Here is a 271933-nt window from a genome sequence, read left to right on the forward strand (position 1 = left end):
TATCAAGTGTCCTATCCCTAAGTGAGATAGAGTTAGAAAATACTACGAGGTTTTCTTTGCACATGAGCCTCAGATTCATCTTCGGCAGGAGAATTGACCGAAGGCTTTACTCCTAATGCGTTTCCTTCGTGACCCAGAACTTAGAAATCTGGTAATGGGCCATCCCAAAATATAGTACGTTTCCTCCCATCGCCTCAGACTCTGATATACCCTTTTTCACTATTATTTTTTTTTGCTAACCAAGACTGAAAAATCTAGAAAAAAACATACGCACGAAAAAAGGCCTAATATTTTATGGTTAGTAGACCTTGAGTTGGACGTGTTGGAATAAAATATATTACATATTTAAATTAATCTCGAAGGCCTGCCTACGCGTACAGTTAAGCCTATTTGTGAAGCAGACGAAGTTAGGGTTAAAATTCTGAAGGGTTTATATTTCTTTTCCCGCTTTTTAGAATTCTAATCCTAGTATGTAAGAGTGATTGTTATATGTCAATTCAAACCATATTAAGAGAAAAAATACACAAGACCTACTAAAGAAACTGATAGTGTAAACGTAAACAGACTCGCAAGTATTTGGTTTCATATTATCAAGATATTTTCAGGGGGAAAAATGTACGAAACTAAATAATTTATCTGTGTACATTTCTTAAAGGAGATCTTGGCTCTAGGGGGATTTTGAGGCGAGCTCTTCTTCAGGTTAAATATCAACAGGAGACTTTTAAAATATAAAAGAGGATGAAGAAGAAACAGTAAGGGATACTTGGCTTTTAAAATATTCAAAGGAAAGAAATAAAAAAGTAAAAACAAAAAAAAAAGTTACCTATAAGATGGAAGGGTTCTCCGTAAAAGAAATTCATGTCCCTCCCGTGAAATATTTTCTATTTATACTGGTTTTATGCCTAGCTGCGACTGGGTTAACGTTAAAGCCTGCTTTTTTCTCTACGCACTATTTACGGTATAACAATATCAGAAGTTCATCAAATGAAGTAGGGCTTGAGCAAACGGGGTAATGGGTTCGTTCGGTGGGACTAATCAAACATATCGGTCTCACGAATGTGGATAGGCAACGTGTCTGTTTAAATTTATAAAACTATTTCCTAAGGACGTGGTATGAACTACTCCAGTAGTCACGAGGGTGTCATGCTTCAATTACTATACTTCTGAGAGAAACGCGACTAAAGAAAAGAAAAAAAAACGCAACCTGACCGACAAGAAACCAAAATTTTCCAGCCAAGTCGGGCATTTTTGACTATGTACGAAATAAAATAGCAAACGTATTTGTTTCTCTCTTGTCTCGTGAGAAATGGGTGTACGTTAGGCCTAGATTCTTCAATTGTAGCTAGCTAAGCCTTAGTTTTAGATAAAAGTGAATCTATACCATAAAAGAAAACACATGAAGAGCTAGTTTGACCCACTTTCTTGAATATATACGTTTGCCTACATTTGAATAAGTTACAAGGTTCAGAGACAATACAGACCAAGTCAAGAAGACGAGAAACCGCGTCCTCGCATCATTGATTTTATTTACCATAAGTTTATAAGATATATTCCATAAGTATGACACCCCTATATTTCGTACAGCTAGAGCTAGTTCGTGAACGACAAGAGAGAAATGACCACACTCGTTTAATTTTGCAGTCGATCTAGTCCATATGTACTAAGCCTTTGACAGCGCCTCACCAGGCGTCGATTTACCTCGAATCTATGACCTCATTCACTTCATGACATGCTCCAGTTTGTGACCAGTGACAAACTTAAGGAACAGATCTTATGCATGCACTTGTTATTTCACCTATTCAAAATTTCCGCCCATTCCTTTAGAAAATAGATTACTTTTGCCTTTAATCGCGCAAAGAGGAAGGAGCGAGTACTTGAACCTGGCTTCTATGTCTTAGAGGTCACTAGATAATGCTTGACAACCCCGCTCGCTCGCTCGTTCTCTTAAGTACAGCTATGTTCAACATTTAAGTATTCTGTTCTATCGCTAATTAAGGTAAAGAGGTTATCAGAAAAGGAAGGGCACAGCCTCTTAGGACAGCGATATTATAGTTTAGTGCTAAAACCAAGTATGTCAAACTTCATCGAGTGAATTATGCGTCTATCCACTCCCGAAAACCCAAAAAGTTAAGCCTTGTCCGATACTATACTAAATTCTTCATCATATCAACGTTAAAATATTTAGAAACAGTCATGGAAGAGTCTGGAACGGTAAAATTTTACCGCTGCTCTTAACTGGGAAGTGTAATGTACTGTGCATACATATATCTAACCCAAGAACGAATCGTGCAAGACACGAAGCGCGATGTAAGTAAATAATTGAGGGCCGAATTTCCACGTATATTTTCGGGGAATTAAAGAGCTTCTACCGTGTTTTAACATAACCCAATACATAGTTTCTGTAAGTATGGGTTGCGAGGATCTTATAGCTAAACTCCTACAGGGACGTATCTTTACAAAAGAGTATAAGAGCGTCTCCTGGTGGCGGATTCTGCCTGCAGAAATGGAAATCATAGCCTACTTTGATCTAGCTCCTATCTGTACTTGTAATCCTACTCACAGTAGGCCATGTATAACTCTATATTGTTAAGTTCTGGACCAAGATGTAGCTGCTCTCTTGAATTTTGTCTCGCATGGATAATGCCCTAAACGGAGACACGCATGTACTTATGGAGAATATTATTAGGTTATGGCATTATTTTAGTCCCTTGTAACCTAGATACGATCTTAATATTTAAATTAACTCAGTTGGGGTTGGGAGGCATCGAGAAATGGAGCTATGAAACTGCCTAAATCATATATATTGCTCAGACGCTGGTGTATGTAGTAAAGTACTTAAAAGTTTTAGTCTATGACTAAAACTCGGATTTTAATAACTATGTAAACCCGCTACGAAGGCATAATTTGTGAGACACGATGTAGTTCCAACTTTACGTAACATTGATTTTAACGCTATTACCTTCGAATATACGATTTGTTTTAGAGATAAGGATAAGTTCAAAATATTTTTGATAGTAAAAAGTACCTATCAATTTATAGTTTTAAAACCGCATTAAAATATTTCGTTTAATTACTTTATTGACTTAAGTTCACTTAATTACTCGTATTAGCATATTTTCACGAACCTTTAACTTATACATCCAAAACGGTTAAATCCAAGAAAATTAAGGTATATTTTAACCAACTAACAAACTTTAGAACAAGACCTCGCAGGTATTTATAAAAAAAGATTTTTGAAGAGAATTTCTTTCATTCTTTTTTCTATTTTTCAAAATCAGAAATAACCAAGCTTAGTAAGAATTTCTTTCTCCGCTCGGATTCGATTTCAAACCAAGCTTAGAAGGTCCGAGAAAACTGATTGGTTGTAAAAACAATTGGAAAAGAAAAATGTTCACGAAAGCCTAGAGGGTGCAAAACTAAAACCGATATTCTTTCTACAAGTAAAAATTCCAGTAAGCAAGAAAGTATGGAAAGAAAATAATAGAAGAGTCATTAAAAAATTGCCAGTAGACACTAAACAACGTGGGCAAAAGGAGACTTAAAATATAGGCCTAAATCTTTCTCAATGGAAATTTTAAAAGGGAAGGTGAACGCTATGAATATTAATCTAAAATTGCAGGCTAGGCCTAGTAGCTTCTTCCGCAATAATTATAATTATAAAATACTGGTAATTATCAAATAAAAAAAACCTACCATTTTTCTCGTGTCAACTTCAATAAAACTTGAGGTGATTTTTGCGAACTACCACTTGCATATCTCTGTAGCTGTACTAATCCCAGATTAGTAATTACAGTAAATGCTTGGAAACATCGTCCTTCTTTTCCAATACCGTCTTAATTGATGGCGGACCAAACCTTTAAAGATTTGTCAAAAATCGATGGCCCCAAGCGCTATCAGGTATAAGAGAGCGGACTAGTTTTGGAAGGTACTATGTCCAGATAGCTAAGACGAATATAAAGGAAATTGGTAAATCATAACGGGATTGAATGTATCCATACATTTTCTACAGTTTTCTATAAATTCGGAGTTAGTAGGTGGACGGTTAAGGAAAGCAAAAGCGGGTTTTCAATCGTTAATGATTCCGATAAGGTTTCGCGTTCAAAATGTATACTGGTGGTATGTTTCGTACACGAGGCTTAGCGGAAACAGAGAGAATTATAGCGTGTGGAGTAGAAAATGTGATACTTTACGTATTTGAGTTTCAGGTTAGGAATATGATGTTCTCACACGAAGTTAATAACTCTGGTAAATTTCTATAGAAGAAGATTGCTTTGAGGTTCTACTCCTAGTACTATAATTCTCTCTGGTATAGAATAGAGTGTGTAAATCCGTTAATAGTAAAGGGAAAATCTCAAGAGTAACTATCGTACTTTCATTTATTAAACTAGTAAAATAATTAGCGTCTATATATTGAAATCCAGCCTTCGTAATAGTAGAGTTTAACTTCAGGTTTTGCAATTAATGGGAAAATTTATTCTTTCCAAGGTTGATGTATTATTTAATTTCAGTAGAAGATTAAAAGTATGACGTATTGCATTAATCCCTTTATCCGCTTTTAAGGAAAACTAACTAAAATGTAGTTAAAACCCTACTTACTTTAATATCTAACTTAAATAAATATATAATTACATTTGAAACTTTCAGCACGAATAAAGAGTAAATACTAAAATTTTCAGGATTTAAAGTTAACCCTTTAAAAGCCTGGCTAGTGTTACCTAAGCTTAATCGTTATTTATTCTTGTTTACAGGAAAGGAAACGAGATTGGGGCTCCGCCTGGATATTGGAACAAGCATCGTGTTTTGGGGCCCCCGGAATCGATTTGGCCCCAACACGAATCGCGTCCAGGCCCTAAGAAAAGTAGCGCTAGAGACCGATAGTTTTAATTAAAATTGATAGGGGAACTCGAACAAGTATAGTCTAAAACTTTGATATCTGATTTTTCGGTACGCTAGAAAGAGAAAATGGAATTTCGAGCACATTTATCCCCCTTAGGAATTGAGCTATACTCGAGGTTAACTAAAGTAACGCTAGAAATCTCTAGGAGAGTTTAGAATAAAGAAACCTTAACCTAAGCCTTGGCATTCGTAAGGATAAATGCCTAACGAAAATGCTAAGCCTTTTCACTAGAGTAACGTAATATACGTGCATGGCTAACAAATAACTTCATTTTTTTTTTTTTGGTTCCTTTTGGGTTTTTATATTGAATTCAGATAACTGGAGCGTGAAAAATAAATAAAAAGTATATTTCTCTCAATCTAAACTAAAACAATATAAAATAACTTAGGGAGTCTACGGCCAAAAAAGAAAAATCTCACCACTTGTATTTGAGTCAGCCGATATTGGCATATGAATTCTAATATTTTTTCATCCAAGAATAAATATATATATATATTTTTTGGGTCTAACTTAAAACGATATTTGAAACTTTCACTTATGTTTGTTTTCTCTGTATTTTATTAAAAACTGGGTGGAATTGAAGAGAGATTATGGAGGCTGGTTTTATTTTCTCAAATTTATACTTCTTATAAATCTTGGTTTACCCTTTGCCTAAAACCCCAGTTTTATAATGAAAATTTTAAGGTAAATCTTACCTTTTAAACAATAATCAGAAATCTAGTATTGAAATTTTCTTTCAAATTTCAAAAGAAATCTCGTGCCATTTTTTTTTCTCTTTTTTTTTGGTTCGTGGAATATCAGTTAATTAAGTAAAAGGCAGGAAGATGGTATTATTATCTTTCGCGTATTAATGTAATGTATACATCGCAAAGCTTAGCTCTATTGGCGAATATATCGCGAACGAAAATAAATATGCAAATGCGATTTTAATATATCACCGAATACGTTTTTAAAAATATACGAGAATCGGTTTCGCATTTGGGTTTATGCATTTATTCTACTCAGAATATTCTAATCGGAAAAACGTACTTCTTAAGGCCAGGGGTTAAAATCTAGGTTAATTTATCTAGAATAAATGACACTAGTTGAAAAAAATTCTAAAATAGAGCTGAGGTATAATAAAAACAAATGCAGACATCCAGAAGAAAATATGAAAAAAAAAAAATAATAATAAAAATAAAGTTATTATTATTTCCTAAGGCATTCTCGAATTTTAGGTCACCTCTACTCCTCTTAATATATTCTCTTTGCTACCACATTTCAGTGTTCCTCAAATGTCCTACGCCTAATTAACTACCGCACAAAGTATAAAGGATCGAACTTAGTTAGAAAAGTTAGAGAACCCTTAATAGTTTAGGATCATTGAAGAAAAAGGCTTATAAATGTTCGGTTTTTAAACGGTCATTCGGAAGGGGCCCCGAAACCTAGAACTAACATCGTAAAGGTCAACGCGAAGGAAGAAACCACCTTTAAATCGTAAAACGTTTACGATCAAACAGCTGAGAGAAAACCTCTAGGTATAATACAATGTTGACTGTTTTAGCTTTAGCGATATAGTGGTTAAAAGCGGAAAAAAATGACCAGCTCTTGGTGGATACCGCTGGATCTTTTACGACAACTAACCGAAGCGAAACAAGAGTCGTAAGTCGAAAATGACCGAATTCTTCTAAGTAGAAAGGTTTGGCCCCTGAGAAATAAAACATTTTTCAATATCAAAACGAACCGAGTGGAAAACGAGGCCCACTGTTTAAGTATATACGCACGACCTGCCTTTGTTTCTGGTGTATTCTTACGTTCAAAAATACTATTAAGGTTATTGGGCGAACCTTTCTCTCACACGCGAAACTATAGTCGAAATATCTGCCCAAAAAGGTCGCGCCCTTTAATTCCCCTAGGATCCTAAAACTCAAACCCTTTTTTTTCATATGAAACTATAAAGTTGGGTATCTGCGGTCAAGCTAGGGTTATAAGACCAATGCTAGATTATTTTCTCATAGCTACAGACAAAGGTCAATTGTCTACATCAATATATCAGTTTAAATGAGTATTCAGTAATTACTTGCAATGCCTAGAGCGTGCGAAATTTAAAAATTCAAACCAAGGCTTAACGTAACTTCAAATTTATCGGCTTAGTTCATATTTGGCACGTCAAAAAAAAATAAAGAAAAACTTAATTCAATTCATGAAAACTGTAGATAAACTCAACGTTCGTTTCAAGGGTTTAAGACTTTATCATACTGTCCACTAACAGGGGGGGAAGGTGAGAGGTCAATTCTGATCTCTTGGTTATAGAAGTCGATTGTTAAAAGAACGCGGAATTGACCGCTGAGGTCGGATGGTTTGACGTTATCTAGATATTTACTGGGCGGAAGAGGAGCTAGAGAAAGACATGGATGGTAGGTACCCTAGCTGGTTCTTTACCAACCAATAGGGGAGGACAGTGGTCGAAGTGAATTTCAATCGTTAGTTCTAGAGGGTATATACGGTGGTTGAGGATCAATATCCGACGGTGTAAAATTATTCTCCATTTTCTTTCGAGCGATAAAATTCACAATGGAAAAAGGAGAGAAAGAAGTTTCGGGGGGGGGGGACTCAGAAGGGAAGTGTACTCAGAGGGGATAGTTTTTCCTTTGAAGAACTTTTATGAGAACCGTTTTGAACAGTGTTGAAATTAATTTAACCGAAGATATCAAAAGATCCAAGAGAGATTACTTCAATTTTTTTTAAAAAATATAATAAGAAGCAACATATTTGTCGGTCTGTCGGTAAGTCCAGATGATGAGCGTCACAGAAAGTGCGAGGGTATACTTGTATGAAAAGAAACAAATTTGAAGATGAAATAACACAATTTTCTTTTGATTTTAGTTTACCAAAAATATTAAGATTTGTTTTTTATTTATATATCAGGGTTGAGGTTTATACACGCAGAAAGGAGTATATACGGTATGCACGATTTAAATTGTTTATTTAATTTTTTTTTCTTTGTATTTACGTTTCAAATGTTTCTTCGTCGGTATAGATCACATTCCCATAATCCTCCAAACCCCACAACAATCAATATCTTTGTCTATTTTCTCAACGCCTTTTGGTGGTGTTATTTTGTTTATTATTTATTTTTGTTTTTTTTTGTTTTGGTAAAATACGGACGGTTTTAAAACCCCTGTTCAGTCTCATTTCTGATTCTTTTTTATTTATATTCTCTGAAATTTGAAACGTATAGGGTTATCATTTTAGGTGAAATGGGAAACGATTTGAGAGAGAAAACTATCGGTCGATAAACAATAAAGTATGAGATAGGATGCTTTTGTAAGAGGCAAAACATTGTATCTTTCAATATAGCCCGTTTTGGTTCAGAAACTAAGAGTTCAATTGCTTGTAAATAAAGTTGTAACAAGTACCCAAAATTGCCTTACCTAGGAAGCTTAAACTAATTTCGCAGCGACGTTACTAGCTCTTAATTTACTCACTAAGAAAGATTTTCCTAATCAGCGGCCATTTTTTAAAATGGCTGCCCAGTAAAAGTACCCAAACCGTACTAATGAGTAACTTATGGATATTTTAACCATGGAGCTTCACACGCAGTTAAAAAATAAATAGACCTTTTCGACGTAAAAAAGGGGTTAGGTAACCTCTCATGATACAAAAAGACTACAGCGCAGGTGCCAAAAAGCGAGATGGAAGGCAAAGTTTTACCCCATCTTAGTTACATCGAAATGATCTATTGATCCCCCATGCAATTTGTGGAAATACAATGATTTGCCTCAAAAGGATTTGGGAGTAAGTGAACAAAAAATAAATAAAAAGGTCAAATTGTAGGGAAAGAAACGATATATCTCACCTCAACAGCTGTATATAAAATTCCACCGAATAATAAAAAACATAACCTAAAAATAAAACAAATCCAAAGTAACGGGAAGAAAGGGGTTATTTTCTCGTGTCAAAGATTGTTTTGCGCAGGCAGACAATATTCTCTCAATCGACTCGATGGCTGGGCACGTCTGTCGTCAACCGCTCCAATGATAGCCTTAATATATCAACCATTCTTTCTTTTTGAAATCGGCTCCTCAAACTTCTCTTCGCGACAGCCCAGAAGCCTTTCAAACCTTCCACCAATGTTTTCTTTCATTCCGTAGCTAAGCCTCTTTTTTTAAGTCTTAACCATTTTAAAAATATATTGTAAGGGTCCATATTTTTTTTCGTATACGCACTAGAGGGTGCATGGTATTTATCTTTAAACACATTTTCCCCCGGGTTTAGAGTGTTTTTATTAATATTTTTTTCTTTTTTTTTGGTATTTTTTTTGCCGTCAACTACGTCTGTCGGTTACGAACGGATCGTCTTCTATATTTGATGATAATTTCAACTATGACCGAGACGCAACTGAGTCCCAGTCCCGTCAATAGCACCACAAAAATACCGCCAACATTGTACAGCCCCAATTCATCGGCCGTACGAGTCGTGTTGATCTCCATGGGATCGCATTTTTCACCACCCTCCTTTTTCTTCCACCATTTGTTTTTTAAAGCGGCCAGAGAACCATCTTCTTGGAGGCGCAAGATCATACTTGAAAAGATGGGAGTGTAAGGAGAACCTGATACAAATGGTAAGCGGTGAAACTTATTAAATACGTTTCTCCATTCATTCGAAAGATCTTATTAAGACTGAGGAAAACAACATTGAAGAAGATAATAGCTCAATTAAATAGATCTTTTTCAAAAGTAGTGGCTGGAAAATTTAATTATCTAGAACCTGAAGCAGACAATATTCTAAGTCCTTATGCACCAAGATGACCTAATTTACAGATAAGCCTAACCTTTCGCGTAGCCTCCAATAACTTAACTTTATCCCTTGTATCTTCTTCAATATCGAGTTACATAGTTCCAATATTAATTATCTTAATGATCTTAATGAGTATTTACCTTGAGGCATGGCTATTCCATAACCTTTACTGTCTAGCAAGCCTCCAACTTGAGTCAACCGACAATTCCTTTCGGTTATATATTCGATAGAGGTCGACTCCATCAAAAAGGCGTAATTCTCGTTGAGGACCCGATCAACCCCTTCCAAATTGGAATTCGTGAACGCCGTTGGTTGAGATTGTTTCATAAACTCCCACATTCCTTTGTACATCTCAATCTCCGAATTCTAAAAGGCAGGGTCCATTTCCACGTAGCGAACAAAAAGAAGAAGAAGAAGAAAACACAGGAAAAAATGCGGAGAGGGTTGAATTTAAAATTGACCAAACGAAGAAATACGGGTCAAAATGTAAATGGATCATTTGGAGGACAAACAAGGTTTATCATCGTGCATGGATTTTAAGTAAACTGAAAGTGAAACTATGGAGCAGCGTGCATACGGAACAAAGGCTGATTACCTCGAAGAAGGCGCAAGTGGAACCGCTGGCGACGCAGCCATATTGAATTTTAGTTTGTTTAGCTAAATCTTCGACCTTTTCGATGGGTAGTTTTAGCCTCTCAACGGTCAAAAAGGCGGCGAAGTTGGCCGTATACGATGAAATCATTATTAGGGTAAAAAACCACCAACTTAAAGCGGCCAAACGAGTGGACAGAGACCTGTAAAATTATGATTAAAACGAAACATTTCCTACTAATTACGGATTTAATAAAAATATCTATACTCTAAAACGATTAGGGCAAGAATGGCTACAGAAAAACCGGAACAGAAGTCAAATAAAACGATGAGCAAGCGTAAAATGTTCAAACACTGGAAAAAGGGACCCAGACACAAAACTGGAAGCAAGCAAGAAAAAAAGTCAATGACGTCTAAATATAAATTTTAATTTCCCGTAGGAAGCCATTTTTCATTCGACAAGCTAAGAATTTTTTCTTCCCCCCCCCCGCCCGTTTCTCTTTTTCTCTCATCTTCGTCCCGCGGAGGAGATAGAATGGGTAGGATGGGGGTCCGGCTCGGCGCGCTTTTTCTAGCTTGCTTTGGACCTCAGAGGTTTGACGTCTTCGTCAAGGAGTATAGCTAAGCCTCGGCCAAAAGTCCAAACCAAATCGCTTTTATGTCAGAGCACGAGGGAAGGCGAGAGAGAGAGAAACGCGACGCGCGAGACTGAAAGACGACCTCAAAAACCACGAAACTCGCCTTAGAACAGTCTTCTAAGCAATGCATTGAACGGTCTTGAACTTTTTATTTACGCTATTTTTTTCCCTTACTGGCTCACATAAGGATGGACCAAGCCTTGGCTAGTACAGTACAGCTCCAATTTATTACCGTAGGCCCTCTGTCGTTGAAAAATGAGTTCCTTGGTCTCCATAAATTCAATTTTCCTTTCAAGCTCCCCGTCTCCCATCCACACCCTTTCAATGATATTTCGACGCCTTTTTAGGGACCACAATTTTTTTTTCTTCTTAACACCTTATTCGTGCCCCGCATACAAGGGTGAATACAGTGAGAGCTTCTACAGGGCAGGTTTAATATAAGGCGTCTTTCTTTGACTACATTCAAGCTTAGGCGTATGGACAAACTCGTACTGAATAGTGAGTGAGTGCACAGGTCTTTCTATATTCAAACGTTCGATATTTTCCTCTTTTTTTTCACGATACTTTCAAATATTCGACTGTTAAAGGCAATTCGGTTTTAGAAGCCACTTTTATGGTATGATATTCTATTTCTTTTTTCCAAGACTATCTAGTGGTAGCTGATAGAAGAAAATCATTAGAAGTGCCTCATTTTCTAGACCGCATTGTGAACAGAGGAAAGGAAACATAGTATCGAACCTTCTATCATTTATAAAATACAAAGAAACTATATAAAGGCTTAGAAACGAAGGTTTATCTGTTGTCGTAGGTCAAAGAAGTAGGGTTTCCTTGGTCTTAAACACTTATAGGACGTGGCGAAGACGTTGGGAGTGCATGAGAACGATTCGAGGAATGCGCGGGTGAAAGTTCTGTCATTTTTGCGGGGTGCGAGGACTTTTGACAGACGACAGTTTATTGGCAGACTCAAATGTCGTAAGCAGCCGATAGTGAACGGATAAAATTGAGCGAACCCTTTTTGAGTCTGACGCGCGCGCTATAGTGCGGTAGAAGAAGGATAAAAAGAAAAAAAAGGGTCAAGAACTCAATGGCATAAAGAAACTTGACAACCGAGATATTCTAACCCCGACCGAGAAATAGTCAACCTTATATAGGAAGTCATACAAATGGCAACAAACAATTTCGCGCCTCAATGCGTCTGTAAGAACGAGTGAATTGAAAACGTCATTGCAGACGTAAGTCATTAGTGTAACAAGTGTAATTTGTGCGTGGTTAAATTTCACACCCAGATCTTTACTAGTAGATAATATATATGTAGTCAAATTATATGGTAAATATCGCGTAATCAAGTCAACTTATACAGTGAGTTTTAAGCAAATTAAGCAAACCCAAGTTAAATGTAGATAAATGGCCAAAATATCAAACGAAAATAATAATGAAGTAACATTCCGAAACATGCCACTATGACTTAATTCAAACTACGCAAAACCATGCATGCCAGGGGTAAAGGACTTTTACCCTAGGGTGATTGTAACCATAGTAACGCCATAAAAACAATTCAGGCGTAGCGTAACGTCTCAGAGCCCCTCAAGTCAATCAAGCGTCCATTCCGAAAGGGAGTACTTAAAATTGTCCTACCGTGGTGTGACGGAAGATCCCTGCCTCATGATTGAGCTGAGCATGAACCACATACTATTGGCGAAGCCAAAGTTATTGACGAGGACTCGCCTCCCTCCCGGCTTGATGACCCTTCTCTCGGGAACCCACTCGTTGGGTGAGAACCTGGCCGTGACGTAGAGCATCATGCTAGCCAGAATGTACGCCCCCAAGGTGAAGAACCAGACGTCGATAGAGAGTGAAGAGAAGAAGATAAACGGATTCTTCTCGCGTCTCTTTGGCTTACGGAACAGAATACTAATGCCCAGATTCATAAAGGGCATCGTGAAGTCCACAACTTCTTCGCGTTGGTAAGTAATTGTTACGTCGGCTACAGCCAAGTCGGCGTCCTATACAAGAACAAAGACAAGATTGAGTTTACAAGTTTCAAACTTATTTCCACAGTTTTGATATTGCAAAGAGGCCCGGGGTAATTGCGAGGTTTCTGCAGGGAGTAAGGGAAACATTGGTTTAACCGAACGTTGAATTATTAAAAATCTTAAATTTAACTTTGCGCAAGTAAAATAAATGAGAAATCTAAAAAAGTCAATAAGTCAAACACACTCAAATTTGGATCGGAAAAATTTTAGGACAGGCTCGCTTGTTCTTAGCTTTCTAGCAAAGAAAGAAAAATTTACCCGCGGCTTACTATAGAAGCCGCTGAACTAAAAATTATCAAAATATTATCAGGATATAACCCCGTGTCGCTAAACTTTCACCTTTGCTTGACCTCTTTAGAACGATACGAATTAAACAATAATTGCAATTTCATCTTGTCAAAACTAGTACATATTTCAAGATGTACAACTAAATTTTGTTTTCACGATTTCTTTTGATAACTTCCGACTTATACCCTTCGGTGAGATGTAAAAGCTGAAGAACCCAATTTAGAAGAAACCGGGAAAAGACCCGTCTTAAAATATCGCCCGGAGTGACGGGATGTTTGCTATATGGAGACCGTTATGATGGATTACGACGTAGCTTCCAACTAAGGAAACTAGAAAGAGGGAATTGGGTTAGTTGCCCGAAGTCTGTAGAAACTGAAAAATGAAATGCTAACGGTAGTTCGACAGCGGCTATCCTTTAATAGTCGATAGAGTTCCGTTTAAAAGAATGGAGAGCCCGCACACAACCGCGTGCACGGATCTGTTTATTCTTAAAACTTATTGCGTTAGCTGAAGAGATTTTTCCGAATAACACGCGAGCGTCTTAATGAAACAAGAGGAAAAAGACAATAGAAGCCCCTAAAAATTCGGAGCTCAGCGGCTTTTTCTCTTATTACCTTGCTTGAACAGAGAAAGAGGGCCAAACATTTTCAGAAGAATGGTAGGGACTATCCGCGATATCTTTTGTCTATTAATAATCAATCCAAGTAGACAGTATTTTTTAAGGGTTCGAAATTTTACCCTTAATAAGTAGTACACCGTAAAACCTTAGGTTTCCCAGGGTTATAAAGAAAAGGAGGATCAGTACGGTGTGAAAACGGGGTAGTAGGTCGTTGGAAGTTGATATAGTCGCCTTAAGGGATAGGAGAATGAGAAAGAATGAACGTTACCCTGTCGATAAGTTCCCTAATCATTCCGTTCCACTCTCCTCGTCCTTCGAGATTGCCGTAGTTGTTATCCCGGACTAATCGAATTTCGTAACGAAAGCCTAAATGAGCGGACAGCTTTTCGAGGAGGTCAACGCAGTATCCGTGGAATCGACTATTCCCCATTAGCTCCTCGTTTTCTTTCACCATCGTGTAAGGTGGACTCTGCAATTATGAACGAGAAAAACACACTCTTTTAGATAGTAACCGAAAGAAGAAGAAGAGAGAACTAAAAAGGTCGACGATCATTTCCAGATTATCTTTCCGAACTTCTAACCGCGAGGTCACGTCCTTTATTAGTTGAATCAACCGTCCCCAATTTCCCTTTTAACACTCGCAAAGGTAACGTGATACGAAAAGTGAATTACTTACACCAAATAAATCAAAAAACGTAATTAAGTAAATTCAAAATATTTTCAATAAATCTAATTAATTATTAGTTAATTTGGTTCATAGCGTAACTCTTCCCAAAATTATAGTCACGTGACATTAATCTATCAATTATAAAAGGGCGGGGAAAGTTTCAAAATTGAAAAACCAAGGCTTGTGCCATTTTATTTGATTTCACAATTCCTTTAAACGGAACGACGATTTGAGGCAAGACTTCAATGATAAAGAAAAGATAAAGGTTGGGTTGGGTTGGGTTTTCTTCGTGGCTATCTCGATCATTCGCTAGGTTGAGCAATTAACGCGGAACTTAAATCGCTCGGTTGATTTCTAATTAACTAGACTGTAGACTCACCACTATCGCCACTATTTGAATGATTCTAATTTCCCAAAACAGAAGATATCCTTAACTTCAAAAGGTCCTCTACAAACTACTTCACACGTGGGGAGGGAGGGAACTCGTACAGGCGTGACGTACTTTATGAATGGTTCCTTATAAACACAACTTAGAAAATGCAAAATAAAAAAAATAATAATACAATACCCAAAAGCTAACATTCAGGGGAAACCAAGTAATGTTATTTCCCATAGCCCCTGTAAAACGATTTCACCTTTGTACTTTCCTGTTCAAGGAAAAGCCATCATACAGAACTTATAAAAGGCAAATTTGAATAATACCCAAAAGCTAACATTTAGGGGAAACCAAGTAATGTTATTTCCCATAGCCCCTGTAAAACGATTTCACTGCTGTACTTCTCTGTTCGAGAAAAAGCTACCATACTGAATTTTTAAAATAGGCTTTATATTTTCTAAACGCCTTTACAAACGCGAAAAAAACAATGAAATTTTCATTTTTTTGGCATTATTAATTTATGTTTAAATTCCCTGGCGAAGATGTCTGCACGGATTTTAATTTTTACTACTATTTTTTAAAGTCATTCATTAATATAATATAGTATGCTTATCTTCATAAATACATCGATGATAAGCCGAGAAAAAATCCTTTTGCTTGATATAGGGCTTATAAAAATATTACACAGAAAAAAAATAACAATAATAATTCACTGGGACCTTTTAAGTAAACTAACTGCCCAGTTCTAAATAGCATATTTAGCTTTGCAATTAAAAATTATTTCTTTTATGTCCCTATGAATGTATTATTTGTTTACGAGACTTTTGCTATAAAATTTTTTGGTCCTTTTCCAGTACGCAGTTTTAGTTCGCTAATAAATTATCCAAGTTATCAATAATATAATAAAAGACAGATTTTCCGCGCCCGGGGCTAAGCTGCTCTCTTAATCTTTTGTCACACTCTCTTCCTCCTCTCGCGCTTCCCTCATCCTGATCTCCATCCTCCCTAAAGAACGATGAAAAGACCGACATTGGCAATAGGCTATTTCAACAGAAATCACTGCCCAACCTTCACCAGCCTTATATCCCTGGTAAAATAACCAAACTGTGAAAGTATGGCCTGGTTATTCAAATAAAATCCCTCCTTTCTCCGACCACCCTGAAAAGTGAATTGAGGAAAATGTAGCGATAACCCATTAATAACGTATAAACCCAGGCTACCCAGCCTTTAATTCCATTCAGGAATAATGCGTGAACTAAGTTGGGTTGGAATTCTTATCTTTAAGAGAAGAAAAGGGAAAGCATAGTAGTTTTTTTAAACAAATAGGCCTTGGTCCTTCTTGCGTCTCCCCCCGTCGCGTAATGTAGTTAGTAACACTCCAGGATACTGAGGACACCCCCTAGAGTTACCCTTTGTGTATCGGCTCTGAACCAAAAACCCCTCGTTTTGTTCTCTTAAATTTTTTTTTGCAAAGTGTCCTATTAAATTTAAGGAAAAAGGAATTCCAAAGGAAATGTGAAATAAAGGTCAAAGATATTCGAAAAAAACCAAAAAAAAAAAAATGGATGAATTTCTTTTATGTTGAACTACAATATTTTACTGAACCTTTCCCCATAATCACTCGTAATTTTTCAATGTCGCCCTTGTTATAAAAAGAGGAACTGGTTGGTTCCATGGTTGCCATTATCACGACCTCTTCCTTTTTTACGTAAAGGTCTTTTGACTAGGAAAAGGAAGCAATGAGGTAAAAAAATAAGGGTTACCAATGACGGAAGTGAAAACAAGAATTCGCGGTAACCACTAAGAAAGATATCTATGGGAAAGACAGACATCAATGGCGGCGGCAAAATGTATTATATATACTGTAGAGTTGATAAAGGTCATGGGGGTGAGAGAGAATGGCGCGAAAAAGGAAAAAAAAAATGGCGGGAATAACGCGCGGGAAGTTATTCCTTTTGATGATCGCTAGGAACTATTTGTGACCGCGTTGGCAAATTATCGTCTGCTCCGTTTCCTCCGCGGAACTATGTTCCTTCTTTTGTCCAGTCCTACTTCACTTCACGCCTTTTTTCTTCCCCCACCCGCCCAGAGATGTAAAAACCGTACCGTGGAAGACATCTTCATAAGGCGTTTTCCACCATATCATCTCTGTCCACGTACCTACATTGAATATGGTGAAAGGCAAGGGAATAACTAGAGTTTCAAGTCTCTTTCAAATATAACTTCATTCGGAATAGAAACGTGGACAACTTTATATTCCGCAACCCTGATCCTCGTACTTTGTCGGTATATAGTAAGGGTTAAAACGGATCGTAGCTTCTTGTAAGACAGGGACCCCAAAAATAGAATGGAACGAAGAGAGAGAGAGAGAGAGAGGGGCCATTATCGGTCAATGGCCCCTACCCTCCCTGAAAATGGCGCGAATATTGGGTTCTTGAAGAAGAAAAAGTTGGGGTGTAACTTTCACATTAACCAATTACAATTCATGTAATTCATAAATAACTAAATGAAGTGAAAATAGAGCAAAGGATAATAGCGTGAGAAATTAAGAGGTGTATAAAACAAAGAGCGGTCTTATAAAATAATTATAATCTAATTAAACCCATACTTAATTAGTTAAGAATTATAATACTTAACTAATTAAGTATGATTCTTTATGGTTGTGAAATCGCGAACTAAGTAAAGTATGTGACGGAATGTAAATGAACACGTCGAGTATAAAATCAACTAATTAAACTTTATTTGCTGCAAAATGTTACTGCATTGTTACCCGTGATAGAACTGACTTAATGCATAGATAGTATGCCGTTATATACAAAAGTTAAAAAACATTAAGTGAGATAATTAATAGACCAAAAAACTAGTTTGAGTATAAACATCCCGGTGTCCTTAAAATGATACATTTTAAATGGTAAATTGATTGAGCATGATTAAATTAATCTAATGGTAATAAACAGAGTTTCGTCACCGAACGTTTAAGTAATCTATCCGCAGTTTTTAAAGTTACAACTCGCACGCAGCCGTCATTCCCAGGATGAACTTCTTGGACTCGCCCGAGTTTCCATTTAGTTGGTGGAAGGTCTTCATCTTTTATAATGACAAGGTCGCCGGACTGGACATTCCTCTTGAGTGAGACCCATTTTGGACGTTGTTGTAGTCGACTCAGATATTCGTTCCGCCATCTCCTCCAGAAGTGTTGCAATAGTTGTTGCCCCATCTGCCATCTTGATAAGCGGTTAGTTTTCACATCGGTGAGGTCAGGCTCGGGAATCGCGGTTAAGGCGTCACCAATTAGAAAGTGGCCAGGAGTTAGAGCTACCAATGAGTCAGGTTCCGTAGAGATGGCAGATAAAGGTCTCGAGTTGAGGCAAGCCTCGATCTGGCATAGTAGAGTGCTCATTTCTTCATATGATAAGGTTGTTGGTCCCACCACTCGTTTGAGATGGAATTTCACTGATTTGACGCCAGCTTCCCACAAGCCTCCGAAATGTGGTGCAGATGGAGGATTGAAATGCCAGCGGATTCCTTCGTCTGATGTCCATCGCTTAATCTTCTCATGGCTGGTTGAAGTAGACAGAGCCTTTAGGAATTCTCGCATCTCTCGGTTGGCGCCAATAAAGTTAGTACCGCAGTCACTGTAAATGTCAGAGCTCTTCCCGCGTCGAGCAGTGAATCGTTTTAAAGCAGCTAAGAAGGCGTCAGCAGTCATGTCGCTTACGATCTCTAGGTGAATTGCTCGTGTTGTGAAGCATACGAACAATGCCATATATGCCTTAAATGTTCTTTGTCCACGACCCTTCATGAACCGAAGACTGAAGGGACCAGCATAATCCACTCCGCATTTCAAGAAGGCTCTGGCTGGGTTTACCCGGGCTGCTGGCAAATCTCCCATCTGTTGTTGTAAGGCAGTTGCCTTTTGGCGAACGCAGGAAACGCAGCGTCTGATATGGAATCTTACGGCATCTCTAATTCCAAAAATCCAGTATCGTCGCTGAAGAACAGTTATGAGGAGCTGGGCTCCTGCGTGGAGGTGCCTAGTGTGCTCATGGTTGATTATCAGATCGGTTAGTTTGCTTCTTCTGGGTAGGATCATAGGGTGAACTTGATCCGTATTAATCTTGGCGTTACGAATGCGACCTCCAACTCTAAGTATTCCACTTGGATCGATGAACGGATTTAAGGACAGTAGTTTGCTTTTCGATGGTATTGGCTGAGTTTTAGCGAGGCAGTGAATTTCTTCATTAAAGACTTGTCGTTGAGCAATCTTTATCCAATGCTTGAGTGCTGACTCGATCTCAGTTGAGGTTAGTGGACCAGTGATTCTGTTTGCTTTGATGGTGCGTGCATTGTTGCCGAATCTTTGTACGTAGGCTGTTACGTGGAGAAGTTTACTGAGAGATGAACAGTTGTCAAGCAGGGTGGTATCAATAGTTCCATGACTTGAGAATATGGCCGTAGGTCGAACTTCCAAGAGACAATCTTCGGTTTCGACAGCGAGAGTACTTTGTCTAATTTCCGGACAGCGAAGAAGCCAACTAGGTCCATGCCACCACAATGAATGATTAAGTAGTTCGATAGCCGAGACACCACGAGATGCGCAATCTGCGGGGTTGTTTTCGCCCTTGACATGGTGCCATCTTGCTTTAGGCACCGTATCTTGGACCTCGCATACTCTATTGGCAATGAATGTCCTCCATCGCTGTGGTGGAGAAGCTAACCAGCCAAGTACGGTCATGGAGTCAGTGTAACAATGGATTTCTGGGATTGTAATCTTCAAGGCATCTCGAATCAATTTCATCAGTCGGATAAGAAGGACAGCGCCACAAAGTTCCAGTTTCGGCAAGGATACTTGCTTCAGCGGTGCTACCTTTGTCTTAGCTGCGATTAGATGTACTTGAACGACCCCGTCTTCATTCTTCGTACGTAGATAGACTACAGCGGCATACGCTTTCTCAGAGGCATCGCAGAATCCCTGAAGCCCAATCTCTTGAGCATGACGTTGCGACATATGGCGTTGAATAGCGAGGTTTTCAATCTCTGGGAGCTCAGATTGAAAGGTCTTCCACCTGCGAGCAAGGGTTTCAGGCAAGTGGTCATCCCAATCCAGTTTGAGCCTCCATAACTCTTGAAGTAATAATTTGGCTTGGATTATAACTGGTGATAGTAGTCCCAGAGGATCAAAGACCTTGGCTGTCTCGGAAAGAACTGCACGTTTGGTTATGCTGTCCATTTCCAGTGATCTGTTGACAATAAACGAAAAGTAATCTGCTGCCGGTGTCCATCGCAGACCAAGGGTCTTAATCGATTCATCGTTGTCGAAGTTAAGTGGACCTTGAATTTCGCGCAGATCTTCGGAAAGAGCGGTTAAGAGTGCAGGATCGTTGGAGGCCCATTTTCGTAGACTGAAGCCTGCTTCGTTAGTGGCTTGTAAGAGTTCACGTTGTAGTTGAAGTGCCATTTCTGTAGTGTCTGAACCGGTCATCAGGTCGTCGACATAAAAATCGTTACTCAATGCTTGAGCGGCAAGAGGATACTTAGATTGAACATCCAACGATAGTTGCTTTAGGACCCTAGTTGCTAGAAAAGGCGCAGAAGCAGTTCCGTATGTGACAGTGCGGAGTTCGTAATCCCGGATCGGTTGTGATGGATTAGATCGCCAAATTATCCTTTGTAAGTGCGTATCATGCGGGTGTACCAAAACCTGTCGGTACATTTTAGCAATGTCTGCAGTTATTGCCACAGCATAAAGTCTGAAACGAAGCAATAGCATTATTAGGTCTTCTTGGGTTTTAGGACCGACGAGGAGGACATCATTTAGGGAAGTCCCGTTAGCTGATTTCGCCGATGCGTCGAACACCACTCGTAATTTAGTGGTGCTACTGCTTTCTTTGAAGACAGGATGGTGTGGCAGATAGAAGGCGTTATGGCTTGAATTCGCCTCTTCCGGCACAAGAGTCATATGGCCAAGATTGATGTATTCCTCCATGAAGTTGCGATATTGCTCTAAGATACTGGGAGTAGTCTGTAGTCGCTTCTCGATGGAGGTAAATCTTCGTAGGGCGTGTTTCCTGGAATCGCCGAATTCTTTGTGACATTTTAGAGGTAGCCGAACGATGTATCTTCCTTCCTCATTTCGACTGTAGGTATTGACGAAATTCTCTTCACATCGGCGTTCATTTGCGGTTAGTGCCCTTTCAGGACAGATTTCTTCCAACTCCCAGAATTTGGCAAGCTGCTCATCTATTGTAGTTGTATGTACTTTGATCCCTTGGGTCGGTTCAAGTAGTTTCTTTGATTCAATCGGGCCGCAGATCACCCAACCGAAGACTGTGTTGAAGGCGCCAGCTGTACCGGACTGGCCTGAGCACACGCCATCGCGCAATAGATGCATGTATACATCCGCTCCTAATAAGACGTCAATCGGCCCAGGTCGGTGGAAGGTTGAATCGGCCAATCGTAGATTCTTGATATGTGCCCATGATTCAACGTTGATAGGATGAGTAGGCAAGTCAGCTGTTATCTTCCTTAGAATTAAGGCGTTGACATTAAAAAGCAAGCTTCCTGTTCTTGGCTTCATGATTAATTCAACGCTTCCTCGAGAGGTACCGATTCCAGTAGCTCCAATTCCTCCGACCGCAACAATGAGACGTCTTCGCTTCAACTGCAGTTTTCTGTAGCACTGTTCATCAATAAAACTGGCCTGTGAACCAGAATCCAACAGTGCGCGGACCGTTGCCCATTCTCCATTTGACAGTTGAACTTCGATAATGGCTGTGGCCAATACCACTTGAGGTAATGCACATGGCTCTCTGGATACCAAGGACGTGACGATACCATTAGAATTTGTGGCTGATTCTCCTGATGGTCTCGTATCTTGATGCAACAGCGTGTTATGATTGCCTGGACATTTTCGACAGCTTCCAGATTTACATTTAGCCAGTTGGTGATCAGATCGTAGACAGTTATAGCACAAGGAATGCTGCTTGACTATCTTCCATCTATCATCTGTGCTTGCTTTTAGGAGAGTCGGGCATTTGTAGACAGCGTGTGACTCCTTGCAAATGCTGCATCCTTCCTTTACTGAACCATGATGGGCAAGCGTGTTCTTCTTTGTGTACGGAACGATTTTAGTCTTCTGAGGATTGTTGGAGGCTTGGGATGACATCAATGCACGAGCACGTTGTTCCAAGAACAGTGTTAGCTCTTGAAATGTTGGTCTGCTGGTGCCGGTTAGTGATAATTCCCAATGCTTCCTGGATTCTTGATCGATCTTTTCCTTGACTATATACAGAAGAACCGCATCCCAATACTCAACTGGCTCCTTCAAGACCTTCAATGAACGAATGCATTCGGTTGTCGTATCAATAAGGCAGCGAAGTGCTGACGATGACTCTTCCTTGATGGCCGGTTGACTGAACAATCTTTTGAGGTGGGCGTCGATTATCTCTCTCGTGTTGTTGTACCGATTCAGGAGAATGTTCCATGCTTCAGTGTAGTTTTCATCAGTGACCAGGATTGATTTAACAAGTACTGCAGCTTCTCCTCGTAGAGACATCTTTAGGTATTGAAGTTTCTGCGCACCAGACAATGATGAGTTGTGGACGGTGGCAGTAAACAAGTCATGGAACGAGAACCATTCAACGTGGCTTCCACTAAACGTCGGTAATTCCATCTTAGGCAGTCTTATGTCCGCAGTTGGTTCGGCTCTACCTGGTTGTTGTGTTATTGCAGTTTTTTGACTCAGAAGATGGTTGAAGTAGATACTGATTTCTTCTGCTCGTCCAATGAGTAGATTGTATTCTGCTTCATGTTGATTGAAGGCTTCTGCTGGGCTTTCAATTATGATTCCTTCTTGTATGATTTCCAAGTCGTTAAGAACTCTATCCGCTCTTTCTTGGTATGTCTTTACGGCGGTGACTGAGAACGACTCCGGTGTATTGTCATTGATGATGGTTTCCAGTCTTGTGAGTTGACCTTTAATAGCACGACGCTTACTGAGTAAGGCTTCCATGATGAAACACACTTGATCAGCTAAGTTCCTCAAGTACTTAACTCTTCCACGCGAAATAACCGTATCCTCTCAATTCAGTCGTAAATTGAAGAGATGTAACGAGGATCCGGCTCGACGGACCAAAATGAAATCGCGAACTAAGTAAAGTATGTGACGGAATGTAAATGAACACGTCGAGTATAAAATCAACTAATTAAACTTTATTTGCTGCAAAATGTTACTGCATTGTTACCCGTGATAGAACTGACTTAATGCATAGATAGTATGCCGTTATATACAAAAGTTAAAAAACATTAAGTGAGATAATTAATAGACCAAAAAACTAGTTTGAGTATAAACAGGTTGTATAAGAATCATAATACTTATATAACCAGAAAAAAATTATAAATTCCTAAATCCCAAATGAAGTCAAAAATATATATAAATAGAAAATACTATTTTTTAAAGAAAAGTTTTAAATGAAAATTAGACTAGGCCTAGACTCTACTACTATGATTTTATACAAAACATTTTTTCCCTAAAGTATAGTATAATAAACTTAGCAGAATCTTTGAAGAAGTTCTATGAATTTAAGGAATGCGGGGGAATATTTTAAAGCAGAACGCGTGCATTTTCCTCCGGAGAATATTATTTTTAAAGGCGACTTAAATATAGAAGAGAGCTCGTGGAAACTTCACCGCTAAGGGGCTTTAAAGATGTTGGAGAAAGAAGAAGACGGAGGCTGTCTTACGGAAAATCGCTTTCATATTTGCAATTCAAATTAAATACCAGCCTGAAAGAGAGATCTGCGTGGCATCTTTAGGAAAAAGAGAATTCTACAGTAATGCAGTTGTACCGAGCCCGGAATATGAAGAACTTCCTTATTATATACCAACCAGAGTGTCACGTGGTTTATAATAAATAAATTGATTGGAAGAAAAGAAAAGGCACGTATATAAATTTTTTCATAAGCTATAATAGCATTTGAATATGATTAATTAAGTCCCAAAGCTTCGATGAAAAATACTACTTCCTTGCTTCGCTTTGATGAAAAATAGTACTTAGGTCAGGGGTCAATTAATGTTTGGGGACTCACATCTCCAGAACTAAATGTTGTAGACCCCATGATCAGGTGACACTTTAAACTCAGCTTGATCCCTGTAACACACCCTTTAATTTTTATGCCAGATTTATCAGAAACACGAGCTGTATAATGGAATTTTCCCATATATTACTTAACAAAATAAAAAATTAAATGATGTTGATTTATATATAATCTAATTTTCTATTACACATTACATCAATATTACTTTGGGTAAAGTCTTTGGACATCGTTAGCTTTATCCTCTCTCTCTCCTTGACTAAAACCTTCAATTTACCATCAAAGAATAATTTTAAAAGCAGAGCGTTTTTATAATTTAACCCTTTCTTCTTCATCTTTTCCTTTTTGGATGAGGAAAGCGGATGAAGAAGTAGAAGAAGAGAAAATGGAGAGAGAAAGAAAAGAAGCGCAAGAGCAAAAGAAGAAAGATAAAAGGGTGATTAAAGTGTACGGCGGCGAAATTGCCTATTAAGTTAGCTTAATGATTATTGACGGCTTCTCTATTTTTTTTCCAGCTCTCTCTCTCTTCCAAATTCTTTCGCTGCTTCATTCTCTAATGGAGTAAAGAATAGCCACATCACACAGCCGACCCATATATTTGATGGTTTTTAGAGGTTTTCCCACCCGGTTTTTTCTTTTTTATTGAAGACCTTTCTCTCTTGGATGTATTATCCATTCCTCTAAAGAAAACTTAGGCCAGGGACCTATTACGTTTGTTTAGGCACAGTTTCTTTTGGTAAAATAACCCTTTAAAAGATACGCGATATTGTATGTAAAGATACTAGCGCTGTTTCAGTTACTCTTTCAGACCGCTACTACATTCGAAGTACGCAGAGATATATAACAAGAAACATTGAAACATTTATATTCTCGGCCGCCATTTTACAAGATGGCCGCGGATGGGGAAAATTCCTACCAAATACTTAACGGCTAAGTTTGAGCTTCCTAGGTAAAGCAGTTTGGTATGAGAGTTTATATAGTACTCAAATAACACGAGATACCCTTTTTGATTTTTCAATTTCTAGTAGTTTGTTAAACTTGAACTTTGACCTTTTCATTAAGTGTTGTTACTGACGATGCGGGTAAAATTCGTTAAGGCCCTACAGTTTCCATTTTAAAATTTCGCTTGATTTCAAACATATCTAGTGTTTTCTAGAGTACCCTAATATCACCGGAGAAGGATTTAAAAGTATCATGCCATTAAAGAAACAAGGTGGGTCTATGAATTCTTAATTCGAATGGGCGTAATCTTGGGCTTAATGAATACTGTCTTGATAAACTAATTAAATTTTCAACTATTAATTTTCTTTCAGGATAAAACGTAAATAGATAGAGTTCTTTAAAAATTTAGAACCGTAGATAATTGCTTTGTTTCTTTTCCATGTATAGACTAGCAAGTTAAGGCAAGGCAAGGGTTGCCATCCTGAAAAAGGGAGAAAATTACCTGTACATAAAAAATACTAAAGAACGTATAATAAGATTGAAGGAAGCTTTTGGTAATAGGAAACTGAATAATTAAAGATCAAATAAAAGTAAATTACTTTCGAATTTCAACGGGGCAACGACTGCGAAAGAAGATTAATTTAGAAAGGAATTTAAACTATTCTTAATTGCTCCCGAAGTTACTCCGAGAAAAATTGCCAACTTCTCCATGCTTAAATAAAAACATTCAAGACCTAGCTCAGACAAAAAAAATTCAGAAAATATCTGCAATCACGTGACAATATCCTTTTTTGTTAACGCACGTGAAACTTGATAAATTTATACAACTCACGTGACATTACGCGCGCGAAATTTCAAAATGGAAAACTAATGAATTTTAGCCTTATCTTTTTTTAATGGAAGTCAATAACAACACTTAATAAAAGGTCAAAGTTTAAAATTAACAAGCGATGAGAAATTGAAAAATCAAAAAGAGTATCGCGTGGTATGCAAGAAAATAAATGAATTATTTAAAACAGCCGACTGCAGAAAATAAAAACCTAAACTAAAAGCTGTAGTTTTGGGAAACAGAGCACCATACTAGTGAACCCTTAAAATCCAGGGGGAGAAAACATTGAAAGTCGTATGAAAGAAGCCCAGTAATTGAAGTTAAAAAAAAAATAACTACGTACTAATTTAGGTTCCTAACCTGGACCCATTTATTTGTAAGTTTATAGTTACTCTGCAGGTCATTTAACAGGCATCGTGTCATTTCTAAAAGTAACTGAATAGGTCCCAAGAGTTGTTTATTTCTATTCATTATAACTTCATTTTATGGGTTTCTGTAAGAGGATAAAATTGTGACGCACGAGTATCTTGACGGCGTGGCGTGCAACTAGGATCTCTAGCTAATAAATATTCATGAGTATTCTTTCTTTGAAACTGGAGAAGCTCTTACTCAATCTCCCCATCCCCTTAAAGCGTGTAGAGAAGGAATCAAGCTAGTTGCAACTTGAGCTAATAACTTCAAAGCGACTCTCTATACACGTTTTAGATCTGACCTCCGCTGAGAATATTTTATAAGATCAAGATCTAGCGGCGAGCGACATTCGATTAAAACTCCGTTGGATTATAGTTAACGTTCCGAACGACAACGGCCTTACCACAAACTATAGTGACTAAAGTATTAAACACACCAAAAAAAAATTAGACTTACAATTAACGTCGTAACTCGCAGTGTCTTGTTTCTCAAAGAAAGCAAGGCATCGTTGTAAATACCAGTCTTTGGAACTAGGTACGTTAAACCAGTACGAATATTCCAGGATCCAATCTAGGCGTGCCGGAAGAAATAAAACGGGAGAATGGTTAGAATTCATTCGGCATCTTTGCCCGGCAGCGGTATTGTTCAAATAAAAGAATCAACTCAGCAAAAAAAAAAAACGAAAGAAAGGAGACCAAACACAAGCGGAAACAGAGAACACATCGAGAAATCTTCATCTCTAATTAGTTCTTAAATGAATGAAGATTTGTTTTCCGGATAATGAAAAAAAGAGTTGAAGCGTTTCAAAACAACTCTCTTTTACTGGGGAAGAAAACGTATTCGCAGCGTGAGCCAATCAGAGAGTTTCGGTAAAGGTATTGGATAGTTTTCGAAATTAAACGAAAACTGCAAGCGAAAAAGTTTTTCCGCGACCAAATTAACGCCTGCTTTGCAATATTCAAATATTTGTACTTAACAAGTACAAATACTTGATAAACCTGAACTTGACGAATTTATTTCGCGGACACCTTATTAAATTAAAGTCAAGATAAATCGAAACGCGTTCTATACGAGAACTGAAAAACCGAGTATCAAACTCTTTTTCTTTGAATCTTGGCTTTCAACTTAAAAATCAGGGCAAAACTTGATTGGAACTGTTGAAGGCAAGCCCTTAGACACACTACATGTCTTGAGGCTTCCCCCCCCGCATCTAACTTTAGAACTTTAAGACAAAGTTGAAGTTAAGGAGTGACAGAGTAACTTCTTACTTTGGTTAATCCTTTTTTCTTCAATTCAAGAACGTCCAATACAAAGTCGACTCGACGTCCATGTTCATCTAGCTTTACAATTCCCGTCTTTCCAACGATATTGATCTTAAGTAGAGGGAAGAGAGAAGATAAAGAACTTACGAGTCTGAGTAAAGGAAGTTTTTTATCCATCCTTTGATTGTAAGCCTTGGAATAGCTACGCTGGCTCTTCGTAAGAACCTTCTGCTATGCACCAAAGAATACAGCGAAAAATATCCTGGTGCAATTAGAAGCAATACCTATGGAACACACGTTTTAAATACATCTCCTTCATGAATCACACGATACTGCATTCTTATTTATCAACTCTAAATGAACATGAAAACATTTCGCCCTGAAACGACTATAAGGAAAAATGGCAACAAAAAAGCTGGTCACTCGTGTTCTAGAATGGAGATATTCTATGACTAGAGAGTTACATACACACTAAGTGAAGATTCAGACGTTTTTGACAGGGCAAAAGAGATTGGGTGGATTGCAGGCTCTTCTGACGAAAAAAAAAAGCCTTAGCCTTAAAGTATCGAGTGGTAGGGGGGCGTAGAATAAAGAATAAGAGATTTTCAGAAAAAGAGGAGAGGAAAAATAAAAGTTTGCCATTTCAAAACTTTTACTTCTTTCATAGTGATTACCCTCGGTGGAGTACATATTTTGGTAGGGCGTACTTTTATATCAGTAAGGAATCTCAGTTATGTGGATTTTTTCAAATTAAAAAGATCTTCTAAAGAAAGATCTCTGGATTGAAGAAGTAACCCGATCCTTAAAGGGAGCATGAAGGATTTTGACAATCTTATTTTATTGACTGAATGAACTCACTCTAACCGATTTTCAAAGTTCACGATATTAGGTCTAAAAGATCCGACCATTTTTAAGAATTTTCCCTCAAAATTCGATAGGTATTGCAATTGGCTGCAGTTTCAGCTAATAAAAATAAGGTTTTCTACGCAATTTTCACTGAATGTTTCCTTGGCAATAAAAGTTTTAACTCAATTTCAGCAGGCCTAAACCGAGGCTTAACACTTTACACCTGCCAGCGCGTTAGGTTAAGGCCAGATAAAATAAAAAATAAAAATAATAATAAAAGCAAAGCGCATCGAAACACGTCGATAGCGACGTGTTGGAAAAACTTTCAACTATAAAGCTTTCTTTTTCGTTTTTCTGTTTTCCAATTGGCCAATCCTTAAACCCAAAAGCGAGGCTTACCCTAAACCCTAGCCTAAACCAATTTTTGCAGGGGTTTTCCAACAACAAAAAAAATAGGCCTAAGGTTCAGTGGAAGTCTATCCTTAACGCTATACGCAACCTCTTATCAGCTTTGCTCCGGTTTTAATCCCATATTGGAAGGGAAGGGGGTCTACTCACGAATCGCAACTATAGCACCCCTCTCTCTCTATATCCCGATTACGATAAGTGGCTTGCTTTCAAGGGGTTTTTCCCCTTGTCGAGGAAAAACAGACCATTTTAATCTGGTATACTAATGGGGTTTTTTGAGGAAACGCCCCAGACTAAACCCTCCACGCGATACGGGAACCATAACAAAGGTTTGGAGTAAGCCCACGATGATGTACCAATTGAAATGGTCTATTTCCCTACCCTAAAACACTGGGTAACGCCGCGAGAGTTTCAATGCTAGCGAAGAAGTCAAAAATAAAGAATTTAATCACGAAGATGGTTATGTTTTCAATCCCATTCAACGGAATGCGCGCGGGGTTTTGTTGCAACGTAAGAAGGATGGGGTACCACGGATATTATTGAGGCATTTTCCGCACCCTATAATAACAAACGGTGACAGACGGACGGTTATGGTTAGTACTGGTAGGCTCTGCATGGTGGAGATTAATTTTCGCCACCAATGACATACGGTGGAAAGGCACGCTCCATCTTTCAAAAACATGTAAACGTCATTTCTTAAGTACCGTGCCTTGCGGGGAGATAGGGGGCATCGCCATGTGGTAAAGCAATGGGTTTCATTCACATTACGACGATAAAAGTTTGTTACCGTAAGTATCATAGGTTTCTTTACTTCAAAAACTGTAATTCTAACAACAAATAACGTTTGTTTCTATTTAAAACAACAAAACCTAGTTACTTTTGAAAGATGTGTCGTCGTCTTAGACATTGAGACATTTGACCTAAAGTATCTCGGGACAAAGAAAAATATTTGGGAAGTCTAAAAGCTATAGTCGAAGAACGACAGGTGAAAACTGAAAACAAAACTATCAAATACATTCCAGGAACTGTCGCGTACTCATGTCAATATCGTTTGAAAGTGAAATTAGAAACTAGTCAAGGAAGTTTAAAGCTCGTTCTCTTACCATTTTCATATAGTTGACGACGGATTTTCCTTGCGTCCAAGGTCTAATTCGATCGCAAGATATATTTTCTTCGTGAATGGTTTGGCTGTTGTCCAGATCGTGTAAGGCTCTAGCCAGCAAGTTGAGCGTGTCGTGGAGAACAGCCGTAGCCGTCTGCGAAAGACCCGAGAAAACACAAATAAGAAGACATTAAACACGACTCCCTTTACCTAAACGACAAAACCCTAGCTCGTTGTTTCCCCAGACAACGGTTATGGCCAACGAATGGCCATCGATTTTTATCCCCAAAGTGCCAGCCAAAATATACAATGTTAGACGTTTTCACTCAAAACATTTCGATTTGAATCGGTTAAAAATATCGAAAAGACTTGTTAACGTCAAAATGTGACAGTAAACAAACAAATGGGACGCGATTTGGTTCGGAAAACTTCAAAATATATTTCATACTTCAACCGGAATATAAAAAAACGAAAAACATCCGGACGTGTCTCTTACTCAAAACGGATCAGAGTTATAGGATAGCGTGCTAAGACCGTGATAGAATCCTTTCCCTGACTCGACTTGTTTTCAGTCATCCTTTTATCTCGAATCGTTCCATCATTCAAAATGAAACACGACGCGACTGACTGAATTATATCTTAAAATATATAAGATTCCTTTCTTAGAAGTACTTGGAAATAAATTGGTCGATTGAATAAACGTTGCAGTTAATGTCTTAAAGATGCTTGATTGGGTGTTAAGTGAGAAATCTAGGTTCAAATTACGAACCGAAATAAGATTATCATTTGAGAACATTGAAAGATTCGGTTTCCCTTGGTTCAAAGTTGAAACCGCCTAATATCCGTCGTACCATAACTTCATAAGCTATGTTCCATAATATAGGTAGTGTCATACTTATGGAACATATCACTTATAAACTTATGGTTGTACTAAGACTACAAACCATTACAAAAATATGGAAAGTAACGCGTCATTCTTGACCTTCTATCGACCATCAATTCAAAGAAAAACGCTTATTTGAATGATGGTAATTAACCCCAAAGTCTACTCCTGAATTTCTTAGAAAATGGAGATAGTCTAAATTTCTCCAAGATATAAAATAGGAGAAGCCCTATAATAAACAAGAAAATATTCCAGGAAAAGGCGCGGAGTACTGTCCTTCTAGTACACTCATCGTGAAATGGACAATGTCTAAAAGCGTATAACATAAAAGGGCGGCGACTTCCAGTCTACACTTCTATATCATAAATTGAATTCGCCCAGGCTAAGCCTTTTTCTATGCCCAAAACAAATAAGTTAGGGTTAGGGCGGAGGAAACTGAATTTTGATAATTTCGTTGTATAGTTCTATAGTAGACCAAAACAACACTATTTGCTCCATTGACGTTGGCGACAACGAAAATTAACGGTGGTTTGTTTCTCCAGAGTCTAGAGCTTTGTTGGTAAAACTAGATAGATCTCTAAAAGTCGGCGGAAGGAAATATAATATTAAACCCAATAGGTATAGAAGTAGATAACAGTAACTTCAAAAGAAGTCTGGATTTTCTTGCTATTAAGGTTCGTTAACTTTCGTTGTTTTTTCTACTATATATTTTTCGTACCTTTATACCTTGGGGAGTTTTATGTCTACAGTTTCTAAAGATGTCTTCGCAAAACTAGTTTTTAGTGAGAAATATATCAAAGCTTCAATAGCGCATTTGCGAAGACATCTTAAATTAAATCTAACATTACTAGACGTATTAATATTAACAATCTTATTTCAAAGATAGGGGGGATATATTCTAAAAATAACAAATAATATCAAAAGTTACCCTAAAACTCGGCAATTTTCTAAGGCGGGTTGTACCGTATCGAATTCTCTCGGTCGTTCTCTGATTGGCTGAGAAATCCAAGTCGTATTCGGTCCCCTGGAGGAAATGGAAACCGGAAATATTGGATAAGCCGTGCCGGAAGTCTTCCATGGGGGCCGTATGGAAATCCTACATCCAGAAAGAAAAGAAAAAAAAAATGAGCGGAACTCTCATCAATTAAGAGAGAGAGAGAAAGGGTAAACCTCGACCGCTAGAGGATGAAGCTGAAAAAAAAAGAAAATGGAGAAATGACTATAGGAGGAGAGATTCAAGAGAGAAAAAAAGAAATCAACGAGACGGAAGAAAGAAGAATCTTTTTAATTTTATCATCGGAAGAAAGGGGAGGAGGATGAGAAAGAGAGGTGAAAGTGAAGGATGCTGGGATGGAGAGAGGGGGATGACGTCGGAGGATGGGGATGGGGATGAGAGAAACTCCTGGCTTTCTTTTCTCTCAGTAGCCTACAGCCTTTTGCGGATAAATAGGATACCTCCGGCGTATAAACAGATCGTAAAAACCGGGCTGAGGGCACGGGAATAACCAAGTTGGATAACACTGATAATAATAATAGTTCCACCAAGGCCTAAAACAATTGCCTTTTAACATTGGAAAATTACAAATAAATTTAAAGACTAATCTAGCCCATTTTCTTAACAAGCTCTTCTCGGGAAAGTTTTAAACCAGAGAAAGAAGTCAGGCCCTACTAACGGTACAAATATGATACTTTCTAAATAAAGTATTTTTGGTGAAACTAAAATCTTTTAGTAGAATAGTAAAGATATCGTTTAGAATTCAAATTTCACTCACGAGCGAGGTTACGATGTAGTTGTGGTATTCCGTCAACATTCCCAAATCTTGAGCCTGCCACGAGGGGAAAGAAAGGAAGAAAAAAAAGATATAGTGTATAGTTAAACAAACAAACCTTTAAACATAAAAAAAATACATTTTCCCAACCAAGAATAACAGCTCTTTCTTTTTACCAATTTTTTTTACCTTATTTTATAGTCTTTAAGCGACCAAAATTCCTATTGAAAAAAATGGAAATTGCAGTAGTTTTTCAAGCCGCTTAAAGTATACAAAGAGAAACTTGAATTATGTTAGTTCCGCCTGTTGGAGAACTTTGCTATATTTATAGAAATCTTATTTTCATTTTTTATTTTTTTTAAAAAATATGTTAAGGGAAAAAAAGAAATATGTTTAAATATTTGATTTTCTAGATTTTGCTAGGGGTTTATGGGTAATATGTACAGACTTTGAGTTTCTTTCGTGGAACATTTTCCCCCAAATAATTCAAGATATTAACATAATAAATGTTAGTAATATTAATAACCGCAGATCAAATCTAATCTAATCTAATCTTTAAAAATCCAATTTATTTTAACACTCTCTCAGTAAGTAGTGATTTAAGAGTTAAATTCCCTAAGTGCAAGGCTTAACGCTAGGCCTAACACTCTTTCCGCAAACTCTGACTCAAATACACACCTTAAGCCTTGGCCAAATGTTTTAGGGTTAGTAAAAAAAGGAGTAGTAGAGATTCGTGTATAAGAGAAGGGATGGAATAAAAATAAAAGTTACGCGTATTACCTGACTCTAAAAGGAATGAAATACAAGCTTATTATTGCCTTAAGGTTTACTGTCAACTTAAACGTATTAGGATATACCACCGCGAGAGGAATAAAACGAGCTTAAGAGACTGTAATCCATTAAAAGAAGCTATTTATCCTTTTCCATCGCATCAAAATCATACGCTTGAGAAAACGCGGGAATTTTGGTGCTGGCCCAAGTGCGCTGGCTTTTTAGTTTGCCTATATCTTTTTCGCTTTAGCCTTAACCTTGTTTTTACCCTGGCGCCTTAAAGTGCAGGTGCTGTTGTACCTTAAACCTGACAATGAAAATTAGCCAATTTAATAATAAAACTATGAAATTATCAGAGATTTTCACGGATAGTTGTGCAAAATATAACAAATTATATAGTAAGCTGTTCTTTTAAGGTATAGTGTACTTTTCCTTTAAATAACGGCCCAATTTTAACCGTGGATATAAGATAATCCGTGGATATTATACGTTTCACCCTCTCTTTACGTAATACACCTTTAGCCCGCTGTTCTCTCACAAAACAGAAGCAACTCTCGAATATTATAATATGAAAACAAATAACAATCCTAAATAAAAAAAAATAAACGGTATACGCTGCCTGGAGTGAAAAATGTGGTATATTTTATTAGATTATCTCTGCTAGAAAAAAGAAATATAACATTTTCTCGTTTGTTTCTAGCTCTTCTATTCCAATCTCTATCATTTTCCCGCATGTTAAAGTAATGAGGGTGGATAGCGAACGCAAAAACGGTTTGCAAAACAAAGGAAAACGACACAGATATCGCGCACTTTTCGGGAAAAAAAACCAGGCATGGTTTTCGTAAATGATGTGCTAGGAACTCGTAGGAACCCGGGTTTTAAATCGTTTTCAGATTAGAAAATTTTGCTGTATTCGTATTATTACGCCTGGTGTATTTACCTTAAATTACATTTCAACTAAAGAAATTACGTGTTTGCATTCCTTTAAGCGTAGAGATAATGATAAACTTAACGTCAGACAACAACAAGAAACATAAAAACCTAGAGATTTTTTAAAAAACAATTGCTGACATTTTAATAGTCAGGAATCCGCGTTGATTCGTTGAGCCCTTGACGCTAATTTATTTTTAAAACATTTCTTTATCCACTTAAAAAAGTATAAAAATAGTTGAAGGAAACGAATCTGACGTTAAGGAAAAAGAGATAAAGTTGGGCAAAAAAAGAATTCCACGTTCGAACAAACACGAAAAAGTTCAATCTTTTTCATATTTTTCTCTCTCTCTTAGAAATTCTTCCCTAGTTTTAGTTCCTGAGGGTACGATTTTATTTCTAGATGTATCTTAGCTCTTTAGATCTTTCATTCCATTTTTCGTTTCGTATTTTCAACGCGTTTCACCTAGTAGTTTTTTAAACATTTAACGTTACAGCTCTGGTTGGTAAAAGCCCGCACCACGTTTTAAAAGAAGCTTTCTTTCGAACTTCCAAGTTTTTTTTAACTCTCTCTTATTTTTTCATATATAAGTTTGCCAAAGGGAATTTTGAGCCAAAAGAAAGAAAAAATAGGCTTAACCAAAAATATAGATTAAGTATAAGGTCATGAAAGTTTAAAAGGTAGAAATGCACTATATATGCCTACGAATTAATTTTTTTTTGCAAGCAATTCGGTTTCCTTTTAAAGTAACTAGAGCCTAAATCTGTTAAAAGCTTAAAACATTGCGAGATAAAGTGAAGCTAAACCTTCCACTTACGAAACAAGTTTCCTTCTCCCATTAAGGAAGATTTGAGCAATTAAGTAATATACTGGAGCCATTACGAAACCGTTAAGCCTATTTGTATAGAGGACGAGGGAAAACCTCTTAGTAGTCCAATAAAATTAGGCCAAAAGTGAAGGTGAGATAAATGTTTGAATTCTCTTAAATATTGTAGATAAAGACATAGTTTCAAATTCATTACGTATAGGCTCTTTCGAATAAAACAATTAAATTCTTTCATCAACCATTCAAAACGCAACTTATTTCAACGATTTTCTCAACGGTATAAGCCTTGGTCAGATTTTTCTTAAGTCCAGATTAAGATTTAGGGAAACGTATAGAGCGGGATATGTACTTACAGCGTGAAAGACTGTGATGACTTTTTCGATGGCAATGTCCAGGATAATATGCGTTTCCCCTTGTTGTCCCAGTTCCTTCAGAATCTTCCGCAAATTATCGTCTTGGGAAATCCTCCGGAGCCGAACTTTGTAGCCACTGTTGTACAAGTCTTCCACTTTGAGGATTCCTTTAGCAAAATAAAGAGAAAGAAGTCTATTACTAAGAGCAAACGCGTAAAGCCTACTGATTCGCGGGCGTTTCATGTTTCAAATTCTCAACGTTTCTACATCGAATAATGGACTTTGAATAAAGAGAAAGTGATGGTAGTAAACGTAAAGAGCAAAGAGAAACAAGTAAGGAAGGGTACGGTATTTAGACAAGGAGGTGACAGCTTCCATCCAGATTTAGAGACCATAAATTAGATGTTAGACAGGGCCTCATTATCTCGGCGTGGCGTGGCTTTCGAAAACCCGGCCTTTCAATTCTACTACTTAACACTTAGCGAGGAATTCCCAGTTTGAACGTCAAAATTCTATAAGAGGTTGCTTGTTTTCTCACGGCTCATCGAAGACTGTAGATGTCAATTAGGGAAGCATCTAAGCCTGATTATTACAACTGGGATTGGAACATCTCTATACTTAGCTTAATTTACGAGGTAATCTTAGACCAACCGTAAGAAGGACCCCGTACCTATACTCTCTCTAGCCGCGTACCGCCGGGGCTTTTAAGTTTAAGCATCTATGGAATTAAATTAATTACGTCTTCTAATTCGTCTAAGACTAGGAATAAATTAACTCGTTAATCATACGAAGATAGGTATTAAGATACGGGGCCTTGGCAACGTCCTCTACACTTACATGTACGTCAAATTGCATTTAAGACCGAATTTCTCGCTTCTCTCAGGAAACAACATATCGTAGGACGCCAACGTCGAGTCAAATAACTTGTTCGCCAGAGTTAGACGAACTGGAAGTGTCGTTACTCAAGAAAATTATCGTCTTCCTTCTTAAATTAACGGGAGCGGCCAAGGCTTAACTGATTTTATTTCCCAGAGTAAAGTGTAGTGTACTGGACTTTAAAGTTAATTTAAAACTTAGCAGCTCTGACGAGTATTTTGTTTACGCTTTTGGCCCTTGTTTATTGATTAATAAAGAGCGTCGTAGCGTGCCATTTATTTTAAAAATAGAGAAAGGAAGCAAGGGTAGGCGGCCTATACACTTTGTTTAAAACCGAGCCGAATTTAAAAGGAGGACTTCGTTATAACGAGTTTAAATTCTTACGCACGCGAATTTATGAAAATGAAGTTTACGACTCGAGAAGTTGAAGTGTAAATATCTATCAGAGAGAAAGATGAACCACGTTTTAAAACTTATTAAAGGGAGGGTGAAGTAGAAAATCTAGTGATTTCTTATCGATTCTTCTACCAATTTTAAGCCCAGTCTGCATAGTGAAACATTCAGGAAATACTTCCGAATGATTTTAAAATTCAAATTAGGTTCAGATTTTAAGGATAATTTTAAACAAGGACTGCCGACCAATCACGTAACGCCCTGTCTTTTTGTTAACAAAATTCTCGTGGCACGTTCCACGTCTCGCGCCACGATTATCACGTAGCGCGCGAATTTTATCAAATCTCGTGATAAATTTCTTTAGGCATGGCGCGTGCCACGAGAATTTTGTTAACAAAAAGGCAGGGCCTTACGTGATTGGCCGGAGGACCTTCTTTAAAATTATCCTTAAAATCTGAACCTAATTTGAATTTTAAAATCATTCGGAAGTATTTCCTGAATGTTTCACTATACAGGCTGGTCTTATGATTAGTAGAAGAATCGATAAAAAATCACTTGATTTTCTACTTCACCCTCCCTTTAAGGGATGAAGAATTTTCTAGCAAAAATTAAATTTTTAAAGCTCTATAGTTACGAATAATCACGACGGCTTTACTTTACTGGTCTGCACGCAAAATTCCATTGCATAAAGTTAACGATAACATATATTGCAATTTATATTAAGACTCTGTTGTTGTTTGCGAAAACAAAGGTTTAACTAAATCAAGAAGTTCAAGTAAATTATCCAAGCCGAAATTTTCCAAGGTATAACCGAGGATTTGGTTTGTTGTCAATATAAGATTTGTCTGACTTGACTTAACTTTCTGATCTGAGGTGGTTATCAGGTCAGGGCAGAGGCTTAACGAAACATCTCGTATACAGTATAGGCCTATACTTTGTACATAATAGAAACACAAGAGCTAATAAATCGGTATTAATATATTTAAAAAAATCACTCTAAGTGAGCATCTAGGCTCAATGTTCTTAAAAAACTAGTTACAGCGTCGAATAGGTGAGTGCATTTCACAAAACCAGAGACAAAAGAAAGAAAAAAGGTTTTGCCATGAAAGTAGGTTAAGAACATTGGGGTCATACCGCGCCTTTACCTTCTAGTAGAGACAGGTCATAGTTAGGAGGAAACTCCTCTAATGTTTGCTAACAGGGTTGATTATAATAATTTTCTCGTAATTTATCCGCCGGAATAGAAAGGCACTATTCCATTGTTCCAAAGCAACGAGGTAGAATAGGGTATCAAGTTAAAAGGATCAGACATTAGCGCCCAAAACCGAGTCCAAAATACGCGTAACCTCATGATGAATCGAATATAACGTAAACGTTCAACAAATTTGAATTTTCAAAAGGTGTTAGAAAATAAAATTTCGCGAGTATTCTACCCCTTTACGCGAATGCATTAACAGCTAGTTAAGCGAGTCTATTATGTTGGCAATATACACGGACGAGATTTTTGATAAGATAAACATAAATTTCTAAATACAATGGGTGCGCGAAACTTAACTGGAATCATTTCCATTATTTTCGAGGAGGAGCTTGCGTGGTTTTCAAAGCAAATATATTAGTTTAACAAGGACAGAGAATTTAAGAAAATACAGCGAGAGGAATATAAAGTTTTGTAAGAGAAAAAAGGTAATTTCAAGTTCTAGAGAACTACTAAAGGCCTTTTCAGACGGTACAACTTGAGTTGAATAAACTAGTTGGGTACGTGCGAACAGAAGTTGGACACCAAATTATAAATTATTACTCAACTTTTTTATCCTTTCAGTTAAGTCAAAAGTTTCACCGTCTGAAAAGGCCTTTATTCGTTTCTTCATTTATTATCCGCGATTCTTAATGGTTTTAATATTTAATTAAAAAACTAATTAATAATTAACCGGAAATAGGTATAGAAAGCTTCCTTAGAGTCACTATTTCTAAAGTTTAAGCTTCAACTCTTGTAGATATATTATCTCTAACAAGGGCTAGGGATAGGCGTTGCAATGACGTAAATTATTAAATCCAAATATTTGAATTTTCAACGCGACGTCTCGTAGTCCGAATAAGTTTACCGCATGCACGCATCAAACATTAACTTATTAGAATCCGGAAAGGTATAAATTATTATTTACCTTGACTTTTGGATCGGATCGAGTCATAATAGATAATAGATATATATGCCTAGGAGTTCAATACAATACAATACAAACCCAATAGCGTCTACTGACCTCCGTACAGACTTTAAAACCCTTCCTAGAAACATTAATCGAATTAAATTTCACCGGAAAATTCGAGACTAGAGGGAATTTAAAGAGTATTAAAGGATAATTTCCTTCAGGCTCTGCCAGTGCGGTCAGTAATTCTCGTTTCCAGTTAAAAGAATGCGTGGTTCAGTTAAAACAAACGGGAAAACACAGGAGGAACATTTCCCGATAGATAACAGCACAAGTTTATGGTCATAAGTGTAACATACTCAAAGGACTATCTTATAGGGTGTCGTGTAAATAATCCCATGTTAATCCTATGGAAGGAAGGTTTAAAAACCCTGCATGCACCCAAGAGAGAAATGTTTTTGATACGGATATTTAAGCGTTTGTAAAGAGGAAAACTTACGTATACCGTAATTATCTTATGAAAAATAGACACCGCGTAAACACGGAAGATTCTAGTTTCCACCCACAAACATAATCTCTGAAATTAAGGGGATAAAAGGATCTATTCTTACTAGAAAATATAGCTAGAATGGTTGTACCAATGCGTGAACGGCGCAATCCTAGGCTTATAAAGGGAAAAGAGCCTCGTGTTGCTCTTTAATAATGTATAGATAAACACATTGGTGCTACCGTTTCTCTATAGTTTCTCACAACATACATAATGCTTGTAGTACAAGCAAAACCTTTATCTCAAATTCTAGAACGGTATACACACACACACACCACAGGAGAAAGGAATGAAATTTCACGGATAAAAGGAACCAGCTTCGAAATAAAAGCAAGCAGCCGGGTAGAATGGTTGAATAAAGGTATTAAATTACGGGAATATTGAGCCAGTGTTTGTGATAAATATAAAGGAAATGCAACAATACCCGATATACTTTTGAAGCTGAGCTCGACTCATTTTTATACCGAATCTACATTAACACAGGCTCGCCTGTAAGAATAGTATAACGCTTTTCCAAGACTACACGTTATATTCACCGCGCGAAGCAAAATTACGAGAAACAAAAGAATATTTGAATCCCGATAGACTAAGATCTTGGCAATATACTATACTAAACTATACCTTGGAAAGATATAGTGGGGGGATATACGAAAAGTTCACGAAGCGAGAGAAGTGCTAGCAAATTTAATTTCGATGGTATTTCTATATTAACGCCAACGGCTGCAAACGTATCGTTAATATTTAAAGCATAGATAGCAATAAGTGGATTTTATATAATAAAATTAATGTTTGAAAGGGTTTTGAAAAAATCTAGAACGGTTTACCGCAATCATGGAGGAAAAAATAAATCTACCATAGTTTTTATGACAATCTCACCACATCAAATGGACAAGATTTGGTTCAAAATATAGTCACGTGACCTTTAACCCCCAATATTCACATTTAAAGATGCAACTAGCTCTAGATGGAGCCACTGTAGAACCCTAATCTTCTCTAACTGACCTCTCCGCGCCATCTACAATCGACTCTTGTCAGTCCTTCATGATTTATTTTTCTATTTTGAAAGTAATTAAAACCTCCTTAATCAATTCTAATTAAAAAATACTCCTTTACATAACTTAGGCAGTTAAAAATAAAATACAAGATAAATTAATACGAAAAGCTCTTTTGAGTCGATTGAGAACCCAATTAGATTAGGCAAAGAGACTTCTAAATAGAATACTCTTGCAAATAAGAGCTAGGGCAAAAATAAAACCTTCGAAAAATGCTTCTTCTAAGGTATACGCGAGAAATGCACCCCCCCCCTCCCTTATATATAGGCCTAGGCATTGGGAATGTGAATATTTCATTGACAGAAAACTTGTCGAAGTAATCCCGAAGAAAGCGGAGAGCGAAAATGCCTTGGAATATTTAATTTAAATGATGGAAGAGGGCAAAAGAGAAAGAGAGAGAGAAAGAGAGAGAAAGAGAGAGAAAGAGAAAGAGAGAGAGAGAGAAAAGAAAAATCGAAGAAATTTATCAGAAGTAGAATACAAGAAGTATTAATTATTAAACATTCTGGTAGCATTTGAATGAACCCAAATTATTAAAGTTTATCCTTTAGCCACCCAGGTTTGTTGTTGAGTCATGAGTGACCCCTAAAAAGACTGCACTGAGAGAGTGGGAGAGTAATTTTATTTATAGCACCTTTAGGATAAACTATCTATTGAGTTTGGACTTTCACCGTCAACTTGTAAAGTCAATATTCTTGTAGTTGGCCATACCAATACGTGACTGGACTCTGTTCGAGTAGTCGATAAAAAAAACTAACTAGTTTTCGTGCTGGCAACCCCAGTTTTTCCCGCCCAAGTACCGTAATCTTTCATCAGTAACTTTAAGATTTTATCTCGAAGTTTAAGAACTTCGATAAGAATTCACTTCTAATTTCGAGGGCGAGGGCAATGAAAACTTTTGAAAGGAAATAAGCCATAGAGGCTTGAATACGAGTTGAAGTTTGAGATTTTTCTTTCCCCATAAATCGTTGACTGTTTATAAATATTTTTCGTTTGATTTCGAAATTTAAAGAGTGTTCTCTATACTTTCCTTTCCGAGACCGTTTTTGAAGAAAATTTTGGGGATTTTGGCAGCTGAGGTCTTTCCCACAAAATTTCGAGTGGAGCTTTTATTGATTCCAATTCAGTTCCGCATTTATTTATTTATTTATATATATTTAAGTCAAAAATTGCCGGCATTTCACCGTAATCTTCTTAAGTGGTTGTACTTTTACCTGTTCAAACTGTAAAGACTTTTTCCGTTTTTTCTTAAAATAGAAGTTTATATATTCCAATGTCATCCGCTTCACACTTGGGCCTATCTTCATTGCTTAATTACATTTCGAAATATTACCATAAGTTTTAAATAAAAAAATATTACTACAGAATTTTCTGGCAAATATTACAAGTGGTATATTATTTCAAAATACAAGTTGAATAACCCAATTTTAAAAAATAATTTCCTTCTTAAGCTGGAACCCTTCCTTAACTCCCTAAAATTTTCATCCTTTAAAATCGATTTAAGCCAGAATTGCGAGGGAAGAAAATAAGTCTAGGGTGTCTTATATAGTTATAAAATTTTCTTTTCTACGTCTAATCCCCGAATAATGAATATTGAAGGATCCTTAACCCTAACCCAACCCAGGGTTTTAAAACCATATAAGGGTAAGCCCCTTTGCCATACAAAAATTGATTTAAAATAAGAAATATAAGTTAATTAAAATAAAATAACAGAGACCCAGCTTAAAAATTGTGTCTGTAGGTCTAATACCAACATAAATTTAATATTGACTGCGAATTTTACTCTTAAATCTAACTTAACTCCATAATACTCATTATAAATTACCTAAAGAGATCTTAACATCTTTAAGCCTTTGTCAATGTCACGTATAAAATTAATTGATCTTTTTATTCTTTCTCTCGAATTCTATTTCGGGATAACACGATAATTAAAGTTTGTACCTCTAACTCTTACGGGCTCCCTTAAAATTGAGATTTCTACGTAAGATCAAGGCTTCTAAGGTGATATTTAATATTCATTAATTCGAGGGAACAACGGAATAACTTAAGATGGGGAGAGGAGAGCGAGAGAGAGAGAAGGGCAGAGATTTTGAACGGATCTTGATTTAAAATCCTGCTGCGCGCATCCCCGATCTCTCCAGGAAATCAATATAGATTATAAGGTTTTAGATAAACATACTACAATATCATTTCAGACCACGTTTGAGTTTACCGAAACCCTAAAAGGGTTAAATATTAATTTCGCTAGATTAAAGCCGATGATACGGAAAAATAAATACTAGAGAAATACATCAAATCATTATCATTTGATGTATTGCCGGTAATGATATTTTATAACAATGATATTAATTTAAATTGATAAAATTCAGCTAATACTTTGAGAAATTCATTAAGCCTTTGTTTTTGAACTTTTTTGAAAATGCGCGTGATTTAATAATAGTAATGTCACGTGATTATCGAATACGGTCGGGTTGCGCGCGAGAAAGAACACGATATAAGTTTGTCAGGTTAACATAGGTACTAGGTATATCCATCCCATTTCGTTCCAGGGAGATAACAAGTTTACACAGTTAGGCAACACGAAGAAGAAAAAAAAATTGCACTCACGTTAGGCATTATAATTCCACGTACCATTTCGAGGGAAATTGCGCGCGGTTACTAGCAATGCCACCTTATTTCTTTCGAGTACTGTCTAAAACGAAATGGCACGTGGTTTGTATCGAAATGGTCCGTTGGAAAAGATTTCTGGATGTCTAACGAGAAAAATAAGGGATTGGGGGAGGGGGAAGGGGAGTAAAAAACGAAGACGTATTTACCTTCGTGGTCTTCGTACATGACGAGGAATGACTTCCAAGCCTTGGCCGAGACGAGATCCATCAAGGCTTTACTGTAGATGGCTGGATCGGGAAATAGATTGACGCTGTAATTGACCACGGGCGATCGGAAGCTCTCGTCCGTTTCCAAGTGTGGGAGCCTCATAGATTGACCGGCAGACTGCAGCAAATAGTTGACCGAAGGCGATGGAGATCCCACTAAGGCCACAATTCCTTCACCGGCCACATGGCAAACTACCAAAAATAGAAAAAGAAAAAATAACCTATAAGAGCGCTGAAATTACGACTTTGTCATCTACTCTACCCTGAATTACGACGTCCCACACGCGTCTACCAAGGGATTGCCTTGGTGAACGAGTAATCACGATTTGTCACGAGATTTACGACAGTGAACAAAATGGATATTCTACGGGAGCTAGGTAATATTGCCGCTATAGCCACTTCGTATATTTTTAAGCATCATTACAAGGGCGTAAAAGCAAGAAATATACGTGGCTTTCTCCCATGCCCATTCTACTACAAAACATTTTTTATTTTGTTTAGACCTACTTTTTTATTAATTTATTTTTAAAGCTATTTGTCTAGTCTTGTTACCCTCTAGAGTGTCTTTTGAAGTAAAGACCTAAAAAATAACGTTCTAACGCTACGAAATACAACCTTTAGAATAGGTCATTAAGAAATAAACTACGACACCATACATACCCGGCTACCAAACAAAATGAAAAAAATAAATAGCTTTATACGATGAACTGAAAAATCCGGTTACGTTTATAGTGCACTTCATACTTATGAAATATATATATATATTTTTAACTTATGGTAGGTATTACAAAATTAAACGAAGAAACTGAATCAAAGGAAAAATGTATTTGGCGAAGGATTCTCGATTTAAAAATGGTTAAAAAAATATATAAAATTGGAGGGTATCTTTTGACTCTTTGAGCCTGGGTAAAAAAAAATTTGAAGTAGAAAATAAAAAATGAAAAAGGTATTAATGCGAAGAAAAATCTGAGAGAGCGCGACCCTCCAAGAAAAAAAGGGGTATATATACATCAGTAAAGGTAGAAAGGGAACCACTGTGACGGCCCCGATCAATAATATCAAAGGAAAGTGAAACTAGACCTTCATTATGTGAAGTGCATTCAATTTCAATCATATTTAGCAAGAAACTATAGGCCTAATTTCTCTCGTGAACCTATTAAACTATGCAGAATTCATTTAGAACTTTTGGAAGGAAAGAACCTGCAGGAACAAATTACATTTCCCTACAAGTGTCTACTATATTAAGACCTTTCAGTGTTGAAGATGGTGACGTAATGTTGTGTGAGAACTATAATTGATCATTCTATAGAGCTAAAACGTCGTCTGCTACATGAGGGAAGGCCTAAAGCATAGATACCTGTAATAAAACTAAATTTCTTTCACCTTCTATGTAATTTAGATGAATAAAAACTAATTAAATTATATCCTGATTATTTTCTTTTTAAATTAGTGAAGCGCATATTCTTGGGTACGTCCCGTGAAATTGGACTAATTACTTCAACAAACAAACTTCTGGTTAATAAAGAAAAAAAGAGAGAATCCTCGAGCTTTCTCGAGATTCGAAAAAGAAACGTAAAAAAATACCAAAAAATCAGGATGAAGCTAGGACTAGAAGAGAGAGAAGAAAAAAACTTTAATCCTATTGCGGTCTTTCTGCTGCTACGCTCCTTTTCTCGCGGAATCTCGCGGATAGAGCCAAGTAGAAGAAGAAGAAGAGGAGGAAAAAACGGGAGTATGATGGTCAGAGAAAGTCTGACCATCACAGGACCCATTCGGCGTATACCGTCGCGTACGTCGGACTAGGCATTAATTCGGATTTATCTTTCGGCCACTTTGATATTTTGGGGGCTGGGGGAAGGGGGGGACCTAATAGAATAGCGCGCGATATATCGATCCCGATAAGCTCAACCGGTGAAAAGCCTTAGCCGCACCCTGGACAAACAAGATACGCAAGACGATATAAGAATCCCTTTCGTGGTCGACCAATCACACCTTATGACGTTATTTTTAAAAGTTTTCTCCGATGAAAATAATTCGACTTTTCGACGTCAATTTAATCCGGGAATGGATTCTATTGGTTCTTGGAAAATAATATCATACATAAGATTTCGTATTGCAAACCATAATGGTTGGTAAATGCAATATATTTAGTCTGCTCGCGTATGACTAGTTTCTTTTGTACATCGCATGGGGGCGATCAATACTTATTTCGTTGGTCCCATTTTCTGTTGTTTATATTTGTCATTGGTTAGGACAGCGATTTATTTCGTTCAATATTTACAGCTAGTTTTTAGACCTAAGATCCGAACAACCCGTTCCTTTGAAAGCAATAACCCAAGAAGCCTTTCTCAATATCGAGGGGGTTTGAAAAAGGGGGCGAATAGTAGCTAGAGATGAAGGCGAAGTAGGTAGTAGTCCCAATCGGATTTAGGCTAGTCGACACCGCCGAACTCTAACGCTATAGGGACTTCTTGATAGGTCGCCCAGTAACCGATAGAGCGTATGAAGAGAGACATAGTCAAGTCAGAGAAGAAGACGAAAAAAAGAGCGAGAGAGAGAGAAGAAAAGGTCATTTCTCGGTTCTTGCTCTTTCTATGGTCGTTTGGAGCAGCCGGCTCAACTCTTTCCCTTTAACCCTAGCCAAGCTACTAACTCCTTCGGCGGCATAGAGACCTATATAGAAATTTTTTGAGATCGTAAATGGGCCTCGTCCTGAGCCGCCGCTGCCCCTACAACAGAACCACCCCAAAATAAAATTTAGTCCCGGAGCGACATGGGCGTCTAAAATAGGAACTACATTATCTTTACTATAGCTTGGTCCGAGGCTTAGCACCGTTGGAATCTTTCTTTCTTTTTCTCTCTCTCTAGTATTGTATTAGAAGTTTCTCTTCATTCTTAAGAATGATTTTTTGGAGAAAGTGGGAAGGGGGAACAACTTTTTATTTTCTCATTCCGTCTTGGACTAAATAAAATTAAGGATTTTTAAGACTTTTCTTTCCTGTACACCACAATAGAATGCAATACACTATTATATTGAAATGAATGTCCTATTATTATTTAGTCCAAGATACTCTCAAGTTGATTCTTACACAAGAGTCCAGAGTTTTTATTTATTTATTTATTTTTTTTTTGGTATTTCGGATTTTCTTATTTCACGCTTTTTTGTTTTTCCGTCAATGTTTTTAAGTTATTTCCTTTCCAGGATTTCAGTTACGTAACTTAGGACGTATGGAAAGGGTACGTGATATCGATTACGAGATTGAAAGGTCTATATTATTACCGATGTTATTTTCCACAAAGGTCATGACCTCCTTTCGCACGGTCTATTGACTTTCTACGACCTATTTTATCGGGCCGATTGATATTGGCGTAAAAAAGGGATTGGTGTAGTAATTTTAGTTTTTTGCAGCTTCGTGCGATGTGGTAAAACCTATTATTTGCTCTATTGTTAGAAACAGATATCGCACGAGATAGACGGATCTAAGTTCCTTTCTTTTTGATTTAAGGCTATATTGTTCGCAGGCTCAGTTGACTAAATAATAGCGAACATCTTAAAGAAAATGACACAGATACGGAGCAAACACTATAGCCTCGAGTTACAGATGCCTGTTTGCTACCCGAAGACGACACAAGTTATACAACGTCAAAATATCTATTTTCTATTCCATTTTCGAAATATTAACAAAATTACTTTACTATGCAAATTTATTTATTTAATTTAGGTCTTTTATGTGCAGGCTTCTATTTCTTATTATGCATATATTTTAATGTTAAAACTTTCAAATAAATATAACTCGCTTTGAATATTCCTTATTTTAAGTAAATGATATAATATATCAGAGGGATTATAAGACTATACTGTAAAATTCAAAGTCATTTTTTAAAATCTCTTGAAAGAAAATTTTTAAAGGTGTATCCAAAATACAGTGTTATATATAACAAAGCCCAAGCATAAACTATAGAGAAAAAAAAAGATGAGCCATAAGTAAGCTAGGGGATTTATATACATCGTGAGAAATACTATGGCGATGGTGCGTGTGATAGTATATAAAATAGTCTATTGAATATGAAAGGGGGAAAATACGAAATCATTGGTAACCACCCACCAAAGTCTTAGAAAATTTCACACTTTACTGTATAGAGTCGTCAAGAGACGAGCATAGAGGGGAAAAAAATGAGTCAAAACCGCGACGTAACTCGCAGCGGGACTAAAAGACGCGTTGCCGAATAAAATTTTGCATAAAAATCCGCCCAAAACGTCTTTCAAGCTGCAAATGTAAAAGGCGAATTTAGGAAAAGATACTTTTATATTTTGGACCGGGGGATGTTGGGACCGTCTCCTGGGCAACGTGACATTTTCATCGGGGTTTTAAACTTTAAAGTGTATATACAGTGTGGAAAAGATCGCACCAACATTTACTTTATCTGGAAATCGCGGTACTGTCGACGGAAAAAAAATCCGTATGACAAATCGCAGACACTATGAAACTAATCGCGTTGTTATAAACTCACCCTTGCATAATTTTTAATTACTAATTAGATGAAAACTGATAACTACTGGTCAAATCAAGAGTTTTACCATACAGTTTAGTAGATGAAAATATTGTGTAGGTCGATCTCTTCCACATTTTCACATTTTGAGCATTCAGTTCATATTTTTCAACGCTAAAATATACTACAGGTACATTCACAGCATCCCTAAAAACATTCAATATTATTCGTGAGTTCAACCTTTAACAGTGGTATAATCTAACGCAGAAAAAATACATCTAGCATCTTTTACTATTCGGATTGCGTCGGAAACTTGCAGAGAGAGTGAGAAGAGAAAGCGCTATCTGGATGGACCGTTTCGAGGAGAGTTATATATGTAATGAAACGTACCTACGTTTTCTAGGAATAATATATTAAAGAAAGGCAGCGGAAAAGGCGCTCTTATAAGATGAAAAAGGTCTATATAAAAGAGTGTGAAAAAAATATATTCTTAACAGACGATCTGATCCTTTGAAATAAGCTTAAATCGTGGAGGGATTTTGGATGGTTTTACTGTTACAATCGCGGAGTTAAAATGTATATTTATTCCACCAAAAGAGAGAATAACTTATAAAGGAAGAAAAATGGAAAAAAAAGTAAGAGTATGCCCGAATTTTCTTTTTTCTACCAAGAATATTAATTGTAAATTTCGACTCAATTGCTAAACTAAAAATCGTGGTGGAAAAGCCGAAATTAATAATTTTCATGGGATTATTGAATATCTTCACTAAGGTTGAAAACGATATAAGAAGGGAGAAAGAGCCATCGTTAGCCCATGAGAGACGGGGTAAAATTTTAGACCACATCAGAAAACGGAACCTTAAAAATACCCTTGCCCTGAATTTTCCTTAAATTACGCCTTACGCCTTACGCGCAAGGTTCCCAAAGAAACAGTAAAGGAGAAATATTTTACTGAGTATCTTCAAAAATTTGAATTCAAAACATTTTTCTATAGGGAAGCCACCATACAGGCTGAATTTTTATAATGTTAATCCTACGAGCCCCTGTAGAAATGTTAGCCCGCAATACACCGGTGTACGTAGACGACTGCGATTTTTTTTTAAATATCATCTTTAAATCCGTTTTATTAATTTTTCTCCTACAAAAACAATTAAAATCGAGCCTTATAAAAATAGGGGCGAGAACAAGAGAGAAGGGTTTTCGCTCTAGATAAATGCGACAAGCGATGAATAGAAACGTCAAAGCCCGGGTCCGAAATAAAAGAAAGTTTACTCAAAAACAGGAGGTATTCAGTTCAGTCGCCTTTTCAATATCGGTGCCTCGATTCTGTTCCTACGAAGCGCCAAAAAAAATAAAAAATGCGGAAGTATTAGGGGCTATGCAAATACCAAAAGGAAGTGAGAGCGGGGAACCAAAAACAACGAACCAGGGATAAATGAGGTTGTAATACTAGACGAGATGGTGCAGCTGGAAAAAAAGGATATTCGGGAGGATTTCCTCACTAATTAAAGGCGTTAAAATTACAGAATGCGATTGTAACAATTACGTCTACAAATCCGGGATTATTTTAAAAATCTCGGGTACGATTTAATTTGAAAAAAAAATTTGATTCCCTTGTGACCCAAAAGGCAGGGGTATAAAACCCGCGTCAAACGCGAGTCCAAGTACGTGTAATAGGTCTTTGTCTATTAGTTGTAACCTATTTAATTTAACAATTATTTAAATTAGTATTAATTAAGTTATCTTTCTTAAAAAAGTCTTGAAATTTCAATTTAAAATGAAGAAAATTTTGTTAAATTTCAAATTCAACTACGGATTGTTTTGAAAAAAGGGTTTAGAGACTAAAGGTATTTTCAAACAAATAACTTTTGACTCAACTTGAAGGGTCCAAAAGTTAATTCAGTCAGCAAAAATTGGCCAGTAATCAATTTTTAATTTGGTGATTCAACTTGTCCATCTTCTGCTCACACGACCCAACTAGTTTACTCATCTAAATGAGTCAAAAAATTGTATCGTCTGAAAATACCTTTTGTTTCGGGGAAACCTGCACTCCAATTATTAATCCTCCATGTAGAATTTTTCATCCTCATCCTGATGGCATCCGAAGATCTTCTTGGAGGGATCCCTAAAAACCCCTACGGAGTGAGTCTCTCTCTCTCTCTCTCTCTCTCTCTGGCGACTATCACGCTAAAAAACGATCCAGGCTATAAAGGAACGAGGTCGTCTTTAAAAGATGGGGCCAACTAGGAAAGAGGAAAGCCGACGGAAAAACTGCAAACTGCTCCTTCTAAGATTTATTCACCTTCGGTCATGGAGTGAAGAAAAGAGAGAGAGAGAGAGAGAGAGAGAGAGAGAGAGAGAGAGAGAGAGAGAGAGAGAGAGAGAGAGAGAGAGAGAGAGAGAGAGAGAGAAAGAAGCGAGCGAGAGAGCTTCCCATATAGCCATAGAAAGAAGTATAAAAGAAAATAAGGCCATTTTTGGTTGGCCACATACATATATATGGCGGCTTTTCCTGTGTAGGTACTATACTACACTATGGGTATGCGAGCCGACTTTTAACGGCCTATTGCGCCGCGGTTTTTACGTAGCGTGTTGCGATACCAGTTTGTTGTACGTAGGTATTTCCGCCAGCACCACCATGCACCGACGAGTGACTAAAGTACCAGAATCATTCGCCTTCACTCTCGCTCGCTTGGATTGAGGAACAGCAAACGTAAAATAAAGAATAACAAAGAAAAAAAGATAAGAGAAGAGAAGAGAACTTTGATAAAAAAAAAGATTTTTTAGAAATAGCGTGAAAATCGGGCTTACAAAACACAAAATGCAAAAGCACACGCGGAAGTGAACGAAATAGTTAAATATTACCAGAAGTGGTATGAGACTAGAAGTGAAGGGCTCTAGCATTGATAGTAGATCCTGGCACTAGTGAACAAATTTGAGGATTTTATGCCGCTTCCATCGCGGAGAGAAAAAAATTGGTCGAGTTCCAAAAACATTTCTTACCCCCTTCCCCTCAACCTAAAGCGGCGAAACACGGACCCGGCTCTTGAATCTAGTTCGGCCGTCTACCACCGCGAGCGTCTCACGTTTTGGAGGGGAAATTTCAGAAACCGCCACTAGAGGGCCAACCGTTTGTGTTTTATCAAGTCTTTTCACTAATGCCGAGTGAAGAATTTGGTTAGCTCAATACTTCTAGTATCATACCACTTCTGATATTACTAGTGTTTGTGCTTTCTCTAGAAAATCGTTTCCTTCTCAGATAATGTATGAGAAGATGGGGAACTTATAACTTCAAAGAGCGGGCCAGTGAACATTTGATTTTATACAAATTACATTGTATTTATTGATATAGGAAAATTTAATTAAAATAATTAATATTGTAATTATTTGAATATCTACAATATTATAAAGAAGGTACAGGCCTATCTATTAAGTGGATTGGACCGCAAGAGTAAGTAAACTTAATTGTTCATAACACCTTTAAGATTGTAGTTAGACCAATAATTCAATAATGATTATTTTGTACGCTCTTCGAATTAAAATTTAGCTTATATAATTAACCGAAAACTCTGAAATTAATCAAGGTTTACATTAACAAAGTAAATATAACCAGAAGACCCATAGAGTACATTACAATATCACACTACGCCAAGATGTGATATTTGTCTTAGTGTAAAGTATGGCATGTGAAATTTTCATTCTCATTTTGGTAGCAGCTAAGCCTATTTTTTTTCTCTTTCTTTTTTTATTCTATATCCAAGTCATTTCCTTTACCGCGATTCTTCGGACCCGGTTCCTTTTAAGGAAAGGAAAAGAAAGGAAGAAGGCGCCAGGAAAAAACAATTTAGATTAATGACGGTCGACGAAGTGAAAAAAAAAGAAGATAGAAAAAAAAACATCTTGCAGACATTTCCGAGGCTATATTTTCAGCTTGCCATCCGGACCCAAATATTATTCAAAGAATGTTCAAAATAAGCCAGAGAAAATGTTCAATTTCTTTAAAGTGCCACCCACTGTAATAACAATTAAAATTCCGCGTTAACAACAGTCATCTTTGCACGATGAATAAATGCAAATATTATTTTAAGAAAAGTCTACTAATTATTCTAATTAAATTTTAATGAATCCCTCTATAAACAAATTGAACTGCGTTAATTCCGAAACGCTTGCCACCTCTAACAAATTTGAAATCACCTCATGCTCGCCTTGTGTCTCCGTTTAAATCTCCTTTTTTACTTGGAAATAGCTGGGTGCGAATTGGATTATCGAGATTAATTAAGATGCGCATGTACAAAAGGCTATTAATGACACTTAGAACCTAAAAGCATGACCCCTCTCTCTCTCTCTTTATGACAGGTAATTTTTCCCAACTATTAATATTATTACAACGCAGGTACCATATCCGGAAATGGTTTAAGCAAACTTAATATTGTCTGGTACTAAATTTATAGTTAAGAATATTTTTGGGCCTTGGAGTAGGGCAAAACCTTGTCTCCTCAATTTTCCCGCTCACTTCCTGTTACTTTTATTTGCCTCTGGTTCAACGTCCAGACTAGAGAAGATAAGAAATTTCGCTGGAATGGGCTCTCCAAGAGAAGAAGAGAAAAAAAGCAACTAAACTATTCATCGAAAAATAGCGGTTTTAAGGCGTCTGAATACATCCCTTTTACAACCCAGTCATAAACGCCGACGAGAAACACTCTTAGCGTATTTCTTTTAAAAACAGAAAAGACGGGGCAGCGATAGAGAAGAAGAAAAAAAGAAAAAACCGAATAGAATAGTTTGGACGCATTCTAAAAATCAGTTTCGTTCTCGGATCTCATCTCAGCGAAAAGGGATGATTATTCGGTGGAATCACCCATAATAATGTAGAACTTAGAAGTAAATTAATTGGAGTAGTTAAATTGTTCCAGTGCTTGACGTATAGTAAAGAGGAAATTCTATCGAACCAACTTTAGTGATTTTGTTTGGAAATCGGTATAGTTAACTGCGGAGGTACGAAACTGTGTATAATGGGAAATAAGCAAGACATACGCCTTTGATTTCACTAATAGTTAGTTGCTATCTAATTGGATAATGAGTAACTATGAATGATAGTAATTTAAAAGTAAGGTGTAAACACATGAAACGCACCTACAAAATAAGTTCAGAATTTGAGCTACATTGGCTCCAAAATTTCCTTACAAATATCGTAAAATTGGCCTCATTCTGTAATTATTTTTATAACAATTGGTGAAAATCAAAAGTGTCCATGCATTCTCGCTTAATTAATTCAAATTGTAGGCCTACATCAACTCAGTTTCGTAGCAGGTCTGCGATTTAGTATACCGATTTCTTCCTTCGCCAGTATGGCTGTTTTCAGACAAAACAAGTCTGTACACTGCCGTAAAGTTTTACTTCAAACTAAGGAACTTCTCTATGTTGGTGTCGACATCAAAAAGAGGAAGAGAAAGAGTTAGAATATCCTGGGAGTGGGAGGGCGCGCGCAAAACCAAAAAATAGAAAAAGACGATATAAAAAAGTTTAGTTTCTCTAGCTGGCTTTAAGGAAATGTCGGGACCGGCTATATAGGAAAAGAGAGAGAGAGAGAGACTGGAGAGAGAAAGAGAGAGTGAGAGTGAGAGAGAGAGAGAGCGAAAACGCGCGGCAGAACGGGCGGGAGCAAATCGCTGCGTCGACGATGCGGCGAAAGTTCGACGAATCATAATTGCTTCTTTTGGCGGGCTCGAGCTAGTCCCAGGCAGCCAAATGCCATCCATATCCAGCGTTCCACGAGCGAGTCCGTTTGGGGTACCAGCGTAGTACTCTTTACACGACACAACACCAGCTAACACTCCAGAGAGAGAGAGAGAGAGAGAGAAAACGATACTGGTAAAGTCGTCATCTGACTTTTTCGGGGGGACCCGGATCACTTATTCGTTTTTGTTACAAAAACATTCGCGAGCCCTAACTTTAATTGGCCGTGAATGATTGAAATTCCGATTACCGAGAATGGCGTTGGGGAGAAGAAGAAGTTCGACCTATTTTATAAGTTTCTTTGTCAATTACTTTAGTAAAAAAGGAATACGTTTATTAAAATGACTGGTTCTCACGGTCATTTTTAACTAGAAGCGTGAAAATTTAGGGTTTATAATTTTGAACCCGAATATGACTCGATCGCGTTTCAAAACAGATTTTTATCTTTTCTTACCGGCTTTCATGGCGTGAAACTTGTCCTCCTTTTTAATCTTGATGACGCGAGCCAAAAGTCTCGAGTAAGGCAAGATGGTATCGTTAGTGTTGACGCTTTCTAAAGTATGGAAAATGTCCTTTTCCAATTCTTCGTCATCCTCGGCTATGACAACACCTGATGAATAGAATAAAAATAAATAAATATATTTATCAAATAACCCAACAATTAAAGTATACCGTTAAATTAAATACATCCTAAAACATTTATCCTTACCAGAAAAATAATATTTGAAAATGTTAACCCTAATTTGAAAATGAAGATTGAAAAGCGCGCGTGATAATTCTCGCGCCATATTTGAAAGATCTATAGGCCTACGTTTTCGCGCGTGGTTTTAGGTCATTCATTCGTCCTTGCAATGCAATTAACCTTCACAAAGAAACACGAGAGTTCAAGGACATTCTCAATGCCAGGATTTTGTAGTTGCTCTTTGTTTTATGTACTTCTGGTAAAGTAAATGGTGGAAATTATCGAAATAGCTGGAACATTAATCTCATTCAAAAATGTAGGCTATAAGCGACTTAATTTTACTAGAGAAATGGATTAGCCCAATTCCGAGGCTTATAGTGAAACCAATTCCGATATATTCCCAATACGAAGGGAATTTTCGAAGAGCTTAAAATATTTCCGAGTGAATGATCGAGAGCCATAGCCATCATTAACGACTTAAAAGGGGGTCAGTAATGAGGGGCTTCCATTGTTTTAGCCCTTTCGCCACCTCTAGTCCATTCAATTTCGGCTTCTCAACTCCACCCCCCTCCCCCATTCCCTATCTGCTTAATTATTCCATAGCCAAGGCTTAGAGAAGTAGCTTAAAGAGCCGCAGTTCGAAAAGGCGGCGGCGGAGAGCTGGAGGAAACGATGCGGAATGTCGCAAATATTTCCCTTGGATAAATATATCAAAGAGCCGATTAATTCCTCTCGACTAGATCAAGAAGCAGTAAACATCAAACGACTCGCAACGTAAATATACACACCCCCTCAAGGGACGTTGCGAACGAAATTATTACCGTCATTTTTAATCACTTCTTCTTAATGTACTAGTAGAAAAACAAGTAGAGACTTGTTAAGCCTAGTTTTTAAATGTACAATTTCGCGCCATTTACCCATTGTGTTTAGAGGATGTCACGCGCTTTGAGAATGCAATGTTCCTTAAGCCTTGTTTTCAATTTATGAAGATTCGCGCGCTTTTATATTGCCTTTATGATTAGTGAATATAGATTCCATGCAAACAGACTCCATGATTGAGTAATTTTAGACAAAATCCGCGAGAAAATTACTTTCACCCAACCTTTGAGAATTAGAGAAAGCTTGATGGCGAATCAGACAAAAATCTTTTTGGGGAAACTCACTCCTAGACTCAATCTATCCAACAAAACGTGCAAGGAGAGATGGTGCTATAGCTAGCTAGAAGTCTAGATAATTGAAAAGGGGGTAAAAAGAGAGAAAGAGAGTGAGGACACGAGTCATTACACTTAGATACCCGAGGGTTCCGGATATAAAAGAAAATTACGTCACGGCTTAAATCCATCCCTAAACCTTGGCCCTCCTAATCCATTTCCGGGAAAGGCCATATAGTATAATTGGAAATCGGCATAAATCGAAATTTGCCAAACGCCTATATATCTATCATGATAAGGCATCGCGCTAGCTAATATAGAGCGTACCAACCTCGTTCCATCAACCTCGCCAATAACTCTAATTGAAACGATAGCTCAATTAAACCGAGTGAGAAGTCCAAAAGGCTTATAAGGGAATAACTTAAGTCTAGCGTCGAAATGGCCCACGAGACGAGATGTAGGGTAATTTAGCCCAAAAACGTTCATCGTCAAAATGTGTCATAATCGTTAGCGTTGTTATTTTGGAATCGTTCGCGGCGATGACATTTTCTCGCCAACTCAATTGACACAAAACTAGCGAAGATTCGTACAAATTGAAGCCGTTTCGCGATACAAATAGTGTGATGATGTGTAATGAATTAAATGAAAGTGACTAGGCCCAAAAGTTGTCCTTTTTTCATAGAAGAAAGAAAAATAATGCTTTGAGGGCGGGTTGATGTGTCGAAACATGATTTGTTACGTAACAATCTTCACTACATTCCAAGGTTACAATTAGTGACATTTATTCCAACTCCCCTCTTTCTTTCCACCTTAAGTGCCTCTAAATGTTTCAAGAAGTTCAACGACTTCACGCAAATTTGTTTCATTTCTGATCATTTATAGTTCATACACGCCTTAGTTTGGAAATAATAAAAAAGAGAAAAAGGCATTTTGACTACTATTCCCGTATAGATCTACTTCGTAACCCAAGGCACCGCCACCAACCAATGAAACACGGTCTCCTGAGCATAACTATCAAACTATTTTCCAAGTCATTGAACTATTAATAATCATAGCAGAAACGACTAGATATATATATAAGCGTATTTCTCAGTAGAATAAAGAAAAGAAGAGAGAGAGAGAAGTTGTTCTCAAGCTGCGAAGGAAGGAAAGCGTTGCGGCAGTCTACACCTTTGAGACTTTAAGAAGATGTTAAGCTGTGTTATCCCCATAGCGAAGGCATAGCGTAGCGTAGCCTTCGTTGTACGTGCCCGATTTTAAATCACCTTTCTAGGCTGCCCGAAATCCTTACGGGGCTGTTTTTTCGATGACTCAAAATTTTCTAGGGAATAGGGATATATATGTACCGGGGGCATATAGGCGCTAATACCGTACCACCAAAGTCTTGGGTATAAAACTCTGGTAACGGCGAGAAATCCGTTTTCTCCCTTCAACTCGTGCGATTCTCTGAAAACTTTAGAAAACTTCTTCCGCTCCGAGCTCGAACGGTTTTCACGCGGGGTAAATCCTTTAAAAAAGGACGACTCTCTTCGAAAGGGATTTTAATCCGTTTTCAAAGGGTTTTGAGGTACAATTGCGTGAACGGTGTTTAAATAATATAAATAAATATAGGTCTACAGGGTGTTTATAGGAGAAAACATAAGTTTATAAGCTATGTTCCATAAGTGTGTCACTCGTTAATGAGAGCTTGTCATGAAGTGACGTAGGCGAAACGTCATAGATTCTCGTAAAGCGACGCCTGGTGAGGCGCTATCAAAGGCTTAGTATAGACTAAATAGGAGGATGGACTGCAAAACCGAGTGTAGTCAATTCTCGCGTCGCTCTTGGACTAGCTCTCATTAAACCTCTAGCATTACGAAGTAGAGGTAGTTTCATACTCATGGAACATATCTTATAAACTTATGGAGAAAACTATAAGTCGAAAATATAACTTCTATGACGCAATCCCTGACCAAATTTTGACAATATCCCTGACCATTTTAAGGTGCTTACCAGAGCCAACTTCATAATTACACCTGGGCCCATATTTATCATTGCTCGAAACATATAGTTTGATATACCAAACGAAATCCCTGACCTATCCCTGACTTAACCCTGGTAAAACACTCCAATCATTGTACTTGTAAACAGTGGTCCTTGTGGAAAAATGTTATAGAACATTTTCAACTCCAAATCGCCCTTATAATTAACACACTGTACATACATCTGTCCTACAGCTTTAGCACGGGAATGCTCTTGCATATTTAGTTACCTTATGGTCGAGTCATAAATGAAGGACCGGCCGATATCGTTGGTAATTGCCGGAGGCAGTAACGCGAAACAGGTGCGTAACATACGGATCAGGAAGAGATGAAATACGGAGACGCGACAGAACGGGGATGGGGGGATGATATATCCTTAACATTGGCAAACGTGTATAAACCAGAATTCGAACCCGGGTCATATCGTAATCGCCTTAACAGTTAACGCGTCAAACGCTTTAGGTATCTACACCATACCAGAAATACAGCCATAAGTTTGTAAGATATGTTCCATAAGTATGATACTTCCTATGCTTCGTAATGCTATTAAACCTTCGCCTGACTTCGTGTTGCTACCAATAGATATAATTGGTTGACCATTAAAAAAGAAAAGCACGGCTACTGGTCAAAGGACCAAAACAATCACTAGAGCTGAAGACAGTTCTATTTTCAAAAGCTAAAACTTTTAATATTTAGAGATAAGGCAATGCGATGGTAAGAAGAAGAAGAAAAAAGGCTAAATATGAATAAGAAATCAAAATGTGGCCGAGCCGGCCCTAACTTTATTCAAACTTAAAATTCGAATCTATATATCCTTCTGAAACATTTTATGCAAATGAAATTCAAGATTGAAAAAGCGTTTGGGCCATTGGTGAAACGACGACGAGGCGAGGAGGGCCTTGGGCTGCTGCCGCTGTATTTTCTATTTCCTTTTAATGCTAATACCGGCTGCTTACTAAGTTTTCAAAAGGGAAATAGAATATGTATCTAAAAACGTCAAGAATTTTCGGAATTTTGTAACAAAACTCTGAATTTCCACGCCTATACTTTTATATGTAGGCCTATACGAAGCGAGCTGCATGTAGCTTTTATTTTGTAAAGAGTTAATCGTGGTCGCTGGTGAGGCGCGGGTTTAAAGGGTATTTTATGATGACGTCAGTCTTATCGCATGACTTTGGGATAATTTTAACAGGATACAGAGCAATTAAATATGTAGCGGGAAAAACCGTCAATGCTATAACCAATCAATAATTGTTTCCATAAAAGGAATTTAGAATATTTACCAACAAATGTTTTGTTAATTCGGTTTATAATCAATATTTCGTTAATTTCTCTATTACGCCTGTAAATTCCGTACAAATTTTACAAACTATCCTTACGAAAAGAAAAGTATGTCGATTGGTCGTTGGAGATTAAGATTCTTTAAGCGTTCATCGTCCAATCGAAACTCGTTTTCACCGATACCGATTTAGGCGACTTAATCAAAAGCAAGTCGTATCGCAATGTAACATCTTCCACTATGGTCAATTCCCGTCGCATCTTTCTCGTATTAAAAGACAGAAAGAAGAGAAGAGGATATATATAGTATACAACATTTGCTATACAGGGTGGGTGTATCTGAAAAGTCTGCCATTAATGAAAGGGTGTAAACTTTGGGGTCTAAAACCGTGTGGAAAGTGTACATCCCTAAAACAAAGGAATGTCTACACACCTTACTAGCGCACGCGCACGTCTAACCATTTATTAGTCCATTTCCGCTAGTTAAAGGTTCAACACTGTCTTCGATTGAAAACAATTGAAGGTTGGTTGATATGTCTTACTCCACATCTGTGACTACTGTTCCCATGTCTAAGGGGATAATCAAGGTTTGAGAGGTCGTATCTCCGTAACTACACGTTGTAGACCATATGCAACAATTAAAGGTGTTCGGGTGACATTTTCAACTCAGTTTGATCCTAAGAAGACACCCTTTAAATTATGGCAGACTTATAATGACAAACACCCTGTATAGGCAAGCAATCTCTCTTCTCTTCGACTAGCTCGAGTGTCAGGGGGAGTATAGCGCGGAGAAAGAGATCTTTACTCTTTAGTGTCATTCAAGGAAAGACTTATACGGGGGTGGATGGGGCGAATGCGGGACTGTGAGGCCTTTAAGAGGGTGTAAAGGAAGATGGAGAGGAGAAGGAAGAAGCTGCAACCACCGCGACCGGGTACCACCACCTTATGGAAAACGGGGGGATGTGCGGTACGTATTCTTGAAATAGAGTAGCAGTAACGTACGTTAAACGTAATACACCGGCCGCCGGCTTGGGACTTACACTAATTAACACCGATCTAAATGAACGTTATGTCTTCGTTGCGGACACCAGACTCTGCATGGTTAGTATGGAGGAGATTGGACTGGACGGCTTGGCTTGGTTTGGTTAGGCTACCCCGTACGCGGTGCTGGTCAATCTTTCCAAGTCTGGAGATATAAGCGAAAGGGCCGGAGCTTACGTAATTACTAATTTTATACCAAGGATGATGTATTGTTTAGGAGTGAGGTAGGTTCTCCCCGTGGGAAATATCTGATACTTGGCATGGCGGACTTCAAAATGACTTAGTTAGACGGACTGAATTGAAATTTTACCGTAATTAATAAAAGTGCGAAAGTTTGAAGATGATTAGAGGTATAGAAAATAATTTGAGGGGAGTTTTAGAAGTGAAGTTCATTATTTCGATACATTTATAAAAATATTTTTTTGAATAAATTAGTTAATCTCGTCAGGGATTTTCTTTTATATACTCATTCCGAAATTTAATTAAAATCTCTATGAAGGGGTCATTTTTTGCGAGTTAGATCAAAGATCTTCTGACCAATAATTAAACCTAATATAAGTGGTTTTTAAAAAAATTATTTCTCTCTTACAAATCAAGGGTCTAAATTTTTACAAATAAATATCAATCCCACTTTTATAAACCCGTTTAGAAACACGATGGCTTTAAAATTCAAATTTCCATATCAAAGAATACCAATTCAATTAAAAATACACTAACTATGGTCAAATTCAACCCACTCATATTCCATACACCATAACATATCTTAGTAAATATTTTATCACGGAAGATCATGAACCACACACAAACACACACATTCGACGTCACAACGAGGTCATAGGTCATCAATATGACACGATGACTCACCAATTTTGATAGCGTTGGGTAAGGCACTAACTTGGGAGACTGCGCACCAACGTAACGAACCCAATAGCGTCAAAACAAACGGCACCAAAGTGACCAGTCGCCGCGTTGTCCAGCGAGATCGCCCCGCGCCCATTCGGTTAACCGACCAAATCGTCAAGTACCGCGTTTGGAGGAGACGCTAAATTCCCCTCTCCGAACAACAACAACAACTCCCGAATAAAACTTTCACCGATAAAAAATTAAACAGCACCGAATCATGGTGGCGGTGGGGGTGGTGACCTTTTCAACTTCCGTGTATCGTTAAAAAGCGAAACATCAGCACCAAAAAACAAAGGGTCAACTAATCCCTAAGGTTAAGTCCATGTTCGTGGGGGGAGGTTAAAAAGGGGGATGGAAAAATCGTCGAAAATAAAAAGAAGAGAGTGTACCGGCCCTTGATAGGGTGTCCGGTTCGAGAGCTCTTAAACGCGCACACGTCACGAGCTACGCTACCATCTTTCCAGCGTCATAATTTTTCCAAAAGGCAAAAATCGACTGCGGTATATTCCTAGTTTTCTATAGGATGTTCCGGCCGCTTTTTTTCGGGTATTTAACGGGGAAGAATTTGGAATCGAGTAGGACGCGACTGCGGGTGTCCACTCAAACCCTCCGATTCAAGTCGGGCTTCTGCTAGCTAGCGGTTTCTGTCCGGGGATGTTCGCTACATCATCCCGGAAGGGCTACGCAGGCGCTATGAGTCTCGCGCCGATACCGACTCTATACCGAGAGAGCCAAAACTACACCGCCATCCCGCAGAGAGAACCCCCATACCAGAAAGGAGAAAAGAGCCTATACTAGAGAGAAAGAGAGAGCGAGAGAGAAAGAGAGTAAGAGAGAGAGAGAATGAGGGAGATGAGGGAATTTCGAGAGCTATTGGTAATGTATTACGATTTCAGTGAAAGGGAAAGGTCAGAAGGCAAATAGTATACCTAGCTACTTTAATTATTTAATTTAACTCCTTGACCTTATTCTGTTTTCTCTTAATCTTATAGATCAGTTTCCTGACTGGTCCAGGAGTTTAGGTACACTTCTAACTGTTTCTTTTCTGATTTCCAAATGATTCAGTTCCAAAAAGGGAGAGTAGTAGGACCGAAGTTCAGTGGGATTTATGGGAGATTTTGAGTCTAAAAGGTTCTATGATATTTTGACCCAAGGGATACCGATAAAAGTTCTAATCATTGGATTATTTTAGGGATGACCCCATTAATTTAACGTAAGAAATTGAAAGACAATGGTATTTTAATAAAGGGGTCAACGTAACTTATCGCACTATTGAACCCACTGTACCTCCATCCCTTTTTGAAACACCCTGTATATATCAAAATTCAAAGAGAAAAGCAATTAATAAACTTATTTCTTCCAAAGTGGTATTTTCAAAGGAATACATTTTTCCCCAGTTCCATCAGGAATAGATTCAAAAAAATTATTTTTTAAAACTTCCTTAACTTTTTTTTTCCTTGCACAGTTTTTTATTTTATTTTGCTCCTTCAAATTTCAAGAAAACGGGGGAAACGTTTTTCATTTTAGGAATAAGAAAAATATTCTAGAATAAGGGAAGAAATGCGAAAAGGGAAAGAGAGCTAGGGGTGTTATGTGTTGGGTTTCATCAAGGGCAAATAGAAGTTAGGGAAAGTGAAGCTGGAAGGCGTACCAATCAGGTTTGCACAACGAAATCTGTCATAATCGTAATTTAGAACCAAAAATACAATTTTTAACGCTTAAAATGTCTCAAAAGTCGAACTAAGTTCTATTTTTCGTCTTTTAGAGAAGTTAAAAAAGATAACGTAATATTAAAGATTGTCGTTGACCAAAGAAGCTAACGAGAGAAAGACTCGTTCGTAACCATCATACTGGACACTAAACGAAGGCTTTCATTAACTTCTCCCCAGTATCTCACATTCTGTTATTTCCCATTTGCATTTGGTTCGGTACATTTTTCAGCTATATAGCAAAACGAACGATATTTCACTGCTCTCCGCGAGGGAACACGCCGTTTGGTCAAAATTGAGGTCGCGCGAACCCAACAATGCGTATCAGCTGCTTTTGACTATCAAACAAACCCTTGAACAATATATATAGACCAATAATTAATCTTACACTCGTGGTTTTTAAGTTAGAAAAGACGTAGAAGGAAAGAAAGATTACTAAGCCTTGGTCGTCCAAAGAGGTTTTTTTGATTTTGATGAAAAACAAGAATACGGCGCGGATTAATACTTGTTAAAATTAATGCAACTAAAAATTCAAGCAATTTCTCGAAAGGATCAAGTAATGGCTCAAGTTGATCATTCAAAACCACTTTACATCGTTACTTCATACCCTTTTTCACGTTTAATGAAAAAAAATAATAATAAAAATAAAAAAATTCTGGCTTTTTAAGAGATCTTAATCACCTTTCAACGAGCGAAGTTTCTTGGGCCTTCATTAAAAACGGCAATTTGATAAGGCAAACGCTTGAAGGAAGATTGAACAATGACCCTAGAGTATTAAGGGGATTAGAAACTTTCGAATCGACTAAGATACTAAGCATTTTTTGGCATATTTCATTAACTGAACCATGAGAAGGTACATTTTCTTATAATATAGTTTCCAACGTATGCTAGGCCTTGCCTAAGTGTATAGTACAGTAAATAGTTTTCATTTCCCTCCAGAAACTTCAATAGCGTTTCTAATCCAGTTAAAAAACGTAGATTCCATGGCTTAATTTAGAGAGATAAGAATAATCAACACATCAAACGAAAATAAATGAATGAAATTTGTCATTAAAAAAAAAGCTATTTTCCAGTTAAACCCAATAAAATTTTTAAAAAAATTAACTCGATTTTCCTTGGCTTGCATGTGGTGAAGGTAAACCCCACTCCTTTATAACTGGCTTTTAACGACTAAGGAATAAACGTCAAGAAAGAAAAGGTGTATGTATGTATGTATGTATGTATGTATGTATGTATGTATATATATAAAGGAGATGTAAGAATTCAGGCAACGAAAAAGAAAAGTTTTACCACGAAACATCGAACGGTGTTTAAATAGAGAGAACGCGCTATAAGTTCGACCGAGCAACATCACACGCCCGAGTTCCTTACATTGCTTTTATCAAAGGTTCATAGGTTATGCTCCATAAGTTTGTCTCTGGTAACTTAGAAACTGGAGCTTGTCATGAAGTGAATGAAATAGGTCATTGATTCGAGGTAAAGCGAAGGAGGCCTGGTGAGGCGCTGCTGTCAAAGGCTTACTACAAACTAAATAGGACTAGATGGAAGTCCTGCAAAATTAACCTCCGAGTGTAGTAGTTCAATTCTCGTTTGTCGTTCTCGAACTATAGCTCGAGCTGTAAGTCTCTCCTCTCAGTAACATTACGAAGTATAGAAAGTGTCATACTTATGGAACATATCTTATAAACTTATGCTCTTTTCCTGAAAAACGCGAGACAAAGGCTGTAAGTAATTTCTTCAGAAAAAAGGGGGGCACCTTGGTTGGTTGATAGCGTTAAATAAAAGTCGTACGTCCGTTCGCGGTTTCGGTTTTCCCCTTTTAAGTTTCAGCTTCGTTGCTTCTCACATCACTAAAAACCCTTTTTCTACATGATTTCCTGGCGTCGAACCTTTAGTGAAAGTAAAAACGGAAGAGAGAGAGAGAAAAAAAAAAGGAACGAACTATCCCCTGTTCCTTGATTAACGAGATTTCTAATTAAAAAGAGGCCAAGCTCGTTCGTCATAACGCTAGGATCGTTCGCTTGCCTTCTATCGTCGCCTATTACTCCTTTTCAATTAAAGATACCAGCGGTTTAATCCATGCCTTTCGTAACCTTAACGAATTGATAGAATATACGTATAAGACTGGGTTGCGATGAAATTGCCCATGGCCTTCCAGAAGAAAAGAGCGCAAGAGAGGAATTTTTAATCTTCGGTAGGAAAAAAAACTAGGTTAGGCTTAGCGATTTTATAGGTGTCATGGTTGGAATAGAATATGGTTGAACGATGCCACCCACGCTGTTGTTTCGGTGTTACGAGGGTCTAAACGGCTCGATGGAAACTATATCATCTAAAAACCCTGTTTTCTCGCATCGGTTTTTTTTGTTTTTTGATCGGGTGTGTGTGGAAATGGTGCCTGGGTAGGTCGAACTAGTGTTTTAATCGGTTTATATCAAAAGGGAGAAAATAAGACGAGGGGAATTCTGATTAAATTTGTTCAGTCAATTAATCAAGGAGCTTGTAACGAACGAAAATAGACTTCACTCGTCGTTCAAACTAGGAAGAATAACAAATTATCGACCATTTTCAATCCATTAATACGAACAATTGTTTTTCAATTAACTGACGTGTTTGTGTTTGATTATGGAAATTGAGGTAATGTAGAATGTTAGCTCGCTATTTAGGGTTTTTTTATAGATGTCTACTATCTACAAAATTCTTAATTATCCTTGCTTTTTAAAATAAATTCCCACTTCATACTTAATCATCCTTAACAGAGAATAGTTCACAGAAACCTTAGAAAATATACGAACCTTATACAGATGTCTAATAGATAGTTTACACACATGGAGGATTCATGCGATGTTACCTGGAGGACAAAATGTAGACGGGCTTCTGTCCTCCAGATAGCCAGGCCTTCTGGTGTAAATGGTATGAATTCTCCATGTTTGTAAACTGTCTATTCACTACAATATTATTAACACTCCCACTTCATACTCACTCATCCCTAAAAAAATCTTAGAAAATATTAAAATACACTTTACTTTTCATCCGAAATAAAATTTAAAAGCTTAAATAATGATTTATCGTAACTAATGAATTACCTATGGCTAAAAGGCTTACGTATACTTTTAACAGAGAGGGTTAAGGGTTACGGCGGGTGCGTATTGGATTTTACTTTCCCTCTATGTACACGTTAATCCCCCCGCAAACTATGGTAACACAATCCAGATATCCTATAGTTCAGACCCCGAATCATGTGCGGTAACAATTCAAAGAGCGTGAAAATTTAATAAGGGAATAAGCCATTGCAAGTTTCTATCTATATATATAATTTCCAAACATGTCAGCATTAGTTGCTGCGGGGAAAGTTCCGAACCCCCCTCCCCCGGGTCTATTCGACAAGTCTTTCCCAATTTTAGTATTTTAAGAAGTATATCAAGTAGAAGTTCTGGACTGATTAATTTCCAATATACTCGTGTAGACTACAGGTAATTCCAAAAAGAGGAGGGTGCATGCACGTGGGTTCTATCAGCGATTTTGAGTAGAAAATGTTCTATAACACTTTTTCCTTAACGAGCATCCCATAAACAAGTTATGAATAGTGTTTTTAAGTTACTAATCACGCTTTAAATCCTAAATCCTGGGTGTGCCTCCAAGAACGTTACTACTAGATAGACAGACAGAAAAAGTTTTGAATATTTCAATTTTAATGGGTTTCTACAAGACTGTTATTCTATGAATCATTCCCCGCCCCTTATTTGGCGTAGAGAGCCGTAAAACCACCCCGGAATCATGATGATGACATGTACCGGTATACCGGTATAAAAGTCGGGTGGTACAAGGCCTCCGCAGCTCCGATCCGAGCAGCTAATAGGTCTAATATTTGGTTCCTGGGGAATATAGCCCTTTGCAACAGGGCATAAGTGTATCATACAACCCAAAAGTATATGGGTTAAAAGAATTTTTATCTATATACCAGCACGTGGCGTCACGTGGTGGGTGATTTTAGCAGAAACATATCCACTATATCCAACCTCTAACCTATCCCACTTGAAAATGGAATGAAATCATTGTTGGTCTGGCCATGGTTCAATTCCAGTTCGTTTTTAAAGAAGACGGCATCGTCTGTTTTATTTTATCTGACATGGATAAGGCCCCTTGATCTATACTTAGGCATTATAGGGTTATATTCGTGGCTATAGTTCCTAGAAGCAGTCGTTAGGGAAATTACGGAAAAGCCTTCTCCATCATAAATTATTCAACCAGTTTTATATCCGGGACACATTTATGGCTATCGTGTTATGTTATAGAATGTTACGGAAGATGGGCCAACCAAACTATACGCTGGAATCTATGGCCAAAAAATGATGACGATAGCTGCTTGTATAATATTGATAATGGTCAAACTTGCAGAAGTGTTAGGAACAAAAAAAAACAGAAAATCATAATTTAAGGCTCTTCTGAATTTTCAACTCTAAAGGGCCAACCAAATTTTAACTCTAACTTATATACTTGGCCCAACTATACGCGACTCAGTAAAGCGGGATACAAACGTGATTCTGATTGGTCAAATACTTGAAGTTGGCGGGCTACAAGTTGCCTATAGTATTCTAGAACATTATAGGTCAGCAACCCAAGATATCCTTTACAATATTAAATAAACCAACTGGATTTGGGAAATTCAAGTTGCTGTCCCATAACTTCTCTTCCAAATACAACGTATCACCCGCTTTTCAAAAAAGAAAGGCCGCTTTCACTTTTGTGGGCCAACTCTGCACAATTCGTCGTCATTTGACGCTACTTAGATGGGGTGATGTTGGAAGAAATTTCAAATTCAGCGAGAAAGAGCGTCCGCGGAGATTTTTTCTCCCTTCGCGATCAAATAGAATATGAAAAGACGAAAAAAAAAAAAAGAATTTACGAAAATCCACTCTGTTCGTTGTACATCACGCGAATCATTCGATTTGAAGAAGAAATCTAAATCCCCGAAAGGTTTTAAAGGCGGGACAAACGGAGCGTGTAGTCAAATTCACCAAGGCCTACTACAGTAGGTAGGAAATAGAATCCCGGAGTGCGTGCGGTGCAGCTGCATATGGGATATCGATTTCAAAAGTATACTGCAGAACCGTTGAATTCCTATAACCTAAAATATTCCATTTGTACGACGCCGGTAAAAAATGTAGATGACTCAATAAAGATATTTCTGAAATAGATATTACACAGTCAGTACGTTTTTCCAGCCCCCCCGAAATTGTGTGACGTAGTTTATGAAAGGCAGGCGGAAAAAACTGGAGATCACGTCACTACAACCAAGGTTTTTTTTAACCAACGTTTCAAACTTGTTGCGGATGAAATTTAATGTTTTTGCTTATTAATTTATCTAAGTGTTATTATTAAAAATAGACCATTTTCAAATTTGTTCATTCCAAAGTCGTAAGACAGAGCTTCAAAGTTACCTGCAGTTATAGACCAAAGTCCTTTTGTTTAATTTACTCTAATTATTTCGTCTCACTCCAAATAAAAATAAGAAATTTAATTTAATCTCAATTAACTTGGTAATCTATTATGTTAATAAATTGGCGTTTCCAGGTAAAAAGGGCGTCATGTTTATACAAACGAAAACATAGAAATTGTAACGCTATACTTAACCTGATTAGTTTAATCTATTCTAACACTCCCAGAAGGCGTGGTCGATAGAAGCTAAGGGTTAAAATAAAAACACAACAAAAATCGTGCAATGTTTGGGCCTTTGTTATGTTTTTACAAGGGAAATAAATTTATGCGAAACATGTATTCCCACGCAAGAACTGAGCCTCGACATTCGTTAGAACTATAGTTCATTCTTCTTTCTTAACTGATAAGAAGGGCATTGTTCCGAAAGGGGTGGGAAGGGTTCTTAATCGTTTCCTAAAAATCATTGTTTTCATCACGGCTCGAATATTCTCACATTGTTCCTTTCGTTCCACACTTTTAAAAATGGACCTTTCTAATGAAAATAGCCTGAAAAATGGCTTGAAAAGATTCCGTTTAAGAAGTTTAAAGAATTAGAATTAGCTCGGTGTAAAAAAAGAACGTCTACACAAAGGCGAACAAGTGCTTAAGTTAAATACGTTGTGAAGTGGAAGGAGGTCAAATTAAACAATCCAGGGCTGCCACGAAATTTTCAGATTCAAGTTTCTTGACCTTTTCTAACGATTTTCCCTGACTTTTTAGGCCACATTGTCATAACAAAATAAATTGCATGTTTGAATATTTAAAGTAAAACGCTAAGGGAATTCCACGATTTTGGGGTCTGTTCAAACGTGATCTTGCTAAAATGGCGTTTAAAACATCACCCATTTGCAAGGGTGAACCACAGATATTTTAACCTCTTTAACCAAATTCCCTGACTTTTTTGAAATTTTCCCTGACCTGTTGGCCCATTTTGAAATTCCTTGACTTTTACCGGTTTTACCTGACCCGTGGCAACCCTGTGATCAACATTTCCCGTACCGCTGTGTCGCGCGACACGAACCAAGTACTACTTAAAGTATTTTAGTAAATCTTGATAATATGATCTTGCCTCTCTCTTGTCTTTGCTACACCAGATACCAACATCCACTTCGCGTCAAAATGAGCATTATCACTTAATTCGCCTATGGAAAGGAAACCTAGCTTTTTAGGCGCGTGGTTCTTATTCCGGAACGAATCCTTTTGATTTTATTTTTGAGTCGGAAAGGTCTTAAGGTCGCGCAATGGGGAATCCAAATTAAAAGGGATAGCGCGGTTGAACTCAAACGTCATAAAAAAACGGAAGAAGAAGGGTAAGTCTGAGGAATTAACAAGAAACCTATCTGGCCCTAGCTGTACTGGAAAAACCAGTCAAAAAGCTATAGGCTAAAAAAAAAAGAAGAAACGATTCAGAGCTTGAATGGCTGGCACGGTCTTTGTTTTAAAGTATAGTAACTAGATTAAGAGTTGGTGCTGCTATTTTCTTCGCTTAAATTCATTTGGAAGTTAAGCCTTAGCCCCCGCATCTTTACTTTAGGCCTTTGCTATAATCCTATTTAAGCGTTACGGGTCAAAGGTGGATTCACGAAGCAAAATAGGCCCTTGTTCAAAAGTGATCAGTAAAATAAAAGAGAGTGGTGCTTACTCATCTTGTTTCCCGGACAACAAAGACGCCTTCAAACAATAACAGAACAAATTAGTTGGACTGATAAACTTGAAGTCTAATATAACGTCTTTGTATCCACAAACCGTCCGGATGTTCAGCAGTCGATACTACTTGAAAATGGTCTAATGAGTCTAGAATGTAATCCCAAGTATTTAGGACAATTTAGGATGTAATTTCAGTTCTAATACTTATTAATTTTTCCTTAATATAAGTACGAGTTATTACTATCTCAGGTTTTATACAAGATATTGTTCAGTGCAAATAATATCCCTAAACATTACATATGCTAAAGATTTATTGGAAGAGCGCGTATTCTATACATAATTTATTACTTGGTATATGCATGCACCCTAAGGAAAAAAAATTAAAATAAGTAATTTAGTTAAGAAGTTCCCTCGGAAGGAATTTTTTTTATATATATGTATATTTTCATAGCGCCATCATTATTATGATCAGATTCGATTAAAGCTACGAAAAGTTTACATACAGAAAAGAAGGCAAAAGAAAAAAGGCTTTCTTCAAAGTAAACGCGAGATATGAAGAAAGCAGGTGCTTAAGACAAGCCATGTAAAAACCTTTCAAAGCGTCTATGCATCTATTGAGAGGTAACGAAAGATTCTGCCTTTTAGAAACCAGGCAACGTAGCTCTTTATTTTTAAGGAAAGAAAGAAAGAAGAAAAAAAAAAGACGGGGTAAAAGTCTGTAAGACAAGGCTTCTTGTAATCCGCCTCCTATATGTACTAGTCAACTTCGTTCGCTTCTCTAGATTCCACAATTTCATTAAAAGGTACACGGAAAAAGGGTTGAGACTGAACACCTCCCCCGAATCTTTTAGAACAGCCTTTTAAACATCCTCCTAAAACTAAAGAGATATTTAAAGCCTTTTTTCTATAATGAAGTGAATAGTTTTCAACGCCCGCCTTGTTGGCACCTTTTTTCTTTTCTTCTTTACATATATTTGAGTAAACCCAAGTGGATGTTGTGGTTTAAGATATGGTTAGACGTAATATCACGTGATTAGTGTTTATTGACGCTCCTGAGTAAGACCGTGCATTAAAAACAATAAAATTCAGAAATGTCAGGAAAGCCAACATTTAGGGTGAGCCATCTCTATGTATTTTCCCATAGCCCCTGTAGAAATGTTTATCACGTATTACACCATTGTTCAGAGGAGAGGCAAACTTATAGGGGCTTATTTAAATTATTTTTCTTTCTTTTATTAAATATGTTATTAAAACGCCGCGAGTATTAGAAGGTGATATTACCTTTAATATAAATTAGTATCAAGCAAAAGTGTTTATTCGATTCACTCTAAAAGCTAGCAAAATTATTTATCAAGTAACAAAGTCCTGAACCGTATAGCAAACCATTTATCACTATTCCTGTTTTTTGTTCGTTGACGTTCTTTTTTATTTTTTTATTTGGAAGACCCAATTCCTTTAGTTTTTATTCTCATCAATGTATGTCCGTTCAGACATCTTATACCTAATATCAGAGACAACTATAAATAATAGAAAGTAAGGTAGAGTAACTCTTAGAAAGGCAGTATACTAGCCTAGGTTGTAAGCCTTTTATTCATGCCCCAGTATTTGTCTTTGCTAATATACTTCGCTAAACTGTGTAGAATACACTAAATGACGATGTTCGATTGATTTCAAGTAGAAATTTATCCATTTTTTACTTTCTCGAGACACGTAAGGGTCAAGAAAGAGTTGTGACCCGCAGCTAGGGAGTTTTTGTTTTTACGTATTATACAGGGTGTTTCTGAGAAGTCTGCCATAAATGAAGAGGGGATGTTCTTTGGGAATTAAATTTTGAGTTGAAAATGTAACTTTCATCTCCATTTTGTTTGCCACAATGGACACTGTTTTCGAGTTAAGATTGTAAGAGTAATTAATTAAGAAACTGATTAAGACAATGATTTCTAACTTAATTAAGGGGTCATCCATAAAACACTGAAATCATAACGCGAAAACAGTGGCCCTTAGGTTAAAATTTCATAGAACATTTTCGACTCAAAATCCCCCAAAGAACATCCCCCTTAATTTATCATAAACACCCTGTATATACTTTTTTAAGTCTTAAGTCGATAAAAATGGACCATTAATCACGATGCTCCTTAAAGATAAAGATATCCCTTACGAAAATACTACGTTCGCATTAAGAGTAAAAACTATTTTGTTTTCCCAATAAAATAAAACAAAATAAATAAATATATAGACTCTTTCTTTTGAAATCGAATTATGTCTCTACCGATCATAAATTTAAAATTATCGAACGTAGATGCCCAATATTTTACTACTAGGCCTACTTCATATGGATTGGATACAAGTCTAAATTTGAACCTTATACTTAAACCAAAAATTTAAATAAGCTATACCCGAACGTTTTTATTCTTTAGTACTTGGTATGGGCTATTTTAGTTCAATGGCAAAAATCACCTAGGCCTATATTTTAAAATTTTTCCGGGGAAGATATATTACGTGCTAAAAATGGTGAAAAACTATAGCCAAGGCTTAAAAAGAAGAAGAAGAAAAAAAAAACCTTGGGAAAATTGAGCGAATTTGAAATTTTTGCAGGATAACTTTTTTTTTTTCTTTCTCTTTCTTTTAGCTTCCCATCACATATTTCTCGTTTCTCGTCAAGGGAAAATTTTTTCCCGTATTTTTTTACATAAACTATATAGAGAAGCCTATGGTTTTTCTTTCCGCTTTCGAGTCTCCCATTTCGTTGCCATATTTTCGACGTCCCAATCTGACAGCGTTGAGAAGCAAAGTCAAAATATCGCGACAACGGAAAAGTCATTTTCGGATTTTTTTTTTAAAGTTAGGGTAAAATGCAGTAAAATAAATTTATAAATTTAGATATGTATACTGATTATTCTTTCGTGGAAGCGGTATTGGAAAAAGGATTAAATTATTCGGCTTTTCTTATGAGGTTTATAATAAAATTATTTAGGTCTTTTTTTTTCGTTTCATTACGCCTTTAAGAGAGTCTCGAGGGATGAAATCCAATCCAATCTTTTAGGAGAAGGAGCTCCTTGTGGATCTCGTGTAAAGGAAAGGGTCATGGTAGAATTTTCAAACCTTTTATATTCAAAAAAGAGCGTATAAAATAAATAACCAATATGTGTACAATAGACCAAAAAAACTTATGTTGAAGTAAGATAACTCAATTACTTATATCTAAAGACACATAGTATTAAAATTAATTAATTTTGGATACTGATCCATTACAAAGATTGAATCTTTATGGCTCTGAATTTCGAATTTCAGTTGGAAAGAGCCGTAAATACACGCTCCTGAATTCTATCGAGTTAATTTAGTTGTAAATTAAAACTAACAAGGATTAAAATTTATTAATTCCTATTAAATTAAAGTCATTTAAAATTAAATCGTATTTAATTTTAAATTTTACCAGACTTGTGGGAAAACTTAACTCCCATTAAATTAAAATCCTATTTAATTTTTAATTTTAATTGATTTATGTAAAAACAAAATTCAATTTAGTATTTTGATATTAAAGACTAACTTTTCAATAAATATAATTGAAATATTAGACTGGAAAAATTAAACTAATTCAGTAAATTATGATTAACATAAACCACGTGATAATAATAATATGCAAATATTATATAAGCCCGTCCCTTTTAACAAAAAAAAAATAATAAAAAAAATCCCTATATTTGTTTATAAGAAAGTCTTTTTGATATACTCCATGAGCGAGGTTTTTCTCTTCTCTTGCAAGTTGAAGATCAGTTAGCGAAGAAAGAAAGAAAAAAAGGGGTAACTTCATAGTCGTATATAGCAAACCGCTCTTACGCGGGAACATATATATGTATAGACTATACCCCATTCTTTCAAGCGAAACAAAAAAATCCTGACACGTTTGGCAAGTGCTCCTAACTTCATTTTGCATCCCCCATAATCAAATATTGACTACATACTAGGCTAGCTCAGGCGAGAGGCTAGCCTTAGCCCAGGACAAAAAAAAAACCCCAAAAAGTTGAGTGTATAGAGAAATAAGGCGACTCTGTTTTATATTATTATTTCGTATATGTCTTCTCGTTCCGAACGGTGTTTTTGGCAAGAAGAATTAAGTTTTTGTAAGAACATATGCACAAAACCCTGAGAACGTATGAAAAGCCATAGAATTTTAGTTGTTTTTTATGAAAATATGGAACTTTTTGTTAAGTAACGCACCGGGAATAAAGGCGGGAAGAACAGAGAGTACGATATGTACTATTCAATCGTTGAACGTTCTCAGAACTTATATGGGTTCCCGGTTTTTTTATATATAGCCGGAGAAAATGAACCCAAAAAAAATAAAAAAATAAAAATCGTTTCAAATAGAGAAAAAGTAAAACTTGACCGAGAAACTTCAGTCTCCCATGAAGATTGAAGACTCGCAGATTCTATCAACGTTGCCCAATGTTCATTACCTAAAGTTAGACGTCATGGTTATCGAAATAAAATTTACAAGAGGGTCTTTGTTAGGGAATGACATGACATATCGTTGCACTGGTCCGGGTGTCTTAACGGAGCGCGTCACACCGGACAACCTGGCCATCATTCCATATATACAGCTATTGAAATCATTACGAAAGACTTCGTATTAGGTATGAACTTCTGTTCCTACTATTCTACCCTTTTTGCTCAGTTCAGGAGAAGAAAAGAAACCACCTTGGAAAAAATATATATTTTATGAAACTCCAGATGCTAGCGAGAACCCGCATGGACGCGCTACACGTTTTTTATTGGTTTATTGTCGTTTTTGGGGAAGAAACTCCAATTGTTTTTTTGTTTTTTTAAACCATACACTATCCTATCGCGTAGTACTATTTTATATTCCGTTTGTATATTTTATATCATGGTAAAACTAGGCCTAGCTTGCCGAATTTTATACTTTAAAACCATATCCTTAATACGAAATATATGATCTAAGATCAGGTATCTCTTAAAACAAAACCAAAATAACACTCGCGTTTTGTAGGAAAGATACACAATATGTCTGGAATAGGCTAGAATTTCTTTTGGTTTTTTAATTTAAAAAAGAGCCTTATAAAAATAAAAATTAATATTGTAAATTGGAACCATGTAGGCTACAAATCTACAACACTAAAAAATACAAGTGCGATTAAGTCCTCTTAGTCGTAGAGACGCGTTAGGCCTCTCTGTGAAGCATATCGTGACGTAATGCTGAGAGAAGACTGTAATTGGTCAATATAGTCCTTACCGCCATCAGCTTGACGTAGAATTAAATCGCATACGTAATTTTTAATGTTGTAGCTTGGTCGCCATCTTGGATGAACACCTCATCTAGTAGGTCTTCACTACTAAAGTACCAATATTCATTATTTCTTACTCTCTTTCTTAAATAGAAAAAATATTCTCTTAGATTCCTTTTCTATAAGCGAAGTCGTACGAAGAAAAATATAGATAATCCATAGCTTGAAAGTTTTAAAAACTGAGCATCGTTTGTACGCATTCGAGACCCCACGCACAGAGATTAAGCTTGCAAGTTCCCCCAAATGGAAAAGTCCAAAAGGATAGGAAAGAAGAAGAAGAAGAAGAGGAAAAAAATACGTTTGAAAAAGAATAGAATTCGAATCGGAAAAAGACTATGAGGTTACGGCGTTCGTTTCCAGTGGAAAAAAATGAGGAACCGAGGCTTAAGCTAAAAAAGAAAAAGATAATAAAGGTTTGGACGGATTCCCTATTTTTTTTTTTTTTTTGTTTGTTTTCCGTTTCATTGATCCAAATGATCCTACGTCGTATTCCCGCTTTCGCTATTTGTAACGAAGATGAGGAAGGGTGGGTTTAAATTTTTTGATTTAAGGAGCCCCGTATCAGGATCAATTGCCACCACGTACAACGCTACACGACCTCTTATCTCTGTACAAAAAGAAGGTATTGTCAACTGATCTTGAAAAATTGAGAAAACTATTGAAAATCTTCTTTTAATTTGGGTTCGGATTTTCGATTGTTATTTGGAAAATATACTTAATCATAATAACGATTGCTCATTTCTAAATCTAAAGTAATCTTGGAATCAGATCTTTTCATACAAATCAGCTTATTTTCTCTCTATTTCAAAATTTCCATTTTAATTAATGGATTTCTAGTGATTTTATGGTAATTAATTTTCTAATTTGGTGGAAAAATTTAATTGTTGATTATATTATAGAGATTTATCAAAATTTATTTATGAAAAAAAATACCGAATAAAAATCATTTAACAAGCCCCTATAAGTTTGCTTCTCCTCTGAACTTTGGTGTAATACGTGATAAACATTTCTACCGACCAATTGCCCTATCACAGTGCATATCTAAATTATTTGTAGCGATTTTAAAGGCTCGCTTAGAACGTTTTGTTGAAGATAATAATATTTTAGGGGAGTTGCAGAACGGGTTCAGGAGGGATAGGAGAGGTGCAGATAGTATTTTTGTAGTGTCTCAGTTGTTGGCCATTGCTAGAATTGAGCAACGTCCGGTGTTTTTTGCTTTTCTAGACTTACGTAAGGCTTACGACAGCGTCAGCCGGCCGCGTTTGTGGTCGGTCCTAGTGTCCCTGGGAATTCCAGTTCCTTTCGTAACCCTTCTGGCTACACTATACGAGCATGTGCAGTATCGCTTTTGGTTTGGGGGAGTAGTCACGGACTTCATGCCTAGCAGAGTAGGGTTGAAACAGGGGTGTCCTCTCTCACCGCTTCTTTTTGCTTTATACCTAGAACCATTAGATAGGGCCCTGCGAACATCAAATTTTGGGTTCCCTCTTCGATACCCTGGCAGCGCAAATCAGGAACTTAGAATACCGGGGGGTTTCTTTGCGGATGATATTTTTGTGACAGCAGAGTCCCGTTTAGGTTTACAAGCCATTTTAGATATTTGTGGGTCTTATGCAGCCGAGTATGGGTTGGTTTTTAGCTCTGAAAAATGTGTGGTACTCTCAAATCATTTGTCTATGCAGGGTGGGTCAGGTCCCATTTCCCTTCAGGGCAGCGTTTTGTCAGAAGTGTCTGAGGTGACATACCTTGGTGTCAAGCTGACAACTGTGGGAAAGTTTTTAGAGTGCCACGAGCATTTTTTGACGACGAAGGCAAACCGTCTGGCGGGCGCTATCAAACATAAGGGTTACCACTCTTATAATAAATATAGCGTCATGAGGACGCTCTGGAAGGCGGTGGCGGTCCCGGCCCTTACTTACGCAAATGAGGTCCTTTGTCTCAGCACTGTTACATGTCGCCGCCTTGATCAGGCCCAATTTTCCGTGGGTAAGGCTGCGTTGGGCGGAAATTTTATCACCTCTTATGGCGCCGTCAAAGGTGAAATGGCCTGGTCTACTTTCGAGGAGAGGGAGGCCAAAAGTAAACTCCGGTATCTGGGTCGGCTTATGTTTATGGCAGAATCGCGCATTGCACAGCGGGTGTTTTTCTACGTCCGGGCGATGAACCGCAAGACAACGTGGTTAAAGCGCGTAGAGCGATTACACGAGCAATATGGCGCTGGTTTGTCGCAAAGGGCTGCTGAATCCCTACATGGGTGGTACAGCCGAGTTGATGAGGCGGTGGCTGAATCTTCTCAGGCACGTTGGCGGTTAGAGCTCGCTCGCCATCCAAGCTTGAACCTCTACGCCTTAAAGGCTCGCCCGGGCCTAGAACCACTTTACGACAACTCTATTGGTAGTGGGCTTTTATTCCTGGCTCGGTCGGGGGCGCTACCCACAGCTGAACGGTTGGCCCAAATCTTTGGTAGTGCGGAGCGTAGCTGTCCGCTCTGTGGGGCGGATAGGGAGGATGTCGCCCACGTACTTTTATATTGTCCAGTCTTGGAAAAAGAGAGAGAGCCGTACCAAGAAGTTGGGGCTGCCACGCTGGCTGATAGACTGTCACTTGGTCCCAATGTAAATGTAGATGTAAATATTGCAATAAGTGTTATAACTAAATGTCTTCTTGCTAAATGGGCAAATGCTCGCCTCCAGCGCCCTCCTTAGCCTGTTCTGTGGTTAGCATATTTTGATATTTGTATTATTAATTTGATATTTGTTTTGTATTATTATTATTGTCGGTATTTTGCTTGTAAAAATTTTTTTTTTTTTTTTATTTTTGACCTGTGAACCCCTTGCGGGTTCCTCCCTGATTCAAAAGGGATTATTATTTTTTGGGTCAATAAAACATTCATTCATTCATTCATGGGAAAATACATAGAAGAGGCTCACTCTAAATGTTGGCTTTCCTGACATTTCTAAATTTTATTTTTTTTAAAGCACGTTCTTATTCACGAGTGTCAATAAACACAAATCACGTGACATTACGCCTAACAATTGTTAGGCTTAATGAATATTAATGTATTCACATTATACTGGAGAGAGGAAAAAAATCAGTTCTCTGTGATGGGTCAAACTAACACATTTTTGTAAGAATGTTGTCATATATAGGGAAAAAAATGTAATGTCAGACAAAGAACAACTAATGGAGAGATACCTTTCTCAACGTGGATTGTTCTGCGCGTAATGCTGATAGGGCATTCGCCCCATTCTCCATTTATGGAAAGAGACTTTTTTACTCTGTACAGTGAGGTATACTGTGTGTTCCACGTACTTTTGTGCACAGCAGCACAGAGTTCTTCGAATAGAGGAAGCGGAAATAAAGGCAAGGAGGGTAATCAATGAGTTAACCATCCTGGTGGTGCCTCAAAAGACGCTTGTGTATATGGGTGCCCCGCTTTTGCTGCATTTAAAAGTTAAGGAAAAATGTATTAACTCCCAAGAGTTTTCGATTTGTGTCTGTGATGATAATTTAGGTTATGTTGGACCGGTTTTGGGGCGAAGCTTGACATAAAGTTCTTCTACTTGGAATATTTAAGCGGTCATACACGTACCCATACTAATATCTGATTGAAGTTAATGGGAAGGCCTTCAAACTCCGTTAAGCCTACCGCTGCTCCTTCCTCGTGTCTCATTGGTTATTCAACCGAACATTTATTTACACAAACGTAAGTTACGACATTTTTGATATTATAGTAGCTAAACCTAAGTGAGACGACTTGTACTATAATGATAGCAAGGCTACCAAAGAAAAAAAAGTAAGACAGTATACTGCAAGACGTTTAAACGTAAGGATGAGCTCTCCGCGACTCTCTCCGAACCATCCCACAATGCACCTTTTCCCACGCTAACTCTATAACGAAAAAGAGGGGGGCGTGATAGGGCGTTCTTCCATTCGAGTCAATGAGCGGTTGTTTCCATTAGTAGTTATGGCATTTCCCGAAGCTAACCCGTCAAAGGAGACTATACCGTCTTTTTTTCCCCCAACCTCTATACTCCTGGACCTCATTTTCCGTAAAAAAAAATAACTAAACCAAAGTCCCATCCATGGCAGGCAGTAACTTCCTCAACACCGGAAATGCGTTCTTATTTCTATTTAGAACCCTTTGTGTCGTCGCAAACAGTATAACAGACATTAAAATTTAAAATTAGTTTTACGATTTTATGTCTAGAGTTAATTTTCAATTACCTTCGTCAAAACAAAAGTTAATACGTACACCTTAACGCCGCGGCTGCATGGCATAGGTTAGGTGGTTTCATTCCAATTTTGAAATTGTTTGTAACGCGGCGGTATTATAAGGACGAGAACGACGAAATGAATGTAAATAGTTTGAGCTGTTAGAGCCAGAGTCGTTTTCTAATTAGCCAGAATTTATAGCTATACTTAAAATAATTACAAGCCGTGTATAACGGTTGAGCTTTAGTCGGAATTATTCTCCGCGTGTGTCTAATTTGCCATTACATCCCTTTTATAAAGCGGTAGTTTCTCTTTAACTTCCGTCATGTATATACAAATTTGAGATCCCGTTTTAGTCGAGTTCACATTGCGATTGCGCCTGATTAACCTAATACAATATTCCCAACATAAAACAAGAAAATTTTATAAATATAACGTTCCTTTCCCCTAAGTATGAACTTATCCAGGACTCGCTTCACGCGCTATCTTTACATCCAACCATATTCGCGTATCACGTTTAACACACCACGTGCAAGCATTTCCTGTTTGGTTAAGTTCTGTCTCGCCAAGGCTGAATGGATCAAGCGCCTTGGATGAGAATTGAAGTTTCCGGATAATTTCGATTTGGAGAGTCGCTCTCTTTAATCGTTCTCGACTTGATTATAGCAACGCGTACATTCCGTAATACGCGAGCATCCAGCGAGGCTTAGTATCCTTTAATCAACCCTTTAACCGTGTCGTTCTCCTTGGAAAAGCGATTAAGGTATACGTCTCGAGTGTTGACGAAACTATGACGTCAGGTTAAATCCAAAATTCTCAAGCGTCTATCATGAGAGTCAGTCATAAAATTAATTTTATACGTATTATTGTATATATAAATCCCGTTTAATTAAGATTATTGAATGAGGCCTACCATCTATGAATTAATTATTATATCTTCCCAATTATTCCAGGAAGAAAACAACCCAAACTTCAAAGAAAAGTTATTATGCCTTGGTAGATATTTTTTTAAAAAAACAGTTTGAAATTTTAACGATTCCAGTGAAATTTTCTTTATCTTTACGGCATTCTTCGAGCTTTCTTAATGGAAAATCCATGAATTTATTTTTTCACCCATGAATTCGCAATTCTGTCTATTTCTCTTAAGGCCATTTCAGACGATACAACTTTTGACTCAACTAGATGGGTAAAAACGTTGAGTCAGCAAAAATTGGATAGTGATCAATTTTTCATTTGATCGTTCAACTTGTCCAACTTCTATTCACACGACCTAAGTAGTTTACTCAAGTTGAGTTGTATCATCTGAAAAGGCCTTTAGTTGGGATCAAAGGCACTTGGTCAAACTGGCGACCCATAGTACTTCCTCCTCTATAAATCTAGGCGGGGATATTTCCTTATTCACGTTGGGATTGAATAAATTCACGAATTTCAGGGAATTTGAAGACGATACTGAAGAGGTAAGTTAGTAGGGCGAATTTACAATAGGTGGATCGAGCGATGTTGATTCGAAACCCGCCGAATGTTTGGGGAATGTTTGTACTGAGTTTTTATTGACTTAATTGAAAGGGGGCTTGGGAAAATGTGTTTGGAAAACGTGCCACGAGAACAGTCTTTCGAATCAACGAGCGGACGCGACCTCGAATGTTCACGCATAATCCCGCCACTCGGAAATAGGTAAGGTTCGTTCAGGCTAAATGTTTGGGTTAAGACTTAAGCTCACACAATACGTACGGTAGAAACAAACCCTCTCCCATGATTATCGCCTATAAATAGACCACGTGGAACGGTGGAAGAATTGTAATTAAGCTTTAAAACTTTAAATAAACTTTGCCATGCGGGTTAATTCTAAAATAGACAAGATCATGCATGCATCGTTTCGTTTCCAATATGTGTTGGGTTTTCGTATGAAAGGTTTTAAACCTTTCATTGGATTGAAAAGTAAAGTCGAGATGACAATAATACGACGGCAATTCTTTACCCAAGACTAAAAAAAAATAAAAAATAAACGACAAGCGCGTAAAGAGATTGTTATTAAACGAGATTTGGGTTGTATAAGAAGAATTTATTTTCCCGCGCGCGGTTCCGAATAGAAAGAGAACAAGATCAATATAGGAAGTCGTCCAAAGACGTTGGGAGGAGAGACGGAACAAATAACTTGCACGGGGCTTTTTACCTCGAGAGAAAAGGAAGGAGGAGTTAGGGGGCATAGCCTAGAGGGAGTCTGGCCTTGTCTAAGCTTCGGGCTTCGGGGAGAGACGCTTCTATTCGCGTAATTTGCCAGATTTCTCAATAATTCCTTTTCCGTCAATCTCTTTTCGCGCCTCGATCGCCCAGAATATCATGAATTCTATTCTAAAAGACACTAGGGAATATAACCCGCGGCGAGGGAACCCAAACCCGATGTGGTGGTATGGCATATACGAGCCAGAGATAATGATGAAATTTTAACCCTAGTATAAACTCTGGAGCATTGAAAATATAGCCACTCTACTAAAATTTACCGTGTATCTACTGGCTCGCCTAGGAACGTTAGGGTAACTGGTCTTGCTAGTACAAGAATGAACGAGATGGTGACGAAAGAATAAATGGATGGATGGAAGAGGCTGGGGTATAAAAAAAGAAAGAGCAGGCGTTCGGGGATGAGATAACCGGAGAAGAAAAGGGGGGAGAATACTGTATATAGCTGCCTCTCCCGTATATACGTTCTAGGCGGCATCCTTTAACGCGATTGTCGGAACAAAAAGCCCTAAAAGGAGGAAGGAAGGTAACGTTGATAAGGAGCTATAGACCTAAGGGACAAACGAAGCCCTATGCTCTTACGGAAAAGAATGGGTGCACCTTCTTCGGAAGGAGCCTACAATATATATATTCAAAGATTTTTGAAACGTTTTAATTATATATCCCGTTGTAATAAAGTTTCCTCTCAATATTTGTCATCATTTCCCAGACTTAACGCGTCGTAAAAAAGTTACAAGGACGGAATTTACCTCACCTCTCAACAAAGTTAAACCAAAAGAAAAACGCTACGTCTCTCGAGATTTATGAACCGTTATATACTTTCTCTCTCCTATATGCACCGAATGGATTAGAAGATATATATTTAAGTAAGGAAAAGAGTGGCGGAATAGCAAACACAGACACGTCGACCCATTTAAGGCAAAACGGTATACGCGGTACAGTTAAACACACTGAGGTGATGACGCGTCCATTGGAAAAGAAAAAAAAGAAAAAGACGGTTGTGCCCAGTCAGAAGAACGGAGATTAATTACGTCCCAAAACGCGTATGGGAAGAAAAACTTCAAAGAAAAAGTTCTATATAGACAACTTCGAGCTGAGAAATGGGGGGAAGAAGCTTCAAGCTCGCGTGTTTGTGGAAAAACAGAGCGGGAGAGACAAAAAGGCGGGAAAAAGATGGGATGATAAAAGATATCTACAGGGTGTTTCTCTTGGTTTAATCAGAAGTATATATAAAACACCAGAAGTGAGATGAGACTAGAAGTGAAGGGCTCTAGCATTGATAGTAGATACTGGCACTAGTGAACAAATTTGAGGATTTTATGCCGCTTCCCACGCGCCTACACTACTGAGAAAAAAACATTGGTCGAGTTCCAAAAATATTTCCTACCCCCTTCCCCTCAACCTAAAGCGGCAGAACACGGACGCGGCTCCTTGAATCTAGTTCGGCCGTCTACCACCGCGAGCGTCTCACGTTTTTGAGGGAAAATTCAGAAACCGCTACTAGAGGGCCAACCGTTCTTGTGTTATCAAGAATATTCACTTTCGCCGAGTGAAGAATTTGGTTAGCTCAGTACTTCTGGTCTCATCTCACTTCTGAAAACACTTATCTTCGAAGAAAGTGTACCACAAAGCGGGGGGAGGGCTAATTGTAACATGATTCTTCCCAACATCATTTTACATTCGGAGCAAGATCACTAAACCGAGTCACATACGCGATAAATAGTTCCCTCATCATTACTTGTCTATTAGAGCTGAACTATTGGCCAATTCGCGTTTGTGCCATGGATTTTCCCACGTCAAGACAACCAAGGTTTGTGAGTTTATTGCTGAGGATTTAGTAACAAACAGTTAAAGAATTCACCCCAGCACTGTGCGATGCCCATCTGAAGTTTGATGAGCAGGAGAGCAAACAAAAAGGGGTGAGCCAGCGGAGAATCATGTTACGTAACTAAAGTGTTAAGAGGATACAGAGTGTCATCCTTCTTCTATTATCATCTTCTAGTTTAATTTATAGCTACAGAGTTCTTCGTAGCAGCGTCGTATAACACCCTGTATGATTCTGACACCCACATGGACTATTAAAGTTGGAAGAAAACTACTAAGCTATGGTGAAATTCCTCCGTCATTCCCCTACAACTACTACTACCGCTTTTTCCCCCTCTACGCTTTTTGTAAACTTTCGTGATTCGTATGGGTATACAGCCTCCTAGCTTCTCCTCCTAACTTTTTGTTTGCTTGTCAAGTTTCCTCGGCCAGCGTAAAGGTCAAGAAAGTTCTTAGAGTCGGACGTCCACCGCGAGGTCACGTTTTTTGTTTTCTACACGTAGTATAGCCTACCTCATACAGGTCATTAGCGCCAGGGGCTTCCTGATGTACTGGACTGGAGAAATCAAGAACAAAAGGAAGAAAGAAGAGAAATAAAGTTCTTTCCTCGGGATAAAAAAAATAGACCTAGTTTATATATAGTACCACTACTAATATTTTATTAGGGTTTGAACGAAATTTTTATATTTTGAAAATCCCTGACTTTTCCAGCAGCTTATCCCTGACCAAATTTTGCTAACATCCCTGACCTTTTTAAGTACGTGTTTACCCGAGTCCACTTCATAATTACACCCGGCACATATTTAGCATTCCTCGAAGCAATCATGGTTTGATATACCTATCCTGACCTTTTAGGAAGAAACTTTAAATCCCTGACCTATCCCTGACTTTTTACCCCTTTTTCCAAATCCCTGACTTTTTACCCCTTTTTCCAAATCCCTTACCTATCCCTGACTTTTTACCCCTTTTTCCAAATCCCTGACTTATCCCTGACCTTTTACCCCTTTTTCCAAATCCCTGTCTTATCCAGGTTTTCCTGGTTCCGTAGCAACCCTGTTTATACTCCCTGATAATTAAAAATTAACATATATTTTTCATTGTTCTATTTTCCAATCAAAGCCAAGTGATGGGAATCTACAGTTCAATCATCTTAGAAAGAAAAAAGAATGGGTTTTCTTTCGTTATATCTTAGGTGGCCATCATTTTATAGTCTAGTTGCTTTTCCTTTTTATCTTTCGTTCAGACGAACGTTTTATCGTCTTATCTTTATCTTCGTCTCATCTTTTTCCTAAAAACAGATGGGGGGATAGGAGTCCATTTTTGTCGCGTTTTCTTTAGTGTTTGGCCTAACACGGGGGGTAGCTTCTTTGACCTCGATAGGTTACTTTATCTTGGATTTCTTTCGCCCGTCTCTGTTCGGTATCTTTTTGAACCTTAACGAGGCTCTGAACTAAATATAAGTAGTACGGCTTACACCGTATACGATCCAGTGTTAATGATATAATTAGTAGAAGTGCGCACAATATTTCGGATAAAATTTTTAACTAGAATTTGACCTTGGAGATTTCTTTTTTTTTATAGCGCGGCGTCTTTAATTACCACTAATGACCAAATTGGAGGTGCCAATTAGTTGTATTTATTTTAGTCCTTGAGATAATCACTGGCTTTTAGTAAATGGCTTTTTAATGTTATGTGGGATAATATTTAATTGGGTATTAATTAAAAATAAACGCGATTAGAGAAGCGGAGAGTAAGATAAATTCAACAAAACGTTACATGAATTGATAACTTAAAATGGAATATATCATTCACCACCACAGCAGAGGCAAAATTATCGTATTAAAGATTAGGGTCTGACTGGTTACGTACAGATAATTCTGTAGCAGTAACTGATAGGCAATATACAAGCGATTCTGGCTAGAGATTTCGTATTTCGATTATTGCACCCACACATTCCCATTTGGTAGAGCTTTTCTACGGAAGATTCAGATACGTTGTCTCCCCTTATACTTTCAATTCTAAACTATTGTTAAAGTCTCGATATTGACGAGCTAGAGGAGAATCACGATATAAAATGGCCTATTCTCGTATCAAAGTTGGAGAGTGAGAAATAGCGAGAATGAGATGGGATTTAGAGCTGGTAGGAGAGAGAGAGAGAGAGAGAGAGAGAGAGAGAGAGAGAGAGAGAGAGAGAGAGAGAGAGAGAGAGCTCGACGACCCAGATTTAAAGTTTATCGGCAAAATGACCATTTAAAAGACGTCAAGAGATGCTCGGCCAATAGGAGACGAGTAGAATAAACTGCTAAGTGCTTATGTTTACTTTAGAGAGAAGTGGCAAAACTCTAAAAATTTACTCAATCTTACTTTTATTTTTTCGTAAGTTGTTGTTTGTTGTCGCGATTAAGGGGATATTTATGGTGTGGTAGTTAAGGTAAGATCAGGTCTAGTTATTGTTAAATTAGGTTTAAGTTAGGTTAGATAACCAGCCACAATTAGAAGTAAATATAAGACCTTTCTGTATTTAATTCCATACATTTTTGATATAAAAATCAGAAGAAAGTCCAGCTAAATATTAATCGTAAGTCAGCGAATGACGTTTTACTGAAACTTCAGTTTAATTCTAATATTACCACAAGTTTGGCTATGTGTAAACCAGTAGGGAAAAGTACGCCATTATCGGAGTCAGACCCCTATTCCATTTTCGCTATATATATATATATATATATATATACATATTAAATCCTTGCTCTAGCTACTACTTTAGTTATTTCTCCTATTAGGTACAACCATAAATTGATAAGATATGTTACCACCATAAGTTTGTAAATTCTGGTTACAAACTGGAGCTTGTCATGAAGTGAATGAGGTAGGTCATAGATTCGAGGTAAAGCGACGCCTGGTGAGGCGCTGCTGTCAAAGGGGGCTTAGTAATGCAGACTAAATAGGACAAGATGGAAGCCCTGCAAAATTAACCACCACCGAGTGTAGGACTTCAATTGACTCGCTTCCGTCGTTCTCGAACTAGCTCGAGCTGTAAGTCTCTCAGTAGCATTACAAAGTGTAGGGATTGTCATACTTTATGGAACATATCTTATAAACTTATGGTACAACGTTATACGACGACGTATGTAGTGGCTATACGAATTCCAACTATTAAAGCTTCAATGTAAGCCAATTTCTCAAAGGCTCCTAAATTTACAGACCAAGTAAAAGGGGTTAGTATAGTCATTACACTCGACATACTACGTCCTACTAAATCCCAATTAATATTCTAGTTAAATATCACGGAAAACGCGTAAACGAGTAATAATCATTGTAAATGTAAAAGGGGTAACTCGGGATGGAATGGCGCGAAAATGATTCTAAATTTAAAGGGAACGGAGAGAGAATTTCTATGATGGGCCATTTTTCATGACGTAAAGAACTCTTTTGAATATACATACGTGGAATTGTATAACGCGGTGTATACATTTGAAACGCTATTAAAACGATTATTGGTTGATAATTATTGAAAAGGGTGGGAATTATTTGGCAACTATAATTGTGATTTTATGATTTTAAAGTTATAATTTCAAAATACCTATTTTGTATAAAGTTATGGGTTGAAAGATTTAAAAATTAGAAATTTTGGGTTTGGAGAACTTTTAAATTATTATAAATCTTGCAAAGATATTAAAATTAATATTTTAGTATTTTTGAAACAATAAAATCTCCATTGGACAACTTGGGAAGTATTAAAGCTAAAAAAAAAAATAATAAAAATGTAGATTCCTAATTCTTTCTAGGCTAAGAATATGGAACTTCACAGCATACGATTGAAAAACTTCGTTTGAACTATAAAACTTTTTGTTCTAAACCGAGAATGTTCAAAGAGGGAATTTTTGAACAAAAAAAAAACAGAAAAAATAATAAAATGGTTTCGGCGTTGAAAAGATGCGAGGATGAAGGGAGCGAAACTATTTATGATCCCCATATCCCCTCACTTTAAAAAAGAAAAAATGAAAAAGAAAGAAAAAAAAAGATTAAAATTCCATAGCGCTTCGAAGTTCAAATTTCTAGGAAAGGTCGGTCAGAAGACCTCAGAACGCATTTACAAACCAATCATTTTCTCTGGATCCAGAACGAACCATTATTTTATAACGTCAAATTGAATAAACCGTAAAAAATTGGTGGGAAGAAAAATTCCCCCCCCCTCAAAAAAAAAGAGTGAAAAAGAATTTTTCCATTAATTCGCCGCAGACGCTACGCTACCTAACCTATCCTTGGAGAAATCATCTCCTGGATTAAAATTTATTTAATAACTAGCGTTTTTGGCAAATTATTCTTAATTAAAGTATACAGCTGAAGTACCTATAATAACCCTTTCTAGAAGAACACCTAATGGATCATAATTCTATCTTTTCTAATAAAAATAACGATACTGATCCTTGAATTAAATCGTCTAAGGCTAAGCCTAAAACCCCTTTCTTTTTCCTCTAAATCCCATTCAATATAAATGCTAAATTCCATCCATAGCGTCGACCTAGGATCAAAACCTAACCCCGTTTTTGGCACGGGGCAGCGCATCTCTAGACGCGCATGATGGTGCTAACCCATAACATATACACATCTATTGTCACCCACTCAGTCACTACATCCTTTCTATTGCCGCACTTCGTGAACTTATCAAAGATACGATGGGGGTATTTCAATATTTAAAATAGGCATTTTTTTATTTTTTTATAGAATTCGATTCAAGGTTCAAAAGGATTCCTCTTGAGAAATTCAAGGTGCTTGGCGGGTTTCTATATGAATCTATTTTAAAATATTACTCGATTATATAAATGGTATTTTACCTGAACACATTTAGGTCAATATTTTTAGAGATTCGTTGGATAAAAACCGAGAGGAAGGACACTTTCATATTATATTATATTTCGTACCTTCAATAGGGCCTTAAAGATGTTACGATCTACCACTTCGTGAAAAAAAGAATTGAATGAATTCAGGGTTGCCACGGAATATTCAGAACCAAATTACCTGACTTTTCCAGGTTTTCCCTGACCTTTTTCTGAGACTTTTCCCTGACCTTTTGAGGTCGAAAGTGTAAATGTTTACAGCACATTTAAAGTGCTTATAATTAAATTAACTCTATACATTAAGTTTTCCAATGTGCTTGTTGCACCAAAATGATTAAGAAACATTTTAACTATAAATAACAGTCTAAGAGATTTTTTTAAAAAGGCATTTACTTGACATAAAAACAATTCTACACATTTTTAAGGATTGCTCTAGAGTTTTCTGTGTTAAGAGAGGATGATGAGAAACTTTAATTACTCTTTCAATAAAGACTTATCCCCAGAAATTTTACCCACTAAAATCAAATTCTGAAATTTTTAAAATTCCCTGACTTTTCCCTGACCTTTTCGGCCCATTTTTAAATTCCCTGACCTTTTCGGCCCATTTTTAAATTCCCTGACCTTTTCGGCCCATTTTTAAATTCCCTGACTTTTCCAGGTTTTCCCTGACCCGTGGCAACCCTGGAATTATAAAATTCATCTGGGACTGAGAAACTAAACTTAACTTAATCTAATAAATATATTAAACACTAAGGCTAAGCAATGGGATACTATAATTGAGTATTGGTTGTAAGGAATCTTTAACCCTTCTTGTACAAACCTCGAATAAACTCCCATAATTTAATTTAACCCTTCTCTTTAATGAGTTAAAAGGGGGAATATATATTGGCGGGAAGTTCAATTTCAATCCCTGGTGTCTTAAGAGAAACTCTATCAGGATCTGTCTTATACGTATCTGACTTAATAACGATGTTTCACGTATTGCAGACTATAACCTGGCCTCTAGAGATAGCGGTCATCTTTCGTTAGTCGTAATACCTTAAGTTCTTAACCTTGGACTTGATGTATTACTCGACGGAGGGGAATAATAAGAGAAAGCGCGGGAAAAGATAAAAAGGCGGGAAAAAGAAGGAAGGAAAAAAAGGAAAGAAGCACGTGGATCTATCGCTATCTTCGCGCGCGCTTTTCGTTCTAGTTCTTTAATCCTAAGCACGAAGTATTGTGTGCTTGTGGCTCGCTAGGGGGTATTGCCTACGGGAAAGGGGGTGGTAGTGCTAGTAGTATATTGGGTGAAACCTTAGCGGGCTGTCTTAAGGGTAGCCGGGGTTATTCATTTTCTTGACCACCGTTTTGCCCGTTATCAATCAAAGAGAAAGGAGCATTAAGAAGGGAACAAAAGGGCGGGAAATCATCGTCTACGTATAAGGGTACGGACGAGGATGGCAGGTAATAGAGCGAGAGAGAAGCTACGAAGCGATACAGGTATGGCGTGGGAAGGGGGAAACCACTCGTGAGCAAAATAGTTGTAACTAATGTTTGGAAAGAATCGAATTTTATATAGTATAAAATGGGAAAAAGCAATCGCTTTGAAGAACTTGGGGGTTAGTTTATGAAAATATCTTGCTGCTTTTTATGTGCTTGGATCAGAATAACGTCAACGAATAGAAAGAACATTTTCTAAAGCAAGGTACTATGGGTATGTTAATTTAATTTGCAATGCCAATTTTCACTATAAGCAAGACACTAAATACTACAATTTCTCTAAGTTGGTTCCATACATACATACATAAATAAATAATAAAAAGTAATAAGTAAAAAAATAATAAATAAATAAAAATTAACCAAATAAATAAATAAACAAATAAATAAATCTATTCTAAAATAAGGTTTATAGTTGTAATTGCCTTACAATATCGAAGAAAAAAAGGCAAACCCCTAAAAATACTTATGGAAAACGGAAATACTACATTTCTACTTTTACAAGAAAGGCATCTCTTTCCTTTTCTTCGATTCTTTATTTTTTTGTCCCGCTCTTTCTGTGATCGAAATACAAGGGAGCTAGGTAGTCGATCGAGGACTATTACATTTAGGATTGTTACGAGCTCGGGCCCCAAAACTCTGGTAAATCAGCTCCTCCCTCCATAGTTACGTCACTGGAATCTTTACTTATGATCCTGTAGCTTGGCCGCGGTGGATTCCAACATCCGCTCTTATTATGGGTTAGCGCATAAGTTCATTAGATATGTTTGGCCATAAGTTTGTAAATTCTGGTTACAAACTGGAGCTTGTCAAGGTAAAGCGAGGCCTGGTGAGGCGCTGCTGTCAAAGGCTTAGAATACAGACTAAATAGGACTAGATGGACTGCAAACCTAACCACCGAGAGTAGGACTTCAATTCTCGCTTCCGTCGTTCTCTCTCGAACTAGCTCGAGCTGTAAGTCTCTCAGTAGCCTTACGAAGTATAGGAAGTTTCATACTTATGGAACAATTCTTACGAACTTATGGTGAACGGAAGGAACCTATGGGTAGTGGGGGGAGGGGGTAGTTGGCGTACGATATAAATTACGTTCGAGAGAGTGATTAATAGTCAAGAGTAATGCAAGAGTAGCTATAGCCTATATATACTCTTGTTACGTACATACATGCATTGCGCTGGAAACTGATTTACCACTAATGGACCCTCTGTCAGTAAATATATACATATAATCCTTGCTTCTACCAAGTCTAATGGAGTATTTATCTCAAAAGGATGGTGAAATACATCAAATTTTTGAATTTTTAAAACTAATTTTCTCCTTTGAAATTATGGCTGCAACATTCTAAAATTTTAAATTGGTTCTATCCCTCAAAGGGTACTATCCCGTCTTACCTTAGTCTATAATCAATGATACCAATTTCTCTTGTAAATTAAACATATCGGCTTTGATTTTCTGTGCACTTAAGGCTATCATAATGCTCGCCAAAGTTGTAGCGAGATTGAAATGCATAGAATAAAAATGCTTACAAACATCCACGTGTGCAACTTCGATCAAATTGATATCCAAAGATAAATTCATCCATTCTTCAAAATATCATTGGGTTACCAAGCTGCATCTTACAACAAACAAGATTTATAATGACCACGACCAAACTCTAAGAGATGACAATCAAGCACTCATCTCCATCCAGTTACTAAAAATTCGCTAATTAAAAGCTGTCATATGACGTATTCGGTTAATTGGTTTTATGTCTTCGTCAGGGTATATAAGTACTTATAAGAGGCTTAAGGATATACCGAGCCTGACCATTCCTGAGCTGATGGTAAACATAGAGTAGATGACATTAAGTTAAAAAAATTTCCCCTCCGTCTAGAGATTCCTTGTCTTAAACTTTCCACGGAAGAACAAGAGCTGTCATCTAGCAAACATCTGCTCGACTGACCCAAAAGCTGCTATCCTTATTACTCCCTTCTCCTTACAACCTGACTTAAGTTCTAAACATAAAAGCCAAGGCCCTTGTCCCGGTCTTCTCCAACTACAACAAATTCTCCGCGAGCAAGGAGCATTTCGTCGCAGAGTTGATAGCAACCATGCTTTATTTTAGTTTTCGCGCCTAAACCTATTTTGGTGTAAGACGAGCGCGGGAATCTCATCATTTTCGCGCCAAAAATTAAAACCAATTCCCTACTGAAGGGGATTCCTTCCGTTTTAAATTCTTCATGACCCCGTTGGCTGTGTCAAAAGGCGGCGACGGAAGTAGAAGTCAGATATGGAAGTAGAAAAGCTTCTTCCGGACATCGCGTCAAGACGTCAAGTGACTACGCGATTTTTAAAAGACGTAACTCAAAAGTCCCTAACACGTGTTTGTAGATATTTTCTTTTAAAAAGGGAAATTTTTCTTAGGTCAATCCTTTTACTGCAAAAGCATACCTCTGAGTTCTTTTTGACAACTTTTCTGGATCCTCGCTTTCTCGTCTTACGGTTGAGAAATTTAGAGGACATGATTTGTTTGGATACTACTAAGAATTGAGTTTGTTCATGGGGGGACATCCCTAAAGGTTAGGGGACAGTTTTTTTTCCTATTATCAGGTCATGAAACATTCTTGAAAAATCGAATAATTGGCGTAGCAATGAATAACTTTAAGGGTTACGCCCCAATGAAACCCGAAGCCCTTCCCTTTTTCCATCCAAATGATTTCAGCGATTAGGCGTCAATATAGATGCAAATTCGTACAGTCCCCATTTTTCCCTTCCGCGTCCCCAAAGTCATTCTACTAAGTTCTGAAGGGACTGAAACCTTTGCCATTACCCAAATTTAGCTCGAGACTCGAAGAGAAAAGAAATTATTCGAGATACGGGCCGATCTAAGTCGCGAGTAGCGCAACTTCCCAATTAAAACTTATTCAAAGTCTGATCTGACCAAGAATTGGATGGGCATGGCTACGTAGGAACTAATTTCGAGTCTCGTTTCAACTCTGGTCTGGTTTCGACTGCTGATAATTATTACAAGTACAAGAGACAAAGAGATATGATGGAATTAATTTCTGAGTTACCAAATTAAGATATGCCGCTAAAGAGAAAGAGTCACAGAGTAACGATCTAAGGAGTAAAATGTAGTAAGTGCAATTTTAATTTTTGTTTTCTTTTTTTGATTGAATCTTGCCTAATTTTTTAAATTAATTTAAGGAGGAAATTACTTAAGAAATCAGATGGAATTTTCATTATAACGGACATTAGGCCTACCTGAAGCTAGTAGACTAGAAATTTTGTATCTAAGACCGCGGTGAAGGTTTTAGTGTGTCATAACAAAAAAATCCTCCATTTATTTCAGTTACTATATTGTTATCTCAAAAATAAGTTACGACAACGAGTACAGTGTAGGATTGGATTAATTTCGTTTCGAGATTAAATCAATGTCGGTGAGTTTGGTACTGGTATCAGCCGCATCGTGAGAGGACTTTCAGTTCTCCACTGTTCTTGGCAGTCGTTAACCTTGTTCGAACAACTTAATTGGATATCTCAAAACGATCCAATTTGCTCAAAAGAAGAGCGAGAACCGCGTAAACCAACCACGACACCACTCAAAATAAAAGAAAACGAGTTGTCGCTGTTGAACAGTTTTGTTTTCACAATAGTTTCCAACTTTTCAAATCGGAAGATTCAAGATAGTAACCAAACAAACCGGAAGTAATTTAACAACAGAAAAGGTACCTTCCCCTCAACACCGTTGATTGATAAACGTCGCCATGAACAATTAAAAAATAGGCCCTAATTAGACCTTGAAATATAAACAAACAAAGTCTTTCAGACAGACAACTTCGCCCTGAAGAATAAGTAGGACGAAGTCAATTTATAAACAGTACTAGAAACCTTTCGATGAATAGGGAACAAAACCCAACCGTTCTAGATTCCGGCTACTTGTCTCAAACCATAGATTCCATAATTTACCTCTAGCTACTTGTATTAAGCGGTAAAATATGTGGGCGACCAAAACGACTTAAATTCTCTTTCGCTATTCGTTAAGGAGTTTACAATGTAGCAAAAGGTAACGCGGACTAACACGCAACGTTAAACCGCAATGGGGTTAAAAAGAAGTCGATCCAAACTGCTGTTGAAAAAGATGTATAGAAAAGAAACCCGTGGAGAAGAATAATTCCAATTTATTCCACTTTTATTAGCGAGCACCCCACCGAAGCTGTAAATATTTCACCGAGGAAATTGAAACATAAAATTCTCGCCGCAGAAAAGAGAGAGAGGCTTGTTGATGACTCGCCGGTAAATCCTAAAGAATATAGATTCTAGACACCCCGAGCTTTTCAGATAATCTTTTTTAAGGGTTGATTCATTTCGGACCAAGCTCGATGAAGATAGGCGAGCGAATGATAATGATTTTATGTAAGAAATGGAAAACTAACCATGGCATTTTAACTTGGGTAGTTCATCTTTAAAAGAAAAGTTCAGGTAACATAACATTACACAGGCCTTTTTCTAAATGAAAAAGGAAAAATATTCAAAAAATAAATAAATAGTCTCTTATTACAAAATAATTAGTACATTTAATTGATCTTAAAAATAATCAAGGACTACTGCGCCATCCGCCATTACTTTAGTGTCGTCTGCTAAACCAAACCTCTTACGCCTACAGGATTGGTTGAATTCTCACAGGCTGCGAGAGGTAAGGGGTAAGAGATTCGATCTAGCAGACGCCACTAAAGTAATGGCGGATGGCGCAGTAGTCCTTGAATATTTTTAAGACTAATTAAATGTACTAATTATTTTATAATAAGAGATCATTTATTATTTCTGTACATATATTTTTCCTTTCATATTTAGTAAAAGGCAGTTGTTTTAAGGTATAATGTTATGTTAGCTAAACGTTTTCTTTAAAGTTAAAATTAATACATGCTCACCTTTATTATACTTCAAAAAAAAAAAAAAGATAATTTTCTGTCTACCATCCACTCTTCTTCGCTAACCAAAAATTTAAACTTTTTTTATCACCCACTGAAATTTTCTAATCTAGAACGTTAAAAAAAAACTATTAGTCTCATAATGCAGTATACACTACCGGCGTCTAACCGCCTTTCTAACTAATAAAGCGAAACGTGTCTCGTCTCCGCTCTCAAGGGGGATATTGTTAAAGTTAAAAAAGGGTTAAAAGATACGGCTATTTAAAAAGGATTGAAGTATTTTATAATTTCCCATGTTTATAATTAACAACGTTGTTTATATTCGATCATGGCTGGTAAAAGGGGGCAACGTGTAAGGTATTGGTGTTTTTGGTTAGAAGTTGCACGATGTATTGTGAATAAAAAGGTGTATATTATTTGGTGCGTAAAATTTATTAACTGAAGCGGAGAAAATCATCATAAATGGCGCTTCCTTCAATAACCCAACCCAAGACTTGTTGCATATTCTTGCCTAAATCCAGGATATTCACTTCCTTTGTTACCATGAGTTTATAAACATGAGTATGTAATTAGTAAAGGTTTAAGGAAAATGATAATGTACGGCAGTGGGTATGGGTTTATACCAGGGTTCATACAAGGTGTGGAAAACCGATTTCCTTTAGTTTTCCACGTTTTTCCCACATATTTCCACATTTTTTCCATATATTTCCCTGAGTTTTCCAGGTTTTTTCCTGTATATTTCCCTGAGCTTTCTAGGTTTTGTCCTATATATTTCCCTGAGTTTTCCAGGTTTTTTCCATATATTTCCCTGAATTTTCCAGGTATTTTCCTATTTACTTCCCTGAGTTTTCCAAATTTCCCCATGTATGGAGTAATAACAACGGAAGTGGTTTTTTTTATAGTTGAAACAACCCCTTCAGACCTCACAAATTTCAATGATTTCCCTGAGTTTTCCATGAGCTCTTTATCAACTTTATTTCAATGAGTTTTCCAGGTTTGTATGAATCCTGTACACGCTTATCTAACTCAACTGATCAACATCAAAAATTCCTCCTCGAAATTGTTAAACGGTCAATTAAAAAAAACCATTTTACTTCCGCTTTATAACGCACTATACACTCGTGTCTATAAACTCCTGATACGCAATTCTTATTAAGGAGTTCAGTGATGGCGTGTTTCCGGATAACGGAATGATTTTGTCCGTTTATTTTAGCAAAGAATATAAGAAAGAAAGTGGATATCATTTTTCTCTCTTCGTTACTCGTTAAGGATGGGAGGAAAAGATATTTTTAGGTAACACCAGTCCATACGAGAGAGAGAAAAAGGGACCACCACGCGTCATTCCCCCAGACACAGCTGTTGTCCGAAGCAGCCCTTATACTTGGACGACGCTACATACCAAAAAGACCAGAGTGGTATAAATCTGTAACATTAATTTCGGTACAAAGCAACGGAGCTCCAAGACGGGATGAAAAAAAGGAAGTTTGTTCGTTGCCCGTGAATATTTTATAGATTGTAATTAATGATGAATAATGTGGAAACGTTATAAAATTAGCCAGGCCTAAATTGAGGTTGACTAACTTTTTAATAATTTACTTCTTGTATGGGTATGTAGGATATGCCATAAGTTTATAAGATATGTTCAATAAGTATGAAACTAACTATACTTCGTAATACAGAGACTTACAGCTCGAGCTAGTTCGAGAACGACAAGCGAGAATTGCAGACTACACTCGGTGGTGGTTAATTTTGCAGGACTTCCATCTAGTCCTATTTAGTCTGCATTACTAAGCCTTTGACAGCAGCGCCTCACCAGGCGTCACTTTACCTCGAATCTATGACCTACCTCCCTCATTTCATGACAAGCTCCAGTTTGTAACCAGAATTTACAAACTTATGGAGGAACATATCTTATAAACTTATGAATATATTGTGTTATAGTCCAGTATATTTTGAGATAAGATTGTTTTTCCCCAAAAAGATTTCAGACCTACATTTTCAATAGAATGATTATAAGGATATTTGTAAGCGTTGTTTCCCGGAAGTAAAAACCGAAGAAGAAATACTTGGCTTCCTGAAAAACCCTACTTCCTTTTCTTTTCCCCTTCTATTTTCTATTTATACTTATAGTTCACAGAGATATTTTCAAAATGTTTCTTATTTCATAGAAAATGAAAAGCCAATAAATGTCTGAAGATTTGTAAGTGTTTCGCTACATTCGATCTAAAAAAAAATTAGATAAATTTTGGGTGAAGTTGTTTCTTAAGAACTCCCTATAGTTTATGTTTGATTTCATTTCTCGATTCTCCAAGGAATTTATTCAGCTTTATGTTTTAACTAAACCTCAATATCAGTTCAAGTTTGTTCCATTTGGTAATATAAACAAGGTATAGATAATAATAATTAAATATTATCCATAATTTCAATGATGATAACCCTTTTCCAGCGATTTTCCCTGACTTTCAAATACAAAATACATTACAAATAAGTTCCCTGACGTTTCTATACTGACCAATCTTAAAAATTCCCTGAGTTTTCCCGGATACCCAAGTAACCCCGAAGATACGTAACTCCGGAAATGAACTCCTATCAAGTCAGGCAATCATGGCATATAGAAATCCTTCTCCTTACATAAAATCTACTTCATTTTCGATCCATCCCTGCTTTCCAAACCTTGTCTCCTGATTTTCTCTCTGCAGCATCTTAAGATTCTTTTACTACTTATACACTCTCTCTTTCGTCCGAGGAACTTTGCTAAGTCAACCGGATGGAATTATGGGTCTGCGACTGGCCAAAAATACGCCCAAAAACCCGGGTACAGGGTCTTATAGAGGAATAAGGCTTATTACGATTTATCAGAAGTAAGATGAGACTAGAAGTAAAGAGCTCATAGCGTTGGTAGTAGATCCTGGCACTAGTGAACAAATTTGAGGATTTTATGCCGATTCCCACGCGCCTACACTACTGAGAAAAAAATTGGTCGAGTTCCAAAAAATTTTCAACCCCCTTCCCCTCAACTAAACCTGCGGAACACGGACGCGGGTGCTTGAATCTAGTTCGACCGTCTACCGCCGCGAGCGTCTCACGTTTTGGAGGGAAAATTCAGAAACCGCTACCAGAGGGCCAACCGTTCGTGTGTTATCAAGAATATTCACTTTCGCCAAGTGAAGAGTCTGGCTAGCTCAGTACTTCTAGTCTCATCTCACTTCTGGTTTTATACAGCGTGTTATATCGTAGACCAAGGCGCGAGATGAAGACGTTTTTGGGTACTAAATTCCGGGGATGCCGGAATAAAGAACCGGGGGAGGAAAAAAGGTATAAGAATATAGATCGAGAGAAGAAAAGACGCAAATCCGGTGGGATTCCAAGATTCCTTCTCACTGAATAAGCCAAGACGACCACCGGCTCTTTATTCTTTCACCAGAACGGATATAATAAGCTTTCTTTATTGAAGCCGGCCCTACAGTTCGTGGAAAATTTTGGATACAGACTGCGAGGCGGGGCGTTGTTCTATAAGTCTAACTGATCCTTGGTTTAAAATTGATCTACGTACAATATACAGTGTGTCTCTAATAAGTCTGCTATAAATTAAGGGGGATGTTCTATGAGAAATAAATTTTGAGTTCATTTCGCCGTCCGAACCACTGTTTTCGAGTTAAGATAAGAAGTTAAGGTAAGAATCATTCATGAAAGTATACGGTTAACACCTTGGGCCAGACTAAGGCACAAATTTTCAATAGAAAAGGGTTAAGCCAAGGTTGCGTGATGATATCACGGATAACATCATCGGAAAACTACAATTTCCCTCTTCTTAAAGAGTTGATGGATTTTTATAAATTGAGGGTAATGATGTAAGGATCCACGAAGATAAGAGAGAAAACCATTTAGCCTTTCTTCGCGAGCGAGTGCAATCATTTAGATTCATTTTAAACTCCTTTACAATATGATCCTAGCGTACTTTTAGATAGAAGACGAGGTAATTTGGTCTATTATTATAGTTACACCCGGAAGTTTCGAGTCCATTTCCTTTTTTTTTACTGCGCTAAGGTATTTTCGCAGACGATGTTTGATCAAATAGTTTTTAGACAAAAGAGATTTTTAGAGAAGAAAAAGGGACCCGTGTTAGCTTGGAGGAAAGCGGGATGGAGTGGTAATCCCCATACCTATAACGTTGCCTCACCTACGGAACGCCACCGTAGTCCTCCAAGCATACTCAGTGGCGTTTAGGTATGGTCGTACAGTACAAAATCGTAAATTACGCCCCCTCTGTCTTAAAAATAAAAGCTGGTTCTTATACAAATAAAATGGCGCTAGGCGGCAGCACTTAACAATCGCCTACCGAAGGGAGGTCGCCCATCATTATTTCCACTCCATCTTACTTCATTTCTCCCTGTTTTTAGTTTAGTCTCAATTCTAAAGCGTATAGGTGGAACAGAATACAGGTAGTACGTTGCAAATTCCCTGATCTAAAAACCCTTCCCATCATACCTCGGGGTATAAAAATAGTCCCAACCTGAAAAACCATTAAGGTTAAAAGAGCCTTACATCGTTTATCAAAGATACCGACCACTCTCGCCTCCTTTCCCACCCACGTTCAAAGCGACGTCAAGAACAAAAAGGAGCTCAGCTATAACTAAACCTAATTACCCAAAAGTAATTAAATCCCTAATAAAATAACGTAGCCTTAGCAACAAGATTCCCAAAGTACAGAGTCACGATTTAGAACACGTATACGGGTTCAGTTATTTTTTTAATAACTTCATAAATTATTTGTTTCCGCTGTAAGCTTCTTGGACCGTCTAGTTCTTTCCATAAGACAATATATATATCGGATCTTAATTAGCGGCCTCCCGCCTTGAGTCAATTTAAGCGATGTTAGAGAATAAGAAACCATGGGTAGAATTTTAAGGAAAAGCCTGGCTCCATTTTAGCCTTTTACGTATTATATCTAATTAGATGAAGCTGACTGTCGGGCTGGCTATACTTTCAACCTCAAATTAATTGACGATCAACGCGTCCTTTTCTATAAAAATTATCTTGGCCTCTAAAAGTATTAATTAGTTGCGGAGCTATAGCTATAGTAATTACCGGTTTGCGGTTGAAATTTGAGACGTTTACAAAAAAAAAATTGGAACATTGTCCTTTCTTACTGTACCATAAAATAATAAGGTATCTTCGTAAGGCAACATATTCGATTTTTAGTTCGATAATGTTAAAATAAATAAAAAAAAACTAATTCGGTCAAACCCCAATAGGCCTTGGTGGGAATAAATACAGTTAATAGGAATATTGTGAAGCCAACTATTTTCCTCAGGCGTAATTTGTGACAAGAGAGCTATGTATAACGAAATTAAGCTGTGCGCATTGCACCCTGCGCGTGGTTAAGATAGAACTGGTGTTGCAAAGTACCAACCCAATGCTATCACAGTTACAAAGAGTGACGTCAGAATCAAGCCCGGCCCACAAACCCCGCTTAGAAATTAACCTGATTCCAATAAGCTATATGTATTCCAGGCCTTGGTCATAAAGAAAAAGAAAATAGACTTACCCCTTTTTTAGCTTGAAGAATAATATGCAGATGAGTTGTTGGCGTTAGTTTTTTCTCAATAATCCCTGTAGTAGCGTTGATGAACTATCGTCGATATTGGCTCTCTGGTCTGCTAAGCGCTGATTCGAAATGTTCCAGCCAATTAGGAACGTATCTGGGATAAAAAAAGAAAGAAATATCGCTGTTTAGGGGGATGATATTTTTTTATTCTCTCTCTCTCTTATCTATTGGATATGTTAGGAATGAAAAAGGATGGTCAGGATAAACTCGAAGACATGTGAAATAAAGCCACGTATACTGGTTCTACTGTAGCGCGTTGTATGACTGACTATGTTATTACTTTACGAAGTATAATATTTGTAATATCTATGACTCTCCGGCCTTTTTTGCGGCGATTAGCTTCGTTAGTTGCCATTTTTATCTTTAATGAGAGACGGAAATAAATCCTGTTTTTCCGAGTGTCCCCAACACATAAAAAAACACGAGAGAGGTAACTAATATTCGCTTTCACCTAAAACTGAACAATTATTATTGATTTCTACAAATTAAGGTTCAAAAATGAAGTAAGAAATTTATTCGATCTTATAAAATACCTAAAAAAAGTTTCGAGCTGATCTGATCATCTGGAAGTATTTTTAAACTCGTGGACAACTCCAAGAATATGAATTTAAAAACTAACTATAGGCCTAGTTTCAAAAGACTAGACCACGTGGGTGTCATTTACAACTACACCTCCCTAAAAAAAGGGGGGAAACGAGAAAAGTTTCGACAATATAAGAAAAGAGATCTTTTTAATGCCTAGTGAACCAACCACCTTTGAGACCAGCGACAAATTAATCTTAATGCGCGCCTTGGGATCGAGGGGAAGATCAAGAGCAGTGCGAGGATGGAAACTCGTGGGATGGCGACGAGTAACGAGATATACGCCAAAATAAAAAGCCCTCTATTTCATGGTTGCCAGCCAAAAACCACCACCAACTTTCCAAAAATGTAATCTTTAATGTTTTTAAACTATAAAAAAATAACTACGGTATCTGAGCACGAACCTTCAATAGACACGACTTCACCGGGCACTGACCACTTCGGGTACTGATCCACTGTGGGATACTGACCACTTCGGGAACTGATCCACTGTGGAATACTGACCATCTTCGAAGATTGATCTTTTAGGCACTGTCATTCAATGGCTCTACCAACTGAGCCATGATACACGATGTTGGAACCTATTTGAGTTAATTTAGTTGTGAATTTAAACTAACGAGCTTAAAAGAATTTCTCCGCACCCACGTGGTCTCGAACCTGGGGCCTTCCGCGTACGAAGCGGGTGATAACCATTACACAGCAGATACATATGCAAATGGGTACCGTTTGACTAAATCTTATTTGAATTAAAAACTAAATTTCTTTATTTTTATTTTATATATTTAGTCAATCGGGTGAAGCCAACATGTAGGGGTTCAATTTCAATGCATTTTTCCATAGCCCCTGTAGAAATGTTTACCCTGCTGATCTCCAACGCTCCTATGAAGAAGCATTCGAGGCAACGAAATTATTTCGAAAAATCACTAACATTAAAAAATATATTATAAGACTATTATTTCATTTTCTCTTGGTTGGTAAAGCAATTTCGGACAAGACATTGGTCATTTTGGTTTTTGGGGTATGAGGAATCAGGAAAGTGGGGTTTCTCCAGTTCCTTCATCATCGTAGCTAGGAAGTGGTAGGAATAACGGTGGAGGTAAGGGTAAGGGACACCAATCGACTCTCCTAAGGTTACTGGCTGTCTCATCCCACTCATTTGGTCTTTTTGAAAGATGTTTTGACCGCAAGACGGTTATACCCGAGAGGTTTCCCACCCAACCCATAGAGGGGTCGAACACTTTAGTGTTTTCATTAACAATAACTTCAGCCTCTTCTATAGTAAACGCTGTTCTTTTTTAAGAAAGTCAAAGACAAATTCTTTTAACTTTTTAGCGAAACGCGTTTCATTGTCCATGCCCACACACATTTTCCTCAGACTCTCGAGAAATCCAAAACCCCATCGGCGGCGGACTAGCTCGTACATAGAATTTCTAAAACTCTCTTTTTGGCGTCATTTTTGGAGACCATCCCTGAGGATCAGCCTTAAGAAAGGAAACGTCACGGACAAGGAGGTTACACTCTACAGTAATCAATAAAGTCCCATTTTGGGCTCTAAAAATCTATCGCGGGCTTTTTTTCCACCAGAACCTTTTTTTTCTGAAATATCTATTTTTTTTAACTGCAGGGTATTACTATCATATTGAGGTTTCAACTATAGCTAACTGCAAAGCCTTCTAAACGTTATTTTTTTCGGTTATAGGCCCTAACGGGGAGAATGCTATGACTAGTATAGTACCCCATCTTTCTTTAGAAGAGATTTCACCTTCTCTTTAAACAAATCTATTAAAAATAGGAATGTGCCAAATTTAATATGATAGACAGCTATTTTCCAGGGAGTCTACGAAATTTTCAGATTCAAATTTCCAGGTTTTCCCTGACCTTTTCCTACGATTTTCCTGGACATTTTTAGGCCTAATTATTATTGTTCAAAACATAAGAAGTAAACAATTTTTTCTCTCTAAATATTTCGTTGGAATGCAAAGAATTTCATAATAGATCATGCTTTTTTTTCAATTTGGATATCTCTAAGATTTGAAGCAAATACTTAAATAAAATTATTGCCTTACATTAAGAATATAAGCTGTTGTTGAACGAGAAAATATATTATAAATGTTTTATAAATTATTACCATCTTTAAATATGTTTTTTATAAATTAGTTTAGAAGTAAGAAAAAAAACGAAATAAGGAAAATTAACCTCTCCCCAAGGAGAAGGGGTTAAATTTATATTCAAATCAGTCTAGTATAGGATAGAGGTTGGTGATGAAGGGCAGGGAGAGGGCATAGTTGAAAATAAGGGCTATAAAAACGATGCTGGGGTCGGGGTATAAGCAAGTGATTCTCTAGTGGGCAATATTATCTAGATCCCCATCTCAAAACCACCACCGCAGAGAGAAATAAAAAGCTCTACGCTTTAGTAATCAACAATAAAAAAAGGTAATGCTGTAAAAATTCCTCCGCCCGTAGTTATAGTTACTAAGCTCATTGTTAAGTTTTTTAAGGACAGCTTTGACCTACCTATTCAAGCTGTGACCATTTTTGCAAGGAGCTAAGAAAGTATAAGAGAAGAGAGGGGATAGCCGAAAGAAAGAGCAATGAATAGTGAGTGGATTGTGGTGGTGGCTATCATAAAAGGTCTAATATCCTGAAATCTTAGGTCTGTTCAAGACGATTCTTTTCAGTTTCGAGACATTAGGTTGTCTACATTCCGAGACGAAATTTCAGCCCATTAAAAGAGCCATTTCAAATAAAGTAGCGCCCCTTTTTTCCCTCTCTTTGAGTTTGGTGACAGTCCATTGGTCAAACCTTGGACCTTTAAGACTGAAGTACTTTGAACAGGACGGGATACGCTTTGGATTGTATTAAATTTGATAATAATAGTAGGCCTATAGGACAATTATGTTTAAATGGCATCCAAACTTCATATTTAAACCAGGTCCGTTTTGTTTACGTGAAATGTTCAGAAACACAGACTGATAATTATTAAAAATATTTAATTTTTAATGTAATTTAAACTCAGCTTACTCAGGCCTTGAAATTTTTTGTAAATTTATTTCAAGACACCCAAAAAAACCAAGGGTTAGCAAATGCATTAATAAATTTAATAACAAAAGTTTTATGAATAGTTTTAATGGAATATTTGTACATGTTCATAAAGATAAAAACACAATAAATATTATAAAAAACGTCTTGGTTTGGACCAAGGCCGAAAAAACAAACGATATGTGTGAGGTTTATCAATTGGCTGAAGTTTCAGATATTGCAATTTTTTTAGTTATTTTTATCCATTTAATCCTTAATCAATATTAAATTCAATCAACTGATTTTACTGTTAATCGATCTATTCCCTCTAAATTAATTGAAAAAATTACATATCTACGCTTTTTCAAGAACAATTACATTTTCCGAAAACATTTTATCATGAAATTAATTATTTTGAAGGGAGTACGTGTTGAGGGATTTAATATTGAATATTTGAAATACTGTGTCTAAAAAGGCCAAGCGAACTTTGACATAATTCGAAAGGAAGATGTAAATATTTAATAGTGGATGCCAAACCAGGGTGTTGCACGAATTCATACATTTAATTTCGTATATCGAAATGCTACATTTCTAATGTCGCGACTGTGAAAGAAAGGTTGCACTGCAATTTTCATCTTCGTACTTTATACTTTCTTGGGGGTTAAGTTAAGTGTGACCTTCTTCGTTTAACTGGTAATGAATGGAAATGAATACAAAAGCCATTGGTACTGAAACGTATTTCTTTTTATGTAATCTTTACCTATACCTTTGGTTATATTTATACCGATATCATATTTTTCCAGTGCTACAGATAGCTACTTACTAACAAAAACCACACAGGATAAACGATGTTGCTTTGTCTTAAGTATACGGCATTCGTTTATTAACTAGTCTGAACAAAATAAATTTAAATTATCATATTTTTTTTAACATCAGTCTTCTTAGCAACTTACCGATTTAAAGGAATAGCGACGTAATTTAAAAATTATCTCAAATCTAAAGAAAACCTTACTTTTTTGAGAGTATAAACTCTTCTGATTCCAAATATATGCTTGATTAATATTTAAATATGAAGGAAAACACAGAAAAAACACTTTGAAAACTTGAAATTTGGGGGGCAAAAGCAAATTTGCGGAGAAGATTTTTGGCGGGGTTTCTCCTTGCTACGTCACTCACGGCATCTCGCGGAAAAGCCAAGCGCGCGCGCCCGAGACTCCCGAGTATACCAATGCCGCGCGAATCTGAATAAAATAGGCTTAACGCGGCGCTGAGACACTTATAGGCGTCACGTGAGCGACATCAAGAGTGAAAGTTTCTCCTTACTACGTCATCAAGCGAAACAAAATTTTAACTAGGCCTTTTCCAAACACTAAACTTTGATTGCAATTTTACTAATTTCTACGAAACCAAATACAAAAGTAAACATATCATAATAAACTAGATTTTTCAAGGATTTTTTTAGCATTATAAGTTTGTGGGTGACGAAAATTATGTCGCTAACACTTTAAGTTTTTTTTTTTTTTTGATGCAAACTTGAAAATTTGTCAAGCCAGCAACAATTAAAACTATGTCCGTCAAGTGCTTACACGAAATCCCTTCAAAATAATTAATTTCATGATAAAATGTTTTCGGAAAATGTAATTGTTCTTGAAAAAGCGTAGATATGTAATTTTTTCAATTAATTTAGAGGGAATAGATCGATTAACAGTAAAATCAGTTGATTGAATTTAATATTGATTAAGGATTAAATGGATAAAAATAACTAAAAAAATTGCAATATCTGAAACTTCAGCCAATTGATAAACCTCACACATATCGTTTGTTTTTTCGGCCTTGGTCCAAACCAAGACGTTTTTTATAATATCTGTTACTTCAGTCTTAATGTAATTAAATTTTGAATAATTATGTTTGCTTTACCGTCATACATTTGGGGTTGATCTATTTCTAATTGCTTAAAGAAGTCCTTCAGTATCGTTAATTACATTTAACTTATATCCAATAACATTGATTTCGATAAGCATATAATGTTGCACTTTATTTATGAAAGAAGCTTAAAAACGACGGTATTTGAAATATGGAAGAAAAATATTTGTTTCGTACACTGTATACGTATACAGTGGTGTCGAGATCAGACCAACAGCTTCCTTTATGTACAACCCCCAATACTGCCAACGGGTGATGTCATACTAAATTATACAGGGTGTAAATAAATGTTTAGAATTCATGTTTTATTGTATGCAAGTGACAACGAGTGACAAGGTACAAAAAGAATACTGGAGAATGCAACAAAATATTTTGAAGCACTGTCCTACGATTAGTCTTAGAACGTGGGCCTCAAATTGCAACCTCTTAACTGTTTGGTAAACACCTCAACGTAAATATTCGACGTTTCTACCATTGTGGTTTAGGCAATCTTCCAGACGACTGTCCATGTCTTGCAATACATTTGCAAGCAGTAAACTCATGACGCATGGTAAGACTAATGGTATTGCCGTCTTGGGAAATCCTCGTCCGTTAAGGCTTGATGTAGGGGGTATGATAATGCCAGTAATGATGCCCTTGTAAACTGGCACAAACAGTAGAATGGCTTAGTGCAACTTCTTGTTCCACCGCTCTACTATTAGCATGAATTGGCTTCAAAACGTGCTACGATGTCAAAATCTATATCCTCATTACAGACTATACAGTCTCTTCTACGTTCATGATCTTGCACTACCGAAATCACGAAGGTGCTCGCCAATGTCGGAAAAGGTGCTTCGCACCGGTTGTTGTCGGTGTCGAAACCGTTCGGCATAAAGCACTGCCTTTAGTTGAACGTTACTGCGACCTTCACCCAAAAAAACATCCTGTCCAATTTGTCCTGGTTAGAACAGGTTGGCATTTTGCTAGGAAACGAGACTAACTACTGTAATTCTACTACTTAGCTCCTACACTGAAGACCCTGTATATCAAAAGGGACCGGAAGTACCTCAAAGTTGAGTTTTCAAAGATTGCCAGATTGAGCAGGTCATGGGATTTAAAGTGATGAAGGTCGCTTTAACGTTCAACAAGTGACACCGCGGTATGTTTTTGGTGCTCCAATGTCCTCACCCGATAGGTCCAAACAATTACCATCCTGGTTTTTCGGCTCAGCGTTGCGGTATTGCCGGTTCCATTAGAAATACAAGGTCTGTAGGGTTACAATTGTAACAATACTCCTGTTAAAAAGGCACACAAACTGTACCCCCGCCCCCTCCCCCCAAAACACTTTTAAATTTCGCGCCTTTTCAATGGCTCTCTTTTCAATATGGGAAAAATGATTTTAAATTTTTTAAGTGTAAGAATTAAACAGGAAAATGGAGGCTGAGTGAAAGATAAGTGTAGTTTTAATTATAATTTGTTACTTTAATTATAAGGTATCCATGAATTTACCAAAAACATTCGTGTTTTGGGTTAATTTCACATTAATTATACTTAATTAAGTTTAATTTAACGGTTTATCTAGTGTGGATTTAGTTTATAATACAAGTTTCAATGAAATATTAACTTTAATTGCAATTACTCTAAAATAAGTATGCGCTTTTGATGTATTTTAATGATGAATTAAATTAATTCGAAAGCGAAATAGGAAACATCTGTGGCTGTGCGAAAAACTTGCGTTGTTTTAATCTTAATTTGAGCGCAGTTCGGGAGAGTGGATTAAGCTTAAAAGTATAATTTATTGGAATTTTTTACCCTAATTGGAATATTTTGTGCAGTTTAACATTTTTGCCACAGTCATTATTTTACCCTAAACTTTTGAATTTCGCGCCAATTAATGTACTTTAAACATAGTTGAAATTAACTGAAGTGTGAAATAGAAAACATTGGGATTTACCAACGGCTTGGGTAGTTTTAATCTTAATTAAACAGTTTATTTAAAAGTTATTTGAGCTTTTAATCCAAAAAATGAATATTTTTGGTTTAATTTCACGTTAATTATATTTAATTGATTTAAAATTAACGTAAGATTGTATTTCGGCAGTGTACATTTAGGTTATAAATGACTTTCAATATATACTTAACCTTAATTGCAATTTTTAGTGGGTTTTGACTCTTATTTTACCTTAAACTTTCAAATTTCGCGCCTATTAATGTACTTTAAAGATAATTTAAATTAACTAAGTATGAGATAGAAAACATGGGGCTATACTAACAGCTTGTGCAGTTTTAATCTTAATTAAGTATTTTATTTCAGAGTTACTCGAGTTCTCATCCAAATATGTATATTTCATGTTTAAATTAACGTTAATTATACATAATTAAGATGAAATTAATGAAGGATTGAGGTTTGGCAGTGTTGATTTAGCTTATAAAATGAGTTTCAAATCACCTTAATTGTAAAGTTTAGAAGAGTTTTTCATTCTTGCCAACACAATGTGTTAAACTTTTATCATACCACGTGCTAAATTTGCGGTAACATAAAAATCATCTATAACATATGTTAATGAATGATGTGATTCTATAGTTTAGCAACTTTGGCTTCAATAACAGTAATTAAATTAAATACCTAAACAATTCATAGCAATTTAGACAAATAAATGTGAACTGTGGAGATAGCCAACAACGTAACCCTCCGTTGCTGACGTGGTTACGTTGGAAAAATCTGCGCTGATGTAAACATGGAAATTATTTGACTAATTAAATTACATAACGACACTGTCCTCCTGGATTAATCAGCACCACTGTTACTTATATTTATGAATTAACAAAATCCACTGTTGGTAACAAATAGTTAAGCTGCGCTAACGTAAACATCACGACTCTGCAGTAGGGAAAACATATTAAACTTTTTGTCATCTTACGAGTAGTATTTTGAAGTTTTCGATCTTTTCACAGGGTGAAAAGCATTATCTTTATTTCAACACGTTAATAATTTGAATAGGTATGCCATTTATTGGAAGCGCACACGGTAAATACAGCATAAAAAGCCTAGTGTTAACCCGGTTAGGCTATGTTTCTAGCATAAAATTGAGCAGACTATACACAGGATTCCAAAACAAATGAGAGCTGGAAATCAGCCTTTTTAATAATCTTTAAAGAGTAACTAAAATAGGGTAATGGCAGCCCTCTGCCTTCGACTGTATTAAGCTCTATGGGGAAATAAGATGGGGTGCTATTAGTCTATACAACTTAAGCCTTGGCCGTAAAGAACGTTCAAAAACTTACTTTAAATGATATAAAAACCTCTGTTAACTGTAATTATTTACCTGAATTACTTTTCTAGACGAAAATTCGACCTGATAACGACGTATTTCTTATTAAGGGTGCTACAGTTAATTAGAAAATACATATAAAGGTGCTCAAGCTCGGTTGAAATACCAAAGTAATTTGTTAGCGTCCACTGCTAAGAAATTAGGAAAATCAGCAAGAAAGCCAACATTTGAAATATGTCAACGTAACTTGTTAGCACCCACAAACCTAGGCCCTTCTAGTTGTCAACGAGAACGAAATGTAGAATTAGGTTTAAGCGTGCTATAAGGTTAGGCTGACTTCTGGCCCAAAAGTAATTTTTTGACGTACTATCTTAATTAGTTAAATTACAAAAATTAGAATTCATTAATTAAAAATCGAAACACGTAAGTTTCCCATTTAATAAATGCTTGTTAATTTAGAAGTATTGCGAAAACTAACTTCGCTATACTTTTCCCGTATGACCTATGACCATTTCGTTAAAAAACCGAAAATTTTTTAATGCTTTTTCTATGGGACGCTAACCCTAAAAGGTGTGACTTTTTCTTTAACATTACGGAAGGGTGTCATGTCATATCTACAAGGGCCTACCGGCCCTGTAGAATTAAATATACATTAAAAAAGTTAATTCTGGAGCTATTTAGCTCCGAAAAACTTTGTCAATTGTAATTGTCCTTTGCCTAAAGGTTTGGCAGCGTTTCTCTTGGTTTTTCCGCCATTTTTATTTTTTAATGGTACAGTTTTGACCTTTTTACTGTCATGTTTTTGATTAGTGACCTCATTTAAAATGGTTCTTTTTATATTGGTATTCGTATCTCGTTTCCTTTTCGGTGTTTTAGTTTGGTCGCTAATTGGATTTTTTTCCTGAACCATATTATTTTGTTCAAGTACGGGACTTAACAATGGTTTGCTTTTGGGTTTAGGGTCATCAATTCCGCCCCATGGTAATCCAGCTAAAAGTTTTTGATGACCAATCTAAAAAAATAGGTCAAAGTTGATGCAAAATCCAAAAAAAAACAATTAAATAGAAAAAAATTAAAAGCTAATAAAAAAAATTAAAAATTAATAAAAAAAATAAAAACTAATAAAAAAAATGAAAAATAAATAAAAAAAATGAAAAATAAATAAAAAAAATGAAAAATAAATAAAAAAAATGAAAAATAAATAAAAAAAAATGAAAAATAAATAAAAAAAATTAAAAATAAATAAAAAAAAATTAATTGTAAAAAATATTAAATACTGGTAGCGTAATCTGTTTGCAAACTCTGTTCCTGAGGGAAAGATCACATTCTGGTTCAATTAAATCTGGGGTTCTAAACAGATTAGTCAAAGAAATTTCAGTTAATTAAATAGTAATTAATTTGAATCATTATGATTAATACTTGAAAAATTCTAAAACAGAGGGTACGGGAGTTCCGTGACTTTGAATATTAAATTCCTTTAGATTAATGGAACTCAAATCGTTAACGTAATTTTGACTAGTACAGATTTCATCTTCAATTTCTCTTATAATCAATAATGTTTTGAAACCAATCATACCGTTACTTTTAAAATCTGATTCCTGTAAAAATCAATCAAATTTAAAATTAAACTAAAGGATTCATTTCAAACTAGATTTTAAATAACCTTATTTAAATTCGAATTCAATTCAATTGAAACTATGGCCAAATTTTGTATTCTTTCCATTGCAGTTTCAACAGCGATTTTTTTTACTTCAAAGCATTTCAAAGCGCAATTTTTCAAATAATTTAAAATTCTTTTAACAGAAACTCTATTGAAAATCGACGAAGAACAAGAAGAATATAAAATAAATCTGTTATTTAGGACTGTTCACGAGCTCGAGCCAGCTCGGGCTCGTGACGAGCGAGCCGAGTTCGAGCCGAGCCGAGCCGCCACTTTTGCGGCTCGATTAATTAACGAGCGAGCTTTTTTATGGTCGAGCCGAGCCGAGCCGATAGGCATCGAGCCGAGCCGACTCGCGAGCCGGCTCGCGAGCTTAGTCACTGATATAGTGCTTTCCTTTTAGTCTTTATTCTCTCCACCAATAGCGTTCCGTTGTATCTTTACATGAAATAAAGCGTGGGAAAAATCTCTCGTCTCTAACCTTGAGCATATTTTAAAGAGCGGGTTTTACTGAACCACTACATTCCTAAACATGGGATGGCATTTATAGTCATTCTCAAGTTTGACGTTAGTAGTAGCAATTTTTTTTAATCATGTATATGTTAATCGAGCCAGCTCGGCTCGGCTCGATCATTTTCGAGCCGAGCCGAGCTAGAGCCGAGCCAAGACCCAGCTCGGCTCGAGTCGAGCCGAGCCGCCGTTTTTTTGACTCGAGCCGAGCCGAGCTTTTAAAAAGCTCGCTCAGCTCGGCTCGTGAACAGTCCTACTGTTATTAAAGTTCAAAAAATTACGTATTCTATTTTTTAAAGAACCTCAGATCACTATCGTCTTCTACAATTTCTTGTAAACGGTTCAAAATTTCTACAAATTGCGTTAATTCCTTAACATACTCCTTTAATAAACAATTTGGAGGTGGAGCGTAACTTTTGCCACCTAATTTTATTCTGGTAATGTAAGAAATTGCCGTCTGAAATACGGTAATTACTAAATTACCACAAAAACAAAAAAAAACCCCTAAAAAAGTCATCTTTAATTTACTTGGCACATTGGCATATTTCTTTCTCGTGCCAAACTCTTTAAAACCGTGAAACCCTCGTGATTCATTTTGACTAGGGGTGAGGTCATGACCTTTGCTAGTGCTAGTTCATTTCTATTATTGATTAAAAGACACAAAAATGACCGAAAAACATCGTCAACATAAATCTGGAAAATATTTTTTTTTTTTTTTTAAAGCTTTAAAAAATTAACTAATTATAACTATAACTAACTTCAGTTAAGGATTGTTGTAAAACATTGTCAGAGTTTAGAGTTTCTTGAAAACAAAGTAGCTTTAAAAAGTCTTTGTACGATAATAACTCTGTTTTAACGTCAAAATCATTTTCGTTTTCGGAAAAACTAACGTCTAATGGAACTTCCAGATTAACATTATATATTTCTTTATCGTGGCATAAAAATTTCAAAATTTCAAGCTGCAATTAACCATTTTGACGTTAATTTAATTTAAAAAAATTAGAATTAAAGTCGGCACGCATACATGAGCTTGATTTGATGGAATTCCAAGTACTAAGAAATTTGAGTCTAATAATATTGATCTATTTGTCTCATTTTCCACATTTTCTTTCGCTAATTTAAGCAATTTCCATTCGTCTACCGCGTTACTTTGCGTCAAAAATTCCTCGTATAATTTAAGGGCAGTTTTGAAGGTCAAATTGGATTCATTCAATTCATTAAACTGTACGGAATTAACGTAATGCTTATGTATAAGCGTAACATCGCTTAAAGTAGCGCAATAACTCGTCTAAAATATTATTTAAGTCTATTATTTGACCAGCTACTCGGAACAGGTCAGGGGGTCAATTTCGGAGTCTTACCTGTTTGCTAGCTCTTGTCAGACAAAGTTGTAGCGTCAAAAAATTGTCTTTCGTGTTAAAAAGAGACGTTTGAAAGTTTTTAAGAAGTTTAAGACGTCTACAACATTGAATTAAGTAGTTTTGAAGAGTAACTTCGTTTATGTTGGCACTCTTATTTTTTTTAAAGCCAGGGGTGGCATTAAAAACAACTATTGAAATATCGCGAATCTTAGTAGTATACTTGATTATTTAAAGCGAATATTAAGTGTGCTGCTCTATCGTGTCAAGAAAATTTGAAGAAAAATGGGCAAAACCAAGATTTCGCAAGAAAAATAGGAAAAAAACAAGATTTCGCAAGAAAAATGGGGAAAAAACCAAGATTTCGCAAGAAAAATAGGAAAAAAAAACACAAGATTTCACAAGAAAAATAGGGAAAAAAAACAAGATTTCGCAAGAAAAATAGGAAAAAAAAAACAAGATTTTGCAAGAAAAATAGGAAAAAAAAAACAAGATTTTGCAAGAAAAATAGGAAAAAAAAACAAGATTTCGCAAGAAAAATAGGAAAAAAAAACACAAGATTTTGCAAGAAAAATTGGAAAAAAAACAAGATTTTGCAAGAAAAATAGGAAAAAAAAACAAGATTTTGCAAGAAAAATAGGAAAAAAACACAAGATTTTGCAAGAAAAATAGGAAAAAAAACAAGATTTCGCAAGAAAAATAGGAAAAAAACAAGATTTCGCAAGAAAAATAGGAAAAAAACAAGATTTCGCAAGAAAAAAAGCCAAAAACCAAGATTTCGCAAGAAAAAAAAACGTGAAAAACCAAGATTTCGCAAGAAAAAAAACCGTGAAAAACCAAGATTTCGCAAGAAAAAAAAACGTGAAAACCAAGATTTCGCAAGAAAAAAACGTGAAAACCAAGATTTCGCAAGAAAAAAACGTGAAAAACTAAGAAATATAATGTAACCTCCCGTAATAATCAAGGGACCTCCTGGGTTTCTACTCCAGGGGTGTACGGTTACATAGAGGATTAACACACAGTGTTACCTCTGACCTTTCCCCTACTATATAAGGATCGACTGCTTATCATATTAAATCAGTCATTCTCCACTACTAGAATGTAGTAGTATGCTCGAGCATAGGGCGTCTTGCCCTGGTATTGGACTTCATCCATTAATAGTAATTATGTTAAGTTCTTTAAATGTATAATGCAAGTCGGCATTTAGTTATAATTTATTTATGATTTAGTTAGTTAATAAAGTATGATTGAATATAAGGAACAGTAGTAGTTATTCTTAGTATTAGCCAAGGCTTTTATGGCCACGTGCAAATGGGGCGAGTTTACAAATCTCGCAAGCGTGGTTACATAAATGGCGAGCTTGCCAGGACCGACGGGTCCTAGTCTATTTGGATTTAGCTTTGGCTATGCTAAGCCTTAGAGTGATCGGAGTTTGTAGTAATTAGTTGTTAGAGTAAAGTTAGGGTAGTGATGTTGCGGGTCCGCATTGCGGATCGGGTTATCCGTAACACGCACTATTGAGTTTGAGGGTCGCTCAAAACCTTCCTTTACAACAATTCACTACGATCACAATGTTCAACTCATACTGAACTGCTTCAGAAGCAAGTTTAATTACTTGGCTTATCTCAACGGGACATTCCCTAACGAGAAGAAATTACAGTCAGCAATCAACGCCTACAGAGGACGATCATGAGTCAAGTTCTTCAACGGACGGTGGGACTGCAGACCACCCCCTGCGGAGACTTCCTCAGCCACATCGTCTGATACGGCAGCTCCAGATCTGACTAAATGGGAGAAAGAAAGACAGGACGAGCCAACCGTTGCTGCAGTTCCTGCTTTCATCAAATTACTTATAACTTTTAAATAATTAACCTAGTATGATAATTAACTGGAATCTTTTAATTATCTGTTACATTGTTTAAAGTTACTTATTATTATGTTATGTTTAAAGTAGGAGATTTATGTATTTAAAATTCTGCCGATGAAGTCCAATCTTTGTCGTCTGGGGGGATGTAACCTCCCGTAATAATCAAGGGACCTCCTGGGTTTCTACTCCAGGGGTGTACGGTTACATAGAGGATTAACACACAGTGTTACCTCTGACCTTTCCCCTACTATATAAGGATCGACTGCTTATCATATTAAATCAGTCATTCTCCACTACTAGAATGTAGTAGTATGCTCGAGCATAGGGCGTCTTGCCCTGGTATTGGACTTCATCCATTAATAGTAATTATGTTAAGTTCTTTAAATGTATAATGCAAGTCGGCATTTAGTTATAATTTATTTATGATTTAGTTAGTTAATAAAGTATGATTGAATATAAGGAACAGTAGTAGTTATTCTTAGTATTAGCCAAGGCTTTTATGGCCACGTGCAAATGGGGCGAGTTTACAAATCTCGCAAGCGTGGTTACAATAAGAATTGTATAAATAGGCCTAATTGTTATTTTTTGGGAGGGGAGGGGAGTGCAAAATAAAGGGTTAAAAGTTTCACCCTTTAATACAGGCTGGGGCAAAATGTTTGTTTTAATTTAATTAGTAATTATTAATTGCCAAACTCTCAAATATCAAGCCCCGTCCAAGCTGCATGACCGCTTCATTGAAAACCCTTACCAATAACAAACGTTTTAACACAAAAATATGCCCACACCAAGGAAATGCTTGTGAAGTTATGATGGCTAGTCATGTGCTAGGCCAAAATAATGACTTAAATTTAGTTTAATTTTAAAACTTACTGGTATCTTTCTCTTGTAACAGTTTCACTACACGGTTTTTCCATTGCGAAGGTGGTTTCGTCCAAATCCAACATTTGAATTTCCCATTTGAAATTGAAGACATTTGACAAGTTCAAATACTAAAAAAAAATATCAAATCACTGAATTAAAATACAATACAAAAATTATACTATCAACATTATTTTTGAATATCTTTAAGTCATAATTAAGATTAACTTAAATTTATATTACCTTGAGCTTGAACTCTGTTTAATTCAATCTTTACGAGGAGCTTGTTACGACGGTTACGGTTACACGCCAAAATTTGAAAACAAACCAAAGAACAAAGAAAGAGTCGGATCAGCAACGTGTAATTCTAGGAGAGCGGTAGCTGAGCTCTCTTAGATGATAAGACTTGACACTCCCTCTAAAGTATTTGTCATTGGTTTTGGTGGTAAGTTCAAAGGTTAGGACTCCGCTGATTTCCCGGAATTACTCCCCGGCATGTGATGAAAAATTATTTTTTCTTATTGAATGTAGGTTTAATCTTAATTAATCCCGGTTATTGTTCATCGGCAACCATCAAAATGTCTCCCGAAAACGAACTACGAATAAAAGCTAGAAACCGAACCCTTTCATACTTCGATATTGGTACGAAATTGTAAAAAATTTGGTTCGAAACCAAGGCTTAGCGCGTCAAAATCATGTGATGATGTGAATTGATCGTAGACCTTTCCTAATTTCCTTTAAATGTTGGCTGCGAATTTCTTATTTACGCAATTGTGATTATAAATACGTACCAAACCCTTTGTTTTGTGTAGAAAAGGAAAAATCCTGGAATGGTCCCTTCTTTTTTATACACGCCGCGGATACTCAGTATGGAATGATTGAAAGTTATATTGAGAAAAAACCCGATGGTGGTTGGGACCAAGAGATCGCCCTGACGGCTAAAGCTATCTTGGCAGCGAATCGCATGAATCCCAAACCCCGTTTCTTTGTTGTGTGTGGGGATTTAGTTAATGAAATGCCAGGTACACCTAGATATTGAGATTAAATCCAAATTAGGCTAACTAATTTCACCTATTTTAGCCAATTCCATAAAAGAAGCCCAAATCAAAGATTTCAAAAAGTCATTTCGCGATTTAGACTCTGATATTCCCTTAATATGCGTTTGCGGTAACCATGATATTGGAAATACTCCTACTCCTCAATCCATTCAAAATTTTCAAGATCAATTTGGGGATGATTATTTTTCCTTCGTTTGCGGAGGAGTCAAGTTTCTAGTCCTTAACTCGCAATTCTACGAAGATTTTAGCCAAGTATTACGCTAATTAAATAATCGAATTGAAGTTTAATTAAACCAGTTGAGTTTACTTTTACAGGTGCCTGAATTAGCCAAAGAACAAGACATTTGGTTGGACAAAGAACTACGAGAAACTGTTGATAAAGGATACAAATACATTATAGTTTTTCAACACATTCCATGGTTTTTAAGAACACCAACGGAAGAGAAAGAATATTTCAATATCGACACAGAATTGAGACTTAATATGTTAAAAAAATTCAACGATTATGGTAAAACTCTGCCTTTAACATTTAAAATGAGAAAAACGGGAGTTTTCCAGCATTATATTTAAGGCAGGGATGCTAAAATTAGGAAACAATTTATTTTATAGGTGTCCATGGTATATTTTGCGGCCATTATCACAGAAACGCCGGAGGTTTCTACGAAAAAATGGAACTAGTTGTAACTTCCGCAATTGGTGCACAAATGGGAAATGATAAATCAGGGATGAGAATAGTTAAAATGCTCGAAGATGGATTTAAACACGAGTATTTCGATTTAAATCAAGTGCCTCGAGATATTCCGCTTAACTAATTTTAGAAAAGTATTTAGCTGATGTAGTAGTAAAAACAGAACCATAATATAATTAAAAAACATTAAAAATAACATGAAAAGATCAAATTAACGAGTGAAAACCCCTCTATATCCTTTAAAGGGGAATTTTCTTGTTAATTTACAAGTTTTATTTCTTTCAATTTGTACATTTGTTATATAAACAACAGCTTTAAGCAGTCAATACCATAATATAATTGTAACGTGAGAATAACAAATTAACGAGAGAAAAACCAACCATCTATGTCCTTTAAGGGGGTATTTTCTTGTTAATTTGCAGTTTTATTTTAATTTGTACATTTTTTCTATATAAACTCCGTCAATACCATAATATAATTAATTAATTGTAACATGAGAATACAAATTATACAGAAAAACCCTCTTTGTGTCGTCTAAAGGGGAATTTGTACAAAAGTTTTTTTTTTTTTTTTGTATTTAAAGTGAACGTATTTCATTTGGCAACAACAATAGTAACTTGAACCAAAATTTTTGAATAAAAGAATTAGTTCTCATCGAGAATAACTGAGAGTTTCAAGTCCTCTTCTTTATCACTGTCATAATGTTGGGGGTCTATTTGAGACGCCTCAACCCCATCCAAGGCGCTGAAACAGCTTTCAAATTCATCTTCTTTACTGAAACTCATTCTAAAAAATAAAAGATTAAGATTAACGCTCGTTAATGTTATATTTCAAAGCGCCGCTTGTTGTTTTTGTTTCTTACGTTACAACAGCCGTGTAAGTTTTATTATTGAATCCATGGACTAGATTAAACGACTCGACATTTCCAAATTGCGAAAGGAATTCACGAAGATTTTCTTCGCATCTTTTGTTGCTTATGTTTTCAATTCTTATTTTTTTTGAAATTGACGAGTTGGAATTTGGATTTCCAATTGATGGCTAAAAAAAAAGAAGAAGAAAATTATCAATTGAACTCTTACTCGCAAAACCAGGGCTGGAAATACTAAAGAATCTAACATTATCATCTTTGAAATTGCTTTCCATTGATTGCTTGGAAGTCAAATCGTGGTGTTGATCAACAGGACGTAGAATTGAAGAAAGATCCGAAAAACTTTTACAAGGTTTAGACGAAGCTTTAGGTCTTGCACCTGAATTAGAAGCTTTTTTCTCCGGCAATGGAGAAGCGCAAACTGTAGTATTAGAAAGTATCGGAAATTCCTTTTTGTTATGAATTTGCAGTTTAGGAGCTGCTGGTTGATTGTTACACGATCTCGGATCTAGATGATGGTAAGGACTAGGCGAACGTCGATCGCGATTATCATAACGCGGTGGAAATCTCGGTGGATATGCCGCGCCCTTTTTTTGACTTTCTCTTTGGTTAGGTTGTTGAAATGAACGAAAGTTTTTTTCCACTGAATCCGAAGAATCAGTTTCAGACGGTAATTTTCTTGTTTGATGAAAATTTCCTCCCGAGTTGTTTTTCTTTGATGAATTTTTCGATGCTACCACATTTTTTGGCTTTACGTTATTCCGATTAAATTTTTTGTGTCCATTTTCGAATGGCCTATTTCGAGGAGCACTCTCTGACGCGTCTTTGTTTTTCTTGAAGTAGTTTAGTTTCGACTTTATGGCCAAATTCAAAAATTCCACGTGATCTTCTCTTTCCGACGTTGGAGACGGTGACGCGGTGTTTGGTTGCGAAATTTCGCAGAACTGACTAAAGTCTATTTCTTTTTCCGTGACGGGAAAAGAAAGTTTCTTAGTCGTTACTTTCTTTGTGGCTGGCGATTTTGACGGTAGGATACTTGAAGGATCGGTGGTAAGGTCAATGTTGTCCAAGTAATCATATGACGAAACCGGAATATTCATAGTTGGCGACGACACTGTGGCATTTTCAGTTTCATTTGTTGAAATCAGGACATTTTTCTTTGAAATCAAATCTTCTCCGTGAGTTTTTGGCATGACTTTGGAAGACGAAACTTCTGAATTTTGGGAGTCGCTCCTAGATGAAACGCTCGAAGAATCAGTCGTACGCGAGTCATTTATATGTTTATTCTGAAGTTCGGCATTTTTAAGGTGTTCGGAAACAGTTTTACTTAATTGTGGCAATAAAATAAGGGTGTTTTGAGCAAGTTGAGTAAGCTTCAATACATTTTGAATTGCCTGTGAAAAATTTGGGTTATTTTCAGCAGTGCAAGGTGAATCCAGGACTGTTTCCGTGGCCTTTGATATACTCACCTCTTTTTCCACAGACTTTGATGAAATTACGTCATTTTCCAAAGGTCGCGAGGGATCTGTCTCAATTTCCAAGGGATGTGATGTACTCGCATTAGTTTCAATAGGACGCGATAAATTCGTGTTAGGTTCTAGATCTGATTCCACATGCGTTGAATAAGCGTTGTAATCCACATGGGCTGAATTCGGATTGGGCTCTTCGGCATGGGCCGAATCTGGATTGAGCTCATTGGGCTCCTCGGCGTGGGTCGAATCTGGATTCAGCTCATTGGGCTCCTCGGCGTGGGTCGAATCTGGATTCAGCTCATTGGGCTCCTCGGCACGGGCCAAATCTGGATTGAGCTCATTGGGCTCCTCGGCACGGGCCAAATCTGGATTGAGCTCATTGGGCTCCTCGGCACGGGCCAAATCTGGATTGAGCTCATTGGGCTCCTCGGCACGGGCCAAATCTGGATTGAGCTCATTGGGCTCCTCGGCACGGGCCAAATCTGGATTGAGCTCATTGGGCTCCTCGGCACGGGCCAAATCTGGATTGAGCTCATTGGGCTCCTCGGCACGGGCCAAATCTGGATTGAGCTCATTGGGCTCCTCGGCACGGGCCAAATCTGGATTGAGCTCATTGGGCTCCTCGGCACGGGCTAAATCTGGATTGGGCTCATTTGGCTCCTCGGCACGGGCTAAATCTGGATTGGGCTCATTTGGCTCCTCGGCACGGGCTAAATCTGGATTGGGCTCCTTAGGCTCCTCGGCACGGGCTGAATCTGGATTGAGCTCCTTAGGCTCCTCGGCATGGGCTGAATCTGGATTGAGCATCTTAGGCTCCTCGGCATGGGCTGAATCTGGATTGAGCATCTTAGGCTCCTCGGCATGTTCTGAATCTTTATTGAGCATCTTGGGCTCCTCGGCACGGGCTGAATCTGGATTGAGCTCCTTGGGCTCCTCGGCACGGGCCGAATCTGGATTGAGCATCTTAGGCTCCTCGGCATGTTCTGAATCTGGATTGAGCATCTTAGGCTCCTCGGCATGTTCTGAATCTCTATTGAGCATCTTGGGCTCCTCGGCATGGGCTGAATCTGGATTGAGCATCTTGGAATGGGCTAAATCTGGATTGAGCTCATTGGCATGGGCTAAATCCGCGTTGGGCTCCTCGGCATGGGCAAAATTCGCGTTGGGCTCCTCGGCATGGGCAAAATTCGCGTTGGGCTCCTCAGGATGGGCAAAATCCTTGTCCAGTTCATCAGGATGGGCTGAATCCTCGTCCAGTTTATCAGGATGTGATAAATTGACTTGAGTCTTAACAGGACGTGATTTGCCGAAATTATTTTCACCTCCATCTGATACATCAAAACTATTTTTTGGTATTTCTGAGACAACTTCATCTTGATCATTGTTGATGTTATTTTTATTTGGGACGTCATTGTTTGAAGACGACGAGGACAATGACTGTGAAGGGTTTTCATCGGTGCTGTCAGAGAATTGCTCCGGATCTGCTGAAACACTTGATTTGCGGCTTGACAAATTTTCACATGTTTGTTCCGAAGCGTGGCTGCTCAAGAAAACATCATTTTCCAATGGATGCGATATCTGTCAAATCAAACGTCAGCCAACAAACGTTTGGCAAAATTTTGAGTAATAAGCAGACCTGTTTACGAAATCTACCCCTTCCTCGTCCTCTTCCTTTGGGTACACCAACGTGTTTTGCTAGATGCGGCGGTGGCTGAATGAAATGTTAAGATTAACACAATCTTCATTTACTAATTAAAAAAGAAAACTAAATTACCGGTATAATATCAATATCAAAATAGGGAATTTCTTCATATTTCATCAATGGCAAGCCACGTCCTATTACCCTAAAATAGACAGGCTTGATTACGTCTCCAGAGGCTCCCGTAGTCTTGTTTTTTGAATCGGCCATAATATTTAATTAAACTTAAATAGCTTTTAAGATTATTAACAAACTAATATAAATCCTAAATATTTTGCTATCCCATCTTCCTATCGCGGTTCGCGACTATCCGAACAAAGAGGGTACCTCTTTGATCCGAACTATCGGAGTTTTGCCGCGTTTCTGAGTTCTGACTAACTAACGTGGCCGCGGGAAAACTCGTAGGCTCTCACCTGCATAGTTTTTAACTCAACCTGAAACTGAAAGCTCGTGCGCGATTGGCCAGCCACAGGGGGCCATATAATTACGTCATCGTTGGCTTAGTTTCTACGCTCTTCTGCTAAAACTCTCGCCCCCAAGCTTAAAAAACATTATAAAAAACCGTTGGATCAAAATCAGGGCATAAAAACATGAAATTATTTCTATTATTCTTAATAAAGTATTATTTTTTGGATTTTTGATAACAATTTCGTCAATAAAAAAAATATATGAAATTTGGTGACGTGAAAGTTGAAAATATGCCAAAGACTAAGGACACGAGGTGTTACTGTTTTTCAGTGAGCAGACGATACTTCACTCGCGTTACGTATCAGCAATAAGTTAAGGAAATTTAAAGTTTAATGTTTGTTTGTTTATTTTGACATTTGAGCGGTTTTTCTTGATTATTGTTTGTTTATTTTGACATTTGAGCGGTTTTTCTTGATTAAACTATTTTAAAACAAATTTGTTGCTTAAAGCCATGTAGTAAAGTACCTTTATTGACCATTAATTATTAGAACCAATGGCCACATATAAAGATGCGATTAGTGGCTGTTTCCAAGACCATAATAATGATCTTGATGAAACCATCCAGAATGCCGTTGTTGATGATATAAACGCCAATTTCTCAAATGGTTTAATCGACCTAAAAAACGCCAGTGCACTGTACGAGTCCGTAAATTCCAAAAGATTAGAGTTGGAAAAAAAGGTATGTCATAATGCGTTGCTAACCGTCCGGGTGTTATTCCCTATAAACTTAACCCTTTCCCTTAGTTACGTAGCGCTAAGGAAAACGAAACTCTCGGAGCTTCCAACGCTATCGTTGAAAGTGAAGCCGCGGCTAAAAAAATTAACGAACTTTCGGATAAATTGGAGTCTTTAGGACTTAGTTTTCAAACTTTATTAGAAAAAGCTAAAGAATTGAGATCAACTTACCAAACAAAAGTTGATCAAGTCTCCCAACTTGAAAAACTACAAAGATATATAGAATGGCTTTCCAACTTTGAAAATATAAGGTTAATTTAACGATAACTGCTGGTTAAATACTTATATTTTAATGATAAATTTACAGCGCGGAATTAGAGGATGATATACAAGGAGGTAAAAGACAGTCCGCGGTTTTTGGGTTCCAAGAATTGGTTGATTTATGGGAAAAATGTAAGGGAACGCAGTGTCGGAATTTGAGAAGTTATTTCAAATGTTCTATTTTATACTGGCACAATTTATTACAAGATCATATTGGAAGGTTTGGTTTAATTAAAGCAAAAGCAAAGTATGTCTGGGGGAGATGACTGACTGGTTCTTCGATCATTTTAGCGAATTTGATAGTTGCCTTCAGCCTTTAAACTGGCCTAATATTGGACCAAGTACTAGTGTAGCTCCAGCTAGCCATACCTCGAATGAAGCCAAATTTGAGATGTTATTCGGTTTATTATTACAAATTCAATTACCGTATCCTTTAACGTAAATATTTTTGTTGACAATCGATATTCTAATTTTCCTTAATGTTAAAATTTAGGAAAGATCTTGTAACAGCTTCGGATAAAGAAACTGAAGAATTGGCGGATCAAATGTTACCTCTTAAAATTATGTTTCGTCATTTTCAAAAACGTTTCGTCTTTCATTTTGTAAAAAGCAAAAAGACTAATCGTTTAGATAAGGTGTTATTTATTTGACTTAAAGTTGTAGGCCTAAAAATTTTAATCTAAAAATCAAAAATTGGTGGTAAAAATTTTAGCCGGAGTGGTATTTCACTCAGATATTGACTTGGATGAAAGATAATTTAAATTTTATGGAAAAAAGGGTTCAACCTTTATTAGATAAAGCTAAAATTGACGGAGTTTATGCCAAAGTTAGTAAAACTAGTAAAAAAAAACATTTAAAACTAGTAAAAAACAAAACTACTATAAGTTTTGAACCCGATCTTTTTTTTTTTACGAAGCTGGAGTTAATCAGGGCTTTAGTTCAACTCGCTTGTTGGAAACTTAAGTCCGACATGCCTCAAATTCTATACGATGATCACCTAATGACCCACACGATAGACGAAATTCTCCTTTTTGATAAGGAGTTGCAAAATCAAGGATACGCTTACACTAAGCCTAACCCCATATCAATATTAACTAGCGAAACTAGTTTTATAAAATGGATTAATTTGGAACTTAAATGTACGATTATTGGTCAAAAAAAACTGCCCCCCCCCCCCAATTTAGGCCTATAATAACGAGAAATCTCGTATACATTTAGACGCGGAGGAAAGAATGGACCAAATATTTACTTCCGAAAATGCCTGGAAATGTCGCTATTGCGTCAGTGATGATTTAGACGACTTAAAAGTACCAGAATTGGCGGAATCGTTTATGACGATGCTTTTACTTATGACTGGTATTATTAGATCAAGGAGGATACGAAATTTGAGAGAAATAGGCATGCGCGCTAACTGTGGAACGGCTCGGGTTGGGTGGGACGCCACAAAATGGGGGAGGAATAGTCGGACTCAATTGTAATTGGTTAAGAAGGGCTGCGGACGAACCAATTACAATTGAGTCCGACTATTCCTCCCCCATTTTTGGCGTCCCACCCTTCCTGAGTCGTTCCACACTTAGCGCGCATGCCTATTTCTCTCAGTTTTTAGATCCTCCCCACCGTCACTTTCCTCCCGTATTGAAACAAAATAATTGTAATTACCTTTAGATCGTTATCGCCATTTACCGGAACCGAGACATCAATTGGAGTTTTTAAGCCTCCAATTGAAACTTCTCGATGATTTCAGAGTTAGGTTACAACAATTACGTAACGTAGAGATGGAAGATCCTTTCAAATCTCATTTCGGCAGTATAATAAATTCGGTCCATTACATTATAATCGTCCTGAAAGAATGGAGTAATATGCCTGTTAGTTTAATTCATTTAATTGTTGGTTTAAATTAATTCTATCGATGTTAAAACTTAATTCAATTCAATTGCAGTTCTTTCTACAACTCTATTACACTAAACAAAACTTAGCCACCACGACCTACACGCCAATTGGTACAAATAAACTCCCTTGTATAAATTAGAAAGAAACACGTTCAACGCCTAAAAAGATACCTATTTTAGACATACAAAGTGAAAATAACGAAAATACCATATCCGAAAGCGTATTTTTGCCAGTTTTGCAACTTTTCGAACATATGGAACAGGATTTATTGAAAAAGTTTCATTGCTGGATTTTATACGAAGTTCAAGCTAAAAGCAAATCTTACAGAAAAGAGAAGTACTTGATGATAAGTTCGTGTTAATTAAGTTACGATGAAGGATTTACTAACGCCTCTTTTAGGTGGTTCTCTATTATAGCCAGTGAAATTGAAGACTTGTCATCCAGCGCTTATCCAATGCTTAAAGTTTTAAAGGATAGTCTTCAAAACGCCCAAGAAATTCTATGCAAACCCTTGTTTATTATTCTTTTGCATCAGATTGCCAAAGAATTGAGCCAATACATATATAAAGAGGTAACTAGCGTAATGATGGTTATTACAGGGTTCATACAACGTTAGGAAAACCGATTTTCCCCAGTTTTTTCCCCACATATTTCCCCCGATACCCAGTTTTTTCCCCACATATTTCCCCCGATTTTTCCAGGTGTTTTTTCCCATATATTTCCCCCGATTTTTCCAGGTGTTTTTTCCCATATATTTCCCCCGATTTTTCCAGGTGTTTTTTCCCATATATTTCCCCCGATTTTTCCAGGGTTCTTTCCCATATATTTCCCCCGACTTTCCCAGGGTTCTTTCCCATACATTTCCCCAAATTTCCCCTGTTTTCATGAAACGTGGTATTAAAACGTCATCCATACCCTTTTAAGGTCATCCTCGAGAACATTTTCAGTGAAGGCGGAGCTGCCCAATTAGAACAGGACATAAATCGCAGCGTTATTCCCATTTTCGGAGCATTTATGACGCGACCTGATGGATATTTTAAAGAGTACGCATTAGTACTTACGCGTAATTAATATTAATTATCATAATTTTAAAATTACCATTACCAAATAGAATAAAAGAAGCGTGCGGAATATTAACTTTACCGAGAGGTTCGGCCATACTTTTAAAGGAAGTTCTGGAACAAGGGGTTCGTCAGAGTAGCTTAGACGCTTTAGAGGAACAAAACGTATACAGATTAACACCTGTACAAGCCTTGAAAGTTATTAAGCAAAGATCTGACATGGTTTAGGACTGAAATTAATATTAATTAATAAATTATCATTATGTAATATATTAACATTATTAATAAAATAAAAATATTTTAAAAACAATATTTTGCGTAAATAAAATTAAAGCGAGACTTTTTCCACGAATTATATCGTTTTAATTAAAGGAAAAGATCACCTTAAAAGAACAGTCTTTTTCTAATTATAAAAGTAAAATAGTTTATAATTAAAATAAATTATATTTTATTACAATTAGCATTTCATTAGTCTTAAAAATAATCAAGGACTACTGCGCCGATGGTTTAGTGTAGAGAGCTGCATGGAAACGGTGGTACCATGGAAAACCGTGGGAATGGATGGTTTTTTTTTTAGTAATATCACGCAATGGGATTGGGAATGGACGGAAAAAACCAATATTTAATGGCAGTGGTTTAATTCATTTGAATTTTAGTTGGAAATGGTTGGTAAATGGATAGAACCTATTTTCTATGGAAGACCCTAAAATTCTGAAAAGACTTTAAAGGGTTTTGCCACTGAGATTATAATGGCAGCTATCTGCCTTTGACTCTATTAGAAGACGATATATGGCAATATGGGTGCCACTACTACTCATCTCATCTTAGTTTGTTGTAGCGAGCTAGCTAAGCTAACAGTACCGTCTTCTAGCTCATCCGATCCTCCTTCGGCACACGAGATTCATGGCTATTATAGCTGTCAATCAGTCCATAAATTCTCGGAATAAATATTTTGGGAAGTGACTCCTGCTACTTGGCGACGGGCCGGCAAGAGTCCCTCCTTCCCTCAGTCCAGTCAGAATTTTCTAGTTGTTCAGCCCCTTATTTTTACTAAAACTCCCGATGTAGAACCGGTATTGCAATGGTAATTTCGGGCCAAACCAAGACGCTCAAGGGTTATATTCTTTCGAACACTATGGTATGTAAATGATTTTTCGCTATTATTCATTTCAGAAATGGGTAGAAATGCAATAACATTTCTTAATTGGTTATGGGAATGGTTGGTATTTGGAAAAGACCGATAGGTAACGGATGGGGAGGTTCATGAAATCAATGGGTGGAATTGGTAAACAAAAATGGTAACGTTTGAAAATGAAATGCAGCTCTCTCTAGTTTAGTGGTGGCGTCATGCTAACCCGCGAACCTCTTACTCCTCACCTCCCTCAGCCTCTGAGAGAATTCAACCAATCCCGTCTGGGTAAGAGGTTCGTTTCAGCAGACGCCGCTATTCACTATTAAAATGGCGGATGGCGCAGTAGTCCTCGATTATTTTTAAGACTATTTTTTTAATAAGAGATGATTTATTTCAATATTTAATTGTTTCCTTTTATATTTAGAAAAAGGGCAAGGTCATTAATCCTTTTAAAATTTAATATTATGTTACCTGAACTTCTCCTTAATTAAAAACAACTATCATAATTGTATGTACTGCAGTAAAGCTAATAACCACAGAAATAAAAGCATATTTAATTAATACTTTGGGGGGGAAAACAGAACCGATATACACTTATTTATTTTTTTTTTTCGAGGCATTTGATGACGTATTTTTTTTTTTAAATATCACTGTTCGTTAATTAATTAATTAATCATATGTTTATATTTATTTATTTATATATATCTGCGTTATGTTAATTAATTAATTTTTTCTATACAACTGTACAAGCTGTGGTTGGGGGCGCTTTACGTTAAAAAACCTCCGATGACTTTTAACGGAAGTAAATAAACTTAAAGTAAATTTACTTCCGCTTTTAGTTTGAATGCAGGGGAGGTTAATCTGTACTTAATTTCGATTAGGGTTAAGTATTTAAGACTATTATTTAAGTAGGTATAGGTTACGTTACAGTTTTGTAGATTTTCTTTTTAAAGTACAAGTAAGGGCCATTTTTCTTCACATTTTTCATTAATTATTAATTATTAATTATTAATTATTTACACGTTTATGTGTCGGGGGGTCGGGGGAGGGGGGAAACGAAACGTTTACAACAGAAATCCACCTAAATTATTATTATTATTTTTATACGTTTTATATCTACTGGGCTGTTTAATAATTAATTAACAATACTTTTTAAACACTAAAACATCTATTATTTAATTACTATAGTTTTTTTTTTTTAATAATTAGATTATCATCGTAGCTTTAACAAAGTTTTCGATCAACTCGGTCGGTGATTGGACACTTTAGTGACTTTATTTTAACAATTTATTTATTTTTTTTTTTGGTTCAGAAATTAATTATATATCTATTAAGTAATTAGGTTTAAAGATGAAAATTATAATTATAACCCAGTATTCACCCAAAAAAAAAAAACCAAAAAAAATTACGTGATTTCTAAAAAATTCATTACGAATTATTTTAATTCCAAAAACTGCCAGCTTTTAACGAGTTTTAATTAATTAATTAAGTCAATTAACTCTTTTAATTGACATTTAGTTTTAATCACATACAGGAAGACCAATAAACTTCTCATCTACATCCTTAGAAAGGAAAAAATTGCCTAAATGGGGACTAAAACAAATATAGATAAACTAACTTAATTAATTCGTTAAAATTAATTAAATTTGCATTAAATTTGCATTAAATTAAACTAAATTTAATTAATTCGTTAAAATTAATTAAATTTGCATTAAATTAAACTAAATTTAATTAATTCGTTAAAATTAATTAAATTTGCATTAAATTAAACTAAATTTAATTAATTCGTTAAAATTAATTAAATTTGCATTAAATTAAATTAAATTATTTACTATATAGTTTAAAAAGCTGGCAGGATTAGAAATGATTAAATGTTTACGATTTAACTATATAGGAACAGTTTTACACAAAAAACCTCTTCTTAATCAATCTTAATTAAAACAAACTTTAAGCTTAATGCTTTCTATATAATTAATATTAATCGGTTATTAATTAAAACGAGTGAATGATATATTATAACCTGTAAAAATCACTAACTAACGTAACATTTCATTTCATTTCATTTCTTTAAAAAGAAGTAAATACCTTTAATGGGGCTTAATTATTTATTTATAACTCTCTATATCTTATCTATAAGACAATTAATACAATTTAAATATAATTATCATTTAAAGCTATAATGCAACGTTAATTAATTAATTAATTAAAAGGGAGGGAACGTACGTGCAATTATATACATTAACACTAAAAAATATCCTGGAAATTGGTCCAGTTTAGTTTAATTAATTAATTCTAATTGGTCAGTTTCAAGGAACCAATTAAAACAAAAATAAAGCCAAATATTTTTTTAAAGAAAATTTTAAATTTCATTCCATTTGCTGTTGCCGTTGCCATTTTAAACGCAAATCCCATAGCTGCAATTCCCCGTAATTAAAAGGCATATCCCGTATCCCTCATTAACTAATTAATTAATTAATTTTGTTCCTATTGTAATTAGCGCGCCGCTAAATTAACCAAAACTACGCACCCAATTAAATTTAAAGACGTAATTCCCCGCGATTAAAATTTATACATTATACACTTACTTTACAAAAGCCATTGTTTGTTTGTTTGTTTGTTTTAATTTTCAGGCAAAAAACTGTTACTTATTATTTTTTTTCACAAGTGGCACAAGAAGGTTAATTACATTATATTTGTATTTAAAAGAGATTCGCTGATTTTTGTAATATATATAAAATTAAGATTAAGATTAAGTACCTAATTAACTGGTACTTTTTGATTTAAAAAAATAATAATAATAATAATAATAAAAAAAATAAATAAGGAGACCATGACAACATCGCGTGTTGAATTTTAGCAAACATATGATACAAATATTTATTTGGTTAATTAAGGGTCGATTGAAATCTCAAAAGATAACCTTGAAAAATATGCCTAATTAGTAATTATAATAATTAATTGGAAATTAATATTAGGCATTTTTTGGCTAAAATTACGCCTATTTTACGTTACGTTAAAAATTCCCAAAAAATTTTGTTTATAATTGTTTACTATTACTCTTGAAAAATTTTAACGTAAGCCCGGCAAAAATTAGACTAATTTTTGTCATAATAGGCGTAAAATAGACCAATTTGGCTAAAATTACGCCTATTTTACCTTAAAATTCCCAAAAAATATTTATAATTGTTAAGAATTACTCTTGAACAATTTTAACGTAAGCCCGGCCAGAATTAGACTAATTTTTGTCACAATAGGCGTAAAATAGACCAATTTGGCTAAAATTACGCCTATTTTACCTTAAAATTCCCAAAAAATATTTATAATTGTTAAGAATTACTCTTAAACAATTGTAACGTAAGCCCGGCAAGAATTAGACGAAATTTTGTCACAATAGGCGTAAAATAGACCAATTTGGCTAAAATTACGCCTATTTTACCTTAAAATTCCCAAAAAATATTTATAATTATTAAGAATTACTCTTGAACAATTTTAACGTAAGCCTGGCAAGAATTAGACGCAGTTTTATCACAAATAGGCGTAAAATAGACCAAATTTTTCAAGAACGTACTCCATACTCCGGTATTTCAATCCACCCTTGCAGATTTTAATGATAATAATTTTAATTTTTTTCCGTATAAAACCACCAGGGTCTTCCTTCCATCAAGTTTATATATAAATTAACCTTTTGATCTTTTGTTTCACGTTAATTTAATGATTATATTTAAATTCTCATTTAAAAGATTTATGTATGTATGTATGGCTTGTTCCCCATTTCAAGATTGAATAAGTATAACCCTTTTTTTTCCCACTTTTTTGTAAGAAGACGCGGCGGATAAATTTACTGAAATTCATCGTCGGAACTAAGAAGAGTAGTTTTTTCCGTATATCCTCCCTGAGTTACAGAATTTACCTGCCGTCCCTGAGTGGGTTGAGTTCCTCCTCTCTTCCTGCCGCCCCCGCCCCCGCCTCCGCCTCCACCGTGGTTCGATTGCAGCACCGTCCCCCCATTTTGGTTGTCAGCGCCTTGAGGGTCATCCTCGCCAACGGCGGTGCTCAGGTTGGCGCCGTAGGGCCCCCCTCTTTGCACTCCATTGGGTGGGGGAGCCGTGTACTGAGTGTACTGCTGATACTGGGGATGAAAGTTGTGAATGGCGTCGTTCATGATGTCTTTAGGGTTCATCGTTTCCTGGTTGAGGAAAAAAGAGAACGCGTGTCGGAAATTATCTATTTTTAAAATTGGCGTCTAAAACATGAAATATTCCTATAAAATCATATTTTTTGTAAAGTTTCCGTAAAATTCCCACAAAATTCCCGTAAAATTCCCACAAAATTCCCGTAAAATTCCCACAAAATTCCCGTAAAATTCCCACAAAATTCCCGTAAAATCCCCACAAAATTCCGTAAAATTCCCACAAAATTCCGTAAAATCCCCACAAAATTCCGTAAAATTCCCACAAAATTCCGTAAAATTCCCACAAAATTCCGTAAAATTCCCACAAAATTCCGTAAAATTCCCACAAAATTCCGTAAAATTCCCACAAAATTCCGTAAAATTCCCACAAAATTCCGTAAAATTCCCACAAAATTCCGTAAAATTCCCACAAAATTCCGTAAAATTCCCACAAAATTCCGTAAAATTCCCACAAAATTCCGTAAAATTCCCACAAAATTCCGTAAAATTCCCACAAAATTCCGTAAAATTCCCACAAAATTCCGTAAAATTCCCACAAAATTCCGTAAAATTCCCACAAAATTCCGTAAAATCCCCACAAAATTCCCGTAAAATCCCCACAAAATTCCCGTAAAATCCCCACAAAATTCCCGTAAAATCCCCACAAAATTCCCGTAAAATCCCCACAAAATTCCCGTAAAATCCCCACAAAATTCCCGTAAAATCCCCACAAAATTCCCGTAAAATCCCCACAAAATTCCCGTAAAATTCCCACAAAATTCCCGTAAAATTCCCACAAAATTCCCGTAAAATTCCCACAAAATTCCCGTAAAATTCCCACAAAATTCCCGTAAAATTCCCACAAAGTTTCCGTAAAATTCCCACAAAATTCCCGTAAAATCCCCACAAAATTCCCGTAAAATCCCCACAAAGTTTCCGTAAAATTCCCACAAAGTTTCCGTAAAATTCCCACAAAGTTTCCGTAAAATTCCCACAAAGTTTCCGTAAAATTCCCACAAAGTTTCCGTAAAATTCCCACAAAGTTTCCGTAAAATTCCCACAAAGTTTCCGTAAAATTCCCACAAAATTCCCGTAAAATTCCCACAAAATTCCCGTAAAATTCCCACAAAATTCCCGTAAAATCCCCACAAAATTCCCGTAAAATCCCCACAAAATTCCCGTAAAATCCCCACAAAATTCCCGTAAAATCCCCACAAAATTCCCGTAAAATCCCCACAAAATCCCCGTAAAATCCCCACAAAATCCCCGTAAAATCCCCACAAAATCCCCGTAAAATCCTCACAAAATCCCCGTAAAATCCCCACAAAATCCCCGTAAAATCCCCACAAAATCCCCGTAAAATCCCCACAAAATCCCCGTAAAATCCCCACAAAATCCCCGTAAAATCCCCACAAAATCCCCGTAAAATCCCACATTTCCGAGAAGTCCCATACTTTTCTTGATAAAAATTCTATTTAACCAAAATTCTTTGGGCGGTCGGCAGACAGACTTATGGTTGTTAGCTTACTTTTAAACTGCTGGAAATGCTCTGCATCGTAACAGAACGGCCTTGAGAGTCCGAGACGCAACCATGGGTGTAAATAGTGTAGGGAAAAGCGTATCTCAAAGCCAGAGACGCGAAAAACATTTCGATACAAATAAGGAAGTTCTGATAACCAGCAGAGACAGTTCCCGCATTTGTCGTTGGATCTCCTTCCGTCGAATAAAGGGGCGAGATGACACCCGCTTTTTCCAATACCGCCAATATCACTCCTGAGTTACGAAACAAAAAAAAAAAAGAATTAATTTCTATCTTAATTTAAATTAATTTAATTTTAAAAAGTTGCAATACCTTGCCAGAATGACAAGAAAATAACGGATTTGACAGTGAAAAATTTCCAGACGGGTTCATAAGGTGATAATAAGTCTTTCGTCGCGAAATAGAACAGCAATAAACCATAAAGAGCAAACGAAACGCTGATGTTGTAGATTATGACGATGTATAGATAACCACTGTCTGGTCTATTTTAAAGAAAGAAGCGAAATTATCCCACCGGTGTTCTCATTTCAATGAACGTTTTATAGGCCTAATCCTCCTTAATTTTTTAATTGCATTTAATTGATGATAAAAATAGTAAGGGGTTGCAACGAAAACTTCAGATTCAAATTCCCAAACATATCCAGAATTTCCCTGACCTTTTTTACATTTTTACCTTTAAGACTTTTTACGTCTAATTGTCATTCTTCTAAATATCCCGACTATTAGGCCTAATTGTCATTCTTCTAAATATCCCGACTTTTTAGGCCTAATTGTCATTCTTCTAAATATCCCGACTTTTTAGGTCTAATTGTCATTCTTCTAAATATCCCGACTTTTTAGGTCTAATTGTCATTCTTCTAAATATCCCGACTTTTTAGGTCTAATTGTCATTGTTCTAAAGATCCTAACTTTTTAGGTCTAATTGTCATTGTTCTAAAGATCCTAACTTTTTAGGTCTAATTGTCATTGTTCTAAAGATCCTAACTTTTTAGGTCTAATTGTCATTCTTCTAAAGATCCTAACTTTTTAGGTCTAATTGTCATTGTTCTAAAGATCCTAACTTTTTAGGTCTAATTGTCATTGTTCTAAAGATCCTAACTTTTTAGGTCTAATTGTCATTCTTCTAAAGATCCTAACTTTTTAGGTCTAATTGTCATTGTTCTAAAGATCCTAACTTTTTAGGTCTAATTGTCATTGTTCTAAATATCCCGACTTTTTAGGCCTAAATATATATATTGTTCTAAATATCCCGACTATTAGGCCTAATTGTCATTGTTCTAAATATCCCGACTATTAGGCCTAATTGTCATTCTTCTAAATATCCCGACTTTTTAGGCCTAATTGTCATTCTTCTAAATATCCCGACTTTTTAGGCCTAATTGTCATTCTTCTAAATATCCCGACTTTTTAGGTCTAATTGTCATTGTTCTAAATATCCCGACTATTAGGCCTAATTGTCATTCTTCTAAATATCCCGACTTTTTAGGCCTAATTGTCATTCTTCTAAATATCCCGACTTTTTAGGTCTAATTGTCATTCTTCTAAATATCCCGACTTTTTAGGCCTAATTGTCATTCTTCTAAATATCCCGACTTTTTAGGTCTAATTGTCATTCTTCTAAATATCCCGACTTTTTAGGTCTAATTGTCATTCTTCTAAATATCCCGACTTTTTAGGTCTAATTGTCATTGTTCTAAAGATCCTAACTTTTTAGGTCTAATTGTCATTGTTCTAAAGATCCTAACTTTTTAGGTCTAATTGTCATTGTTCTAAAGATCCTAACTTTTTAGGTCTAATTGTCATTCTTCTAAAGATCCTAACTTTTTAGGTCTAATTGTCATTGTTCTAAAGATCCTAACTTTTTAGGTCTAATTGTCATTGTTCTAAATATCCCGACTTTTTAGGCCTAAATATATATATTGTTCTAAATATCCCGACTATTAGGCCTAATTGTCATTGTTCTAAATATCCCGACTATTAGGCCTAATTGTCATTCTTCTAAATATCCCGACTTTTTAGGCCTAATTGTCATTCTTCTAAATATCCCGACTTTTTAGGCCTAATTGTCATTCTTCTAAATATCCCGACTTTTTAGGTCTAATTGTCATTGTTCTAAATATCCCGACTATTAGGCCTAATTGTCATTCTTCTAAATATCCCGACTTTTTAGGCCTAATTGTCATTCTTCTAAATATCCCGACTTTTTAGGTCTAATTGTCATTCTTCTAAATATCCCGACTTTTTAGGTCTAATTGTCATTCTTCTAAATATCCCGACTTTTTAGGTCTAATTGTCATTGTTCTAAAGATCCTAACTTTTTAGGTCTAATTGTCATTGTTCTAAAGATCCTAACTTTTTAGGTCTAATTGTCATTCTTCTAAAGATCCTAACTTTTTAGGTCTAATTGTCATTGTTCTAAAGATCCTAACTTTTTAGGTCTAATTGTCATTGTTCTAAAGATCCTAACTTTTTAGGTCTAATTGTCATTCTTCTAAAGATCCTAACTTTTTAGGTCTAATTGTCATTGTTCTAAAGATCCTAACTTTTTAGGTCTAATTGTCATTCTTCTAAAGATCCTAACTTTTTAGGTCTAATTGTCATTGTTCTAAAGATCCTAACTTTTTAGGTCTAATTGTCATTCTTCTAAAGATCCTAACTTTTTAGGTCTAATTGTCATTCTTCTAAAGATCCTAACTTTTTAGGTCTAATTGTCATTGTTCTAAAGATCCTAACTTTTTAGGTCTAATTGTCATTCTTCTAAAGATCCTAACTTTTTAGGTCTAATTGTCATTGTTCTAAAGATCCTAACTTTTTAGGTCTAATTGTCATTGTTCTAAATATCCCGACTTTTTAGGCCTAAATATATATATTGTTCTAAATATCCCGACTTTTTAGGCCTAAATATATATATTGTTCTAAATATCCTGACTTTTTAGGCCTAAATATATATATTGTTCTAAATATCCTGACTTTTTAGGCCTAAATATATATATTGTTCTAAATATCCTGACTTTTTAGGCCTAAATCAAAATATAACCAAAAATTTTCATTTAAATCGCATTTTTCAAAATTCTAAAAATTTCCCAACCCTTTTTTTTGGCCCATTTTGAAATGCCCTGACCTTTACAGGTTTTCCCACTACTTATCCGTAATACCATAAGGAGATTATCTCTCTCTCTAAGGGCCCAAGCGCATCTATTATTAAAAACATCTAGTTCTGCTAGATGTGACGTAGATTTTGTATAGGGGCTCCTTCCGAATTTTTCGTGAAATTCGCGGGAGAGAAAAATAATTTTCAAAATCAGCCACGACCGATATCCTGAGCCGGTCGTGGTCTAGAGGCGAGCTCTGAGATAACGCTCCCAAGCGGTTGGGAATCAAACTAAAACAGGCGGGGAGGCGAGTGGCGAGACGCGAGAGAAATCTTTGAAGGAGGGAAAAATGTTCAATGCCAGGTTACTCTGCAGCGAATGCGCTCGGCCTCTGTTTAGGCTATACAATTATTATACTACTTGAGATGACACGGATGGCTAACCAAATCGGACATACATACATTTCATCCGTAACATAGAATCTTGGGCCCTTAGAGAGAGAGTATAATTTCCTTATGGTAATACAGATAAACGGGGAATTTAATGGTGCAGCGAGGCTATTTTAAAGGAAAGCGTAGACTGTTTAAACAACCCTTTCCTTTAAAATAGCCTCGCTTCACCATCAAATTGCCCGTTTTTCAACACAAGAAATATTCAAGGTTTTCTAAAAGAAACGATACAATAAAAGGGATATATCAAAATTGACAGCGAACTTTCTAGAAAAGATTCCAAAAACAGATTCTCTCGTACCACTTGGTAAGTTGGTACTACTAATCCCTATAGAATCATGGTCTTTCGCCATAATCCCCAAAAGAATTTTTTCCAAGAAACGACCTGACCCACGACCTTCAAAACTAGTTGGGACCCCCCACTTAAAAACCCCACAAAATGATGTGTCCCCAAGATAAGGCCACTCCTTCGTTTCTTACAAAGAACCTTCTAGATTTTATCACCTCAACCCCTGCTTAAACTGACCCATCTATTTTTATCACGAGGAATGCATACAGCTACAAGGAATCATTGCGTACCCATTTTCTCAACTCAACATATCTAAGCGGATTTTGTAAAAAAAGCTAGACTTATCATTATGTGTGACGAATTTTAGCTCGCGAATAGAGAGCTTTCAGTTGGAGGAGGAGCCGAGTCTCGTGACATAATTTACGCTGCCATATTGGTTGGTTTATAGCAGGAATGAAGCTGAGACCACCCTGCAATATGGCTACCAGAACAGCGGTAAGACTTGAGAGGGTGACTTGGGAGGGGTGTGACGTACTACTATCCCATCTGAAAGCTCTCTATATTCTCTTATCCCGTTGCTCGTTGCAGCTATAGTAAGTGCTCAACCATGGTTAACAAAACCCGCAGTGTCTGCTACTACGAACATTCTCGTGACGTCACACCCTCCTATTTCTTATCTCGGCTTTGGCGACCATATTGGAAGGCCTTATAATAGAGCTATCTCAGTTATGACGTCAGTGCCTAGGCAAAACGTCCCGGGCTTAGCTTTGGTAGTGGGCGGCCATGTTTGGTACCACTTTGGTTCTATGGGCATATGGCAAGGGTGACGTCACACTAAAGCTCTAGTTAGACTATAGAGAGCTTTCAGTTGGAGGAGGAGCTGAGTCTCGTGACATAATTTACGCCGCCATATTGGTAGGTTTAAAGCCTGAGACCACCCTGCAATATGGCTACCAAAACAGCGGTAAGATTTGGGAGGGTGTGACGTACTACTATCCCATCTGAAAGCTCTCTTTACCAATATTGACGGTCACATCCCGGCCCTTACCCTCTCCCCTCTCAGTAGCACTGGATAGAACTTAAAGAGTAGTTATATATATGGGGGCACAATGATTCCTATTAGGTGTATGGATTTCTATTAGCACTATTTTGTTAATACCGGATGATGTCTATTGCAAGACTCATTTCCCTGTTGCTGATAAGAACACCCCACCATAACGTCGCTGAAATAGGTTTCTAACTTTCTATTATATTAACACTATTAACACTAAAACGCTAAAACCTCGGTATCCATCCCAGTCTTTCCCACGTTTCTATTCTATTAAGACTAAAACACTAAAACCTCGGTATCCATCCCAGTCTTTCCCACGTTTCTATTCTATTAAGACTAAAAGGCGTTTTTAAACGTCAGGGTCAGGCATCCCAGAAACAGTTCCTTGCAAACTGAGAAACAAAATAAAACCAAGGGAGGACTAAGCTCTTAAAGTGTACCGCGTTATTCCTTATTCCGGTACTGAAAATTTCTGGAATCCCTCCGAGATGTTTTGAGGAATTAATTTTTAATTAAAATATTGTGCCGAGTGCGCGAGAAACATTTTTTAACTTCAAGAAAGAAGAACGGTAAGCCTATTTTGAGAATTTTGGGTAAATGGTATTGGTTTATGGTTCTGTTTGTTTGGACTCATAGATCCCCTTATACTTTAGTATGGATTGTTTTGAGATAAATTTTATTTGCATGAGATTAATTTTTTTTTAAATCCACCTATTTAAACCATTTAAAGTAAATGAATAGTGTGCTACCACGAAGCTAGGGGGGAAAAACTGTGACGTCAATATTGGGTCCCGAATAATTTGTATAGAGTAATATTTGCTGAGGGGGGTGAGACGTCAATGATTTTTCAGCCAATGAAATTAACAAGCCAACAGATGGAGTCACCTTCTGGTGGCTATAGAGCTCATGTTAAATTCTGCCGCCAAAATGGCGAATGGGCGGAGTTTAATGTCACCCTCCCTGTAACCGATATTACTCTATTGCCCAAGCTGACTACGTCTCGGGACTGCCAATATGGTCGCCTGAAAATAAGGTAAGAGATAAGAGCATGTGACGTCACTACAAAGTTCGTGGTAACACACTATACTATGTGAAGTTATACGCGACAAGGGTATAAAATTAATTTCAAAAGAATTCCAGTTTTAAAATCTTTAAGTTTAAATTCCCCTACAACGTAAATTTTAAATGTTTAAGTTTTTAATTTTAAATGTTTAAATATTAGTTTACATTTTATTTTAAAACAAAACCCCATTTGGGTACTCATTTTGACTAACGCGGACGCATTTTTGTTTCAAACACTTTTATAAACCTCGTCGTAAATGCTAAATTAGTAAATTCCCACTATTAGCCAAGTAGGCCTAATTATATTTACCTCCAATCACCGTCACTGTACTTTCCAAACAACTGTAAAATCAAAGTCACGACTGACATCAGGGGTTTCACGGCGCAAAATTGTAGAGTCGCCTGTTAATATAACAATTAAATATTAACGGTAGATTCAGATTCAACCCAATAACAAATATATACATTTTTAAAAAATACGTTACTATTTACCTGTTTACAAAATCTTAAGAAGCCGATTGTGTAATTTTTTCCAGATAAGCAGCAAGTTCCGTACATAAAACTAGACTTTATGGGCTTTCCCCTGATTTCAGTCATAATGTTACTTTCACCGCCTAAATACTCGTAGCATAGACTCAAGAAATTGTATATGACAAAAGCTAAAAGTTAAATGATACTTAGACTTAGACTCGAACGTTTTAGGCAAGAATAGGACATAGGGTTAAACGTACCTTCGTACCAATCTCTGACACTATCAAAGTAGACGTAATAATTATTGTGAAAAAACAAGAGACTTAACCAAGAATCAAACGCGTAAATAGGAACGATAAAGAGAATTCGCACGATCCATCTTTGTTCCGATGGACACGTGTAAAAACGGAGATGTTGATAGATCTTTTAAAGGGGGGGGGGATTTAAACATTAATTTATTGGAGGAGATTTTTTTATAATTAAGTAATTACCTGATGGCAAGTAATTACGAGAGCTGCCCAAACAAAAGCGCCCGAAATGGCTTGGGCCGCGGTTGTTTGTAAGAATATTGGTGGAATAACCGTTATATTAGGGGACATGGTGTTGTTATTATCGTCCAGAAGGAAAGTACTATTTATATCAAAATTACTAGACAAAACTTCCGAAGATAGTAGACTCGGGGACGTTACATTAGTTGCCCCTTCATCACTGCCATTTACCATCTGGTTAAATTTAAATTGATAATAATGACTTAATAAATGAACTAAACTAATATAGTTTTGAGTGAAATTTAAGCCGGTCTTAGCACTAAAACTAAACTAAATGGGGGAGGTTACGTTCCTTATATTAATTTCATCATTCAAAGATTAAATTATCAGCTCACGTTTTTGATTAAGAATGGACAAAGGCTTAAATTCTATCTCAAAACCATTTAAAAATTTCAAATTTAGCTTAAGCGTAGATGAAGTAAAGTTTGAAATAATTGAAATTATATACAGTAAGGTCCAAGATTTCAGTATACATGCTTAAGATCCCAAAATTTGTACCACTCTTATCACTGACTGCCGAAATAGGAAAATTTTTGGCAATAAAATACTGCGAAATAAAGATGTAATCTATTTGAGAAATACGTGTGACTTTGACTTTAGTTTACTGTAATCTAATCTTTAAATAGCGTAGAATAAATAGATAAGCGAGATATAGAAGCAACAGGACCATATGTTAGGCAAAGAATTAGATTTTATAGCAAATCTGCACATTAACAGCCCCTGGATTTAGGTAAAATTAGCTTCTCTTCGCTTTATATTTGCAAAAGATTGCGAGAATTTATAATTTAACCGAATATTGCATTGCGCAATTACCTAAACCTAATTTACAAAACAAATAGAATATACATTCAAGGGCTACAAAGCTAGCTGTATATCAACTCTAGGGTAGGGATATGTTAAAAAAACGCAAATTTAAAATTTTTCCAAGCATTTTAAGCTCAATTAAGTCTTCCCACGCGACTAATTCACGTAATAAAAAGTAATTAAGATAAAATCAACCCCCCTTCCCTTTGTGGCTAATGGCTAATGGCTAGCGTTACAGTATATGTTATCATTGTTATGAATACTAGCTTGGCTTCCGCGTATTTAGGCCAAGGCTTATTAAAAGTCTAAATTGACCAAGGCTTAGCGCAAACTCGGATTAGCGTACCGTAATGGATAGAAATATCATATTTACCTTAGTTATAATTACAAATTTATAAATTTGAGGCGTTTCCGAGCCATACACGACTACAAATTCACAGCAATTTCACGATTAATAGCCTTAAATTTGAAATAAAACACCGGAATAATTTCATGTTCCAACAACTTCCATCTGTCATTAATGAATTTTGGCCGTTTCCCGTTACGTCACCAAGGGCGGAGCTTATAAAGTTGCAACTTGTGGGTGGGGCGTTGGCGCCAAAATTTAAAAACATTTGGCATGTGTTTTTCGTCAAACGTAACTTCTAATTACCTAAAAAAATAATTATTATTTAAAGTCGATAATTATTAATTTGAAATTTATTAAATAAACAAGAGCTTGTTTACATATAACAGTAAAGATTTATTTAAAGCTAAATACATTTTTTTATTTAACAATAAAAGAAAATAGCAATCATGGACCATTTTTTTAGGCCTTGTATATTTTTATATTGTTGCAGATATTGTTAAACAATTATTATTGGAGCACCTTTCAATCATTTTTTATTTATTTATTTATTTATTTCCCATTGGCTTATTTAATTACCCGCCTAATAATTAATAAATATAGTTTTAAACGCAAAAATGTTTAAATTGCGGTATATATACAATTTGAATCCAAAATTACGAAGGCACAGAAAAACTTAATTAATTAGGGGATTAATGAAAGATATAGAGATTTTTTTTCTAATATAAGAACTTCTAAGATGGGTGGTGAATTCTTTCTTTTTAAATCTAACACTAAATTTAAAAATAAAATATACCTTCTTTAAGTTAAACTTGTCAATTTTTGAATTGTGTTTTTGAAAGTTTCCTTTATTTTTTTTTTTTTTTTGTTAGTACAAATTTAAAATTTAATCTTTCTTTGTGGATCTAATACTCTTCTAAACGGCTAAGACGTATAAAAATATCTGGACAATTAAATTTTTCATGGCACAATATATCGGGTTGAAGTTACGTCAAAGTTTAATTAATTAATTATCATTTCTTTTTGTGCTGAAATTTAATTAATACCTTCTCTACGATGGATTGAATTGAATTGAAAAAATCTCCATCTACGTAAACTTCAACCCTTTTATGCGCTAAATTGATTTGGCAATTATAATTATTTCGCAACAAAATAATTTCTTTTTTTCTTTTCTTTTTGGCCTAGATCGTTAATGTTAGTTTAAATTTACATTGCATATAAAAACTGCATCCAAGTATAACATTTCTATATCTAATAGAACGAGAAATATATCATGTTTATAGCTGGATTTGTTTTCGTTACGTGAATTACTTACATGATCAAAAGTATATAGAATAAAAACAAAAAAAGTACACTTTATTAACAATTCCCTAGCTGCCTTTGGCTCTAAGCTCAACCGCCTACACGAACTAACCAATCAGGGAAGAGCTTCTTAACGTCATGGGCATTGAGTTGAGGAAATTACCACTAGAGTGGCCTTTCATCCACAAGGATATAGACCAAATGAACTTTATCACGCGCTTGTGGCGCCATCCCGGTGCAAAAAAGGGAACTAAACGAAAAGGCGGGAAATTTGACGAATTTCAAGAATACATGTAAATGGCCGAAATTCAAGTTCGTTTTCTAGATGGCGACACCATCGTTTGATAAACTTGGTGGCTGTCCGTCCGTCCCGTTGTTTTAAAAGTGTCCCGCGTTCCCCCATAGGCAGGTTAACGCAAAGGCCACTCTAGTGGCAATTTTCTCAACTCAATGGTCATAGGTCTTTAGATAGAAAGTAGTACATGATGCGAACGTTATTTTTTGGTACTAAAAGCTAGCATTCGCTACTTTATGGACCCATAGAGCTATCTCAGAAGCCTTAGTGTGACGTCATCCATGCTATTTGCCCATAGAACCAAAGAGGTACCAAATATGGCCGCCCACTGCCAAACTTAATCCCGTGACGTTTTACCAAAACATTGACGTCATAACTGAGATTTTTCTACTGACGGCCCGGGCTTGTTCCCTGTGCCACGGTGAAGGGGGGGAGGGGGGTAGACACTATTCTGTTGGTAAAGGATTTTCAACGAAGTATACTTTTTGGTTTTTATATCGATATACTTTTGCTTACATTGTACCTTTTAATTTGTTTTAAATTTATTTCTTTTTTAAAAAAGTTAAAATTCTGATGAATGACGTATTTAAGGACTATATAAATTCAACTGATCTACTCTTGCTTATAATTCATTACATTTACACGAGCGATTTGATTTATTTAAAGAGGGAAAAAACTATTAACGATGATGATTAATGCCACAAAAGGTATAATTAATTAATTAATTTTTAGAGAAAAAATGTTAGGCTTATATTTAGCAAAAATAGCGCTCAGTTTAAATTGGGAGGTCAAGTCTATTTTTTTAGTAAAGAGTTTAATTTAAAAACCTGCAATTTTACTTAACCTCTCTAAACCCTATTTAATATTTTATTTATTTTTAATCTTCTTCTTCTTCTAAAGACTCTCGTTTTAATTTTAAAATACTGATTTATAGTTTATAGATCTTTCTTCCGTTAATATAATAATTGTTTATGGCACAATAACCACGAAATTAAAGGAAACATTAACTATTTAACTAATTAATTATTTAAATGGCAAACAGAATTTAATAATAATAATTAAAAAAAAATACCCCATAATTGACAAAAAAAAAGATAGCTAATAAACTAAAAAAACCTGAGATTATCGTTAGTAAATGCGAGGCTAATTAATGTTTTTTTTAGCCTACTTTGTCAAAAATAAGGATTTAAGATCTTTCCTACGTTAAATAGAGTTCATTAACTAATAAATATTAATTAGTTTTAGCTATAACCAATTAAAGACCGTATGAAACGACGTAATTACAGTCAAACCTAAATAGGCCAATTATTAATTTTTTTTAGCCTACTTTGTCAAAAATAAAGATTTAAGATATTTCCCACAGTTCATTAACTAATAAATATTAATTAATTTTAGCTATAACCAATTACAGACTGGATTAACTAATGAAATTACAGTCAAACCTAAATAGGCCAATTATTAATTTTTTTTAGCCTACTTTGTCAAAAATAAAGATTTAAGATATTTCCCACAGTTCATTAACTAATAAATATTAATTAGTTTTAGCTATAACCAATTACAGACTGGATTAACTAATGAAATTACAGTCAAACCTAAATAGGCCAATTATTAATTTTTTTTACCCTACTTTGTCAAAAATAAAGATTTAAGATATTTCCCACAGTTCATTAACTAATAAATATTAATTAGTTTTAGCTATAACCAATTACAGACTGGATTAACTAATGAAATTACAGTCAAACCTAAATAGGCCAATTATTAATTTTTTTTACCCTACTTTGTCAAAATGAAGGATTTAAGATCATATCTACGTTAAATAGAGTTCATTAACTAATAAATATTAATTAGAATTTTAGCTATAACCAATTAAAGACCGTATGAAACGACGTAATTACAGTCAAACCTAAATAGGCCAATTATTAATTTTTTTTAGCCTACTTTGTCAAAATGAAGGACTTAAGATCATTCCTACGTTAAATACAGTTTATTAACTAATAAATGTTAATTAGTTTTAGCTATAACCAATTACAGACTGTATGAACTAATGAAACCTTGAAATTAGGCCAATTAAATGTTTTGGCCTATTTTATCAAAATAAAAGAATAAAGGATGATGATAATTTAATTTGAGATCGATCGTTAACTACTCGAAAGATTTTTTAAACCTCTAATAATTAATAATTAATAATTAAGCGATTTTAATAATAATTAATAACTAATAAGGCCTACTTACTATAGAGGAAAAATTGTTCGGAGATGAAATGAGTGAAAGTTTAAAAACTTAACTTACCGTTGACGTTAAGTGAAATTATCCGCTACTACACTTAATTAGGCAAGTATCAAAAAAAAACAAAATTAATTAATTTCCCCCCCAAAAAAAACTATAATTAATAAATAAAAATAAAAAGATAGAATTAATAAAAAGGAACTACGATACTTTGACAATAAATTGAATTAAAAAAAAATATCAAACGAACTAAAGCTACAGTAGCTTAATTAATCAGAGTCTTAATTTAAACCACTGGGTAATTATAGGGTGGAGGTTTGGAGTATTCTGGAAGAAGCGCCGGATTATTTTGGTGATCGTGGTGGGTCCAATCGACGATATCGGGTGGCGCAGTGGGCGTGGCGCTCAAAGGGGCGAATAAAGGGTAGGTTGGAGATTCGGGGCTCATGGAGTATTCTCGAGAAGAACGTGACAGGGGAATCATTTCTCCGCAACCGCCCGGGCTATAATCGTGAATGAATCCAATACGGTTTTCGTAACTTCCTCGTTCAGTGCGTCCAGTTTTTCTATGACCACTTTAAAACCATAACGATATCTCATTAAGAATTGGGACTAATTAATTAATGCAGTATTATGATTAAACTACTAAGAGGAAAAGTGACACATTTTTCAATTATTTTTAGGGGAGTGCGGCCCGGGTATTAATCAAAATATTATTGTTCTCGGGTATCGGGGCGGGTACCCGAATTTTTTTCGGGTATTCCGGTAACGAGGCTTAGCCGTAAAAATGGTTGTAGGGTATTAAAAGTTACAACGAATCCGTATCCGGGCAGGTACCCGAATTTTTGTCGGGCATTTGGGTAATAAGGTTTAGACGAAGTTCGGGTAATTAATCTTCGTATATAGGGCGCGGGTAATTAATCTTCGGATATAGGGGATATAGGGCGCGGGTACCCGAAGTTCGGGTAATTAATCTTCGGGTATAGGGGATATAGGGCGCGGGTACCCGAAGTTCGGGTAATTAATCTTCGGGTATAGGGGCGGGTACCCGAAGTTCGGGTAATTAATCTTCGGGTATAGGGGCGGGTACCCGAACGGGTAATTAATCTTCGGGTGTCGGGGGCGTGTACCTAAAGTTCGGGTAATTAATCTTCGGGTAGTGGGGGCGGGTACCCGAAGTTCGGGTAATTAATCTTTGGGTATAGGGGGCGGGTACCCGAAGTTCGGGTAATTAATCTTCGGGTATAGGGCGCGGGTACCCGAAGTTAGGGTAATTAATCTTCGGGTATAGGGCGCGGGTACCCGAAGTTAGGGTAATTAATCTTCGGGTATAGGGGGCGGGTACCCGAAGTTAGGGTAATTAATCTTCGGGTAGCGGGAGCGGGTACCCAAAGTTCGGGTAATCAATCTTCGGGTAGCGGGGGCGGGTACCCGCACACCCCTAAAATTTACTTTTGAATTATTTGTATCACTTTCCGTTAAAAGAAAAGACTATATAAACAATTTCTACTTTACTAATAATAATAATTATAATAATAATTATAATAATAATGAACCTAAGGACTAGAGTTGGTTCGTTTTAGTGACAACGTCAAGACAATTACGAGACAAGGTGTTATTAAAACTTACTGGGCAAAGGGAATATTATCTCTGTCAGTGTAATCGGAAGCGCAGTCCCTGGAAGGATTAGGACGGATAGAAAACAGCCAATAGTTAGCAGATAGACACGTGACGTGACGCAAAGCGAGAGCAGCGAAAATCAGTTAAATAGTTAATGAACGAGCCGCAAATCTCGAATAGTTAAAAAAACAAAATGCAAAGAAAAAGAAAGAAAAAAGGAAAAACCATACGAAAACAAATAAATAAAATTTGAAAAAAAAAGGGTTAAAACTTTTGCTAATTGGCAAAAGCGGGATAGGTGGGCGCGGAGGATTAGTGTAATATTGTTTTTTTTTTGTTTTTTTTTTGGTTAATTTGCGTGAATTAAAATTAATTAAGACCCTCTCCCTCTTAAAGTACTAATTAGTAATTAATTAATTAATTTAACAAAATCACCATCCCGAAAATGTTTCTAACTAAGCTAGAAAAAAAAGAATATCGGGTTGAACGGTACCTAAGAAAAAAACGGGGGGAAATTAAACATAAATTAAATTTCTTAATTAGATTTAAACTTGTAAAATTTATAATTTCGCTGCAAAACTGTATAATAAAGTTATAAACTTATAATTGAAGTTTGTAATGGTTAGGGAAATTGGTAAAATGTAACTAGTACTTACATGTCTCCCAATGGCGTTGGATAGGGATCGACCCTGCGATAGAGGACGGAGAGAATAATCGCGACAATCATGCCTGGTAGACAAATGAAGACGCAAAAGCCTAAACTGACCCAGTACCCATTCTAAACAGGGGCGTAATTAAAGGTCAGTACCCCACTTTCCTTTTTTTTTGTTGCGTTAAAAGATAGTTAACTTACAAAGGGTTGAACAATTTCATCGCAGACCGATACGTAAGACGCCTTATAAGCTCTATTAATCGGTCCACATTTCCCTACAACTTCTTCAACTTGGTATTGCACGTGATCAGCGTATCTGTCCATTAGAATCGTGAATTCATTGACGAATTCCGTCGCCAGCTAAACGCGTAACATCATAAGTTCGTAAGATGTTTCGTAAGTTTGTCGCTGGTTACTGAAATCGATCATTACCTTTCGTAATTCCTCACGTCCTTTGGTAGATATGAATGATTGAGCCCATTTAGCTTGTTCCAATAATAGAGCAATTGCTTTTTGAAGATCTTTCCCGTTATATTCGGCTTCGTTTTTCAGCTTTTTAACAACCATTTTGAGTTTTTTCTAAAAACGATAAAGAAAGGGTTAAAAATAATTTAATTTTAATTAAATTAAATTAATTATTTCCGAAAAACGAGCGAGCGAACTTACGATCGTTTCCATTATGGGGTAAACTAATTTAGTTTCGTAGCTCTCAAGTTGTAGAGCTAAATTTTTGAGAAGATTTGCGGTCTGACTATGAGACGTCGGTAAGAGATCGGCCTTTTCCGTTATCTCTTTAGAAACGTCCATTAAATTGACCCCGGTTAAACCATTTTCACCCTTTAAGATTAAAGGATAATTAGGCCTATAACTATTTTCTCGGGACGGTTACAATCCAGTTAAAGACGTACCAAATTTAGATAAATATCAAAATTAATATTTGATATCGGAGTATCCCTTAATCTCTCTAAGAGACTAGTTCCTTCCGGGGTTAATAGAATAACGCTGGGATTTATGCTAATTTGATGCAAAAAGTCTTGGAGTTTACGATCTAATTGATACCGTTCACGGTAACCCTTAATATCGGAAAAATTTCCAACTTCCACAATTTTATTCGGCCAAACTTCGACTCGAGTGTATTTATCAAACTCGAACGCTTTGTAAAGAGTGGCATTTTGGCTACATTGACTATATAACAAAATATTTTATCGCTTAATTTCAAAATAACCAGTTTTATAAATTTAATAAAACCAGAAGTGAGATGAGACTAGAAGTACTGAGCTAACCAAATTCTTCACTCGGCGAAAGTGAATTAATATTCTTGATAACACAAGAACGGTTGGCCCTCTAGTAGCGGTTTCTGAATTTCCCCTCAAAAACGTGAGACGCTCGCGGTGGTAGACGGCCGAACTAGATTCAAGCACCCGCGTCCGTGTTCCGCGGCTTTAGGTTGAGGGGAAGGGGGTAGGAATTTTTTTTGGAACTCGACCAATTTTTTCTCAGTAGTGTAGGCGCGTGGAAAGCGGTGGCATAAAATCCTCAAATTTATTCACTAGTGCCAGGATCTACTATCAATGCTAGAGCCCTTCACTTCTAGTCTCATCTCACTTCTGATAAAACTTACTAAAGAACTTCTAAATAATCGATACGATGAGCCGTAATTAAACCGTTCGAGTTCTCATCCCTCGAACGTAATAAATCAATTACTTGCCGTAATTGCGGGCTGGAGGAATTGCTAAGCGTATCGCAAACGGACCGATCGGCCACGCTACCCACAAGAAACAGGGCAGTGGTAACGATAAGGAGAACCAAGGAAAACAAAAAAACTAACGCTACGCCGCTAGAAAATTCATTTCCAAGTTTAATAATCGCGTTTTCATCGTTTACTTTTAAGTTATTTCGTTTATACCAAAGTAAAAAGCAAGCTCCCTTGCTTCTGTTGCAACCGGTATCGCCGGCGTATAGGTTGCCATTTCGTTCATTGCCACAAACGCCGCAAGAAAGTCCGAACGAAAAACATAGGACAATCAAGAGCATAATGGAGCAACATATTAAACAAGCGTACCACCTATTAAATTAATAATGTCAAAAATCGTACGCATGTCACGTGGTTAATTAATTCTAATTAAACTAGCCTGTATCGCGAATAAAATGATAGAATTGGTCCATATTCATCAGCGTATTTTTTCGTCTCTTGCAATTGGGGAATATATAACGAATCGCTAATAGATACTGCCGTTCTGGTCAATTCTTCGCCTACTTGAGCAATTTTTCCTTTTATATCTAAACATTAATGATTGTTCAAATCAAGTTTAGACCAATCCCAATTAACTTAAGTAAGTAATCCCTACCAGGTACGGTTTTGTTCACAGCCTTTTGAATCGTATTACTTAATTTATCAAATTCAACTTTTCCCTGTAATTACGCGTACAAAATTAAATAAACGCTAATAAACGTGTACAGGGTGTTAACGTACTTTCGTTATTTCTTCGCGAATATTGTTCGATAATAAAGCCGAGACATTTTGTACAACCGGATTTAAATCTGGCAATTTACTCGTATCGGTTATAACGTCTAACGCCGCAAAATTTTGTTGTTCCAACTCTTCTCTACAATAACGATTATTACAATCCTCTAAAGTTTTCACTAATTCTTTCTGTAGCTTTAAAAGCCCTAATTGTAGTTGACCAGTTAATCTTTGAATTTGAACAGTAAACTCTATAAGCGATTTTAGATGTTGCTGTATTTCTTCCAGCCCTTAATTAAAATTCATTTTAACGATGTTACGATTAACGATATAATCATTTTCCTTAATTAATAAAAACTTACTAGATACAATTACGGTTAAATTATCTACAGCAACGGCTTTGGAAACTTCCCCAAGCCGTGTTTTAACAGTTTCACCACTTCTGTCTAAAGTGGTTTCCAATTTATTTTGTAATTGTTTGAAATTGTCAATAAGGACTGTATTGACTTCCTATTGAGGATATTTTAATTTATTTTGCAATTAAAACAATTATAAACTAATTAAAATAAATTAAATAAATAACGTACGGCTCTGGTATTAACTAAAAACGTATTAACGTCACCGGAACTTTTTTCAATTGACGTAGGAAGGGCGTATATCCCTTGTTCAACATATTCGTTAGTAACAAACGCGCAAACTAATCCAAATCTTAATTTAAAATTACTTAAAATTAATAATTAAGTACTTAATTGGGGAATTAGAAAGGATAGTTGCAATAATTTCGATGTTTTTCTTAATCGAAATAAAATTAACCAATTTTGAAAACTAAAAAAATGTAAAAAAAAATTAACCTCAAAAGCTCGCTCGTTGGTCAATTAATTTTGACATAAAAACAAAGGTATTTTAATTTGGGATTAGTGTAAGCAGGTCTGAATGGTACGATATATAATTTACGAATCTTTATGACAATAGAAATAAGGTCAAAGAATCAAAATGAAGTCAGATTTCAGTTGAAGAAAAAATAAGTCACTAGAAAAAAAATCGAGATTTTTTTCTCATTAAAATATAAAATTTGCCAAAATTAAAAGATGACATCATTGCTAGAGGCATAAAGTTGCAAAAGTTGATGATTGCGTTCATATTCAAGGAATTTTAGCTATCTTAGTCATAATTCAACCTCGTTTTCCGGATTTTGGGATGAAATTTTATAAAAAGTGAAAGCGTAATTTCTTTCAAAGGATATTTCGAAAATTTAAAATACCAAAATTTTCTAGGTGGTTAATGGTTATCACCAGGGATAGATTTAATTTTAGAAGTAGGAATGGAGAACGGTTAGTATTTACCGCAGTCCGACTCATATCCCAGTTTAGAGCCCCTTCCTCCAACACGTAGGGGAAGGGGGTCCGGGACTTAGACGCGTTCTCAAATTACTCTGTTCTCCATTCCTACTTCTAAAATTAAATCTATCCCTGTTATCACTAACATTTTCTTGCTAATATCCGTGACTATTTTTAGGCGTTTTATCAGAGACCACGTCCAACCCCTCATATTTTAGCAATTGTTCAACTCGAGGTTTAAGAGTTCAAAGGAAAATCCCTGACCTTTCACCCCTATTTTCGGAATAGGAACCCTTTATGACAATATTTGGACAATTTTAAATATTATTAAAGGGGAGGGGTTTCCGTACTAGCTCTGACAATTTAAAAAAAATTGTTAATGGGGATTTTGATTAAGCTTTTGAGGTTAGGAGTTATAAATTTTCTAAACAATTCAACCATAATAAAACGACTGAATTACGAGGTAGTCTAAACATCATTAAAAGTGTAACTATCCATTCGGTTTCGCAAACTTAAACAAATTAACTTACAACAGAGCAACGACAAAGGGGAAGAAAAATAAATTGCACAATCCTCTTTTACAAGAATCTCGTCTTTTTTCGGGTACGCCTTTACGGCCACCGCAACGCCCGGTGCAACGGCAACAACAAAATATTAACCCGATAAAGGGTATTAGCACCGCTAAGGAAAGTGAGCTTAATGCTACGATAATGGGTCCGGTAAAATGCGTCGTCAACTAAGAAATTACGTATAAAACCATGTAAAATTCTTCCAATGCACGGGATATCAGCGGTAACATAAGTTTATAAGATATGTTCCATAAGTATGACACAGTTCGTAATGACAGAGCGTGAGACTTACTGCGAGGGGCTGGTCACTCAGTGTACCTTTTACTGTACTGGAGTGATTACGCGTAATCTATGAAAGCTTTGCCCTTGAAAGTGGTAAAATAATCGATGTACAGGGAGTCTAATAGTGATTAGCACCTCGACTTACAGCTCGAACTAGTTCGAGGTACGACAAGCGAGAATTGACTACACTAGATTAGTTTTGCAGTCCTTTTTCCTATTTAGTCTAAACTAAGCCTTTGACAGCACATCACCAGCCCTCCTTCACTTTAGGAGAATAGTGATTAGCCCCTCGACTTACAGCTCGAGCTAGTTCGAGAACGACAAGCGAGAATTGAAGTACTACACTCGGTTAATTTTGCAGTCCATCTTCCTATTTAGTCTAAACTAAGCCTTTGACAGCACATCACCAGGCCTCCTTCACTTTAGGAGAATAGTGATTAGCCCCTCGACTTACAGCTCGAGCTAGTTCGAGAGAATCTGTGACCTACGTCACTTGTAACCAGTGACAAACTTATGGTGGTAGCATATCTTATGGATGATGGTAAATAGTTAATCTTACGGGGTTCTGATTCTTTTTAATGACTTCAATTGGATCGTTAAATACATCCTTTGTCAAAAGGCTTTCGGGTATACCTTGTTCCATAATAAAATCAAGGAACATTTGAGTGATGAAATAAAGATGTTCCATTCCCCTGGGGTCAAAGACGATGGTCGATTGGTATTCCAGGGGACTCTTGGCGCTACTGAAACTGATTTCCACCCTGGACGTCGTACTCCCACCACTCGATGATCCATTGTTACTGTCGTTCGTTAAAACCGTGGTGCAGCAAAGCCAAGAGAAACACGCGAGGTACAAGAAGTAACGAAGATTCATCCCAAAATAACAATCAGGATGATCCTCGGATGGTAATATCTCCAAAAATGAGAAATAAACGAATTGCCGAGATATAGCGGAATTATTTTAAACTTCCGGTTTTTGGGGGTTTTTTTTAAACAAAAATAAATTAACTTAGCAACTTGGGAAGAAATATAAATTAACTTAGCAACTTGGGAAGAAATAATTTAAACCTTTTGGCTTTCACTATCAAAACCTAAAGACTGGGTGGGAACTTGCGAAGGATGAAAATTTTGTACTACCACGAAAAGAATGAATTCAGTTGTATCTGACGGTAACTTAGGACCTTATCATAAAATTAGTCATGGGGAAAATTACAGTAGTCTAATCACAAAGCAAAAACAAACAAAACTGATAAAAATCATAAATGGTTACCAATATTTATGTTTTTCAGGAAAACATTAACCAGAATAAATTATTCCACAATATTAAACCTTTTAAGTACGCCGTTATTTAAAAAAAATAAATAAATATAATATTTCATGGGAACAAATTTAAACTTCACACCAAAGCGCGAAATATATCAACTTCACACCACAGCGCGAAATATATAAACCTCACTTCACACCAAAGCGCGAAATAGATAAACTTGACACCAAAGCGCGAAATAGATAAACTTGACACCAAAGCGCGAAATAGATAAACTTGACACCAAAGCGCGAAATAGATAAACTTGACACCAAAGCGCGAAATAGATAAACTTGACACCAAAGCGCGAAATAGATAAACTTTACACCAAAGCGCGAGATAGATAGACTTTACACCAAAGCGCGAAATAGATAAACTTGACACCAAAGCGCGAAATAGATAAACTTTACACTAAATCACGAAATATAGCAAACTTACACCAGAAATATATCAACTTCGTAAAAAGGCATGAAATATATATCAAATGGGTAATTTATAAATTGACTTTGAATTTTGAACCTGTCATCTTAAATTTCTTGAAACAAAGCACAATAAAAGGTCTTAGATTTCCGTTACTCACTTCAGACAAGGGGGAGAAAAGAACACAAAAAAAAAGGTGTAACTTAATTCCAGCAAAAAACAAAGCGTTCAAAAACCACTACATGTCATTTATACAATGGCTTGTATTTTTATTCTCCCATTTCCCCTGTAGTAAATTTTTTTTAACTGTAGTTGCATTTCCAGTTTGTGGTGGGTTGACTCATCGTAGGTCACAGCCCCTTCTGGGAAAATAATTTTCAAAGGAAAGAGAGAGAGAGAGAGAGATACAAGCCTACTAAATGCTAGAATAAGAGAAACGACGAGTCTATGGGCGCTGAAATGTGTCTAGAGTTTCGTTTCAAGGGTTTAATGAGAATTGACAGATTATTGTAATTCGCAATTGTCGCAATTTATAATTAAGTGGCACAAATTTAATCATTTAATCCTTGGATACAAGGTTGATCTAAGAATAAACCAACTGACTGGAAACATTTTAAAGGAAAAAATAGTCGAAAAATACCATATAAAATCACTTTTTGACGCGTGAATTCGAATTTTGAAAGTCTTATACCTTTAACTTATTTTAGGCGGAACTAGATATTTACCTAAGTAACCACAAGGTTTTTAAACTTCTGGCGGAACTAATAAAACATTACGAGGAACTATCTTAGAAGCACTAGCCTGTGACTGCACTTTTTCTAACCTTCAATAAACTTTCATTTCATGGAAATAAACACGGGGAAAAAAACACTTTCATATGACAAATGGTTAAAACGTTTTGGGTGGCGTCTTGAATTTCAATAATACGAGATAATAATTATGCAAATAAGACCGATATTGAACCCCACCACGTAATGCTAAAAATATTATACGAAGTAGAAGATATGGGAAAACGGGTTTGACCCCAGCTGCTGGGGCATAATAAACACAAAAGCCAATGCCTTACTGATTTTACCAAGGCTTAAGATTACAAATATAACGCGACTTTAACGAATTTACAAACTCCATTTTTAGGTTTCAAGCCGTAGATAACCAAAGTGAAATGTGACTTACCTATTTCATTAATCCTAAGTGAACCATAATTCGCGTTGGCGTCTTCGTTTTAGGCCTAATTATTTTTTTAATTAATATTCCAAACAATGCACTACGCACAAACCCGTCAGGACGGTTACCGACTGCCGCGCGAATGACGTTTCGTTAGTTGGTCTCAACCCAAATTCCATTCATTAAATTCTATTTTTATGCAAAATCCTATGGCCGTATTCGACAGTTAATGCGTGGGTATACTAAAGCTGAGTACTGAGAATGGGATGAATTGAGCGGTGTTAAACCAAGGAGTAGCAAAACAAATGTATATAGGATATGTTATTTAATTAATGGATTTTTATAATAGGATTAATGCACTACGTATGACCGGAAAACATTTCTCTTACAAAATATTGCATAAGATATTATAATTAGAAGTAGTCTGACTCATTTTATCATAACGATTAATTGAGAATCAATTTTGAAAAGTTTTTAATTAAGACTCCAGTCTCAATTCATTTCTCTATAGTTTATTAGCAAGCAAACGCGCATGCGCGAAACGCAACTCCATTCTGAAGAAAGCCAGTATGAAAGGACGCTTTGTTCAAAGTAACCAATCAGATGGCTAGGATTTCTTCCGCCAAAATTCAAATCATTAATAACAAAAACTTTTTTTTCCAAATTTTATATCAAAACATAAATAAATACAACCACGATCCCAATAAATTAGTAAATATAATTTTTTTATAAGAAAATCAGTATTCTGATTCTTTTAAACGTAAAATATAACCGGATGAAGTATCTAATCTATAAAATTCAACAAAAACAAAACAAAAGTTATTATTAAGCCTAATTCTTAAGCCTAAATGGTCCATACTTACTTGGTAACTAAATCGGCACCAATTATATCATGAATATGGTATTTCATTGTTAATAATGCTGATTTAGGTAGTTTTCTAGTTTCCAGCTCACTTTGTAAGAGCTCTTTATATTTAGTTCTTTTCAATACTGAAATTAAGGCCTGTCTTCCTTTCCTAAATGTTTTAACAAATTCACCCGCTCTAGGGATTGAAAGCCAAAAATTCCCTACATCTCGAAGGGTTAGAACCCCTATATTTATAAGTTCACTGAAATTAAACACAGAAACTATGTACCGAAACATCAAAAACTAGATAAAAATCAGTTTTATTACGAGATATCAGACTCTGAAAAGTTGTATTTAGTTTGCAGCATGACTCTATCATAACTCAGATCCGGGCTGCTTGAAACTACAACCTTTAAAAATTTATCTAGAACCCCAGAAAATATATTACTTAGTAATAGGATCGTAGATTTTCACTTTATAATGTTATAACCTGTTACTGTTTTTATATGACTTGAATTCTCAACATGTTTATTATAATCATCAAGTAAAATTATAGCAATTTCATCTTCCTCCGCTCCAAATTTAAATAATCTAATTTCATTGGTGGTGCACAGATCATTCTGCGGTACATTTCATGAATTATAGTTAAATGAAATATGGTTTAAAAGTTTAAATAATGTACCAAATCTTTATCAACACACGTTCTATTGCTAATTAATGAATATATCTGATGTTTCATTATTATAGGTGGGAGTCTGTGAAGAAATTTTTCAACGGGAAATAAAGATCTGATGTAAAAAATTGCCTCCTTGGTGCTAATTTCGCCTAAAATAATGATATTAAATGTTTTAAAACAATCCCGATTGCCTCTAACTCTTATTTTCCCTAAGCCTTGGTTTAAATTATATAATCATTCTAATCAAATAAAAATAAAATCACAAACCTTGTCCAGCGTTATTTCCTGTCTTCTTCTTTTTACCGCCATAAATATTTGGTATTGCAGATCTTTTTCGGTTCATTTTTAATTAACTTATGTCAATTAAAGAGAAATTTACTTCTTTTTTCAGTATTTTGAGCAGCCGAATCTTTGTTTGGCAGTTGTCAAGCATAGCCCACTCGATCACGCGCTCCACTCTGTCTATAAAATACTTTTAATTCACCTAAATTAAAATTTAAATAAATGCACGTGAAATTTATTCATTTTCTTTGATTTTTTTTTACTATATATTCTGATTTTCAATTATTTTTATACAGGTATAAGTGAATTAACAATTAATTAATTAAGAAGTCTTAGTTTTGTAGTTTGTATTTCTCAGATGGCAATGGCATACCAACGGGCGATTTAGTTTATTTTTTTAAACATCCCCTCGTTTTATTTGATGAATTTTTAATTTAAAGAATTATTTTTTTAGTGAAGACTTTTACATAATGAAATATTTTCAACTTTGTCTTTCGGTAGATAATTTTTTGTTGTTTTTAGCCATTTTCAAAGTTACAAGCCTGCAGTCACTCATTCTATTAATCATCACAAAAACAATTAAATAAAAAAAAAGGCAAAAAAAAAAAAAAAATTTGAAGTCCATTGCGTAACAAGATAACAACCTTGGAAGTTTATTACATGGGAAAGGGCCGAAAAATATTATTATATATACGAAGATTGATTTTATACACAATAAAGACGTGTTTTTATTTTGTTTTTCTGTTTTTTATTTATTTATTTTGTTTGTTTGTTTGTTTTTCATAAATATTTGTTGTTTTTCCCTGTGGATTTTATACCAAAAAACGTCACAAAAATCCTTTGATTTTCAAAACATTTCACATTAAAATAAAGATGTTTATTTTTTGGTTTTCCTGTTTATTTATTTATTTATTTATTAATTTGTTTGTTTGTTTCTCATAAATATTTGTTGTTTTCCCTGTGGATTTTATACCAAAAAACGTCACAAAAATCCTTTGATTTTCAAAACATTTCACATTAAAATAAGATGTGTTATTTGTTTTATATTTTTTGGTTTTTTCTGTTTATTTATTTATTTCTTTATTTGTTTTTCATAAATATTTGTTGTTTTTCCCTGTGAATTTGTTTATACCAAAAAACGACACAAAATTCATTTGATTTTCAAAACATTTCGAGTTAAAACTAAATTACCTTTAAAAAATTTTATTTATTTTTTTATTTGTATTTATTTATATATTTATTAATTTATTTACGACTAAATTATTTAAAAAAAATTCCGATATTTATTTATAGCTTGTTTTTCAAACATTTGTTTTGTTTTTGTTTACTTTTTAGTTTTAAAGGAGGCACTTAGAGAGGGCAAGCATCAGCCTAAATCTTCTTTTTCGGAAAAACAGACGTTTCGTTTCAGGGTTACCTCAATAATAATTAATATACATGATCCAATTAACAAAAAAAAAAAAAAAATTAAAAACTCTTGAGAAAGCGTGCGATTTTTTTAAATTTAAATTTAAATTTATTTTGTTTATTTAATATTTAATTTATTAATATTTATAACTAGTTGAATTAACTATATTAATTAAATCTAAGTTTGGATACTTACTAAGTTAATTATTTTAAGAAGAAATTTTAGCTAACAAATTACTCGTGAGAATGTTATTTTTTTTTTTAATTTTAATTTTATCTAAAAACGGATGATTTTATTTTTTTTTTTTTGTATTTTTCTCAAATTCTAAATTTTACATTAAAAGTGTCTCAATATTATTTATTTATTTATTCTCGGGGGGTTAAAACACTAACATTTTTAATTATATTTGAATTCAATTAATTATTCATAGGCTTATTTATTATTAATAAATTTTATTATTTTTTTTTTTTTTTCAAAAGACAAAAATATAGTCTTAAAAAACATTAGCGCAATTTATTTTTAATTATTTCCTTCGATCGTTTTGCAAAAAACATGATTGATCATAAACGTTTTACAATTTCAGAATTTTTTAACATTTCGTGATCTTGGCTATTAAAAGAATATTCGATTTTAAAGATTAAAAAAAAAACAAATTTATAATTTTTTTTTTCATTATTTTTAAGAAATTAAAGAATAAAACTTGTAAGGGTGTAAATAAAATTTCCTACAACTTCAAAAAGCAAAAGCAAAAAGAATTAGTAAGAAGTAGAGGTGTGCGAGTCCTCATTTTTAGGTTTCGAGTCCGAGTCCGAGTCCTGGAAAAGTGGACTCGTCGAGTCCTCGAGTCCAATTTTGCAGGACTCGTCGAGTCCATCGAGTCCTTAAAACATGGTTTCGAGTCCATTTTCGAGTCCAAAAAACATGGTTTCGAGTCCAAAATTCTTAATCCGAGCCCAAAATTCGTCAAATTTGCTCTTAAAACATTCTGTTTTTTTTCTAACTGTTTCAAAACTAAACATTAACAGTAATTTTAACTTTTTTAAATATGAAAACATTTTTATCAGTAGCTGATAAAGTTGCCTATTAAGTTGGTAAAGAAAAAATGGACTCGACAAGCCCTAAACGGGTAATTTTAGGCCTTGGACCAGGACCCGGGTACCCGTTCGAGTCCTAGGAAAACCAGTTTCGAGTCCGAGTCCGAGTACTCGGACTCGGACTCGAAGTCGAGTACCCGTCATTTTCGAGTACCCGCACAGCCCTAGTAAGAAGTAAGATTAACTTGAAGACGTTCTTTCTTTCTATAAGTTAATTAATTAAGTTTCCAACAATTAATTCCATTAACAAAGACGACTGTATATAAAAAGCATCAAAAGAAAGAATTAAACCTGTAGATTATCAATCAATTCTTACTGTCGGAGCCAAAAATTGGGTAAATTAAATTTTCGCGAAATCACGCGAATATAATGGCAATTATCGCCTACCGCTACCGCTACTACTACTACTAGCGCTTGAACTACAATTATTAGAACTGCTACAATTCATTTTGTCCATTCGATCCATAATGCATTGAATATACTCTGCGATATTAATCGTATCCTTTTCCGATCTGACAATAAAAGGATGTTCCTGAAAAACGCAAAACAAAACCAAAAAAAAAAAAACGTGTATGAAAAACAAGGGCAAAAACCATTTTGCAATACTCCGTGTGGTTTCCTTTCCAATGTGCCGAGGTTGTACAATACCCAACAACAATCTAAGGCGTACACTTATAAAGTTAAGTTGGGAACCAGGATGATGGGGGAGGATGCGTAATCTGCGGGAAATCGGCCCTCTAACTGTGGAACGCCCACAAATGGGGGAGAAATACACGGAACAATACAATGGTCTTCCCGATTTGTCTGACGTAGACCGCCCGCCATATTCTGAACTTCAAAACCGTCCTAGTACCACAATTTTTCAACTAGTAAAACTGTCACTTTTACAATTTAAATATCCATGGAATCCCGTCCACTGGCTTTTCGCGTGCATCACACTAACTAACTAACTAACTGGGGAACAGCGCATAACTCCGTTGGGTATTACATTACCACACCACACGGAATAAAAACTTGTTTACAAGTTTGAAAGAATCCCTTAAATACTGAATTCCGCTTTACTTACCAGTAGTTTTTTATACTTTGGTCTATTTTGCTCTTCCTTAATCAGGCTAAAGAAATTAATATTAATTATGAGTAACTGTTCAATTAAGAACATTAATTAAGACGAACTGTTCAATTAAAAACAATAATTAAGACACACTGTTCAATTTAGAACAATAATTAGGACGGACTGTTCAATTTAGAACAATAATTAGGACGAACTGTTCAATTTAGAACAATAATTAGGACGGACTGTTCAATTTAGAACAATAATTAGGACGAACTGTTCAATTTAGAACAATAATTAGGACGAACTGTTCAATTTAGAACAATAATTAGGACGAACTGTTCAATTTAGAACAATAATTAGGACGAACTGTTCAATTTAGAACAATAATTAGGACGAACTGTTCAATTTAGAACAATAATTAGGACGGACTGTTCAATTTAGAACAATAATTAGGACGAACTGTTCAATTTAGAACAATAATTAGGACGAACTGTTCAATTTAGAACAATAATTAGGACGAACTGTTCAATTTAGAACAATAATTAAGACGAACTGTTCAATTTAGAACAATAATTAGGACGAACTGTTCAATTTAGAACAATAATTAGGACGAACTGTTCAATTTAGAACAATAATTAGGACGGACTGTTCAATTTAGAACAATAATTAGGACGAACTGTTCAATTTAGAACAATAATTAGGACGAACTGTTCAATTTAGAACAATAATTAGGACGAACTGTTCAATTAAGAACAATAATTAAGGCGGACTGTTCAATTTAGAACAATAATTAGGACGAACTGTTCAATTAAGAACAATAATTAAGGCGGACTGTTCAATTAAGAACATTAATTAAGGCGGACTGTTCAATTAAGAACAATAATTAAGGCGGACTGTTCAATTAAGAACATTAATTAAGACGGACTGTTCAATTAAGACGGACTGTTCAATTAAGAACATTAATTAAGGCGGACTGTTCAATTAAGAACATTAATTAAGACGGACTGTTCAATTAAGAATATTAACTAAATTACCATGTGTTAACAAAAACCACAAATTCCATTGAAAAGGAATTTCCATATTCAATGGGATGCAATCTAGGAGGGTCGCCTTGAACCACTTGTGTCAGCTGCTCAAAAACGCTGTTCCATTTAGGGTAAGGAAAGCGACCAGTAGCCACTTCAATCTAAAACAAACAAACAAATAATTGCTTTGACTCCCAAAACAATGACTACAAACAAACAAACCAATGTTATTCCAAGACTCCAAACATCTGAACGAACATCGTAACCTCTAGCACGACCAGGATCTATTCTTTCAGGCTAAAACAGAAGACATTAAATGAGTTAATTACAATAATTAGGAAAACGGTGGTGGTTAGTTTAACATACCGCCATATAAGGTCGACATCCCGCGTCTCTCGTTTTGGCAATAGAGTCAACTAATTGACCACTAATTCCAAAATCACATAATTTAATGTTGCCTTTACGATCTAGTAAAATATTGCTGGGTTTAACATCTCTGTGAATGATGTTAAGTTTCTCTTTTAAATAATTCAAAGCTTTCACAGTCTGAAAGACAAGATTATCTTTTAATATGCGTAATTAAATTAAAAATTTAATTAAAAAAACATACAGAAACTGTAATTTTTCCCAAAATGCTCTCAGGAATTCTATAATTCATTTTTTCACAAACAAATTTGTAGAATTTGTCCAAACAAGTATCCATTAGTTCCATACATATCCAGCAATCACCCTAAAATTATAAACCCTCAAACTTAAGTTTAATTCGGTCTAAACCCTCATAACTCAAGTTTAATTCGGTCTAAACCCTCATAACTCAAGTTTAATTCGGACTAAACCCTCATAACTCAAGTTTAATTCGGTCTAAACCCTCATAACTCAAGTTTAATTCGGTCTAAACCCTCTTAACTCAAGTTTAATTCAGTCTAAACCCTCTTAACTCAAGTTTAATTCGGTCTAAACCCTCTTAACTCAAGTTTAATTCGGTCTAAACCCTCTTAACTCAAGTTTAATTCGGTCTAAACCCTCATTAATTCTGTCTAAACCCTCATAACTCAAGTTTAATTCGGTCTAAACCCTCATAACTCAAGTTTAATTCGGTCTAAACCCTCATAACTCAAGTTTAATTCGGTCTAAATCCTCATAACTCAAGTTTAATTCGGTCTAAATCCTCGTAACTCAAGTTTAATTCGGTCTAAATCCTCGTAACTCAAGTTTAATTCGGTCTAAACCCTCGTAACTCAAGTTTAATTCGGTCTAAACCCTCGTAACTCAAGTTTAATTCGGTCTAAACCCTCGTAACTCAAGTTTAATTCGGTCTAAACCCTCGTAACTCAAGTTTAATTCGGTCTAAACCCTCGTAACTCAAGTTTAATTCGGTCTAAACCCTCGTAACTCAAGTTTAATTCGGTCTAAACCCTCGTAACTCAAGTTTAATTCGGTCTAAACCCTCGTAACTCAAGTTTAATTCGGTCTAAACCCTCATAACTCAAGTTTAATTCGGTCTAAACCCTCATAACTCAAGTTTAATTCGGTCTAAACCCTCATTAATTCGGTCTAAACCCTCATAACTCAAGTTTAATTCGGTCTAAACCCTCGTAACTCAAGTTTAATTCGGTCTAAACCCTCGTAACTCAAGTTTAATTCGGTCTAAACCCTCGTAACTCAAGTTTAATTCGGTCTAAACCCTCGTAACTCAAGTTTAATTCGGTCTAAACCCTCGTAACTCAAGTTTAATTCGGTCTAAATCCTCGTAACTCAAGTTTAATTCGGTCTAAACCCTCGTAACTCAAGTTTAATTCGGTCTAAACCCTCGTAACTCAAGTTTAATTCGGTCTAAACCCTCGTAACTCAAGTTTAATTCGGTCTAAACCCTCGTAACTCAAGTTTAATTCGGTCTAAACCCTCGTAACTCAAGTTTAATTCGGTCTAAACCCTCGTAACTCAAGTTTAATTCGGTCTAAACCCTCATAACTCAAGTTTAATTCGGTCTAAACCCTCATAACTCAAGTTTAATTCGGTCTAAACCCTCATTAATTCGGTCTAAACCCTCATAACTCAAGTTTAATTCGGTCTAAACCCTCGTAACTCAAGTTTAATTCGGTCTAAACCCTCATAACTCAAGTTTAATTCGGTCTAAACCCTCGTAACTCAAGTTTAATTCGGTCTAAACCCTCGTAACTCAAGTTTAATTCGGTCTAAATCCTCGTAACTCAAGTTTAATTCGGTCTAAATCCTCGTAACTCAAGTTTAATTCGGTCTAAATCCTCGTAACTCAAGTTTAATTCGGTCTAAACCCTCGTAACTCAAGTTTAATTCGGTCTAAACCCTCATTAATTCGGACTAAACCCTCAAAACTCAAGTTTAATTCGGTCTAAACCCTCATAACTCAAGTTTAATTTGGTCTAAACCGTCATAACTTGTAAAAATTATACCTCTTTGAATATAGCCCCATAAAACTGGACAATACAAGGGCAATCATTGCTTTTCATGACTACTTCCAAATCCATTAGAAGTTGTTTTTGCTCTTTTTCATCTACAGTTGAACGAATTCTCTATGGAATAAAATTACAAATAAATAATCCTAATCTTAAAATTACGTTGCTAATTATTAACTAAAAATATTACTTTGACAGCCATAATGGTATCACTTCTTTTATGAATCATTTTATTCACAGTTCCAAAGGCTCCTCTCCCAATTTCCCCCAAATCCGTCAAATCATCCGCCGTGAAGTCATAAGTCTGGTGAAATAACCTTAGTTTAATAACTGCATTTATTATTAAAAAGTGTTAACTCACAACTTCCGGAGATATTTTTAGTTTCCCAGATGTTTGTATACTTCTGGGAAACCATATGCTTTCATTCCGAGCGTTTGGTGGACCATTAATTTCTTAAAGAAGAAACATTGAGTGTAAACCAAATATAAAATAAATGGAACTAGATTAAAAATGATTGTACCAGGCATTTGGGGACGTTCGCGAGTTTTCCGGCTAGTGGTTGGAGTGAATGATAGTTTCAAGTTAACTCTACGATCAACTGAAATATAATTAGATTAAACGTTATATGACTTATAAAAAGTACGAAGGTAAAACAGTAAAATTATAATTATAATAAACTTGCCAGCATTTTTTGCTTGATTCCGAAAAACGGAGCGATGCTGGTCTTCCATAATATGACGATACGTTACAATTCTACCAGCTTCGAAATAATCATTTTTAAACATTCAAGAGGTTTAAATTTATCAAATTTGAAAAGAATATTTCTCAGTTTTTAAATATTTGCTTTTAATTTGAAGTATTAAATGTTCTTTGTTGTAAATTTGATGATCCCAAGGAAGGAAGCCCCTTGTTATACAGATTACGCGAGACGCTTATAAAACTAATAAGGGCCTTTACACCACCGTTCCTAGAGCTCTACTAATTGTTATTTATAACCTTTAATTTATAATTATCATTTTTTATCAAGATAATAAACCACAAACCAAATTTGACTGAGCTTTCAAAATGAAATCCCAAATGACAAGGCTTATTAAACAACAAACCTATATAATTTAGCAGACGACCGGAAATTATAAAACGTCATTTTTAGGTTGGCAAAGTAGAAGTGTGTTTGCAAGTTTGCAACTTTCCCCTAGAATGGTAACTTGTAATTTGCAACCATGGAGCAATATTATAGTAGATATAAGCATATTTATTGCTATTTTAAAGGAACTTTCTTTTCTACTTTAGAAACACTACTCCATGGAAAGTGCAAAACGCTAACAGTGGCATGGTCAGTAACATTTGCAAGTTTGCAACTCCTCTATATAGAAATTTAGGAATTGTAAATTTTTCTGTACATTAGGTTAGTCGAATTCTGTCTTTTTCGAGCGCCATTTTTTTCACGGTGTGTAGTTGGAAACCGCGTGGTGTACGCCTCTGCGGCAATTATTTAGTGGATTTAATTAAAAAGAAATTGTATTAAAGGTTTTCAAAGGTAATAAACTATAAATAATAATTAGTTTCTTAAGCGTATTCATTTTAGAGTAATTTTAGAGAAATATTTATTAATTCGCGTTAAGCCTTGGCGTCCCTTTTGGACCTCGTGGCAGCATGGCAACTAATTTCTTTATCATCTGGATATTTTTTTCATCTAGAAATTTACTAGGAAACTTTAATTGGTGTAAATTACAACTATTTAATTTTAATTTAATATTTTAGATGTCCGTCAGCGTGAAGGATGTTGATCAACATCAGTTTGTAAGGGCTCTGGCAGCATTCCTTAAAAAGTAATTATTGTTTAATATAATTACCATCAGGAATGTAATAATAATTGCATGTATTTAATTAAATGCATTTAGATCTGGTAAACTAAAGGTTCCTGAATGGAGCGATGTTGTTAAAACCGCCAGGTTCAAGGAAATGGCTCCATATGATGATGATTGGTTTTACACCAGATGCGGTAAGTTTTTTTACAATATTACATTCCTTTGACTTTAAATTAATCTTCCATTATATTTTAGCTTCTGTCGCACGTCATTTGTATTTGAGAGCGCCAGTTGGTGTTGGTGCTTTAACCAAAATCTATGGAGGAAGGTTTAGGAAGGGAACCTGCCCTGCTCATTGGTGCAAAAGCTCTTCAAGTATCGGTCGTAAAGCCCTTCAAGCTTTGGAAGCCCAGAAATTGGTTGAAAAGGATCAAAATGGGTAAGTAATGTACTTTTATATATATATATATAAGGCAATGTTAATATAATAATTCTCTTTTCTTTTAGTGGTCGCAAATTAACAAACCATGGCCGTAGGGATCTTGACAGAATTGCTGCCCAAATTAAAGGGAAAACACCAAAATAAAATTTCACATGTTTATCTGATGTAATAAAAATATTTCTCAGAAAATTGTTTTTGCGTCTTATTTTATATTTTAATAGGCCTAATTTTAACGTCATAGTTTTGAATTAAAAAATTTAAGACAATACAACTCCCAGTTGTGACGTCAGTGTGTAGGTAAAATGTCCCAGGCTTAGCTTTGGCAGTGGGCGGCCATGTTTGGTACCGCTTTGGTTCTATAACATGGGTGACGTCACACTAAGGCTTCTGAGATCTGTGCATAATGTACATTATGCCACGTAAATCCAAAATTAATATCAATTTGTGACCTAAACTTGTTTTAAATAACTTGAAGAAACCAAATCTATATTTTTCCCTTGGGGTCTGCTACCAAGGAGTATTGTTACAGAAGACCTATACAGGGGTCTAAAAATTTGCCACAGTGGCATATTGTTACAGTAGACTTTTATAAAATTTATTAATTCTTAGTCTTAAGGCCCTACAATTGCTTCTTCTTTAACACCTATCGATTATCCACAACCTTAATAGCGATTTCACAGGTAACTTATTTTCAGCCCCAAAATTTAAAAATATAAAACTGCGTTTTGCCTGGCAGCCCTGTAACTGTCAGTTTTTCAAACATTTTTGGCGGTGAAAAATGGTTCGAGAATTGAGGCTGGTTTTTTGTCGTGTTTTAATAGAAATAATTAAGCAAAATCATTGAAGAACTGCATATTAACAATAGGGAATCGAAAAAAACTTGCAAAGATGAACTGTGAATGTTTTATTTAAATTATCTTAATTAAATTTCGAACTTTCGGTTCTATGGTGATTGTGTTATGGCTCCCAAACTACGTTTGGACAAAGTTCAAGGTTGTGGCAAATGATTATTAGGATTAATTAAATACCGAGAATCAATTTGTGGTGGACTGGAGCGAAAGATTTATAAACTTGGGGATCATAAGGTATGTTAGTTTTCTTTTATAAAATATTCTTCGTGCAGTGCTGTGTGTTGTCCTTGTGCTTGAGCATTTATGGGTACCCTAGAGTTGGGGACGGGGTAAGAGAATGTGCAAGAAGATCGTCGTTCACCATTGGAGGGAATCTAACCTGATTAGCACCATAGTACTTGATACTCAAGTGTATATGTCTAAATTTCTTTAATATAAAATTATATACAACTGTACAAAAATATTGGATGGCAGTGAAGCCTCCCGAAAAGGCCCATATTATTATAATTGTTATTACTATTTTTTTTAAAACTATTAGAGCGAAATTTTTTCTCCTAAAATTTAGAAACGTTCATCTAAAATTTAAATTTTACTAAAATTCATAATGAAATCCCATATATCACAGATTTCCATTTAGTATATTATCAAACAGCGTCACTAACAGCTTACAACTATTGAAAATTATTCTATTTAATTTTTTTTTCAGTATTTGAAAATTTCTTAGTTTTCCTGCTAGTTAGGCTTAGCTACTTCCACCACGCATTAGTCATGTGATGGTAAAACGCTTATTAGTAAGTTATTACCATGAGTTAATAATATGTTAGTTATTAACTCATGTTATTACTCGAATGTGATCGGTGTGGAAAATCTAATTGGGGATCTATCATTTTCTCGATAGATGTCGCTACAAGTATTGATAACTCCCCTCATTTTTATTAATTTTTGGCGCGGAACTGCGAAAGCCAATGCACAGGGGCTCATTCTTAAGGTTATTCCGTTGAAAAGCAAGAATTTAAAGTTTTTTTTTTTAATTATTGTATATAATGAATCTGTTAAAAGCTGGGCTCAAATTCTCCGTAATAAATAAGAAACACGATAATTACTGGAATAATCAATTAGTTAACATCCCTTTTAGTCTTGTTATGTAATATGTAAACTCGGGTTTCTATGGGAATGAAGGCACTTTCGAAGTCTGTTAACGCGCAAATCCATCGTAAAAGTCACTTTTAAATTTGCAAACGTTATTTAGTTTAGTCTTCTCTATAAGTCTGCCGGTTGAAGTTTAGACCTTATGGTCGTTTTGATTTAGTAAGCCTTGGGGTAGTTGAATCTCCTCTCTTTTGGCAATCCTCTTCTTTTCCCACGTCGAAATATATGGAAGGGGAAAACACATAATGCCGGAAAGAGCAATCATGGCTCCAGCAATGTAGAATGAAAAATGATAGCTTCCCGTAGAATTATAAAATAGACCTGCGAACAACACAATAATAAAAAAGATGCTTCAGTGACCCTGAACTACTGCTCTGGTAGCTTCTTTTATATTAAAGCGTCTGCCGCGGTTCTCTAGTACTTTCGCTCCCAATGCCAAATAGCCAATTAAGGGCATCCTAAACTTTAGTACGCTTTGGATACTCTTGAATTTTGATAACGAAACAAAAGTAACATTAACAATTACCTGCAACTGGAGCTCCGACAATAGATGCCAGACCTTGGAATAACAGCAATAATCCAATCGTATTCGATAACTTTTCCAATCCGTGTAATTGCACCAATATAATCGACCTCAACGCGGCAAAACAGGCTAAAATATAATCACAGCGTTAATAATAATAATTAGCGTACTAGAATTTAAATTAAACTTACCAATTGAGAAGCCAAAAATTGCCGCGCAAGTTAACAGCAGCCAATAGCAATTTGCCACTAATGGCATGGTAGCCGTAGCCAAACCTCCAGCCGTCAAGGCGATGTTATTAATAACAAGAGCATTTATATTTGGTTTATCCGAAATCCAACCGGAAAAAACACGTCCAATCGTGTTAGTGATACCAATCATGGACAATATGAATGTCCCCTCTTCCCTGGTGTATCCGGCATTGGACGCCATGTCAATGGCGAAGATAAATGGAACGAAAAACCCGGCCAAGGTTAAGAAACCAGCTACGCAAAGCAAGATAAACGTGGGGCTTTTCAGTAAAGACAAATCCAGCATCTGTCGAAACGTATCTTTCATGGCGTCGGAACACCATCCAGACTCTTCCTCTTCTTCAGAGCCATCGCTCAAAGGGTCCGCTGACTGGCAGCTCTCGTGTCTGGGTATTTTAGTAACGCTGCGATGGTAATGCGCCAAATCAGGTTGCGACCGGAACTCTGGTAGCCTGATTAAACTGCAACTGAATAGGATGTCCTGTCGATAAAATGGCCTGCAAGAATCGCGCCTGATACGGGACGCGCGACGCGTACGTAGTTTGGCGTTACTATTCGTGTTTGGAAAGTAACACGCGCTCATGGAACGTTGTTGCCTGTTGTAAATCGACTTGTCCGCCAAGTTGACATAACCAAACCCTTCACCGCTCGCGTTCGTAACTTCACTGTAAGGAGGTGGTGGACTTCCTTCGCTCTCGCTTCCGCTGGTTCTTAAATCTCGGACTTGATAAGTTGGTGGTATTTGCAACGATTTCGCCCGCGCGGTTTTCGTCACAACTGGTGCTGCTAATGGAGACGGCGCGATCTGAGTGACTTTACCCTCAACCGTGGCGTTACTATTGGCCATTTCGTCCGTTGAGTCGTAAACCATCATGGCATCGCGGGCCTCTTTGATTCTTAGTAGAAGCGGTTTCCGGTCCGGGTCCTCGAGGGTTTCTTCGCTGATTAGGATTTTTGGTGGTGGACTTGGTGGTTCTAGTGGCCTGTACAGGGACCCGAAAATGGCGCAATTTAGAACCATTCCAGCTATTATCAAGAGAGCCCCGCGCCAACCGAATTGTTCGATCAAATACTGGATTAACGGGGCGACCGAGAAGGTGCCTATACCGGAACCGCATACCGCGATACCCATGGCCAAAGCCCGTTTGCGGTCAAAGTAGAAACAGGCCAGCGTGGTCGCCGGAAGGTAGATGAAGCCAAAGCCGACGCCTGCGGCATGTTTAAACCAATTTTAAGACTACGACGTCCTTCCCTATTGGCATATAACTACTCACCTCCTATCACCCCAAAGGTGAAAATGAGGGTCGAAACGCTGTTGGCGAAGAATGATAAAATGAAACCGCAACAGGTAATGATACTGCCAGCGATTGACACTTTCCTGCTACCGAAACTATTCGTAAACGCGCTGACAACGGGACCTGAAACGATAAAGATTGATGGAGCTTGTCCCCCGCAAATACTACTGAATTCTTTTCATACCGATTAAGAGATAACATCCCGCTTGTAGGGATCCAACCCACGCCGTTTTAGCCTTAGTTTCGTTGAACGATGTGGCAAATTCCATCAAGAAGATACCGAAAGAGAAGATGATACCATCAACGATGACGTTTGACATGAACGATGCGAAGACAATGACCCAACCCCATCCTCCGTCCGGCGGGACAACCAAATCAGGGAACGAGTCGTCCAACTCTTCGCTAGTCGCGTCCTCGGATGAAAATGACGCCTTTTTGTACATAACTTCATCCTTTGGTTCTATAATCGTCAACCGTCGTTGTTGAACCACTGGTGGCCTTAAGGGGTCCTTCATTTCATGTTCCTTTTCAACGTTATCCATCAATACGACAAAGTCTTTCACTTCTTCAAATTCTACAATTAAAAAAAAAGTTTATTATATTTTGGTTGAAATTCTAATCGCACAATATCTGAGTCAGATTGTAAACGTTTTTCGAAGCCACGTTGTACGGTAAGAACCTGAGATGAAAAATCTTAAAAAGATTCGTACTTGAAAACATTCTTTGATAAAGTGGTGTTTGCCCCCACCGTTTTTCATCCCACCCTACCTACCGACTTCTATAATGATTTCAATTATCTAATAGCTACATTCGAAAGGCATTATGGGATTTTATAATTGTCACATGGTGGGTAAAGTACCTGAAACATCTTGCAAAAACCTGTATTTTGAAAATGGGTTTTGATTTGACATGTCAGGAAACTTCGTAGTGATGTGGCTATGAAGACAGTCATTTAAAAAAAAGAACTTATGAACAGTTTAAAATGAGAATTTTGGTCATTGTCCTTGGGAAAAATTACATTAGACGGTCAGGGAAAACCAGAAAATGTCAGGGAACCCTAGCTGTATCAAGTTCCAACCCTTAAGATAAATAAACAACAAGTAGAAATCTTTAGAACAACAATAACAAAGGGGGGTTAAATACTAATCTTTCCCTTTCTAATTGATATCGAATTACGATACAGTTTGTTAAATATTTTTGATACGCCTCGCATATCTGTTTACCACGGGCCCGGCCACCCGGGTACATTAGTGGTTACATCGCTCGAATCTCAAAGCGAAAGAGAGAGAGAGGAACATGGCTGATAACCTTATCCTAACCCTCTCTAAAACCCTTTTCTTCAAAATAGATTGACATAATGTCGCCAAGATAACTTTTATGATGTTCTCAACCGGTTTTCTTTTCGCTTCCAATCAGAAGAAAGCCGCGTGTGTTCGCGCCCCCTCTTTAAGATAATCTCAAGTACCAAAATCCATCCCAGAATTCCATTTGTCAAGAAGATTAGCCCATTACGAAGGACGTTCAGCAGGTATATACTGAAAAGTAGACCTAAAAATAAATTTTATCTGGTGCACGGTTGAATTTATAAGTTGGGGAATTCGAGTGACAAAAGGGGTAAACAGATCTATAGTCGTTCTTAGAAAATATACGTTGGAGTGATTCACCCTGAATGTTAGCCCGGACGGCCAAATGTCATACAACATTTTTGTACTCAAAATTACTCAAAGAACATCCCCTTAATTTATGACAGACTTATCAGAAACACCCTAATTACGTTAGGGTTAGACTGGTTTCTTAGATTTATGGAAGCCATTTTTGCAAGATGGCCGCGGATTGAGAACCTACTACCATAAGTGTATAAGATATGTTCCATAAGTTTGTCACTGGTTACAAACTGGAGCTTGTCATGAAGTGACGTAGGTCATAGATTCGGAGTACAGCGACGTCTGGTCAGGCGCTGTCAAAGGCTTAGTAATGCAGACTAAATAGGGCTAGATGGAAGTCCTACAAAATTAACCACCGAGTGTAGGACTTCAATTCTCGCTTGTTGTTCTCGAACTAGCTCGAGCTGTAAGTCTCTAGCATTACGAACTTGTATAGGTAGGGTCATACTTATGGAACATAAACTTATGCTACTACTTATAGAGCAAGTAACGTCCCAATTAAAACTAGCTTCAGCTTCCTAGGTAACTACTAAATATATTAAATTTCCGAGAGCGCATTCTGTTTTTCGAACCTTGCCCTCGAAAGAAGAAGTTACATTCACCAAAAATACTTTCACTATAGTCCAAAGTAACGCGATAATCTATATTAGCTTTTTTTTATCCAATCAAATTGAAGGATCGTAGGGTTCAGCGCGTTGATTAGACTTGACTCGCCAATTAATATTTGCGATATTTGAAACGCGCCACGCGTTCTACCACTTGTAAGAAGCACGTTAATTGCGCTTATAAGGTCTGTTATATTAAGGACAAAAATAAAAAGGCGATAAGATTTCAAGAAAGCTTTTACCCTCTTAAAATGACAGATGCACCCGAAGATAATGATTATGTGGATTAATTTCTAATCCCCGTTAATGATAAAGCGTGGGACTAATTTGAGATTCGCGCCCTGTTTAATTGATATTGTCTTGAGATAATTGCATAATTAATTCCGTGAAAACAATTGAGATATTCTAGACTAAATAATTTTTTAATCGAAGCTCCTCAGAGATTTTTGTCAGGGAAATATCAGGGAATTTTTTTAAAATAATTTTAACTCAGTTCAGGGAGATTGATTTTAGTAAGGAAATTCTAATTTTGAACGTTTGAATCTTTGCTATAGTTAACATTGACAATTAGTGACCCGAAAGATCAGGGAAAATCGGGTGAAATGATTAGTCAAATCAGGAAATTTGAATCTGAAAATAATTCTGTTTAGTTCATTTGGGCTGTTGTGCAAAAAAAAAATAAGTGACTAATCATTTTAAAACTGAAATAAGATGCTCTAAAATAATCTCATACCTTAATCCCCGAAAAGAAATAGCCGATAGACAAAAGATAAGAAATATATTTATATTTTAAATTTGTTAGCGGGTTGGAAACTAGGACGGCGCGATACAATATACTAATTCAAATAGAGAAAAAAGTAGTGACTGCATGACAATACGAGATGGAATTACTTTATTGTATTAGATAAAGGATGACTAACTAAAAAAAAGAGATTTCAAAATGTTTAATTAAAACCAAACAGAAAGATATCTTCTTGAATAATAATTTCAAAAATTATTATTTGTTACACGTTCTGAATTTATCTATAGTTAATGATTTTCACTTTTGCTCGCTGCCTGAAATCACTCAGAACCACTCTGGAATATGTTAACAACATTTTTGAGTTGCTCCCCTATCACTAAGTGTAATTTATAATCTATGGATATAACAAGTAAGATAGTTTGCCAGTAGCCAAGGACACACTTTTTTAAAAATATTCTTTGACTTATCGCATCTTCATTGTAATTTATTGAAGGGTCATGTTTTCGAAGACGTTTTTTAGCTGTTTATACCAGCGAGTGACTCATTGCCTTATTTTGAATCCCTGAAATCTGACCTCGAGTTGTCTTTGAGGTGTAAACAAGTTGTTTTTGCAAAAAAAATCGTTTGATCTTAGAACCGTTATTACCGAATTTATCCCATAAAATTAACTTTAGTTATGCTTAAAAACGTTGAGATGATAAATTTGAAACTTACGTACTATCTTTAAGAGTATCGAATCTTCGAATCTCGAACGCTGTTTATCCACTTGTTTTTATAATATACGCAACGTTATCTCCAAAATAAATCAAATATTATAGGACCGAAAAGACGCGGTTCTAAACGGTAGTAAGTTTTCTTGTCCAGGCATAATTAGTTTAATTAAAAGTAATATAAGAAAATCACTCGATTCTGTTGTAACACTGAGTTCTTATGCCGTTATGCGAAATGTTGCAAAAAAAAATGCTCCGGTATTCCGTTATCTTTAAACTTCTTCAAGTGGTGCTGGTGATAGAGGCACTGTAGCTACGTTTAAACATTCTTCTTTTCTTAGTTAGCTTTAGTTAATAACAGTCGAGTTTTCGTCGTGCAAAAGCGCGACAAAAATGACATGGGAAAAAGACGAAAACTTTGGTGATGGTGATAGGGATGTGGTGGGACACACAATGAACTAGAGGACTTGTCGTTGTATCGTGTAACTCCAACTCCGGAGTTTCCTCCGACTAAAATTTAACGATTGGAGACTGACGTTATTTATACGTTAATTCCAACGCGGAGATTTTATATCTCGGCCCCCGTTTCTCTAGTTAAATACTCTTTCTTTCCCCATTTTATGCTGATTATTATTTAGGTGTAGATGAGGCAATTGATAAGTTGTACTGTTGATTTATGGTTTATAATTTGTCTGATTGGTATACGAGTGGGATTTTTTTGATTCCCGTTTATTTTTTTTAATAAGAAAACGATTTATTTCATCAGCGGAATTGTTTAAAGGGACTTAAAGACGGTAATCTAGTAAAATTTCAGAGAAATTAGAAGATAATGAATATTTTATTCAAGGTGTTTCTGATAAGTTTGGCATAAATTAAGGGGGATGTTCTTTGGGCGGTTTTGAGTCGAAAATGTTCTCTGATATTTTGACGTCCGGGTCATTGTTTTCGAGTTAAGATTTCAGTGTTTTAGGGAGGTAGAAGTTATTAAATTTTTGACTCAAAACTGATTTTCCAAAGAACATCCCCCTTAATTTATGGGTAGACTTATCAAAAACACCCTGTATACGCTTAACTTTGGAAGAATTTAGTTCCGGTGTATTATTACAATCTCTCGAGTGTCAAAACAATATATCAATTAGTAATTTTATATCTTATAAATTCTTAACTATTAATTATATTACCGTTTATATTTCGGATATCTTAACTTATAGGCCTATACTATCTCGCTTTTGAGTTTGGGTATAAAACGCGGAAACGTATAAATCGTTATAAGGAATAAACAATTTTGTTTTTTTTAGTTATACATAATGGAACTTGGAATTAATGAACCATGATTATTTCCGTGATCTTTTGACCTTTTACAATCGACGTCATTGATGACGTAAAATTTATAAAGACATATTTATTTATCCGAGACCCAAATAAAGTGAAGAACTCGTAGTATCAAATTTCCATTACGTAATGTCTGGTTATATGGAAAATCTCCATGAATTTAATAAAACATAAGAGGTCCAGTTTCGCAAATATAAATATAAATTTAATATTTTTGAAAGAAACTATTTCTGTGCAAGTTTAAAGAAATTATTTTTATTAATATATCCTATTACTTTTATAAGTTTTAGTTTTATTTAAATTAAGTGAAGAGTTCAATTTAAAATTTAAAAATGAATAAATCTTACTCCGTAATATCTTCTTGAATATTTGTCCACCGTGTCTTAATTTGTTAATGTATACCCTAGAGATGTTGTTCTTCCATTTGCAGAATTTCTTCACTTTTAGTTGCTAGGCGGAACATAATCTTCAGAAGTAAATTTACGACCATAAACCAAACACACATACATACATACATACACGTAACCTTTCTTAACAATTCTTTGTTTCTATGAAGATATATTTATTTTTTGTTTTTTTAAAAATTGAGGTTTTTTAAGAACTGAGAAACTCCGGCGCGTGGAGAATTTGAATCTACTGATTTTCTCTTTCATGCATCCTTTTAGAATTTGTGGAATATTTCCAGTAGAGGGGAAAGTTTACTTTAATAGTATATTGCTTGCTTGCCAGACTAACATTCACTGATTCACTCCACCAGACTTTGAAAATAACAAGGTGGGTTTTTTCGAAATAGCTCCAATTGACATACTACCACTTCATAAAGTTCAAAAAGGTTTTATTTAAATCAGGGATAGATTTAATTTTAGAAGTGGGAATGGAGAACGGTTAGTGTTTACTTCAGTTATTCCGACTCATAGACCACCCAGTATAGAGCCCCTCCCTCCCTCCAACACGTAACGAAAATTTTAAATAATCTTATTGGCTGCTCACTTAAACTACGTTTTGATGACGTTGCTGACTGGGACGGCGAAAAATATATACGTAATTCCTTTTTACCTCTGTCGCTATGACCCTCCCGTCTCTTCTTTCATACCCTCCTTCCGTTCCGAGGAAGGGGGTCCGGGACTTTGACGCGCGTCCGGATTACTCTGTTCTCCATTCCTACTTCTAAAATTAAAGCTATCCCTGTTTACATTAATACTTTTAACACTGGAGCTTTTGGTCCGTGGTCCCTCTTTACCCGTTATTTCATCTACAATAGTTCAGAATTTTAATTTTTATGATGATAGTGATTTTATTTTATTAGGGAAAATTAGTACTATTTTTACATAAATTTATTTAGTTTTTGCGAGAATATTATATACTTATAATTTTATAATTATTCAAATTAGCTGTCTTTGATTTATTTTTCGAGGATGCAAAAGTAGTAAATCATCCAATAGGACTCGTCATAAACATATCATACTGCGCACTATTACGGGCTTTTTATTCATCCCAGTAATTATTTGCTTTTGCTGCTACAACTACTACAGGTTGTCAAAATAATATCCACATCGTCGCGAGACTAAAAAGGTGCGAGAGAAAAAAATAATAATAGAAAATAGTGGAATTTATCATTTATGGAGAAAGAAAGTAAAAGTTTTAGATCTCCCAGCTTTTTATTCGAATAATATCATCGAAAAATATGGATGGTTTCATTGTTCTCAATCAACTATTTAAGTAGTTTTTATCCTACATTGTCCTGAAAATGGAATTTCCGAATTTATTTTTATCTTTGAAACGAGAGACCGCGTGTCACGTTTCTTAGTCTTTTAGGAAACTACATCATGCGTAACATTACGACTTAATTGAATCTGTTAATTGATTTGACAGTTTGCGTAACGGTTTGAGGGTTTCTGTATCAGAAAATTAAAAATTAAATTAATATTTTTAATAGATTGGTTTTTCAGTAAGTGTAAGGGCTCAGATTACGACTATAGATGTCCCCAATTTTTAAATCAAATATCAATATTACCGGAATTAACTGGCTTCTACTAACGCTACATAACCCTTTTCAATCAGAACGTCAAATATTTTTATTTACCCTTGGCCAAATTAATTCCCCAAGATATGATGACTTGGTCTGTAAAAAGTATTAACACATGGAGGATTGATACCATTTACACTACAGGAGGTTTGGCTACTTGGTTACTGCGCTTTGTTCGCCAAGTAACCTGGTTTCCTGATGTAAATGACATCAACCCTCCCAGTGTGAAAAGGAACTGACAATCCAAATGACATAAATATTCGTATCTACAACCATATGTTTATAGTTTTTACAAACTGATCTCGATCTAATTCTAAATTTTATGTAAAGTAGGCCGGGTATGTCGAATATTAAGTAATATATTTTCATCGTATCAGTTTCTAGGCTAAAAGAAGCCTAAGCAATTCAGGCGTGGGTTTATTTACTTTTTCCCGCCAAAATGTATGTACGTGTCACGTGGACGTATAACCCGCGCGCTCGCGAGATTCAGGGAAAAGCTCGAGAGCCGTTTGTTTACTATAATGGCATATTTTTCTAATAATGTCCCTGGCCCAACCAAGATGCAAAATAGGTTACGTAAACACCAAGGCGTTGATTAATTTATACGTTGAGCTTTGAAAAAAAATATTCTTTTTTTTTTCTTTATTTACGATTAGGAGATCTTTATTTGACAATCTTTTAAGGATTGTGAAATGTTTCATATTACGTCCCCTTTTGATTTCACTAGAGAGAGAGAGAGAGAGAGAGAGAGAGTGTGATGGGCTCAGATGAAATTGAGACTTGTTAAGAGTCATAGCGGTTAGCTATATAGCCACTAAAGCGTGAATAATAATGATTATGTACTTCATTTTTTGATAAGATGAAAATGAAAGCGGCTTAACTGTTCCGTTTTTTATTTACCCTCAAGTTGATTTTTTCTAGGCGGTATAATATCATACTCGAAATTTTGGAGGCTGCCCAATTGGTGGTTTAATATCAAAAGGACTTAAGGATAAGTTAATGAGGAAATTAATAGACGCCACTTGTGATTGAGTTTATTAAGTATACAGATAGGGTGCATTCGCTCCCTGAAGGAGCTACAGAAATTTACTCCATACAGCCTGGTTTTCACTGGCCCAAAACGCAGGAAAAACCGCGTTCCGCGCCGTTTTTTCAGAGGTAACTTGCCGCAAAATTTCGCGTTTTCTGGGCGGCAAGCACGGAATTGGTTTTCTATTTTTCCGCAAAATTTTACGGAAAGGAAAGCGGTGGCCAATAGGAATCGACGAATACGTGACGTCATAGGCTTGATTTGGTCAGCTCACGAGGATTTTTTCGGCGCCATTTTTTACCTCTCCGAGTGACGTATGTCACGGAGAGGTTCTAATTTCGACGTGTGTGTGTGTGTGTGTGTGTGTGTGTGTCTGTCTGTGTGTCTGTGTGTCTGTTGTTACACCCACGTGACCGCGTTCGCAGTTTCCAAATCGGAGCAAACGTGTTCGCCATTTCCGAACTGCTTTCACAGTCACGGAAATGGCTCCTCTACTTGAGTTCTCATACCAACATCTTCTGGTTTTTGTCCACCCCACACGGACACCAGTCTGTACTTACTGGCTTCTAATCACCATCATCTTTTGGTCTTCGTCCATCCCACATGGACACAAGTCTGTACATATTAGCTTCTAATCACCACCATCTTCTGGTCTTCGTCCATTCCACTTGGACACCAGTCTGTACATACTGGCTTCTATTCACCACCAACTTTTGGTCTTCGTCCATCCCACATGGACACCAGTCTGTACATACTGGCTTCTAATCACCACCATCTTTTGGTCTTCGTCCATCCCACATGGACACCAGTCTGTACATACTGGCTTCTAATCACCACCATCTTCTGGTCTTCGTCCATTCCACTTGGACACCAGTCTGTACACCTGGCTTCTACTCCATCGTCATCGTTGGGTTTAAGACATTCGCGGCGATCAGCTAGGGTTACGAGAAACGTCTAGCCTCCCTAAGGTGGGATCGCCACCAAAGGTTTTCGCAATTGCGGTTGTTCAACACCCTTATATACTACCTATTTGAGTAAGGCCAAGCAACCGGCGTATGCTTCATTTCAAACGCCAATATTAGTCAAGTCTCTCAAGATTGTTTAATTGTTCTTTTTTAAAACGATGTAACGTTGAATAAGGCGAATAACTAACGAAGAAATTATTAAATATTAATTATATTTATTTTAATATTTAAGATAATCTTGTTTCTCAATTCAAAATTAATACGGAAAGAGTTAAAAAGCAGTCTATGTTTTTGTCTGTGTGTGTCCGTCCGTTGTTACAGTAGTGCACTGCGTTAAAAGTTCGTTTTGTTTTGATGTGTAAAGAAATCCTACAGAACCATAATATTCCCTTTATCCTTAATATACATAAAGTGAATATGTGGAAATATTTTTCGTAATTTTGATGCATTTAGTACTTTTGTAGCTTTAAAGCTCTATTTCATTTTGATATTCCAAAGATTTTTTTTAATATTATTATTTAAAATGGATGTTTATATATTACTTAAGCTATACTACATCTGCTTATAGCATAATCCTTTCTAAAGTGAATACAAGCACAACGCTACTATGTTGGTCAAATGAACTTTTATTTGTCAATAGGCCTAGTGAACCAAAAAGTAAACGCTTGGGTTTGGTTTTCGTTTCTGTAATACAGAGACATTAACGGTTCAGAGTGAGCCGAAAGTTAAATACACTTTTAAATAATTAGGCTTAGATTTTGGGCGCGTTCAGTAACGCTCAACGGAGGCTCCGTTGAATGCGCATTCGCCACTGAACGATTTTCGGAACTTCCGGTTTGACGTCACGATTGTAAGCGAAGAGGCATCGAAGTCATCGGCTGTAAGAGCCGATTACTTCGTTGAGCAACGCATTTGTGACGTAGCAGCAATGGAGGAAACTTATCTCCCTGAACGATTTTGAGAAGTTAATTTGATGGATAATTTCGGAACTATTTATAAAATCGGTGTAACATCGACTGAATGCGAATGAATAGTGTCTGTTAATTATTTTATGAAATTTTTTCGATTATATCTATGAAGCTTTAAAAGTTATTGGGTTTGAAAGTTTAAGCCTTGGCTAAGTTACGGGTCAGAGTTTGCTCTTATTTCGGCTAGCAGGTCCTTGCGTTTGCATTTCCATGAACTGTAAGCAGATGATGCAACGCAAAGTTTGCAAAAACCGTTCAGTAGCCTAATACGTCACATGACATCACGTTGATCAACGGAGCTCAACGCGTTTGGTATCCGTTGAGCGTTACTGAACGCACCCTTTATAATCATGGTGGAAATCTGGGCCGCGTTCAGCAGAGCCCAGCGCTGTTAGCAGTATCCTGCATAACGGGATTTTGTTTTTGAATTGTGACGTCACGGTGTTTAGCGCTGAGCTAGCGCGGTCTTCAAAGAAAATAGTCGGCTTTTTGGATAACGTGACGTAAAACGCGTAGTTCTCAGCTTGGCGAAAAAAAACCATGGAGGAATTAATACAAATAGCTCTATGGGACTATAGCTATTTAATTGGCGTGAAACCAGTTGATCACGCGAGAATTTTAAGAGATATGTTAGTTTCTAATTTTAATTATAAAAGTTGTTATCTATCTCTATAAATATGTTATCATACAATTTTTGTTAAGCCTTGGTACCTTGCACGCTTTATTGCGCTAGCGTCATTTATAAAACGCCGATGACCGGAGAGAAGCTATGACGACAGAGCTCACCGGTAAACATTTCCAAAATCCGCTGTCTTTTTTGGTGAGCTCTGCTGAACGCAGCCCAGACCAGTGAAAGGTCTGATCGTAATCGGATGATAGCTTCGTGTTTTCATGCTTTTTATGGTACGCATTTACTTTCAGTGTGTGTAGCCACAAATAAGCTTTGGTGTTATGTAACGTTAACAGTCATGTTGACAAACTAAGAAAATTGTTGAGGTGAAACGAGAGGATAGTGTTTACATGGCAACCCTGTTGTGAATATGGCTTTGAACATAGAGGGCATACAGTTGAGGAGTAGAAAATCAGGCCTTTACAAACACGTAAAGGTAATATCCCTCCAAAGTTTTATCTCTTCATTTCCCGTTTTTCCCCCCATCGGATGATTTTAATGTGTACAAGTATATCATTATTGGATGTAAAATGTCGTCTGATTTACAGTATATTTGCTATGCTTTGTATACTGCTTTAATATTTCATAAATTTTAACTTAAGAAACATTTCCATATCTGGGCAAATAAGTTTGTAAGTAGTCGTCTTGACTCGGAGAGGTAATATTTTGGTTTTCCCAACTTGTTTTAAATTGAAGGCGTTTCTGTTGTCGAGTTAAATTTATAAAAATGTGTAGTTAACGATTTGTTAAAGAACTTTGGCTTAATCGTTATTTATATGATAAAAATGAACGTTTTTACAAAGACAAATTCTAAAAAATCGATAGGTTGCTATTGGTGCGTTTTCAACATAACTAGTAAGCCTTGGTCTCCAAGTTTTAGTGAAAACGTTTTGCCGAAATTGCCGCCGTTTTTTTTTTAAGGAATATACCGCAAAATTTTGCGGATTTTTATTTACTGTTCCGTGAAATTTTCGGCAGTGAAAACCAGGCTTACCATGCAGTTTTCTTAACTTTAACCGTGTTTCAGGGTTGCCAGCGTCTCCTGAGTCCTGTAGGTTTGGAACTGAATCGAACAGAGTTCTACAAAAGTTTCAATCTGTTGTTGATAGCAATTTAATTGCACTTGAGAATGACTGGCTTAACTAGTTAGCAAAGGCAAATGAAATTTACAGAAAGTGCACTATTCACTCGGTGTCGTGTAGTGCAATCTTGTTTGGATTAGATTTGATCTTATAGATTTTTTTATTGCTATAAACAGTTGTAAATTCGATTGTTTATTAATTTTCAATCGAAATCTATGTCGACGCTGTCGTTTAAGAGTTTCGAACATATAAAAGAAAAAAAAAATACCGCGAGAAAATTTAAGTTTTTATCTGAAGTTTCGCCATCGTGACGAAAGAAGAGTTAAGTTGTTTTACACCCAACGCGATAATGTTACACTCGTTTAAATTATCGTTACGCAATTTCAGTATTTAAATGTCTAATGAAACTCACGCGCGCATTGTAACACGCGGTTTCTAATAAAAAAAACCGCGAAATTCTCACCACGTGACACTTTTGGGATAAAGCGCGCGCGCGGTTTAATCCACCTGGTGGTGAACTGAATACGCAGTTTTTATAAAAATTAAAAAATAGGCTTTGTTTATCATATCAAAAATGAACCTCAACTTTAAAATTAAAAGGGAAATGTTAAATTTAAATAAAACTAATGGAATGATTTTAAATTTTAATGCAACAAGAACAAGCAAAATGCATTAAAAAAATTCTTTTCTTTCCATTTCATTGTCCCTTTAAAGCCACCATTTCAAAACGACAGTTTCTCACGTATAAAGACTCGCGTGAATATTCGCTCAATTATGACTACGGTATTTTTACAACCCTTTAGCACCATTCTGTCGAACTACAAATTGCTGGCAATTTTTTATCGTTAACTTTAACTTGAAAATACATTTGTTTTCAACTCGGAATATATTTTTTGGCAGAAAATTTGTTGAACGTGATATTTTTACGTAACGAAATATTCCGCCAATTTTTTTAAAATATGTTTTAATTTTATTTAAATGATATATTTAAATATAAATTAAATTGGGACATTTTGAAATAAATAGTTAATTGTGTAGGTGAAAATGATTAACTTAAGTGTTCGGGTCATAAACGAAAACGAAATTAAACGAGAACGTGCGTGTGTTTATTTCTAAGGTATTTTTTTATTATTATTAAATACTTAGAACTATTTAATAAAAAATATTAAATGATTTTCGATCAAAATTTAAAAATTTAATAAAACTTGCAAATATTTTTTTTCTTTTCTTTGAATTTCTTAAGTCATTATCATCCAATTTCTACGATATCAGTCAGTGAAATTGCTTTTGGAATCCGGTTTTGAAATAGATAAAACCATACATAAATCACGTGTCGACTCGAGAACGGTTGGTTTCGAACGGTTTTAGGAATTGTCGCGATGACAGATTGAAATCTTATATTTCAAATCTCACTGTCTTTAAAATGCGCTATAGAAGGGAAAAAAGGGAAAGGGAGATATTTATTCCGGCTGTTTGCTACGCGCCAATCGGAGTTAGCTCAGCTATTCGTAGCCAATAGAGAAATTCGTTCATTACAAACAGAGAAACCAGCATACAGGGGCGAGGCCGCTATTGGGGTATCAGCCCTCTTGCCAAGAAGCAACGCCAGACGGAGTTCACCCGAGTTCACTACACACAGAGGAGGGTAACCAACTCGCACTGCCTCTGGCGGAGCTTCTTGGCGACAGGGAAGATACCCCAATGTCGGCCTCACCCCTGTATGTTGGTTTCTCTGATTGTAATAAAAGAAATTTTTCTATATAGACCAGTTTTCATAAGTCAAGGGTGAGGACGTTAAAGTACAGTCCACTTGTTAGAACATCTTGTTGTCTTAGTAACGTCTTCAATATCGACATAACCCAATCACTATTTCATCTTAACCGTATATCAATAGGATCTTCTGGAAAGGCTTATTGATGTATTACACCCAACCTTTTTAAACTTGGAACTTTTTAATAAAGACATAAAGATGTATAATTAAAAGTAAGAGACTGGAGAGGTTAATGATGTTTACTTATTAAACCAACCAACTCTGGAGTCTGAAGTGACTTGTACTTACTTACTGTTTGGTAAAACGCGACTGAATCGGATATCTTTAGAAACAGAAGGAGGAGAGAAAAAAATAAATTTATCTTTATTTAAAAGTAATCTCTTTTTATTTTTCTTTCGTCTTCCATTTGATTATATTGACCTAATTTATTTGAGATTGAGTTTTCTATCGTTTAAAGAAAGAGACAGAGGTCAAAGGTGAAGGTTCGAGCTAAGGGCGTGTATTTTGTCACATTCTCAGATGAAATTAAAGTGTAATTTTCTCCTCCCCCCCCCATTATTTTATTACGTAATAATCGTTTTAAGATTTTCTTGAAAGTAGAGCGCGACTAAGAACTTGTTAGATATTCAGGAATTTTTACCTACATTTTTATTTATATTACTCGCGGAATAGCAAGAATAGCTTTTCTAATTAATTTAACTTTGACATTATCTATACTTAAGATTAGATATAATTTCAAGAATGTAGATTATCTAAAGGTCTACTTATTCCAAAGAATCCTCCTTATATGAAAATCTTGCAACGTTTAAGATATGCTTTTATTTAAGTATCTCTTTTCGAATTTGGTTAAGCTATAGCTTTCCCGTTGTATTTTTGAGTACATGATTATCTTTCTTGAACGGTTCAACTTGCTCGTAAAATAGCCCACTCGATCACGCGCGAGCAGCTTGCGTCGTGGAGCGCGTGATCGAGTGGGCTATACTCGTAAGGGCTCTTCTTGGATTGATAACTTGGGATGGTGAAATAGCGATTTAGCGACCTCTTTCATTGTATACTCGCATTAACTGAAGCGTTTATTGCTAAGAAAATACTTAAGGAAATTGACAAATTTTACAATTTTTAATTTTGAAGGTTTTAAATGCTATAAGGAAATGTATAAATATGTTAATTTGGATAAGATAAAAAATGAAAAGAGGTTGTTTTTATTTTACAGATGGCATTGTAATCACTATACAGAGATAAATGTTTTTTAGCTTCATCTATGATGACAATATTTAAATTGAAGTTATTATTTTCAACCAAGGCGTAGTAGTAGTAGTAGTCGTAGTAGTAGACGTAACGTGTTTCTCTTTCAACTCAATTTTAACAGTCCATTTTATACATTTTTTTTAAAAAAACCGTAACCCTTGCGTTATAACGTAGGCGTTAACCTTGTTAATCACATCGAAGCTAAAAATAGATCAAATTTCAGTTTATTTGCGTAAATCAGGCGTGTAATTTATAAATAATAATACATCTAACTACAATTTATAATCGAAATTTGTTTTCAATATTATTTGGCCACAGGCGTTGAAATAATGATTTATTACATTGACGTGTATAGTTTCATTTCTCCGAAAAATAAAATGAGGAATATGTATTTCTAGAAAAATAGAGTCTATGTAGCTCGTGCAATCCTGCACGTGTTAGGGTTATAAGATTTTTAAAAATTGGCTCGAGGCATTTTAAGCGCGAGAGACTGCGAGGCTTTTCCAATTGGTTCTTACCCCCTACCCCCTCCTCTTTTCGTTTTGTTCATTTATTATAAAACCGGCCGGCATTATTACAACCCAGACAGAGAGGAGAGAGTAGGGGTGACGGTATAGAACCAAAAATTTTACCCCCCTTCTTTCCCCCCCTTTCAGGGGGGGGGGGTAAAAATTTTTGGTTCTATACCTTCACCCTTTAGGGGGGGATGGGGGGGGAATTGATGACGTCACATGATGGTGTTGGGGGGATGGGGGGGAATTTATGACGTCACGTGATGGTGTTGGCGGGAAATTTGAATTATTGAGCCACCTGGTGGTGGTTTTCTTGATGACGTCACGGCTAATTTTTGATCACGTCACGTGGCTGGTACCTATAGGGATAGGCTTATGCTATTGTAGGCTTTTGCTATGGTAGATCCTGGTAGGCTTATGCTATTGTAGGCTTTTGCTATGGTAGATCCTGGTAGGCTTTTGCTATGGTAGATCCTGGTAGGCTTTTGCTATGGTAGATCCTGGTAGGCTTTTGCTATGGTAGATCCTGGTAGGCTTATGCTATGGTAGATTCTGAAAGGTAGGCTTATGCTAGGTTATTCTATGGAATATCTTGAAAGATAGGCTTATGCTAGGCTTATTCTATGTTAGATCCTGGGTGGTTTATGCAATTATAGATCTTGAAATATAGGTTTATGATAGGCTTATTCTATGGTAATCGTGAAAGATAGGCTTATGCTATATTAGATCATGAAAAAGATAGACTTATTATATGGTAGATCCTGGCAAGCTTATGCTGTATTAGATTCTTTGGTAAATGCTGCAAAAATATACTCTTATGCTAGGTTATTCTATGGTAGATCCTAGGCGTTTTTACAATAGCTTCGTACATGCATTTTATAACTTGATCATTCAAAAGGTTGTAGTGAAATTTCATAAAACTAAATTTCTCGTTCAGTTTCCCTTCCTCAGCCTTTGTTAGAGTGAAGATGCTACCCTCGTTGAATACTATCTTCCCCTCCATAAAGGTTACTTTTATTTTCAAGTTTAAGTAACGATAATTACCCAAGTCGCCAGTTTCCAACGCTGAATAGATCTCCGTCCACTCCTCCATAAATTCCTTCAAAACGTCTTCCAAGATGCTAACAATGGTTCCATCCATCCTTTTTTTTTTGTCAAATGTAGGTTTGGCTCGTATCACCCCGAAAACGGCATAACTTTCATGCCCATAGTCTAACGAGTGCATTTGCGCGGTTTTCTTCAGAGTACGGGTTGATATTTAGCTTGAGGGTATATTGACTGATGCTTGTCTTTTTTTTTTATTGTCCTTTATTGGCTACATACAAGGTGGTTTAGGACCTTAAAAGGGGGCGTGGCTAAAGCGTAACGAATGGAATTTATCCCCATCGGCTTTTTATTTATAGGTAAATACGACCAGACGCGTTTTAATGACGTCACGTGTCTAAATCTTAGGCTTATGCTATAGTAATTCTTGAAACATGGGCTTTTGCTAGGTTTATTCTTGGTAAATGCTGAAAAATATAGTCTTATGCTAAGTTATTCTATGTTAGATCCTGGAAAAGATAGGCTTATGCTAGGTTATTTTAGTTGTATAGGCGGAAGAATTAGAGTTTGTATTAGGTTTAGAACATTTAATGAGCACGAAAATCTGATTTTTCATTTTTTTTTAATGACGTCACGTGTCTAAATCTTAGGCTTATGCTATAGTAATTCTTGAAACATAGGCTTTTGCTAGGTTTATTCTTGGTAAATGCTGAAAAATATAGTCTTATGCTAAGTTATTCTATGTTAGATCCTGGAAAAGATAGGCTTATGCTAGGTTATTTTAGTTGTATAGGCGGAAGAATTAGAGTTTGTATTAGGTTTAGAACATTTAATGAGCACGAAAATCTGATTTTTCATAGAAATATTACTACAGTTTTTTTCATTCGAATACTACTAAAATACCCATGAATATTGATTAAAAACGAGCATTTATATAAAACAACCTAAAAAAACATCAATTTTACCCTGCACAAGTGCCTTATTAGAAACTAATGCTGAACTTCATACGAATAATACTAAACTACAAGGGATTTATATAAAATACATGCAAAGGTTATGCTGACTACTACTAAAATACCCATGAATATTGATTAAAAACGAGCATTTATATAAAACAACCTAAAAAAACATCAATTTTACCCTGCACAAGTGCCTTATTAGAAACTAATGCTGAACTTCATACGAATAATACTAAACTACAAGGGATTTATATAAACTACATGCAAAAGTTATAGCTGATTACTACTAAAATACACATGAATATTGAATAAAATACTGGCATTTATATAATACTACCTTAAAAAACACCAACTTTACCCTGCACAAGTGCCTTATTATATACTAATGCTGAACTTCATACGAATAATACTGAACTACACGTGATTTATATAAAATACATGCAAAGGTTATAGCTGACTACTACTAAAATACCCATGAATATTGATTAAAATACGAGCATTTATATAAAACAACCTAAAAAATCACCAATTATACCATGCACAAGTGCCTTACTATATACTAATGCTGAATTTCATACGAATAATACTAAACTACAAGGGATTTATATTAAATACATTAAAAGGTTATGCTGACTACTACTACTAAAATACCCATGAATATTGAATAAAATACTGGCATTTATATAATACTACCTTAAAGAAACACCAATTTTACCCTGCACAAGTGGCTTATTAGAAACTAATACTGAATTTCATACGAATAATACTAAATTACACGTGATTTATATAAACTACATGCAAAAGTTATAGCTGATTACTACTAAAATACACATGAATATTGAATAAAATACTGGCATTTATATAATACTACCTTAAAAAACACCAAATTTACCATGCACAAGTGTCTTATTATATACTAATGCTGAACTTAATACAAACAATACTAAATTACACGTGATTTATATAAAATACATGCAAAGGTTATAGCTGACTACTACTAAAATACCCATGAATATTGATTAAAATACTGGCATTTATATAATACTACCTAAAAAACACCAATTTTACCATGCACAAGTGGCTTATTAGAAATTAATACTGAACTTCATACGAATAATACTTAAGTGCACATGAATATCGACTAAAATACAAACATTGTTATGATGCAAAGTGAAACATACCCTTTTTTTTATGAAGCAAAAGTTGAACTATGATGCTTCCACAATTCTATTTCATCCTTAAAGTCACTGCCGTACCTGATTTAAATCTCTGGTGAATCATCTGTCCATTTGTAACACGGGCACAAGTCCTTAATCCGGTATTTAAACTCACCGCACAGAGTACAAAAGTTTCGCTCGTCGAGAAGATGTCTTCGCTCTTTATGGGTCGACATACGGATAAGGTTTTTAGATTGAACTAAAACACAACGTCTGAAGTGCGCACAGTCACGTGATGTGCAGAAATAATTTAATTGGCCGCAGTCAGGCACGTCTTTTAAAGTCCCAGCACAATGAGGGCAATGTAGATGACCCGTACGTGGCATGGGGGCATACCCTAGTTTTTTGAGGTTTTCATGAACATTTTCGGCCATACCGAAAGAGATGTGGTCAGATGAATGAAGTATACCGGAATATTACTTATTATTATGCTAAAACTTTTACCGATCTTAACATTTCCGAGTAAAGTATACACGAATAGGGCTAGACTGTCTCTTATGTTTTCTATTTAGCACACATTTTAAGGGACATTTTTACCAAAACAAGAATTACATATTACGTAAGGTGCATCGGAGGAAACACGTGATTTCTTACTAGCCTTGTCACCAACCTTTCTCTCCAGAGTTCGGAAGTGAAATGACTCTCTATAGTTTACAAAATCCCCTTTTGGCCACCCAGGTGTATGTTATATGACATTAAGGGGGAGGAGGGGGTCGAACATGGTTCATAACAAAAGAATTTATCCCAATCTGTTTTTTTTTTACTTATAGGTAAACACGTTCAGACGTGTTGTAATGGCTTTTGGGGGTGTGGTCGAACCAGTTGTATTGTTATCAATGGAATTTATTTTGTCCTTTCTTTAATTGGAACACCCACCAGGTTTTATGACATTACAAGGGGAGCGAGGGTAAACCTTTATCCCCATCTGTTTTTTTTTCATTTGTAAGTAAACACGTTCAGACGTATCTTAAGGGCTTTGGGGAGTGGGGGTCGTACCATTTGTATTGCTATGAATGGAATTTCAATTTAGAGTGATTTATTGCTTTGTTAATTGGTGGCCCATCCTACCACCAAACATTTAATTGATTCCAGGTGGTTGCCCTGAGGGCATTATCCGGACAAGTCTCAACAAGTTATGTTTTTGTAGCGTTAGCAGAGATACAACATATCATTAAACCGAAGCATTAACCTAATACGTACTATATTTATCAAAATTATCAACCTCGTAATCAAAAATTTGTGGAAAACATAAAACGGTATTGAAAGAAGCATCATTCACAACGCATTTCGTGTTAGAAGTAAAAAACAATCGAAACGTTTTTTATCAACTACGTTACATTTTTTCGAAACGAAATTGAGCATTTAAAATTCCTAAAATCCCATAGGAATACATGGGAAAATGAATAGACCACCGAAACGAAATCAGTCGTTTAGCATACATTCTACCGACACGAAAAGCGTCATTTGAAAAACATTTCAAATTGTTAAAAACGTTTCGATAAATTTTAGCTAAATTTATCAAAATTACTCTGTTTCACCAAAAAAACTTTTAATTTAGCACCGATTAAGAATTTAGGATACATTTCTTAACGGTATATACTCCACCCAAGGGGGTGGGTGGGAGGGGGGGGAAGGAGATCAACAAAGATGTTAACGGCATGATTGTAAAAATAACTCACTCTGACACGCTGAAGGGTCCGTTACCATTAGGTGCGGGAGGTTGCTACGTTCTCCCCATCCCCATTGTATGTTTTGAGTTGTTATGGAGGCAAGTACACAAAGGTTGACAAGAATACGCCAGATCTTGGAGATCAACCCCCTAAAAACTACTTATTGTACTATTTATTTTATTGATCTTGGGAATGCTGGAATTCCTTAATCTCTGGTTTCAGAGTTTGGACGAGATTGTTTGAAGAATGACGTCATCTTACAAACATGTTGAAACGCGCCCGTAAAGAATAACTTAATCCTTTTGTTAAGAAATACTCTTTGTAATCTCTTTTGTATTTTTAAAAAATAAATGTGTCACCTTTTTAATACTGTTTTCTTTAATGTCATATATTAAGTAATGGAGGGAGGGGGGTAAAGAGAGGGGTAGGAACTATTGGTGATAAATAAATCGAATATTTCTATCATCATATTCATTCATCATCATGAACTCGGAGCTGCAGAGATATCATACTTTTTACTCCTGGCCACAAGATGGAAACTATAAAAAAGCTTTAAGTAGAGCGGGGTTTTATTCGTTACATACCGATGATCTAGTACAGTGCTTCGAATGCAACGGCATTTTATTAGCCTGGAAACCCACCGATAATCCTTACGAAGAACATTTGAAACATTTCCCTAAGTGCAACTTTATCAGAGGTAGGCACACAAAAAACATACCCTTTAGCATAGATGAAACAGAGACGTACACCAAGTCAATAAATAACAAAATCAAGACCGAGGAAAAAACACCTGAAAAACCCCAAGAAAACAAGGAAGAAATTTATCATACCTTTAAAGTTAAAACTACAGATCTCGAAAGATTAGTCTTGGAACTTTACGTTAGAAAACAACTAAACGCTTTGTATATCAAAGAAAAACTTAATGACTTACGTAAGATTTACAAATAATATTAAAATTTATCATCTTCCTTACGAAGATAGAAGAAATTACTATAGGTTAAATCAAATGCAATTTAAAATGAAAATTGAAAAAATATCCTTATTGTTAGAACCTATACTTTTAAAGAAAATAAATAACTTTTTACTTTATATCATAGTCTTTATAAATTTATTCCTACAGAAGCATCCTTTGTTATGAGCTTACAAAACTATAAGCCTACACAATCAATCAAATATTGACAGGTTGAGAAAAAAAGAGGGGAGTACGTAAAACCCGGTCCACGCCTTAACAGTGGCCGAGCATCTTGTTTCCCATGCATATTTATGGAATTACAGAAAATGTAAAATATTATTTTCGCTTTGGTCGGTGGCAAAGCAATTGATTCCAAAAATATGTTGTTACACACAGATGGTGCACAGAACTAGGCATTATCTTCTATAAGTTCCGAATTGAAAAAGGGGGAGGGGTTGCAAGAGCTGAAGAAACTCACTATCGACCAAACATCAAAGGTAAACCTAATTTAAGAGTGGAACCTTGCGTTGACAAAGCATCCATTTACCGCCAAGGACGCTAAACTATGCCGCACAGAAATTACACTACCTCAGAAAAAGTTTAAATATTATATTAAAAAACTCTTAAGGCATGACTCAAGCAAAAATATATTAGCACGGTAGAATGTCATTAAGAAAATACACTATTATAGGTACTATTTTAGACAAAATTTATATATAATGTAAGAAAACATCATAGAAAAGTTACACTGTAATATATTCTGACATGGATAATAACATTTAAATGAAAGGCTAGTTGTAAAATATGTAAGAAAAAAATCCTAGAAAAATACACTATAATATATCCTGACAATTTTAGACAAAATTTATATACAATTTAAGAAAACATCCTAGAAAGTTACACTGTAATATATTCCGACATGAATAATAACATTTAAGTGAACGGCTAGTTGTGAAACCCCCAAAAGGCCATAAATCACTTTGTGGAACTCTCATAGACCAAATTAGAAATAGGAATGGGTTGGGGGGGATGGGAGGGGGGGGGTTGATGACGTCACGTGATGTTGTTGGTGGGAAATTTGAATTGGTGGTGTGTTTCTGTGCGGCATAGTTTAGCGTCCTTGGCGGTAAATGGATGCTTTGTCAACGCAAGGTTCCACTCTTAAATTAGGTTTACCTTTGATGTTTGGTCGATAGTGAGTTTCTTCAGCTCTTGCAACCCCTCCCCCTTTTTCAATTCGGAACTTATAGAAGATAATGCCTAGTTCTGTGCACCATCTGTGTGTAACAACATATTTTTGGAATCAATTGCTTTGCCACCGACCAAAGCGAAAATAATATTTTACATTTTCTGTAATTCCATAAATATGCATGGGAAACAAGATGCTCGGCCACTGTTAAGGCGTGGACCGGGTTTTACGTACTCCCCTCTTTTTTTCTCAACCTGTCAATATTTGATTGATTGTGTAGGCTTATAGTTTTGTAAGCTCATAACAAAGGATGCTTCTGTAGGAATAAATTTATAAAGACTATGATATAAAGTAAAAAGTTATTTATTTTCTTTAAAAGTATAGGTTCTAACAATAAGGATATTTTTTCAATTTTCATTTTAAATTGCATTTGATTTAACCTATAGTAATTTCTTCTATCTTCGTAAGGAAGATGATAAATTTTAATATTATTTGTAAATCTTACGTAAGTCATTAAGTTTTTCTTTGATATACAAAGCGTTTAGTTGTTTTCTAACGTAAAGTTCCAAGACTAATCTTTCGAGATCTGTAGTTTTAACTTTAAAGGTATGATAAATTTCTTCCTTGTTTTCTTGGGGTTTTTCAGGTGTTTTTTCCTCGGTCTTGATTTTGTTATTTATTGACTTGGTGTACGTCTCTGTTTCATCTATGCTAAAGGGTATGTTTTTTGTGTGCCTACCTCTGATAAAGTTGCACTTAGGGAAATGATTCAAATGTTCTTCGTAAGGATTATCGGTGGGTTTCCAGGCTAATAAAATGCCGTTGCATTCGAAGCACTGTACTAGATCATCGGTATGTAACGAATAAAACCCCGCTCTACTTAAAGCTTTTTTATAGTTTCCATCTTGTGGCCAGGAGTAAAAAGTATGATATCTCTGCAGCTCCGAGTTCATGATGATGAATGAATATGATGATAGAAATATTCGATTTATTTATCACCAATAGTTCCTACCCCTCTCTTTACCCCCCTCCCTCCATTACTTAATATATGACATTAAAGAAAACAGTATTAAAAAGGTGACACATTTATTTTTTAAAAATACAAAAGAGATTACAAAGAGTATTTCTTAACAAAAGGATTAAGTTATTCTTTACGGGCGCGTTTCAACATGTTTGTAAGATGACGTCATTCTTCAAACAATCTCGTCCAAACTCTGAAACCAGAGATTAAGGAATTCCAGCATTCCCAAGATCAATAAAATAAATAGTACAATAAGTAGTTTTTAGGGGGTTGATCTCCAAGATCTGGCGTATTCTTGTCAACCTTTGTGTACTTGCCTCCATAACAACTCAAAACATACAATGGGGATGGGGAGAACGTAGCAACCTCCCGCACCTAATGGTAACGGACCCTTCAGCGTGTCAGAGTGAGTTATTTTTACAATCATGCCGTTAACATCTTTGTTGATCTCTTTCCCCCCCCCTCCCACCCACCCCCTTGGGTGGAGTATATACCGTTAAGAAATGTATCCTAAATTCTTAATCGGTGCTAAATTAAAAGTTTTTTTGGTGAAACAGAGTAATTTTGATAAATTTAGCTAAAATTTATCGAAACGTTTTTAACAATTTGAAATGTTTTTCAAATGACGCTTTTCGTGTCGGTAGAATGTATGCTAAACGACTGATTTCGTTTCGGTGGTCTATTCATTTTCCCATGTATTCCTATGGGATTTTAGGAATTTTAAATGCTCAATTTCGTTTCGAAAAAATGTAACGTAGTTGATAAAAAACGTTTCGATTGTTTTTTACTTCTAACACGAAATGCGTTGTGAATGATGCTTCTTTCAATACCGTTTTATGTTTTCCACAAATTTTTGATTACGAGGTTGATAATTTTGATAAATATAGTACGTATTAGGTTAATGCTTCGGTTTAATGATATGTTGTATCTCTGCTAACGCTACAAAAACATAACTTGTTGAGACTTGTCCGGATAATGCCCTCAGGGCAACCACCTGGAATCAATTAAATGTTTGGTGGTAGGATGGGCCACCAATTAACAAAGCAATAAATCACTCTAAATTCAAATTCCATTCATAGCAATACAAATGGTACGACCCCCACTCCCCAAAGCCCTTAAGATACGTCTGAACGTGTTTACTTACAAATGAAAAAAAAACAGATGGGGATAAAGGTTTACCCTCGCTCCCCTTGTAATGTCATAAAACCTGGTGGGTGTTCCAATTAAAGAAAGGACAAAATAAATTCCATTGATAACAATACAACTGGTTCGACCACACCCCCAAAAGCCATTACAACACGTCTGAACGTGTTTACCTATAAGTAAAAAAAAAAAAACAGATTGGGATAAATTCTTTTGTTATGAACCATGTTCGACCCCCTCCTCCCCCTTAATGTCATATAACATACACCTGGGTGGCCAAAAGGGGATTTTGTAAACTATAGAGAGTCATTTCACTTCCGAACTCTGGAGAGAAAGGTTGGTGACAAGGCTAGTAAGAAATCACGTGTTTCCTCCGATGCACCTTACGTAATATGTAATTCTTGTTTTGGTAAAAATGTCCCTTAAAATGTGTGCTAAATAGAAAACATAAGAGACAGTCTAGCCCTATTCGTGTATACTTTACTCGGAAATGTTAAGATCGGTAAAAGTTTTAGCATAATAATAAGTAATATTCCGGTATACTTCATTCATCTGACCACATCTCTTTCGGTATGGCCGAAAATGTTCATGAAAACCTCAAAAAACTAGGGTATGCCCCCATGCCACGTACGGGTCATCTACATTGCCCTCATTGTGCTGGGACTTTAAAAGACGTGCCTGACTGCGGCCAATTAAATTATTTCTGCACATCACGTGACTGTGCGCACTTCAGACGTTGTGTTTTAGTTCAATCTAAAAACCTTATCCGTATGTCGACCCATAAAGAGCGAAGACATCTTCTCGACGAGCGAAACTTTTGTACTCTGTGCGGTGAGTTTAAATACCGGATTAAGGACTTGTGCCCGTGTTACAAATGGACAGATGATTCACCAGAGATTTAAATCAGGTACGGCAGTGACTTTAAGGATGAAATAGAATTGTGGAAGCATCATAGTTCAACTTTTGCTTCATAAAAAAAAGGGTATGTTTCACTTTGCATCATAACAATGTTTGTATTTTAGTCGATATTCATGTGCACTTAAGTATTATTCGTATGAAGTTCAGTATTAATTTCTAATAAGCCACTTGTGCATGGTAAAATTGGTGTTTTTTAGGTAGTATTATATAAATGCCAGTATTTTAATCAATATTCATGGGTATTTTAGTAGTAGTCAGCTATAACCTTTGCATGTATTTTATATAAATCACGTGTAATTTAGTATTGTTTGTATTAAGTTCAGCATTAGTATATAATAAGACACTTGTGCATGGTAAATTTGGTGTTTTTTAAGGTAGTATTATATAAATGCCAGTATTTTATTCAATATTCATGTGTATTTTAGTAGTAATCAGCTATAACTTTTGCATGTAGTTTATATAAATCACGTGTAATTTAGTATTATTCGTATGAAATTCAGTATTAGTTTCTAATAAGCCACTTGTGCAGGGTAAAATTGGTGTTTCTTTAAGGTAGTATTATATAAATGCCAGTATTTTATTCAATATTCATGGGTATTTTAGTAGTAGTAGTCAGCATAACCTTTTAATGTATTTAATATAAATCCCTTGTAGTTTAGTATTATTCGTATGAAATTCAGCATTAGTATATAGTAAGGCACTTGTGCATGGTATAATTGGTGATTTTTTAGGTTGTTTTATATAAATGCTCGTATTTTAATCAATATTCATGGGTATTTTAGTAGTAGTCAGCTATAACCTTTGCATGTATTTTATATAAATCACGTGTAGTTCAGTATTATTCGTATGAAGTTCAGCATTAGTATATAATAAGGCACTTGTGCAGGGTAAAGTTGGTGTTTTTTAAGGTAGTATTATATAAATGCCAGTATTTTATTCAATATTCATGTGTATTTTAGTAGTAATCAGCTATAACTTTTGCATGTAGTTTATATAAATCCCTTGTAGTTTAGTATTATTCGTATGAAGTTCAGCATTAGTTTCTAATAAGGCACTTGTGCAGGGTAAAATTGATGTTTTTTTAGGTTGTTTTATATAAATGCTCGTTTTTAATCAATATTCATGGGTATTTTAGTAGTAGTCAGCATAACCTTTGCATGTATTTTATATAAATCCCTTGTAGTTTAGTATTATTCGTATGAAGTTCAGCATTAGTTTCTAATAAGGCACTTGTGCAGGGTAAAATTGATGTTTTTTTAGGTTGTTTTATATAAATGCTCGTTTTTAATCAATATTCATGGGTATTTTAGTAGTATTCGAATGAAAAAAACTGTAGTAATATTTCTATGAAAAATCAGATTTTCGTGCTCATTAAATGTTCTAAACCTAATACAAACTCTAATTCTTCCGCCTATACAACTAAAATAACCTAGCATAAGCCTATCTTTTCCAGGATCTAACATAGAATAACTTAGCATAAGACTATATTTTTCAGCATTTACCAAGAATAAACCTAGCAAAAGCCTATGTTTCAAGAATTACTATAGCATAAGCCTAAGATTTAGACACGTGACGTCATTAAAAAAAAATGAAAAATCAGATTTTCGTGCTCATTAAATGTTCTAAACCTAATACAAACTCTAATTCTTCCGCCTATACAACTAAAATAACCTAGCATAAGCCTATCTTTTCCAGGATCTAACATAGAATAACTTAGCATAAGACTATATTTTTCAGCATTTACCAAGAATAAACCTAGCAAAAGCCCATGTTTCAAGAATTACTATAGCATAAGCCTAAGATTTAGACACGTGACGTCATTAAAACGCGTCTGGTCGTATTTACCTATAAATAAAAAGCCGATGGGGATAAATTCCATTCGTTACGCTTTAGCCACGCCCCCTTTTAAGGTCCTAAACCACCTTGTATGTAGCCAATAAAGGACAATAAAAAAAAAAGACAAGCATCAGTCAATATACCCTCAAGCTAAATATCAACCCGTACTCTGAAGAAAACCGCGCAAATGCACTCGTTAGACTATGGGCATGAAAGTTATGCCGTTTTCGGGGTGATACGAGCCAAACCTACATTTGACAAAATAAAAGGATGGATGGAACCATTGTTAGCATCTTGGAAGACGTTTTGAAGGAATTTATGGAGGAGTGGACGGAGATCTATTCAGCGTTGGAAACTGGCGACTTGGGTAATTATCGTTACTTAAACTTGAAAATAAAAGTAACCTTTATGGAGGGGAAGATAGTATTCAACGAGGGTAGCATCTTCACTCTAACAAAGGCTGAGGAAGGGAAACTGAACGAGAAATTTAGTTTTATGAAATTTCACTACAACCTTTTGAATGATCAAGTTATAAAATGCATGTACGAAGCTATTGTAAAAACGCCTAGGATCTACCATAGAATAACCTAGCATAAGAGTATATTTTTGCAGCATTTACCAAAGAATCTAATACAGCATAAGCTTGCCAGGATCTACCATATAATAAGTCTATCTTTTTCATGATCTAATATAGCATAAGCCTATCTTTCACGATTACCATAGAATAAGCCTATCATAAACCTATATTTCAAGATCTATAATTGCATAAACCACCCAGGATCTAACATAGAATAAGCCTAGCATAAGCCTATCTTTCAAGATATTCCATAGAATAACCTAGCATAAGCCTACCTTTCAGAATCTACCATAGCATAAGCCTACCAGGATCTACCATAGCAAAAGCCTACCAGGATCTACCATAGCAAAAGCCTACCAGGATCTACCATAGCAAAAGCCTACCAGGATCTACCATCGCAAAAGCCTACAATAGCATAAGCCTACCAGGATCTACCATAGCAAAAGCCTACAATAGCATAAGCCTATCCCTATAGGTACCAGCCACGTGACGTGATCAAAAATTAGCCGTGACGTCATCAAGAAAACCACCACCAGGTGGCTCAACAATTCAAATTTCCCGCCAACACCATCACGTGACGTCATAAATTCCCCCCCATCCCCCCCAACACCATCATGTGACGTCATCAATTCCCCCCCCCCCATCCCCCCCCTAAAGGGTGAAGGTATAGAACCAAAAATTTTTACCCCCCCCCTGAAAGGGGGGGAAAGAAGGGGGGTAAAATTTTTGGTTCTATACCGTCACCCCTACTCTCTCAGACTGGTTATATATTTCTTCTATCTCTCTAATCGAGTCTTAATAATACCGTATTTTTCTATCGCGTCTCTTTAAGATTTCAAATCTTTTTTTTTAATTTTTTGTAATTTGTAATTTTATTCCCGGACCTCTTAGACAACTAGACGCCCGATTTTTCCAGGAATTGAGTTTATAGTTTTTCGGGCACATTTTTATCGGAGAATTTTATTTCTATATTTTTTTCTAGTTAGGTATTGATTGAATTGTTGTCTGTCTGTCTGTCTTTATATTTGAGAGATTTTGACGATTTTTTTCTGGTATTTGGTCGGAATGAGTTGATTTTGTTACAGTTGAACGAAATTGTTTAGGTGTTTTGAGAGTTGAACGAATGGGATGTCGAAGTTTTTATAGTTTGGTCAATTGGTCAAGATGACCAGAACCAGCTAAACAAAATGGAAAATTCATTAAAAATTTATAATCATACCACGTTAAGTAAAAATACCTATTTTAATCGCAAATAGTTTTTTAATAACATTTACAAATTTATTTCTATATTCTGTTGCTCGCTCCTTCGAACGCCGGCCATTATAATCTAATTAAAGATAATAATAATAAGGCTTCCCTATTTTTCGAGTTTGTTCAACTTTGCCATTCAAAAATGGAAAGCTTTTAGGCACCAATGGGTAGAAAATTCAACAGTCCCTCGCCTGTAAGGCATCTTTCCCCCGATCATTGGTGTGCCGCGGGTGAAACATTTCTACAGGGGTTGTATTGAAAATACATTAATTTTCGTGCCCCTTAATGTAGGCTTCCTATTATTTTAAAGAAAATGATACCGAATATGACTTAAAAATATATTTAATTTTAAAATATAAATTCGAAAAACCAATTTGGTAATAAATAATTAATTTATTTTTCAAAATCTAATAAGTCAATAGAGAGGCAACTTCTTGTTTTTTTTTCTTTTAAAATCCAAGGTCTAATAATGGGGTACTAGAGGTAACCCCTATGTTCCAAAAAAAAATATGTACTCTAATTATCGTTATTAACTGGCGTGACAATTTTAAGTTAAAAATTGTTAGGAAAAATTGATGGCTGAAGGGTTTGAATCTCTTGTTTGGGCCGCTACCCTTTCGTGTATTACGCCACGCTGTCTTTCCTTCATCGCCTCAAGCGCCTAAAATATGATTGGTGGTCTCTACATGGTACGAGTGTATATATAAGAAACATCTCTTAAAAGGGAGGGTGAAACGCGAAATCAATTGATTTTTTAAAATCATTCGGAGGTATTTCCTGGATGTTTTAGTACGCAGATTGGTCTTTTAATTAGTATCTGGAGAATCTATAGATAAAATAACTTGATTTTCAGTTTCACCCTCTCTTTATATGTTGAACACGTCATGCGCTAGGTTTCTTGGAAAAACATTCCAACTCGAGGCTTAAAAAAAAATTGTAATTTGTCTCTTTTCGAAAACAAGGTGATGGGGTTCGAATGAACAATAATATATTTTAGTAGGAGAGGTGGAGATGCTGCATAGCAGAGTGGCAGGCTGAATAGTGATGCGTTTTGCGACCACTTTATGACGTTATATTTTTGAATTTTTTGAGACATTTCGGGCTTTAGAAAATACAGGGTGTTCCAAAATGGGTGGTGATAGGACCGAAGTGCTGTTGGTTTTATGGGAAATCAATTTTGAGTCGAAAATGTAACTTCAATGAAAGATTTTGTCAATAAGGGCCAACCCAAAACAAGTTATGATTGCATTGGTTTACCTGTCTTTTCTAGATTGTATGATCTTTCTATTCTAGCATAAGTTAATAAGATATATTGGCTATAAGTTTGACACTGGTTACAAACTGGAGCTTGTCATGAAGTAACGTAGGTCATGGATTCGAGGTAAGGCGACGCCTGATGAGTCGCTGTCAAAGGCTAAATAGGAAGATGGAAGTCCTGCAAAATTAGCAACCGATAGGACTGTTCACGAGCCGAGCTGAGCGAGCTTTTTAAAAGCTCGGCTCGGCTCGAGTCAAAAAAACGGCGGCTCGGCTCGACTCGAGCCGAGCTGGGTCTTGGCTCGGCTCTAGCTCGGCTCGGCTCGAAAATGATCGAGCCGAGCCGAGCTGGCTCGATTAACATATACATGATTAAAAAAAATTGCTACTACTAACGTCAAACTTGAGAATGACTATAAATGCCATCCCATGTTTAGGAATGTAGTGGTTCAGTAAAACCCGCTCTTTAAAATATGCTCAAGGTTAGAGACGAGAGATTTTTCCCACGCTTTATTTCATGTAAAGATACAACGGAACGCTATTGGTGGAGAGAATAAAGACTAAAAGGAAAGCACTATATCAGTGACTAAGCTCGCGAGCCGGCTCGCGAGTCGGCTCGGCTCGATGCCTATCGGCTCGGCTCGGCTCGACCATAAAAAAGCTCGCTCGTTAATTAATCGAGCCGCAAAAGTGGCGGCTCGGCTCGGCTCGAACTCGGCTCGCTCGTCACGAGCCCGAGCTGGCTCGAGCTCGTGAACAGTCCTAGCAACCGAGTGTAGTCTGCAATTCTCACTTGTCGTTCTCGAACTAGCTCAAGCTGTAAGTCTCTAGCATTACGATGTATAGGAAGTGTCATACTTACGGAACATATCTTATAAACTTATGATTCTAGTTTATATGATTTATAGCGAAACTAAAAAATAATAAAAAAAAACTGTATGAGTCATTCAAAACCTCGGGCCTTATTCTCATTTCTTCATTTTCGCCGTCTTTTGCTATATGGTTAAAAGTCGAATTTAAAATTTTATACAATAAGGGTTCCAAGTTAAGAAGAAATTAAATAAAAAAGATTAAAATTAATACTTAACCTAAATAAATTTTTGATTGAAATAAAGTGATTTAGGCCTACATCACCTGTTGTTAAAAGGGGCGTTAGACTGACGTCAGTTAGACGTACGTTTTTTGGTGGTCTTATAATTATTTTCGCTTGTACACTACACTATCCGCGTTTCTCTCTACTAAATTGAATCAACTATACCTAAATAACAGAAGTAAATAAGTAGGAAGTAATTTATAATAAATAGTTCGGGCGATAACTGGGTCAGGAAGCTAGCGTAACTTCTAATTAATTTACTTCTAACAGGTAATTAAAAAGTGTTTTTAGGTATATGTATAGCCTGTGATCGATCAAATTTCTTATTCGAGTTTCGAAAGCGGCCCCTGAATTAGAACATGTTCACTTCTGAAGTAATAGTTCTATAATATCGTGATATGATTTAATAAAATTTTAATATATGAAAAGGATTAACTTTATCTGTGTAATATTTAAGTCGATAATTTGTATCTGATAAGGCTGGTATGAATTAAGGGGGATTGATTTCCCAAAGAACATCCCCCTTAATTTATGGCAGAGTGAGTGATTAGCCCCTCGTATGGTAAAAAAATGAAAGAGACAAACTATCTTTTATGGCTTAATTTTTTTTAATAAAACTTCTATTAATTTATCTCGCAAAGTTTTCTTGTTTCTTTGTTTTTCTTTCTTTCTTAAAAAGCGGCGAATTCTATTTATAGATAGAGAAAAATAAAGAGCGACAAACGATTTATATTAAAACAAATATTATAATATTGAAAAACATTTAGTTATATCCATTAAGAAATTAAACTTTTAAACAGTCCTACTTATTCATTAATTAATTAATTATATGTCTTTATCCACAAATTTCAATTAGTACGCGTCGTATTACGTAATCCTGGAAAAGAAAAAAGAAAAAAATAATATTCTATTTACATAATGAGGTTTATTTTCTTAATTAGACGCGTTTTAATCTATTTGTTTCTTAATTAGCATCGTTAAATGTTAATTAACTCCATAAATATCGAAAAGAAAAGAAAAAAACACTCGTCACTCTGTTTTAAGTCTAGAGTCAGACGTAATACTATTTATAGATAAAAAGAAATCAAAATATATTTATATATATATTCTCCAATTTTTTTTTTCTTCTTTATTTTTAAACCTAATATAAATAATTTTTTTCTTTTAATTTGACAACACTTAATGTGACGAACTATAATTAATCTAATCCGGATTAATTTTACAATACAATTATCCCGAAAATTAATTAATATATATATTTTTTTTCAATCCATTTATTTATTTATTTATTTTAAATTTTATTTATCTCTCCCATTATTTTAATATCGGCAGTTTTTTTCTTTTAAATTTATTTTTAATCCACGTGGTAATTATCGTGTTGATTAATTTTAATTTTTTATTTGTTTAAAAATCACTCCGTACGTCGTTTTCGAAATATTAATTTGTGCAAAGTTTCTTGTATCGTGGAATGTCTGTATCTTTTTAATATTCCTTCAGTAAAAGATAATTAATTTAGTAACAGATCGAGGAGGGTCAGAGGTTAAATTACGGATGATTTAGTTACATAAAAGGACCAACTTTAACTACAAAATTAAACTAAAAATCTGTCGATAATTTAATTTAGATTTAATCAATTTGAAAATATTAAAAATAAAATAATAATTTTGTAACTTTAAAAAAATTAATTTGGGTTCAATTTCGACCGAATTCATAATTCAACACTTGGAAAACTAAAATAATTTGTATCCTATAAATTTAAAATAATGATTATAACAATTAACAACGGAATTATATCAATAATAATAAATGGGGGTTTTGGGTTCCAAAATTCTAATTGAATTGGTATCAATTTAATTAAAGATTAAAACTAATTGGAGTCTGAGGAAGAGAGAGATAGAGAGCAACGTGGCTTATTTAAATTTTAATAAAAGTTATTTTTGTTTTTTTTTGATAGAAGTTCAAAATTTCCGACGTTTATCACTTCAATATTGTTCAAGATTAAACGTTCGGTATTAAAAGTTTGGGATGGGGAAAAAAAGGAGAGAAAGAGGGAAAAAAAAACGCCTTCTTTATCACAGATTCGAATTAGGTTTTTTTTTTTTTAATAATTATCCGTAAGATGCTCACGATGTTTAAAGTTAGGGGCATCCCATTTTAATTTTTCTTCCCGTTTTTTTATCCAACCGCGAAAATACCGTATACGACGACGCAAAACCAAAATAATGTTTTTCTAAACTTATAAATCACGCTTTTGCTTATGTTTTTTTTTGTTTTTGTTGTTTTTTGTTTCTTCAAATATATATATTTCTCAATATCTCAATATTATTGTTCCAAGCTAAACTATAACGCAATTTCCATCAACATTTCACTCGTTTAGGCGTCCATTTTAATTTTATATTAATTATTTAAATTTTTTTTGAACTAAAAATATAAAATGCTTGGGATTTTTTTTTGTATATTGTTATCCATAAGCGACAATGTTTTTATGGCACACTCCCCGTATTTTGTAAGTCGATTTTTTTTAATAATTAATAATTCATGAATTATGACGTTTAGTTCTCATGAGTTAAATCGACTTAATTATTATTATTTTTTTTCAGTTTATTTGGTTTATATTATTAAATGGGTTGTGAACTTTTTGTTGTTAAAATCGTCTTAAACACGCCCCTATTATATTTTTCTTTTTTGTAATTTTACACCGGGTCGGGTATATTAACCTAAAATGTTCCTAAAAATACACCGATTATACCGAAAAAAAAACAAAAAAACTTTTCAATATTTTCACACACACACACATCTCCTAAATCTACGTTCTTCAATCTTCAGTAAATGTCAAACCACAAAATAGCTTCTTTATGTTAAACTTTTTTTTTCACTGACACTTTCCCTTTGAAAAAATAATTCCCCCCCCCCCTAAATCTTTTTTTCTTTTGTTTCCACGCACGTGCGAGCGAGCGAGCATCGATTAATTAATAATTTTTATTAAACGACCGAAACGAGCTGATTGGCTGTTGGCGCTTTGCTCTCCAAGCTTTGTTTGCGTTTAGGATTGCCGCCATTTCGCTCGCAATTGCCATTGCTTCGACGATGGTGATTATTGGGATCATCCGCCCCCAAGATTTCAACTTCACCATCCTCTCCGCTTCCGACGTTTTCCATAGATCTGGCACGCTTTCTTTCGGTATACCGTCTAACGCAAGGTACCATAAAGCTTAAACTCGCCGAAAAGACCAGCAGAGAGCCGGAAATGAAGAATGGCAAGTCGTAGCTACCCGTCATATCATAAATTGATCCTGGTTTTAAAAAAAAAGAAAGAGTAAAAGAGATCATTAACGAGGTTGTCAGTCCGATATTTACGAGTGACTTACCGGCAATAGGAGGTCCGAGTATGGAAGCTGATCCTCTAAACAAGCTCAAGATGCCAAAAGCATTGGTTAGTCTGTCTAATCCCAGCAAGTCTACCAGGATGATCGACGTTAAACAGATGTAAGCGGCTGTAAATATACAAAATATATTAGAAACTGTCCGCGAGGGTCTAAGTACTTGGTAGTTGTACTTACAAACAAAGAGTCCGAACAAGGTGCAATCTATAACGAGGGTCGTGTAAGTTTGACAGAAAGGAATGGCCAAGATGCAGAATCCGCAGAAAGTGAGGCTGACATTGTTGACCAAGAGGGCGTCAACGGAAGGTCTATCGGACAACCAACCGAAGAATAGACGACCGGCGGTATTGGTGATGCCGATAATGGAGAGAAGGAAAGCGGCCTGGTCCGAGGGAACTCCTTTCATCACGGAGCTATCCGTGATGTAGACGTAAGGAATGTAAAAACCCAACATGCCGAAGATGTTGGCTATGCAAATTAAGAGGAACACCGGGTCTTTCAAGAGGGAGAAATTGAGAGTCTCCTTCATGGTGTCCGCCATGCTTTTCGGCATTAAACCGATACACGGGGCGCAACAACCGGTATCCCGAGGAGGTGGAGCCGCGGACATTGGCCGATCAGTTCCGTCGCCCGCCTCTTGAACCGCGGCGACCGACGCGTGAACGTCTCTTGGAATCGAAATGACGCTAGTTACGTACGAACGAACGTCCTTGGAGGAATTGTACTCTGGCAGGTTCCTGATACTTCCGCTGTAGAAGATATCCTTACGGTACATTGGTCGAGCGAAATCCTTCTTCGTCGGCTTCTTAATGCTGGGTCGAGAACCGTCTAGAGGAACTTGGCTTTCTTCGCTTTGTAATTTCTTCCAGACTTCCTCCACCAAGTAGTTGTTGTTGCGGTTTTGTCTATTTTGTCCGGGAAAGAGGTACGAGCCGCTAGACGATAAATGGACCGAGTTGGGTACGCTGGTTTTGCGATGGTGCAACTCGCTGTTGACCGTGATGTTGCTGACGCTCATTTTCATTCGACCACCACCGTGGTTGTTGATGAGACCTTTCCTCCTGGCTATTTCTCGGATTCCGGTCGAACCAAATTGATTACTTCCTCCGTCCACGCTCGGAGTTTGGACGGGTGTGGTGGGAGGCAAAACGATGGAAGGAAGCGGAGTGGGGGGAACGGTAGACAACGTCGGAGTCGATTCGGATGGAGTAGCTCTTTGGGTTAGTTTCTCTTCGGACGAGGATTCTTCGTCGCGGGAGCCGGCCGGTGACTTTCTCACTTCTTCGATGGGCGACAACGTCACGACGGGGGTTTCCGTGGGCGACTTTCCAAACTGGTCGAGATTCAAAGTGGAATGGACCCCCGGTTCCGTGTTCAGGAGGATCTTAGCCCGCTTTTCAACGGTGCCGTCAGCGTGTTGGACCAAAAAGAATTGGCTATTGCACAAAGAGGCGTGTCTTTGCCTCTCTTTCTCCTCGGCAATTCGTTGCAGAAGAGGTTTGTTGTAACGATCAGTCGCTTGAGACGATTTGGCGTTGGCTTCCAAAGGTCGCATCAGAGCACCGAATACGACGCAATTCAGGGCCAGACCGGCTAAAATCATAACGGTTCCTTTCCAATCGTATATATCCAGGAATTTCTCGCAAGCCGGAGCCAAAACGAAAGCACCGACTCCCGAGCCGCAGACGGCGATACCCGTGGCGAAAGCCCGTTTCGTCGAGAAGTAATATCCGACGCTAACAATGGCTGGCAGGTAAATAAGCCCGAAACCAATTCCTGGAGAAAAATTATCATAAAACCAATTTTAAGCTTGATCTTACGGATGCGCATTCAATGAAAAAGTTATGTCTTACCTCCCATGATTCCGTACGTTATCATTAAAATATCAACAGTTGGGGCTCTGGTACTTAAAAGAAAAGCGACGCAAGCTATAATACTACCGGCTATGGTGACGGGTCGACAACCGAAACGATTAGTTAAAGCACTAACTAGAGGACCTGAAAAAAATCAACTTTGAATTAACATTTTGGAAAGGTTGAGGACATTTTGTTCGGGGACTTACCAGCACTTAGATAACACCCGGATAACAAAGATCCAACCCAGGCTGTTTTGCCCTTTGGGGCACCGTAGAAATTGACGAATTCCATGAAGAGAATTCCGAAAGAGTACGCGATACCGTCCACGACAACGTTACAAAGAAAGGAGGCTGCGACGATAACCCAGCCCCATCCACCATCGGGAGGTTCTGGGATATCGTCGGGACCTATATCAAGGTCATCTGGGTCCCACTTATCGTTGTACTCGTCATCATCCTCGTCTTCTTCTTCGCCGGAATCGTCTTGATTGTCCTCGTGGTACGAGTAAGGGTGTGCCGAGTGAGTACCTGGCACGGGCGCTGTCTGACTCCTTGGTCTCTTCGGGAGCAACGTCGTCAGCGTAGGCTTCTTGGGGACCAACCCTAGAAGCTCTTCGCTTTTACCACCGCCTTCTTCGTCGGATGCCTCTTCTTCTTCCCGCCTATCTTCCTCGATCTCCGCCTTCAACATCCGATTCAACTGTCTCAAAGAGGCATTCTCCGAAGATTCACTTTGGTCTTCGGGTTCCTCCGGTAGATCTTCCAGCGTGGTGGCAGCGCCCGATACGGTAGGGATTGCCGTGGCGGCAGCGGCCGAAGATGGCGTTTCCGTTTCCGGGGAACTGGTTCCGCCGCCATCGGCCGATTGAGCGTTTACCGACTCGGCCGGACTAGACTGTTGCGCTTTAGGGAGGTGAAGAGATTCCGACGACTTGGTTTCATCGGTGGAACCCTTGTCGTCGAGCTCTTTGGCCATCTTATCTGTCGGACCAGGAGAAAGAAAGAAAAGCAAAAATCGTTAACGAACCCGTAATTTTGCACTCGTCAATAATAGCCATACTGCTCGTGGGCGGTGTAATCGCGAACTTACGAATCCTTTCTCCGTCCCAAATACACGCGCCAGTCACGACCCGTCAGGAATATCTTTCCCCGAATCCGAATTATCTATCCATCGACCAAAATTAGCATTCTTCCGGTAGACTCGCGAATATTTTCATTACAAATTTTCGCTTTTTCACCTCGCTGTCTCATTATCGGCGTTACAAATTCCGAACCCGATTTCATATTTAATTATCTAGAACGACAGAATAACTTCAAACTGCTTAAAAATCGTTCGATGTTTTTCCTTCGCAATATCTTGGGATTTTATATTTTATGATAATTTTTATGACTTGAAATTAGTTTTTTCTTCTTTTCTCTCTCTCTCTATTCAAATTATCTGTTTTTACGATCCCGCAGAGTGTAGTGTACCAGCATTTAAAAATAAGTTAAAAAGAGTCATTTTTCCACAGTATGTGATAGCTGGTCTAACCACGAGATTATTTATTTAAAACCACAGGGAAGTTATCAATGCGGTTTTTGGTTATACACGAACGAATAAATCTATCCCAGAATTTTATAGATAAGATTTCTTTGAATAAATACTTTTGTTAGGTTATCATTAATCAACATTTGTTCCAACTAACTACCGATCGCCTTAAGACCTCCGCGAAGTGGGGAATTCATAAACACCGATATATTTAGGGCTAATTTTCTTGAAACTAAGCGAGGTATTATATTTATATTAAAGGCAACTATAATCGAAGTTGCTCTTCAAAGATCTAATTATGTTGCTTTTGATCTCGTAGGCGTTGGTGTAGTTAATTAGTAGAAGGTATAATTATAAACGAGTGGGCTTACTAAGTAATTTCTCGGAAAATTAGTAAGTAGATTCATAAAGCCTACTGTTTACTCCCCCTAAATTAAGGGAGTATTCCCATTCGGCCGAAAAAGCAGTGTTGAAAGTACCGTTATGTTAGGTTAACAAAGACACGTTCGATCGAATCCGCCTTATTCCCAATGCGTGTGCCGAGGCTTATTGCATGATTTTTAGCTTACAAAATGAAACAGAAGCAGACGACGCTTCATATTGACCCAGATTTATCAGTTAAAATCGCGCGATAAGCCTTGGCACACGTATCGGGAATAAAGAGGATTGGACAAAAGAAAAAAAATACACATTTTTTTAACCCAATTCAATTAGCATCCTACGATACCTAATAATTACTAACTTAACTTAACTAATAAACAAATGCAATAAAATAAATTTAATTTAATTATAAATGACTTACAATAATCATCGTGACGCGATTGTCGCCTCGTGGAGGTAACTTCCAACAACACCATATTTTAATAAAAATCGTTCGCAATAATTAATTGAAAATCCTTATAGCAACCATAATTAGGTCGACACCGACGTTAAGCCTAATCTCTTTTTGTAAATAATCGCGCTTAACATCTTCGAATCGCTTTGTACGTGAAAAAAATTATTTCAAAATCTCGAGCTGCGCGTGCTAAATCTTTTTCACGCGCCAGAATTTAAGAAAAATATCGCGATATTTAATCCTCGTGCAATAAACAATTAAATATTCTCAAAATCGATATTAGCAGCTTATTACTTAACTACTCGAAAGCCGAAATGGTTTTAAACAAAATTTTTAGGATACTAGTGTTGATAAAAGTTCTTCTTATAGTTAATCAATCGGGGGGAATGTAATAAGGACTTTGGAATCCAGTTGGAATATTCAACTATCTTTTAAGATATACGGTATAATACTTGTAAGATTGCGTAGAAACCAAATGGGGAGAAAAACGCGAAAGAAAAAAAAATGTATGCGAATTTACGATTTTTCGTTTACACACCTCTTTATTCCGTTTTCCAAATTTTTTTCGAAGATCCCTTTAAAATTTTCTCAAGGTAATCTAGTCTTTAGCTAATCCTAAATTATATCCCCCTCCCCTTTAATTTTGTACCAGGTATACGAATTTTTATACCAATCAAAAAATTATTATATAAATTTTAGGGGAATTTTATATTAAAGTAATATATCCCCTTTTTTCAAAGAAGAAATATGTGAATATTTAAATATAGATATTTCATAGTTGCAAAAATACTCTAATAAAATTTCAAAAAAATAATATTAAATATTTGAAATATTCTTAGGTTTAAAATTGATGAATTTATTTCATTATAAAAGATCTAAAATTGAAGAAATTTAACAAGTTAGGTGTCACAACGTAGAATTAAAAAAATTTATTCGCCTAAAACGTCACTTATGGGTCCTAAACCTAAATAAATGTAAATATTTTATAAAAAGAGTTAACTTCATTACGACACAAACAGTATCTCTAAATAATTAAAAATAAACCATTATCAATGAAAAAAGGCATAGACATTAGAAAAATTATCACCATAGCCCCCAAAAAATTGTCACCATTTCAACAAGCCAAATTCTGTCCATAGATTTACGAATTGCAATTTAAACTCTAGTAGGAATATAAAAATCAATTTATTTTCTCAGTACGGTTGGACTTAGTTCAAATTAAAAAAATCTTTACCGTAGTAAGCTTGGCGCCTAGATTCGATAAAAATACCAGTTTTTGCATCGAAGCACGAGATGAAATCATGGTACTTCACGTGGTACCGCTTAAATACCACGTAACTGAGCGCGTGGAATTGTTAAGTAATGTTTTAAACACATGGAAAAATAATAAAAAACCCCACATCTAGTTCTTTTTTGTCATGATCCGTTGTATGATTAAATTTATACAGATCACGTATATGACCCTGGTCCTTTTTTATCTTTAATTATTAGTTAAATAATTTCAGATCTTAATTAAAATTAAAAATCGAAATTCTCGTTTAGTTTTACTATAAATTTAAATGGTTAAGTATATAATAATAATAATAATTAAAAAAAAATTGTTTATTTAAAATTTTAGGACGAAGGTTGTTTACAAATTTACTCTATCGCGTTTATGAAAAAAGAAATTTCACGTCACTTTAATGATTAAAAACACGTGTATCAGAGCAGAGGAACCTTGAAAATTTTAAATTTTAAAGGGGTGTGGTTAGATTGATTTCTGATAATTTAAAATATGTATAGCTGCTTTTTTTTCTTTGGCTTGATTAATTGACGGATGATTAAAATGACATGCAAATTTCAATCCGTTACGCGATAATTATAAGGCTCGAGTTACGCGTAGAAACAAACGGGGATTTAGTGAATCGTATCCTAGCTTACCATCTTCCCTTTAAATTAAAAGACTAACAAGTTGTCCCGTATAGTTTCGCGTATTACCTAAGAGTTGTTCATCTCTCGGTGTTCAGAGCTATTAATTTTGACTTAAGTTTATAAGATATGTTACCACCATAAGTTTGTCACTGGAGCTTGTCATGAAGTGAGGGAGGTAGGCCATAGATTCGAGGTAAAGCGACGCCTGGTGGTGAGGCCCTGTCAAAGGCTTATTAATGCAGACTGAATAGGACTAGATGGAAGTCCTGCAAAATTAACCACCGAGTGTAGTACTTCAATTCTCTCTTGTCGTTCTCGAACTGTAAGTCTCTAGTATTACGAATTACTTATCTTATAACATATCTTATAAACTTATGATTTTAATGATAACGAAATCGGATCATATCGCGGGGAAAAATACATTGATAAGTTTATATAGAAAAATATCTTCTTGTTAAGTTTTATCTTTGCGAAATAATACGATTCTAACCGCGGAACATCTAGTAGGATTACACGGATATTACTTTAAGTGAGTACCCGCCAATCGCTAAAGCTATAGCTTCAAATCTCCGCGCGGCTAATCTTATACCTTCGAGATTTTTCTTTATCTTTTTCCTTTTTATTTTCGTTCCCTATTGTTTCTTCGAATCGTACTTAGGTAATGCGGTAATACCTAAACTACACTTCTTGTAAACAATAATGGATGATTTCTCTTTCGCGACACCATTTTAGGAGATCATCCTCTTTAAGTAAAAATCAGAGATGTTTCGAGCAAAGTTAAAGACAAAGAACTTCCCCAGCTTTTTCTCAATGATTATTTGATCCATTTTCATAATTGTTTGTCTTTAATTAGACATATGTTACGTGTTGCGACGAGGTCTAGTCCGATCTATAAAATATTTTCTTAGTTGACCTTAGATATTGAGATATTTGAGGTCAAAGGTTACCATGTATATCTAAGGAGGAAAATTAATTACTTTTTGGAAGTAACAAGTTGACGTTTAAAATATAAACAAAACAATACTTCTTTTTTGCTCGTACTGCGTTTTAAGTAATATTCTTAAAACATTGCCAAAAAACCAATATTTTATAGTTGCAAAATCTGATAAAAGCAGTAATTGTAATTGATGGCGAAATATGTTTGTAAAGTTGAAAGTTAGCTTTGATGTGCCATTCGAAATTTCGAATTGAATAAATTACAATCTCAGTTAGAATAAATTATAATTCTCAGAAAATTAAACCAAATGTAGGTCATTTTTGATGTCGATCTCTAGTTTATATATTTACTTTTTATTTATTTATTTATTTATTTATTTTCGAAAGTAAAAATAACAAATTGTCTTGAGTTTTGAAGAAGAATTTAATACCGAATTTTGCATAAAGTAAAGTTATTCCGTTTCAAACTTTAATTAAAAATATAATTAAATTGGTTTTAACTTTATCACGAGTCTCGATAAAAGGGGTGGTATTATTGTGTCACGCGATACTCTACTCTCTAGTCGGGATAAAATTAGTTCTCAAGTAACTTAATAAGATATTAGTAACGTTTTCGTTTTTGCATAAGAGTTTTGAAGTTTCCAAAAAAAACGGGAGCAAGGCGAAATGTTATGTTTATTCTGTCTCTCTCTCTCTCTCTTAGTCCAAATAGGTTAAGATTTATTTATTATCGACAATGTCATTATTTTCTTTGGAAACTCTAAAAGAGAGGCGCAAGAGCTACAAAACGAGAACTGTGATTAGGAAATTTATTTAGAACGTCTAGAACAAAGGGTTGTAGCTCTTTTTGCCCCCATCCCCCGTGGCTTTCCAAGGACGTTTAATCCATTTGTCTTTTACTGAATTGGGCTTTAAGATAAACTTAAATAGAGTATGGTCCCTTTTAACCCTTCTTGGGAGACTTTATAAGGGAGTTGTTTGTTACGAGCGTCCCCTGGTTATCTCTACCGTCTCAGACACGTTCTGCGCAGAAGTGGTAGAGAGAGAGTAAGTGTTTTAGTCGTGTTTATGGTTACGTAATTTAATGACGTTTCAAGAAGCGATCAAGAGAAGCGTCATCTCTTCTGAAATTTCTCATTGGTCCATTTTCAGGCTCTAGATAACCATTTTGAACAGAAATTATTTTAATTAAGGGTTACTACTATTTTTTATTTCATCAATTCTCAAGGAAATGCGCGAAATGCACGTAAGATGTCCTTGGCCATTCATTAATATAGCCGCTCCCCTTATACATTCTCCCTGATTAGATTAAACCCTACAGTTTCTTACTTTGATAGAAGAATTAATGGGATGTCGGTCGAATGGGGACAAGACCTACCTTTAAATTTGCGTAACACCTATAGTAGGTCTGGTTTTATTTGAATATAAAGAAATATAAAGATTTCCGAATTTTTTTTGGTTCTTGGATAAAGATTTTTAATTTATACTTCACTATCACTTTAAGATTAAGATTACGGTTACGACAACTCAGGCCGTCCCTTTCTTTTTAATTTCTGTCTAGGCGACGAGTCCTAAACGAATATAAATCAACTAATTAAGTTTAATCTTGATTAATGAAGCTTGAAAGTTGATTTCTTCTTACTGAATTAAAACTCAACTGAAGTTCACTATTTCCTAGCTTAAAAGTAACGTAAATTTTCGAATCCTTTTATTTTTTTTCTCTGTGTGTGTTAGATAATCTTATAAACATTTGCTATAGAACCCCTAAAAGTAGGTCAGGGCTTTGCATTTCAATAAACACTCCATCGTAACTTTAAACCTCTAACGTTTTATATACACGGTATTTAAAAGTTGACTCTCTCATGTCATAAAAGTAAACGCGTAAGTAATTTATGCGTTGACTTAAAAAAGAAAAAGAATTAAAATTAGCTCGCAGATGGTTTGTATTTAATATTCGATATTCGGTTGGGTTGGTTGTAAGTTGAGATCTGTCATTATAGGAAACTTTGATCCCGTTTTGTAATAAGTGTTTCCATTTGGTAACAGAGAATTTGTTTCCATTTTATATTTAAAATTTGTATGTCATGAGCATTGCGGGAGCAGTGGATCGAGGTATTTTTTGTTTAAAATTGGGGTTGATACAGTTTCCAGAAAACAGTGGAATAGACCAATTCGATGTAACTAAACGAGGGTGAAACTTTTGCCTTCCATCTCGCTTTTTTGCGCCTGCGCTGTAGTCTTTTGGTATATATCATGAATTTATAAGTGATATGTTCCATAAGTATGACCGTGCTACCTATACTTCGTAATGCTAGAGACTTACAGCTCGATTTTATAGCTCGAGAACGACAAGCTAGAATTGAAGTCCTACACTCGGTGGTTAATTTTGCAGGACTTCCATCTAGGTCCTATTTAGTCTGTATATTTAGCCTTTGACACTAGCTTAATTTTGAAGGACTTCCATATCTTCCTATTTAGTCTGCATTACTAAGCCTTTGACAGCAGCGCCTCACCAGGCCTCCTTCGCTTTACCTCGAATCTATGACCTACCTCATTCACTTCATAACAAGCTCCAGTTTGTAACCAGTGAAAAACTTATGGTGGTAACATATCTTATGAACTTATGGTTTTGGTAATTTTCGCATAGATATTGTGGCCCACTGCTATCTCACGCCTACTTGCAAAATGCGCCACGTTCACACTTACGAGATTGCGATCTTTTCGATACAATTTTTCTAATCAATTACTTTTTATTGTTATTAAATTCAATTTCATTAATAAAATAAAAAGATGTTTAAATTTGAACTTCTATATATGTTTAAATTTGAACTTCTATATATTCTAAGCAAAGAAGTGTTTGGGTTACGTAACCGGTTAGCAACCGGAATTTTACATAAGAGAAAAAAAAAATTCATGGAAGTCCCCGCTATTTATTTTAATTCTTAATCCCCCCCCCCGGTCAGGTTCATGTTATAAAATTATATCAAGTTGTTTCTATACGTAACGCGTTTTTTGTAACAGGGGGACGAATCAGTTAATGCTATGATAAATGGGATGGTTGGTCTTTATTTCTTTAATTTTAATGCTGTGAAATTGTTCTAATGTAAAGGGTCTTTATGATAAGTCTGCCATAAATTAAGGGGGATGTTATTTGGGTGATTTTGAGTCAATAATGTTCTATGAAATTTTGCTGTCCAGGCCACTGTCTTCGAGTTATGATTTGATTGAGTGTTTTAGGAGTCATCCGTAAAAAATTAAAGTAGACCGCGCTGATTTGTTTTTTGACGAATAAGTCAATTATTTTAGGCTTTCTCGTTTTTTAACATGGTTCAAATTCAGCCATTAACAATTAATAATGTCAGTAAAAGGAAGGGATATTAAAAATTGAGTGAAAATGTAAAGGATTTTCATTTAAAGGCCATATTTCCGCTTTTACATAACCATCTGATATATATCGCGGGTAGCCGGCGAATCAGCTGATTCTGGTTCGTACCAGTTTCGACCGAACCCGCGGTTGCTATGGCAACGAGGCAGTTTTCCCTTTTCAAGACTCTCTACTCCGTCGCCCGACAGTCGGGGACTCGCTAAGGAACTAGATTCTCCCTTCTTCTTCCTCTTAACCTAAAAGTTCTCTTCCGCCCAAACTGCATGGGATTAGAAATTTCTCCCAACGAAAAATTTTCGATTTAAACCGTTTGCATTGGAAATCACTGGAAGAACAAAAAAACATCCATGGGGTTATGCGCCGCTGCTACCTTTTCAATAGAAAAACCACGAAAAAAAGAAAAGAAACGTATTGGTTAAATATTGGAATTCATTGGTCTACGGCTTGACTCTAGATAACCACTTTAAACAGTACTTATTTCGATTGCCAACTGTACCTGAAATACCTGGAATTTGAACATGAGCTAGTGTCAGAGAATTTTAGAATTTTAATATTAAAAGTCAGGAGATTTTAAAATTGTGATATTAAAAGTCAGGAGATTTTAAAATTGTAATATTAAAAGTCAGGAGATTTTAATATTGTAATATTAAATGTCAGGGGATTTTTAATCTCGATTCTTTTTAGTGGCGCTTAAACTTAATTAACTAATATAAAATTAATCTTTTCAACTTCATTATCGAGCTGCGAAATACAACAACAAATTTAATTCTATAAGGTATAGGTTTTTAACCCATCACGTATTTGGAGTTCAATAAACCTTTGTTCGTAATAAATTCTTCAACCTAACCCTTCTATATCTTAATTTCAAGCCCAGTTTCTTCAAAGAAATAAAAAAATAATAATTCGCGTGAAAAAAAATGCCGGTGAATTTATAACAAGCAGGTTTCCGGTTTTGTTAGATGACGTTTGTTGTTATGAATTAGATTTTAATTTGTGTATTTTTTTCTTTCTTCTTTGAACTGAGATCGAAATAGTTCGTATTCGGGCAACGGGTGATAGGCCCACATTTTAGAATCGAGATTAAATTTGATTGAACGGGTTATTTTAATTTTTTAAACCGAATTCGTTGTTAGTTTGGCGCGAAAAAAGTCTTGCGCCTTTTTCAAATTTTTGGCGCGTGATTTTTTTCCCCACGTGTTTATAAATTTTGGCGCGAGATTTTTTCCCCCACGTGTTTTTCTATTTTCAATTTCAAATTAGGCTTAAGACATAAAAGTTGAAGGGAAATTTAATGATAACGAAATTAAAGCACTTTCCATATTTTAGGATGTTACGCGATTTTAGCTCTAATGGCTAACAACATCATCTAGTTATCTTTTAAAATTTAGTCGTTGACCTGGTTGGAAAGGCGTATTTTTAGAAGCACACTCCGATTTTTTTCGGCGAAGGAAGAAGGCGAAGAGAGTGTTTGCCTTGCTAGCTTTTTTCAGGAGAAAAATGTAGACATTTCAAACGTATTTTGAAGGAAAATGCTTTCCCGTATGTTTACTCGCTCCGACTCGCTTCATTTCGTCATTAGGATGTTCTTCAATGGTCTATTTAGGCCAAATATTAGGGTTACTTCAAGCTAAAGGCGAGTTTCGTTAGTTCAGGCTCTCTCTCACTCTCCTCTCTGGTTTAAGTTCTTCAAAGTCACATTGTTTAAAATAAACACGATTCATATGTGCAGTACCCTTACATATTTCCGGTAAATCTCTTAACTTCCCTATTTATTAATAAGAGGGAATTTTTAATTACGTTTTGTTATTCTAACGACTTTGTCATGGTTGTTTCCTGTTTTGATGCCCGTTGAAATTAAGTAAAAAACAATACTTCCATCCAGGAAGCGTGTACTTTAATTATGTTAAGCCGCGTGTTAGGCCTAATTCTTCCATTTCTTTAAGCCTAATTCATCCAATATGTTAAGTCTAAATTCTTCTTCATTATAAAGCTTAATTTTTGAACTTTATTAAACCTAATTAATCCATTTCTTTAAGACTAATTCCTCAATTATGTTAAGCCTAATTCTTCAACTTTTTAAGCCTAATTCTTCAACTTTATCATCTTTAATTAAGCCTAATTATTCAACTTTATTAAGCCTAATTCTTCAACTTTATTAAGCCTAATTCTTCAACTTTATTAAGCCTAATTCTTCAATTTCTTTACGCCCAACGCTTGCAATACATTTTTAGCTCTATTTTAAGCCTCATTCATGTTTTATCTCAAGGAAACGTGAGAAAAGTCATTTCCAAAAGAATTGTTTCGCGTGATCTTAAAGATATCGGGCTGTTGATACGATCAGCTGTCATTTGTTACCAATAACGACCCTTTAACGAGAGAAAAAAAGGCGTAAAGGGATTGTGACATTGTCATATTTTACGGGGAAATAAATTTAGACGTTACGATAAGAATCATCAATCAGAAATGGTGACATATTCCCCTGTAGGGAAATCTACTGAAAAAGTAATGGAATATTTTAGGCCTAGCCCAACTCTTTTCCAGGGTTCGCACGAAAGGGTAAAACAGGTTGCGCTAGTAAATTTATACATTTTTGATTCAGCACTAAGAGTTCATATAATTATTTAGATTATAAAGATTTCTTCAATATATTTCATTTTAGCAGAAGTGATTTTTAAAACTTGAAAATATCATTGAAGTAAATTGGTTTTTGAAAACTTCCTACGAACCCTGGCAAGGATTATAATAATCTAAATGCATCAGGTGAAAGAAAAAAAAACAGCTCGCGATTTGTTGCCCAAAACCAAAACAGAATGAATTGGTAAAAAAAAAAGGTTTTCTAGTGTCAAGTAAGTTATTAATAGACACGAATCGTGCGCTTACTCCGTCTTAGTCATCTTTTCTAGGGTAGAAAATTGCAATAACGAAAGAAAATTGGCAGAAAGGTTAGCATATATGCCTAATAGTTAAAAATTCTGCAAATACCTATGAACACCTTTTTCTAAAGGCGAATTTCTTAATTCTATGAACCAAACAGTAACCTTGCCAAAGTCAAACTATACACAAATATATAATCACATAGTCTTAACGATGGAAAATTTCCACAGCATATGAGAGATGCTAGGAGAACGGTGATATTAGTATTGGAGGGAATGCATACAACAAATAGGAAACATTGCGCCCCATCCCTATATCCCAAGCTGGTTTTGTGGGCCGGGCTTGAGAACTTACTATCCGTTACGCCTCATAATTCTGACGTCTAAGCCTTTCTGTGATTTCATTGGTTAGTAGCAAGGCGCGAGGTTAGGAGGTGCGCGTGCCAAGGTTTAAGAACCAGCTAGATAGATTATTCGAGAGATAAAGTTCTATCTCTTCCCACAAAATCGCCCTAGATACGTTGAGGAAATTAAATATCTACACAGTGATTCTTATTAGCTGTATTTATTCTTGGTGTTGGCTATTTTAATCGTGGAATTTCCAAAGTAAATTGGTAACACCGTCGCTGTAGAATCTTGGGGGTTTGTGCGAGTGAGAGAGAGAGAAAAAAGGACGATGTACTAATGATGTTTTAGACTAATTGTCGTTCGCTTCGTTTTCTTACGCAATCGCGTTGACTGTTACTGGGTTGTTTTAACATTAGGGAAGCCTCACAGCTATCTCAAAAACGAGGGCTTTTTTAGGCTTAGCGAGTTATTAACAGAGATAGAGTTGCACCGTTTGCGCGACGCCCCGGGGGAATACAGACGCAATAAGAGCTTTGGGGCTGCTTTTTATTTTGTAGAAATAAATTAAATGAAACTCGAATCCCCCGTCTTCGAGGATTCATAATGGTCATCTTATAAAACCTTAATCCCACTGAGACGAAAGTTTTATACGAGAAATTAATTGGTAATTGGACACGGATATACCATATACAACACCGCGATCGATGTATATATAGAGAGCCTTTTCACGGAGTAGGCTTAAGGTCTATTTAAGGACTTTAGGTCTAACTCAGACCAGAGATGGAGATGTATAGGTTTTTGTCATAAGTTGCCATGGAAACGTTTAAAAAAATTAGGCACATTTAGGTTCGTGACTTTTCGTGATTAGGCTTAAAGTTTAAGCCTAATTCAGACCATGGATGGAGATGTATAAGTTGCCATGGAAACGCTTAAAAATCAGGCAAATTTATGCTCGTGACCTTTCGTGATTAGGCTTAAGGATGAGTTAAAAACTTTAAGCCTAACACAGACCAGGGATGGAGATGTAGCTTTTTTGTACAAGTTGCTATGGAAACGCTTAAAAACTTATTCACGTGATTCATAATGATTAGGGTTAAGGATGATTCATGAATTTTAGGTTTAACTGAACGTTTCCATGGAAACGAACAGATTCCCAGTATGGTTTGTTTTGGAACGGTTGTTAATTTAGCGACGTTATTTTAGGGTTTTATTATTAACTTTGGTTTAGTTTACTTTTGAAAATGCGTTGAAATTCATTGAAAACATATTGCATAGCCCTAGACGATGAGGAGAAAAAGTATTTTCGTACACTAACTCTCTCTCTTTCTCGGAGTTGAGTCTTTCGTCATTTTTATCCTAGTTCCTTACTTTTCCTATGACCCACATCTTATGTAAGTCTTAAAACATACTTGGAACCTTCCATAGACGCTATTGGAACCTTAAGCTTGGTTTTCAAAGAGAAAAGAATGATTTTCCTCAACAGGTTACCATGAAAACCCGGCTTATAATTTGTCACAAAAAAAGCCCCCAGTTGATCGATGATGTTTAATTATACAAAAGGGACCATTTCAAATTATTTTAATTACTGTTCCATATAGAGCGCAAAAAAAAAAAACAAACCATAGAATTTTTTATTGGGTTTAAGTCTTATCATTTGGTGGAAAGTTTACTTTTACGAATTTCCTGCGAAAATCCGATTAAACCCGTACAGTCAGTAGCTCCCTTACTAATTTCCGGAAAATGTTTTAATATGACGTGTTTTTCTACTTAATCCCAGGAGCAATTAACAAAAAAAAATCAATAAGTAAAAAACAGGGTGAAATTAATTAGTTCATAAATTGCATTGCAATCTAAACTATCCTCCGTAACTGAACTGATTTGCACTAACAAAAAATTATAGTTTTTTATCGAATTTAATAAGGTTTTAAATCCGCCGACATCTTGGAAAATGGCGGTCAAAATTAAAAAATAACTTGTTATAAAATATGTATGCGTAAAGTTTAAATATTTTGACATCTCATTTATTAGTTTTATCTTTTATTATGCAATGGAAAATATTATTGTAAAAGCTTAATTTATAACGAGTGTATTTTACCAATTGAAAATCAAGTATCTCGCGTTAACGGTATTTTTTTTCTTCTATACTATAAAGGTGCCCAAAGGGTTAGCGCCCGACCTATATATCGCGTGTACTCGTACGCATGCATACACTATCTTATAAAATGCCCAGGGACAGGTTACAATTTACCTTTATATTCTTTTTGTTCTTTCTCAGGTTTTTTCTTTTCTATCTCTTACTGTTCTGTAATAGCTGGCTGCTAGTTTTGAGTCTATGGAAGCGGTTTTTTGTTGCGTCATCCAACTGTCTTTTGCTTAGCTTATGTATTTCAAAGTCGTAAACCTAGTTTTATGTATGTTTGTTCGTCTGGTTTTAATATACCTTTGCACGTATGTTTCGGAAATAATAATATTTTTAGTGGTTTTTAAATCTCTAATAATTACTGCCGGGGTGCATCTAAATTTCATGGAATGTAAATTTAACAGATTCTTTGTACGCTATATGTGCATGTAAATTTCATAGAATTTTCGTTGAAATGCATGCATGTATATTTCATAGAATTTTCGTACACTATGCATCTATATTTCATAGAATTTTCGTACACTATGCATCTATATTTCATAGAATTTTCGTACACTATGCATCTATATTTCATGGAATTTTTGTTGAAATGCATTTAAATTTCATGGAATTTTCATTATATTGCATCAAAATTTCATGGAGTTTTCATTATATTGCATCAAAATTTCATGGAATTTTCATTAAAATGCATCAAATGTTCACAGTATATAGATATAAATTAAATGCAGTCTTTTTAGACCATAAATCTTATAAATTTCCCTTCAAACTCGTTAAAATTTCATAAAATTCGCATCTACGTAATTTTTTATTATATACCTACATTATATATACGTCTATATTCAATATATATATAAAACCCCATCCATTCTAACGGTACTGTACACCTACACACAATTTGCATTAAAAAACAAAAGTTCAACAAACTATATAATAATTTAAGCAAATTTAAAATCGACAAAATATCTGGAAACAATACTTTGGATGAAAAAAAAACCTGGAAAACCTCTTTAAGTTATTATAAATACATAAGCAAACCCATTAATCAAATCGTTCTTAGTTCGGACTTGGAAACCGAGCAATCAATAATGTATGTATGTTTTTTTACGTGAATATTTCCTCAGCAGAGAAAAACAGTCATAGAATATTAGTTAACGTATGGAAATTCCTAGAAGTTACAACAACTACGTATTCAAACTGAACTGAACTGAAAAAACACTACATTGCCATAATGTTATATAGTTCCCTCTCTTCCCTCTAGTTTTAGCGACCCGCTTGTATTGGTTATTAACCTACGCTGTATTTTCGAGCTAATAGTGTTTGTTTCACGGCCTTGTTTAGGAGCTTGACGCGTCAGCCTCTGTTCTAATTTGTACTTACTGTACCTTCCACCTAATCTCCCTAAGCCTATCATCCTATTGAACAATGCAATTTGGCCTGGCCTTGCATTTATGGTTTACGTCGCAACGAAAACAACAAATTTCTATTCGCTTGTTGATTTAAAATATTTGTCATTTGAGTTAAGTTGTAATTTTAATTAGTACTTAATTAATCCGCCGCGATCTCTGGTTAGTTAAGCGTAGTTGTGACTAAAGCATTGGCCACGAGTCCAAGGATTTCACACCTGAGTACGCGCGTACAAGCGAGTTGTTATATTTAGAGTCGGTTGAGTGACTTGGCGACTCGACTACTTCACGCAACATTTCGTAACCGTTAGATAGGTTAAGGATATTTAAAAAATACTCCATCCTTTCGTTTCGGTCACTCTCGGAACAAGTATTATTTCTAATACGTAACCGGTTTATTTCTTTGATAAATTTTACTTATTCCAAGATTGTAATTATTGAGAGATTGATAAATTTGACTTACTGATATTTAACGGAGGCATATTGTAGTAGAAGTTTTGAAAATTGACGTGTGGTGTATACTGTGTAGCTTGTTTCTTACGCTCCTGGAGAGGGTGGTGTCGCGATTGACAGAGAGGTGAAGTAATAATCGGGGTGAGAATTCATCCACTCCGGTGGATCTCCGGAATAAGGATACCTTGGAAGGTTTTCAGCCGCGTCCCTCGGATCTGGACGCTCCGGAGCGGCGCCCGCGGACAGCTGGATGGTTCTTGAGGAACGCTGATGGACTTGAGGTCCACCCGGCCATCCGGGAAGGTTTCCACGATGTCCCGAGTAGATCCGAATAGATTGAAGAAGATCGTAATTTCTAAGGTCGACCTTTGAAGGACCCGTTAAATCGCGCGAAACTTGTGACACCAGCATGAAGAAAAGGTGGCAAACCACGCGCCCGCGTTTCACGTGCCTCACGTACCTCTCTTACCCAACTCCAGACAGAATTTTCGAATAAAAAACACTCCGTCCAGAAGATGTCTTTTAATTTGCGGTTTTTTTAAAAATTGATTCAACTCCGCTCGAACTACTACGCGACCGACCGCTTCACTTTGAAGCTAGTCGCCGTTTGCCAGAGAGAAGGGAATGCCAGTGGAAAATGGGAATACGTAACGCTACTACCCTGGAGAACCTTTCGGAGAGTGGAGGCTTTCGCTGCTAGGCAACAACTACCATTGCCGGAAAACAACCAATTGGAGAGCGTGCTGTGGCGTGATCGGCTTTCGGCAAATTTCGGAACTGGTCCGGAATACCTACCATGTTTTTCTTCTTTCGTCCTCGAACTCACTCTCCTCCTCCGCTTCTCTAGGATCGAGTCCAGCAGTTCTTCCCTCTCTCTCTCTCTCTTTACTCTTTTTCCTTGGCTTTCCGAATCATTTCGGCTTCAGCCTACATCTAGGAAGGACCGCGTCGAAGAAGAGAAAGACCTACCATCACCACCACCACCACCGCCTTACAGCTTCTCTCTCTCTCTTCGCTCGAATTCTGGCTGGGACCTGAACTTATTAACCTTATAGTTTTTTAAGCCCGCAAATGTAACACGCCTACGAGAGAATGATGGTGCCAAAGGGTTCAGACCATAATCTTCTACAATATTAACGAAATTGTTGGCCTATTTTTAATGTAGTTCTATCATGAACGACATATGTTTTGAGAATATTTTAATTTGTAATATTAGTGGATGTTCAAACGTTCCGAATGTTGAAGGCTTCGCAGTGTCCTAGCATAATTTCGTAACAATTACAACGAGGTTTCTTTTTTTCAAGTAGGTTTAATATTGCGTGGATATAATGCAATTGTTCTTGGTAATTCTGGATGGACTGTGGGCGATTCTTTAGCGACTAACATATCCTTTCTTGAATATGAGCTCCTATTAAACTCTTACATAACTTCCCAGCGCTGTGAAAATACCCGTGCATTTATTATAGTCCTTTAGCACCTTAGAAGTCTATCAAATATAAGCAATCATATTCAGTGAAGAGTTTTTTTCTTGAAAAACTTACTATAAAAAAGTTTCCAGACATTTTTTTTTAAATTTTGGTCTTAGCAACGAGCTAAGTGGCTATAGCATCCTCTCTGCATGAGTCAGAGTTTTCTACGTAATAGCAAGACCATAACCATAAGGAAGGGATGGAGGGTAAAATTACAATTCTATTAAATTACAAAAAAAAAAAATTCAAGTTTTTTTTTTCAACTTTTGATTTTCAAGTTTTTGAGCGTCTACTCCCTCCGTAAAAGACCGGCCGCGTTCCCGAAACGAGTTAGGAATAATTTAGTAATAAATATTCAAAATTCCTTCACGAACGTTATAATTTATTTATGTATTTCGTGTTTACTAAAAGTTTCGAGATGGGCCAAGGGAATTATGGGAAGGGAACTACGTCCGAGAATTAATTAATTTATCAATATTTTAGTGTATAATTGTGATTTACACAATTGCGAACTTTGAATTTACTGGGAAGGGGGGGGGGCGGTGAAGATACTTTGAAATTAATATTAATGAGTCGATACAGTATAATCCAACTTTGCAAAATTAACTTGATTAAAACAAATTTTTAACGCGTAATTAACTAAAATGAATTTTAATTTAAGAACGGGGTTTAAATTGACTTATAAAAAAATTAAAATCAGATCCTGGTAGGTAAAAACCAGGAATCCCTGGATAGGTCAGGTCAGGGAATTTGAAAATAGGTATCAGAGAAATCAGGGAAGTTTAAAATGGTCGTAAAAGTCAGGGAATTTCATGTTGGTTTGGTAATTTTGAAAATAGTAGTACTAGCATGAACATTTATAATTGCATTGCACTGGTAATTCTTAACCACAGTATTCTAACATGTCTACTACAAGTAAAGAAATTGGTCAGGGATAATCTGGGAGAGCTAGGGAATTTTCAAATGAAAATCTGTATATATTTTTTTAAAATGGTTTCCCTACAACCAGTGTAGAGCTGTAGGCCTACAACTGTAAGTAAATTAAGTTATCACGCAGAAGTTTTTAACATAACATTAAACTAACGTAGAACTCAATCAGGCAATCAGGGACAGGGTTGTTGACACCGCGCGACAAAAGCAAGCGTATATCACTCTATAGCCTATGTGTAAACCTTTCCATACTTCCCGCGCTGTAACTTTTTTCTTGGAAAATTTCTGTAGGTACCTGTCGAAAAGAAAAAGGGGTAGTAGGGGTATAAATTACTTAAATTCATTGGCTGCGTTTCAAGTTAGGAGACTTAAATATAATTAGCGAGTACGAATTTTAAATTCTTAGTAAAGGAAGTCAACGTTTAATTCTGAAAAGCGCCTTTTGCAGAAAATGATCATTCTATATAGGCCTACGTTTTAATGGGTTATTTTTTGTTTTCTCGCGCAGAACTTAATGGCTTCTATTGTTTATTCAAGCTTCTATGCGCAAATACTAGCCTACCTTTGTTTTGTCATACCGCGCATTGCGTTTCACCATCCATTTAATTTCAGGTTAGGCAGGTACAGCCAGCTATATAAGAGTTGATGACGTTTATACAGGTAAAAACGCTCGCGTGTCGATGTATTTGAAACCTTTGGAAAGGGAGCACGATGATTGGCTTGTTTTAGTCGTTTAGTTTCTGTAAATGAGAGGGAAAAAACAACGGCATATTGTCGTCAAGCCGTCTACCTTTTGCCTTTGCCAAAATTATCTGGGACTTTGCAAGATACTCCGCGATTTCTATGGAAAAATAACTTACCCTCGTTATTTTTGCAAAGCTAGACATAAAAGTAGATCCAGGGACGGTATTACAACGAACCTAGGTGTACGCGTGAACTTACACGTTGCGTTTATAGAGAAATTAAGAATTAGGCTTAACAGTCAGCTTCTTAAAAGAGTTTAGGAAATTTGAAGAAATTGAGCACGTGCTCTTTCAAGTTTGGCGCCAAATAGTAACCCCACGTGTTTAACATTTTTAATTTTCAAATTAGGCTTAAGTTCTTGAAAGTATTTTACATCTAAGGGGCTACAAGTTTTAGGACATGTAAATTTCGGTGTCATGGGGAAAGTCATGGACTTCTAAAATTGTAATAAAATTCAATGTAAAAGAGAATTCATATTGGTTTGATTGTACTATAGCATCTATTTATAAGGTGTGGCTAAGAAAAGAAAGTTTAGGAAGTCTACCGAAAATGCTGTTTTTGTTTGTGGATGTACTCCAGCCATCAAAAATAAATTTCCAGGTAATTTTGACGTTATAAACAAAGAGGTTGGACTAAGTCCAAAAAATGCCAGTACTTGAATGGAATGGTTAGATTGAGTCCGCGATTCTTTTAAAAATTGCATCATGCCCTTTCGACATTTCAAACGATAAGAACTCAATAAACCCATAGGAAAACATACACTATTAACTCTTCCTAATCCAATTTAACATATAACTCCGCAGGAATGTTGTATTTTGATCCCAACAAATTTCTATCAAATATTTTATTAGTCAATTTTGTTTTGTAATTCAGCATTTTTAATGCTTCCATCGAGTTAAAAGATAAACAGTTGTTTACCCCACGAGTTTCTCGTATGGGTTTAAAACAATAAATGATTTATTAGAAATAAAGAAAACCAGACTGATATAGGAACAACTACTTCCGGAAGATGTTCTTCAAAGGAAAATGAGATGATTAATTTTTGAAGTTCTGATTAGAAATTTTTAATCTCAAAATTCTTCCTGAAAAATACGTCATTATTGTGAAAATGTTTTATAGCAATCCCCATTCAAAGGGTTTATTTTTAGACGATAGTCTCTGGCCTCCGCGTTGCTTGCTTGCTCTGTAAGCTCTTGGTTCTTTCTCTCTTTTGAAGATAGTTCGCATCATCTTTTCTCTAGCTCTCTCTCTCTCTCTCTGTCTCTCCTGTTCAGCTTCGAAGCTGATCGTGTTGGCTGGCTGGCTTGATTTGTCAATAATCCCCCCCCCCCGCTTCTTTAGTGTTTCATACCCCCCCCCCCCCATCCCTGTAATCTCTTAAGGATACAGCTGGGTAGGGATACTAGCGACTCTAGTGGTCCAGGGATTGGAAGAGGATGGAGATGATGGAGAGGAGAAGATACCGGAATCATGGCTTTATTTCACCCACTCACGAAACGATGTTTAGGTTTGATTAAAGGTTACCACACGTCACTCGCGTATCTACTTCCTTACCGCAGGAAAATTTGGCTGACTTAGTTCTCAGAAAATCCGCCATAGCTATATGTATTAAATGGCGGGTAAACAATTTTATTCCCAGTCAAGTTTCTAGCTTAGTCCTTTATCTTTCTTACGTCTTGGAGAAGCACGTGGCACGTCTCATCTTTACTCTTGAGCTTCCCATTTTTATTGCAGACTTGAAATGGATAGATTTATTAATTCAAAACGGTTTTTCTCTGTATGAAATCGTGCCCCTTTCCAAGTGTCAAAATGACACTCTAATGTATAATTACAAAACTAAAGAATAAAATTAATGATTTTTAATTTTACTAATTAAGACTGGTTTTAATTTTGAAATTACGCAAGTTTTGAAATAGTTATTATTCGATGAGAAAATGTGATTAGAATTTTTTTCTTCTTTAAATTAGGGCTAGTTACTAAGGTGAATTTTAATTAATTGCCAATTCTAATATTTCTTAGAAAGCGAAATTGAAATAAGTTTTTGGCGGGTTTTCGAAGGTCAGATTACAGGTTTTAAAGGGAAGATGAACTGTATTTCAGCTGTAAAAAAATAATAAGACGTCTTTGATACAATTACTTCTTCACTCGCGTTACTTCTTGGAAACTATCGCGGTTCTAGTAACTAATATCTCGTTTATTTTTAACCAGTTTAAAACGGAGAAGTTTTTTTTTAATATTACTGACGTTTCAAACGAGTTCAAATTATTACTTAATAATTACTAGCTATAGTCAGAGTTTTATTTCGTAAAATAAAATTAACCCAGATAAAGAAATATACGAACTATTAACCAGATTAATTTCTCAGATTTTTGTCGCTTTGAACTCTTTGATCAAGAAAGGCGGTCATTAGCCTGATTAATTTAATCGAGATTTAAGTTTCTAACTAATAAGAATTTGTTTTCGGGATATTTTATGTAGGAGAAAAGGAGATGTTGAGAGAATAATACGTTGGTTTATTTTAAGTCAATTTTGGGAGATTTTATAAACCGACTAGGTTTGCAATTGATAGCTTAAAAGCGCAAATGGAAATTTTACGTCAACAGTTTAAAGCAAATCTCGGCTGTGGTTTTGTTTAAACAAATGCCACTAGATGATCCCATAATCGAGGGGTGGAGTTGACAGTTACCATCTAAGCTTAACAAAGACTAGTTTTAGCTCCGACCTCACGGACGAGCTGTGATTGGCTCCTGCCTTCTGCAAGGTCAACTTTGTGTGTAGAAGATCAGCCATAATGTTAGGGATGCCACAGGAGCCGACTTTTGCTTTAAACCGCCAAGATCTAACGTTTGAACGATGTCAGAGCGTTACTAACAGAAGGACAAATTCAGCGAAATTGATCCTAATATGTCCCCATCTGATGGCAAGCCAGAATATTAGGGGTGCCACAGGAGCTGACTTTTGCTTTAAACCGCCAAAGCGGCAAGATCTAACTTTTGAACGATGTCAGAGCGTTACTAACGGAAAGACAGATACAACGAAATTGATCCTAAAATGTCCCCATCTGATGGCAAGCCAGAATATTAGGAACGCCACAGGTGCCGACTTTTGCTTTAAACCGCCAAAACGGCAAGATCTAACTTTTGAGCGATGCCAGAGCGTTACTAACGGAAAGACAGATACAACGAAATTGATCCAAAAATGTCCCCATCTGATGGCAAGCCAGAATATTAGGAACGCCACAGGTGCCGACTTTTGCTTTAAACCGCCAAAACGGCAAGATCTAACTTTTGAGCGATGTCAGAGCGTTACTAACGGAAAGACAGATACAACGAAATTGATGCTAATATGTCCCCATCTGATGGCAAGCCTGAATATTAGGAACGCCACAGGTGCCGACTTTTGCTTTAAATCGCCAAAACGGCAAGATCTAACTTTTGAGCGATGTCAGAGCGTTACTAACGGAAAGACAGATACAACGAAATTGATGCTAATATGTCCCCATCTGATGGCAAGCCAGAATATTAGGAACGCCACAGGTGCCGACTTTTGCTTTAAACCGCCAAAACGGCAAGATCTAACTTTTGAACGATGTCAGAGCGTTACTAACAGAACGACAGACGCAACGAAATTGATCCTAATACGTCCCCATCTAATGGCAATTCCCGTAAATACAAAAATAATAAATCTAGTCTAATATGTCAAAGTTTTATTTTTGCCAAAAAAACAAAGGCATTGGCTATGGACACACGTGCTCTAATATAAGCGTGGGGGGCATGTTGGGAAAAATTGTTATTTATCAATTGTTGTTATTTTAGAAGGTGCAGTCAGTCCAATACTGGGGGGGGGGGAAGTAATGTATATATATTAGGGAATTCTGGGTATTGTTTTTCTGAGTTCCTATTGGCGACTCCTGTACATAAACGGAATTGACTAATATGTTGGTTTTTTTTCCTCTTTTTTTTCGTCTTACATTGATATAAGGCAACATCCATGTTATTTTATTTTTTTTTTTCATTTTAATAATTTTTTCGCAAGCTTTTAAATTTAGTTTTTAGATAAAAGCTGGATTTTCTTTTCTTGTTAATTTTAATTTAATTTATCTACGGATCGAGTACAATTAGTTAATTTTTTTTTTCATTTATAAAGGTTTAGTAATAATTCAAAGCCAATTAAATCGTAGTTGATTTTAAATATTTTTTTCCTTTTTTTCCAAAAATTTCTTCATTTTTTTTATTTTTTTGTATTTGCGAGAAAAATTATCTGTATTGTATTTCCAAATCTAATCTTGTTTTTTTTTTATTATAATTTACCTATTGTTTGTGGTAGTTTGTATATTAGTTAGTGGTCCTCCAAAGATTGATTTCAATATTATTTTTTTCTCGTATGTATATAATCGCTAATTTTAACTTTTATTTATTTATTTATTTATTTACGATAGAAATGTGACATTAACAAATTAAGGTTTTGTTTTTCAAGTATTATCAGTTACAATTGGGGGTGATGTTTGTTTGTTTGTTTGTTTTTTCTTTCTTGTTTTTTTTTAACTACAATCTTGTGAATAGAACATAGGTATATATGGAATTATAGCCACTTTAGTTCTTATATCAATTATCTACAAGTCGGCTATTTATTTTTCGTATTGTTTTTTGTTTTTCCATCACGTTTTTTTCTTCAAAAAATGCAACTGTTTATTTACTTATTTATTTATTTATTTATGTCAGAGGGTTTCCCACTGGTTTGAATAATTAATATTTAATTATTTTGTACAAGGATAATATTTTCTTAAATGTGACCCTCCAATTTTATTTTATTTTATTTTATAATTTTTAGGGAACTAGAATATTTGTTTTTTTTTTTTTAATTTTATTTTTTATTTAAATAACGCTGAAACAAAAACATGTTATTTTGAATAGGCAGGTATCAAAAGATTTTTAAACTCAGAATATATTTGGATAGATCACAATGCGGACTTCAAAATGAGACAAATTAGGTAAAAATCGGATAATAATTAAAAAAGTTACAAATGTTTTTTTTTTTTTTTTTTTAAAGAAAAAGTGATTAATATTTTAATTTTTTAACTTTATTAAATTTAGTCCAATTTTCACACCTGGTTTGTCTCGTTTTTAAGATCAGAATATATTTGGATAGATCACGATTCGGGCTTCAAAATTAAACAAATTAAGTCGAATTCGGACCAAAATTAAAAAAATTACAAATTTTTGTTAAAAAAAAAAAAAAAAAAAAAACGTTTTTTATTCGTAACTTATTTAATTTCCGGCCGATTTTGATCCGGTTTGTCTCATTTTAAAGCTCCATTCAAAAGAAATATTATCAAAAAATACAATTTTTCATGAAACCTGCCGTTCAAGTCCAAAAAAAAAAACAAACAGAAACAACTATAACGCGAATAGCTAATCATTTATACAAATTCACACAAAACGTAAGACATGCAGCGCCCTTCCAATACTTGTTTTTATTTTCCTTTTTTTTAATAATGTTTTGTTTTTTTAAAGTAAAATTTAGTTCTTTTAATGTTGAACGAAACTCAGTAAATTAAATTTAGTATATAATATAAATTAAAAACAATATTTTCATTTTAAGATATTCTTTTTCTTAAACATTACACTTTTTTTTTTAAAATAGTAAATACACTAAACGCTATATTGCCAGCTAATTTTTCTTTAAATTTTAATTCTTTTTTTTTTTTTTTTTGCCATAACCGGTGGTTAACCAACCCAATTTTAATTAATTAAATTATATAAAATTAAATTAAATACTGATCTAATGAAGGTTTATTTATTTATTTTTTAAATTAATAATAACCCTATTAATTAATTTTTGAAACATACTCAATATTAAAAAAAAAAAAAAACCAGAAAAATTAAAAAACAACTTGTTTTTTACACCCCCCCCCCTTCCCGGTAATGTCAAAAAAAAAAAATAATAATTTGCGTTTTAATTTGGCTAAATACCATTTATATCGCGTTAAAAATCTTTTACTGATGACATGAATTTTTTTTTTTTATTTGTTTTTCTTACCATTCTTGTATATACAATGTGTGGAAATTGTTTTTTAACTCTGTTTTTTAGGGAAAAGAATAGATTAGGATAGAAAAAAAATTGGTAGAGTTCCGGCAAAGGGGAAGTATATATATATATATATTTGTTTTTTTTTTTCTTATAGTTTTCAAGATACCTTTTTTGTGAATGCAAATATTCGATCTTGATACCTTGATTAATATTTTTTTTTTTTTCACACAAAACACGTACTTAGTTTAGGAAGGGTTGTTTTTTAGAGACACTATATTTGATAAACATTTTTTTTTCTTTTGTTTTTATATCGTTTTTTTATCAATTGCCAGAAAAAGTCAGTTGTTGTTTTTTTCCTTTAGTAAATTCCACGAGTCAAAATAAAAAAAACAAAAAAAAACACGTCGCATAAAACCCTAATAACAACAAAAAAAACAACACCGTTCCGTTATTGTTTTTTTTTGGCGAATATATAAATTATGAATTTATTTATAATAGGTATTAGCATTAGCATTTTTTATGTATTTGTTTGTTTTTTTGCCAAACAAAAAAACAAAGAGCCAACCAAGGCTTAGCGCATTTTATTCAAGAGTTCAGAGTTCAGACTCGGTAGAAATGATAAAATTGTTCTATTTTTTATTATGAATTAATTAATTTAACGCAAAGGGTAAGATATTGTTGTTTATTAACTAAAAGCTTTATTAATTAATGTAAATTTTAATTTTCCCTATAATATAATTAATATATGACCGCAAGAAGCCAAAAACTACTTGTTCTTTACGTAGTTTAAACTGTTTTTTTTAGGAAATTAGAATAGGAGAGAAAAATTACCATAAAAAACAAACGCAATGCAATACGTCTTATTTACAGCTCTGAGAGAACATGTCTACAAAAAAACAAATAAAATATTTTTATATCTACAAATGAAAATGGGGGGAAAAGGGAAATTGGGTGTTTATTTATTTAATTTTAATTTTTAAAGCAAAACGTAAACACACGCATTTGTTTTTTTCTTCTTCTTCTTTAATAATGTGCTTTTGCTAAAAAATTAAATCATCGCGCGATTAAAACAGGTATGTTGGGGAGCGGGGGATTTTTGTTTTTTACGTTGTTGTTGTTTACATTTTTACGTAGTTTTCCTTTCTCTATATGAAGTTCAAGTTTTGTTTGTTTACATATTTTAATAAACACAGAGGGGGGTGGGGAAAGGGCCTAAAAGTGTAACTATTTTTTTTTTCTCTTAAAAAACACCCGAAAATAAACAAGGGTTACCCTTGTTTTTTAAACTATATAATATAATATACCAACCAAATAATTTTCTCGGTAAAGATCACATTTGGTTGGCTGGGGAAGTAAAATACAATAATTGTTTTTTTCTTTCTTTTTTCTATCAGATAATTAATTATAGATTGATTGTTAATGAGAGCGCGAATTAAGAGATTCGCTTTAGAATCCCCCCATTTATTCTCTCTACATTCTTTAGTTGGCATTAAACGTTTACCAACGAGTCAGATTTTGTGGCAAATATCGGTAAAATGGTAGGATAAGGATTTCTTAAGCTTAATGTTGAAAAACAACCGAAATATTTGTATTTTAGGGTCCATTCTAAAATGAATAAAATTAAACGCCGCTCTCTTTAACTAGGGGAGTAAAGGGGAGAAAAAAAAAAAAGTTGTTTCGATCTTTTATACGTACGTACAATTTGTTTGTTTATATATTTTTGTCACCTATATATATCAATTTGAAATATTTATATATATATAGTGTGCGCTCTACCTGCATTTTCATAATAAATTTCGAGGATATTTTTGTTTTGTTTGTTTTTTAAAGTGTTTAATAATGTAAAATGTTCATGCTGTAGCTGCGGGTGGCACGGAAGATGCCGTTGGCAAGCTAACTTCTCCCCCTGTCCCAGCCAGGGGGGGTGCCCCTCCTCCACCCGTTCCGATATTAGTAGCGGAACTAGCTTCCAAAGAAGCTACTCCGGCTCCCGCTCCCCCCGAACTAGCCCCCGCTCCTCCTCCGCTACCCGCGGATAATCCCCCTCCTATCGTCTCAACCGCGTTAGAGGCGGTAGCGCCTGTCGCCGCGCCTCCTGGGTTTGAAGAGGCGCTGTTACGCACGTGAGGCGGTACTAGAATAGAGTTCAGGGAAGGCTGGATTTTGAGCTCTAATAAACGCCATGGGGAAAAAGATTAATTGATTAATTAAATCATTGTTAACTTTGTTTCGCTCCTTTTTTTTTTTTAGGTATTACTTACCATTTTCTGTGAAGTTGAAGAGCAATGGTAATTCGCGACCACTTGGTAGCCGAGTTCCTGGTTCCCTTAGTTCGTCAAAGAAAGTGTGGGCGCATGCCTGAAGAGGCGTGATACGAGCGGAGGGTGTATACTCCAAAAGACGGGAGACTAAATCAATCGCTTCAGCCGGAGTTCGCGCTCGGAAAACCTTCAATAATTGGTGAGTCAAAAAGAAAATAAGTTTATTTTTACAGCTGGGAATAGAATTAAGGCGTTCGGACCAAAATGAAGGGGAGGTTTAACAGTGGTGTGCGAGTCCCGTTTTTTCGGTTTCGAGCCGAGTCCGAGTATCGAAACTAATTTCTTATCGAGTATCGAGCCGAGTAACAAAAATACTTTCGAGTATAGAGTATTTAGATAGGTCAAATTTTGGTTCTTTCGAGTAATTATCGAGTCTCAAATATTGACTTGTCGAGTAGCAATTTTGTAAATTTCTTGAAAATAACGAAGATGTTCAATTATCTAATATCTAACTAGTTCAAAAAGATTGTTAGTGATCAATTAAACATTGAACTGGTGATTTTCAAAATAAATGATCATGAGCTCATCGTCTGCTATAGTTGTAAGCCTCGGACTCTAGTATTTTTTGAGTATTTAAGATGTTAAAAAGCTACTCGAATCTGTCTTGAGTATCTCAATGTGTTGTTATCGAGTCAAGTACTCGGCTCGATACTCGAACCGAGTACTCGAACTTAACGAGTACTCGCACACCCCTGAGGTTTAAACCTTCTAGATAATTACTTTTTGCCAAGGATGAGCTTTAATTTGAGGGAACTTAAATTCAGTATAGTTCCTGTTCATCTCTCTAATTTGCTCTTTGGTTGGGGTGCCCAAAATCTTAATAATCTCCACTAATTGATCAACACCACTATCTCCGGGGAATATTGGTTGACCCAATAAGAGTTCAGCCAAAACACAACCAGCAGACCATACATCTTTAACGAGAAAACCACGTAATTATTTATTTAACACGCAAAAATCATAAAACATGATTAAACCACCACCACCACCTTACCAATCATAGTAGTATAGTCAGTGGCACCAAAAATTAATTCTGGTGCACGGTAATAACGCGAACAAATGTAGGATACATTGGGCTCTCCTTTGACCAGATGCTTAGCGCTTCCAAAGTCACACAATTTTAAAACTCCGGTTTCGGGATCAAGTAGAAGATTCTGCGGTTTGATATCGCGGTGGCAAATACCCAAGGAATGAATATAGGCCAAGCTTCGGAATAGTTGGTACATATATAGCTAAAATAGACATCGGGTGATGAAAAATAAAAAGGGTTGGATTAAAACGTGATTAAAACTGCATTAAATAAATTACTATAAAAAAAATTATGATATGAAATACTTTAATAAAAGAAATGGGTATAGTTTGTTTAGATTTGCTATAATGCCTAGCAACCCTGTACACTGTTTCTGGGATGTACTCCAGGACCAAATTCAGATAAATTTCATCTTTCTATAATGATAATTAATTAATTATTATTATTATTATTATTATTATTATTATTTTAACGAGTTTAAAGGAGGAGATGAATTAGGGATTATTCTACCTTATCTCCGTTGTTGTAGAAAAAATATTTCAATTTCACAATGTTGCAATGATCTAACCGTCTCATAATCTGAAGTTCTCGGTTCTTAAGGGAAATACCCAACCATAATTTAGTAATTAATATAAGGGGGGGGGGAAATAAGAGGAGATTTTTGCTCACCTTGAATCTTTTATCTTGGAGAACCTTCTTTATGGCAACTAATTCACCAGTCTCCACCAACCTGGCTTGGTAAACAACCCCGAAGGAGCCATTCCCTATAACCTTATTGTCTGTGTAGGAAACCTCCTGTGGTCTGTCGGGACCTTGACCAGGGGTTGCTACGACAGTCGTTACTTTTCCACCATCTTTACCTGTTAAAAATGGTGAAAAAAACGACACCCAAATGTTTAACACTCTATCTTAAGTGATTGGCTTATATTAATATTAGTCAAGGTTGTAACAACCGCAAGGTTTACCAAAAATAACACTCAAGCAAAGTTACTACAGGGTTTAGGATAGAAACAAATAGCCATTAAAGATACGGGATATAATCTTGGACCTTTTTAACGGGAATTACCCATTACCAATGATGGAAGGTCAAAGGTTAAGATTTTAGTTAGTTTTGGGGTTAGATTGGATAGGGTTTTCGGGGTTACTTAATAAGCATTTTGGATAAGACTCACTAGTGACTTTAACTGCGGTAAAAGCCCCTGACATAACTCTCGGACCTTCGGTAAAAGCTGCTGTAAGAGATGTAGTTCTTGGTCTTCCACTCATCGTAATTTATACGTAACCACAGTTAGAATAAGTTATAACCAAAAGATCTAACCTAATTTTCAGTTCGGACTGTATAATATTTTTTACAAAAATTTGACGACCTAAAAAACCACGAAGACTTTGTCACATCATATAAGTATATCGGGAATCTCTCGGCGGGTAGTTACTAGTTAATGTCCGTAGAAACTAGAAAAGTACGTAGCCAAGGCCCAAGCTTGGACGAGGCCTCCCTTTTAGGCCTTGGTTCTACAGGTACCCTCGAAAAAGTTATTTCCACGACGATTATTCAAACGAACCAAATTTTAAAACTTAAACAAAATAGGCGTTTTCGGCCGATCCCGCTTCATAATTGTATCATAGATATGTGAAAAAATACCGCGAAATTATTACTCGATCACTCATTAACTTTAACGTTATTTCACGGGCAAAAAACAACGGGGACCGTACAAGGAGAAATGTGAAGCGATCTCCTATCCTACCCCCTACAACCCCTATTTTATCTTATAGGGACGTAGCGCAAAGTTTCGAGCCTAATTATGCCCGCGCGCTTAAGCTCTTTTATCCGAATTTATCTCCTTTACTAACGTAAAACTAGAATTTTTTTCAAGAATAAAACTAGCAAATATTTGATTAGTTCTTAGTTTATTTACTGTAATTTCACAGAAAATTGTAATGAACTTGAGAATACGAGTATGTACTGTATGAATGACCCTTATGTATGACATCTTCAAAAAGAGGAGCTATGATTGCAGGGTTCGGAACATTGACCCCTACGTCATACGCGGTCCAACACGTGAGGTTTTCGAATGAACCAATCACGAAAGGCATGATAAAGTGACGTCGGATATCGCGAAGTACAAGTTGCGAATGCAAATGCTTTCTACGATTGAAGTTATCTAAGATTAATAGAGTTTATTATTGAAACTAATTTCAATTATGGGTTACTTTAATTTAAAACTAAAAATTTGTAAGAGGTAAATATCGTCAATTCGGTTTTAGCAATTCCATTTCATTCTTTGGTTTGCTCTGGCTTCACTAAGCCTAACGTTCAAAGTTGCCAATAATTAGGCCTAACTTCAGTTTTAAGCCTAATGTTTCCCGAGATAGTGGAACGAATTTTGATGATAATTAATTTTAAGCCTATTTAGCGATAAATTTTAGATTGAATCACCAATGAACCAACGTATTTCTTTATTTTATTGACATTTTACACTTCAAATAAGAAAAATCTTTCTCTAATGTATTTCCTAGATTACTGGCGTAGATGACATTTTAGTTGTAAGGGAACTTGATTTACAATAGGTTTTCTATTTAATTCAACCCTTTTTAAGTGGCGTGAAAATAACATTCGTAATGATATTTAGATAACTAATGTTCTAAAACAAATTACACGAGTTTTGTGTACGACATTTTTCTACCTTAATCTGGGCAGGCAATGATTAGCAACGCCTCTAGATTCTTATTTACAACGTTATAGCCATCAGCCGCTGACAATAACGCGATTACGCACTTCTGTACAAAAATATCACATCACTATACACGTAATAATATTCTCTTTACGAATTTTTAATGCTTTTATACAAATCTTCGTTAAATTTGATTGAAACAGGAGAACTATAGATTTTGTCGAAGGTTGCGGATGATTTTTATGAATTATTTAACCAATTTCGTGGTTTCAAATTTACATTGCCTAAAATCTGAGGGTGGTTTTTTTTTTTTTTTTTTTTTTTTACTTTATAACATTATATTACACAGATGTCAGTTTGATAAAAGAGTTTGATTTAAAGGGGTTACGAAATAAATCTTGAAAAATTAAATCAGTAAGAGATATTAAGATATTCCTTAACAAAAATCTTAAAAAGGTTACGGTAAAAAAAGAAAGCTTCTATGGTTATCAAAATAGAGCGCAGTTGCACTGAAAAAAAAAAAAAAAATCGAGAAATGAAAGATTTCTGGGTAAGATCACAGATGAATTTTTAAAACTACCATTCTATGGTTCCGTTCCGTTCAGTTATGCCCAAAACATTTCAGTGACCTTAGGGACATTATAACAAAAAAAAAAAAAAAAAGAATGGCCCGACTGCCGAGTTGGTGGTAGTTTTTTGCATCCGCCATAGATGTTTTTTATTATTAAGAGTAGATAGTCTTAATCTTATTACATCATAATTAATATTAATTATTTACATAAATGATTGATAACATAATCTGAAAGATAATTAATAAAACTAAGCCTTTTGCTGAATAGCAAAAAATTAATTAACACTGTTTTAAGACAGAATTTATTTTGATACTGATTAATTTTTAATTTATCAGCTTTGCTGTAATAGAAGAATATAAAGACAGTAAATACTTCGGAGAAAACTAATCTGTAAATTACGTCAAAAAACTTTTCTTGATTGAAGAAATCAATTTCTTTAATTAATATTCCAAATTAAAATACTAAATAGCTTTTTGAAATCTGGAATAATTATTCTAAAACGTAAAAAAAAAGGCCCAAGCAATTTAATTTACCGGTATTTGTAGCAATTTTAGTGTAGGGCTAAAACAATTAAATGTTTAATTACAGCAAAGAAATTATTAATTTACGGTAAAAATGTTCAGTCTGAGCGGTAGTTGCCCGCAACTTCTCAAAACTGTACATTAATTTGCATTTAAATTATCATCATCATACTTATTTCTTTTTCATTTAAATGCTTCATTAAGGATAATGTCATATAATTTTAATTAAATGACGTTTCAATTAGAAGTAAATGCTCCTAACTATATACCTTACATTTGTTTTTATACTCCAATTATAGACTCGCGCGAAATCCAAGGTAGAAAAGGTAAAAACGAAAAAGCGTGTCTTACTCGGAAGAAGTCTATTGAACATTATCGGAAGTATGAGAAGACTGGTTGTTGTTGTTACTGTTAGAAGGTGGTGTAGCTCGAGGAGAAGTGCTAGGAGGAGGAAGATTAGCGGAGGAAGTGGTGGCCGCGTGTTTCCAACTTCTCAAAGGCAAGGAAGGAGGATCCATCGAACCTGGTTCTTCATTTGTATCGGAAGAAGGATGAGGACTATTATTAATGGCCGAGGGTGAAGCCAAAACATTTGACGAAGCCGAGTTACTACTATTTTGCGCCATTAACTTTTGCCGAACTTCGCGGATTTTCAACTGTAAAGTGTTCTTGTTTGGAAAAATCTCTTGATGAGCTTGTTGGAAAGTTGCCGTGGCTTGAGCTATAAGTTAACGGAAATCGAGTGAGTACAATTTTTATTTCACCTTTTGGGGGGGGGGGGAATAAGTACCGGAAGGAAATAAGCCTTCATCCGCGAAAAGTTGCATAACCAAATGTCTTCTTTGATCTAAAATTCTGCGTTGTGACGAGTGAACTTTTTCACCACCGTCACTCGGTGTTTTTGGGGTTCGGGGTGACCTGGGGCTATTTATATCGCTGTCTGAAAAATCTACAAAGAGAAATTTGGATTTAAACCAAAATGGTCATCATAACCTTGAAAAAAAGATTCAAGGTCATGATGACGTTTTTCTACTTACCCATTCTAAAAGAAGCCGGATCATTTAACGACTCCAAACTGAAATTTGGGCCGAAGAATTTATTCCCTTCTGATTTGGCGCTTTTTGGTGTTTTGGGAGTATCGGAACTGGTTGATAGTCTAGATTTGAAACGCATTTGGGAGGATGTTGGGGTCATGGATGGAACGTTTGATTGCTGCTGCTGCTGTTGCGACGTTTGATTGGGGATCTGAAGGGGCGTGTCTAGATCGTCATCTTGAGCCGTGGAAGGAATTCGCTTACGATAACTTTGAACAAAAGCTCGTGGAGAATTAGGAAGGGAACTAGTTGTAGCTGCCGATGGCGACTGTTCCGGGTTAAATTCGGGCAACTTTGCAAACTGAGCTTCAAAATTAACTTCCTCTAACACCCTACATGAAGCGCGCGTTAATTAGTTACTCTGATGTCCAAGATTGATTTTATTTCCAAAACATTTTCGTACTTATCCATTCCATCCTCGACATTTCGCTTAAAAATTGGCTTCTTAGGACTTTGTATATCTTTAACAGTCGAGTTATTAGGGTCCGAGGGTACTTGTTCGGATGATACGTTATCAGTTTGCATCTTAACCTCCTCATTGCGTTCATTATCAGCGCTGGAAGGGTTAACAGTCGCGGGGGATGTGGAATCCCCTGATGTTGTATCCGCAGACTGCCTTCGATGGTTGAGCTGCCCTGGTGCTTTACCAAGTTGCGCGGGGGTTGGAGCCAATACAAACTGTTGTTTGTTATCCGTGTCCATTGGAGTATTATCAGTCTGAAAGAGTAAAAATGACACGGAAATGATGGGAAAGTTCCTGAGGGGAAACACGTCATTAAGTAACTAGTACTTACCGATGAAGCTGCTGGAATGTTCTGTGGTTGCGCAGTTTTTTCAATTTGTTGAGGTGGTGGTGGTGGTGGTTCAACATTACTTTGAGCAGACGATATGGATATAGTCGGGACGACTTTTGCAGTAGAGGTACTTGAAGACTCGGATACCCCAACTGGAATGTTGACTACTGAAGCTTTAACCCTCTTTTGATTTGACTGATAACCTTGATTGTTGTCGGAACCTAATGATAACGCTGTTGTTGATAATGTCCCGGATCGGACATTCATAACTCCTAAGATACGATACAAATATTGTCAGTTGGGCAGTCGCGAAGAAAGATACGAATGCGTTCACCTGTGAAGAATTGGTTAGCTTGACTGTAAATACTTTGCACATTGTTGGACTCCGCGGATCCAGATGATGACGTAATAATTTGCGTCACAGCCGCGGCTTTCAAGAGTAGCGTCGTTCCAGTTTGAATAGGAGAAATGGTAGCGTCTTTTTGAGGGACGAGTTGAACGTACAAAGAGTTTTCCAATCCTTTCGCGTTAACTGGTCTAAAATTCGACAATACCATTGGTAAAGGTTGGTGGTTCTTTCGGAGGAACCACTTACCTCGATGTAGCTGGGAGTAGAAATCTCTGGGATGGCGAATGAGGAGAGGAGATGGAAGTATTGGAAACCGCTTGAGGTAAATGAGCCAATTGGATACGCGAGGGTAATAATGAAGTAGAATTCATTTTATTAACAATGACACCTTGAATGGCGGCGCCAGTTGAACCCCCTTTGTTGGAGTTTGGACTGAAAATATTTGACTCGCGGTTAGATCACATTGTCGCGTCAGGATGTGACTAAGTATGTTTAGTTACTTGGTGCTATTTGGCATGGTGGAATTGGTACTGGAAGCTGGTGTACCCAACTGAATACTACCGGCGGTTGATGGCAAGGCCATTTGCAAAACGCCAGGAATACCTTTTGAAACGTTTACGGTGTCAGCAAACGCCGATAAGTTATCAAAAACAGCTCCAATTACCTTTAATGGTACGCGATGCTGGTTGAACAGCGAGAGACGGTACAAGGTATTGAACGTGAGTCGTTCGCGGACTAAGTTGGATCCTATTGGCGGTTGTAGTTGGGGAACTAATGACTGAACCACTGTTAATGAAACCCTCGAAAGAACTAACGTCCAAAGGGGAACCATTCTTCAGGATCATGGGAACACTGGTCATCAGTGTCGTTGTTGGAAATTGATTAGGTTTTCCTTGTATTCCACGATTCTGGTTGGTTTGTTGTTGTTGTTGTTGTTGATTCGTTTGAACCTGGGTACCTGGCGAGGCCATATTCTTAAACGTCATAACATTAACAGCGCCTGAACTAATAGACAGAGATATTCGTGGAGACGTAGAGGTGGTTGTTGTCTGCTTCGCAAAAGATGGTAACAATACTGTTTGAGGTTGTAACCTGAAATACAGTCATCAAAGTTGTCGGATATCTGAAAGAAAAGTCGCGTCACGTCTTGTAACAAATACTTACTTATCCGGGCTCTCGCCTTGGTAAATATTTTGCGACGCTCCTGCCGTTGGCGTAGTTGAACACAAAGATGACGGAGAGATTGATAAAACGGCGGTAACTGATGACGTTGGGATAGTCAAAGCCGGTAATTGCGCCCCCCTTTTAACCTTCTGAACATTACCATTACCAGGTTTTACTTTAGCAGCATCTGCGTTGTTGGAAGTTTTCACTTTTTTATTTTGCTGGTTGTCAATTTCGTTGATTTTAGACGCGGTTTCTATTTTATGTTGATCCGTGTTCAAAGTCGCTTTTGATGTTGAATGTACAACTTTAAAAACGCCGTGATTCGGTTGGAAAGGTGATTTTGAACTATCGTAACTCTGTCCCGGTGCGAATGAAGCGCCGCTCGACGTGACTGGGTTTGCTTTAATAGGTTTAGGTCGGTGTGTTATGTCGGAAGTCAACTTCATTATGGGTGAAAATCTTTGTTGAGGGAAAGCTCGATTTTCTATGAAAGACTCTTCGTCTGAGATTTCTTCACTATCACTGGCAGAAACCTGCTCTTTGCATTTTAAATCCAAGACGTCGCTTGATCCGTGATTGTCAGGAGCTATAAACGGTCAATAAGTATAGGGACTAATAAACTAAGTGTAAAATTGCGTCCTACAAACCTTCATCTTCGCATATGACCATTTGTTCGTCGTCACTAGACAATTCCGACTCTCCAATGGAAAGTTTGGTCACTGGAATTTCATTGGGTTTGTCTTTTACGGGTTTAGTAATTGTTGGGAATTCGGGTTTATCAACGATTCCGTTCCAAGACGGGTCCGGTAGTTGAGACAACGAACGAGAACGTGGTCTTCTCTATTGGTTACGATAGAATGAATTGATTTTGAAAGTTCCAAATAAAATGTTCAGTGACTAACCTCAGGGTCCAGGATTTTTTTGTTGTCCAATATAGAGTTGGTTTCCGAGATTACTTTGACTCTTTTACTATCCAAACTTACGGGAAAATTAGTGTCCATTGGTTCCTCAACCGCGTCCGTACTTGGCACAGCTATAATATCTTCGTTGGAACCAGTTTGTTTGGAGGTATCTTTACCAGGAAGGCCCGAATTTGACTTTTTTCGATCGCGGCTACACCATTTCCAATCGGGATGGGCCTTAAAATGCGCCTCTTTTACCTGAAATTGACTATGAAGTTAGCGAGAAGACGTCGTTTGTTTTTGCTATGGTTTTACCTGGAAAGCCAATTCGTGGTATTTCTGTTTCTCCTTGGGTCCTAAAGAGTACCACCACTCTCCTAAGATCTTGCTTACGGTTCTGTTATCCTGATTAGGATGTCTTTGATGAACCAACGCGCGATGACGTTTGCTGAAGATCATGAATGCATTCATTGGTCGCCTTATATGGTCCTTGTCCTTTCCCTACAAGATGTGACCCATCAACTACTTGTCACATAGGTTTATAAATTCCCTATGTCGTACTTTCTTAACTCCCTTGGCTTCTTCCCTCGATAAAGAGCCAAGTGATTGTGAACGCCTCTTAGCTGCAACAGGGTCCACAACCGGAACATCGGTGGTACTTTCAGCTGGAGTGAAAACGTCATCATCCTCGGCTTCTTCCCCTTCGATCACTGTAATGGACAGTTCGTTATTGTCGGGAAAACCCTGAAACAATTTGGTGGCATTGCGAAACGCACTTGGTGCTTCAGACGTAACTTGGTCCGAAAAGTAAACGTGAGGACCACTTCCCGCGTTTACAGTAGGAGGAGCGCTATTTGGAGGTGACAGGTCATTTGTCGTTAGGTAAGGTACTAGTGAATGCCATGGAAAAACTGGAATTGGTCTCGCGTCACCCCAACCTTTTGTAAGAAAATAACGCGAGTTAGAATCGGCGAACATTCGAAAATAAAAAGGTGGATCAAGCTGTAAAAATACACTACATATGATACCATTTGCGGGTTTATCACCATCCAGGATGTTATCCTTCAATATCGCGTCCGTTTCCGAGTTGTCTCGTTCGTAACTATCTCCGTTGGTAACTACCGTGATAACTGGTAGTAAATGTGCCGGTGTTGGGTGATTATCTTGAGGAGACACTGTTAATGTATCTTGAGTGTTGGTTTCCATGGCTTCCTCCATCGAGGGCTCATCAACTAGCGCGGATGTAGAGATTTTGCTCGAATGAACCAAAACCGTTTGAGATGAACCTTCCGTTTTATAGTTCCCACCATCCGCTGTTGAGTTTATAACGCTCGAAGCGCTAGGTGTTCTTCTAACTACGCTCGTTTCGTTTTTAGACGGGGAATATTCCCAGGCGCTTTGATTATGATTGCCTTGCTGTTGGGTAGTGTGGTAAGGAATACTTTTAGACTCGGTTTGTTGGATAGTCAAGTGAGGATAATTGTATTGTCCATTTTCTGACTCGTTGGAATACTCGGCGGTATTTTCGAAAGACGGGTATCTTGAGGCTGGGGGCGTATGAGATCTTCTGGCACCCGATGACGGAGATCGTATCACTGAAATAGGTTCGGGCTGACTGGAGCCATTCAGGTGCAAAACGGAAACTCTTTCTTCTAGAGGCTGAGAATGTTGTTGTTGTAACATGGGAGGAGACAGTTCCATTCCGTTTCTTAAAGGTTGTTGCTGAGGTTGGCTTTGATTGTAAATAGTTGGCGAAGAGGACGCGGATATGGCACTGGAATTGCTCGCTAAAGGAAGGCAAGATTCCAAACCCCGATGATCGGAACTCCATTGCAACACGTGTTGAATGGGGAGTGTTAGAGGTTGCATTGGTTTTTGTTGGACTATGGGTGTGAAAAAATTGCCTCGGCTCGAGCCGCCTAACAAGGGACTTTGCGTTTGAGATTTTTGGCAAGGCGAAATGGGTAGGGGTGTCGTATTGGGAGAAAACGCGGGAGTCGTCGATCGAGAGTTCCCGAGAGACACCAGCAAGTTCGCCGCTTCCTTTTCTTCGCTGTTAAATTTGCTCTGCAACCTACGTTCGCGCTCGTTTAAGAGCGGGCTCGTCTCGCTCTCCCTGGAAGAATCCTCCCATTCTATCTCCCTGCCTGGTTTGAAAATTCCTTTTCGACGTCCCGCGAAAGTCAGCGACGGTGGCCTAAATCCCTTGCCTTTCATAGACAAATGTCTGGAACAATACCCTCGTCTTTGTGACTCCTTCGAACATCCCTCTTTCGAACACAACCTTCGCCATTGTTTACCGTTGAACTTCTTTCTTATTCCGTTCTGCGTCGATATTACGTCACCCTTTTTATGTTTCTGCGTCCCCGATGCTAAGGCGGGTGATCTGGAAGTTGAAGATATACAGGAAGCGTGGTCGGATGAAGTACTCGCTCGGCTAGCCACTTTTCTGGCTGAGGAAATGGGAGTCGAAGTTTCGTGAGAGAGCGACGATAGTCTTTGCATAGAGAGAGGGTTGCTGGAATAATCCGCGTCAAATTTGATGTCCTCCTTCTTCAGATCGTCCTCCGACGAGTCGTCATCGACTGTATGTATTTTATTCGTAGGAGATATTATTTCCGTTCGAATGGGCGTCGAGTGTATCATTCCCGAACCGGTAGAAACTGGCAAGTAACGCGGAAACGTCAGAGTCGTACTCTTTTGCAGACTATTAGGATTAGCTAAGCAAAGAACTTCGGTCGAATTCAACAAGTTGTTCGCGTTAGGGTCTAGTTGATGTTGATAAGTTTCCGTCTTTATTACGTGAGTGAAAACTGAATGGGTCGATGGCACTTGGTCCGTCGTCGCAGCGAGGTATTCCGGAATAGGGGCGGCTGAAGAGGCTACTAAAATAGGGGGCGTTTGAATGTGGCAATTTGACAGAACGGACATCTCCGACATGACGCCTTCGTCGGCCGACATTGACGACGAAGTATTCTCAACCGTTCTACAACTATTAGTCGGAGGTGAAGGTTTATCACTAGTGTAAAGTTCTTGTTGAATTTCGTCGAGTTCCTCCCACCAAGGAGGCAACAACAGACGTAAATTGGCACGAGTTATCCAAACTTCCGACCCGGCGTTTCCCGTGCCTTCAATCCTGACATTATACTGAACTGGTTTCGCGCTCAAAGCCATAACGATTCCGGGGACAAAGACATTTTCGTCCTTATTGACTCGAACGCAGACTTGCGTCCCTTCCGTCACTTGTCCGGGAGATGGACAGTGGTCGCTGATTATCAGCGTACGATGTTCTTCTATAGCTTTAGGATAGGCTATGATCTGATGGTTTTGATCCAACATGACGTGAATTTCACCCGTCACGGTGATATCCTTAATCATACCAGGAAGGTACAAGTCGTTGCATTTCGCCAACACTCTATGACCTTTCCAATCTTTAAAATCTATACCCAAGCTCAAAGTTGTTGCTGGAGAGTAATTAAAAATGACGGAGTTATCGATGAACGGGGTCGCCGGCGTCGTCGAAGTTCCTTCCACGACACTGAGATCAAACTTCCTCTTTTTTGGCACTATTCTGGAGGATAATTTGGAACTATCCGGAGACGTTTCTCTGGGTTCTGGAGTCCGAGAATTGGCCATATTCGCGTCTCGATACTCGATCGAGTCTCTTCTGGAACTAATAGTTAATTCTAATGGCTGTCCCGTATCCATATTTGAGTGATACGAAATGGCGCTAGCCATCTTTATCATTCCATTCGTCTTTTACTATGATTAATATCCGTTTTCAGGACATAGTTTTTTATTTACATTATCATAACCTTGATACAGGAAAAATTCTTTTAATCAAACAATTGGGTTCAAGAATTTAATTAACTTACAAATTAATTTAGAAGCCTAATACAAATATAAAATCAGACTTTTTGAAAAATCGCCCGCGAGAAAACGCGAAATGAGTAGTGTTTCTTTAAAATATCAACTTCCATCATCCAAATAAGATTATGAACCTCAAATAGAAAGTGCAAAAAAAATTTTAGGCTTTGCACACGCTAATTATCATACATTAAATTGTTAATCTAAGCGCAAATACTCGAAATAAATAACCACTTTTGCAAACTAACTCGAATACGCTGGTGATATATTACCAAAGTCTATTGCATGGCAACAGATAGCTAACAGTGCATTTTTCGAGTTAAAGGCCTTAATCGTTTAATTTTAATTCCTAAAATCAAATCATGCACCCTAATTTTGTTTCTTCGTTTCAAGGCTCGTATTTTTTTATTTTTTCGAGGATATTTATGGTTGCCTAAGGCAACGTATAGGGCCTAGATACTGGTGTAAATATATAATATAAGCTTTGAAGTTCGAAAAATCAAGCCCCCGAAATTCGAGAGACCTTGTTTCGAAAATCAATTTTAGGACGATTGTTTTACTAAAATGCAATTAATCCATTTTAGGCTAAAACCAAAATAATACTCACTTTTTTAATCAATCGTCTAAACCTATTTCGAATTTGATAAAAAAGGACGTTTTTTACGATAAATGAACATAGCCCTTCTACAAAATCCACACACTATAACACACAGCCCCAATCTGCATCAAAAATAGTAAAATGGTTGAATGACTAACCAGGGGTTGTAAAAGCCTGAAAGGTCGCGTCTTTATTGGTCGAAATATAGTGACGTCATGCGAAAAGATCAGGGCCCGAGCTCCCCATTGGATATTAGAAACTCATTCCATTCGGCTTATATCGTACTTCTACGTTTTTCCGTGTAAAAGGTCCCAGCCAAAATTCACACTCCCCTTTCACCCCCTCTTTGGCTTGCGCAAACTTGTCGTAGCGTGTAGCTTTACAATGGAGACTGTAGACTACGTACCATTGGATATGTTCCGATAAGATAATTGTTTAACACGTGACATTGTTTATCAAAATGGCTAATAGGCGGGTTTCAAATATTTGCTGTAATTTATTAAGATTGCCATATTTGTTTGCAATCGCTCTTGATCGTTTTGGTTTTATATTTCTACTTCTTATTCCGATAGCTGTTCATTATCACTCTTGGGTATAAGATATACCGCCTCCGTGGTCTTACGTTTTAGTCATACACACTTCCCCCAATTTTTACCCCCTTTCATAGAAAAAAAAATACTCAATTTTGAAAGGACGTAAGACCGCCCGGGCGATGTAGTATCATTGTAGCGTATACTGAATTCTAATGACGCCTATGCCCTCTGTAAAATGTACTAAAGCATTGAATAGAGCTTAATCTCTGGGTGTGGGAATTCTCCAGCCGATGGCAACAAGCTAAAATAGCGCTTCGTCTCTGTCTACACTTGTTGGGAAGGGAAAAAATGAAAACTTTCCCCCTACTTCGAAGCCATTTAGTTTTCGTTGTTTGTTGTCGATTGAGAACGCGCCAATGAGTACCCCCGTTTCTATTATAACGCTTCTAAAGTAGTTGACAGCCTTGCGTGCCATTGTGAAATACATAAATATATTAATCGCTTCTACGAAACTAAAGTTGAAGTATGGAAAATTCCCCGGATTTGGCGAAAAATATTCTAGAATCCTTTTTGGGATTCGAAGCTAGGCCTAACCGCAACGTGGAAAGTATTGGTAGTGGCGAAACCGCTGTCAAAATAGGGGAAGATGAATTGAAATTCGTGATAAGCGATCGTATCCAAAGTTTGGAGCAAAATTCAACCTCTACACAACAAGGAGTTAATAATACTACGACTACACCTTTGATAGCGGAAATGTTCCAGCCACCCACGCTATTAAAAATAATTGAGGAAGAAAAACATTGATTTTGATTAGAAATGAAACATTCGTATCTATTTAATCAGAAAAAAAAAATGGAATATTTTTATATAAATTAATATGTACATATTAATAGTCTGATCATTCTATTTTCGTTATGGGTCGTTTAAACAGCAAAATGTTACGTTCTAAAGGCGGAAATTAAAACGCAATTAACCTTCGTTAATAACATAATAAATATGATATTTATTTATCTAGGCCTACCAGGTTCAAAAATACTGTAATGTTTCCATCCCGGGGATTGATTAACACCCAAATTTCTCCATTCCGTTTCAGTCATTAGGTGGTTAATAGGAACCAAAGCTATAAGCTCTTTTGGCAATATCACATGCCAATATTTAATTAAATAGGTTAGGCCTAAATTACACTTAAGATAAAATTAAATTCAAAGCTACCTGTATTCGTATTTTTCGTCGTAATATCTGTCAGAATATTGAATCGCGTGTTGAGTCATATTTTCGCTTATGAAATACACTTAAAAAATTAGTTTCTCTCCAAAAATGCGCGGAAATAACATTAAGCACGCGGTAAAGCGCCATTTAAATACCCCTAAAACTTGGTTTTACTGTCACGTGTGACATTTTCGCGCACGTGGGGTATTGGCCAATGAAATGCTTCGTTCTCCCGGAAGCTCGGTTTTGGTTTCCATAGCAACACGTTCGGGCCTATCTTAGGCGATTTCAAAAACCGTAAACGCGTCAAGCCTAGGTGAAACAAAGGGGATTCGTTTTTGTCTTTTTTAATTAAAACTCGGAAGTTAATTGAATATTAATTTAAAATATGACCTATAAAGTGTTAGGAGTAGGCCTTGGCTTGTTTATTTTGGCTTTTTCTTGGTGTTTGGCTGGTTTTTTATGCTTTATATCATTTAAAGCTAAAAAACTAAGGTAATATTATATATCTTAGTATTTATGAGTTTAACTTTAAATAACGTTAAAAAACTGTTGTAATTGTTTTATTTACAGACCATTAGGGGTTGTAGGATTGTTTTTATCTACAATAATATCTCTTATACTTTTGAACATCCCTCAAAATGAAACCGCTACTATTTTGCCTCAGTACTATCTTGTGGATAGGGTTTTTATATTAAGAATCGCCTTAGTGATTATTCTAGGGTTATCTTTACTGGGTGGTTTCATTATTGTGTTTCTTACACATTGGAATGAACCTATTTTGGCAAAACCTTTGAAAAACATTGTGCCTAGGTGTTTAAGAACGTAAAGAACATTTCAACAGACTCTTTGCAAAACATTTTATTATCCAATTTCATTGTGCAAAGAAAAAGACTACATTTTATTTATTTACAAGTGAATTGAGGCGGTAAATTACCAATTTAATGGTAATGGTGTTATTTTTAAATTATAATTGATTGGATTTTTTTCTAAAACTGTGTTTCAAATAAATTCTTGAACAAGTTTAATTACATAAGGGCTGTTGCCAAACCCAAAGCAACTGAACTTCCCAATACAGCGTAACCAGATGCATTAAGATTCTTAATTTCATAACCGTGACCCATATCCCAAGCCTTTAATTAAAAATTAAAAAAGTCATTAATTAAGACTTAATTTAATTAATTAACTTGTCTTATTTTTACCAAATGTCGGATTCCATTAGCTAAATGATAGAAAAATGACCAAGCAACGGCAAATTTAATTGGGATTAACAATGCGGGACTAATATGCATAGCTTGCAAAGTTGAAACGCATTGAGGGAAGGTTCCTGGCATCACTAAGGCACCAAGAGCAAAGCTGTACAATACTAAGGGGATCGAGGAAAAAAACCGTATTTGTTAATTTATCATTAAAATTAGGGTTTAAAATCACTTAATTTACCTCCTGATAAAGCTAATCCAGTTGCTCTGTGAGTTACTGACATAACTGAGGTTATTTGAAACCTGAAAAATGAACATATGTTATGTTCAGATTTATGAATGTTTTAGAGAAATTAATTAGGAAACTAACTAACTTGTAGATGGTCAAATGGGGAGAGACGGGTCTCTTTAATCTATCATTTTTCTTCCAAAAATCTTCAGCTCTGATGTCAGAAGATGGTGCACTTGTTGCCATGGTAGTTTGCCTAAATAGGCCATTTTTTAATTAGGATTAACGCGTTAGTATAGAAAATAGTACCCTTGTAGCGCTGCTGCTGGTAAACCAAAACCATTATTAAGTCGAATTACACGGCCGAATAACCTATTTTTAAATATATAATTAATAGTTAATACCTTATGTTATAATTATCATTAGGCCTAATGAGCATATGCACGTATTTATGTAAGACGTAATTTGTACACAATTTTATAATTCGTTACCTGGCAGAGTTGAGATAGATCATTTTTAATGGCAAGGATAGATAGATATTTAAAGATAAATATAATTAGATTTGAGATTATTAAAGTTTAAATGCCCCGAGCTTCTCTACCAAGTTCCCAACCCAAAAGGTCACCGGATTTTTAATACGAAGTTACGAACACCAAAAGATGGCGCTGGATAAATAGGTTTTATATGGTGCCACTAAGCGTTAATTTGTGGAACTAATTGGTACTTAATTTAATGTTAATTAATTTATACTTTTCAGTTTCGTTACAAGTTAATTATTCTTGAAATAACTTATTATTATTATTATTACGGAAATTTATCTCAAAATATTATGTATTTTACGTATATATATAGATGGTACTGAAAACGTTTACTTCAAAATACGTCATTGAATCAATTTTGAATAGACTATTTCAAGGAAAACGTAGCGCTGTGAGTTGGATTACATTATTTAAAGCCAAAAAGGCGATATCATCAAAGTATCTTTGCAATTTCCATAAAAATACTCTATTGGTGTACCTATATAACGTTAGAGAATGTTTAGTTAAAAGTTCCTTTTATCGGTAAACAAAAGCCTAATTTGGGTATTTGGAAAGTTTTAGCTACTTTTGCTCCGAAAACATAATAATAAATTCATTAAAAATTTATTTTTATTTTTCCAAGCGCGCGACACGACATTAAATCTCCAATTTAATTTAATTTAAAACCTTAATTTTGAGTTTTAAAACTAAATTATTAGACTCGACAAAGGAAGAAGTATTTTTAAATGCTTAAATATAATTTTTAAAGCAATGGAAATCCTTTTTTTTTTATTTTTTCAATTTTTTCTTTTGGGTGATGTGTGGTGTAAAAGGGCATTTTATTAATAGTCCCCATGTTTTTCTCTGTAGATTTTTCCCGGCGTGTGAGAGAACGACGTAAAACCATCCTCATCTTGTGTGGAGAGCTAAATTTAGACATTCACAAGACTTGATTTCTGGAAAAGTACAAACTTTTTGGCTTAAGCTTCGCGTCTTCTCGCCATGGGCAACATCTTGACGAGCTGGTTTGGATGGGGGAAACCTAACTGTAAGTTTTTTAAAAAAATTCCGCACACAATTTCTTTGAAAAATACTTTTGCATGGTCATTTGGTTGGGTTTGTCGCAACCTATTACTAATTCAATACGCACGCATTCATTGACGCTTGTGCCTTGCAACAGATCGTAAGCGATTTTGCCTAATATCGGAGTAAAGTTGATTAGGCAATTGCCATTTTAAGTCGCTTATACTCTTGTGGTCTACTGACATTGATGCTCAAGCATCGTTAGGTGTTAATTTACAATATGTCACATGACGCTACACGGGTTCCCTTAATCTACTTAGAAATTTAAAACTATTTGCGCTAAGTCGACGTGTCGTTTAAAGTTACTTGTACTTTTAAGAGTTAAAACCATGTCATGCGGTTTGTGGTGGGAGGGATAAAAGGGTCTTGGGTTTACCAATAATCCAACGTTGAAGGTTATAACGTTATATATATGTTTTAGAACATATTCTAAAGATAAAATATGATATTTTGTAAATATAAAAGGTGTTCCCAAAACATTTTAATCATAACTTAGAACATTTGCTGTACTTCAATGATCCTACCAACCTTTTATTTGGAAGACCCTGGCGTGGAAAACATTTGACCTAAAATGGTCAGGGAAAATCATGGGAAATAATCAGGGAAAACCCAGGATAAGTTAGGGAATTTAAATCTACAGTACAGGGTTCATACGAAACCTGGAAAACCGGCATAAGTCAGGGATTTGGAAAATAGGGGAATAAGTCGGGGATTTGAATTAAAATTCCCTAAAAAGTCAGGGATTTCGTTTGATATATCGAACCATGCTTTGAACAATGCTTAATATGATGAAGTTGGCTATGGTAAACACGTACTTAAAATGGTCAGGGATAAGCTGGAAATGTTAGTGTTTTTCAATATAAAAATTTCGTCCGAACCCTGCAGTAACAAAGGGACATTGATTGGTGAAAATGTTCACGTTTTATATTCTTATTATATCGTCAACCCAGTTTCGGAAGGGGAACTGTTATTTAAAAGAGAGAAGGTAATTAGTCTTATAAAACCGCCTTTGGCTTAGCTCATCGCGTAGAGGTATCATTGTAATGATGTAAATGCGTGTTATACATCCCAAGTATAAATTTGGCAGACTAAAGTAGAGCTATTTTCTTATCTTCTTGATACAGTTTTAAACTCGCTCGCATTTCTTTTTTTTTTTTTCTTTTTTTTCTCCCCGCTTCCGTTTGGCACCATGAGGAAGATTTCCTTACTATATTTCCGCAAATATATTTCCGGTCGTGAAATAAACTGATAAAAAACAAATCCTCTCATTGATTAAGCAATATTTTAATCATAATTTAAATACGAGACTGTTTACAAAGTTCAATTTCTCAAGGGTGTTAATTTTTTTTATGATGATATGAGATGCGAACAAAATGGATAATTCGAGAATTCATAATCCTATATAGTATAGATGGTTAATTAAGACTTATAACCTAAGACTGATATAATTAATTTTAGCACGCGCCGAAATAATAAATAGGCCTAATATTAGACCATAATTTTATAAGTTATGTTCCTTCCATAAGTATGACACTACCTATCAAAGTTCGTAATGCTACTGAGAGACTTACAGCTCGAGATAACTAGTTCGAGGAAGACAAGCGAGAATTGAAGTCCTACACTCGGTGGTTAATTTTGCAGGACTTCCATCTAGTCTTATTTAGTCTGCATTAATAAGCCTTTGATAGCGGCGCCTCACCAGGCCTCCTTCGCTTTACCTCGAATCTATGACCTACGTCACTCACTTCATGACAAGCTTCAGTTTGTAACCAGAATTTACAAACTTATGGAGGAACATATCTTATAAACTTATGCTAATATTATATTAGACGTGTATCGCCTTATCAAATTTATCAACGGGTAAATTACCTAGTCCTTAATTTCCTAAATTATATCTAACCGCACGGTCATTTTGAAGTTGAGTGAATTCACGAGGAAGATTGTGGTTCAAATCAACTTGTAACGTGTTTCGCAATATATTCCATTTTTGTTTTTAATACTTAGCATCTCATTAATTTAAGCACACCCCCCTCTCCTCCCCTCCACTCTAAGTCTGTTGAAATTCTGTGGATATAATCCCGGAGTATTGAATTACGCTTTAACGAAGGTCATTACTTATAATAACATCTGGAGTTCACCCCCTTGCCCGTACATATACTTCTCTCTTTTCGTCAATGGCTTCCTCGCAATAGTCATGTTTATTTTTGCTAGTCTGTCAAAGACGAGTCGAAGATCTATGAAAGGCCAGATGTTGATTGAACATTTATTTATGCTTTTAAATTAATCTTAGAAGTTTGTTTAATACTAAGGCCTAGTTTGACTATAGGCTAGGAGGATGTATATCATTTACACCCAGGAGGTCAGGCTTCTTGGTACTGGACTTTGTCCATGCCTGGTGTCTATGTAACTCGAATTTTGGCCAATAAGTTATAAGACGTAATAAATGGTCACTCAAAGGACTACGATGCTAGATATGGGGAAAATGGATCAAGGGTCAGTACTAGAATAAAGTAATGACTACGGACAATCGTAGTGTACTTTATATTATCGGCTGGTAGGGTCAACCCACGGTCAACTCCGGGAATATGAACTTAACAAGTTGACCGTGAAATTTCAATAGGGCTTACCAGAAAAAGGGGGGGGGGGGTGGAAACGATTTATAGTCGTGGGACCAATTCCAAAATTTCCTCGATTCTTTCTTCAACGAACTTCAACCGTTCAGAACATAAAAGAAAGATAGGTCTTATACCACTCGGAGAGCGAGCGCCTTGAGAGAAGCACCGACGCAAATTCCACCCAAAACCTATTTTTAAATCGGTACCTGCTTCCCATCCGTTGGTACGTCTGTCTGTCTGACGTAAGCTCTTCACTTTTTTTTGCCCCCACTCACAAACGGTTAACGAGATCAAAGGCGGAAACAGTGCGAAATATACTCAATTACAAACGCTTTACTACGTTATAACTATTCTGCATTGAAATATTTGGAACGTTAAATATTTCCATATAACAGACTAACGTTACGTATACGTCATGGCCATGGTCCCTAAGGGGAGTAGTAAAAGAGACTTAAGACGTAATCTTTAAACTTAAAGAAAGACACAAACTTTCCCTGGATTTTATTTTTATTTATTTTAGTAATGGAAACCCATTTTCTTTTTCTTCTTTCGTGGGTCCTTGGTTTTTTGGAATGTAATTAAAAAGCATCCATGGGTTTTCTATTGTATTTACTTTCAAAAAAAGGGAATTATGACGTTTCAATGTTCGCGCTACGTAATTGGCTGCGGCCCAGAAGACATATTCCTTATTTCCTTCTCACTATAAAAATGGGCAATATTTATATATATATATCTTTGAAAATCTTCAAAAGAAGTTGAAAACTTTTTTTTTATTTCTTTTTGGCTCGCGTGGTTGCCTCGGAATATTTTGTACATGGCATGCCCCAAAACTAAACGTCGTAGTCTGACGTTCAGTCACTTTTTACTCGGAGATTTCTTTAGGCGAAAGAGGTCGAAAAATAGAGGGGTCCCCAAGTTTTTGGGCCCATTTTTGTTTAGCGAAATATATGGAGATATATTTAAACTGTTTAAGTTACTGTCCGACTTCTTTTAAGTAAAGAGTGTGTCCCGGTGACCGTCACACCTCACGTGTTTTTACTTTATGTCTGAGATATTGCATCCATCGGTTAAAGTGCGCGTGTCTAAAAACATTTTTGACGGGGAACATTTTATTATTTTTTGGCGGGAAAAGACATTTTTTTTTCTTTTTGTGTTGCCGCGGGTTAGAAAAATCTGCATCTTATATTATTTTTTTTAGGCGCGAAATTCGTTCTTCCCCCCCCCGAAGTTTCGTGTTCTAGCGCCCTATATTAACCAGTCATCCCTTTTGGCAATATCACGTCACGACTGACCGGAAGAGATTGTTGCCAAGGCGACGTATACAACTCTAGATATCTCGTTTCCTTTTCCGTACTTTGACGAAAAAGAACGCGGCGTGCGGGAAAATATTTTGGCGGGAAATTTGTGATAACAGCGAGTTTATATTGACTGGCATATTTTACAGGATCAAAAACTTAAGCGTTAATATATGCAATTGCTGTATTTAAAATTAGACATAAGTAAGGCGAATATCTTAATAGAACCTTTCCCAAAAAGGTCGTTGGGTCAAATAGTGTCTGGTGTTTGAGCACCTTGATTTAAGACCGAATAATCCGGTCGGTATGTGGACGACAAAAGACTCTCGTGGACTGGCAACTTTGAAGTCCAATCTCATGTTTTTGCATTCACATACCGGATGTTCCGTTTTAACCAAGCAGACGATACCGCGACCTCCCTCCCTCGTTTTGAAAGGTCTATTGCTCCTTTCTAATAACCTTCCTTGTTTTATAAGTCTTCAATTTAGATTACGCAATTCTTCGGTTGGTGGTATCTCACTGTAAAACAGTACTCAGGGTATGGGTCTCTTAAAACGCGCTAGAAAAATCAAGGCAAACAAGGTCGTTCCTATTGGTTAACTAACAGGAACCGATACACTAAAAACCTGACTGTTCCATACTATCAGAAGGGGATAATAGAAGAAGGATGACACTCTGTAACCTCTTAATACTTTAGTTATGTAACATGATTCTTCCCAGGATCGTGTCCCTTTTTGTTTACTCTCCCGCTCAACAAACTTCAGATGGGCATGGCACCGTTCTATAACTGTTTGGTATTTACTAAATCCTCAGCAATCAAGTAGTCACAAACCTTGATTGTCTTGACGTGATGGGACAAAATCAACAAGCACATGACCCTTGGCAAGTAGTTAAGTGCAAATGTGGTAACTATTTATCGCGTATATGATTCGGTTTAGTAACCTTGCTATAATAAATATTGCTCCTGATGTTGGTTAGGAAGAATCATGTTACAATTACCCCGCCCGCTTTGTGGTGGGTAGGCACACTTCTCTCGAAGAGAAGTATTATATACTTCTGATCCTATATATTTGATCTGGCATCTTATAGTAAACTAAAAATCTCGGCTAAGGTTATCCATTTTTTTTTGCACCGCAATCCCAAGGCGTGTTTTTTTCTATTCTCCCCCTTTCTCCTTCATTCCACTATACTGGAAACTGGTTCGCGAAACTCTAAACTCTCTCTCTATCCTCATTCGTTACGTTGGAGAAAAGCTGGTTGTAGCTTATCTCGTCGACCGAAAAAGAAGTGAAATAGATAAAGACAAGATTTATAGTTAACGCGTCTTTTGCTTTGGTTATTATCACGCGGATGTTTTCTGTGTTTTTCGTCGTTAGCTCGTTGAAGCCGCGTCATATAAGTTTTCCACGCGAATATCAGACGTTTTTCGAGCGCGTGTTTTGTTCTTCGTAACGTGGCGCACGTGTAGTGCTAGTGGTGTATTCTTTTGGTTTTTGGCTAATGGGGTGCGTGGCCTCTTTCTACCAAACGGGATCGTACGTCACCAATGAAGGTGAGACACGTGAGATATGTCTAACGTCCCATGTGTAAATCACGCTTAAACTACAGCCCTTGAAGTGTGTTCGGTTTTTCGGAAACATGCTTACGTATTATACTAATCATGCTTGTCATATGTATGGTTGTTATTTGGTTTCCAATTCTGTTTTGAAATTTTTATGGATTTTCATGAAATGCTTATTCGAAGCTTGGTTTTCATTGCACGATCATTCCCTCCTAAGTTGTTTGACGCGTCAATTTCTAAAATTTTATGTTATTTCGAAAATTGTCGGGTACAGCTCCAACCGAAAGCCATGGCAGAAGAAAAGAGGTGGATCATGACGGTCCACCACCTAGCCGTTCATTGGCGCCTCCTTCTCCTACGAGGCTCGCTACTCCGGCTAGCACCGCTTCCGAAAGTCAGGTAGAGAGATACCTCACCTTTAACCTTTTTTCGACTTCAATCGAAAATTTATTTTACTTTTTAAATTGAACCGAATTTCCTTAGAGCCAATCATCTTCTTCTCCAATTGAGCCTAAGGTGATTGTACCAGCAGAACCCGCTTCCAGTCAACAGGTTCAAAGTTCAAAGGTTGGATGGGCTTTTTGCGATCTACCTATTTATTTCCAAATTTCCTATTTGTCTCCGATTAACATTAAATATCCATACCGCGTGTCTCAGGAACCTGTAATCCAAACTGAGGTACAAATAGAAACTTCCTCTTCCATTTCCGAAATTCAGACACAACCCGCGTCGTCGGTAGGCATTCCGTCTTAGCTGTTTTCCATTTTTTTTCCACCGCGCTTTGAGTTCTTTTTTTTACCCAAGTTTTATAATCCCAAACATTACCTAATGAACTTCCCATCCGCTGTATTATTGAGCCAATAAACGTACCTTTTCCATTGCACGATTTTGCTTGATATAGCTTCTTAACATTTTTCAAAAGTTTTCTGAAACTTTTCTTTCTCTAATTCATTTTGGATGACTTGTTTGGTCCAGCCACCACCTTCAAATGAAGAGAAGTATAATTCAACTCAAGTTCCAGACGAACTGTTACAGGTCTCTATTACTTTTTGGTGTTCAGTTTCCAAATGTTCCTTTCCCCAAGCAGTCTCCTGTAAAAGTTTAAAAAGCCATTTTCCCCCCAAAAACGACCAAAACATTTTTAGATGTTTTTTGTTTTTTAATTATACAGTCCGAGTTAGACGTTGAAGGAGATGCCTCTCAAAACGAGGTAATTTAATGAAATAAAAGGGATAGTGACAGAACTTCCATAAGTGTTTTCCACTATGATGTTGAAATTTCCATTCGTAATGTGTTGCTATCCCTTTTTTTTGGAAAGAGTTTCGTCATCCCAAAATTTAATTACGTTTGTTGAGAACAGAATCTTTATTTCTATTCTTTTTTTATTATTCATTTTCAAACGATGGGTTGTCGTCGTACATAGCAGTCATTGGAGTCTGAAGTAGTTGACAATGCAGTTGTTAAAATTCAAGCTGGAATACGAGGTTATTTGACCAGAAAAGCATTGAAAGAAAATCCGCCCCCCTCCAGACGTACGTCATTGCATTTTTAGTGATTAATTGCGTTAAATTTCTAGTCCGCTTATTAAAAAAGTCCCATTCCTTTCGTTAGTTATTCGTTTTAAGTTCGTCTGTTTTTCATTTTCGTTTAACCCATCTTTTTAACGAACCATTTGAAATCACTAATTTAACATCGCTCTTTGTAGCCTCGTGAATCTTGTTTGAAAAATTCTTAGTGTTTAGAAATTACTTTAAAGTAAAAATGTCCGATTTAAAGCTTCCAACTCACCTGATTTGTCCAAAATCGGCAAAGATTCCGATGGATCAGTCTCCAAGGACATCAGTCAGACGGATGAGCTGATTAAAACGGAAATAATCACTCGAGTGTCAACCGAACTTCCGGAAGATGCTGATAAGAAAGCGACATCCTTAGCCGCAAGCTCCATTGCCCAATCTGAACAACCCGTTTTTATACCCGTTTCCAAAATCGAGAAAGAACTAGTCGATCTTTTAGCCGATGCAGCCGGAACTACAGGCGCTGAGGTTCCGATAAAAGAGGAACCGAAACAGGCGCCAAAACCGGAACCAATTCCCGTACGACCAACGCCCGTTGTTGCTCCTGCGCCACCCGCCCCTCGTGTTCCTGCCGTTCAAAACGAAGAAGATTATGAAGAAGATGAAGAATACGAGGAAGAAGAGGAAGAGGAAGAGGAGGAAGAAGAAGAAGTTACCTCCGCTCCCCCAGCTTCCGCCTCTGTTAGAGTTAACCACGTTACGGTGGTTCAACCACCCCCACAAACTGCCGTAGCCCCGGTGACCGTATCTCAAAGGGTGGCGTCATCCGCACCTCCCGGAAATGAAGATGAGGAGGAGGAAGAAGAAGAGGAAGAGGAGGAGGAAGAGGAAGAAGAAGATGAGGAAGAAAGCGGTACCGTCACTCCGACGACTAGAGGAACCGTCGCCGCGAGTACCGCTCCTCAACAACAAAGACAACCACCTACAGGCGCTGGTCAGCCTGCACAAGTACAAAGACCTACCGCGCCTTCACCTCAAAGCCAAAGTCCCAAAGAACAATAAAACATTCGGAAATGAACGGTAAAAATCCTGATTATTTTGAAGAAGATAGGATGCTTTTAGATACGCGTGGAGAGAAGTTAAGAAAATTGAGAGAAAATTGAGCTAAGAGTGCCTTTACACTTAACGCCAATGTATAATCGACTCTGGAAGAAATTATTTCAAGTCCGAATTTGCTTCTAAATAACGTCGTAACTAAAATAATTACTTAACGAACCCCTAAAAATATTTATAACGATAACATATTTAAAAAGTTAAACTTAAATTCGAAATAAAGTTAATAAAAATCTGTTGTTTTAATAATTTTTATACTACAGCAATGACTTCGAATAACCCACTTCTGTCGGTACAGTTTCTTCGAAACAGTCTGAAGTTTGGATATGTCATGAAAAAACGCGCTATCTTGGTACGTACGTGCCCCGTCTATTTCTCTTCCGTTGATATCCACAGTATATATATATTTCTCTTTCTTGTTGTCCTATTTTTTCCTTTTTTTACAAAGAAACGTTACGAAATATGTTCTTTAAAAAGAATATGTGGAGACGGTTTTTTGATATCTTCTTGTCTGTCTTTTTTTTCGTAAAGATTTTTTTATTTTTGTACTTTTTCTTGGCGCTATTACTATATAGAGAAGCGAGAAAAACGCCCTTGCTTGGACGGATGGTGTAAAAGTGTCCGAAGAAAATTGGGTTAGGGACAAAGTTTACCAGTGACCACCATGGCTTAGTTACTAAGCCTTTGTATATTACAACTTTCATATATACTCTATAGGTTGGAAGGTTTAAAAGGTTGAGGTTGTTTCAAATGTCAAAGGGTATACAGGGCTATGGTGTTTAGAGATTGAACAAACTTCATGACCTTAATGAAAATAATTTAGGTTTTTCCATACAGGGTGTTCTATTAAAGGTACCAGGACCAAGTACAGTGGGATAGTTATGATCGATTTTGAGTCGGTCCTATAATTACCATTTTTGGATCATTCTAAATTAAACAATAATTTGTTATAATACACTCAAATATTTTAAGAATAATTTAAACCTTATCCGAGTCACGAAGAGAGGACTATTTTAATAGTTCGAAGTACACGTATTCAAGATTGAATTAGATTCTCAATAAGTTATATGGTAACAGAGTTATCCCTTATACTAACTTCTAGGAAAAAAATAGAAGCAAGGCTGATCTTTGATATTAAAGGGAAGAATGTAAAAGGTTCTTGGATATAAACACGTTTCTCGTGGCGTGTCAATATTTTGTAGCGTCCATCCATCATAGGCCGACGTAACCTCTCTACGTACCCCCTGACCCCTACCGCTAAATAATGAAAAAATAAATCCCGCAAAAGGCAAGCCATGGATTTTATAAACCTTAGTCCTATAGAGGATAGGAAAAGTGCTCCGTTTTGTCGATACAGAAAAAACCGAAGCTTCATGCACTCCCCAAAAATAAATTATACTTCTTTGCCCGTCTTCTTTAAAAGTACAATGTCCGTGGTCAAAATCGTTGGTATATTGGCCTATATACACATTATTAGAGTTTTTCTCACAGGTCGTACGCCATTGGTACAAACTTTGGGTGTGAAAACGTAGTAAATGATATAAAACATCTTCCTTCACTTAATCGAACGAAAAACACTTTAACGTTCAAAGAAATATTTGCGCATACCACGTGATCTCAACCTTTTTCTTACCCCATTATTCCCCATTTCCTCCTTCATCATCGACATATTGTCAAGCGTATTTCGACCTAATGCAAAAGTATGAGATAATAGAAACCGAAAATGAGTTAACACTGAGACGTCACACACTGGATTTAAGTATAGTTATCTTTAAAATCGATAACAACTCTAGTTACGTCTTTTTGGACTTCAACCGTGGTTGTTGTTTAATAGGTCATCTCTCTATTCCTTGGCGAACCCATCCGCGTTGTTTGCTGTACATAAAAACAACCCTATTCTTCAATCTCGCTAAACCCGAGCCTTATTTTTTTTCTTCCTTCTATCCATTGTCTTTCCTTGTGGGTGACCGATGATGGCAATTTCGGACCGAACTGACGTCACAAGATGACGAAGAGTTAGCCGTCCGCGTTTTTTTTTAGTTTGGGGTTAGGCAGTATATGCCGTGATGGAAACCCCGAATTGGTTGGTTTATAGATAGAGTATATGGAATTTTTTTACCCCTGTACCGTTGTCGCTGGTCTTTTTCTCTCCACCCCGTTAACGACATGACATTTTAGTGTTAGAAATATAATAACAAGATTGTTTTTTGTCCATTTCTCAAAAGTTTTTGTTAGTTTGAAACTTTTGCTTTCCTCTATGTCTTGACCGATTTTGATAATTCTTCAAAGAAGTGTCGTCTTTAAGGGCGTCCCCGTATCTCTAGTAGAACCAGAGTTATAAGCCTCCAAAGTTGGGTGTAATGCTATTCCTATGGAGGGAATATGTTTGTTTACGTTTTGCTTAATTACTCGCTCCCTGTTTACTCGATCCCCAAGTTTTTAGTATGGTTCGATGGGGGGCAAATTGGACTATAACATACACAAAGGACATCCCTGTATCTCTAGTAGAACCAGAGTTATGGGCCTCCAAAGTTGGGTGTAATGCTATTCTTATGGAGGGAATATGTCTGTTTACGTTTTACTTAATTACTCGGCCCCTGTTTGTCGTAGCCCTTTGTTTTTAGTATGGTTGGATGGGGGACAAATAGGAGTATAACATACTCGATCGAGCTGTCCTTCAACTTGATCTTGATGCCATTGTTCAGTGGGGTCACGACCATGGGTTATCTTTTAACATTACTAAGTGTAAGACTCTTCACCTCGGACGCCGTAATCCCATGTTTGATTATTCAATTCATAACACTACTATAACTCCGTCCACTTGTGAGAGGGACTTAGGTGTCCTTATAGATCCCCTTCTCAAATATACAGCCCATTCCAATAAAATTGCCAAACGTGTTAGAAGCTTAACGGGTATGATTCGTCGTAATTTAAATTTTAACTCTATACCTCTCATTAAAACTCTATACAACTCCTTGGTCCTCCCTATAATTGATTACTGTTCGCCAATTTGGTCCCCCCATTTCTTAACTGATCTACAGGCTTTGCAAAAAGCTCAAAACGCATATTCAAAACTCCCACACAAAATTAGTAAGCTTCCGGCTCCCCAACGACTCTCCCTATTAAACATTGATTCTATCTCTCTACGACATAAAATTAACAACCTATGCTTAGTTTTTGACATTATACATAACAACCTTGATTTAGATTTTTCGTTATTTTTCACTCGTCACAATAATGCAAGAACCCGTGGTCACTCATACAAACTAGTCAAACCTAGAGTGCTAACTACATTCCGTCAAACACATTTTGCGTGTTCTGTTATTGATGATTGGAATTCGTTGCCCAATGATGTTGTCACTCTAACTAATAAATCCCATTTTCGTCGTAAATTATTAGACATTTTTCGTGCTAACTTGTGAGCTCTCTACTTCTTCAACCCTCCCCCTAATGATTATATAAAAATTACATTGTTGTGCAGCGAATTCTACTTTTCTAAATCTTCTGACATTGTTTTAATTGCTATCAGTATTATTATTTATTTGTATGATTACTGTTATTATTGTTATACTTATTATTATTATTACTATTTCTTTTTTTTTTAATATTACGTAATTAACCGTTTTGCTTGTTCTCATATTATTGTGCTCCTGTAGTGTCTTTCAGTAACATGGCCATGTACTCGACTTACGATGTTCACACATACGTCACATTGTTGACTTTGTGAACAATACATTCCAATAAATAAATAAATAAATAAGGACATCCCCGTATCTCTAGTAGAACCAGAGTTATAAGCCTCCAAAGTTGGGTGTAATGCTATTCCTATGGAAGGCATATGTTTATGAAGATATCACCAAATTAAATATCGAAATTTCTACTTAATAAGTACTTATATTAAGGATGCTTATACGAAGCTAACGATTGCCAATAATTTAACATTGAAGTATAGAAAATAATATTGCAACAGAAACTCATCGGGAATTTTTGATGCTGGTTTCTTTTGAAGATCAACTTATTTTTATTTATTTTAAAAGGTTATATATACCTTAAGTATAAATCGATTTTTACGCGAATATAAAATCCGTAGGGGTTTTTTACGCGTATAGGCCTATACTTGCCTATTTTGCGTCCGGACTAAAGATAATTCGTTTTGATGGTAATTTGATGGTGGTATATAGTACCGTGCCGGAGTCTCTTATAACCATCACTGAAGGAAACGTCCTTGTCCTCTCTGATAAATGCATTGGCTGGTAATCTTAGGGGAAGGGGTTGGTTTTCTAGACTAGCGGAAAAGTCATCCAACTATACAGGGTGTTACGGAAAAGTACTATTGGAATGGTTCTATGGTCGATTTTGAGTCGAAAATGTAACTTCTGGGTCGCCCTAAACAAATTTTAATTATTGGAGAGTTCTGCTGATGACCACTTAAATTTAAGTATAGGAAATTGAATGAGTTATTTAATTTAATTGGCATTATCTTTCAGTTTCCTGTACTTGAATTTAAGTGGTCATCAGTAAAATACTCTGATTTATGGTATGGCGGCCTGGAGAATATTTTCGACTTAAAATGGCCCAAGAACCAATTGTACTTCGGTCCTACAGGGTTAGAGGTTTATTTTGGTAGTCGCACAAAATACACACCTTTTGAAAGACCCTGTATATTCCCCTTTCTTACATTATAAATAAGCGGTTTTCGCCTAGCTAGCTTGCTGTACCAGAGACGACCATTAATATTAGCTCCGAGCCTTCGAGAGACACCCAGGGTTAGTAGAACGCGGCGTTGCCAGACGCTATTATTTCAATAAAGAATGCCATTGGAGACTTGAGAGACCACCTCTTTCTCTCTCTCTCTAGCACTGAAGTATTTAGCATCGACGGAAGAAATGGGGCAAAGAAAGCTTCTCGTGTCTGTTATTAAAGCACAGCCTTGATTTCTTAAAGTGGTGATGTAAATAAGGTATAGGATGGAGAATAGATCTGATTTTTGCCTAATAAGGCCTATTTCTTGAGCCCTAGAACTTCCTACAGACTTTCTCCGTGCATTGTTCCATAAATTATTTTAACATTCTAGTCTAATAACCCTGTTTTCTGCTTGTATTTTTTTTTTATTTTGAAAATGGGTTGAGGGGTTACGTACCGTAGTAGCCCAATTTATCAAATTAGACGCGTCAAGTGTCAAAACCAAGTTCTAGCGACTAAATTTGAAAAATGGCTTTTGGGTAATTCCAGCCAAAAAAAATGACCACCCTGTATCGCCTACACCCTGTCCATATTCCTCCTCTCCCCTCTCTTTTGCTTATTTAAACTCTCAATGTAAACCTATCATTTCGGATCTAGCCATGTTTTTCGGAATCCCTGAAAGGAAAAACAAACCCCTTTTTAAAAAGTTTGCATCGTTGTAATTAACTTCGATTTTTGTTTTTAGTTTGTTTTTTTTTTGTGTTTTTAGTTTTGTTGAAAATGGGGAAAATAACCGATTTTTATCGGGTTTCTTTGGGCAGAAAATATAGTATATTAATTTATATTTAAAATTATAAATTAAATATTCGACATGAATTTAAAATTCGTTTGGTTTTCGTTTTGTTCTAGTGAGTCTTTCGAATTTTCTTTACTGACAGCATAAATAGTGTAGTGAACTTTGTGTTCTGGTTCAGCATATCCTAAAAACATGGCAGTGCCAGTCACCTAAAAAATCTAACTTTAAAACATTCCTGACACCATAACGTCCGTATCCAGCTATTGTTTGTAATTATATTAGCATAACCATCCCTTTATCATTCTTTGACCTTTTAACCTTTCTTTATCCGAAACACGCGCGTAAGCGAGATTATATATAAAGCCTAATCGCGGAATAGGATCTATCGAACCGTTTTGTATTTTAGCCTTTCAGGGGGTGTGCAAATACCTAATATTATAACGGCTATAGCAAACGATAGGCGATATTGGCCACGAAGTTTTGTCGATAGGGGTGAACGCCTTTTACCCTAGCGCGCTCACCCGGGGGGGCGTCGAGGGGGGAGGGGGTTAACCCGGCGGATCAGCAGACAGAGTGGTTTAATATAGGTTCGACCCCGATATCGGTCCCAAGTCCAGAATCAGATGATCAATCAAAATTTTTACCCTCGTCATCTATCAGTTGGCTGGCCGTGATGTGATGGCATCGAAGTATATATACTCAATCGCTGATACGCTTTATACTATACCCTTAAACCTCTTCCTAGCTCTATGCCAATCAACACGGCTAACCTTAACTGCACCATAATCCTATAATGATCTCCCTAAGTATAGGTTTGCATTCTTCTCCATGCCAGATTAAATTACTGCTCTAGACTACAGCGCCATCTTCGATTAAAAATTAATCCTTCAAGCAGCTATGGAATGGAGATGTAAATAACCGACTGTGGTGCGTGTATTGGCTACGGGTGGGATAACGCGAGGATCACGTGGTTTCTGTTACGCCTTCTTTAATAAATAATGCGTGCTGGTATCCATTGACGCGTATACTTACGGAGAGTTTTATTGGGTTGTGCCTTCTTTACTCGATCTTTAGAAAGGTTAAATTTCTTGCCATTTTAAATTACTAAATTTAACAAATATAAAATGAAGGCCAAAATTGGATAAACACTCTAAGGTTTATTTTAAACTGTTTATACGAAAAGAGTGAAAATTCTGCGCGAAACTAGAAGAGGTTTTATTTGTAAAATAATTGGTAATGAAACTTTGGGTCTTTCCTTTTTAACAAATATATAAACTTTGAATCAGGAATACTTAATTACTTTAGAGCGATGAACCATCCTTCCGAAATTCATGAATCCGTGAAAATTCCGTTTGAAAAGTGTCGTGGTTCTTAAAATTAAATTACCACTATGCCTATACCATTTTCCAATTGTTTCTCTCTGAAAATTCCCCGAAGATGAAAATCCTTGATAATTATCCGAAGATAGATTCCATCGGAAAGCCCGTCTTCAAATAAGGGCCCGTTTTAAATAAATTAAGATTCTAAGAAAGGTTTCCCAAGTAGCAAACAACCTTCATTATCTAGAGAGTTCTCGAGCTAATATTACTCTCGTACAAGAACGCGGGAAACTTTGGCGCGAATTAGAGTATTAGACACGTGGTCACGCGGCAAACCAGAAGACGTACGTCACTCTACGCCTTTCAAAGCGGCTCGTATACCCTTATACTCCTTCACTTTTCCGAATAGGTAATTAATATTGGTCGCGGTTGATTGCTTCCCGTCGTATATTAGCCGTATTTAATTCGTTTTACGACCAGGCCTAATTTGTCAACGTTAAAGTCCAGGAATTTAAATTTTGACACCGGTATTAATGGTTGCGACTTTATAATCATTTAAGAAAAATTTACTTCGAGGCGACTGACGAGAGAGATATTCTTCTGTCAAGAACGAATTAATTTTGCGAAGGTGTCAACAGTGATACGACAGAGTGTGGAATAAGGACACGCGTCGTGTCGTTTTCAATTGGAACGTTGGATCAAACTTAGTTACGGATTATTTTGTTTATGGTGATACCGAGGGTTATAATTTACGAAGAGAAGAGAGAAAAATTGAGGATGGTAATGGGATACGAGTACCGTGGCCCAAAAAAGGAGGACGCATCCTGACTGGGGTCATTTCGAGGTCACCTTGGCGCTAATGGATCGTTGGAACGGAAGTTAGGAAACCGGGGCACGAAGGGGAGATGGCCTACAGAAATCGGGCCTCATCATCTTTATCCTTAAGGAGGTCCAAGAGCAATGATGGAGAAAGAACGCCAACGATATAGACTCATGGTCAAGATAGAAAACGTTCGGTCAAGATTTGGGCTATAGAAGCTGAAAGGCTAAAAACGAATCGCTAACCCCGTTCCCCCTTATACGAGCCGCTTCACTTTCTCTTTCCTTTGTTCTCGATGTCCCAGCAGCTTTCCTTTTTCCCCGCACCCCTTTCGGCCGCGAGACCATCACGTCATATAAAGTCTGTATGCTAGCTTGCAAAGCGATCCTTAGATGGTTCAGTTGGCTAGCCAGACCGGAAGCCCCGTTCTACGGAAAACTGGCCACTTTTTTATTTTTTCTTTTTCCTCTTCCAAAGAAATTTTTTTTCCCTCTTCTTCTTCTTCTTCTTGGAATTTGGCTTCATCTCTTGAATTAAACTTGGGATGCTGGCTCATTATTTTGTACGGTATTGATGTAGTCGTCGTGATGATTACCCTCACTGGTTAACGTTGTTCTTACGCCCTAGATAAGTTTTTTTTTAAATGGTAATCCGGAATATTAAATTATTATATATTAAACTTAAAAAGAATTTGATGGAAAAATTGTTGCGAATAATTTTCGGATGAATATCTTTTCTTTAGCAACTTGTTCGATCATCTCGCTCTTGGGCTTCTCAGCTTCTCGTCATCTTCTATAGCTCTTCTTCTCCCCGAGTCTGAACTCTCTGGATATCGTTTTCCTCCTTATTTCTTTTCTGCCTGAGTTGATCTTTATTTGCTTTGTCTCTCTTTTTTCTTTTTCGAAGCTCGTCTTCAAACGTCTGCGGATTATGTTTCTGACTTTTAGAAGAACTTAGAACATTGATTTTTACCTCTTCTAGAGAGTGTAAGGAAAGATAGGGGAGACACGGGGAACATTTCTGGGATATTTTCGTCTTGTGGCAAACCCCTAAAGCGTTAAACCTCTAAGAAATTTAGAAAGAAATTGCTTTGGTCAGGTGAAAATGAGTTTTTACAAAGAAAGCGTCGTCGTGGTTTTTTTCGACCTCTTTTGTGTTAAGTAGATGCTGCTAATTATTAGTATTATCAAGAAGTGATATCTAGTTTATTAGGGAGAAGGTAAAAGTTGCCTAAGTATTCGCGCGCCATAGTCCCAGTCCCCCTTTCAAAATACAAGGGGGGACGTAAAAGGAGGCCGGGCTATTTCGCAGCCTCTCCTCAGTCGGAAAATACAAGTAATTTTCGTCATTCGCGTCGCGCTGACGTGATTTTTCAAGAACCAATGAGATGCTGCTGGTTGTAATTTAGAGGCGGGGATTAACTCCGGACCTACTATACGTTTGGACTGGAGATAAAGCTGGAAATGTGGCGAATATATACATTCTCCCTAATAAACTAGATACCACTTCTTAGTATTATATTATTTTGGTTTTTTAATAAATATGTCGGGTTCTTCATTGGTCAAGTCTTATAAAATGAGGGAAGAACTAGATATCCGTAGCGTTAACACCTCTTGTTACCTCAGGATTTTTTTTCCTGTTATAATTTAACAATAGAAAAAAATCTTGCTGTAGGGAGCTCAAGTTTGGAACAAAAGAAAAAAGATCTTTTTTTTTCATCCACGATTTTTTTCGAGCTCTTCAACATCCATAAATTTCTGCGCTTTAACGACGTCGTTAGAAAAGTCACCCCGTTTCCTCTTTTCCAAACTAGCTGTTGAAAAAAAAATATAGGAATTATACTCGTCGTAGTTACCAAAAAAAGCACTCCTTTTTTTTCTCACAAAGATATCTCTAACATAAACCCAAAGTTTCTTTCGCTGAGATGGAGTCTGAAACACGCGAGTAAATCCGTTACCCCACCCTGTCTTTGAACGCAATATTTGATTAGAATTAAATGGAGCGAAATTAAAATTAAAATTAAATTATACCAGAAATTTGTAGCAGAATTGACGTTAAAAACGTAGTTAGGGTTAGAAGAAGAGTTCATCGATTAGTGACTTGTAGTTTACGATTTATTTCCTTATGCTGTAGAGTAACGTCAGCTTAGCAGTTATAGTACTTGATTAGCTTAAGTGATTTTTTTCCTTTGCCTCGAATAGAATAATCCACGCCCATCTTCAGGAACTGCCTTCTCTTAATAACTATTTCTCCTTTTCAATAATTACTTCGAAGTTCTCTTTCTGGCTGCTTTTATAACGATTAAACATAATTTCTACTCGCAATTATTATAGCGTGACGAGGCATGGGAAAAGTACGACGCGGTTTTCCACATATTTATCAGTTTGAGTCTAAAAATCCTTAATTCGCCATTTTGCTAGAGAACTCTTATTTACACCTATTATTTAAAACAAAACAAAATATACGTATGCAATTTTCCGAGAAGTCAGCGGATTAGAACACAAACACCGTAAATAAATCGCCAAAAGAGATAAACAACACTTGAGAGACACTATCCCTTGAAATCCCAACCTCCACCCCCACCTTAACGATTACGTCAGAGGGGTCAAACATTCTTGTCTTCTGGAAGACTGGACGTTATTAATAATTCATAGGCTTGTTTGACACTGACGCTGCATGACCAGCAAGTTTTTTCTTTTCTTTTTTTTTCTATATTAATATCCTTTTTTTGATCTGTCGCTATTTCGGTATCGTTTTGCTCTATCGAAAATCGTATATATTGACAAGCCATCATAGCGTATCGCATCTTACCTAACGGTAAACCTTTGGATAAAAAATATTGCCTCTTAAGACGAGGAGAGAGAGAGAGAGAGGGAGGGATAGGGAGAGAGAGAGAGAAAAAAAAGAAACTTATTTTTCGACCATCAAATTCCTCAAGCGTGGAATTTTTCTATAAAAGATATTCTTTTTCTGTTCTGATATATTTCGATCTGCGAGTATAGTCGAATGTATAACCTCGATTTGAACTGGTATAAGCGCGACTGTTTCATATCTTCAATGGAATTTTTCCTCCTTTCTAAGAGTGGTTTTTATTTACTAAAGAATTATATTTATTTCTTATGGGAAAAATACTCCAATGACATTCTAGAAATTTGTCGCCGCGTGGTTTTTTTATTATTATTTGTATGTTTACGAATTTTGACCTCGAATATATTGATTAATTCCATGTATAATTCTGATGAAAATTGAAAATACAATTGGTATTCTCTAAGTCCTTATTGAACCAGTAAAGTAACGTCCCTGCAAAACTGGTTTCAATTTTCTAGGTAAAGCAATTTGGTTTTGAACTTGGCGTTGATTATCACTCAGTTAAAACTTTTACTTATATCATAAGTTCATGAGATATCTTAAATAAGTTTGTTACTGGTTACTGAGAGCTTTCCATGAAGTGACGTAGATGAAACGTCACAGATTCGAGGTGAAGCGACGCCTGGTTAGGCGCTGTAAAAGGCATTACAAAGAATAGCAAGTGTCATACTTATGGAACATATCTTATAAACTTATGCTAATATTCATTCGAGCCTCACGCACATCTCTCTGAAATTTATTACAAATTAAATTTATGTCAAATATTTCTACCAGGTTTTTTGTTTTATCATATTCATTCTGATTCATCATCGTTTGTTAAATACACAGTAGAAAATATGTTATTAACCGTCAACAAAGACTGGGAAGAATACATACAGGGTTTTATTTTTCTAAAAGTGTATATTAGTCCCCCACATTCTGGGGTATTGCCTTCAAATAATCACTCTGTATTTAGAAAATATGAGAAAAACGTTACTCTAGCTTTTAACGTACTAAATATTCTTCTCCGTCTTTGTCATTTAATTCGAAACGTCGACTACAACGTTTGTTTACTTCTCAAATATTTACGTCGGAACAAAAAACAGGCGTTTCAAACTTCCCCAAAACAATCTTTTCCGAGAGTGCCACCTGACGTGTAGGGAAACGTTAGAAATAACGGGAATTTTTAGCCTTTTAAGGCTTACGTTCATTTAAGGCACTGTAAATTGGGTTTGAGACGAACTCGATCACCGTTTCTGTTTTGATTGGTAAAACTAGGTAGAAAAGCGGAAAGGTAAAAATATATAATCGTTAAAACAATTCGAACGACACGAAATCTTTTGTTAATTTCAGCGTGTTCCATAAAGGGTGGTCGAAAAGGTAATTTTGCTCCCGTAACGGACACCATTTACTAGTTATGATTAGAATGTTTTAGGGATTGCCCCTTAAATTTAACCAAGAAACTGAAAGACAAGGCTAATTTAAGGTTGATTGAATTAAATAGTTATTAAGGTTGAAATGAATAAAAATAATGGAAGAAAAATTGCAATATCTGAAACTTCAGGAAATTGTTTGTGTTTTCAACTTTGGTCCAAATGGAGAGGATGTTTTTTATAATTAATTAAGGGGTCATCCGTAAAAACACTCTAATTATAAATTCTTCGGGGGAAAAATTTCATGACTCAAAATTTATTTCCCATTGATTTGAAGCCACTGTACTTTCTTAAAGGAACACCCTGTACTATGTTTCCTCGCATGAAACCAATCAACTTTCCGAACCCCCAATTCGAAAATTAAGCTTTTTCTTTTCGTGCATGAGTTTTGGGACGTAATTAATTCATCTTACCATTAGGAAAATATATGGATAGCTTTAACTGTAAAGCAAATTTACTCTGATGAATGTGTGTGTGTGTCCCGGTTATATTTGAAGGTTTACTGAATTGGTTTCAAAGCTCTGAATAATATCGAAAAGCTAAATCAACTTCGGTACGCGGTTACAGTAGCCCTTGAATTCCATACAGCCGCCGACTTCATTCGTGCGTTATCACGATCACGTTATGTGTTTTTTTTTACTTCTCCCCTTTTCTCTTGAACTACAACATTCCTTGTCTATAAATTCTCATTAAGAAAGGTCGGGATTTAATCGTTTATTCGCAGTCAAGTGAAACCGGTCCGGGATATTTTGCCCCATGCATTTTTTACGTCTGCCATAATATGGAACTGCACCCAGGCGTGGTTAGAATCCATTTCACTTAACTTTCTCCTTCTCTCTTTTCTCTCTCTCTCTCACTCTCTTTCTCTCTTTTCTCTCTCTCTCTCTCTCTCTCTCT

The 271933-nt window shown here is 36.1% G+C and overlaps 16 protein-coding genes and 2 long non-coding RNA genes across 44 annotated transcripts; 6 read left to right on the top strand and 12 right to left on the bottom strand.

The window, feature by feature from the left end:
- Positions 1-9116: 9116 nt before the first annotated feature.
- On the bottom strand, positions 9117-108642 carry LOC149704990 (glutamate receptor ionotropic, kainate 3-like). 3 transcript variants are annotated; one of them, XM_089865133.1, is made up of 14 exons: positions 108579-108642; positions 53883-54038; positions 43142-43393; positions 35314-35480; positions 32436-32489; positions 31592-31759; positions 29782-29934; positions 27431-27535; positions 26619-26732; positions 14114-14314; positions 12541-12908; positions 10272-10470; positions 9817-10042; positions 9117-9488 (listed from the first exon to the last, which is right to left on the bottom strand). In XM_089865133.1, exons 2-14 carry the CDS (start codon positions 53890-53892, stop codon positions 9208-9210), a joined length of 2298 nt encoding a protein of 765 aa, XP_089721259.1. In that variant the 5' UTR covers positions 53893-54038; positions 108579-108642; the 3' UTR covers positions 9117-9207. The 3 variants fall into 3 exon arrangements, with proteins under 3 accessions (XP_089721259.1, XP_089721258.1, XP_089721260.1); XM_089865132.1 differs by lacking the exon at positions 108579-108642 and adding an exon at positions 60466-61882; XM_089865134.1 differs by lacking the exon at positions 108579-108642 and adding an exon at positions 58662-58736.
- On the top strand, positions 29030-30501 carry LOC149704991 (uncharacterized). Its single transcript, XR_016381489.1, has 2 exons — positions 29030-29466; positions 29552-30501. It is a non-coding gene; the product is annotated as an uncharacterized LOC149704991 (long non-coding RNA).
- LOC149704992 (PCNA-interacting partner-like) lies at positions 105558-115148 on the bottom strand. Of its 6 annotated transcripts, none has more exons than XR_016381486.1 (13): positions 115021-115148; positions 114790-114908; positions 112056-112243; positions 111719-111982; positions 111453-111653; positions 111223-111387; positions 110997-111151; positions 110188-110332; positions 109944-110122; positions 109802-109874; positions 107879-109536; positions 107702-107800; positions 105558-106235 (listed from the first exon to the last, which is right to left on the bottom strand). XR_016381486.1 is itself a non-coding variant. In XM_089865136.1 (11 exons), exons 2-11 carry the CDS (start codon positions 114890-114892, stop codon positions 109198-109200), a joined length of 1812 nt encoding a protein of 603 aa, XP_089721262.1. In that variant the 5' UTR covers positions 114893-114908; positions 115021-115148; the 3' UTR covers positions 106698-109197. The 6 variants fall into 6 exon arrangements, 1 of the variants encoding a protein (XP_089721262.1); XR_016381485.1 differs by having other exon boundaries at positions 105558-106519; XR_016381483.1 differs by adding an exon at positions 106319-106519 and having other exon boundaries at positions 107702-109536.
- LOC149704993 (serine/threonine-protein phosphatase CPPED1-like) lies at positions 115087-117193 on the top strand. 4 transcript variants are annotated; one of them, XM_089865142.1, is made up of 6 exons: positions 115087-115222; positions 115309-115419; positions 115590-115799; positions 115858-116087; positions 116151-116343; positions 116445-117193. In XM_089865142.1, exons 1-6 carry the CDS (start codon positions 115174-115176, stop codon positions 116645-116647), a joined length of 996 nt encoding a protein of 331 aa, XP_089721268.1. In that variant the 5' UTR covers positions 115087-115173; the 3' UTR covers positions 116648-117193. The 4 variants fall into 4 exon arrangements, with proteins under 4 accessions (XP_089721268.1, XP_089721270.1, XP_089721267.1 ...); XM_089865141.1 differs by having other exon boundaries at positions 115125-115234; XM_089865144.1 differs by lacking the exon at positions 115590-115799.
- Positions 116717-120929, bottom strand: LOC149704994 (uncharacterized). Its single transcript, XM_089865128.1, has 6 exons — positions 120638-120929; positions 120500-120574; positions 118861-120441; positions 117640-118785; positions 117386-117561; positions 116717-117309 (listed from the first exon to the last, which is right to left on the bottom strand). The coding sequence occupies exons 1-6, from the start codon at positions 120770-120772 to the stop codon at positions 117168-117170; spliced, it is 3255 nt and encodes a 1084-aa protein (XP_089721254.1). The 5' UTR covers positions 120773-120929; the 3' UTR covers positions 116717-117167.
- Positions 120930-121289: 360 nt separating this feature from the next.
- Rint1 (RAD50 interactor 1) lies at positions 121290-125287 on the top strand. The gene is made up of 14 exons (XM_089865135.1): positions 121290-121709; positions 121775-122016; positions 122073-122246; positions 122318-122452; positions 122520-122661; positions 122739-122852; positions 122943-123165; positions 123245-123382; positions 123692-123891; positions 123966-124026; positions 124096-124252; positions 124316-124487; positions 124841-124959; positions 125028-125287. The coding sequence occupies exons 1-14, from the start codon at positions 121524-121526 to the stop codon at positions 125203-125205; spliced, it is 2241 nt and encodes a 746-aa protein (XP_089721261.1). The 5' UTR covers positions 121290-121523; the 3' UTR covers positions 125206-125287.
- Positions 125288-126612: 1325 nt separating this feature from the next.
- Tmep (Transmembrane endosomal protein) lies at positions 126613-140139 on the bottom strand. 3 transcript variants are annotated; one of them, XM_089865139.1, is made up of 9 exons: positions 139960-140139; positions 139281-139329; positions 138726-138956; positions 138495-138657; positions 138256-138422; positions 138074-138165; positions 132133-132302; positions 131809-132053; positions 126613-130295 (listed from the first exon to the last, which is right to left on the bottom strand). In XM_089865139.1, exons 3-9 carry the CDS (start codon positions 138954-138956, stop codon positions 129948-129950), a joined length of 1416 nt encoding a protein of 471 aa, XP_089721265.1. In that variant the 5' UTR covers positions 139281-139329; positions 139960-140139; the 3' UTR covers positions 126613-129947. The 3 variants fall into 3 exon arrangements, with proteins under 3 accessions (XP_089721265.1, XP_089721263.1, XP_089721264.1); XM_089865137.1 differs by having other exon boundaries at positions 139231-139329; XM_089865138.1 differs by lacking the exon at positions 139281-139329 and having other exon boundaries at positions 126644-130295.
- LOC149704997 (uncharacterized) lies at positions 136130-155613 on the top strand. Of its 2 annotated transcripts, XR_016381488.1 has the most exons (3): positions 136130-137270; positions 155161-155407; positions 155481-155613. It is a non-coding gene; the product is annotated as an uncharacterized LOC149704997 (long non-coding RNA). The 2 variants fall into 2 exon arrangements; XR_016381487.1 differs by having other exon boundaries at positions 155161-155613.
- LOC149704998 (prominin-1-A-like) lies at positions 140305-153731 on the bottom strand. 3 transcript variants are annotated; one of them, XM_089865129.1, is made up of 17 exons: positions 153576-153731; positions 151239-151592; positions 150359-150564; positions 149079-149199; positions 148854-149001; positions 148501-148781; positions 148376-148439; positions 148160-148307; positions 147934-148092; positions 147649-147864; positions 146936-147212; positions 146694-146864; positions 146460-146606; positions 146229-146387; positions 146032-146153; positions 145385-145432; positions 140305-144330 (listed from the first exon to the last, which is right to left on the bottom strand). In XM_089865129.1, exons 2-17 carry the CDS (start codon positions 151551-151553, stop codon positions 144042-144044), a joined length of 2871 nt encoding a protein of 956 aa, XP_089721255.1. In that variant the 5' UTR covers positions 151554-151592; positions 153576-153731; the 3' UTR covers positions 140305-144041. The 3 variants fall into 3 exon arrangements, with proteins under 3 accessions (XP_089721255.1, XP_089721256.1, XP_089721257.1); XM_089865130.1 differs by lacking the exon at positions 145385-145432 and having other exon boundaries at positions 153576-153730; XM_089865131.1 differs by lacking the exons at positions 140305-144330; positions 145385-145432 and adding an exon at positions 145624-145868.
- LOC149704999 (winged helix repair factor 1-like) lies at positions 153891-155496 on the bottom strand. Its single transcript, XM_089865145.1, has 6 exons — positions 155357-155496; positions 155096-155238; positions 154904-155033; positions 154741-154837; positions 154430-154675; positions 153891-154355 (listed from the first exon to the last, which is right to left on the bottom strand). The coding sequence occupies exons 1-6, from the start codon at positions 155430-155432 to the stop codon at positions 154304-154306; spliced, it is 744 nt and encodes a 247-aa protein (XP_089721271.1). The 5' UTR covers positions 155433-155496; the 3' UTR covers positions 153891-154303.
- Positions 155614-155991: 378 nt separating the features above from the next.
- Mkk4 (dual specificity mitogen-activated protein kinase kinase 4) lies at positions 155992-163505 on the bottom strand. The gene is made up of 11 exons (XM_089865140.1): positions 163071-163505; positions 162909-162986; positions 162749-162840; positions 162578-162691; positions 162385-162504; positions 160563-160682; positions 160319-160498; positions 160175-160249; positions 159962-160113; positions 158940-158985; positions 155992-158405 (listed from the first exon to the last, which is right to left on the bottom strand). The coding sequence occupies exons 1-11, from the start codon at positions 163171-163173 to the stop codon at positions 158250-158252; spliced, it is 1236 nt and encodes a 411-aa protein (XP_089721266.1). The 5' UTR covers positions 163174-163505; the 3' UTR covers positions 155992-158249.
- Positions 163506-163774: 269 nt separating this feature from the next.
- LOC149705001 (small ribosomal subunit protein eS19-like) lies at positions 163775-164827 on the top strand. The gene is made up of 5 exons (XM_089865146.1): positions 163775-163925; positions 164150-164217; positions 164290-164390; positions 164452-164635; positions 164704-164827. Exons 2-5 carry the CDS (start codon positions 164150-164152, stop codon positions 164780-164782), a joined length of 432 nt encoding a protein of 143 aa, XP_089721272.1. The 5' UTR covers positions 163775-163925; the 3' UTR covers positions 164783-164827.
- A 1078-nt stretch (positions 164828-165905) lies between these two features.
- Positions 165906-173026, bottom strand: LOC149705002 (monocarboxylate transporter 9-like). 2 transcript variants are annotated; one of them, XM_089865148.1, is made up of 6 exons: positions 172437-173026; positions 168892-169281; positions 168687-168830; positions 167353-168621; positions 167165-167290; positions 165906-166959 (listed from the first exon to the last, which is right to left on the bottom strand). In XM_089865148.1, the coding sequence occupies exons 2-6, from the start codon at positions 169247-169249 to the stop codon at positions 166772-166774; spliced, it is 2085 nt and encodes a 694-aa protein (XP_089721274.1). In that variant the 5' UTR covers positions 169250-169281; positions 172437-173026; the 3' UTR covers positions 165906-166771. The 2 variants fall into 2 exon arrangements, with proteins under 2 accessions (XP_089721274.1, XP_089721273.1); XM_089865147.1 differs by having other exon boundaries at positions 172433-173026.
- Positions 173027-201819: 28793 nt separating this feature from the next.
- On the bottom strand, positions 201820-221348 carry LOC149705003 (uncharacterized). Of its 2 annotated transcripts, none has more exons than XM_089865150.1 (6): positions 221220-221348; positions 205605-206378; positions 205396-205539; positions 203720-205318; positions 203528-203653; positions 201820-203452 (listed from the first exon to the last, which is right to left on the bottom strand). In XM_089865150.1, exons 1-6 carry the CDS (start codon positions 221236-221238, stop codon positions 203142-203144), a joined length of 2973 nt encoding a protein of 990 aa, XP_089721276.1. In that variant the 5' UTR covers positions 221239-221348; the 3' UTR covers positions 201820-203141. The 2 variants fall into 2 exon arrangements, with proteins under 2 accessions (XP_089721276.1, XP_089721275.1); XM_089865149.1 differs by lacking the exon at positions 221220-221348 and adding an exon at positions 207728-208005.
- A 6695-nt stretch (positions 221349-228043) lies between these two features.
- Positions 228044-246593, bottom strand: LOC149705004 (uncharacterized). Its single transcript, XM_089865643.1, has 26 exons — positions 246279-246593; positions 245680-245805; positions 242824-245619; positions 242581-242742; positions 242366-242514; positions 242120-242305; positions 241805-242062; positions 241550-241742; positions 240900-241488; positions 240400-240827; positions 240236-240338; positions 239982-240167; positions 239721-239923; positions 239387-239658; positions 238996-239309; positions 238536-238924; positions 238289-238447; positions 237863-238219; positions 234906-235004; positions 234403-234593; positions 234244-234327; positions 234039-234149; positions 233698-233935; positions 233424-233617; positions 232644-232830; positions 228044-232552 (listed from the first exon to the last, which is right to left on the bottom strand). The coding sequence occupies exons 3-26, from the start codon at positions 245549-245551 to the stop codon at positions 232233-232235; spliced, it is 8100 nt and encodes a 2699-aa protein (XP_089721769.1). The 5' UTR covers positions 245552-245619; positions 245680-245805; positions 246279-246593; the 3' UTR covers positions 228044-232232.
- Positions 238101-259385, top strand: LOC149705005 (uncharacterized). 10 transcript variants are annotated; one of them, XM_089865158.1, is made up of 9 exons: positions 250528-250693; positions 250828-251005; positions 256786-256910; positions 256995-257078; positions 257169-257246; positions 257487-257546; positions 257683-257721; positions 257935-258043; positions 258288-259385. In XM_089865158.1, the coding sequence occupies exons 2-9, from the start codon at positions 250960-250962 to the stop codon at positions 259085-259087; spliced, it is 1341 nt and encodes a 446-aa protein (XP_089721284.1). In that variant the 5' UTR covers positions 250528-250693; positions 250828-250959; the 3' UTR covers positions 259088-259385. The 10 variants fall into 10 exon arrangements, with proteins under 10 accessions (XP_089721278.1, XP_089721279.1, XP_089721280.1 ...); XM_089865152.1 differs by lacking the exon at positions 250528-250693 and adding an exon at positions 238101-238240 and having other exon boundaries at positions 256995-257246; XM_089865153.1 differs by lacking the exon at positions 250528-250693 and adding an exon at positions 248380-248506 and having other exon boundaries at positions 256995-257246.
- Positions 247118-248401, bottom strand: LOC149705006 (cyclin-dependent kinases regulatory subunit-like). The gene is given in 2 exon segments (XM_089865162.1): positions 247118-247747; positions 247824-248401. Coding segments are annotated over 2 exon segments (297 nt in total). The 5' UTR covers positions 248074-248401; the 3' UTR covers positions 247118-247700.
- Positions 248855-250089, bottom strand: LOC149705007 (succinate dehydrogenase cytochrome b560 subunit, mitochondrial-like). The gene is made up of 6 exons (XM_089865161.1): positions 249931-250089; positions 249749-249811; positions 249585-249695; positions 249452-249513; positions 249214-249377; positions 248855-249144 (listed from the first exon to the last, which is right to left on the bottom strand). Exons 1-6 carry the CDS (start codon positions 249951-249953, stop codon positions 249040-249042), a joined length of 528 nt encoding a protein of 175 aa, XP_089721287.1. The 5' UTR covers positions 249954-250089; the 3' UTR covers positions 248855-249039.
- Positions 259386-271933: the final 12548 nt, after the last annotated feature.

Source organism: Phalangium opilio, unplaced genomic scaffold, assembly GCF_054372755.1.
Source record: "Phalangium opilio isolate 3A_F unplaced genomic scaffold, DU_Popi_V2 ptg000014l_1, whole genome shotgun sequence".
NCBI classification, from domain to species: domain Eukaryota; kingdom Metazoa; phylum Arthropoda; class Arachnida; order Opiliones; family Phalangiidae; genus Phalangium; species Phalangium opilio.

Bases quoted from the DNA above. Each gene is read 5' to 3' on its own strand.
- LOC149704990 (XM_089865132.1), bottom strand. From the start codon at position 60,598: ATGGGCGCGGGGCGATCTCGCTGGACAACGCGGCGACTGGTCACTTTG. The intron at 35,481-43,141 runs GTAAATACGTCT...ATTTTGCTAAAG, and splicing joins CATGTACGAAGACCACGAAG to GAATCCTCAAAGTGGAAGAC. The intron at 29,935-31,591 runs GTAACTTTTGAT...GGTCTTTCGCAG, and splicing joins GAAAATTGCCGAGTTTTAGG to ACGGCTACGGCTGTTCTCCA.
- LOC149704992 (XM_089865136.1), bottom strand. From the start codon at position 114,892: ATGTCTTCAATTTCAAATGGGAAATTCAAATGTTGGATTTGGACGAAA. The intron at 111,654-111,718 runs GTATGCGTGCCG...GGTTAATTGCAG, and splicing joins TTCCATCAAATCAAGCTCAT to CTTGAAATTTTGAAATTTTT. The intron at 110,333-110,996 runs GTTCTTTAAAAA...GATTTTCAATAG, and splicing joins GAAGACGATAGTGATCTGAG to AGTTTCTGTTAAAAGAATTT.
- LOC149704993 (XM_089865141.1), top strand. From the start codon at position 115,174: ATGATAAGACTTGACACTCCCTCTAAAGTATTTGTCATTGGTTTTGGT. The intron at 115,420-115,589 runs GTACGAAATTGT...TGTTTTGTGTAG, and splicing joins CCTTTCATACTTCGATATTG to AAAAGGAAAAATCCTGGAAT. The intron at 115,800-115,857 runs GTACACCTAGAT...CACCTATTTTAG, and splicing joins TTTAGTTAATGAAATGCCAG to CCAATTCCATAAAAGAAGCC.
- LOC149704994 (XM_089865128.1), bottom strand. From the start codon at position 120,772: ATGGCCGATTCAAAAAACAAGACTACGGGAGCCTCTGGAGACGTAATC. The intron at 120,442-120,499 runs GTCTGCTTATTA...TTGATTTGACAG, and splicing joins GGGGTAGATTTCGTAAACAG to ATATCGCATCCATTGGAAAA. The intron at 118,786-118,860 runs GTGAGTATATCA...AATTTTTCACAG, and splicing joins CAAAGTCTGTGGAAAAAGAG to GCAATTCAAAATGTATTGAA.
- Rint1 (XM_089865135.1), top strand. From the start codon at position 121,524: ATGGCCACATATAAAGATGCGATTAGTGGCTGTTTCCAAGACCATAAT. The intron at 122,247-122,317 runs GTTTGGTTTAAT...CGATCATTTTAG, and splicing joins TTACAAGATCATATTGGAAG to CGAATTTGATAGTTGCCTTC. The intron at 122,662-122,738 runs GTGTTATTTATT...TAAAAATTTTAG, and splicing joins AGACTAATCGTTTAGATAAG to CCGGAGTGGTATTTCACTCA.
- Tmep (XM_089865137.1), bottom strand. From the start codon at position 139,257: ATGTATACTGAAATCTTGGACCTTACT. The intron at 138,658-138,725 runs GTAATTACTTAA...CCCCTTTAAAAG, and splicing joins TCGTAATTACTTGCCATCAG to ATCTATCAACATCTCCGTTT. The intron at 130,296-131,808 runs GTAAGCTAACAA...TTCCTCAACCAG, and splicing joins GCATTTCCAGCAGTTTAAAA to GAAACGATGAACCCTAAAGA.
- LOC149704998 (XM_089865129.1), bottom strand. From the start codon at position 151,553: ATGAATCTTCGTTACTTCTTGTACCTCGCGTGTTTCTCTTGGCTTTGC. The intron at 148,308-148,375 runs GTAGGGATTACT...ATTAATGTTTAG, and splicing joins TGTGAACAAAACCGTACCTG to ATATAAAAGGAAAAATTGCT. The intron at 146,607-146,693 runs GTAAGTTCGCTC...TATCGTTTTTAG, and splicing joins ACCCCATAATGGAAACGATC to AAAAAACTCAAAATGGTTGT.
- LOC149704999 (XM_089865145.1), bottom strand. From the start codon at position 155,432: ATGAACCGAAAAAGATCTGCAATACCAAATATTTATGGCGGTAAAAAG. The intron at 154,838-154,903 runs GTTATAACATTA...CTGGGGTTCTAG, and splicing joins TCATATAAAAACAGTAACAG to ATAAATTTTTAAAGGTTGTA. The intron at 154,356-154,429 runs GTAAGTATGGAC...TGAATTTTATAG, and splicing joins GGTGCCGATTTAGTTACCAA to ATTAGATACTTCATCCGGTT.
- Mkk4 (XM_089865140.1), bottom strand. From the start codon at position 163,173: ATGTTTAAAAATGATTATTTCGAAGCTGGTAGAATTGTAACGTATCGT. The intron at 162,987-163,070 runs GCAAGTTTATTA...ATTATATTTCAG, and splicing joins GAATCAAGCAAAAAATGCTG to TTGATCGTAGAGTTAACTTG. The intron at 162,692-162,748 runs GTGAGTTAACAC...TTATTTCACCAG, and splicing joins TAAAAATATCTCCGGAAGTT to ACTTATGACTTCACGGCGGA.
- LOC149705001 (XM_089865146.1), top strand. From the start codon at position 164,150: ATGTCCGTCAGCGTGAAGGATGTTGATCAACATCAGTTTGTAAGGGCT. The intron at 164,218-164,289 runs GTAATTATTGTT...AAATGCATTTAG, and splicing joins CTGGCAGCATTCCTTAAAAA to ATCTGGTAAACTAAAGGTTC. The intron at 164,636-164,703 runs GTAAGTAATGTA...CTTTTCTTTTAG, and splicing joins GTTGAAAAGGATCAAAATGG to TGGTCGCAAATTAACAAACC.
- LOC149705002 (XM_089865148.1), bottom strand. From the start codon at position 169,249: ATGGATAACGTTGAAAAGGAACATGAAATGAAGGACCCCTTAAGGCCA. The intron at 168,622-168,686 runs GTGAGTAGTTAT...AACATGCCGCAG, and splicing joins CACCTTTGGGGTGATAGGAG to GCGTCGGCTTTGGCTTCATC. The intron at 167,291-167,352 runs GTAAGTTTAATT...ATTATATTTTAG, and splicing joins AATTTTTGGCTTCTCAATTG to CCTGTTTTGCCGCGTTGAGG.
- LOC149705003 (XM_089865149.1), bottom strand. From the start codon at position 207,782: ATGGTGTTGTTGGAAGTTACCTCCACGAGGCGACAATCGCGTCACGAT. The intron at 205,540-205,604 runs GTAAGTCCCCGA...GATTTTTTTCAG, and splicing joins CGGGTGTTATCTAAGTGCTG to GTCCTCTAGTTAGTGCTTTA. The intron at 203,453-203,527 runs GTAAGTCACTCG...TTTTAAAACCAG, and splicing joins ACTCGGACCTCCTATTGCCG to GATCAATTTATGATATGACG.
- LOC149705004 (XM_089865643.1), bottom strand. From the start codon at position 245,551: ATGATAAAGATGGCTAGCGCCATTTCGTATCACTCAAATATGGATACG. The intron at 242,515-242,580 runs GTGCGTTTCGCA...TGTCCATTACAG, and splicing joins AGTTACGTCTGAAGCACCAA to TGATCGAAGGGGAAGAAGCC. The intron at 240,168-240,235 runs GTAACTAAACAT...AAATATTTTCAG, and splicing joins ACCATGCCAAATAGCACCAA to TCCAAACTCCAACAAAGGGG.
- LOC149705007 (XM_089865161.1), bottom strand. From the start codon at position 249,953: ATGATCTATCTCAACTCTGCCAG. The intron at 249,514-249,584 runs GTTAGTTAGTTT...TTCATTTTTCAG, and splicing joins CCCCATTTGACCATCTACAA to GTTTCAAATAACCTCAGTTA. The intron at 249,145-249,213 runs GTAAAAATAAGA...TTTTAATTAAAG, and splicing joins CTAATGGAATCCGACATTTG to GCTTGGGATATGGGTCACGG.
- LOC149705005 (XM_089865152.1), top strand. From the start codon at position 250,960: ATGGGCAACATCTTGACGAGCTGGTTTGGATGGGGGAAACCTAACT. The intron at 257,547-257,682 runs GTCTCTATTACT...TTAATTATACAG, and splicing joins TTCCAGACGAACTGTTACAG to TCCGAGTTAGACGTTGAAGG. The intron at 258,044-258,287 runs GTACGTCATTGC...TCCGATTTAAAG, and splicing joins AAATCCGCCCCCCTCCAGAC to CTTCCAACTCACCTGATTTG.